This window comes from Chenopodium album, chromosome 14 (assembly GCF_948465745.1).
Source record: "Chenopodium album chromosome 14, dcCheAlbu1.1, whole genome shotgun sequence".
Classification (NCBI taxonomy): domain Eukaryota; kingdom Viridiplantae; phylum Streptophyta; class Magnoliopsida; order Caryophyllales; family Amaranthaceae; genus Chenopodium; species Chenopodium album.
In genome coordinates this window covers 263,843-548,043 of record NC_137847.1, presented here as the reverse complement: position 1 = coordinate 548,043, position 284,201 = coordinate 263,843, and the positions used below count along the sequence as shown (strand labels likewise).

At 34.4% G+C, this 284,201-nt stretch overlaps 25 protein-coding genes, 1 long non-coding RNA gene, 1 other non-coding gene and 3 pseudogenes across 34 annotated transcripts; 16 read left to right on the top strand and 14 right to left on the bottom strand.

Moving 5' to 3' along the window:
* The first annotated feature begins 13,173 nt into the window (after window positions 1-13,173).
* Window positions 13,174-15,408, top strand: LOC145578442 (uncharacterized). 4 transcript variants are annotated; one of them, XR_014098866.1, is made up of 8 exons: window positions 13,174-13,309; window positions 13,435-13,530; window positions 13,645-13,704; window positions 14,225-14,293; window positions 14,375-14,449; window positions 14,579-14,726; window positions 14,810-15,014; window positions 15,106-15,408. XR_014098866.1 is itself a non-coding variant. In XM_081635758.1 (8 exons), exons 6-8 carry the CDS (start codon window positions 14,634-14,636, stop codon window positions 15,219-15,221), a joined length of 414 nt encoding a protein of 137 aa, XP_081491884.1. In that variant the 5' UTR covers window positions 13,174-13,309; window positions 13,435-13,526; window positions 13,645-13,704; window positions 14,225-14,293; window positions 14,375-14,449; window positions 14,579-14,633; the 3' UTR covers window positions 15,222-15,408. The 4 variants fall into 4 exon arrangements, 2 of the variants coding, with proteins under 2 accessions (XP_081491884.1, XP_081491883.1); XM_081635758.1 differs by having other exon boundaries at window positions 13,435-13,526; XR_014098865.1 differs by having other exon boundaries at window positions 14,810-15,408.
* Window positions 15,409-23,985: 8,577 nt separating this feature from the next.
* On the bottom strand, window positions 23,986-26,214 carry LOC145579666 (cuscuta receptor 1-like). Its single transcript, XM_081636902.1, has one exon. The coding sequence runs from the start codon at window positions 26,212-26,214 to the stop codon at window positions 23,986-23,988; it is 2,229 nt and encodes a 742-aa protein (XP_081493028.1).
* Window positions 26,215-27,178: 964 nt separating this feature from the next.
* Window positions 27,179-28,537, bottom strand: LOC145578441 (uncharacterized). The gene is made up of 3 exons (XR_014098864.1): window positions 28,406-28,537; window positions 27,563-28,086; window positions 27,179-27,486 (listed from the first exon to the last, which is right to left on the bottom strand). It is a non-coding gene; the product is annotated as an uncharacterized LOC145578441 (long non-coding RNA).
* Window positions 28,538-28,549: 12 nt separating this feature from the next.
* Window positions 28,550-29,200, bottom strand: LOC145579665 (receptor-like protein 15). Its single transcript, XM_081636901.1, has 2 exons — window positions 28,858-29,200; window positions 28,550-28,740 (listed from the first exon to the last, which is right to left on the bottom strand). The coding sequence occupies exons 1-2, from the start codon at window positions 29,198-29,200 to the stop codon at window positions 28,550-28,552; spliced, it is 534 nt and encodes a 177-aa protein (XP_081493027.1).
* Window positions 29,201-38,931: 9,731 nt separating this feature from the next.
* Window positions 38,932-39,038, top strand: LOC145580330 (small nucleolar RNA R71). Its single transcript, XR_014099395.1, has one exon. It is a non-coding gene; the product is annotated as a small nucleolar RNA R71 (small nucleolar RNA).
* A 10,651-nt stretch (window positions 39,039-49,689) lies between these two features.
* On the bottom strand, window positions 49,690-54,689 carry LOC145579664 (uncharacterized). Its single transcript, XM_081636899.1, has 5 exons — window positions 54,635-54,689; window positions 53,581-53,654; window positions 52,472-53,519; window positions 51,581-52,235; window positions 49,690-50,023 (listed from the first exon to the last, which is right to left on the bottom strand). Exons 1-5 carry the CDS (start codon window positions 54,687-54,689, stop codon window positions 49,690-49,692), a joined length of 2,166 nt encoding a protein of 721 aa, XP_081493025.1.
* Window positions 54,690-57,105: 2,416 nt separating this feature from the next.
* Window positions 57,106-64,984, bottom strand: LOC145579747 (cuscuta receptor 1-like). The gene is given in 8 exon segments (XM_081636988.1): window positions 57,106-58,293; window positions 58,296-59,349; window positions 62,562-62,636; window positions 62,710-62,859; window positions 62,947-63,021; window positions 63,189-63,338; window positions 63,894-64,223; window positions 64,329-64,984. Coding segments are annotated over 8 exon segments (3,219 nt in total). The 5' UTR covers window positions 64,666-64,984; the 3' UTR covers window positions 57,106-57,245.
* Window positions 64,985-75,837: 10,853 nt separating this feature from the next.
* On the top strand, window positions 75,838-81,297 carry LOC145579746 (uncharacterized). Its single transcript, XM_081636986.1, has 9 exons — window positions 75,838-76,124; window positions 76,275-76,429; window positions 77,218-77,399; window positions 78,126-78,410; window positions 78,495-78,553; window positions 78,645-78,681; window positions 78,801-78,872; window positions 79,973-80,300; window positions 80,589-81,297. The coding sequence occupies exons 1-9, from the start codon at window positions 76,019-76,021 to the stop codon at window positions 80,943-80,945; spliced, it is 1,581 nt and encodes a 526-aa protein (XP_081493112.1). The 5' UTR covers window positions 75,838-76,018; the 3' UTR covers window positions 80,946-81,297.
* Window positions 81,298-105,222: 23,925 nt separating this feature from the next.
* LOC145578440 (uncharacterized) lies at window positions 105,223-106,177 on the top strand. Its single transcript, XM_081635756.1, has one exon. The coding sequence runs from the start codon at window positions 105,332-105,334 to the stop codon at window positions 105,899-105,901; it is 570 nt and encodes a 189-aa protein (XP_081491882.1). The 5' UTR covers window positions 105,223-105,331; the 3' UTR covers window positions 105,902-106,177.
* A 16,378-nt stretch (window positions 106,178-122,555) lies between these two features.
* LOC145578439 (protein NUCLEAR FUSION DEFECTIVE 4-like) lies at window positions 122,556-127,386 on the top strand. Its single transcript, XM_081635755.1, has 3 exons — window positions 122,556-122,962; window positions 125,034-125,935; window positions 126,425-127,386. The coding sequence occupies exons 1-3, from the start codon at window positions 122,636-122,638 to the stop codon at window positions 126,912-126,914; spliced, it is 1,719 nt and encodes a 572-aa protein (XP_081491881.1). The 5' UTR covers window positions 122,556-122,635; the 3' UTR covers window positions 126,915-127,386.
* A 159-nt stretch (window positions 127,387-127,545) lies between these two features.
* On the top strand, window positions 127,546-131,513 carry LOC145578437 (calcium uptake protein, mitochondrial-like). Its single transcript, XM_081635753.1, has 7 exons — window positions 127,546-128,035; window positions 129,157-129,224; window positions 129,306-129,529; window positions 129,849-129,932; window positions 130,013-130,229; window positions 130,626-130,925; window positions 131,122-131,513. Exons 1-7 carry the CDS (start codon window positions 127,693-127,695, stop codon window positions 131,332-131,334), a joined length of 1,449 nt encoding a protein of 482 aa, XP_081491879.1. The 5' UTR covers window positions 127,546-127,692; the 3' UTR covers window positions 131,335-131,513.
* An 80-nt stretch (window positions 131,514-131,593) lies between these two features.
* On the bottom strand, window positions 131,594-132,962 carry LOC145578438 (putative UPF0481 protein At3g02645). The gene has a single exon (XM_081635754.1). The coding sequence runs from the start codon at window positions 132,829-132,831 to the stop codon at window positions 131,644-131,646; it is 1,188 nt and encodes a 395-aa protein (XP_081491880.1). The 5' UTR covers window positions 132,832-132,962; the 3' UTR covers window positions 131,594-131,643.
* A 9,114-nt stretch (window positions 132,963-142,076) lies between these two features.
* LOC145578436 (putative UPF0481 protein At3g02645 pseudogene) lies at window positions 142,077-144,023 on the top strand (annotated as a pseudogene).
* Window positions 144,024-146,005: 1,982 nt separating this feature from the next.
* LOC145579745 (uncharacterized) lies at window positions 146,006-146,609 on the top strand. The gene has a single exon (XM_081636985.1). It carries the CDS (start codon window positions 146,095-146,097, stop codon window positions 146,440-146,442), a length of 348 nt encoding a protein of 115 aa, XP_081493111.1. The 5' UTR covers window positions 146,006-146,094; the 3' UTR covers window positions 146,443-146,609.
* A 1,710-nt stretch (window positions 146,610-148,319) lies between these two features.
* On the top strand, window positions 148,320-154,876 carry LOC145579662 (beta-glucosidase 12-like). The gene is made up of 16 exons (XM_081636898.1): window positions 148,320-148,756; window positions 148,945-149,049; window positions 149,372-149,447; window positions 149,699-149,779; window positions 149,907-149,994; window positions 150,545-150,761; window positions 150,876-150,994; window positions 151,108-151,328; window positions 151,739-151,879; window positions 152,382-152,553; window positions 152,648-152,873; window positions 153,075-153,079; window positions 153,223-153,355; window positions 154,183-154,326; window positions 154,628-154,756; window positions 154,871-154,876. Exons 1-16 carry the CDS (start codon window positions 148,379-148,381, stop codon window positions 154,874-154,876), a joined length of 2,241 nt encoding a protein of 746 aa, XP_081493024.1. The 5' UTR covers window positions 148,320-148,378.
* A 4,331-nt stretch (window positions 154,877-159,207) lies between these two features.
* LOC145578435 (protein RGF1 INDUCIBLE TRANSCRIPTION FACTOR 1-like) lies at window positions 159,208-161,594 on the bottom strand. The gene is made up of 4 exons (XM_081635752.1): window positions 161,399-161,594; window positions 160,704-160,949; window positions 160,466-160,606; window positions 159,208-159,599 (listed from the first exon to the last, which is right to left on the bottom strand). Exons 1-4 carry the CDS (start codon window positions 161,399-161,401, stop codon window positions 159,252-159,254), a joined length of 738 nt encoding a protein of 245 aa, XP_081491878.1. The 5' UTR covers window positions 161,402-161,594; the 3' UTR covers window positions 159,208-159,251.
* Window positions 161,595-165,234: 3,640 nt separating this feature from the next.
* Window positions 165,235-174,236, bottom strand: LOC145578433 (putative methyltransferase At2g41040, chloroplastic). Of its 2 annotated transcripts, none has more exons than XM_081635751.1 (9): window positions 173,952-174,236; window positions 172,627-172,724; window positions 172,411-172,551; window positions 171,926-172,007; window positions 171,501-171,694; window positions 171,283-171,394; window positions 170,578-170,655; window positions 169,719-169,873; window positions 165,235-165,515 (listed from the first exon to the last, which is right to left on the bottom strand). In XM_081635751.1, exons 1-8 carry the CDS (start codon window positions 174,099-174,101, stop codon window positions 169,745-169,747), a joined length of 984 nt encoding a protein of 327 aa, XP_081491877.1. In that variant the 5' UTR covers window positions 174,102-174,236; the 3' UTR covers window positions 165,235-165,515; window positions 169,719-169,744. The 2 variants fall into 2 exon arrangements, with proteins under 2 accessions (XP_081491877.1, XP_081491876.1); XM_081635750.1 differs by having other exon boundaries at window positions 170,578-170,682; window positions 173,952-174,235.
* Window positions 174,237-175,146: 910 nt separating this feature from the next.
* LOC145578432 (protein CHLORORESPIRATORY REDUCTION 6, chloroplastic-like) lies at window positions 175,147-176,521 on the top strand (annotated as a pseudogene). Its single transcript, XR_014098863.1, has 4 exons — window positions 175,147-175,472; window positions 175,588-175,713; window positions 175,885-176,093; window positions 176,186-176,521. The product of XR_014098863.1 is annotated as a protein CHLORORESPIRATORY REDUCTION 6, chloroplastic-like (transcript).
* A 1,774-nt stretch (window positions 176,522-178,295) lies between these two features.
* On the top strand, window positions 178,296-185,307 carry LOC145579661 (uncharacterized). The gene is made up of 7 exons (XM_081636897.1): window positions 178,296-178,539; window positions 178,616-179,841; window positions 180,410-180,802; window positions 180,889-181,119; window positions 183,943-184,032; window positions 184,354-184,491; window positions 184,639-185,307. Exons 1-7 carry the CDS (start codon window positions 178,296-178,298, stop codon window positions 185,305-185,307), a joined length of 2,991 nt encoding a protein of 996 aa, XP_081493023.1.
* Window positions 185,308-191,137: 5,830 nt separating this feature from the next.
* On the top strand, window positions 191,138-193,429 carry LOC145578431 (uncharacterized). The gene is made up of 5 exons (XM_081635749.1): window positions 191,138-191,456; window positions 191,578-191,645; window positions 191,777-191,894; window positions 192,379-192,443; window positions 192,732-193,429. Exons 1-5 carry the CDS (start codon window positions 191,393-191,395, stop codon window positions 192,939-192,941), a joined length of 525 nt encoding a protein of 174 aa, XP_081491875.1. The 5' UTR covers window positions 191,138-191,392; the 3' UTR covers window positions 192,942-193,429.
* Window positions 193,430-198,223: 4,794 nt separating this feature from the next.
* Window positions 198,224-215,526, top strand: LOC145578430 (ubiquitin-like domain-containing protein CIP73). 3 transcript variants are annotated; one of them, XM_081635747.1, is made up of 16 exons: window positions 198,224-198,360; window positions 199,488-199,617; window positions 199,736-199,853; window positions 201,787-201,867; window positions 210,384-210,505; window positions 210,606-210,677; window positions 211,312-211,479; window positions 211,719-211,788; window positions 211,891-212,063; window positions 212,303-212,467; window positions 212,556-212,627; window positions 212,701-212,830; window positions 212,917-213,315; window positions 214,069-214,475; window positions 214,547-214,621; window positions 214,890-215,526. In XM_081635747.1, the coding sequence occupies exons 2-16, from the start codon at window positions 199,498-199,500 to the stop codon at window positions 214,896-214,898; spliced, it is 2,181 nt and encodes a 726-aa protein (XP_081491873.1). In that variant the 5' UTR covers window positions 198,224-198,360; window positions 199,488-199,497; the 3' UTR covers window positions 214,899-215,526. The 3 variants fall into 3 exon arrangements, with proteins under 3 accessions (XP_081491873.1, XP_081491874.1, XP_081491872.1); XM_081635748.1 differs by having other exon boundaries at window positions 212,914-213,300; XM_081635746.1 differs by having other exon boundaries at window positions 212,914-213,315.
* Window positions 215,527-217,729: 2,203 nt separating this feature from the next.
* LOC145579744 (small ribosomal subunit protein uS17x) lies at window positions 217,730-223,193 on the top strand. Its single transcript, XM_081636984.1, has 6 exons — window positions 217,730-217,888; window positions 218,001-218,041; window positions 218,126-218,226; window positions 222,452-222,596; window positions 222,692-222,781; window positions 222,884-223,193. The coding sequence occupies exons 1-6, from the start codon at window positions 217,877-217,879 to the stop codon at window positions 222,972-222,974; spliced, it is 480 nt and encodes a 159-aa protein (XP_081493110.1). The 5' UTR covers window positions 217,730-217,876; the 3' UTR covers window positions 222,975-223,193.
* A 3,661-nt stretch (window positions 223,194-226,854) lies between these two features.
* On the top strand, window positions 226,855-230,193 carry LOC145578429 (putative protein phosphatase 2C 27). The gene is made up of 4 exons (XM_081635745.1): window positions 226,855-227,267; window positions 228,165-228,368; window positions 228,656-228,867; window positions 229,395-230,193. Exons 1-4 carry the CDS (start codon window positions 227,121-227,123, stop codon window positions 229,957-229,959), a joined length of 1,128 nt encoding a protein of 375 aa, XP_081491871.1. The 5' UTR covers window positions 226,855-227,120; the 3' UTR covers window positions 229,960-230,193.
* Window positions 230,194-231,767: 1,574 nt separating this feature from the next.
* LOC145578428 (putative glycerol-3-phosphate transporter 5) lies at window positions 231,768-233,923 on the bottom strand. Its single transcript, XM_081635744.1, has 2 exons — window positions 232,919-233,923; window positions 231,768-232,813 (listed from the first exon to the last, which is right to left on the bottom strand). The coding sequence occupies exons 1-2, from the start codon at window positions 233,886-233,888 to the stop codon at window positions 232,278-232,280; spliced, it is 1,506 nt and encodes a 501-aa protein (XP_081491870.1). The 5' UTR covers window positions 233,889-233,923; the 3' UTR covers window positions 231,768-232,277.
* Window positions 233,924-235,644: 1,721 nt separating this feature from the next.
* Window positions 235,645-240,871, bottom strand: LOC145579742 (uncharacterized). The gene is made up of 8 exons (XM_081636983.1): window positions 240,597-240,871; window positions 240,370-240,491; window positions 238,973-240,074; window positions 238,356-238,447; window positions 237,846-237,920; window positions 237,693-237,754; window positions 236,878-236,947; window positions 235,645-236,770 (listed from the first exon to the last, which is right to left on the bottom strand). Exons 1-8 carry the CDS (start codon window positions 240,715-240,717, stop codon window positions 235,961-235,963), a joined length of 2,454 nt encoding a protein of 817 aa, XP_081493109.1. The 5' UTR covers window positions 240,718-240,871; the 3' UTR covers window positions 235,645-235,960.
* An 11,365-nt stretch (window positions 240,872-252,236) lies between these two features.
* Window positions 252,237-254,168, bottom strand: LOC145579660 (berberine bridge enzyme-like 10 pseudogene; annotated as a pseudogene).
* Window positions 254,169-255,008: 840 nt separating this feature from the next.
* Window positions 255,009-256,977, top strand: LOC145579741 (peptidyl-prolyl cis-trans isomerase CYP28, chloroplastic-like). The gene is made up of 2 exons (XM_081636982.1): window positions 255,009-255,952; window positions 256,574-256,977. The coding sequence occupies exons 1-2, from the start codon at window positions 255,160-255,162 to the stop codon at window positions 256,780-256,782; spliced, it is 1,002 nt and encodes a 333-aa protein (XP_081493108.1). The 5' UTR covers window positions 255,009-255,159; the 3' UTR covers window positions 256,783-256,977.
* Window positions 256,978-257,440: 463 nt separating this feature from the next.
* Window positions 257,441-265,048, bottom strand: LOC145579658 (RAF-like serine/threonine-protein kinase 20). The gene is made up of 10 exons (XM_081636895.1): window positions 262,597-265,048; window positions 262,333-262,517; window positions 262,149-262,217; window positions 261,916-262,068; window positions 261,667-261,830; window positions 261,400-261,547; window positions 259,491-259,613; window positions 259,315-259,402; window positions 258,231-258,914; window positions 257,441-257,896 (listed from the first exon to the last, which is right to left on the bottom strand). The coding sequence occupies exons 1-9, from the start codon at window positions 265,046-265,048 to the stop codon at window positions 258,712-258,714; spliced, it is 3,585 nt and encodes a 1,194-aa protein (XP_081493021.1). The 3' UTR covers window positions 257,441-257,896; window positions 258,231-258,711.
* On the bottom strand, window positions 257,507-257,932 carry LOC145579659 (uncharacterized). Its single transcript, XM_081636896.1, has one exon. The coding sequence runs from the start codon at window positions 257,930-257,932 to the stop codon at window positions 257,507-257,509; it is 426 nt and encodes a 141-aa protein (XP_081493022.1).
* Window positions 265,049-274,890: 9,842 nt separating the features above from the next.
* Window positions 274,891-276,773, bottom strand: LOC145578427 (putative inactive purple acid phosphatase 29). Its single transcript, XM_081635742.1, has 3 exons — window positions 276,620-276,773; window positions 275,615-276,484; window positions 274,891-275,016 (listed from the first exon to the last, which is right to left on the bottom strand). The coding sequence occupies exons 1-3, from the start codon at window positions 276,756-276,758 to the stop codon at window positions 274,976-274,978; spliced, it is 1,050 nt and encodes a 349-aa protein (XP_081491868.1). The 5' UTR covers window positions 276,759-276,773; the 3' UTR covers window positions 274,891-274,975.
* Between the last annotated feature and the right edge of the window lie 7,428 nt (window positions 276,774-284,201).

The window sequence follows — 284,201 nt, the reverse complement described above, 5'->3', positions numbered from 1 at the left end:
TTGTACGTGCTCTTAATTGTTACATCTTATATATAAAGTGTGTGCCAGGCCATATAACATGCCCAATTGCCAAACACCTTACAAGTAGTTTTAACTAGTCTAAATTAGTTCAAAATTCATGTATTCATGCACAAATATCACTTTCACATTCCATGTTTGTTGAATACTTGAATTCAACATATTTAACTATTACTATACTACTGCGAATATTCATTACTTGTTACCTTTTCCAAAAAGAAATTCACAAATTCATCAAGAGTTCTTTGAACAACTTAATCAAAGATCTATTTTATACAATTAAAGCACTTACTAATACTCCTAAAACTTTAAAATGAGACAAAAGGAGTATCACATTCAACAATTTTAATCAATAATTTACTCTATACGATAAAACAGTTACTAATAAAAATTAAAATAGGACGGACTATGATTGTACGAGTATTAACAATGATAATTATTAGTAATCCTAATGAGTAGGGATGGCAATGGGTCGAGTCTAGGTCGGGTCTACTTGGACCCGGACCTAGACCCGGAATTCTAGAGGTGGATCCAGATCCGACCCAGACCCACCGGGTCTAAAAAAATCAGACCCAGACCTAGATCCATCGGGTCTAGCGGGTCTCGGGTCTAAAATGGGTCCAAAACGGGTCCAACTATAATTTTTTATAATTTTTCATAATCTTTTATATATATTATAATTATATTTATAACTATACTACTACTTGATATAACAAAAGATGCATATTAAAAAATTGTTCATATTTTTTATACACAAATGATTTGTTCATTAAAAACTAAAGACAATGCATGAAAAAAAAAATTAAAAACTAAGATTCTTGGTTGCTTGTTGTTTTGGTGACGTACTTTCTCTAAAATCTATCTTCTCAACCTCTAATTACGTAGTATATTACTAATCTAATATATATAATTAAGTGGTTTATTTTAATAATAGTATGTCTAATATACATTTTTTTATTTATAAAAAAATTAAAATTAAAATAGGTTCATGGGTCGGATGTGGGTCAAGTCTGGGTCCAAAAAGTGTAGACCCAGACCCGACCCATTAAACTTAGACCCAAACCCGACCCAGATCTATCGGGTCTAAAATTTAAGGATCCAGACCCTAAAATATGGGTCGGATCCAACCAGGTCTGGGTCGGGTTTAGGACCCAATGCCATCCCTACTAATGAGTACACGAAGATCGTTTTAGAAAATAAAAGAAATTGAATGAAATTGGAATAAAATAGTGAGATCGATGGCCAATTATGTCAATTGAGTAGGTGCCTAATTTTTCAAAGAAAAGCACCTTGATTGAAGTGACAATCTAGTCAAAGGTCGGAGATACAAACTTATAGGAGTAAAAAAAATTAAGAATAATTGTTAAAATTAATACTTGTATAAAGTTTGGAAAAATTGTAAAAAATAAAAGTCCTTTTGGGCCGTCTTTAGAAATAAAACAGACTTTTAATTATTTTAAAATAAAACGACTTTTATTGACATACACCTGCTCAAAATAGAACAAAAAATCGAACTTGTTTAAAGGAAATGCATGGTTGGGTTAGCAACATTAATAAAGTGGACAATGATGTATCGGAGATTCCACTACTAATTACATATATACGCTAGATGATTAGGTATTGGACGAAACTCTCTAATTAACAATTATTAATTTATTATGGTTGACATTATCGCTTACAAAGTATTTTATTTTAATACATGGTACAAAGTACATAAGAAGTTTATAGCAGTGATTATTAATAAGTAAAAACTCAAGTTGTTTGTTTACTAAGAGTATTGTTTGTGATGGCTACAAAATTAATTACTTGTGTATAAGAAACGTGATCTCAAGGTGTCAGTGGCTCTGTGTACCGTGCTTGGCTCAGCCTAATAAGGAAGTTATGTCAAGAGTTTGTTTTACTCCTCATTCTATAAGTTTGGCCCAAATTGTTATTTTTTTGTAACCACCAATTTTCAATTATGAGTTACATTTGTCTCTACTAATTTTCTTTTTCACCGAACCTACTAAAATTAAAACTGTCAAAAGTAAGACCGCAAGTACTACAATTAAAGGGAAATTACTTCCTCCTACATTAGGTGTTGTTATGTATATTCAAAGATCAATATACCCAAAAGAAATCTCCAGTATGTCAAAACCAAATTTATTTGAATTTTAGAGGAGGCACAAATATACTCAAGCTTGAAATATCATGTCAGAAAGATCATGTCTAGGTCATCTTGGAATGAGCTTGTATCCCTACATGCAATAACATCAAGTATTAACAATATTACAAATAACAAGCACTTGGGAATTTGAATGAATTATGTACATTAGGTTAATTCTAACAAATTCAAAAAGCACATGTTGTCAAGTTATTTATTGCTAAACGTGGTGGTGCATTAATTAATTAAACCATTAATTAGATTGCAAATAAATTTATGATATTATAAATGACTAAAGTTACTGAATAGATTTTTAAAGATTTATGATGTATTCGTATATGAGCTTAATATCTAAACCATCCGTTAGATATATACATAAATAGAAACAAATTTATTATGGTATGATGATAGACATCGTGCTCTAAACAAGCTTATATTACGGTGGCATGTTAGGCATCTGATAAAGTATTACGGAACAGATTTAGGGGTTTATAAATACTAATTAATTATTATACGGCACTACATACTATACTACATAGTGCATATCCTAATAGCCTTGGCTCATTTTATGTCAACAATACCATAGTCCATTTGATTCATTTCCGTCCAACAACACGGTACTCCAATTATATATTTCATAACTTGTATATTTGCAAACATTAATTGGTTACTTGTTTAATTTAATCCTTGTTTAATTACAAATAGCTGTCAAAACAAACATTATTAACAGAACCAAATTATACGGAGTAGAAAAGAAAAATAAAAATTTTACCTGATCAACTCAAAAAGTCATCTTTTCTTCAACTTGGTCGTCACCATCACCATCAACCTGCTAAATTATTTGATAATTATTATTATTATACGATTACAACACAATTAAGTTAAAATATAAAGATATAAATATAACCTTAATTCGAAGGTGGTTATTGAGAAGGAAGCGAGCGTGAGGAATGTAAACCGCTTTGAGAGCAGATGCGAGAAGAATTCGGTTCCGGTGAGTATAACCCTCCAATGGCATTCGACCACTATCTAAATACTCATACGCCGCGGAAACCCCCTTAAGCTTGAGCTTCACGTCTAACACCCCAACCAAGCACACAGCGTGCATAAGTTCTTTGCCATCTTCTTTAACTTTTTTCGGACCATTCCCAGTGTAGATACGGTTTTCTTTCATCACATCTTTATAATCTTCGGTAACCGCAAAAGCCCCTATTACTGGTCCGAAATTCTCAATAGCAGCATTGACTCTTTCAACAGCCTTATCTTTCAATCGTTTTAGAGGTTGAGACATTGGGATAATCTCACAACTTGGCACCAAAAATGGCTGCATTAATTAATAATGTAATACCCAAATTAATAATAAAAATTACAATTAGTACAGTATAACTTGTTATACTAATAAGCAATAAAACAGAATTAACTTATCTCTTGATGCGTGAACCAAACTGACAATAGCCGCGTCGTGGAGAACCACTGACCTAAAAGACGATTCCGCGCTACCTCCCGGTGCAGTAGACAAATGCGGTCGCCCTCCAGGATAAGCACGGCGCCGGAGTTTATGTGCACTCACAAACCCGACTGGAACTCAGAATACTTGCCCAGAAAACAGAATGTAAAGAACATGTGTTTAGATAATTTTAGAGAAGAGAGATGACTGATTGTGTTGTGTGTTTAGGCTGAGAAAACCACCGAATATATATAGGGTGAAGAGGAAAAACGGGAAGCATGAAAGGTGGGAAGAATCTGGCCAAGAAAATGACCAGATTAATTTGGTCAGTCAACAACCGAGGCAAGAAACAAGGAATTAATTAGTCAGCTACAATCAAGGAATTAATGGCTGATTAATTCTCACAACAGTCAGAAAAGAATAATCCCAACAGACAAAAAGGAATATTATGTTTAATAAAGAAAAGGGAAATAAAATTTCTCCAAAAAGATAACAAGGCGCATTCCCTAAGACCCAAGTCCCGAGGCCCGAGTCCGACCCGGCTCGGCGCGCGCGCGTGTGTGTGGAGTAACACACACCTCCAACTCACTCAACTAAGTAGTGCTAAAGTACTACATTATAAAAACAAGGAAAAACCTTCCTCCCCAATCAATGTGGGACTTTTCCCCTTTCATTTGTTTTTTTCTCTCTCTCTTATTTTTCCCAACACTCTTGTTTTATATCAAGAACTTCCAACAATCCCCCACAGGTTCGAAGATATGAAAAAGAAAGAAAGGAAAAATGAATTATGGGCAAAACAAAACAATTGCATAAGTGTCAATGTCTCGCGACTTGAATTAACACATAGTGGACATCAAGCTATGATCCCTCACCTACCAAGTGACCTTCGTCTTGAACTCAATAGGGAGTTAGGGACCCGTCACTTTGAGCCACACAATTGAACATGTATAATATTCTGAAATTCCGCGAATAAAGATGACGCATTATACCGGCCATACGTCCAGCCTGGATGCTCATAGGTGCTCTAGAGTATAAGCCCACGAAATACTCATAGGAAGCGGCCACACTTCCACACCTAAGTAGGTGAACTCCATCAAGTGTGAGCTACAACACACCTCCAAAAATATGGATATGGGTTCATTAAGAGCCGTATGCTCAACCTCCTTCTCATATGTAGCTAAGCACAAAACAAACATCTAGAGATGGACAAATAAAATAAAAATGTGCTTCCGAATTATTACATAATGTTCCCCTTTGAACTCATAGTGAGTAGGAGTTCATTATTTCACAATTCATACAACGGGCTTTAGCCCCATCTCTTCCGATGTTTCCAAAACTAGTTTTTTACATAGGCCTTTAGTTAACGGATCCGCAATGTTCTTTTCGGACTTAACATAGTCCAGTGATATCACCCCTTCAGACAACAAATTTCTGACGGCTTTATGCCTCAGACGGATGTGTCTCTTCTTCCCATTATAGGCATGGTTGTGTGCAACAGCAATAGCAGCTTGCGAATCACAATGAAGTGCAACTGAAGGAGCTGGCTTCCCCCACAGTGGAATATCTGCAAGCATGTTCCTCAACCATTCTGCCTCATGACCTGCCAATTCAAGAGAAATAAACTCAGATTCCATAGTAGACATAGCAGTACAAGATTGCTTACAAGATTTCCAGGATACGACTCCACCCCCAAGGGTGAAGACATAGCCACTAGTGGAGTTAACTTCATCATTATCGGATACCCAGTTGGCATCACAAAAACCCTCCAAAACTCCAGGAAATTTGGAGTAGTGCAAACCCCAATCCATAGTACCCTTAAGGTACCTAAGCAACCTCCTTAGAGCAATCCAATGATCACTGCTTGGATTATGAGTGTACCTGCTCAACCTACTAACAGAATAAGCAATGTCAGGTCTAGTGTAGTTCATAAGAAACATAACACTACCAATAATTCTAGCATATTCAGACTGATTAACTGGATTACCATTATTTTTCTTTAAGTGGAAACTTGGGTCATAGGGAGTCTTAACTGGATCGACATTAAATGAGTCAAACTTTTTAAGAAGTTTTTCAACATAGTGTGACTGATTAAGACAGATGCCATTTGGAGTCCTCTTGATTTTTACTCCCAAAATCACATCTGCCTCACCCATGTCTTTCATTTCAAAATTCGAACTCAAAAACTGTTTTGTCTCATTTACACGATCCAAGTCAGTCCCAAAAATCAACATATCATCCACATAAAGACAAATAATTACACATCCATGACTATCATGCTTAAAATAAACACAAGAGTCACCTTCATTAACATGAAAACCATTACCAGTCATAGTCTTATCGAATTTGTCATGCCATTGCTTTGGAGCTTGTTTAAGCCCATACAATGACTTGACTAACTTACAAACCTTCTCCTCTTGTCCTGGAATAACGAACCCTTCAGGTTGGACCATGTAAATCTCCTCATCCAAGTCACCATTCAAAAATGTAGTTTTGACATCCATTTGATGAACAACAAGACCAAAAATGCAAGCAAGAGCAATTAAAGTCCTAATGGTTGCAATTTTAGTAACAGGGGAGTAAGTATCAAAATAATCAATGCCAAACTTTTGAGTAAAACCTCTTACCACTATCCTTGCCTTATACTTGTCTATGGATCCATCGGCCTTTAATTTTTTCCGAAAGATCCATTTACAAGTAATGGGCTTACAACCTCTAGGAAGTTCAACCAATTCCCAAGTGTTATTATTGAGAATTGATTGTAATTCACTATCAATTGCTTCTTTCCAAAAAACAGCATCAACTGACCTCATTGCCTCATCATAGGTTCTTGGATCATCTTCCAAAATAAAAATATGCACAAAATCATCATCAATTAAGGAAGATTCAGATAAATAAGAAGTAATAAAATCAGGACCAAAACTATTTTCCTTTCTTGCCCTTTTGCTTCTCCTTGGCTCCAAAACAGAATCATCGTTAGTAATAGGAGCATTAGCAATAGGTAAACTAACAGAACTACTAGCATGCAATTCACTATCATTAGAAGGAGACATTTTCAAAGGAAAAATGTTCTCAAAGAACTCAGCATCTCTTGCTTCAATGATATGACCACCTGCATAAGAATTGTTAGCACCTTTAACAAAGAAACGATAAGCTGCACTTTGATAAGCATAGCCAATAAAAATAGCATCAACAGTTTTGGGACCAATCTTATCCCTCTTGAAGCTAGGTATGCCTACTTTTGCTAGGCACCCCCACACTTTCAAGTATTTCAAGTTTGGCGCTCGACCTTTCCATATTTCGTATGGAGTCTTGTCAAGCTTCTTGTGAGGAACCCTGTTCAAAACATGACAAGCAGAAAGAATAGCCTCCCCCCACATGTTATTAGGAAGCCCAGAACTAATAAGCATAGAATTCATCATATTCTTTAAAGTTCTATTTTTCCTTTCAGCTATACCGTTTTGTTCGGGTGAATAGGGAGCCGTCGTCTCATGAACAATGCCAAGTTGCTCACAAAATGCCTTAAGAGTGTCAGGGCTGTACTCACCACCCCTGTCACTCCTAACCCTCTTGATCTTTTTGTCCAACTGGTTTTCTACCTCAGCTTTATATTTGAGGAACATTTCCTCAGCTTCGTCCTTAGACCTGAGAAGATAAACCATGCAAAAACGTGAACAATCATCAACAAAAGTAATATAATACTTTTTACCCCCTCTACTTTCGTGATTGTTAAAGTCACCTAAGTCACTATGAACAAGTTCTAGTACTTCAGTCTGTCTATCTACTGATTTAAATGGCTTCTTAGTAAATTTGGCCTCAACACAAACTTGACATTTCGAAAAATCAGTTTTAGAAAAACTTGAAATCAAATTTAAGTGTTTAAGCCTTTTAACAGAATCAAAATTAACGTGACCTAATCTAGCATGCCATAAATCAATAGACTCGGCAATATAAGCAGAAGAAGTACTAGCATTCTTATTCATAGTGTCAATCTTAACATCAAGAGTAAAAAGCCCCCCATTACAAAAGCCCTTCCCCACAAATTCCCCATTGCGAGTAAGAACTAATCTATCAGAATCAAAGGAGAGCTTCAGTCCAGCTTTCATGAGCAAACTGCCAGAAATTAAATTCCTGCGCATTTATGGAACATGCAAAACATTAGTGAGAGTAAGCAATTTTCCAGAAGTGAGAGTGAGAACGATCTTCCCTTTGCCTTGGATAGAAGCAGAAGCTGAGTTGCCCATGAAGACATTTTCACCTTCAACCTTGTCATAGGTAGTGAACATGTCTTTGTTGGCGCAGATGTGCCTGGTAGCTCCAGTGTCAACAATCCACTCAGCAGCATTACCTGTAAAGTTAGCTTCTAAAACAACAGCAACAATAACGTCAGAATCCTCAATAAGATTTGCTTGACTTTGCCCATTCTTCTTCTTGACCCTGCAATCTCTAGCCCTGTGACCAGTCAAACCACACTCATAACAGATCCCCTTAAACTTGTACTTCTGAATTTTCCCATTAGGCTTAAGGTTACTGTTTTTGGCTTTGGACTGGCTGTTTGATTTGGGTTCAACAAGGTTGGCTTTGGCAGAAAAAGAGGAAGGAAAAACAGAAGGGGTTTTGTCTTTGATACGGTTTTCCTCCTCAATTTTGAGGTGGGCAGCAAGTTCCTCTAAGGTTAGGTCTTTCTTTTTGTGCATGAGTTGGTTACGAAAATCCTTCCAAGAGGGAGGGAGTTTCTCAATCAGAACAATAGCAAGGGTAGTATCACAAATAGACAGACCTTCAGCAGCCATATTAATACAAATACTCTCATAAGCATGAATCTGATCAATAATAGGCTTATCATCAACAACTTGAAAACTTAACCACTTACTAACACAATAACGTTTAGTACCAGCATCATCAGTTCCATATTTTTTCTCTAAAGCATCCCAAATATCCTTAGCATGATAAAAACCCATATAAATATCCAACAGACTATTCGACATATAATGCAACAACATGCCCTTACAAGTTCTATCATCCTTAGAAAACTTAATCTCAGATTCAGACAAATCATCTTTATCAACAGATTCAACAATATCATCAAGAACATATGCAACATCAATCTGCTCCAAATAAAAATGCATCCTAACAGCCCAACGTTTATAATTCTTTCCATCAAGAGGTTCTAGTTTAGACATATCAGGAACAAGGAATTTGGAAGCCATAATCGTCTTTTAGATTGTTATACTAATAAGCAATAAAACAGAATTAACTTATCTCTTGATGCGTGAACCAAACTGACAATAGCCGCGTCGTGGAGAACCACTGACCTAAAAGACGATTCCGCGCTACCTCCCGGTGCAGTAGACAAATGCGGTCGCCCTCCAGGATAAGCACGGCGCCGGAGTTTATGTGCACTCACAAACCCGACTGGAACTCAGAATACTTGCCCAGAAAACAGAATGTAAAGAACATGTGTTTAGATAATTTTAGAGAAGAGAGATGACTGATTGTGTTGTGTGTTTAGGCTGAGAAAACCACCGAATATATATAGGGTGAAGAGGAAAAACGGGAAGCATGAAAGGTGGGAAGAATCTGGCCAAGAAAATGACCAGATTAATTTGGTCAGTCAACAACCGAGGCAAGAAACAAGGAATTAATTAGTCAGCTACAATCAAGGAATTAATGGCTGATTAATTCTCATAACAGTCAGAAAAGAATAATCCCAACAGACAAAAAGGAATATTCTGTTTAATAAAGAAAAGGGAAATAAAATTTCTCCAAAAAGATAACAAGGCGCATTCCCTAAGACCCAAGTCCCGAGGCCCGAGTCCGACACACACCTCCAACTCACTCAACTAAGTAGTGCTAAAGCACTACATTATAAAAACAAGGAAAAACCTTCCTCCCCAATCAATGTGGGACTTTTCCTCTTTCATTTGTTTCTCTCTCTCTCTTATTTTTCCCAACACTCTTGTTTTATATCAAGAACTTCCAACATAACTAACAAGGAATATATAAATGTGAGTAACATACATAAACTTCTTTGTCTTCTGCACACTTGACACGGGAACGAGATTTAGTCTTGAGCCTCTCGACGATTATATTAAGTCGGGGTTTTTGGCTTTCGTCTCCGCATCCTCTTGAGCATTAGAGATCAACCACTCAACGTCGACTGAAAAATTCTGACGTTCATCGAAACAATCGTGGTCCTTCCACAATGCTTTCGATCTGGTTTCGACGGAAGGACAGAAAGAGTAATACAATACGCACGTGTTTCCAATCTGAGGCTGTATTCTCGGTTTGATATAAACTCCATTATAATCATGGCTCAACCAAGACATGTAACTTCCCATGACCATTTCACAATCTACTGGAAAATTCTCGGGCTTGGAGAATGGAATTTCCGCCATTAGTGTTTTCGCACAAATTTAACCGACTTCCTCTTTTCTCCCTTCTCAAAGCTAATGGCTAATACCCTAATTTGTGGGGTCATAATACCCTATTTTTTGTGGGGTCATGTTACATGTACCGTGAGGAGCATGTGTAGTGTGAGGTGTGACTACACCACCACTCCAATTCGTACGGGGGCAGTGGTGATTGGTGAAGAGTTTATAAGTAGCACGCGTGGCGATTCCTGATTTGTGTAAGTGTAACCAAGTAATGTAGTGACTAGTGAGAGAGATGCATTTTTGAAATACAGCACTATTCTCCCCTCTTTTGATGAATAGGGGTACAAGTCTGATATGTAATCCCACAAAATCAGGATGTAAAAATCACAGCTACACTAATACTCCGACGTTTCTTCAAATAAGCCTTCAAAGTTCAAACATAGGTACGGTAGAGAGATGAAAGGGCAATGGCAGACATATATTTTTACACAATTTTTTTTTTTTTTTGAAACATTTTACACAATTTTACAAGAATCACAAGATAGTTTTTCAATTTTTTTTTGTAAACAAAAAATATTAAAAGGGCTATTAATGCCTCAAGTGTACCTTGTACATACGTACATTCACAATACTACCAAGTACGGAGTATATTTTTTTTAGGTATTCCGACCCGTACAAATTACTATTTTAATCAAAGTAGATCAAATAAATATTGTAGCAAATAATCCTCCATATTTTTTTTAAAACCGTGACACTGATATAATAAAATTATCAGTAAATACTACGTGTAGATGCATTTATCAAAAGTATTAGGAATGAGAGAATAGAAAGAGTTGAAAAATATAATAATGATAGTCTTTAATATGATAATTTAATGATAGAATTGAAAAATATGAGGAAACAGTATCCTAAAAATTACTCCGTACAAAAGTCTCCTAATACTTTCAAGATAATTTTGTTAGAAATGTGGTGTAGTTTTTTTCGAATATAGTTCGGTGCGGTTTAAGAAATTCCAAAACCGAATTAATATGGTTTGGTTTTGGTTTTAAGATTTGAAATACCAAAAATCGAAATCCAAACCGAATTATGGCCCTTATCCAAATTATAGCCTAGCCCAATACTAAATTCTACCCTACATATATAAAGCCAAAAAATAATAAAACTTGTGTTTTTTATGTCTGAGAATGTCAACTACTGTGGCGATATTGGATCGAGTGAATGACCAATTAGATGGAGCAAAAAGAAAAATGATAAAATATTTCAGTGCGGTTCAATTTTCTTTTGAAAAATCCAAATTTAAAACGGTGTGATTTGGTTAGGTTTCAACAGTAATATGGTGTGGTGTGGTTTGAAAAATTCCAAAACTACAAAATAATACAAGTATGTGGATTGCAATAATTTTTTCCTAACTAAATTTTGAGTTAATAAATCATAAATCATTTTACTTTTTTGTATTAATATTTGCGTGTACGATACACCCCATCTTCCGACAAAAGTCCTATTATTGAGTAACTAAATATGTTTGTTGGTAAAATCAGAGATTATCTAAGACACTTGTTATTTGGAACAACATGTCTCTTTGATCGAAAAATACTAATCTGACGTTGCAAAATTTAAAATATCCCCTAAGCGGCTAAGAGACCAGTAGGCGGTCTCTTTGAAGGGGTTGATTCATTCCTTTGGCTAACTACATAACATAAACTAAGAGACCACCTATTTGATACAAGTGGTCTCTTTTCTTACCTTTTTTTTTTTGGCCGGCATTGGGGTACACCTATACCTTTATGTACCCCTTAGATTCGCCACTGGTTAGAGTTTAGGAGGGTGGTCGCGGCGAGGGTAAAGGGGAAAAGGAAGGGGTTGGTTTGGCGGTGGAGGCCGGTCGGCGGGGTTGGAGGGATCTAGGCGGCAGTTGGGGATGGGGAAGGGGGTTGCTGCCATGGGAGGGGGAGAAAGAGATGGTGGCTGACTGGTGGACGTGGTGGTGAAGGTGGTTTTTGTTTTTTTTTTAAAAAAAAATTATAAATTAATTTAATTATTATATAGTTTAGTGAGAGTTATAAGTAATTAGAAGAATTAAGGGGAAATTAGTGATTACTTGAGTGATTAGATATCTCAGGTTGTCCTCAACAAAAAAAAAAAAAAAAAAAATTACAATCTGGTTTTTAGTTGCCAAAAAAAAAATTATAAGGTTTTTTCAACAAAAAAGTTGTTATAAATGGTTTTTTCTGACAAAATTCTCAATTTTCAATGAAGAAACAGTGGAGAAGTGAAAAATGTCAAAAGACACATAAAAACTGCAATAGAGAAATCGAACATAGCAAGGGTCTTCGATGGAAAAAGATGATACATTATGCGAATCAAACACGAGCTAAGGGGTCAGTCAAAATTGACATTGGAAATTACTTTAGTACCCCAAGACAGGGATCGGTCAAAATTGACATTAGGAAATTACTTCAGTACCCCAGATAATGATTACTTAAAATTAGGGGTGAGCTAAAATTCTGTGTACCCGAAATTAGAATCGGAACCGGTTAGGACCTGGCAGGTCCGGAAATGGAATTAGACCTGGTGGTTTCAATTTCGGGTAATAAACTAAGGTTCTGGTTACAATCGATTTCAATTCCAATTCTAAAATTTTTAGAAACGGAACTAGTTGGGTATCCAGTCACCCAAATAATTACCAATAATGCTAAACTAAATAAAAATATATTGAATGTATCTTTTTAGTAAAATAAAAATGTATTATTAATACCTAACATGAATACAAATAGATTAATGCATATATAAACATAAGTATTAAACGTAACAAAATGAAGATAACCAAAATAAGTATTATAATTCCCTTCAAAAAAAAAAAGTATAATAAGTTGTATTACAATTATACTCCGTATTTAATAATTACGTATATAAGCGGGTATCCGAAATCAGAACCAATACTCAATACTTGGTGATTCCAATTCAAAATGCTAAATTTTAGGACTCAATTGAACCTACAAATAATCCAATACCAATTCCGAATTTTAGACCAATGTCTACTAATTCTGGGTCCGATTCATAAAATTTTGATCCAGTATTCGGTTTGCTCACCCCTCAAAACTGACATTAGGATATTACTTTACTTTCACCTTGTTTTTTACGGATATAAAAAAAATATCTACCCTTTTTGTTCTTTCATAATTTTGTAATTTGGTGTCAGAAAACCAGGAAGATGGAAACAGAGCGGATAGAGAAGAAGATGAAAAATCCTTTCGTGAAAGAGGGGTCTGATAGAATGGAGAAGAAGCTCAAGACTGAGGCTGATTCTCAGATGATGAACATACAAAGGTTGTTTTTTTTTTTTTTTTTTTTTTTGTAGGGTTTATTTATTAATTCTGCAATTACATTTTGATTTTTTAATATTCTGTTTTTAAACCCTTATAATTTCAACTTTAATTTAACTGGTTGAGCAGTGAAGATGACAATGATATATACTATGGCGAGGATTCTTATTCTTATCATTCTAGCGATGCTCATGATGATGATCTTGATGATACCGCCTGGTGTTTGTATGTTTATTTGCAAACTACTTTTTCAATTTTTTATTTGCAAACTACTTTTTCAATTTAATGTTTACAACCCCTTCAATTTCGAATCTTATTTGGGGCCTGAATTATTTGCAGTGGAGATATTCAGATAGATGAAGAAGATTTAAACGTTGACCCAGAAATTATATTACAAGGGTGCGTTTGTTTTCTTATCATTTTAATAATTATTTTCAATTTTATGATTATTGAATTTTAAGGGATTTGATTAGGACTAATGGACTAGTTTTGGAAATTATAACAACTGTTGTACAGATAATAGTATAATAATAAGTATATATTGGAGTATCATTGTTTGCAAAATTTATTTGTTGTATACAATTACCATCAAATTAGGGTTATAGTAGTGGCAATTGCGGTAGAACTAGCAACAAGAACTATGATAGGATTTCTTGATGCTTTATCGATTTGATTTAGGAAGTATGACCTTCAAAATTTGATAATCTTTTCCATGTATATCTTATGTGAGCTTTATGATTAGAATTCATGATGCACTGATGCACTGTTATTTATTTTACTACCTCTGTAATATTATGTGCAACTTTGGAATATTTTATATCTCACAAATAATACCCCAAAGTTGCACATAACAATTAATGGAGGTAGTATTTTTTAATTAGAGTATTATTATACTTAGTTGTCATATTTCATTTTGTAGCGAGAAGGTTTATCATACCGTTGAATGTGGTGAACTCAGTACACCGGAGATACGTGTTTTCCTGGAAGGGTATCTTTATTTTCTTCTGTTAATTTTCATCACTTTGATGTTGTTTATTTATATTGATTTGGGGTCTTTCAAGTTTTGCAGCTCGGAAATTTCGTTTCCCATTGATCAGGATAAACCCCTTCCAAAGGAGCTATATGATGCTCGTAGGCGTTGAAGGTGTGATATCATTATCATTTTGATCTGTTTGGTAACTATATAACTACTTCCTAGCAGAGGTTGAATGTTATTAAACACATTAATTTATACTTGTTTATTTGTGGTGCATTATTGTTCTTGTGACTGCAGGGTCACTGCTGATCCATCTAAAGAAGAGTTTGATTATTTGGTCAAAGGGCGTGCCATGGGTCAGATAGATTTAGTTTATAGAGATTTGCCAGAGCATGTTCAGTGTGAAATTGCTTCCCTTGCTTTGTCATATTTCAAATATATGCAGGTTATTGTTTTTTATGTCTGTCCATTATCCTAGTAATTATTTTCCTACATTTTACTGATGAATGTTACTTTTATTATTGGAAGCTTGGTGATTATGAGTATGTGAGATGTGTTAAAACATCTGCGGCATTCTCACAATGCTTTGGGATTCATATGATCTTTGTTGCCCATCTACGAGGTGATGATTCTGATGGAAAACTTTTTTCCGCTCATCTGGCTACTGGTGATCCACCCAAGGTTCTTGATTGTCGTATTTTGAGCCCTATAGATGCACAATCTATGTGTACTGGTGATTCATTTATCTCCATACTTTGTTACTAAATTGTATCGTATTTCTTCACTAGCATAATTTGTTATTCTATTGTGTTTTGCTTGTTTAGGTAGACCTGTTTTCATGGGTGAAAGAGTTCCATTGAAAAAAAAGGATATAGCTTGTCGCTATTGTGCTCAAGAATACAACCAGAACAAGAATGTGAATTCCGGTGCTACAATCTGATAATAGATTCAGTAGATTGGCCTCTTGGTTTGGAACTTTATGTAATGTTATATGACTATTTGGAGATCTCTTGGAATTAGAATTCTGCTGCTACTACCTGATCATAGATTCAGTAGATTGGTCTCTTGCTTTAGAACTTTATGTACTCCGTAATATTATATGACTAGTTGGAGGTATCCTGTGGAAATTTGCGACATGATTATTTTAGAGTTTTACTACTCCGTATTATCTACTTCAGGCTTCTATTTCACATGTTTGGCACATTTCCAGCCTCAATGAACTCTGTTTTACTTGTGCTAGGCAATACATAATCTTTATGTTGTTTTGATTTTCTGGGAAAACAATCGAGTAGCTAGCCTAGTTGGCCCTCGAATCTGTGACTTCGATGGCAATTCCCAGAGTATCTTGGGTTGTGTATGATTTCGCTGTTGATGTGATCATGTCATCATGAAAAGCCTGACCTGAGGGAGTGAGGGTTGGTTGCAAAGAGAAGGGAAATGAACAAGAAATGAAGAATAGCCTAACCTGGGATTCTGAAAATACCAGGATTGGGCAGAAATTTCTGGGCTGATTATCCTTTTTAAATAAATTTGGGCTTTGGACAGCCCTTACTTCCTTTTAGCCCACAACTGAACTATGTTTAAAATTCAGACTAAAAACTCACTTCTGGCCCAAAATAGTTGGCTATCATGTCTCGAATACAAGCTTTGGCCCTTTTAACCTGGCTCGGGTGCGGTCAATTTCGGATCGGGTCAGACGTAGCTTCTTTCTTTATTTTTTTAAAAAAATAATATTCCCTCCTTTTTACTTTGTTAGTCCCATATAGAATCAATCACAAAAAATAACACAATGAATAATATTTTGAATCTTACATTTTAGTACAAAAATTGCTTAATTAGTTCTATCTTATTAAATGTTCTGATTTTTTTTCTTTGGAAAGCATCAATTACAATGCTTGTTTAACGTGAGGAATATCAATCAAATGTCATGTCATCAATCCACTAATGGGATTGATGACCAATCAGAATATTTAATTACTGCCATGTCATCAATCCACTAATGGGATTAGAAATTATAAGACCAAATCAGGAAAATAAAATAAAATAAAAAAAGGAATAGATTCAATATGGGTAGATCATTTTGAAACGCCCAAAATAATATATGGGACTAACATTATGAAACAGATGGAATATAAAGACAAACACGACTTTACTTTTTGGGAAAAGAAAATACTTTTTTGAAAAAATACTTCGTATATTGGGAATAAAAGGAAAATTACACTGTAAAAATCTTTATTTTATTCGATTTACTTTGAATAATCTCAACTTTTGATTATTCTGTAATAATCTCAGCTTTTATTCTATAAAAATCTTCGTATATTGTGTTTTCTTTCTTCAATTTCTAAAATCGGCAAAAAAATAAAAACAACTATAAAAAAAGAGACAAAATACACCTTCCCTTTACCAACCTCACCGGCAAGCTCCCCCCTTTTCCCGGCCCCATCTCCTCTTCCCCACTCTCTGACCCAGCTAACAACCACCATCACCACCTCTATGTCCGACCCACCCAAGGATTCCGACACCCTCCCCTTCCCTACCCTAAATCAAATGGTCCTCCAAGGCTCCACCACTAGGGCGGTTTTGGGGTTGGGTTTTAGGATGAGTTTAAGGCGGTTTTGGGGTGGGTTTAAGGTGGTTTTGGGTGGTCTCGAAGTGGGATTTCAAGTTTGGGGTAGTTTCGGGGGCAGGGTTGGGGAAGGGATGTTTTGGTAAAGTGGATGTGGAAGGTGGATGAGGGAGGGTAAGGGGGGTGCTTGTTGGGCAAGGTTGCTTAATTTTGGTTTTTTTTAATTAATTTATTTTTAGATCACTCACATGCCGACACGTGTTAAGTAACCTAAAATATTAAGTTGTTAACTTTTGTTGACCGATTTCGGAATTGTTGGAAGAAATTAAAAGAAGGTGAAAGTTGAGATTATTGCAAAATAATTGAAAGTTAGGACTATTCAAAGTAAATCAGGTAAAGTTGGGACTATTAAAGTGTATCCCTATCTCTTCTCTTCTTTTAAAAAGTTCAACCAAACACTTATGAATAGTGTTATGGTAAGCTAGTAACTATATCCCTACAACAGTCTATCTACTTATGTACACTCATTTATATTTGCGAATGATATATTCGTCCAAACACTTATGAAGTTTAATTACTTCTATACCCTTATTTATGTATGTGAATCACATGTTTGGTTTTTTTTTTTCCACATGTGTGATGTAGTTTTTTGTTTCTTTTTTTGCCTTTTCTTCTTTACAAGTACTATTTAAAAGTTTGAAATAACTCTTATAAATAGTGTTTGGATAATTATACTCTTTATTTGTCTATTGTTAGTTGACTATTTTAATGAACTCTTAAGAACAATGTGTGGAAATTTGTACCAATTTTTTTTTTATTCATTAATGTTACCAACCACTCGTTGTAACACAAAATCAAACTGAAAGGATTTCCCGAACATGACTAGCTGATGCTCGCGTTAACCACCCTAGTTTTTCCAAAAAATAATTAAAAGTGTTTCTTAGAGTATGAACTCTTACCAATCTTATCTAATATATAAATGTAGAGTTTTTTTTTTTTTTTTTTTTTTTTTCCAACTTTCATTCACAGCACTCCAAATTTCCATCCTTGCAATTCTAGCCCTTCTATTTTTACTTTTTTTTTTTTTTTTTTTTTTTTTTTTAAAAAATAACCAATAACCTGTGCATACCCCTTAAATATTTTTTTTTTCCTCTTAAATATATATAATACATATATCTCGTGCATGAGCACGGGTACAATCTAGTATATATAATTTAAGAGTTAATTTTGCAACACTTCACCACAACACTCTAATTCTTAAATGGAGCAATTCTATGCATTCTAATTTTTTTTGTTTTTTTTTTCTTTATTTTTTATTTTTTTTTGGATAACTTCCTCTCCAACTTCCACTACTTTAACCATATCACTTTCACTTCATCACTCCAAAACTTCAATCCTACAATTTGGAGCATTTTTTTTTTTTTTTTTTTTTTTGTCAATAACTTTTACTTCTCTAAATTTAGATAAAAAAAATAATAAAATAATTCACTTTCACTTTCACTTTTACTGTTTTACAGTACAATATATATCTCCACATATAATTGCACATTTTATAACAATATTCAAGTACAAGCATATTTATTATGTTTTTTCATCTTATAAAAAAGTTAATATATAAACTACCCACTTTACTTTTTAATTTTTGAGGAAACTACCCACTTTACTTAATATTACAAATATACACACTAATTTTTTATAACACAATATTGAAAGGAATTTATATTATAATTGCACGTTTTATTTTTTTAATTTTGTATTATCCCAACTCTTGAAAACTTCAATCTTAAAATTATAGGCATTTTATTTATTTATTTTTGAAAATAATATAACCCCCCATAAGTTCACTAACTTTTAGCTGAAATTACTCGGTTAGTGTTATAAGGGTTACTCCGTTACGAATGTAGAGTTGACTTAGTCAATAATAAAGGGGTTATGTTGTCAGTGTTTTAGGGGTTACTTTGCTATTTCAGGGTTACTCAAAAGTATAATGAGGGTTTACTGTTTCAGTATAATATAGGTTACTCCATTTTTCTACCATTGACCATACAGTGTTGCAGCGCACAGAAAACACGCTAGCATAAGTTCCACTATTTTCCTTTTTAAAACAACTTGCTACATTGTATTTATTTTAATATCTTACTATGTGATATATATCCCGTGCATTTTGCACAGGTACACTCTAGTTAGAATAAATTTAGAACTCAATTAAAGATTCAACATTATTTTTGGAAACCTTTCTAAAAACGGTTTTTTCACCAAATGCCCTTGACCTTTTGCAAAATTCACCAAATACCCTCGAGTTTTTCAAAATTCACTAAATACCAATGATTTTTGTTAATATTCACACCGTGACCTCAAAATACCCTTGAAGTTTAAGGTCCATTAACAATAAAATTTAATTTACCAAATGCCCTAACTTTGTTAAATAATAATTATTACACAAAATACCTCTATTTTTGGAGGTACAACAACTAATTTGAAATTTAGCAAACTAGCCGTTAGTTTTTATTCTCACCCTTTTTTGCATAAATACTCAACACCTTCTTACTTGCATAACCACAATTTTTTACATCATAAGTTATATGTCTAAATCATCCTCCTCAATGTATGAGTACACTTATGTAAGAGTTGTAAACAAAATATTGCAGTTGTAAGAGGAAATTTGCAACTAGAAATTCCAAGTCCGTTAGCCAGCGGACAAGCCCGGACCGTTTACTAGGGCGGGTATAGACAAATTGTAAAGCCCGCATAAAAGGGGCATGGGCTTGGTGCATTAAGCCCGTTGGAAAATATATAAGAACTATAAGCCCGGTCTGTTTCCCGCCCAAGCCCGTAAATAATCATCTCTACTTCATTTGAACCTTTTTTTTCTCTATTTGTGAGGTCTCCAGCACTTCCTTTTATGAATAGAGGCTGTTTGCAACTCTTACATAAGAGCACTCATACATTGAGAAGGATGATTTAGACATATAACTCATGGTGTTAAAATTTGTGGTTAAGCAAATAAGAAGGCTGCTATGTGTTGAGTATTTATGTAAAAAAGGTTGAAAATCAAAATTAACGGTTAGTTTCCTAAATTTCAAACTAGTCGTTGAACCTCAAAAAATAGAGGTATTTTGTGTAATAATTTTGAAAAAGTTAGGGCATTTAGTGAATTAAATTTTATTGTTAATGGAACTTTAACGTCATGGGTATTTTAAGGTCGCGGTGTGAATTATAACAAACGTCAGTGGTATTTGGTGAATTTTGAAAAACTTGAGGGTATTTGGTGAAATTTTCGAAAGGTCAAGGACATTTGGTGAAAAAACCGTTCTAAAAATGAAACAATCTCTTACCACATTTGACCTCAAAAAAAACATGGCTGCTTCTCCCAAACCTCCTTCCACTAAACGCCGCACCACCAAACGCAAAACTCCAACCACCACCATCACCACCCTTTCTCCTCTAATCTCCGCCATTACAACCGCTCTTTCATCCTCTCACTCTTTCCTCCATAACAACGATCTTCATCTTCTTCCTTCTCAATCTCTCTCTCTTCAATCTTCTCTCTCTTCTGCCTTCCTTTCTCTCTCTAAACTCCAACCCCATTTACAGCTCCCTCTTTCTCTCTCTTCCTGCTGCTGGTTTCAGCGTTTTCTCCTTTCTTCCACCTGTAATGACGATCCAAGGTGGGTTGATTTCTTTCGTATGTCAAAACCCACTTTTTATCGCCTCAATTCCATGCTTTCTGACTCGATTTCATCTGTTCTTAGTTTGTCGATTTCTTCTGATTATGCACTTGGGGCTGCCATTTATAGGCTCGCGCATAATGGGTCGTTTTCAATTGTGGGGAAACGATTCGGGTTAAGCTCGAATGATGCTTGTAGGGTTTTTTATGCTGTTTGTAAGGTGATTTGTGATCAATTGGGGGGTTATTTGGGTGGATTTAGGTCGGAATTAGGGAGAATTTTGGTGGGTTTTGAGCGGATTTCGTTGATTAATTGTTGTGGGGTTTTAGGGGTTGAGAAGTTCCCTATAGAAGGTGAGATTTTGGGGAAAGATGGGTTTTTGATGGTTCAAGCTTTGGTTGATTGTGATGGGAGATTCTTGGATGTTTCTGCTGGTTGGCCTAGTACATTCGATCCCGATTCGATTTTACGACAAACAAGATTGTTTTTGAGTGTGGAGGAATCTAAAGAGCTGTTGAATGGTCCAGAAATTGAGCTAATTGATGGGAATTTGATGCCTCAGTATATAGTGGGTGATTCTTGTTACCCTTGTTTGCCATGGCTTTTGACTCCTTTTGTGAGGAGGGGGGAGGCAGAGGATTCGAGCTCGAGCGAAAAAGAGTTCAATGAGGTGCATAAGAGAGCAATGGAGTTAGTAAGGATGGCATTTGGGAGGGTTAGAGCTAATTGGAAGTTGCTAAATAGGAGGTGGAAGGAGGAGTTTGTTGAATTCTTGCCTTTTATTGTCATCACTGCCTGTGTGCTGAATAATTTTTTGATGAAGCATGGAGAAATATCAAGTGATGATGATTCGGGTTGTGTTCGAGTGCAGGATATGCCGGTTTATGATGGGGAGGTCGATGAAGGTGCTGCGAGGATTAGGGATTTGCTGGCATTGCATCTTAGCCGGGTAAGACAAGATAACTGAATACTACTTATGTGAAAAACACTAAATTTCCTTAATTTAACTTGTTGATGATATGTTTAGCCCTTGTAGAATTGGAATATTGTTTGTTTAATTTGATTGGTACCTTTGTAACTCAATGTGAGTTGATGATAATTTCATTGATCTTTGGTCAATCTTGTTGAAGTTTAAATAAGAAAAATGCCACATGTTATACCTATAAAAGCTAATTATATGAGTGTCATAATTCTGGTATCAAAATCAAGTTCTGATTGTATCTGCTGGCTGGCGGTTGGCCTAGCTCCCTATCCCATACTGGTTTAATGATTTCAAATGTTCTTAGGGTTGTTACAGGAGTTAAAATTCATTAATGAGCATTAGAGGGCATACCATATCTTTGCATGATGTTAGATATTGTCAAAGAACTTGTTTTTTCTTACGTGGAGTAACTTTTGGTGGTAGCAGAGTTAGATTTTAATGAAACACTATGAAGTGCTATCAGGGAAAAAAATTTGGGATGCCTCAATCTGTAGTAGTGACCCTCAAAATGTAGGACTGAGAGTCTAAGATAAGAACCCATCTCGTGTGTGTGGAGGTTTGAGCTCGAGCCTAGAGGTAAAAAGCCAAGGGAGTAGCAGATGGTTAGCATGATGTTAGATATTGTCAAAGAACTTATTTTTCGTATGTGAAGTAACTTTTGGTGGTAGCAGAGTTAGATTTAAATGAAACACTATTAAGTGCTATCAGGGAAAGAAATTTGGGATGCCTCAATATGTAGTAGTGACCCTCAAAATGTAGGGACTGAGAGTCTAAAATAAAGAATATCTTTACCCATCCCGTTTGTGTGGAGGTTTGAGCTTGAGCCTAGAGGTAAAAAGCCAAGGGAGTAGCAGATTGTTAGAATTATAAAAATCCTCTATGAGTACTCGCCTGAATGCCTGATAAAGACTGAAATTCATGAACCTAAAAGGCTAAAACCCAATCTTATGCTATAGTCTGTGAAAGTCCTATCACTTGAGGTACCATCTTCTTGCCCCTTGTATTGTAGACATATACTATCTTGGTCTTAATTTTGAGGTGATTAATTACCTGGTGTTTAGAATATGGATGGTGATTATATTGTGACTTTGCTTGAAAATTTTGTATGGGAACTGGGAAGGGTAAAATCAGGGTATCATGTGAAAGTTGATAAACTGAAGTCATTAATCATTCCTTGTCACTTAGCTGAAAATTTCTTAGGTGAGAGAAATTGGTGACTAGGTTGATACACTTTGTCTCTTCTAAGGATCTATTAGGTGGAAGTGAGGTTTATTATGCCAACTGCTAACTGTTTTGTTGCCATGTGAAGTCTAAATTCAGTTAAGTGATTTGATTAGAGTTAACTTAATTGCCTCTATTAAGAACAAAATGCCTTAATCTTTTTGATGAAAAAGGATGAGTGTTCAAGGTTAAACCAATGAAACATTCTCACACCAGAGCCTTAAGCACATATCTAAAAATATGGAGGAAGTAAGTTGCTTAAAGGTCATGTTAAACAGAGCCTTTAGCACATATCTTAATTTACCTTTGTTCACTCCCTAAAGGACATAAAACGGGTGCTAGTACTATGTTGTATACAAGTTCTTAAAGAATAAATTTTTTGTTGATTTTTCAGCTAAACTTTTAATTCTTTCCTCCCTCTCAAAAACCAATTCAAGTTGGTGTATGAATAAATGAGTTATTGTGAGTCATCAATAGAAGATTGGCATTATAGAGTACTTCAATTATATAGTCGGTACTCCACTCAATCTTATCGTTTAGATGGAGAACTAATGGCATTTGAACTTTAAAGAGATCGCACTGTTCTATTGAGATTGTTGTTTGATAGGGAGTAATTGGTTAGAATCAGCACTCCTAAGCTAGGAAAAAACATGTCATCTCTCATCTGCAATGTTTCTAGGGAACTTGTTTTGGTTCTGATGTAGACACCTCATGAAAGAGAAGCTAGAAAAAAAGGAAGTTCTATTTAAAAGATGTCCTCAGGCCTATTAAAAAAAAAATGATAAGCTTATAAACATGATAATTAAGCTAGATTTGGCGGGTATGCTTCACTGAGTGAGTGAGTTTTTTTTTTTTGAAGGATTTGCGGTTAATGTACAACAATACAAGAACAATGCATTGATGTCTTCTAAAAATCATAAGCCTCTAGGCAAGGTGGACTTTAGTTCTTGTGACTTGATTTTATTAAGGAAATAATACTAACTTTTCATAGATAATTGCTAAGAGAGAGAGAGAGAGAGAGAGAGAGAGAGAGTAGATAAACAAGCGGAACAGGCATCCATAGTCATATAAATTATACATAGTCATCAAATACAACAAGCGAGGCACCATACATTATCACATTCACAAGTGACGAAGAAACCTTCATATCAAGAACCTCATGATCATCAAACACGCCTTGCTCTCCTTAGTTTTCTTATGCTGTCCTCGAAGAAGTATCACATTCACAAGTGACGAAGAAACCTTCATATCAAGAACCTCATGATCATCAAACACGCCTTGCTCTCCTTAGTTTTCTTATGCTGTCCTCGAAGAAGTAGTAGCTGGAAAGGATGCATGCTTTAGCAAGATAAAACCATGCATTCAACCAATGAGGATTAATCAACATAATTATTACAACCGCAAGAAACATAGTCACACCAGATCCCGCAAAGGTGATATAAAAGGCTTCCATGTCAATCCAGCCACTGTCTTCATCTTGGGATTCACTTGTACTCGTGGAGGGCGTATCATCTATAGTGCAGTTGATGAGTAAAGGAAGTCCACAAAGGGATGGATTGCCTTTGTAACTGGTGTCATCAAAGGTTAATGAGTGACCTTGAAATGGGATCCTTCCTGATAAGTTGTTGTAGCTGACATTGAAGACCCCAAGAGTATCCAAATTTGTAACTTCAGCTGGAATCCTTCCATTCAAGTGATTGTAGGATAAATCTAAACTCTCGATGTTCTTCAAGTTTGAAAAAGCCGATGGAATGACACCCCACAATTGGTTATGAGATAAATTCAATGTCTGGATGTTGCTCAAATTTCCAAGCTCATGTGGTATGTGGCCTGTTAATTTGTTGCAAGACAAATCTATTCCAGATATGTAATAAAGGATTCTACCTTCGTAATTGTAAGCCATATTCTTTGTCACAAACTCTACGTAGTTGTAAAATCCATTGTGAGCTGAATTTAATTTCATCTCAATCAAGTCTCCCACTATGCCTTCATTTATTAACTCAAAGTCCATAGCAATATGAACACTTTCATAACCGTACCCCCTAGTAAATAATTGAGATAGGCAAGTGGGAATAGGGCCATATAAATTATTGGAGGAAAGATCCAACAAAAGCAACTCAACTAAGCACAATTGAAAGGGTATTTGACCGCTAAACTGATTACCTCTTAAGAATAGAGCTTGCAATTGAGTGAGATTACTGATTGCAGCAGGAATTCGACCTCTTAGGTTATTAAAACTGAGATCCAAGAGAGACAACCTTGAGAAACTGTTACAAAATGCATCTGTCACATGACCACTCAATCTATTGTTGTTTAACTTGAGAATATCGATGTCGGAGCTGAAAAAATTGGGCAAAAGTCCCTTCAATCTGTTATATGATAGGTCCAAGACAATTAATTGGGAAGAATTGTATATGTCTTTAGGGATAGGACCTTCAAGTGAATTATTACTTAGATTGAGAACTTCTAAGCTTGGACCAAACTTGTTCTTTTGGAGGCCACTTGAATATTTATTACCCTGTAAATTTAAGATCCTCAAGGACAATAAGTCATTGAAAAACGGAAGTTCGCTTTCAAAAGCATTATATGATAGATCAAGAGATTTTAAGCTTTTGGTTAGGTGATGTATTTCTCCTGATAAAAAGTTGTTTGACAAATATAAACCTTTTAGAGAATGTAAATCAACGAGGCTTAAGGGAATGTTTCCCATGAATCTGTTGTACGACAAGTCCAATTCAACAAGATTGGGAAATACCGCGCTCATGTTTGCTGGAATATGTCCTTGTATCTTATTTTTGGCAACCCATACTCGGCTTATATAGGCATGCGCAACAGAAGGCAATTGGAGTGATCCAATGAAGGAGTTATTGCTAAGGAGAAGTGAATCCAACTTAAGGTTGTTCTCTAGAAGCCATGTCGGGAATTCCCCCTGGAGTAAATTGTTAGAAAGATCAATGAGCCTCAACTCTCGTTGATGGCAAAGGAAGGGGGGGTATGTAGAGAGTGCACAATTTGACAGACTAAGTGCCTGAAGTTGCAATCCTAGAGGAAAAGGAGGTTGGGCATCGTGTTTGGAGACCTCATGGAGAACGTGGTTGGAGTCTCCAACGAAGTACTCTAACTTGGTGTGGTTTGCAAACGATTGGAATGAATCAGGAATTAGCAAATGGTTGGATGATAGTATGAGATATTTAAGATAGAGGTGATGAACTATAGGAGATGACCCAATATTTCCTATCAATTCATTACTACTGAGATCCAATGTTTCCAAACTTGTAAAGTTTTGCAGACAAGTCGGAATTTCCCCATCAAGTTGATTATCACTGAGATCCAACTCTTGAAGTGAAGTTAGGCCACCATAAAATGAAGCTGACAAGATATATAAAATTTCGTCATGATATATAAAATTTTGTTCATTGACAAGATATATGTTAATAAAATATGTGCTACATGATAGTATATTAGTATGACACCTCTCATCAATCATCAATAACATAATACTAAAACAGAAATCGGGAATAATACGTGTCAATTCTTGATGTAGTTTTTTCCCTTCAAAAACACCCTTCCTTTTTTGCTAAAATCTTCTTTGAGAAGTTTGGTATAATATAACTATCATAATACTATTTCAAATATTTTATACGTATCTTTTATAGTATATATATATATATATTCCTTTTAGTTAATACTCTGTTTTCCAAGCCATAAATATTACTCCGTATGACAAATATTTAATACATTAAAATGTTTTTCATTCAATTGATTAATATAATTTAAAATTAAATGATGAATCTATTAAATAATAGATTTGTACTACACAAATTATTATGAAATGAGAATTTTGATTTTTTTTTAATACTTTAATTAGTTTCTCGCCTAATTCTAATACGAATAGCCTAATAAAAATATGAAGTGAGTTTAACAACATAACATAACATTATAAACACTTTATTCATAAATGTAATCATGTAAGATAATTTGATTAAATTCTTAGTATTATCTCCAATACTTTCAAATAGTATAATAATTAAATATCAAAACATGGTTATCATTCTTGCCCATTAAGTGTAATACACAATTTTAAATACTTATTTAATTAATAAAATGAAAATTTTATACGAATTTATCATTGAATTTTAAAAACACTCATATATGGTCTAACATGTAGAATGTAGTTTTAATGTACTCATTTGTCTAACCGGCTCTTTCCTTATATTTCATGTTTCATTTCATTATATACGCAAAATAAGAAAATTACTACATATTTTTTTCTTTTATGATTAAATTTAGTAAATTGAAATAAACGTACATGGCACGGGACCTAATCTAGTTCAAATATAATGAAAATGTTTTGTATAGTGCTTGAACTCAAGGCTAATATTTTTTTTTTTTTTTTTTTGAAACCGAACTCAAGGCTAATCTTAGTTAAAAAGATATTAATTAAAAATCTAACCTATCTTATCTACCATTTATTTAAGATTTAATAGACACCTAAAATATGTCTAATTTATATGTGGATTTATAGTTTATGAAAATCTATTAGTTGTTTTTTTGTTTGCTGGTTTTCATTGTGTAGTTTAATTTTAGAACTCATTATTTATGTTTGGTATATATTTGAGATTATTATCCTAGTAAGTAATGATAAAATATACGGAGTACTTAAAAAAGAGTAGAGGACTTGAGGTCACTGTACCATTATAATTGGTGAATCCAGTGATATCATTGATACTTAAATCCAACATTTCCAAATTCCTTAGCTGATGCAAAGCTGTCATCATGCAAATCTTTAGTCAATTATTAATTCTTTCTTAAGAACACAAGTGATTGATTATTTGGATGCTTACCGTCAATTGGAACATTTCCTCTCAAAAGGTTGCCGTCCAAGTTCAGAGTGTGGAGCGATTGGAACTCAAACAGTTGGCTAAATATGTTGTTATCTAACTTATTCCAAGCCAGATCCAGCACCTTAAGGCTTGATGACAAGTTTGTAGAACCTGCATATTATATGAGTGTGTATATATACTACTATATAGTTCCATAAGACCAAAATATATGAGTAATACCAAAAGTGTGTCACCGTACCATTACAATTAGTGATGCCAGTGATCGCATTATCAGATAAATCTAGCCCTTCCAAAGTCTTTAGTTGATGCAAAGTTGTCACACACATATATATATCTTTAATCAAATAAGTACATAAATTATTACTCATGCTTACCATTTAATGGAACAATTCCTCTCAGTTGGCTGTCTCCCAAAATTAGAGTGTGGAGTGATTGGAATCCAGATAGTTGGCTAATGATGTTTTTATCCAACTTATTCTCTGATAGATCCAATACCTTAAGACTAGATGACAACTTTGTAGAACCTATATATTATTACATCGTTATTAGTGTATAATTGTAGTTACAGCAGATCAAATATAATGCATGCAGTAGTAATTGTGAGTTAATTAACTCTACCTCTTTGTAGACAATGAAAATTAATTAAAATAAAAAAAATTTTATTTTGTTCTATTGGTCAAGTATGCCAAGTAGGAAATTACTGCTTTTGCGGCATTTTGGTGTCAAAACAAGGTTTTAATGCTATACCGTATACAAAACAACAATTAATGTAAATTTTCTAACTATCCTTGGCATTAATGGGAATAATTTTTATTCAAACTAAAAAAAATGGGAATAACTTACCGTTATTATTTCGGAAGCCGGTAATTTCAGTACTTTCTAGACTCAACTCTTCTAAATTTTGACTAATGGCCTCAATATCTGCTTCATCTCAAGAAATAATCTATAATTAGGTATGTAAATTTAAAAAATATAACGGTTTTAGATTCACAGATTTAAGAAACAGATAGACATAAGCTTACCATGAAGTTGTAATCCCTCCAAATGATTGAAGTCTAGAAACAGATATTTGAGTGACGAAAATCCAGGTAATCGTGATAGGCTACTAACATCAAAATTATTGTATTGTAAATTAAGTAACTCAAGACTTTTAAGCTTGGATGACAACTTTGGTGCACCTATTTCAAATTGAAACAGATTTAGCATTGCAATTTAGTCAAGAAACAAGTCATCCACAAATCCAAAATACACACAAGTAATGATAATATAAATTGTGTTGAAGTCTAATGCATTACCTTTATCCTCATCCCAACTTTTAATTCTCGTGAAAGTGAGATTAAGCTCTCGAAGTTCCTCAAAAGGATGCAATACAGAGGCATTAAAATGCACTTCAACTGATTCAGATATGTAATCAGGACCCTCTAGAGAAAGAGAAACTACTCGAGAATTGAGTCCACACGCAACACCTTCCCAATCATCACAACAATCGCTTGTTTTACCTTCCTTCCAGGAGGTTAACCACTCAGACCGAATATCTAAGGGAAATTGGTCTCCTAAATTCCGTTTAAGCTGCAAAAGAGCAGCTTTTTCTTGCTCCAAACACCCATTTACTTCAACCCAAGTAGCCAATACTGTCATCATCCATAACCACTTACCTATCCCTTTCATTTTTTTTTTTATTGCTAACTTTATAACAAACAAAAAGTTATAGGTTTTTTATTTTTGAATGAAAAAGAGTTATAGGTTTTGTACTCAGTATGCTTTTATTTTTAGTGGTAAGAGAGCAATAGTTACCCTAATTTTTTGTTAATTATATTTATATACTCAAATTATATTCATATAAGATTCTGAAATTTCTTAACTGCCGTTCTTAATACACATAACATGGTTCCATTAAATTAGCCGAAAACTTTGAATTTTGAGTCAAATGTGATAGTGAACTGTGATACATACCAAGAGATTAGTAAATCAATGGAATTGTATATCCCCACCCAAGAATACTAAAAAGATATGACAGATGAGGATAATAAGATAATTGGTACATCTGATATGATGTGTACGTGAGTGGTGTTTAATTGTGTATTATTCTAAAACATGTGTTACGACTTACGACTATTAATCATTTTAGGCTTTGTCATCTTGAGGGAGTTGGAATATTACTTCCTACATTTCTTAATACAAAGTACATGTAATATTGTCCGTATACAAATGATTTTTGACTTGTACACAATTGTTATAAAGTATAAACTAATGCATGAAAATTTTAAGCTTTGATCTAATACTATATATTATGGTTTGATCTAGATTCGAACCCGCAACCTTCAACAAATAAAGGCTATACACTTACCATTTCAATCAACTTTTATTAGTGTTTTATATTTCACATAATTAACATTATATACTCCTTTAAAATTATAGGTTATTGGCAGAGGGAAATAATCGGTCGTTGGACAATCACCCTGAAACCAAACAATAATTCTACCTAAACCAACCTAAGACAAGTCTAGGGCAAGTAGAGGATCGTATCCACAAGGAATGGGTAAGTACACCGAGAGTATGAAACGGTTGCAATCTAGTTCGGTCACAAATTGGGGGTTTTGATTAGGTAACTACTATGGAGACAAACACTAGGGGGAAATGGGAATTGACGCCAACCAAACCAATGGATCAAAACAATAGGCAAGCATGAACACAAATTGGGTGATAGAGAGGGCACTTAATGTTGCCTTCTTTTGAAGCCACAACACTAAGCATTCCTAAACCAAACTCAACTAACAAGATAGGCCAACCAAGTCTTAACGATGAGAAGTAGACTACTAACTCGGGTTTATCTTTCGATCGGTCCAAGAAAGCATTAGGGCACAAGCAATTGGGATTTCTCACCTAATTGTTGCAACTAAGACTACTACATCATTCAAACAAGGAACCATAATCAAGAGGAATTTAGCATAACCATATAAGAAAAGGCTCACAACTAGACTTCATCTCTCAATGCAAGCATAGAAGTGAATACATGAGCAATAAGTGGCCATCTAATTACACATGCAATTAACCAATTCTTTAACAATCAATCATCAACCCAAAATGAACATGCAAGCACAAACATCAATCAACCCATGGCTTGGTTGGGTCTTCACCCAACCCCTAGCTAATTAACTACTCACTAAACATGGTGAGGGACATCAAAACAACAAGTTCCAATTCAAACATTAAGTTAACAAGTTGAGAGGAGTAGTAGGAATAAGGTAGATTGGACATGCAACAACAATTAAGCAAGATCAAGAGAGAAATTAACAATTCAAAGTAAATAAAAACTGAAATTAAAGAGTAAGAGATAGAGGAAAGAGATTACTTAAAATGCTTCAAAGTTGAGAAATTGTTGAATTCAAGAGAACAATCTTCAATTAATCTACTACAATGATTGAGTTGAGAAATTCTAAGCTAATTAATGAGGGTTGAGAGAAACTAAGGACCTAAGAAAACTAAAAGGGGAAGAAGATCCGAAAAACTGAAGCCAAGCGTCCTATTTATATGCCCAAAAATTACATCGTAAAATCCGTCAAAATATATCGGGCTTCAGAACAGGAGGAGCGCCCGCTCCAGTAAGTAGGAGCGCCCGCTCCTGGGCTCTCTATATGCCCTCTCCTCTTGCACCAGTTTGAGGCAGTTTGTAGGAAAACAGGGAGGAGCGCCCGCTCCTATACAGGTGCACGCCCGCTCCTAAAAGTGCAGGGGAGGCAGAATGTGGCAGTTCAGGAAGGAGCGCCCGCTCCTAAAAGGCTGCACGCCCGCTCCTGCTTTCCTTTGCTTCCAAAGAGTATTTCTTCATGCTTATGCTATTAGCATCGTACCTACAAGCACGAGCACACACATAAAAAGAAACGGGGAAGCCAAAAGATGCAAATTAGCACAAGAGGAGTTAGAAAAAGGGATTAGAGTAAGGGAAAGAGTACAAAATTGTGTTTAGAAAGCCATGATAAGTGGACAAATAAAACACTTATCAAATTCCCCCAAGCTAGCCAATTGCTTGTCCCTAAGAAATTCACTTGGCGCAAAAGAAACCAATAGATTAGTCCGCTCAAAGAAAAGCACATGTAAAGATAAAAGAATCCTTAAGCAATAAAACTCGAGCATGAGGTATATGCCTAAGATCAACCACGGTCATGACTAGCCAAGACCTAGCTAACCTTCCCGAATGTACTCAACTTTGGTCCATTCAACCAATCTTACCGCGTCCCCAACACAAAGTTCAAATTCCCCCTAATGGTAGTGTCTCATGACTCCTCGAAGGAGCCGGAAGAAAAATAGACAAAAGAAGGCTTAGAACACTCGACATCTCAATGATAAGTACCCTCTCCATATGCTTGTGAACCAACTCCCTCTACCGACTATGGCTTCAACTACTCTACTAACATTACAAGACTCAAGGATTACGACACAAAGTTAAGGCATAGAGAAAACCAGAAGTGCTTTGCAATTAAAGTCAAGCTAAGATATATAGCACTAAGAGCAAACCTAAAGAGGTTTCTAACTTTGACCCAAATTACAAATTATGAATAAACTTGAAACAAAAATGCACCCCCAAGCTTTTTTAATTGCTAGGGTGGTGGCTATTCATCACTTCTTTTTCTTTCTTTCTTTCTCTATTTTTTTTTTTAATTTTTTTTTTATTTTTTTTTTCAAACTTGGCATTTACAACACAAACTATTATTTATAATAACTTAAAGATTGAACTAATGAAACAAGAATGACATGCCTTAACTTTGTGCGAATGAACAATACATAACAACCTTCATAATCACTAAAAGTAGTTTAGGCCGCGATCTTGGGAGTTAAGACTCAAGTTCTCGATCTAGGTACTAAATCAAAGAGGATCCTTGCCACTCATTCAAAATGTAGTAGGCTTGAAAAAATATTACAACCTCACTTTTGGGAACAATGTGGGATCAATTACTACCTTTTGGGGTTCAAATTCCTTTGATATGGGCGACACCTTCTTACCACAATCCTAGACTTTTGGTTTCGTACATTCGGTAAGGTTATTCTCACACTAGCCTAAACTAGCCAATTCTATGTTCAACCAAGGGCATCTAAACCATGCTCGAAATTTTATTACCAAAAGAAAGCAAATATCCATCACATGCAATTCAATATCATCATTGAGGACTATTCTAAAAGCAAAAATGTTTTTTTTTCTTTTTTTTGGGAAAAGGGGACTAAAAGGAAAATATAAACAAGAATAGAAGGGAAGGAGTTACCATTGATCTTGATGTAGTAGTGTCTCTTATATACAAGGTGATAAAAGAGTAGTGATTAGTAGCAAAGCAAACAAGGACTATTATGAGTGGATCATACACATACGAGTTAAACAATCATTCCACAATTCATAAATAAATCGTCATTTGCAAAACTAAGACAATTATATCACAAGCTCACTTGAATTCATTTTACCATCAAAGACACTAGTCGAATCATCAAGCCAAATGACTACAAGCAAAGATAATATATACAAAGTCTAAACTAATTAGGAAACACTTTTTTTTTTTTTTTTTTATTTTTTTTTTTTAGAGGAGGGGAAAGAGGTACTAGCTAAAGAATTTGGATTAAGGGAAGAGGAACTAGCTAAAGAAGATTAGGAGAGGGAAGGAGAAGAGGAAGGGAGGAGAAACTAACTAAAGAATTTGGATTAAGGGCTTTGGATTTTTGGGTTTTGGATTTTAGGGAAGGAGAGGAGGCTCATCAACAAATATCATCATCAACAGAGAAGCACATAAACCAAACCAAGCTCATCAAAATGCAAACATTCAACCATTAACTAACCAATCAAGACAAACGGAGCATAATCAAATTAAGCGCAAAACTAGCAACATCAAATCCCAACTCTATGCAAGGCCTAAATACTCCCCCAAGCTAGACATTTAGTCACCGTTTCAATGAAACAAAATAGGCAATGAAGTAACCTCCCCCAAGCTTGGGATTGGCACCGTCCTCGGTGTCCCAAGAAGTGAAAGGGGCAATGAAACGGTAACTAGAATGTCTAGGCCATCTAATTATGTCGTCGTCCCGGCGAATAGTGATAATTGTAGTTAATATCTACATCAATAGAAGTGGCCGGGGCGTCTACATAAGGAGGTAGATCATAGTTGGGGCAAGTGCGGTAATGGCCAAAGTCCGGCATACCTTGCTCATCCCAACCACCATCATAGCCGGGTGGAAACCCGTAATGCCCGCTTAGGGGGGGATCGAGCACCTCCGAAGATGAACTATCTCCACTAACCTCGGGGACATAGTAATAGCTAGGGTCGCCCCTATAATCACTTCCCCCGTGTTGTGTGTAGTCATAAGGGGGAAAGGAGCGAAGCTCCTCAATTGAACTACGCGGGTCTTGCCAAAAGGGGTAGGTGGGTTGGCCATTGTTCCAACCCGCTACCGGCCCTTCTTGAACGGGACGGTTGGGATAGTTGAGGTAAGGGAGAAAGTCTCCCCTCTCAACTTGATGTTGGTAGCTTCTCTCCGCTACAAAATTTTGGTACTCATTTTGTTCAAGAAGTCTTTGATTAGTTAGATTTAATTGGTTGAAAGCATTTTCCACATCAAAGAGAGAAGAGGAGGAAGAGGATCCATCTACCCTAGATTGGGGAATGGAGGATGTACTCATACGGCGGGGTATGGGTACATTCTCGCCACCACCGGCCATACCTCGTGGGAGTTGATCACTTGGCACTTGCCATGTGTCCTCCACCGAGTTATTAACCGCCGGATTTGGGAGAGTGCAATAATGCACCCCATTGACCTTCCAACTATAGCGAAGATTTCGGCCCGGAATTTCACTAAGGAACTTCATATCACTAAGTGCCTTAAGATCAAGCATGTTAGAACCTTGGACCGGGGTCATTTGGTCTAGAAAAGACCCAAACCCTAACTTCCTCGCAATAATTGAAATCATTCCCCCGCATCTAATCTCTCCGCTCATCTCTCCACTTTCTCTTATTTCAATACATCTTTTGATGAACAAGTATCCCATGTTCACATACCCTTCCACATTTCCTTCGAATCTTGAAGCTAGAAAGAGGCATTTGATCTCCTCTTTAGTTAGCTTCCCTAAGTCTTGTTTAGAAAAACAAGCATAGCTCATGATTCGCATAAAAATTCGAAGGACGGGGTGGATAATGTGGCTAGCATGGCTAGACCGGGTTGTGAAATTGGGATACCCCGCAATGGTATTCCACCACACTTGCTCCTCATAACTTGAGAAGTAAGTACCATTGGGGTCATAGACTTGGTTGAGGGTGGGCCATTCAAAAGTTTCGTTCAATCTCGTCAAAGTTAAGGTTTTTTCGACATTGAACATTCTAAATTTTATTTCACATTCCAATGGCTCATCCTCAAGGCTTATGCGTTTCATAGAAACCGATGAAAGGAATTCAAGAGTTAGGGAAGAAAAGGTTTCTTCCCCAAGGTCCAAGAAGTTTAGCCAACCGAAGTTTTCGGCTACTCTTCTAATTCCCTCATCGACCCCTAGAAGTCGCATTGATTGTTGATGATAGAATCGGGTTGGAATAATCTTTCGTTTGGAGAGGTCATCGAAAGGCTTTTTAAATCGTTTATCGATTTTTAAAGTTGGTGGTGGGTTAGGGTTTTCTTGTTGTGAAGGGGATGAGGATGTTTGAGGTTCACTTGTTTTTCTTTTCTTAATCCCTCCAATGAATTTCTTCATTTTTTTTTTAGTTTGGAAAAGGGTAAATAGGAAAAACACTCAACAACAAACAACTCCACACACACCCTTAACTTCAAACCCCCTTTAAAAATCCAAATGTACCTGTTCCACAACACAACCAACAATATATTCCAACACAAAAATTCCCAACAACAATGCACTTCACTAATTTCACACAATTCACATTCACAAAATCACAATGTTTATGCAATTTTCAATCACAAATTCAACTACTCCAAAAATCATTCACAATTTTCTCTAACAATTCTCCATAAACAACAATAATTGTTCAATTCCAACCAATCATGCAATCAACTACACAATTTGTATGAAATAAACAATAATTAAGAAAATTTGAAAAAGAAAGTTGAGTAGAGAAGTGGATTATACCAGATAGAGTATGAAGATACTCTAAAATCCTCCAAGACTACCCAAATTTGCTACTCCTTCTTCAAGCTTTCACCTTTTTGCTCTTGTTCTTCAATGGAGATTTTGTGGGTTTTTGAATTTTTGACCAAATTTGTGAAATTTTGTGATTTTTAGAAAGAGAATTGGAAGGAGAGTAAGAATTTGTGAATTTTGAGTGAAAAAAGTGAAGGTTTGATGATGATTTTGATGAGAGAAGGTAGAGAAAATGGGGTTTTTAGAGTGAGAAAGTGGTGGGTAAAGAGGAGAGAGAAGATGAATATGGGAAAATGAGAGGTGGGGGATGAAAGAGGATAAAAAGAGATAAGGGGAAATCCTCTCTTTTTTTTTTTACACGGCAGGGGTGGAGCGTCCGCTCCGAAGAAGAGGAGCGCTCGCTCCTGCCTTTGAAGCTGCTACTGCCTGGATTTCGATAGTAGGAGCGGGCGTGCAGGTTGTTAGGAGCGCCCACTCCTACTTCTTCACTTTGATTCTGCCAGTTTTTTCAGAACTCAATTTTTTTTTTTTTTCGAGAGCTGAATATAGGAGCGGGCGTGCAGGTGGTAAGGAGTGCCCGCTCCTACGTTTTCTGTAGTTCCTGCCCAGTTCTGTGTGTACAGGAGCGGGCGTGCACTCCTTCAGGAGCGCCCGCTCCTAAACTTGCTGGAAGTTCCTGCCTTGAATGCTGCTAGTAGGAGCGGGCGTGCAGGTTGCGAGGAGCGCCCGCTCCTAACTGTAGTTTCCAAATCTGCCTTTCTTTTCTCCAAGCAAATTACCTTCTTCACTTTGATTCTGCCAGTTTTTTCAGAACTCAATTTTTTTTTTTTTCGAGAGCTGAATATAGGAGCGGGCGTGCAGGTGGTAAGGAGCGCCCGCTCCTACGTTTTCTGTAGTTCCTGCCCAGTTCTGTGTGTACAGGAGCGGGCGTGCACTCCTTCAGGAGCGCCCGCTCCTAAACTTGCTGGAAGTTCCTGCCTTGAATGCTGCTAGTAGGAGCGGGCGTGCAGGTTGTGAGGAGCGCCCGCTCCTAACTGTAGTTTCCAAATCTGCCTTTCTTTTCTCCAAGCAAATTACCTACATCAAAACAAAACACTAAACAAAACATTTAAAATGTTAAGTGTTAGTTTAAGCTCTTTCATCTCTCTCTCTCTTTTTTTTCTTTTTCTTGAGTAAAAGCAAAAATACTCGGGTTGCCTCCCGAGAGCGCTTCTTTAACGTCACTAGCTTGACGCAAATTCGAAAAGTATCCTCAAGGTGGGATAAAGTTCGAAACCAAATTGTCACCATTGTTTTCATTTTTACAACTTGCCATCTTGGGCAAAACTAAATTGTTTCCTTGACTAACACCTACAACAAATTCATTTTCATCATTTTTCTTTGAATCCTTCTTCTTCCTTTTTCTCTTTGATTTTCCCTTCCTCTTCTTCTTGGAAGCCTTGATGTCACCCTCTTCATCCTTGTGAGCATCGGACTCACCATCTTCAAGCATAGTCTTGAGGCAAGCGAGCATGGCAATCACCTCATCAAACCTATCCAAACCTTGCTTTGACTCATGGACATTGAAAAGAGGATTAGTAGCACAAAGCATTCTCAACATATGCAAATCATTATCACTAATAGCCTCTAAGGTCATGCAATCTTTCATGGGGAAGGACATCCTCTCTTAGGGTCAATAGTAAGACAAAATTCATCATCACCCACATTTAATGTGAGTTTTCCTTCCCTAACATCAATGATTGCACCACCCGTTGCTAAGAAAGGCCGACCTAGGATAATAGGGGTGAGGGCATCTTCCGTCATTCCTAGCACAATAAAATCAACCGGAATGGTGAAATTACCTACCTTGAGAGGGACATCCTCAACCTTACCCTTAGGGAATTTGGTGGATCCATCGGCAAGTTGAAGAGTGACATTAGTGGGTACCAAACCACCTATACCAAGCTTCTCATAAACCGAAAAAGGCATCAAACTCACACTAGCTCCTAGATCACATAGGGCATTTTCAAAGGAAACGTTCTTGATAGAGCAAGGAATAGAGAAACTTCCGGGATCTTTTAGTTTAATGGGAGAGTGGTTTTTGATAATTGCACTACAATTTTCGGTTAAGCTCACTGTGGTGGACTCACTCATGACAACCATCTCATCCTCACTTGACTTAGACTCCTCACATTGTTTTTCTTCTCTAACCTCCTCATTCTCACTCTCTTTTTGCAAGCTCATGGGTGGAGTTTCATCTATGCTAGTCCCACATCTAGTCATAATTGCCTTACAATGTTCTTCTTGACTAGGAGAAGAGGTGCTAGAATTGTTACTTTTAAGTGCATTAACTAATTGAGTTAATTGAGTTTCTAGCATCTTATTGTGGACTTGCACTTGCTTGATAGACTCCTCTAAGTCATTGGTTTTCTTGGTTTGAGCATTAACAAATTTTTCCATTGTTGTTTCTAGACTTGACTTAGGAGGGGGGGCTTGAAGTTGGAGAGGAGGTTGAGGGATAGGAGCAAGGGTAGGTCTATTTCCTCCATTAAAACCGGGTGGATTATGATTAGATGAATATTGACCTCTTTGGTGATACCTATTGTCATTTTGTTGATTAACTTGGTTGTTTGACACATAGTTACCATTACCTTGGTTCCTATAGTTTCCTTGATTATTTTGAACATTCCTTTGGCCACTATATTGACCTTGACCATTTCCTTGGGTTTGGCCCCCTTTCCAACCAAAGTTTGGGTGATGTTTCCATCCCTCATTGTAGGTGTTGGAATAAGGGTCATACCTAGGATTGGTTTGACCATTGTTGATTGCATTTACTTGTTCCATGGAAGGGGAAGGGGAGCATGAATCATTTAGCAAATAGCATTCCGAAGTCACATGATCATCACTTCCACAAGCATCACAAGACATCATTTGTATTGACATGTTATCGTTTAAAGAACTAGATGCATGCAAATTTTGGCGTGGGGAAGGGGATAGAGAAGAGGATTGCAATTGATCAAACTTAGAAGATAAAGCATCTAATTTTGAATTAATCATGTTTATAGCATTTACCTCATACTTTCCTCCTTTCTTGGAAGTGCTTCTCTCATCGGGGCTCCAATCAGTGTAGTTTTGAACTACATCCTCTATGATCTTTAGTGCCTCCGTGGGTGGCTTGTTCATGATAGGTCCTCCCGATGCTCCATCCAAAAGTATGCGGTCCGATCTCAAGAGTCCTCTATAAAACCCATGGAGCAAGAGCCAATCTTCCATGCCATGGTGGGGGCATTGTTGTTGATAGCTTTTGAATCTCTCCCAAGCATCGTAGAGAGACTCATCGGGCTCTTGTTGAAAGTTTGAAATCTTGGACCTCAACTCCGCCGTTTTCCCAAGAGGAATGAACCTCCCAAGGAATGCCGAAGTCACCTCATTCCATGTGTTCAATGAGTTCGGAGGCAATCTATCAAGCCAATCACTTGCCTTGCCCGTTAAAGAGAATTTGAACATGCTTAAGAGAATGTACTCCGGAGTAACCCCATTTGCCTTCACGGTGCTACAATACCGTGTGAATTGCTTGAGATGTGCAATGGGATCTTCATGCTTTGCCCCGGAGAATTGATGACCCTCTATCAAGGTGATAAGGGCGGGCCTTATCTCAAAGTTGTTTGCTTCAATAGCGGGAGTAGCAATCCCACTTGCTTCTTGATATGGAGGAGGGACACCAAACTCTCTTAAAGTCTTGTTCGGAAGAGCCATCTCAAATTGGTGAAGAGGTGGAGAAGTTGGAGAATTTGTCCTTGGTGACTCTAATGGAATGGTGTCTCCACTAGTCTCACTAGAACTAGATTGATCGGAATCAACTACCACTTGTGGCTCACTTGATGTGGCACCACTAGCTTTCGCCCTCTTTTCTCTTCGATTTGCCCTTACTACTTTTTCAAGCTCGAGATTCAACGGCACAAGAGGAAGTGTCCTATTAATGCGTTTGGGCATAAACAAAGAAGACTAGAAGGGAGATTAGTAGGTTAGTCAAAGAAAACAGAGAAAAATAAAGCTATACAAATGAACTAGTCTCACATATCTCATAAGTAACTCAATGCTTAACGCCATTCCCCGGCAACGGCGCCATTTTGGCAGAGGGGATAATCGGTCGTTGGACAATCACCCTAAAACCAAACAATAATTCTACCTAAACCAACCTAAGACAAGTCTAGGGCATGTAGAGGATCGTATCCACAGGGAATGGGTAAGTACACCGAGAGTATGAAACGGTTGCAATCTAGTTCGGTCACAAATTGGGGGTTTTGATTAGGTAACTACTATGGAGACAAACACTAGGGGGAAATGGGAATTGACGCCAACCAAACCAATGGATCAAAACAATAGGCAAGCATGAACACAAATTGGGTGATAGAGAGGGCACTTAATGTTGCCTTCTTTTGAAGCCACAACACTAAGCATTCCTAAACCAAACTCAACTAACAAGATAGGCCAACCAAGTCTTAACGATGAGAAGTAGACTACTAACTCGGGTTTATCTTTCGATCGGTCCAAGAAAGCATTAGGGCACAAGCAATTGGGATTTCTCACCTAATTGTTGCAACTAAGACTACTACATCATTCAAACAAGGAACCATAATCAAGAGGAATTTAGCATAACCATATAAGAAAAGGCTCACAACTAGACTTCATCTCTCAATGCAAGCATAGAAGTGAATACATGAGCAATAAGTGGCCATCTAATTACACATGCAATTAACCAATTCTTTAACAATCAATCATCAACCCAAAATGAACATGCAAGCACAAACATCAATCAACCCATGGCTTGGTTGGGTCTTCACCCAACCCCTAGCTAATTAACTACTCACTAAACATGGTGAGGGACATCAAAACAACAAGTTCCAATTCAAACATTAAGTTAACAAGTTGAGAGGAGTAGTAGGAATAAGGTAGATTGGACATGCAACAACAATTAAGCAAGATCAAGAGAGAAATTAACAATTCAAAGTAAATAAAAACTGAAATTAAAGAGTAAGAGATAGAGGAAAGAGATTACTTAAAATGCTTCAAAGTTGAGAAATTGTTGAATTCAAGAGAACAATCTTCAATTAATCTACTACAATGATTGAGTTGAGAAATTCTAAGCTAATTAATGAGGGTTGAGAGAAACTAAGGACCTAAGAAAACTAAAAGGGGAAGAAGATCCGAAAAACTGAAGCCAAGCGTCCTATTTATATGCCCAAAAATTACATCGTAAAATCCGTCAAAATATATCGGGCTTCAGAACAGGAGGAGCGCCCGCTCCAGTAAGTAGGAGCGCCCGCTCCTGGGCTCTCTATATGCCCTCTCCTCTTGCACCAGTTTGAGGCAGTTTGTAGGAAAACAGGGAGGAGCGCCCGCTCCTATACAGGTGCACGCCCGCTCCTAAAAGTGCAGGGGAGGCAGAATGTGGCAGTTCAAGAAGGAGCGCCCGCTCCTAAAAGGCTGCACGCCCGCTCCTGCTTTCCTTTGCTTCCAAAGAGTATTTCTTCATGCTTATGCTATTAGCATCGTACCTACAAGCACGAGCATACACATAAAAAGAAACGGGGAAGCCAAAAGATGCAAATTAGCACAAGAGGAGTTAGAAAAAGGGATTAGAGTAGGGGAAAGAGTACAAAATTGTGTTTAGAAAGCCATGATAAGTGGACAAATAAAACACTTATCAGTTATTTAATTTATTTATTTTTCTCAAGATTAAAAAATAAATAAATATGAGGTAAAAAAAACCGTAACATTCGAGGCAATGCCCAGATCACACCCTAGCTATATACAAACAGTTAAACATAATGATCAAATTAAAGAAGTACAAAGTACAAACTAGCAATTCGGGACATCGCCCGAAATACACTAGTTTGGTTTTAATAGTTGTTACTTATTGAGCATTAACGATGCTAATGGTTGAAAATGATGCATTGGCAAGTACAAACTTAAAAGTTTTGTAATTAAACAAATGAGCTTTTTTTTTTTTACCAGAAGAAAAAGGATTTCATTAATGAAAGATAGCCAAATGGCACTTACACACAATTCCTAGGAAATCTAAAATTCCAACACTAGTACAAATCACCTTAGAACTAGTTACATCGCAAATTTGATCAACAATCGCCTTAATAAAAAACTTCATCCGATCCGAAGCAATACAATATGTGAGTTAGCACTAATCGGCTTGAGATACACGGATGAGTAGTTGTTTGGGTGAAAAAACTCATATAGGCTTTTAGATACTTTCGGAGACGATGATACCCTAAATCTTCAATCTTTAGCACACAAACATACAAAAAAATAAGTCTAATTGAATAAACACCATCATAAAGATGAGATCCATTTATTGAAAGCAATTAAAAAGTTTTTCTTTTGGGCTTACTGTAGACACCTAATTGTGTCTCCCCAAAAACCAAACCCAGTGATAAATACTTTTTACGTCATTTGATTATCGAATAAGGTGAAATGTGAAAAGTCTTGTGATGTGATAGTTTTTAATAAAAATCTTTCTTTCTGTTTTTGAAAACTTCTTTATGAAAATAGCCAGTCCAATTTAGTTTGGTCCATGATAAGGGTCCAATAATGGTGTAGTTGGATCGGGCTCGTAAAGACCTTTCCAACGATATATTATAAGCCCAATTCCGATGAATAATGAGGAAGTTATGGTTAAAATACTAATTTGGGTCTGAAATGGTTTTACGGCCCAATGATCTAGTGGAGGGCCCATTAATTATTAATACTAAAATTATTAGGATTAATTATAGTCTTCTAAGAATAGTCGAGAAGGTTATTTTGAGTTATAATAGCATTAGGATTGATAATTAATATCTTTGATAATTGATGAATTTGGTTTGAAATAAAACAAGTGTTTTATTTTGATAAAATCTAATTTGAAATTGATTAAAACGGAGTTTTAGTTGGTTAATTATATTAAGAAAAGAATTCCGTACAAAAGCGCGTTTATCTTTTAAATTGTCGCATAACGACAAGCCTGTCGCCAAACGACAGAGCTTGTCACCATGAGTGATTCCTGTCGCATGGCGACAGACTTTGTCGCTCGCGATAGGGACCAGTTTTATTCCAATTCAAATTCTAATTTGTTTCTATCAATTCTGGACTATTTTCTTATAAATAGGGGTCGTATTTCCCCGTTTTTATTAACAACAATCATCGACAATCATCTAATTCTATTCTTTCTCTCTCTAAAAGCTATAAGCTTATTCTCTCTCTATTCTTTTTCTAAGTCTTCCCTTTTTACAAAATTCTGCATTTGCAAGTTCTAGACACACCTAGCCAAGTTCGAAGTTGCCTTCGCCCTAGATGTGAAAGGTTGATAATTTCTGAGGGTTTGGTCAAATCTCTATTTCAATTATTTGATTTAATTGTTTGATTTAATATTTTCCTTGAAGTTACTAACGCGTGTATTTTTTTATTAGAAAGAGATACGAGGCATCGAAGTAAGTAATTTATTCACTTTGTTATTATTTTGATATAGAGATCATGCTTTAATTATTTTAATTCCTAGTATCATGTTAGGATGTCTTTGTGATTCCTAGTATCATGTTTAGGGTAATAACTAAGATTTCTAATATCATGTATGTTTTAGTATCATGTTTAGGTTGCTTCCTATTTCTTTCTTTATAACATGTTAGTATCATGTTAGGGCTAAAGATTTGATTTTTATTTCTTAGTGACATGCTAGGATTGTTATTAATCTTGTTAGTATCATGCCTAAGATCTTGCTAATATATTATTACGCTTTATTGAGATTATTATGACGATGATTGTTGTTATGTTGCTTGATATATATTATTATTGTTATTGCGTGATCAAGCCCTCTCTTGCAGGTTAAAAGGGAATTTGTACTTGTAATCACGCCTAATAAGATAATTAATAATCTTGTTTAGGTTAATATGATTATAATTCAAGTGATCGCCAATAATAGATTTGTTTGTGCATTAATATTCAACCAACATAGATTAAACAGGTTTAGGATTAATCTATTGATTGTATGTTAGTCAGAAAGCGCACATGAATATGAGAAGAATAAAGTAGAGGCCTATTATTAGGGCAGGTTCAATCTCTTTTAGGTTGGATTTGTACCTTCATCCCCGAATATCCAGTCATGGTTCCAGACCACTATGGAGTTAGCGATCTCATGGATCGTGAAGGGGTGCAACCTTCACCCTGTGAACTGTTTACAAGTTCCTAAAACTTGTTGGCGACTCTTTTGCTCTAGCTTCCTTCCCCTTGGACGCCACCATGCTTAAGTGTATGATCACAGTGGGGCTCAAGTGTGGGATGCTTGAAATATTCCCTACACTAACCATTGGTAAAAATACCAGTGAAAGCCCCTACAAAAATTATAGACGATGGAAGAGAAGAGAAAAAAGGAGAAGAGTGAAGGGGCCTTTTGAAAAATGACTTGATGACTTCCAAAAATCATAATGGTACAAATTTCAAACTTGGAAAAATAGTCATCCATGAAAAATGACTTGATGACTTCTAAGACGCCGACCACGTGCATGGTTATTTATGATTGGAGAAAAGACTTGAAGTTGACTTGCAAGTCTTCCTCCGCTCCGTTAACCACGCTAGAAAAATTCTGAATCTGAACTTCATTTAACGTCTAATAATTGAACAACCAAAGTGATATTTTGTTTCCTTGGATCTTTTTTATTTTTTTATTTTTTTTTGGTGCAAATGAGGAGCTAAGCTCCGAAAAATAAAACTAAAACAAAGAAATTAAGGGGGTACAAACCGTGGCAAAGCCATACCTACTACATTATTATGCATAATACGCCCTAAAGCTAGGGGGGACTTGAATCAACTAAAATTTGTTGTTCTGGGATACTCCTTGGTTGGCAAGCCAATCCGCCGCTTGATTTACCTCTCTGTAAACATGCTTTACTTCAACTTCCCAATCTTGCTTCTTAATTAGATTCTTGCAATGGAGAATATCATGAGTACACTCACCATTATAGTTATCTTCATTGCTTAAAATTTGTACCACTGACTTATTATCCAATTGCACTTGCAATTTTTTAACACCCATCTTACGAGACAATTCAAGCCCATATTCCGCAGCAAGTACTTCAGCTTTGAAAGCATTACAATTACCAAGCTTTAGGGAGTAAGCATATGTGAGCTTTCCTATGCTATCTCTTAAAATCCCCCCCCCCCACCAGCTGGGCTAGGGGATCCTTTGGCTGCCCCATCTGCATTCAAAGCCAGCCATCCAGAAGGTGGAGCAATCCACTTGATAAATGCCTCCCTTCAAGAAGTCACTTGGGAGTTATCCGTACTGCTATCCCCCATTACTCGCCAGACTTCTTCAAATTTTTCAAGTAAAAATTGCCTCACATCAACTGGAATTTTACTAGATTTACCAAATACAACTGCACATCTCCATCTCCATATCCACCAAATCACAATAGCAAAATAGGTAGGCCAGATTTCGGGAGACAAATTATTATGATATTGTACCTTAATGTTGCGAAATAGCCACTACTGTAATGTGCCAGTGTGGAAGTCAGGGGCATTAGCAGGCCCTCCCACCTGTCTCTACACCTCCCTTGCTGCCTTACAGTCACGCAGCAAGTGGAGAGTACTTTCTTCAACATTTGCACACAGCTTGCAACAAGGGTCTTTAGTCAGTGAACGCTTGAACCTGTTTGCATTTGACATCACCCTGTCATGAAGGACCAACCAAAGTAAAAATCTAATGTGTTGTTGGACTCTGAGACGCCAAACTAGCTCCCAAGAACCATCATCATGTGCTTCCTCTTCATCTCGAATGATTTGTATAGCTGATTTAATAGAAAACCTTCATTTATCTCCATTTTTCCAATATAAAAGGTCACCCCTTTCTGGATTTTTAATTAAGCTATGAGACTCAATCTCACGCAAAGTGTTTTGGGGTAGAATGTCTGCAAAGGCAGCCCACTTCCAACCTAAATTCTCATCCCACATCTCTACAACTATAGCCCCTTCTAAGTCCAATGGAATTATGCCAATAACCAACTCTCTAAGCGGCTTTGAGCAAACACGCCTATGATCCCAAAAGAGCGTAGTTGTTCCATAACTAACCGCAACTCGAGCTCCCTTGGAGATGATATTTGCATTTTCAGTTATCTCTTTCCAAACATTTGACATGTTTGATTTTGGTTCAAACATATCTACATTGCATCTCCCCTTACAATACTTGCTTCTAAGAACACACGCCCATAAGGCATGAGGTTCAGTGAGAATTATCCAACCAAGCTTAGCTAAAAAAGATGAATTTGCTTACCTTGATGTTCGAATTCCCAGTCCTCCTAGTTCTCTTGGTTTTTGAATTTTTTCCCAAGAAATAAGGTGAATTTTACGTTTTTCTTCATCACCTCCCCAGATAAATCTTCTTGATCTTTTATCAATGTCATCACAAATAGCCCTCGGGATTCTTGTGATTTACATTGCATAAGAGGCTGGTTGATATAGTTAACTTTGCTCGAGTAATTCTTCCGGCAAGAGAAATATACTTCGATTTCCACCCTGATAATATCCTATCAATTTTTTCACATAAATATCCAAAAGTATCCTTAGTCACTCGACTAGTTAGAGTAGGCATCCCCAAATAAGTCCTAAGGTCATCAGTTTGCTCAATCCCCATATAGTCAGTGATTCCTTTCTTATGGTCCTCTAGAGTATTACCCGAGAAATAAACTCTTGATTTCGGATAGCTTACTTTCTGCCCTGAGGCCGCACAAAACCGATCCAAGCACTACTTAATCCATCCTGCTCGTTCTATGGTAGCTTCAGCAAACAATATAATATCATCATCAAACGCCAGATTGGAGAGTTGAGGCCCATTCCTACTTGCTCTTATTGGATTCCATCTATTTAGAATAATTGATTCCTCAATTATTTGGTTTAACCTTTCCATACAAAGTACAAAAATATAGGGTGACAGTGGATCCCCTTGTCTAACCCCACATTTTGGAGAAAACGCTTGAGATGGCTCACCATTCCACAATACCCGCATCGAAGAAGTGGTTATACATTCCATGATAGTATCCACTAGCAAGATAGGGAAACGAATCTCCATTAGAGTATCTCGAATAAAGTCCCATCGTAACGGTCATACGATTTTTCAAAGTCGATTTTAATAGCCATAAACCCAGTAGCACCTTTTTTATGTCTCATAGTATGTATTACTTCTTGCACAATGACTATATTGTCTGTAATTTGTCGACTCGGCACAAAACTAGTTTGTTTACTTGAAGTAAGGTGAGGCATCATGGGTTTAATCCGATTAACAATAACTTTTGTAATGATTTTATAAGCAACATTACAAAGACTAATAGGGCGAAATTGAGAAGCTACCTCCGGATTATCAACTTTTGGGATTAACACAAGAAAGGTGTCATTTAAATTTTGTTGCATACCTTTTCCATTCAGCACATCAATGACGAGTTTGTACACGTTTTTGGCCACTAAATCTCAGTTTTTCTGAAAAAATTACACTTGAAATCCATCCGGACCCGGAGAGAGCCCATTTCTTTAATTACTCTGTCAATTTCACAGTGAAGGAACGGCCTTGTCAGATTACCCTAATCATGAGTGGTAAATTATGGAAATATGTCTCTAGGGAGATCCTTGTGTGGCTGCTCTTCCTCACTATCAAAAAGGTTCTGAAAGTAGCTAACAATGTTATCTTGCAATTCCTTTTTCTCTGTTAACCATTGGCCATCAATCCCATCTTTTATGGCCGAGATTTTATTCCTCCATCGACGAGCTATTGTACTCAAATGAAAGAACATGGTGTTTCGGTCCCCATCCTTAATCCATTCCACCCTAGATTTTTGGTACCATAAAAGTTCTTCTTGAGCAAGTACCTCATCTAGCTCTACTCTTAATTTCAATTTAAGCTTTATTAAGTCTCTTGCTTTCTGCAATGCAAGAGCACTCTGCACTCCAGCAATACGAGCCATGAGGTTTCGTTTTTTTTTTAAAATATTATGGAAAGTTTCTTTGCTCTAGCTTTGCAAATCATCAGCCAATTGGTGAAGGTGCAGTACAAGGGGAGCATCCTTATCCCATTTACTTTCAATAAATTCCCGAAAGTTCTCATGTGCCATCCACGCTACTTGAAAACGGAAGGGCTTATTAATCTCGGATATTGGAGCAAAGCCATTTGGAGCAATAAGAATCGGACAGTGATCTGATTGAATAGCAGGAAGATGCTTAACAGATTCATTAGGGAACCTTAGACTCCAATCACCATTACAAAGAGCTTGATCAAGTCTTGCACTTTTCCAAGTTTCCACTGAGTTTCCTCTAGACCAAGTGTGAGATGCACCACTAAATTCAATCTCAAGCAATCTAACATCCTCCACCCATTCATTGAAGCGAGCGGCACTTCTAGTTGTTTTAGCGTAACTAGAACTTCTTTCCTATCGGAACCTCATGTCATTAAAGTCCCCTGCTAACATCCAAGGGACATTGTTCAAGGCAGCAAAATCTTTTAACTTTCTCCATAATTCCTATCTTTTCGAGGGATCTAGACTGCCATACACTGCTGTAAAAAACCAAGGGTTACCGTCAACTATTTTAATCTCCATAGTGATGAATTGGTTGTGCTTATAAATAGGTTCCACTGTAACTAACTCCCTCCTCCAATAAACCCATATGCCACCACTTAAACCTTGAGCATCGATTCTAGTATGGCCAGTATAACCAATAATATTGGCTATTCGTTCCGCTTGAGCACCTCCCATATGGGTTTCCACTAAGGCAACAACATTTGGTTTATTCACACGAATAATTTCTTTTAAGGTAGAGATAAAGTCCCTACTTCCCGCCCCTTGTACATTCCAGATCATACAAGAAATAGGCAGTGAGTTAGAAGCTAAATTTGCAAGATTAGCATTCATTGATTCATTTGAAAAAGTAGGATTACTTAAATATGCTTCTTGAATCAATCGAATAAGTCGATTAGTTTCAACTGGAATTTGGAGGTACACCACTAGTTCTGGTAGCTCCGGCATCGGCTCTATCCATGTCTCCATCCGAACCTTCATCACGTGTGTCAGGGGGTCGGCTATGGTCAGGTAGGGTAACTCCATTAGTTGCCCCACAAAGAGTTTTTTCTCCGGGGGGATTGATAAAGAAATCACCTCTCGGCTGTACAGCTCCATGACTTCTCAACTGTCCTGTTTCCTCTGTTTCTATTTCTATAATGTCCTCTTGAATTAGCTTTTTTCCTGTGGCTTCTCTTGTGTGCTTGGGTCCAAAAGTCAAGTTCTCTTTTACAGGGAGATTATTTTGGCTTTTATTAGCTGTATCAAGAGCTGTAGGAATTTTGTTCTCAATGGCCTTCAAGGGGATTGTTTTTTGAGTAGGATTTTTTTGAGGAATATTTTTGCCAGACGAGTTGCTTTTTTTTTTTTTAATTTTTTGCTCTAATATTATTTCCTTCCTTATTGCCTCCAAGATGGAAATTAATATCTTTGGGAATCTTTTGAGAATTATCTCCAAGATTAACAGTTGTTCCAAAAAAAATTTCTTTACTTGAAGTTTGGGAAGATAATATTTCCATATCCTTTGATTGTATATCTTCTAAGGCCACATCTTTTTTAGTCTCACTTTGGGCTTCATTCTCCCCATTTAACGCCTCAAATCTCGACCCTGAATATTTTGAATTATTTTGTTTTGAAATTTGGTTTGGCGCCCCATTCCTATTCTGATTTTTTGCGGCCATAGCTCCACCATCCTTGGTGTTTTCCGGCGGTGGTTTATCTATCCTTGGAGTTCTTTTCCTTACCGGTTTTTTCACCAACATCCACGAGCCAAAATCATTCTCTTCCTCTGGCCTAGGATTTTTCCCAAACACCTTATCTAAACCTTGATCATGATGATTAGTAATCACAACATTCACCTGATCTACAACCATGGTATCATTAGAATTGGAAGAAGCACACTGATCTTCTACATGTCCTAGCATACCACATTTATAGCAGATTAATTAAATCCCTTCATACTGTATTCTCCAAATTTTCCCTTTAAGCCAGAATTTCGATAACAAAGGTTTTGACAAATCAATCTCAAAACTAAGTCTTGTAAATTGCCCTTGCTCAGCGTATGCCGTGGATTTATCCACCCTAATCACTTTTCCAATTTTTGCTCCAATCTTCTTAAGAAACTCTTTGTCAAAGTATTCCACAGCCAAGTTTGGAATACGTACCCAAGCTGTTAAAACCTTTAAAGAAGCTTCTTCAGGGATAAAGTTGGGAGTCCATTTTCGGATGGTTAGATACTTGTCATCAATTAGCCAAGGACCTTGGGTGAGAATGATATGTCTATTTTATATAGTATTTTACCCCCGTCATAATTGGTAGTGTTTTTGGCTTTTTAGAGCCACTTTTATTACTAATTGGTGTTTTCTAGTGTTTTCGTAGTTTTGGTTGAGTTTTGTAGGGAATTGCACTTTTGGAGCATTTTACGGAACGACTACGAGCATTAGAGGAGCACGACCACTTTTCATAGCCCAGGGCCGGTTAGAGTCATCGAGCCGGTGATTAAGGGCTCGATATGTGAAATACCGAGCATTGGACACCGAGTATACAAGCCCTAAAGTGGAAATTCAGAGTCGGCTAAAAAGTGAAGCCCAATCCAAGTCCAAGCATAGCTGGGCCCAATCGGGCAATCTTTGGCTCGATCGGGCGACTGCCCAGATTTAGGAGGTGAAGAAAAAGGCTGGCCCGATCGGGCGTCCCTTCGCCCAATCGGGCGCGTGTTACTGATGGGGTGTTTTCGGCGATTTACTTAGTTTTAATTAGGATTTGTTAGGAGTTTTGTATAAGTACGATTTAGTGTTTTTAGTATTAGTTACCTCTTCTCTTAGACTTTCTCTCTCTACTTAGTTTTATTTTCTCTCTCTACAACTTTGCACTTGTTCTTGATTCAACTCATTATTTCCGTTAACTTTGGTAACGATTTCTTCTTTATTAATTTTAGTAATTCTATTTCTTTTATTCATCATGACTTATTTAATTGCTTTGATTAGTTTAAATTTAATTATGCGTGAGTAGTTTTCTTTCTAGGGTTTATGGGGAACCATAAATAATAGGAAGGGGTAATTTATTGTTGTTGATTGTCAATGCTTAATTAATTTCCTATTGATTGATTTAATGCTATGCAACTAGATTTCGCAGATCTTTTATGTATGAGCTTAGTAATATTAATTTGAGATTCGAGAGATGAGAATTGATAATTAGGCTTAGTTTCAATAAGTAGGTTAATTTATAAATGGTTAGTTCGAGATTCGAGAGATGAGATTTAATACCGGTAGATTAATTCTGTGATTGTAATACGTAGCGAAAGCCCTTTATGAACTGATTAATTGATGCATTCATGATTGATTATTATGTTTTACCCTGGAATGTTATTTATTGGTGAACCTCATGCAGTGTCTGACTTGTTAATTAAATGAATTGCCAACTGCTAACTGTACGTTTTGTTGCAATGTGAAGTCTAATTTCAGTTAGCTTAATTAGTTGCCTCTATTAATCTATTTGATGGAAAAGGACGTGTGTTCAAGTTTTTAATCTTTTTTTTTTTTTTTTTTTTTTTTTTTTTTTTTAATAAAGTTAAGGATTTGAGGTTAATGTACAAGAACAATGCAGTGATGTCTTCTGAAAATGATAATCTTCTACGCATGCAGGCAGGACTAGTAATTTAGTTCTTGTGACATGATTTTATTAAGGAAATAATACCAACTTTTCATAGTTAATTGCTAATATAGAGAAGAGATGAACGAACAAGCAGAACATGCATCCATAGTATATAAATTATGCATAGTCATCGAATACAACAAACAAGGCACCATACATTATCACAACCGTCACATAAAGAACCCCATGATCATCAAACACGCCTTGCTCTTTCTTATGCTGTCCTCGAAGAAGTAGTAGCAGGAAAGGATGCACGCTTTAGCTAGATAAAACCATGCATTCAACCAATAAGGATTAATCAACATAATTATGACAACCGCAAGAACCATAGTCACACCAGATCCCGCAAAGGTGATATAAAAGGCTTCCATGTCAATCCAGCCACTGTCTTCATCTTGGGATTCACTTGTACTCGTGGAGGGTGTATCATCTGTAGTGCAGTTGACGGGTAAAGGAAGTCCACAGAGGAATGGATTGCCTTTGTAACTGGTGTCATCAAAGGTTAATGAGTGACCTTGAAATGGGATCCTTCCTGATAAGTTGTTGTAGCTGACATTGAAGACCCCAAGATTATCCAAATTTGTAACTTGAGCTGGAATCCTTCCATTCAAATGATTGTAGGATAAATCCAAACTCTCGAGCTTCTTCAAGTTTGAAAAAGCTGATGGAATGACACCCCATAATTGGTTATGAGATAAATTCAATGCATAGATGTTGCTCAAATTGCCAAGCTCATGTGGTATGTGGCCTGTTAATTTGTTGCAAGACAAATCTATTCCAGACATGAAAGTGAGGATGCTGCCTTTGTAATTGTAATCCATGTTCTTTGTCAAGAACTCTACATTGTTTTCTATTTTATAATGACCTGAAATTTCAGCTGAATCAACTCTCCCACTCTGCCTTCATTTATTACACCAAAGTCCGTAGGAATATCAGTAAAAAAACCTTCAGAGCCCCCCCCTTGAGATAAGCAAGTGGGAATAGGGCCATAAAAATTATTGAAGGAAATATCCAATATATTCAACTTAACTAAGTTGCACAATTGATGGGGAATTTGACTGTGAAACTGGTTACCTCTCAACAATAGAACTTCTAGGAGAGCGAGATTACCAATTGCATTGGGAATATGACCTTTCAAGTCATTGTTACTTAGATCCAACACAGACACTGCAGAGATATTGTTACAAAATGCATCTGTCATATAACCACTTAATTTATTATTGTTCAATTTGAGAGATCTGATACCGTTGAAAAAAATTGGCAAAGGTCCCTTCAATCTATTAAATGATAAGTCCAATATTGTTAAGGAAGATTCGTATATGTCTTTAGGAAATGGACCTTCTAGTGAATTATTACTTAGATTGAGAATTTCTAAGCTTGGACGAAACTTGTTCATTTGGAAGCCACTTGAATATTTATTACCCTGTAAATTCAACCATACCAACAAGCCATTGAAAAACGGAAGTTCGCCTTCAAAAGCATTATTTGATAGATCAAGAGATTCTAAGCTATTTGTTAGGTGATGTATCTCTCCTGACAAATGGTTGTTTGACAAATATAAATTTTTTAGAGAGTGTAAATCACCAAAGCTTAAGGAAATGTTTCCCTTGAGTTGGTTGTTGGATAGGTCTAATTCAACGAGATTGGGAAATGCCACACTTATGTTTGCTGGAATATGTCCTCGTATCTTATTTTGGCTTACCCATATTCGGCTCACATAGGCATTCGTAAGAGAAGGTAGTTGGAGTGATCCAGTGAGGGAGTTGTTGCTAAGGATTAGTGTATCCAACTTTAGGTTGTTCTCAAAAATCCAAGATGGGAATTCTTCCTGGAGTAAATTATCAGAAAGATCGATGAAGATCAAGTCTCGTTGATGGGGAAGGAATGAGGGGTATTTAAAGAGTGCACAATTTGACAGACTAAGTGCCTGAAGTTGCAGTCCTAGAGGGAAAGGAGGTTGGACATCTTGTTTTGAGACATCATCATGGACTACTTGGTTGTAGTCTCCAAACAAGTACTTTAACTTGGTATGGTTTGCAAATGGTTGGAATGAATCAGGAATTACCAAATGATTGTATGATAGTATGAGCTCTTTGAGAGAGAGGAGATGACCCAATATTTCCTGTCAACTGATTTTGACTGAGATCTAACGTTTCCAAACTTGTCAAGTTTCGCAACCATACAGGAATTTCCCCAGCAAGTTCTTTATCTTGAAGATCCAACTCTTGAAGTGAGGTTAGGCCACCATAAAATAAAGCTGATAAGATATATTAAATTTCATCATGATAGTGAATACAATCTCTTTTACCAATAAGGAGTAATAAGTATAATACTTTTATTATTTGTCCAAAAAAAAAAAAAGTATAGTACTCTTATGCAATAATGTCTTTGAACAAAATACTCTTTGTGTTTTATTACTTGTTCTATTTCTCTATACATGTGTTTTTAGAGAATTAGTAAAAAGTAATAAAATATGGAGGAAGTGGGGTTGGTGGAAAAATAAACTATAATGGTTGTTAGGAGTTTTTTTTTTTTTTTTTGAAAGATGGTTTTTAGGAGAATGAATCTAGAAATATTAAACTAAAATCAGGGGCGAAGCCAAAAATTAATATCTAAGGGGTTAAGACTTGATAAAGTTAACCCAAAAAAAGTACAAAACCCAAAAAATAAATCGAGAAAAAAATACGCTTAAAGTGAGAATCAAACTTGAGACCTCTCTTACCATACAAAGATCATACTACCAAGTGAGCTATCATTGACATCATTGTATTAAAGATAAATATTTGCTATATATTAGTAACACCTTGGGGCCAAAAAGAAAGCCGGGCCTCCACCAAATCCCCTTGGCTCCGCCCCTGACTATGATAATTAGGGGTCAGCCTCGTTCCTGATATATTACAGGCCCTAGGCATAATGTTACAAATGAGCCCCTGACATAACTAATCTTTTTCAATTGACAATGCTGCCAAACCATTCAGCATCTCTTGTTCTAAAGTTAAACAATTCCAGCATACGTTATTCATTTATTCAAACGAATAAAATTATACTTTTTTTTTTCTTTTGAGAACAATAAAATTATACTAATTGATTATGGTTATACTAGCTATCACTAGAGTTAGTTTATGATAATAAAACATACTGATAATTATATCATATACTATAATTAGAGTAAATCAAATCCATCCTTTACAAATAAATTTACATACAAGAAAAAAAGAGTAATAGCTTCTTTGTTACCTCTATGCAATCGACCAAGGAGGGTTGAACGTCGGAGGATGAACATAATTGCCATAATAAAGTATAAAGAATTTAAGCAAACCGCAAATGCGAAATTGATCGAAACAATCAATAATATAAATAAGATTGGAGTTGATAAATTGGTGATAGATTTTTTTTTTTTATATATATATATTTGTATTGTAATTTATCTTGTTAATTGTCTTAACCATAAAAAAATGTGAAGCAATATTATGTGTATATTATGCGTATGAATATAATACCAATTAATAAGATTGTAAATTGGGAAACTAAGCTATTATTCAAATAAGGAGATGAAGAGGTGCATTGTGATTTTCACCAAATTAATTGACAGCTATTTAATTAATGCAAAAAATTAATTATGACTAATTAAGCAATCCAGTTTCCCGTAGATTATTCTTTATAGAGTATGACTTTTTAAAATTTTACTTACACTAATGGAGCAAATTAGGAGCCCAATTACACATTTTTTTTTAAAAAAATTTGGGCCCCCTTAAGTCGTGGGCTCGAGGCGGTGGCACTCCCGGCCTACCCTCAGGGCCAGTCCTGTTAGGGGTCCACTAGAGAGAAAAAATTATTAGAATAGTGTGATAGGTTTCAAAAAAAGGAAATTGAGCAAGTAATAAATATAGCCGCAAAAGAAAAGTGGAGCGAGTAATAAAATACAGAGTACTTGTTTTATGCATGAAACAAAATACGTGCTAATGATAGTATATTAATATGACACCTTTGATTCAAATAAGAATATTTTTTAATAGGAAAATTTGTCTGAAAGAGACATATATGTTCACTATTTTGTTTGGAAGGATCTTATATGTTTAAAGTGGTTTAAAAGAACGTATAAGTTTATTTTGTTGTTTGGGGCATCTTGAGCTCAGAATCCGGCAATAATTGACTGTTTTCTCCGACGTTGACCTCTCATGCGACCTTCAAAAACGACCTCCTTTTTTCCCCATGATTTTTCTCAATTATTGTTAAAAAAGTCAATTATTGCCGAATTCCGACCTTAAGGTCCTCCCAAACAACAAAATAAACTAATAAGGTCCTTTTAGACCACTTTAAACATGTAAGGTCCTTCTAGGTAAAATAGTGAACATATACGTCTCTTCCAGACAAATTTTCCTTTTTAACATTAATAAAAAAGATTTTTTGACTTTTACCACAAAAAAAAAATTCAACAAAATGTTTTTTACCGCCAAAAGTTCTAAAAGTTTTTTTCCCCACCAATTTTTACCACCTACCGTAAAAAAAAAAACCGTTAAATTTAACAGTTTGAAAAAATATATTTTATTGTTTTATTGGGAATCATGAGAGGAGAGATATATAAATTTACCCAATTTTTTCATGTTCGATTTATGTATTGGTAGCATGTCTTCTTTAAATTTTTTCCCCCCTTCCAACTCTAATAAGAATCCCTACGTATTTGATTGTAGAATTTGTGTATTACTCTAAGATATGTGTATTGGATTTCTCGTGTGGTGTTGATTCGTTGTTTAATTAAACATGTTCAAACTCTCAACACTCACCTGATTATTTCGTGTTTGATGTATGTATTGTTAGCATATATTTTTTATTATTTTTATTTTTTCTTCAGCTCTAATTAAAATCCACGTATTTGAGGAATTAGTGTAATATATAATGATTCTTCATTACGTACTCTTAGAAATTTAGGACGACATCCATAATGGTACAAATTGAAGACTTGGAAAAATGACTTGATGACTTTTTAGACACGGTCCATATGCATAGCAGCATAGTTACGGAGTATAATTTACGATTTTGACTTTATGACACAGCCCATATGCATGGTTGTTAGGTTACGATTGTGAAATCTTGCAGATAAGACTTGACTTGAAGTTGACTTGCAAGTCTTCCCTCCGCCCCGCTAACCACGCCTGGACCTCGAATTTCATTTAACGTCTTTGTGTTTTAAACATTTCTGAATAATTTGTTCAAAGGACATGCCAAACAGAGCGGCCTTAAGCACATATCTTAATTTACGTTTGTTCATCCCAAAATTAAAGGGCATATAAAATGGAAGCAATGACATGAAGCAAATAGAAATAAATGCCATTTGTATAAATATGAATATTAAGGAACAAACCAATTAATCATACCAGCTTAATTACTTGAAAGTAGTCTACACCATGTAATCAACTTCAGATGTGATATTTGGTTAATTGCTTCTGCATTATCTAGCGTGAGATTTGCCTAATTTTGTGGGATGATTAGTACATATCAATTGTACGCGATAATTTTTATTAGGCAATTAAGTAGTATATAGGATTTTGTAAGGGTGGGTGTCAAATTAAATATGATTGAGAGTCTGATTAACCAAGGTTGAACAACTCAAGCTAAGGCTAGAATTTAAGGCTATCGAGGTTATCCTTGATTTTATTAAGGAAATAATTCCAACTTTTCATAGTTGTTACGCTTAAAGATAGAAGAGATAAACAAGCGGAACGAAGAAGCATCCATAGTCTTATAAGTTATTATACATAGTCATCGAATACAACAAACAAGGTACCATACCATACATTATCACATTCACAAGTGACAAGAAATCTTCACATCAAGAACCTCATGATCATCAAACTCGCCTTGCTCTCATTAGCTTTCTTATGCTGTCCTCGAAGCAGTAGTAGCAAGAAAGGGTGCACGCTTTAACAAGATAAAACCATTCATTCCACCAATGAGGATTAATCAACATAACTATCACAACCGCAAGAAACATAGTCACACCAGATCCCGCGAATGTGATATAAAAGGCTTCCATGTCAATCCAGCCACTGTCTTCATCTTGAGATTCACTTGTACTCGTAGAGGGCGTATCATCTGTAGTGCAGTTGATGAGTAAAGGAAGTCCACAAAGGGATGGATTGCCTTTGTAACCGGTGTCATCAAAGGTTAATGAGTGACCTTGAAATGGGATCCTTCCTGATAAGTTGTTGTAGCTGACATTAAAGACCTCAAGAGTATCCAAATTTGTGACTTCAGCTGGAATCCTTCCATTCAAGTGATTGTAGGATAAATCCAAACTCTCGATGTTCTTCAAGTTTGAAAAAGTTGATGGAATGACACCCCATAATTGGTTATGTGATAAATTCAATGCATGGATGTTGCTCAAATTGCCAAGCTCATGTGGTATGTGGCCTGTTAATTTGTTGCAAGACAAATCTATTCCAGACATGTGAAGAAGGATGCTACCTTCGTAATTGTAAGCCATGTTCTTTGTCACAAACTCTAGCTTGCTGTAAAAAGAATTGTGAGCTGACTTAAATTTCGTTGTAATCAAGTCTCCCACTATGCCATCATTTACTAACTCAAAGTCCATACCAATATAAGTATTAAGAGTTTCATAGCCGAACCCACTAGTAAATACTTGATATAAGCAAGTGGGAATAGGGCCATGTAAATTATTGGAGGAAAGATCCAACAAACTCAACTCAACTAAGCACAATTGAAAGGGTATTTGACCGATAAACTGATTATTTCTCAAGAATAGAGCTTGTAATCCAGTGAGATTACTGATTGCAGCAGGAATTCGACCTCTCAAGTCATTATTACTAAGATCCAAGAGTGTCAACCAAGAGAAACTGTTACAAAATGCATCTGTCACATGACCACTCAATTTATTATTGTTTAACTTGAGATTATGGATTTTGGAGCTGAAAAAAATTGGCAAAAGTCCATCCAGTCTGTTAAATGATGGTCCAAGACACTTAATCGGGAAGAATTGTATATGTCTTTAAGGATAGGACCTTCGAGTGAATTATTACTTAGATTGAGAAACTCTAAGCTTGGACCAAACTTGTTCTTTTTGAGGCCACTTGAATATTTATTACCTTGTAAATTTAAGATCCTCAAGGACAATAAGTCATTGAAAAACGGAAGTTCGCCTTCAAAAGCATTATATGATAGATCAAGAGATTTTAAGCTTTTGGTTAGGTGATGTATTTCTCCTGATAAAAAGTTGTTTGACAAATATAAACCTTTTAGAGAATGTAAATCAACAAGGCTTAAGGGAATGTTTCCCATGAATCTGTTGTACGACAAGTCCAATTCAACAAGATTGGGAAATACCGCGCTCATGTTTGCTGGAATATGTCCTTGTATCTTATTTTTGGCAACCCATACTCGGCTTATATAGGCATGCGCAATAGAAGGCAATTGGAGTGATCCAATGAAGGAGTTATTGCTAAGGAAAAGTGAATCCAACTTAAGGTTGTTCTCCAGAAGCCATGTCGGGAATTCCCCCTGGAGTAAATTGTCAGAAAGATCAATGAACCTCAACTCTCGTTGATGGCGAAGGAAGAAGGGGTATGTAGAGAGTGCACAATTTGACAGACTAAGTTCCTGAAGTTGCAGTCGAGGCAAAGGAGGTTGGGCATCGTGTTTGGAGACCTCATGGACAACTTGGTTGAAGTCTCCAAAAAAGCACTCTAACTTGGTGTGGTTTGCAAATGATTGGAATGAATCAGGAATTAGCAAATGGTTGTATGATAGTATGAGATATTTAAGAGAGAGGAGATGAACTAGAGGAGATGACCCAATATTTCCTATCAATTCATTACCGCTGAGATCCAATGTTTCCAAACTTGTCAAGTTTTGCAGACATGTCGGAATTTCCCCAGCAAGTTGATTATCACTGAGATCCAACTCTTGAAGTGAGGTTAGGCCACCATAAAATGAAGCTGACAATAAGATATATAAAATTTTATCATGGAAGTGAATACAATCTCTTTTACCAATAAGGAGTAATAAGTATAATACTTTTATGACATTCTATATTACAAGTATTATTTATGCATTAATTATGCAAGATGCGCTTAAAGGCAAAGGTATGCGATTTGGTGAAATGATTTATTTATTACCCGTTCGTGATTATTGAGATAGAATGATTAAAGGAAGAATTTAAGTCTTATAAGACGAGGTTAAGATTGTGGGGTGCTTTATGCACTCAAGGTGTTTATACACCGAGGTAGTTAAAGGAATCAATAATAAATATTGCTTGTCACTAATAAATCAAGAATTGAAATTGGAAACTTGCTTTACTTGATTGAATTGATATTGGATTGATTGTATTGTTTTGTATACGAGTCATCACTAGGTCTAAACTTGTAAATCATGTAAAGTGCAAGATGGATGAGCAATAAAGCTCTGGATTTGTGCACATCTGGAGTAATGACAATTAGGGATTGGGGTACACGAGGTATTAGCCGTGCACTTTTCTAGAGGACGTATGATCTACAAGTCTCTTATTTCAATTTTTTTTTAAACACTTTGGAGTTAGATAAGATCTCATACTAGCTACGGTCACGGAGTCGCCCCCGTGGTCGTTGGATGTTTTATTTGATGTTTTCCAAAGGAGGCATAGGGTTTTTCTTTTATTGATGCACTACTAAAATTCGGTCTAATTGCAACCAGTTTTTTACGACCGTCATAAAAACGGTCGCAAAAGTTGGAATCTGCGACAGTTTTTTAAATGGTCATGATATTGCGACCGTTTTATAAGCGGTCGTAGAATTGCGACCATTTTTGGTCCAAAAAACGGTCGCAAGAATAATTGAACAATTTTCTTTTAAAAAAATACATGTTTAAAATAATTGTAAAATTATTTATCCTATTACCATTGTTCGCAAATTGCACAAAATTACGATCGTTTGTAAAACGGTCGCAATTTTGCGACCGTTATTGACGGTCGTAATAATATTATTTTTATAAATATAAAAAAGGGTATATAAGGGTGCTCAAACCCTAATTGCACAAGTCGCCGCTTTTCCTCCTTTCTCTCTTTTTCTCACGTTCCCTCTTCTTTTTTCTCTCTCTTCTCTTTCTTCCTTCCTTTGTTCTCTGAACTTCTCTTTCTCTCTTCCTCTCTTTTCTCTTTCCTCCTCGCTTTACCCTCTGAACACCGCGCTCCAGCCGCTCTTTCTCTCTTTTCTCTTTGATTTCCTCACCCCTTTACTCTCACCATGCTCGCCTTCAATTCTTCACCAATGCGCGCTCGACTTATCTAATTTTGGTGTTCATGGTTGAATTCAACCATGAAAATTTGACCATAGAAACCCTAAGATGAAGAAATATTAAGAAAGGTATGTTGATTTTCTGAAATGGTGTTTGTTTTTCACATATTTTCGATTTTTGTGGTTTACTTTCGTTTTTTGTTCGAATTTTTATTGATTTTATTCGAATAGTAGTTCGAATTGGGTTCGAAATTGTGTGATTGTTGTTGGAATTTTTGTGGGTTTTTTGTAGGTTTTATTTTTGTGAGTTGAATTTTTGTGTGATTGTGTGTTCGAATTTTTTTGTTGATTTTTTATTTAATTTTTGTTCTTTTTTGGTTTAATTTTTGTGCGTATTATTTGTGGGTTAAATTGTTTTGATAAATTTATGTTTTTTTTCGATTTTTGGTTTGATTTTCGTATTTTTGTTCGAAATTGTGGGTTGTTTTTGTTGGTTTAATCGGTTGTTTGGTTAAATTTCTGGTTTAATTTTTTTTTTATGTTTTTCTGGGTTAAGGGTGGGTGGGTGGTGGTGGGTATTGGCGGTTGAAGGTGGGCGAAGGTGATGGTGGGTAGAGGGCGACGGTGGCGGCTAGTGGTTGTTTAGGGTGGGCAGTGGTAATGGTTTGGGTGGGTGGTGGGTCTTTTTCTGTTTTTTTTTGTTTTTTTAAAAACTTTTAGCGACCACTTATGACCGTTCTATAAAGCGGTCGCAATTAGTAATATTTGCGACCGTTTTCTAAATGGTCTAGAAAATAGTAAAAACGGTCGTAAAAAATCTGCGACCATCAAAACGGTCGCAATATTGTTTTTTTGCGACCAAGAGAATAACGCACACCATGTTACGATCGTTGACGGTCGCAATTATGTTTTGTGACCGGTTTTGCTATTTTCTGCGACCATTTAAGGCGGTCGCAATTTGGCCGAATTTTAGTAGTGATGTTCCAAACGGAGTGGGATGGACAACCTTGTCTATTGCTTAATCCAATGAATAAAATAAAATGATTTAACTACTATTAATTAGTGAAGTCTTAGTAAGACTGACAGTTGAGTCGTGTGTTGAGTCTATAACTTAATTAAACGTGATGATTTATTATTAGTAGCATGAAATTAGTTATGATTTTGATTGTAAAAGTTATGATATTTTCTCTAAATCTATGGTTTACAGATCTTTATTATTGTAGATGCCGTATGGCTATTATTTAATGATATTATTACTTCCCGTTCAAAAAAAAAAGTATAATACTTTTATTATTTGTCCAAAAAAAAAATAAAATAAGTATAGTACTCTTATGTAATAATGTCTTTGAACAAAATACTCCCTTTGTATTTTACTACTTGCTCCAATTCTGCATACATGAAGTCTATAGGTAGTGGGGTTGGTGGAATAATAAAGTATGATGGTTGTGAGGAGAGAAAATCTAGAAATACTCATATTAAATTGTGATAGTTAGGAGTCCACTAGAAGAGAAAAAATTATTAAAATAGTGTGACAAGTTTTTTTAAAAAGGAAATTGAGCAGATAATAAAATACGACTGTAAAAGAAAACTGAGCTGATAATAAAATACGGAGGGAGTACTTGTTTTATGCATGTTAGCATGTAAACAAAATACGTAGTACACGTGTTGGTATATTAATAATCTTGTACTCATCAATATAATTTAAGCTTTCTAATATTCTTTTTCTCATAACTCTATCAAACTATGCCTAATTTATATGGATTTGTAGTTCATCGTGAAATCTATTAGTTGTTCTTTTGTTTGCTAGTTTCATTTTGTAGTTTAAGTTTAAAACTCATTATTTATGTTTGGTATTTGTTTGAGATTAATCAGATTATTATCAAGTAACAAGTAATGTACCAAGTAATGAATAAACTTAAAAAGAGTTGAGGTCACTATACCATTATAGTTGCTCAGTCCAATGATATTATTTTCCCTTAAATCCAGCACTTCCAAATTCCTTAGTTGATGCAAAGCTGTTATGCAAATCTTATATCAGTTATTAATTGTTTTATAAGAACACAGGTGATTAGCTACTTGCATGCTTACCGTTTATTGGAACATTTCCTCTCAGTTGGCTGTCTCTCAAATTCAGAGTATGAAGTGATGGGAACCCACTTAGTTGGCTAATGATGATATTATCCAACTTATTATATGACAAATCCAGTACCTTAAGGCTTGATGACAAGTTTGTAGAACCTGTATGTTATTATATCATTGTGAGTATATAGTATATAGTTATATTCGACCAAATGCACGAATAATACCAAAAGTGTGTTACCATACCATTACAATTAGTGATGCCAGTGATCGAATTATCAGATAAATATAGCTCTTTCAAATTCTTTAGTTGATGCAAAGCTGTCACACACACACACACACACACACACACACACACATATATATATATATATATATATATATATATATATATATATATATATATATATATATATATAAAATCATATAAGTACATAAATTATTACTCATAAATTTACAACTAGCTGAAAAACTAGTTCCGTGCTTACCTTTTAATGGAACAATTCCTTCTAATTGGTTGTGTTCTAAATTTAGAGTGTGGAGTGATTGGAATCCAGATAGTTGGCTAATGATGTTGTTATCCAAAAAATTCCATGATAGATCCAATACCTTAAGACTTGATGAAAACTTTGTAGAACCTATATATTCTTACATCAAAATTAGTGTATCATTGTAGTTACAACCGATCAGATCAAATACTTGTATAATGCAGTAGTAATGGCCGGTGAAATAATTAAATCTACCTCTTTTCAGACAGTGAAAACAAACATTACTCCTTTCGTTCCATAATGATGTTCTTGTTTGGAATTTTTGACTTTTTTAAGAAAGAGTGAATCTTCTAAATTTCTCTTAATCTATAAGAATAAATATAGTCAAGTGGGATCTAGTTTGATTCGTCTTGGTGAGTAGATTATTAATATCTAACTTTTATAATTTTTGCTATGTGAAATTAAAGATATTTGCAGTCAAAGTTGGATAAAAATTTACATCGATTTACGAAACAGGAACATCATCCTGGAACGGAGGGAGTACAAATTTATAGAATTTTTAATCTTTGGTCAACTATACCAAGCAAGAAATTATTACTTTTGCGGCATTTTGGTGTCAAAAAAGGTTTCAATGCTATACGGTTTACATAACAATAGCTAATGTAAATTGCCTTACTATTATTAGCACTTTAAAAAATAACATACCGTTATAATTTCGGAAGCCAGTAATTACATTATGTACCAAACTCAACTCTTCCAAATTTTGACTAATGACCTCAACATCTGCTTCATCGATCTCAGTATGTAAATAAATAAAATTATATATTATAGCTCCAAATTTACAGATTTTTAGAAATTGATAGACATACAAAGTGGTTTCAATCTTACCATGAAGTGGTAATCTCTCCAAAATGTTGTCCCTTAAAAATAGATATTTGAGTGACGAAAATTGTGATAAGCTACTCGCATCAAAATTATTGCCTTGTAAATTAAGCAACTCAAGACTTTTAAGGCTAGATGACAATTTTGGTGCACCTATTTCAAATAGAAACAAAATCAGCATTGCAATTTAGTCAAGAAGCTAGTCATCTACAATACATAATGATAATATATAAATAGTGTTGAAGTCTAATGCATTACCTTTATCCTCATCCCAACTTATACTGCCCATGAAAGTGAGATTAAGCTCACGAAGTTTCTCAAAAGGATACAATACAGAGGCATTAAAATAATCAAGTGAGTTAGAACCCGATAGAGAAAGAGAAACTACTCGAGAATTGAGTCCACACGCAACACCTTCCCAATCATCACAACAATCGCTTGTTTTATCTTCCTTCCAGGATTCCAAGTAGGCTAACCATTCTGATTGAAAATTTAAGGGAAGTTGGTCGCCCACGTTTTTTTTAAGCTGTAAAAGAGCAGCTTTTTCTTGCTCCAAACACCCATTTACTTCAACCCAAATACCCAATACCACCATCATCCATAACCACTTAGCTACACCTTCCTTTTTTTTTTTTTTTTTTTTTTTTTTTGCTAACTTTATTATAAAATAAAATAAAAAATTTTAGATTTTGTATTCAGTATGCTTTTATTTTTAGTGCTATGAGAGCCTTAGTTAACCTTTTTTTTTATAAGAACAAAAAAAAATTTGTATACACTCAATCAAATTCATATGAAATTCGAAATTCCCTATGCCATTTTTATACACATGGTTCCATTAAACTAGCCAAAGACTTTGATTTTTCAATCAACTGTGACAGTGTAAACTTGTACACTTGTACACTGATACATAGTTAATTAGTTACATACCAAGAGATTAATACATCAATCGAATTGTATTTCCCATTTTCCCCACCCAAGTAAACCAAAAATATATGACCGTTGACTGACAAGGACAGTAAGATAATTGGTACATCTGATGTGTAGGTGAGCGGTTGTAGCATTTGTGTATTATTCTAAAGGATATTGCTAATAAACGCTCATGAGACATTGTATAACCCTTTGAAATATTTTTTAATATATTATTAATTTGGAAATGTATGTCAAAATCACGTGTTGATCGATATAATTAATGTTTATTTCAAGTTAATATTTCTACTTTTATCATATTATCCAACGCCGCCCCAAGGGCATTCGTCAGGGGCGGAGCCAGGGGGGCTGGTGGAAGCCTGGCCCCCCGTGGGCCAATAGGTGATATGTGTATTTTGTAGTCTGGCCCCGATAAGAAACTAATAAATAGTAACTATTTTGCTAATATAATAGGTTGCCAATGGTAGTTCAGTTGGTAGTTTGAGTTTTGCATGGTCAGAGAGGTCTAAAGATCAACTCCCCACTTAAGCGCTTTTGTCTTTTTTTTTTTTTTTTTAAGTAATGTTGATTTGCCTTTTAATTGATCAACTCCCCACTTAAGCGCTTTTGTCCTTTTTTTTAAAAAAAAAAAAGTAATGCTGATTTGCCTTTTAATTAAATGTACACTCACCCGATTTTTTTGTGTTTAATTTATGTATTGTTAGCATGTCTTTTTTTTTTCTTCCATCTCTAATTAAAATTCAAGCATTTGAGGAATTATGTCTTCTTAATTATAAATTATATAGCTAAAATTTATTCATTAAATTGAGGAGATTAAATAAGTGCAGTATTATTATTTATTAATATATAATGATAATTAGTTACTCTGAGAAATTTAGAACTACGCATCCATAATGGTACAAATTGAAGACTTTGGAAAATGACTTGATGACTTCTAACTTCTAAGTCACGGGCCGTATGCATATATCATACGTAGTATATGGTTATTATTTACGATTGTGAAACCTTGGAGATAACACTTGACTTGCAAGTCTTCCCTCCGCCCCGCTAACCACGCTACAAAATTGCTGGTCCTGATCGAAGTTCATTTAACGTCTTATGATAATTGAACCAAATTATAGTATTACTTTGTATTTAAGCCTGTCAGAATAATTTGTTTAAAGGACATGCCAAACAGAGCCTTAAGCACATATCTTAATTTACATTTGTATATATATGAATAATAAGAACGAACCAATCATACAAGCTTAATTAATTGAGAGTCTACCATGTGATCAACTTCAGATGTGATATTTACTTCATTCTACTTTATCTAGAATGAGATTTGCCTAATTTTTGTGTGATGATAATTAGTACGTATCAATAATTGTACGCGAAAGATTTCATTAGGCAAGTAGTTACATTTGTATAGGTTTTTGTAAGGGTGGATGGGTGATCCAATATGCATGCATGCACGCATCTTGCGCTATTTAACTAAGGGCATGTTCTCATTGACTGAACTGAACTGAGCTGAGCTGAACTGAATTGAACTGAACTGAACTGAACTGAAATGAATATTTTATAAGAGAAGGAAATTAGGAGCTGAACTGAACTGAACTGAACTGAATTTCAACGTAAGAGAACAGGCCCTAAGTAAGCATTTGATTGAGAGTTTGTTTCGCTAAGTTCGGACAACTCAAGCTAAGGTCAGAAATTAAGGCTATCGAGGTCATGAGAACCAACTTAGAATATGAATTGACAAGTGAATGAAGGTTACACTGTATGTCATCAATTAAAGATTGGTAAAAGAGAGAAGAGATAAGCCTCTAGGCAAGTTGGACTACTTTTAGTTCTTGTAACTTGATTTTATTTAGGAAATAATACCAACTTTTCATAGTTAATTGCTAATAGAGAGAAGAGATTAACAAGCGGAAGAAGCATCCATAGTCTTATAAGTTATTATACATAGTCATCCAATTCATACAAGCAAGGTACCATACATTATCACATTGTACAAGTGACGATGAAACCTTCACATCAACAACCTCATTAAACACACCCTTGCTCTACTTAGCTTTCTTATACTGTCCTCGAAGAAGTAGTAGCAGACTAGCAGGAAAGGATGCACGCTTTAACTAGATAAAACCATGCATTCCTCTTGTAACCATAGATTAATTATCACAACCGCGAGTAACATAGTTACATCAGATGCTAAAAAGGTGACATAAAAGGTTCCCATGTTGATCCAATCACTGCCTTCTTCATCTTGGGATTCATCTCTTGTACTCGTGGAGTGCGACTCACCAGTAATTAAGGGTCACACACTGAAGTAAAATATATAATTTTTTTTTATTGTTAGATGGTTTCAATTAAACTTGTTCAACGGGGCGGGCCGGGCCGGACAGGGCTTTATCTAAAATGGGCCGGGCCATCAAAGGGGGGTGACAATGATGTGAACTTAATAATCCTTTTATGAAGTTTCCAATCATGATCAATAAAATGGGCCGTTATGCAAATGTAATGTTGCCAAGTATGTGATGATTTCCAATTATCAGTTGTCAAACATATTCGTCCGGGTGCATTCCTCAAAATTTTTTTAATTTTCTCTCTATAAGAGGCATACAAAGAAAAAAGGTCTCTAGTTAAAGTTGCTCGACTAAATGGTTTAAATTTAGAATTAGCCTTTAACATCATCCGCCTAAAACCTTTTTCTTCTACGGTCGAAAAAGAATGAGAACCTTCAACAACATATAATAAAATCTCTTTTCTTAATTCACTCATATCAAAAACAAATTCTTCCTCATCCTCAACCGCCTCACCGAGTGGAAGCCCCTTAGTTCGTTTTTTACACACATCAAGCAAATGACGTATTAAATGAGATGTGCCACTTTTATTGTGGGCAATTAACTCCACTTTACAATGCTTACAAATAGCGATTCGCTCACCTTGTGCATTCGTTCCTTCCGTCATTTCTCGCCAAACTTTAGATTTCCTACTCCTTTTACGCTTACGGGCGGCATTAGATTCATCAACCTCATCATCTACCGGCATTGACATTGTAGTTGCTTCACTTTCCATGGTTAAAAAAACTGCAAAAGTAGGTAAAAGTTTGATGTTATTCATCCAAAATGAGTATTTGCATTGTTTAAAAATATCTAGCTCACTATTTCCAGCCAATAAAATGATCAAAAAATATTTTAAAACTCATTATTTTAAAACTCATTATTTTAAAAATATTATAAAACTCATTATTTTCTGCCAAAGATTGACCAAGTGGTGGCCATTGTCCCCCTGTCAAGTTGTTTCCAACATTATAAAGCCCAATATCATCCAAAATCCAACATTATAAAACCCAGAAATTTCCCACAAAAAAAAAAAAACAACAAAAATGCTAATAACAACAAAGGAAAGATTGAAACTTTATGGTAAAAGACAGAAGGTTTGTTCGACATGGTCAAACAAGGTCAACAATCAAAATTTCTGCAAATCAAAGAAAGATAATACTTCAATTTCATGAGATTCAATCAATACAACTCATATCATCATCAAAAACCTAATAAAATTTCAAAGACTAACAAAGAGCATAAAATCGAAGGAATTACAAACCAATCAACATCAATAACAAGACATTTTAGGCATCAATTGCAATTTTATTAAATCAATCGAATCGAAATTTTAAAATTTAAAAAAAAAAATTGCGCAATGTAGATTAAACTGATAAAAATTGAAGAATTGTGGAGAGATAAACCTGGGATAATTGCTCAGATTAGAGTGGAATTTTGTTGGAATTCGTGAGTAAAATTTAGTATGAAGTGTTATGCTCGAATTTTAGGGTTTATAATTTGGGTATATTTTGGGGATTTATATTTCAGTGAGGAGAGAGAATTAGAAGATAGAGAATCAGAAAATCAACATGACTGAAAGTATATTGAGGATTAAAAGCCTATAAGGCTGACCCTTTTAGGGCCCTTGTTAAAACCTTACCCAACCTTTAAAAGTCCATTACTTGATGCCCCTTTAATAGTCCAGCCCGTTTATTTAATGGACGGGCTCAGCCCTTTTAATTTAGGGTTGGGTCAGGGCTTTTAGTGGGGGCCCGTCCATGTGTACAGGTCTAGTTTCAATCAATGTGACAAGTTCGTTCTATTTCAACCCATTTGAACCCTTTTTTTTTTTTTTTTTTTTTAAAGAAATTTAGGTTTTGTATCAAAAATTTGGAGTATGAATTATGAAATCCTAAATCACTTTTTTTTTTTAAAAAAAAAAAAAAAAACAAGGCTAATTTCAGTTGGGTGCTTTAAATTCTTGTGAGTATACAAATTGGGCTGACTTGTGAGTACGGGATTCTTCTTCTTGAGGTTAAGGGTTAATTTGGTTTCTTATGGCCCAAAGACGAAGGTTAATTTTCTTTTCATTGTATTAAGTTATTGCTCGCTCGATGTATTACCGTCAATCCAAGCATGCCCTATGTTACTTATCCTGCTGAATTGATAAGCTGTTGCTCAGACGCTGCTATTAAATCTTTGACATATCCATTATGGTCCTGAAATAGATGAATAATATACACATGGTTCTCATAGCTTTGGAACAATATATGAATTATATCCTTGTGTAACATTTCTTCAACCCATGACTAATTTGAAGCTAGTGGAATGTTTAGATTTAGAGTTGCTAAGCCTTGTATCTGAAAAATTTATATTAGTCGTTTGAAATATGATTATCATAATGTTTTAAAGATTGTCAACCCTTGACTTTATTATTTTGTCAAGTTTAACCATTGAGTTTAGGGTGAATTTATCTTTTCTTTAGCTGATCACAAGCCATCACCAGACTCGCGAAGCTGAATCTCTGAAAAATAAAGGAACAAGGCAACATACGCGTTGGGGTTTGATTGCCCTTTATTGTGTTAAGATCGAATATGGCCGCAATCTAGGTTCAAGACTCTAAAACATGGCTTTCACCTATTTATGAATATCTTGGAAAATGAATAGTATGTCCAAAATTTTAAAAATTAAACTATATTCTATACTATACCATGTGTCACGTATTTCTAGCTTGAGAGAAACTCAGCCAAAAACGTTAACTTCAAACAATTGATAAACTATATCTTATGCTATACGTGGCATGTGAATTGCGACATATTTGATAAAGTCAGACAATTATTGAAATAGATTGATGATTTATTAGGACAACATAGCTTCCAAATAATCTGGACATACTTTTTTAAATAACTTTGGACATACTTCAACATTTGCGAGTACTTAATTGGAAATACTCCGTAACATATATTCTGGCAACAAAATTTTAACGACTAAACTTGCTTAAAAATTGCGTATTAAGTTTTTATATGCTTAGACTTCGAAATAATTTATAATAAATGGTATGATATTGTATGACTAAAAAATATAGCAACACCTTTTACTTTAGCACGACTAATAATAAAGTATGATCTATATTATGCTCAAATAACTGTAAAAAATTAATGCTCAATTTTGTATAGATAAAGAGTTCTATTACTCGTAGTATTTTCTTCATTTTTAAAAGTTTCTCATTTTAGTTTCTCATTTTTACTATACATGTTTGCATGAGTAAATTTTTGTTATTTTAATCGCATGAAGAGAAATATTATATATATATATATATATATATATATATATATATATATATATATATATAATATGACTGTATTAATATACTACCTCCGTTTTTTATTAGTTGACACGTTTTGACTTTAATACTATTCACACACTCTCTTTTGACCATGTTTTGTGATTTATATGTGATGAAAAATATAATCATGTGAGATCTTGTTAGATTCGTCACGGTATATATAATCAAAATATCAACTTTTTATAATTTTTATTTATCGATAATTTAAAATATCAACGGTTGAAATCATGTATTGACAAATATGACTAAAGAAACGTGTCAACTTAAAAGAACGGAGGAAGTATTGATTTTTAGCCTCCTCTAACCTTAAAATCCTGATGCCGGCATTGATGTATTATATTGCATGATTGTGGGGGGTGAAGTTAACAAGCATTCTAGGGTTCGAAATTGGGAGACAAGTGGGAGATAATCAAAGATTTATATTGGTAATGTAATCTTATACTGTGATATATATATGAAAAAGCTTGTCCATTGCTTTATGCTGGTAATAATCAATTCAATAATGATCGCAACTTGATTCTAATGAAATTAATATAATATTTTTTTGCAACTAATCATTCTTAAGTTAGAAAGTTAGAATAAATCACTTCTCCAAGGGGTTAACAACGCTACAGTTGGACTTTATTTTATGTTTTTGTTTAAACTAGAACATATCCGTGCTAATGCACGGGATATATTAAACGTGAAAGAAAATTATACAAAGTGAAATATTAGTAATTACTGGAGTCCCTTTAAAAAATAATTAGTAGCTGGGATGATTATTTATTGGTGTAAAAAAAATTAGTGAAATGGGTAGTTATAGGTGTTTTTTTTTACAAAAAATAAATAAATAAAATGAAATGCATAAAATTTGAGTATTGGGGATTTGGAAGATTGTGGTGAAGTGTTGCAAAATTAACTCCACAATTATATAAAAGATTTACACGATGGTTGTATTTTGATTAAGGATTAATTTATATATTTTTTATTTATTTTTTTATTTATTTATTTTTTTTGTGAAAACCTACCTAATAAAACCTAGATTTTGTGAGAAACTACCTAATTAAAAAATATTGTAAAAAACTAATAAAAGGTAAAAATATTGTAAAATACTACATGTGGTCGGATTTCCACCGTTGACTTACCTCAAAACACCATTGGGACTATCATCTTGTAACCCTAAACTACCCCACTAACTTGGAATATCCTTAAACCACCTCGAAAATAATCTTACCAGGCCACCTTGAAAACCAACCCTTGTGGTGGTTTCAAGGGTGTTTAGAGGTGGGTCAATGCTAGCAAGATTTTTGTCAATAAAGGTATCCGACCATAGATAATATTAATTACAATATTTTACTTTTTATTAAGTAGTTTCTTATGACATTTTTATTTTTTTTTTGGAAAGAAGTCCCAAAGGACATTAAATTTCATTAAATAAAGCCATACGGCATCTACAATTGACAATTAACGATAATGAAAACGGATTTAACAAAATCAAACAAGAATTAATCGTCGAAGGTGCTAAGAATCCAAGTACATAGATATAACACTTCGGCACATTCTCGATTCGTTGTCTTATACAACTTTTTGAGTGGATCCGTCGCTGCTTCATAGTTTTGTGAGGAAGAAAATTCTTGTGTTGAATTCGTAACCCGAATCCGAGCCATAATCAATTGAAGCCCCACACAACTAGAGACTTTATTAAGCGCAAATAAAAACAATCTTGTCTTTCGAACGAGTTCGAAAAACCTTGTCTTTCAAAAGAGATCGAAAAAATCTTGTCTTTCAAAGGAGATAAACCCTTTCTTTCGAGGGAGACATTATTATAATCTAAAAAACAAAGAAAACGTAAAAGAAATAAATATTCGGGTTTTCTACCGGTGAAATCCGATGAAAGCCCCTTCAAAGTTAACAAGCTAAAGTTTAGAAGAGAGAACAGAGAGAGGAGGCTAGGTTTTTTTATTTTTTCTTATGACATTTTTTTATTAGATAGTTTCTCACAAAATTTAGGTTTCGTGAGATAGTTTTTCAAAAAAATAATCCTTTGATTTATAGTTTATACAACATCACTTTGTAGTTGATTTGAATATTTTAACACTCTTTTTTTCCCATATATAATATGTTCGTATTTTGTATCAAGTGACTCTCAAACCTTTAAGCTTTGTTATGATGGTGTCCAAAGGCAAAATATATTGTTAGCATAGTACATCGTCTAATTTTAGCGTAAATGATCATGTATACCCATTGTTGCATTTGCATCTCATTGCAAAAAAATAAAAAAAAATAAAAAAAAAAAAAAAAAAAAAAAAAAGTTTATTCAATTATTTATACATGGTACATCAATTTTATTTACATTTCTTATTAAATGTAACTTCAATTGAGATAATGAACTTCATAATAGCCCAAGCATCAATTGGCCCCAGTCAATTTGACGAACTTATACAAGTACTAGTAGGCGTAGTAGCCAACTAGCCGTTAGGCCCGTTACATGCAACATGCTTGAATGTATGAGAGAGTGGTCTACCACATTTTGCATTACAATATTATGTTATTACGTTCTGCCTTTTTGACTCTTTAATCTTTATATTGTGGGAATATCTCAGTTTTTTTATATAGATAAAATTAAATAAAAAGAAAGTGACAGAAAGATATTCTACCAAAAAAAAAAAAAAAAAAAAAGCAGTAGGAAAAGGTGGAGAGCTCATGAAATGATCATACAATAACAATAATTTTGATGGCTTGATTTAAATACTCGTATAAAGAAGTAAAAGAACCAGAATTCGAATTTAAGAAAGAAAAAAAAAACGTGGCAGAATCTGTGCTCAACAAATGACCATCAAACAGCATAACACGTTTCTAAGTAGTTTATTCGGTCATAATTCAGTGATTAATTAAGAGAAAGACCCTGGTTTGAAGTTAATTATATACTCCGTAATATATTACGCCTAATTGACAATCTTATTCTATACAAAAATTATATTATCTCTCCATAACCATGTGATAGCTCTGATGAGCTTCTTGTTTGGTTCTATTCCTATTTCAAAAAAAAAAAAAAAAAAAAAAAAAAAAAAAAAAAATTATTCCCTTACATGAATACCACCTACTTATTTAATTCATAGAAAATTTTATGAAGTTGAATTTGGATGGATACTTAAATTATTATATACATCACAGATTTATCAGATTATATTCGTATAGTGAAAACATCTAATACACAAGGTTATCCCGACTTTCAAATACAATGAGATTTTGAAAAAAATCTTCACTAATTGTACGTACTTTGATCTGGATTAAAGTGTATATTATTATTAGTTCAAATTACTACATTACTATTTACTTAATAATTGAACTAACGAAAAGAAGTGATGAGAATTTTTTTTAATTTGAACATAGGGTGTTTTATATAACTTGAAAGATAGATGAATACCAATTACTTAGAACATAAAATCACTCTTTGGTTAAGTAATAAAACTAGGTTTTTATTTTTTTTTCTTTTTTTTTTTAAGAGAAGAGTAACAAAACTAGTTAACTAATTCTTACACAAGTATAAATGTTGAAGTTAAAGCAACTCTAAAGTAACCTTGGCTTACGGATATAATAATAGTGCAATTTGGGAGCCTTTTTTTAACCATTATTAGTACCTACTTGCATAAAATTAAAAGTGACATCTCTAAATATGAGAATATTTCTACAAATACTTATGTTTTTACCTATATTTCTTTGACTTTAGAGGTTCGACAGCAAGGAGGTTTCTCTAATTATTGGCATCAACTACTTATTATTGAATATTTGTATATGAGTACCAACTTTACCTAATGAATTTTAAAATGTTCAACTTTTATGATAATTTGGTTACTTTGAAGAAGCAATTTTTTGTAATTCATCGTGCATGCAAATATTGCTCTGATATATGAAGTATTAGTACCATGTGGAATTGTGGATGTTATACCACCAAAATAGTATTTCAGTGAATAATTTCTTTTTTAACTTATAATCTACATACATTATTTAATACTATGGTCTATGGATAGTAGTTTATTAAAAGTAAAAAAAAAAAGTCACATTAAGGCCATTTTATATACATTCTCCTTAGATCCTCTCTAATAATGAGACTTGAGTGAGATTTTTTAAGAGAGAGGGAGTATTTTTTGCAAAGGATACCAATAAGTTAGTATCTAAACTTAGCAACTCCAAAAAAAAGTTGCTAAGTTTAGATACTCAACTTTGAGTCTCATTTGACAAAAAGTGTGGGCCCTTAATTAATATTATAATATATTTTGTAATTTAAAGTTTTAATTTTATTTTTTTTCTAAAAAAAACTTAAAATATGATTTGGTGGACCATAAATTGAAAGTGACATTAGTATACTTAAGAAAGTTTCACCATTGAGAAATTAGACTTCACATGAGTTGCTAAATTGAGAAGTGGATTGGGTAAATAACTCATTTTGTATATATATATATATATATATATATATATATATATATATATATATATATATATATATATATATATATATATATATATATATATATATATATATATATATATATATATATATATATATATATATATATGCATTCTCCTTAACTATACTCATCATTTTAGGAAAATTAATTCTTTGATAAGATAATTTAGAAAATTGAATAGAACACACCATCTAATTAGAATCAACTCAAATACATCAAATGTTAAAATGATGAGAAATTAATTGGAAGAGCTACAACAAATCAATATAGATATGAGAAATATTAGCAATAATAAGATGCACTATACCAAAATATATCCAGTTAGCTTTTCTAGAGATATAGCAAATCTACCAGGTATTTAAAGCTTTGTAGATATACTACCTCCGTTAACTTTTAATTGCAACTTTGCGTAATTATTATTTGTGAGATATAAAATATTATAAAGTTATAACATAGGAAATAGTATATTTAGTCTACTTTATCAAAGAATCAATTTAGCTCTTTTCTCATAATTATTTAACTTGATATCATCATGTTTTTTTTTTCCATCATCGTGATATTATTTTATACTCTTTCTTCAAGTGATTGCCCAAAGTAAAATTAAAAAAAAAAAAAAATCTCCCACAAAGCAACATGGAAACGCGTCTAAGAAAATAAAATCAAGACAGATATTAACTACCAATATACTATGCAAAATACCCATTTCTTTTCTTTTCCAAAAGCACCAAAAAAAACAAAACAAAAAAATGAAAACATAAAACACCAATTAACTACCCACAACATAGCACATAGCCACATACATTGCCAGTTTCCTCATTTCTTGTTCGTGTTCTTCTCTTTCTCTCTCCTCCCCTGTTTCTCTGTTCTCTCTCTCTAAGAAAACAAACAAAAAAAAAGAAAAAAAAATTCAAAGCTTTCTAAATAATGTCATATGTAAACAGATCAACTCTCATATTCTTCACCCTTTTATTCTTTTTCTTCACATTTTCCAATGCATTTCAAGATTTGGGTTCTTCTTCTTCCTTTCAAGGTTTGCACACTTTCACTCTTTCTTTCACTTTTCTCTCTCAAAAATTTGAAATTTGGAAGATTTTCACTTCTATTTTTTGTATATCATGCAATTTTCAATCTTTTTTTTTATGATTTGGGTATTTAATTAAATTAAATTTAATGCATACAGGGGTAATTAATAATAGGAGGTCCGTTGCTGAAAGTACAACAGAAGGAAATTCTTCATTGAAATTGGCTGCTCACAACACTTACAGAAGGGACCCACTTAATCATTTTCATCGCTACACTGGTGGTTGGAATATCACCGATAAACATTACTGGGCTGTTAGTATTTCTTTCTTTCTTTCTTTTTAATTTTTATATTTAATTTTTTGTTTTTTTCCTACCCATTTCATGTTTCTTGAATGATTATTTTCTGGGTCACTGGGTTTAAATATTATAGGGATTGGTGTATTTTTGGATTATAAAGTTGTAATTTTTTTTAATTTTATGAGATTTTGGTGTTGCATGATTTTAATTTAGGTTATTTTAGCTGTAGAATTTCCTGATGGAGTATAATCATCTGTTTTCTTGAAATTGTCTAGGTTGTTTGTTGAGTCTTTATGAAATTTACCAATTTTTTTGGGACTAATTTTGATTATTTGCAGTTTAAAATAATGGGTATAAGATTAAATTTCAATTTTTTTAATAGAAATTGTGAAGTTGATATATTTGTTGCCTGCACGTTTTCTTGTATGGTTATTGAATTTGAATATTGGCTTGTTGGTGGAGTGAATTGTGTTATTTAGTAGTTTACTAATTCGTCCGAAGATTTGGATTATGGATTTCAGCTTCATTGTGAAGTTTTGTTTATGGTTTCCTTATTGAAATTTCAGGATTAAGTGTAATGTGGTTTGCTGCTTGTTTTCATATTACTATTTTGCTTCAATGTGTCTTGATTTTTAATTTCTTGCACAATGTATTGTATCCTTATGTTTTGTGAGGCCTTAATTTTGTTATGATTCTTGTATTCATTGATGTCCAGTTTTTCTACATGTTGAGTGCTATTTAATTGCAATTTTGATGGGTTCTCTATGTCGTTCCACTGCTGACATTTTTGTGTTACAATGCAGTCTGTGGCTTTCACAGCAGTCCCATTCTTCGTTGTTGCTCTAGTGTGGTTTTTGATTTTTGGGTTAAGTTTGATATGCACCTGCCTATACTTCTGCTGTTGTCGAAAAGCTCCATATGGGTATTCTCGAGTCTGTTATGCACTTTCGCTCATTTGCCTGGTACTTTTTACCATTGCTGCTATGTAAGTATTCCAAGTAACCCTTTTCTTTATTTTCTTGTCTCTAAGTATCAACTCTAATTGGGAAAAAATATAACATAGTTGTAATGTACTCTGTACAAAGGTTAGAATTCTTTGTTCTGACAAAACATGTTGATACAATCGAAAGTGTTTATTGTCTCAAAAGCTGTTTGTTTTAGCTAGTTAGGTTGCGATGATTGTTAACCATGGAAATTTTGTATCAAACAAATAAAAGCACAGATTGTTTTGGTTGATCTTAATTCTAGAGCTTTGCTATGAATGTCAATGAAGTCAAAATTATAAAGTTTGTGCTTATTGGTAGAATCTCAATTTTTTTTTTTTTTTTTTTTTATGTTTTTTGAGATAGAAGTTTTGAGTATCTGGGGATTTTACTCTTGCCACTATTTTTCAACAACTGGACACCTACATGTCTATAACGGCCACTATATCTGATGGCCAAACACCTACAATGGTCACATGTGCTATGAATTGTGAAGTGCCTTTTTCCCCTCGTTGCCAAGTAGAAAAAAAATGTTATGTTTGCCCTTGTCTTTCTTCCTTCATAAAACTAATTTACAAATCTAAAGTTGAAGCTCTTCTTGATTTATTCATCTCTCGCACTCAGTGTTGCTACTGGCCAGTGTTGATTAGATATATAGATCTTGTATAATTCCCATTTCCAGTCTATATTATACATGACATGAATTGTATGTTTTGTTACTACCGCAGTATTGGTTGTATATTTCTCTATACTGGGCAGCAAAAGTTCCATAATAGTACCGCAACGACACTGCGTTATGTTGTAGATCAAGCGAATTATACTGTTGAAAACCTTAACAATGTCTCACATTATCTCGATGAGGCAAAAAACATTGGTGTGGGGCAGATGAGGCTACCAGAAACTCTCCAGAACAAGATCAGTGATATTCAGACGAAGATGAGTTCTGCTGCCAATACTCTTGAATCGCGAACCAATGAAAACTCTAGAAAAATTCGGCGGGTCTTAGATTTCGTGTAAGGCTCTTGCATTGTCTCTGAAACTGATTTTGATTTTTGTGTTTTGTACGTTATTGACTCTGGCTGTTACACTCACTGTAGGAGATTAGCCCTGATTATTCTTGCAGCAGTAATGCTTTTACTGGCATTTGTCGGATTCTGTGAGTTACACTGCTGTCTCTTTTGGACTTTGATTTGCCTGACACTCTTGGCTATCATATTTTAATTATGAACTATGTTTTCTGGTTGCAGTGCTGTCAATTTTTGGAGTGCAATGTCTCGTGTACACGTATGCTTCTTCTTCTTCTTTTTCTGCTGTATTTCTATTTTTTCTTCATTTTGGCATTGGTGTCTGTTGTTCTAATTAGTTTCTTTCTCACTTGCTTTGTGTCTTGTATATGATTGCAGACTGGTCATTGTAGGTTGGCTTCTAGTGACAATAACATTTATCTTATGCGGAGTTTTCCTTGTCCTCCACAAGTAAGTTTGGCTGTAAAGTTTCTCATATTTTATTGGGATGGATTGCGACTTTGTGTTATCCACTCGCTGGCACATAACTAAAAATTTAGGACTCTTATTTAGTGACTGATGTGTTGAATGAAATTGAGTGTCAGCTTCAGTGTGTTTGTAATGCATTCTGGACTGTGCTGTTTGTCAAATGCTTGCATTATTGTTTTGTTCAATATCCAGTTTTAAATTTCTATGTTTCTTATGAATGCATAGTGCTATCTTGAATGATTTCATCAGAACTTGTGCTTTGCACTTACTGCATTGTATTTGCGAAGCTGAGATCACCTAGATAGATGTTAGATGTGTTCTATTCTCCTGCTGCTGTTGTTGTCTTGACTTAAGTGGGTATGTTTGTGGCTTTAATTTGGCTTCTATAGCTGTTTTCATGAAAAATTCCTTGAAGATTGAGTCTTCATGGACATTTTCAACAGACTCCAAGATGTATATATTCCTGACCAATCATTTTCATTTGTTTAAGGAGAGTGGCTTGGTAATTTGCTATGCATTTTTATCAGATGATTCTTTTCAAGTCTGCTTCAATGTTTATTAGCGGTAATAAGTAGGCTGTGAATTTTAAAAGAAAAATATGACTACGGAAGTGTGAAAATAACACAAGCACAATTGTCAGATTCTATGTCATGCCAGAATACATGAGATTATAAAAATTTTCTCGTGAATGAAATTATAGAAAAGAAGGTGCTTATATTTAATACCCCCTTCCTCTAGAAATAAATCAGAGAATAGAAAATATTTTAACTTTGCAACGTTATGATGGCTGGTTTATAACTTTTGAATGGGAAAAGAGTGGCGAAGAGGGCCCGGAAGCAAGTTCTTTTTCCAAAAATAAATCAGTATTGCTTATCTCTTGCATTTTTATATGTTGGGAGGGGAGTTGCATGAAGATATCATTTTTTGGGTCTAGAACAAAAATTTAGGTGCACAGGTTGGACAAGATAAATCTCTGAAGAGGTTACTCTTTATATGTACATTTTTTGGTTATTTACATTAGTGTATAAAATGCAAGTATTAATGTGTAGATATGAAGTCTGATTATATTGTGGTTTTACCAGTGTGGTTGCAGATACTTGTATTTCCATGGATCAGTGGGTCCAAAACCCAACATCGCACACAGCCTTGGATGACATCTTGCCTTGTGTGGATAATGCAACTGCACAAGAAACTTTGTTACGATCCAAAGAAGTTACTAGTCAACTAGTTGGCTTGGTCAACTTGGTGATTGGCAATATTGCTAACACTAATGTACCGCCCAATACTCCTCCACCATTGTACTTCAACCAATCAGGTCCTTCAGTGCCTAATCTTTGCAACCCATATAACTCAAATCTGTCTAATCGCACATGTGCGTTGGGTGAAGTTAACTTCAACAATGCATCCCAGGTAAGAATACTTAATTGCACCTCTTCTCTTCCCTTCCAAAATCTCCCACAAAAGCCCTCAGTAATTAGTATAGTTTTGACTCAAATCATCTAATATGAAACTTCAGTTTAGTTCTTTTTCCTAAGTATAGGAATAATATGCAGACAAAAACACAAGTCTGCTTCAGCATCAAAAAAAAAAGAAAAAAAAAAAAAAGTCTGCTGGTGAAATAGGCCCTTTTATTTATTAATTTGGTCATAAAATATATCTTGTGTTATGATCTGAGGAGGTTTTTTTTCTATTATATAGGTGTGGAAGAACTATGTCTGCGAGATTAAAAAAGTGAGCGGCAATGAGATTTGTACCACAACAGGACGGTTAACACCTACAATATACAGCCAGATGAATTCAGCAGAAAATGTGGGCTATGCTTTGAATCATTACACGCCATTCTTGGTTAACCTTCAGGACTGTACTTTTGTGCGCAGCACTTTTAGCTACTTCAGTGCCAACCACTGCCCTGGATTGAGGAAATACACCCAATGGATTTATATAGGTCTGGTGTTGGTGTCTGCTGCTGTTATGTTTTCTTTGATCTTCTGGGTTATCTATGCCAGGGAGCGAAGGCATCGTGTCTATACCAAGCAATTCATGGCTGGCCACTAAAAAGCCTTCTGATATGCTCTAGGGGGAGACAGAACTGCAGAAGGAGATATTCGAGTTGGATATTGTTCATTCTTTTGTGTATACAGATGTAGTGTGCGAGAGTTCTTTGTACATTATTGTCATTCGTATTTTCAGACCTAGATGGAGATTTATGTGAGTATATGTTAGAAGTAGATACATGTCTCATCATTTCCTGGTATTGCAGTTGGTTGCTGTATGACAGTATGAGGCTTTGTATTGAGACATTGATACTACGGAATTGTACTAGGGAGAGAATTAGCTGCTAATCGTACATCTGTTAATGTTTTTAGTGTTCTTTATAATTCTTTAATGTCGTATTTCTTTGTGTAAACACTTTTTGAATCCATACCTGGTTTTACATGCCTACAGTTAAAGGTTGTGCTTGAGCCTGTATGATATCATAGTACCTTGGTTGACCTATTTCTATTTTCTTAAGTATGCAGTCACGGAATTGGTCATGATCATACATCGGCTCCATTTTGTTGTCACATTATTAATTTAAATTGCAATGCAAAATGTCAATTACTTGGATTACTGCTTACTGAGTTTGTTATGATATATTTGGTGGAAAAGCTTAAAATGAACTCTTGCTTAAGGAAAGAACTCAACCATTCACATGCCTGAAAAGACCAGTTACTGATGCAGAAAGTGTTTTAGCCCATTGCTAAATAGTACAGAACGTAAGAAGGATAGGGACAGAGTGAACCATATTTTGGGCCCATAATAGGAACACGAATACAATACCTATACATACGTATAGTAAAACAAAAGATGAAAGATAACACGAGAAAATGAAATGTCATTTAAAAAAAAAATTCAATTAGTAAAATCACGAGGACCCTTACTAGACCTTGAGTATATTAAAATTAATACGCGACTTACATAAATATGCGACAAATTGAATAGAGTTCAAAAGTTGTATTCAATTATTAGGGGTAAGCAAAACAGGCACTTTAATTTGTGGTTGAATTATTTGGTAATGTGTCATCATCAAAGTGGCATAGTGTAGTTCCTAGAATTGGTTTGCTTTGCCGACTTATATACCTGTTCACTGCACTGAAACGTCCATTTGTAATAATAGTATATAAGAACGAAGCTTCTTAACTTTAGAGTTTGTATAAGAAAACAACTAATAACTGATGTAAGTCACAGCCAACTGATGTAAGTCACAGCCACAGACAAAAAAGCCCAAAGCCGATCGACATATCTTCAGATGTTTTCATACTTCGTCAAGTTTGATTAGTTGATTACTTGCCCAAATTGGCTACATGTAATGCATTAATAAATGTATGGAAAACACTTCATGATATCGTTCCACGACACTGATTCGGTGTAACTTATTGGTTTTAGGGTGACTTGTTATATTATTGAGAATTTGAGAGCCTTTGATAATGTATTGTAGCGTTAATGATAAAGTTAGAACTACTCAATCAATCATTCAAATCATGCAATGGTTGATTGAGTAGTTAGTATACAATTTAGCTTTGTTTACGGATGGATCAACAAGTGATTGGAGAATAAGTTAAAAAGGTGGACTAGAGCATAGGACTAATATATGCTTCGTATTGTATGACAAAATAAATATCCTTGTTTTTGTCTGCCTCTTTACAAGCCTAACTAGTTGAGAGTTGAGACAATATTCAAGTTGTCATATTGACCTCTTTTAATTAAGGATGATTTATCAAAATATGGTTACTTTAAAACTTATTTACACTTTTGCATCGGAATAAAATTTAATTATGGAACTACTGTCCACGTAGGCTCGGATAAATTAATTTTATTTTTTTCAAAGTAAAACCGCTACCTCAAGTAGCGGTTTATGTACTAAAACCGCTACTTGAGGTAGCGGTTTTACCCTTTATAATGCTACTCCGTATCTTTAGTTGGAGTGTACTAAAGGCAAACCCTTAAGTAGCGGTTTTAGACTATAACGCTACTTAAGGTAGCGGTTTGTCTTTAAATAAAAGATTACCCCAAATGTTTTACCAAGCCTACGTAGACTGCATATTTGTAAATAAGTTTCATTCAAACGCAAAATCGTAAATAAGTTTTTTAAAAGCTATATTTTTATAAATCATCCTTTAATTAACAAGGGGTACTATAAAGTTAAAAATATATCTCGATAGTTCTAATAGCTAGCATACATATCTGTGGATTATAGCCTTCTGTATTGGATAATTTGACTATTTATGAACTATATATATAAAGGAATGAGAGTGAGGTGATTCCATGGACCTCACGAAATCCCGAGAGGCTATTTATATAGTTGGAACTGTCTACTTAGCCTTTAAATTGTCGATCCGCCACTATTTGAACTAAACACATATTTGAACCAAGCACGTTCTCGAGACTTCATAAACCTAATATATAAAGGCTATTCATGGCAATAAAATAACTTCTAACCTCTAATGAAGGGGAACAAGTATAGATAATATAGATACATAAGTATAGATAATATAGATACATAAGCTTGTACAATTAAATGCCTAAACATGATCTAAAGTCGCATGACTACGTACTCAGTTACTCATATTTGTCAGACTTTTAGTTTATAGAATGCATTTTTAGGCCTTCCTTGAAGATATTTCTAGTAATTTGTAGTAAACAAGAAATTCCTTGTTTATCATATTGAAAAACGAAATTTGTTTCTCATAAGGTCATTTTCGTGAATAAATCAACAACTTTTCATTATTGTGGGCTCCACAATTGAATAAAATTAAATAAAGTTGTTAATTTATTTACAAAAATATCATGTAGGAAACAAATTTTGTTTTTCTTGGAGCATCCCGTAGTAAACTAGCCAGATAATTACAACGAACTTACGTGATCTGAGATACCACACGATATTCATAAAATTGCAGTACATCCCGCAAACATAGGTAAGATTTTATGTGAATCACACATTATTATACCATCCCAAAAATAATCTAAATAATGTATCACCAACTAAATTTATTTATCGTTCCAAAATTTCTTTGCATGGCATCCAAAACCGGATGCTCATGTTCTCCAACCAAGCACCCTGGTTCATTTCGATGCCATTTGCACCGAAATTTCAATTGTAATTCTAATTCCAAGTCCAAAGCCATAGCCATTGCCAATGCCAATGCCAATGCGAATATTAATGTCAATGCCGCTTCCATTTCCAACCTTACCAATTCAACGAGGATTAAAACTCGAAATGTAAGTCATAAAAACGGAATTCTAACAAAAGGAAATTATTATTCGTCGAAAAATGTGATTCTCCTTCAAGTTATTCTAAACCCCTCGAGGCATGATCGTCGAAGGAGGAGGAACTTTGAACCCAAGCCTACCAGGTTTTTTCTCATGAATTGCCATGCAAGTCCTGGGATTTCTGTTTCCTAATCATTTTATAAAATTAAGGAATTGAAGTTCAGCTAATATTAATTTAACATCTGATCTTCTTGGCTAATAATTCGAAATCCTTAGCTAGTCTCACCTTTGTGTTCATGGTATGTAATTATTGTAATTGGTAATGTATGTAGTCTTGCTCTTGCTAGAAGATGGCACTTTTAATATATGTAGCCACTTCAAGAAAAGAAACTGTACGATTAGATTATGTCAATAATGAATTATATCATATAGTAGTTTATTGTATATATCATCCAACAACAATAAATAAAGTTGGAAGGATTTCATATATATATATTCGTGGATTTTTGGAATATGTTAAGGCATTTCAAGTTGCATAAGTATATTATTTTCATAACTTTTTCCTACTTTTACATATTATGTCTTAATGAGATTAATGTATACTCCTTAGCAATTTTATATATTTTTTTTCACCTTCGAGAAAATATAATTAACGAACAAAGAAAAATGTTTTTAAAATTAATATGTGGTTAAATTAAATATATATATATATATATATATATATATATATATATATATATATATATATATATATATATATATATATATATATATATATATATATGGTGTACCAAGTTCATTCAAATTAAAATTTTAAAATAAGTAAGCTTTGCACAAAAAATATTATCTTTAAGGCAGGTAAGGATAATTTCAGTAAGAAGAACTTTTTGCTTTTCTTTCGTCCTCTAGAAAATCATATAATAATGGTGTGAACAAAGTGATGAAGATCAATTTTACAATAATTTTGTGCACGTCAAAATACACAATTTCAATTCTCAATACTCTCTGGTAAGGAGATAACCCATAAAATTATAAGGATTATAATAAGGTTATATCAATGTGGTGATATTAACAAAGATTGTTCCACAGTACATCGATTAGCTGACATAGGTGAATTAAACATAAGCTAATGGATACATCATATCAAAACATCTACGTAGTTATAGTTACATTATTCAATATTACATTATTCAGTGTACACCCATCACCCATGAGCCATGACCCAATGCATTGTTGTAAGGCCTAGAAGCAGACATATATAAAAATAGCCAAATTAAACTGCCCCTTGCATGAATAATTTCATTGACTACACATCTACAAATCAACATGTGGGCCAAATCTTTAGAAAATATTGACACCAAACCAAATTTATAGTCTTAATAACGTAACTAATTTTTATAAACCCAACTAATTAATTAAGTCCAAAACCTTAAGAACTAACTATAAATCCTCTTAAACCGCCACCTTTCCACAGTTTGCCGCACTTAAAAACAGAACCTCCATAAAACTTGGCTAACACAAAGCTTTTATAGTTTACAACAACATAAATTTACAAGGTATTCCAATTCCTTTTCCCATTCCTAATTTCCCACCTTCAAGTAATAATACTGACAGTAATGTCAAGAAGAAAAGGAAAGAATTCAAATCCCAATTATTCCAATTCCAAACACACTTGTCTTTGTTCTCCTACAACTCACCCTGGTTCATTCCGCTGCCACTTACATCGCAATTCCAATTCCCATTCCCATTCCAAGAATAAAAGGATTATTTCGAATAATAATTATTGGGAATTAGCAGTAATGGCAAAGGCTAATTCTTTGAAAGCCTTTTTTCTTCAGATTATTAAACCATCAAGTCATCATCTTCAAAGAAAAGGGAGTTTTCAACCTAAACCCTCCAGGTTTTTTTTCCTTAATCATCATAATTATCATCATCATCGCCATCACGGCCGCCTTCCTGTTTCTTAATCTGTTACTGATATGAAATATGATCAATATCGGAATATATATGACATGGTTGCACTTGAAAATATATTAATGTAGTATTTTTTTCGATGTTGATTGTATCACATATCTCTAACAATTGCAACAAAAAAAATATATATATCTAACATAATTTTATTTTATTTTTGATCTTATATCAATATTAAGTAAAATAAAGAAATGGCCTTTTTTTTTAGGGTTTTCATGTTCTTTAGTAAATCTTGGGGAGATATATGTACTTGCATGGGAGATTGTAAATATGTAAATCTTTTTGGGGTTGTGCCTAGGTTTTTTTTTAGTAAGGCACACATAATAATGTAATTTATTATGATATATAATTCCCTCTTTTTATTTTAAAAGGCATAAATAAGAATTTAATCATGCTTACCAAGTGTGTTTTAGATTTTGGAATTGATAATATATTAATGAGATTTACTTAATATAAGAGGGAGGTTCAATTTGATTCCCAATTGTTTATTTAATTGTGTTTCAATATTATTTTTATAAAGTATGTTAGTTTACATTTTATTTCAACTACTATACTTTTAGTTCGTTATGAAAAATGAATGTGTGAATTATACATTCATATGTTCCTCCCTTTTAGACCGAAGAAGATTCTCTCCAATTACTATTTGCTTGTTGGATCTTCAAGGCATTCAAAGAGCATGTTATAACTCATGCACACCCAATGAAAGGAGTCATAAACTCATATCATAAGTATATGCTTAAAATAAGTATATGCTAAAAAGTAGTGTGTATGTAGCTAATAAATTAATTAAGATTTAGGTCAATCGATTGATCAAGTCATAACTTTATTGATTTAAAATCTACTTTGCACCCAATTCCATGAGAACATGCCAAGAATGATGCACTAATATAGTAATATGGGCTTTGTTGAGTTATTAATTGTAATTAAATCCGTGTGAAATGGAACTTTGGAATTAGTTAATTTAATCAAAAGGTAATAGAAAGCAAAAGGAAAAGAAACAAAAAATGGAAGGTTAGGAAGCTTAATTAGTTAGCTTTGCAAAGAAAGCAGTAGGGAAGAAGCTAAATGATCTGATTTGCGAATGTCATTGATTATTTATTTGTTTATAAGTGCCATATCTAATATATATCTCTTTTATGCATGAAAGTAAAGTTAGATCTCAACTTTTCCATGAAATCGCATTATAATTATGAAGGTGGTTTCTTGTGTAATCAAATCATATACTTCCACTAATATTACATATCACCAATATATTATTGGTTGTTGATGATACTAATTAATAACTTATAGAGATCAATGTTTGAAAGTGGCTTTGTGACATGCTTTTTTGCACTTATTTTCATTTTTTTAGAAATGTAAGGGAATTCTCTCATGCAAATGTAAATTCGACCTATGGAATATTTAGGATGGTTGCTTACTTTAGTATAATAACTCTTATTAATTATTTGCTTGATATCATCATGTGATGTTATGGGAGTATATTTTAGGGAGTTGTAGAAGGGGCATTATGGAAAGCTAGTGGACTAAAAGAGTATAAAATTATTAGATTATTAGTGGTGAATCGAGTTATATAACGAGTTAACTAACAACATCTCTTGGTGTAGTCCAATTGTACGATAACGTGTGCAACTACATTAATAATATGAGAAAGTGACAAATGTGTTATATAGTACTTTGTATCATTCTAATGATGTTTAGGTTTTTTCCTCCATTGTACCAATATCCCTTAAAATAATACTCGTATACACGCGCGCGTGTGTATATATATATATATATATATATATATATATATATATATATATATATATATATATATATATATATATATATATATATATATATATATATATGACAATATTTAAAAAATGCAAATGTTGATTAGGTAGATAGATCAAGTTTCATTTTCAAGTGAAACAAAGGTTGTAACATAATGAAATGATCACATGCAAGTTGGTTAACCCATGGTTTTTTTCCCTCCTTGCAACGTTGTTTAGCATTTGCACCAAATGAAGCATAGAATGAAGATGCATGCATGTTGTATTCCACTCCACATGACTTAACATATCAACAAACAAACACTAAGATATATGTATGGTAAAAAAAAATTACATTTTTGAAAATATACATATTATACATTTGAGATTAACTCAACAACTTGATTAAAGTTATTGTAGAATTAGAGTAAAACGTTAAAATGAAAAGCCGAGATAGTATGACATTCACCAAAGATATACAAAGTGACTTTGATAAAGCAACAATTATACAGTAGAACAACGACTTCCAAAAAGGATAAATACAAGCTAAGAAAAATAAAGGGTAATTTCATGGATTTATTAGAGATATTTGTAAATAGGAAGCTAAGAATATGATTTGATGCCGTGGTCCAATGAATGGTAACCTTTCCTGATTCCTATAAAATAAATAAAGCAAATAAAGAAAAGTAAAATAGTTGAAAAAAATACCGCAAAAAAGTCCAACAAATACACACATAAAACACGGAATTCCCTAATAATACAAGTTGGGGTTTGGCTGAATTAATAACGAGTGGTGTGCGTGACTCAAAAGAGTTGGCTTTTGAGTCGACCACCTTAATTTGCTAACTTATTCAATTCAATTGTTCGCCAATAACTTAGGAGCTCTTATTGGCCATAAACAAAACTATATATTTTCTTCATTTTTACGTCTCTTTCATGGGTGCGTATGTAGGTTGATATTTATTTCAATGACTATAATTCGACAAATATATACTTATTTAAATTTCAGGTGATAGGACTGTGATCTTTCATAAACATATTGTTAGTAAATAATCAAATGAAGCAGTAAAAACTTATCTTAATGTTGTGTAGATCAAATTGACAATTACCGAGTCGTGGTAAATCAATTCTAATTCTGCACTACCCCTGGTGCAGTAGACATTAAGTGATGTCATCCGAGATAAGCACGGAGCCGGAGTTTGTATGCACTCACAAATCCGACTGGAACTTAAAATATTTATCTAAAATCTAAAAGAGATAAATATGTTTTTAAAGAGAAGGTTTTTTCGTGTCTTTCTTGTGTGTGTATATTTTAAAAGGTTGGAGTATTTTTTATTTTTTTTTTTGACGGGAGGTTGGAGTTTAGTTTATAAAGAATAGGAAGGCATGAAATGGGTAATTCAAGAGAGCATAATAACCGGCTATTAAGAGCAATCTCAACAGCCACGCACAATATTATTATTGTAACTTTCTTTGTTTTAACTTCAAGCTAGAACTTCAACACATATAGCCATTTTAATATATAATGGATAGAAAACATGTATAGTTTTATATGATTCGAGTAATATCCATCACAAATGTAATTTCACGTGTTGTACATAGGATTAAACTCGAAAGTGGTAGATACTATTTACTAAATATAACTTCCTCTATTTTTTTTATAATTGTAACACTTCTCTTTTCACGCTTGTCAATGCATGTTTTGAATCATTAATATCTTTGATTACCAATGTGTAAAAATTATAAATTTTAGATATTAAAATTATACAAATTGAGATGAATCTAACAAGATCTCACATGACTATATTTTTATTTATGTATAAATCATCAAAGCTATTTGAAGTGAAACACATAAATAGTGTAAAAGTCAAACTGTTGCAACTATAAAAAAAACGGAGGAAGTAATAACTACAAGTAAAATCTAATCACATACTATTAAACACATATTTCTATGCAGGATTTAAACACAACAAAATTCTTCCACTTATATATCACTTATTTTATTTGATTTTCTATTATAGTCTACTACAATCAAAATACCCTACTAAAATCATTGATTACGTATAAAAATAATAAAAATAAAAAATAAAAAGCTCTCGAATATGTTGAAAAACAATCTGCGGAGGAGAGGGATCATTTAGATTGCTCCAATAAAAAACCTAAACGCAAAATAACACACTTGATTTTCAATAACCAAGCACAATCGGATGAAACGATGGAATGTATTGAAGGGGATGCTAATAACAATCACTTATTTTATTTGATTTTCTATTACCAAGGTCACTCTAGCCTAGATTTGGTGTGTTGCGCCACTTTTGAGGCTTTTCGAGAATTGGGCCTTGAAAGCCGTCATTTCCTTTGAATATTTGTATGTCATGTGTCAAGCCCTGATAGGTGGTCTATTTTAGACTCTCCATATGATGAAATGTGTCAGACTCTTATTGGTCCATGTGACTGGGGTAAAAATACCCAAATCACCTTGCATTTCCCAACACCAAACAAATGATTGAATTTTGAAAATCTTATTGGGAGTCAAATATAAATTGAATTCTAATAGAACATGAATCCATTATTATAGCCAATAAAAACATGACAAAGTAAGGTTGTATATAGACCACATATAATAATTGTATGTGTAGCATTTACCCAAAAAGATAGACCAAGTCCAAAGAATATTTCATTCAGATCCCTACTTCCCTCGGAAAGAAATAATAGTGTATAACGGATAAGGTATGTAGATTAAAATGACGGTTTATTACTGACAATTTTGGCATGGCACTGTACCTTTATATAATGGTGGTTAAATAAATTAGTGCTGACATGCATTATGTATACAGCTGACCCCCTTACGTACAGTTGCATGCATCTTGATCCGATTTCCAAATTATTAACCAGATAGGGGAAACTAACAATGAAAAAGAAATATTACTGGAATGTTGAAACCTACTTGAACAACTTGTTGCATTGGTTTTAAACTTTTAGTGGTTGGTAATACTTTTTTTTTTTTTTTTTTTTTTTTGAGAACATATTGGTTGGTAATACTTGTATATGATAATGGAATAACTTTTACTAATACCATATTATTTAAATTAGCGTGTATTGTGGAGGTTTGTAATGGAGAAGAAGTTACATCGATTTATACCTTAAAATCAAATAAAGGTATATATTGGGTTCAATCGAATTATATAATGGGGCTTATTATGTTTAAGCTAAGGGATCGATTCTTTTAAAATCACCAAGCCTGCCATGTAGATCCCCAACATGCTACATAATGTACATCTTAGGGCCTATTCTAATTTATTGAAATATTTTAAAGTGAACTGAACTAAAATGAACTGTACTAAATCGATTGGAATTGAAGTGAACTGAATTGTTTATGAGAGAAGAAAATTAGGAATTGAATTGAACTGAAATTAAATTGAAGAGAATAGGCCCTTACTATGCGATGATATACTCCCTCCGTTTTTAAATACTTGCTCCACTTTTCTTTTTCGGTCGTTTTTAAATACTTGCTTCATTTCCTTATTTAGAAAGCTTTTACAATATTTAACTCATTTCTCTCACCTAGTACACCCAACATAAATCATATTTGATTAATTTTATATTCTCTCTCCTCCAATTCTCTCCACTACTTTTGCTTTTTATAATTTTTATTCGTTCACCTACTCCACTACCTCCATATTTTATTATTTTCTCCAATTTCTCCTTAACGCGTATGGAGAAATGGAGTAAGTACTTAAAAACGGAAGGAGTACTAATTTAAGATGTATATGACCGCATTCAATTACTAGAATGAGTATTCATTTGTACTTCGTTTGTTATTAAAATTAATCTTGCATTGCAAGATATACTATATGGTCTACCTAGCAACTGGCTAATTTAACTGGTACCAAAACTCAAGATACATCGTCCCATTACATTGTTGGTATACACATATGTACCCAACTAAATAAACGTATGACTCGGTATGAGCGAGAAGGCTAAGAAAATTCTGTACACGAAAAAAATTAAATTCGACTGTAACCAAATTTAATTATCAAAATAAAGTAAAAAAACACACTATCATTATGAATTGAAAGAGCTGATTTCATGATGACTATCCATATTATTTAATACATCCCTAAATAACTGTGTTTGTAAAAAAGGTAGAGAATTAAGCATGTTCATTCGATCATTCCCCTATATATTGTACACTTAGAGAATACATTGTATAAATCTCAAGGCGTGAGAGAGTTACATTACTCGTTGCAACGCTACCAAAAAATTTCCTATCCCTAGCTAGATTATACTCTTTCTTAAACTAAAGAACAATAGTTACTAAACACATGGATGGGCTCTAATTTAAGTAGAATTATAAATTGATAATTAGAAATCATTTTTTTCCAATATCAAATTATACATGCATATGTCTATCATTTTCTCTCTCCAACATTCCACGCTATATACATAGTCTTCGTTTGGGGTTAAAGAAGCCTTAAAAGACGTGTTCCCTACTATGGTTACAAAGTTACAATTACTCATGACCTAACATTTGGCAATTACATACTCCTTTTTTTGTGAAACCAATAGCGGAAAATTCTAGGCCCTCTATCAATAATCTATATACAATGTACTAATAGTTGTATTAATTAAGAAAAAAAATCTATCTTAATCATGTAATCAACTGAAGCTTATCTAATTAGCATCACTTGATTATTGTATTGCTACTAGTTTAGCTAGCTTGCTTATAAAATAAATAAACATTAGCTTCTTTTACACAACTATTATTAAGATCACTGCTATTGCTATTTCATTTTTTATGCTGGCAACATAGTCTGTTATTTGCCTTTGTCGTTTATGCTGCTTAGCTGGCAATTCTGTTATGCTTTCTTTGTCCTTTTCCTTTTCTGTTTTGGGCTCAACATTCAGTGTATGGAATGATTCACGCATTTAGTTTGTTAGAGATTCCCTGAGGTCATGTAATAAAAGGTGTAGGTGTAATTGTGCTTGAGGATTAAGCAATCAGAAAATATTCTCTCTTCTCTAAAATTCTCTCTGATCTAATCATAGATTTCCTCTGCTTTGAGCATTGAATATTATCTTATCACAGTCTTCATGGTATCAGAGCCACTCATTGCAGTGCTAGAAATCTTATCCTACTGATTGCTATTTCATTTTTCTCCTATCTGCTTCTTCAATTTTGATCTATTCCTTTCTCCTCTCTTCTTATTCTATCTTCTTTCTTCTTTTCTAAATTTCTAAAATGGTTGCTGGTTATGGAAGGATTTCATTCCAGGATATGCTCAACCCTCTCTTCCTTCATCCCTCTGACAGTGCTACTTCTACAAGTAGACAAACTGCAAGGGTCTGCTGATTACAGATCTTGGCGCAGAACAATGAAAATCAACCTTTCTTCTAAACGCAAGCTTGGTTTTGTCATGGGCACAGTTCTCAAGCCAACTGATGATGAAATGAAAGCTGAGCTATAGAACACCTGAAATGACATGGTAATTGCTTGGATCACTCATAATGTTTCTTCTACTGTTAAGAAATCGATCATGTTCATGACTTCTGATAGGGATATCTGGCTAAACCTTGAAAAATGATTTGCTATAACAAATGGATCTAGAAAATACAAGCTGAATAAAGATCTATTTGAAATAAAACAAAACTCTATGCCTGTGAATGAATATTTTACTCTGTTGAATGTTGTGTGGGAAGAGTTGGATTCCATGAATATGCTTCCTACTATAACTAACCCTACAGCTGAAGTGCAAAATTTATTGAATGCTTTTCATACTCAGAGAGAAGAGGCAAAACTCTTCCAAATTCTGAATGGATTGGATGAGATTTACAATCCTCAGAGAAGCCAACTGCTTCTCATGATTCCATTACCTTCAACAGAAACTGTTGCTGCTGCTATACAGCAGGAAGAGGCTCAGAGAGAAGTTCTGAACCTCAATAAGGGTGTAAATGTTAATATGACTCTATACAGCAGGGCTACAGGTCCTGACAAGACCATGCTTTGCACTGCTTGTGGCCTAAAAGGTCACAAGAGTGAGAGATGTTGGACAATAATTGGATATCCACCCTAGCATTCAAAACAAAAGTCTGCAGCTCCCTTAAACAAACCAAAATCTAGTGTGTCTAATGCTCAGTAAAACTGGAAATCTGGTGGGAATAGACTAGGTGGAGCAAAGATGGCTGCTACTGCACAAGCAAGCTCTGGATCTGATAAAACTGGACTTCTGTTTACACCCCAGCAACTTGATCAGATTGCCAAATTGATGCCAAAATTATGGTCTCAAACTAAGGAATCTAAAACTAATGATGAACTTGAGCGTTTCTCAAGAATGATCTCTTGCAATGGTGTAACCTTTAGTGAGTGGGTCATAGACTCAGGTGCCTCAGATCATATGACCCCACATCTGCAGCAACTTGATGAATACAATGTGGCCATCAATGCTGCAAATATCAATCTCCCTAATGGTGAGAAAGAAAAAATCTCACACATAGGAAGTGTCACTCTTGAATCTGGACTGAAATTGAAGAATGTCCTTTGTGTGCCAACTTTTAAGCACAATCTCTTGTCTGTTCAGAAACTGGTCAAGGAAAATCAATGTCAAGTGCAATTCTTTCCTACCCACTGTGTTATTATAGACACTCAGACTCAGAAGATAAGAGGTACAGGCAAGATATATAATGGTTTGTACTACCTTGACAATCATTTCTCTGAAATACAGGAACATGACAACAGCTTGAGCAAGGCAAAAGTGAATGCCCTAAACTCTACTTCTGCTTTAACAAGCAAAACTGACTCACTTACTCTCTGGCACCATAGATTGGGCCATGCCTCTCTCACAAAATTGAACTTCATCCCATGTGTTAAGCCCTTTACTTCACATAGCTCAAAAGTGTGTGTGACTTGTCCTATGTCAAAGTTCACCAAGTTACCTTACAATCCGAGTGACTCTCATGCTGCTGAGCCTTTTGAGTTGATTCACACAGATATATGGGGGCCATATAGGGTCAGCACCAAGGGAAAATACAGGAATTTCCTAACTATAGTTGATGATCACACAAGAAATACATGGGTGTATTTACTGCAGCTCAAATCTAATTCTTTGTCAACTCTGGAGACATTCTATAACTATGCTCAAACTCATTTTGACAAAAACATCAAATTCATAAGGTCAAACAATGCCTTAGAATTTGATGATGGCCCATGCAAATCTTTCTTTGCAAAGTATGGGATAATTCATCAAACATCATGTGTGAAAAAACCCCAACAAAATGCTAGAGTGGAGAGAAAACACAGACATGTTCTGGAAGTTGCTAGAGCTCTGAGGTTCTTGTTCTAGGCTTCATTGCCTCTGTCATATTGGGGTGACTGTGTTCTGACTGCAATTCACATCATTAACAGGCTCCCAACTCCTGTTCTTTGCAACAAAACTCCTTTTGAATGCCTGTTCAAAAAGGCTCCAGATTACAGTCACCTAAAAGTCTTTGGGTGCCTGGCCTTTGCTTATAATCCTGATCATTCTACTGATAAATTTGATGCCAGAGGAGTGCCCTGTATATTCTTGGGATATCCTGCAACTCAAAAAGGATACAGACTGTAGAACCTGCATACTAAGTTCAGTTTTGTCTCCAGAGATGTGGTGTTTCATGAACATATCTTCCCATTTCACTCTTCCTCTAATAATTTCTATATGCAACCTCTGAAGGATTTATGTCTTCGTTAAGTGCAATTACTAGATATATAATGGATCAAATTATGGAGATAATTAAGTTCGTTCTTTTGGGTTGTCGTATTATCATAGCAAGAGGTACTTACGATCCTTGAGCTAGTAAAATAGCCTAAAGCCCAATTTAACGGATCCTATAAGGTCACACAAAGGGCCTAGATTGAGCATTAGAGGAAAAGGCCCATGATGGGCCTTCTCCGTCTAGTTGGCCGGCCATATGGAAGAGTTTAGGTGGATTGGGCTTGCTTCCTAGTCTAGTTATAATATGATTATAAATAGACTAGGTGCCTAGGGTTGAACAGAACATTCAGTGATCATTGATCAAACCCTAATTAGCAAACACAAGCCAACCCCTCACAAACTCTCTCTCACTCTCGACCGTCCTCCTTGGTGTGCGCCGGTGGTGTGTGCATGGTGGTGGTGGTTCGTGGTGGTGGCCGGTTGTCCGTAAAGGTGGTGATCGTGGTTTTCCTCCTTCACTCGACCAATCTAGTATTGGTGGAGGGCTCATTCAAATCCCGTGGACTAAGTAGAGGAGCAACGCTTGAGGCTCTATTATCTCCCTATTTGACAGTCAATCGCTTGTGGAAATCACGCGTCAAAGGTATGTCTTATGTGATTCTTTATATGTTATGCTTGTAGATCCTATTTAGGTGTAAACGAATATGATTCGTGAAATTCCGCAATAAAGTACCTAAAACCCTACAACCTCTCCCTGAGACTGTCACTTATGATGATATATTTGATGATCCTGAGTTTGAAATCCAAGAAGAACAATCTGCTGATCACTCTCACTCACCTCCACCCTCCCCCTTGCCTAACCAATCTCAGTCTCCTATTTCTCATACTTCACCTTCTACACCTATCATAACCCAATCTTCTCCCTCAGACACCTCTCCTTTTTCCACCACCTATAAGAAAGACAACCAGACAACATCAAATCCCTATTTGGCATAAAGACTACATTATTCCTGCCAAACCACCTCATATCTCAAATTTAGTTGTCACTAAGATTCATCCTACCTTTCATTGCTTCCTAACTGCTCTTTTCACAGTTAGTGATCCCATTTTCTTCAAAGATGTTGTCAAGTATGATCATTGGGTTCAAGCTATGAACAAAGAGCTGGATGCCCTGGAATCAAATGACACTTGGGACATCACAACTCTGCCACCAGGAAAACATGCCATTGGATGTAAATGGTTGTACAAAACTAAGTACAATCCAAATGGCACCATTGAAAGGCACAAGTCAAGACTAGTTATACTAGGCTGCAAGCAACAATATGACATTGATTACTCTGAGACATTTGCTCCAGTTGCCAAAATGTCAACTGTGAGAACATTGCTTGTTGTAGCTGCTATTGAACAGTGGCATGCCATTCAGATGGATGTTACAAATGCCTTTCTTCATGGTGATTTAATGGAGAATGTTTATATGAAGATGCAACAAGGGTATACTGGTTTGGGATGCAGAATTCAAATGTGTGCAGATCATACTTAGATTTCTAAGGCTCCCTCTTCTCTAGTCTGCAAACTCAAGAAATCTCTATATGGTTTGAAGCAGGCTCCTAGACAATGGTTTCACAAACTGTCTTATACTCTAATCCAGATGAGCTTCATTCAATCCAAGTCTGATTACATCTTATTCATTAAGGCTTCTGATACTTCTATCACTTTGATTCTAATTTATTTGGATGATTTACTTATTTGTGGTAACAGCTTACAAGACATTGACAGTCTCAAATCTCTTCTGTCTAAGGCCTTTCACATGAAAGATCTTGGTCAAGTCAAATATTTTCTTGGAATTGAAATTGATAGAAGTGATGCTGGTTTCTTTCTCTCTTAGAAGAAGTATGTTGCTGACATACTTAAGGAATTTGGTATGATGAACACCAAACCTCTTTTGCTCCCTATGGATAGCCATGCCAAATTATCTGCCACCAGAAAGGTGATCCCTTACCTGATCCTACTCCTTACCAAAGGCTCCTTGGTAGACTGATTTATTTAACCATTACAAGGCTTGATATTGCCTTTACTGTCCAAATTCTCACTCAATTCATGCAAAATCCTACCTATGTGCATATGCAAGCTGCTAAACGTTTGCTTAGGTACCTTGCTGGCACTATTTCTCAAGGCATCTTGCTTGCTTCTAGTTCTGCTGCTAAGCTTACAGCTTACTATGATAGTGATTGGGGTGGTTGTTCTATGACAAGGAAATCTACCACAGGATACTGCATCTTCCTTGGCTCATCTCATGTCTATTGGAAGGCCAAGAAACAATCAATTATTACTCTTTCCTCAGCTGAGGTTGAATATAGAGCTATGGCTCTCACAACCTGTGAGGTCTCTTGGCTAACTGCTCTCCTTAAGGACTTAAGTATCTCTGACTTACCTCCCACTGTTCTTAAATGTGATAATCAGGCTGCTCTGACCATTGCTACAAATCCAGTGCTTCATGAACGCACCAAGCATGTGGAAATTGACTGCCACTATGTTTGAGATCAAGTTCAGAAGGGTACAATTAAGCCTGAGAAATTTTCTTCCTCTGATCAAATTGCAGACATCTTCACCAAAGTCCTCCTGTCAAGCTACACTCTAAGCATATCTCCAAGCTGGGAGCTTCTCCTTGTTCTCGCTCTCCTACTTGAGGGGGAGTATTAAGATCACTGCTATTGCTATTTCATTTTTTATGTTGGTAACATAGTCTGTTATTTGCCTTTGTCATTTATGTTGCTTAGCTGGCAATTCTGTTATGCTTTCTTTGTCCTTTTCCTTTTCTATTTTGGGCTCAACATTCAGTGTATGGAATGATTCACGCATTTAGTTTGTTAGAGATTCCCTGAGGTCATGTAATAAAAGGTGTAGGTGTAATTGTGCTTGAGGATTAAGCAATCAGAAAATACTCTCTCTTCTTCTTTTTTTCTCTAAAATTCTCTATGAACTAATCATAGATTTCCTCTGCTTTGAGCATTGAATATTATCTTATCACAGTCTTCAACTATCCAGAGAAAGCAATTGATTACATAATTGTGATTGGAAGCTCATTTCCTTTGTCCATTTTTAATTAATTAGTTCATTTTTCTTATTTGAATTTTGCATACATGAAAGTTTTTTTAAAAAAAAAATAAATAAATGAATAAAAATAGATTTTCCATTTTCTAGCCCAACAACACACCATAAACAATCATCTTATTAGGTTTAGAGTTTCTACCCAAAACAATTGTTGTTTGGTGTAAAAAACAAAATCAAGTTACATGTAGCTTTTGGTCGTAAATAATATCGTGACTAAATTGAAGTTGCGAAACTTTGAAATCCTATGTACTCTCATTTGTAAACAGAATGAAGTTTATACTAATGTTTGGTGATGCTTACACAAACATATTGAACCGCTAATCATTTCAAAGCCAACTTCATTGACTTCTGATTGGTCATATATGGTATTTAATTGACTCATTTTCTACTAATTTTTATTAATTATTCACAATCACAACCCAACAAAACCATTTATCTAATTATATATTGAGTTTGAAAGGTAGTTTTGATTAAACAAATATTATGTGTTTAAGCATAAAAACAAATATTGTGCTTCATGGCCAACTGTATGGTAAAATCTATGGGTGAAACTGAAATTTGCTGACGAAACCATTTCTGTTTTACCCAAACAAGAACCTCACGTTGCACGGTTCTAGCATAGTGACATAGTACATATTATTAAAGTACTTTAATAACAATATGTATTGATTTTGGTTCATCCTAAACTAACAACTTAGGTCACTTAGGTAGGGAGCATATACGTATATATGCAAGACAACTCACACGGATATTACTTGAATTGATGACAAGAATCTGATTAGATTGTTAAATGATCGAGTACATACGAAACTATGAATATAATGTCAAATGAATTACGCTAGAAGGTTCATGCATATTGCATATATACTTTATCCCTTCATTGTGATTGAAGATTGAAATGAAACAGAACATATGCTTAATTAGCATTCATACCTTAATTAATTTTATTCAAACCCCGGCCCCTAATAATATATACATGCACTTAGCAAGTCACTTCATAGAAATTTCCTCCATTATTTCCTCACAATATTGCCACGTTTCATATTAATGGTCTTATATATATTAATTTAGCTGAAACCTTTAAAGACAAAACTCCTTCATACCAATTAATATATCCTTTCTTTGACATTTAATTATTCACTTAAGATACTATGAAGGTAATGTAGTACGAGAAGTTAAAACTTTAATTATTTACGTTACATGGGTAATGTCAAATGGGACAAATTGTTTTTTTCTTTTTTAGTGTTTAGAGAGCCACAAGGGTGGGGGTGAGAATCGATCTCGGGATTTTCTGGAATCGGGAGAAAATCTCTAACCACTTGAGCTATTCCTCACTCTCAAATGGGACAAATTGTTGAAATAGGATTAATATATAAACGACGTTGCTTAATATCATGGACTGAGAGAGTAATCATTTCTCATCAAGTTGATCTATCAGATTCATTAAAAGTAGGAAATGTCCAAATGCTTGACACAACTAAGTGACGAGAAGCCACATTAGCTCTACGTGGCAATTGATTATAGTCCCTTTCTAAGAGCCAGAAATGGACAATAAAATAGAAAGCAGCCAGAAATATGAAACAAAATATTAATTATAATGTTGTTTTGCTAAAAAATGTACTAGTAGTAGTGGTTGATAACAAGTAGTCCAAATTCCCATGGTTTGTTAAATAATAACTGTGGCCGACTTTGAAACTATACGGGCACCTTCAAGTGCTTTTCTTTGTAAGATTTGCATCTGAATGTTCGAATCATAGGGAACAACCTAACAAGCTTTTTCTATTATGAAACTTTTTTTAAACCATTCAAATCTATACAAGATCAAGAATATGAACATTAATTTTAATATTGAATCATTATGTTGGTGTTAAACGGTTAATGATCAACCTATTGTTATTTAATATAATATTTTCTAAATAATGTTAGTAGTTGTTTGGTAACAGAAAATTACACAGAAATACAATAATCTACCAAAATAAAATATTCTAACGTTGTTTGATTAGCAATACAATAAACAAGTAGATTTAGCTCTATCTACTTCATTTACAAAAAAAAAAAAAAAAAAAAAAAAAAAAAAAAAAACTTTGTGGCTGAACTTAACCATATATATTTCCCTAAAATGTAGCACTTCTTAATAGGAAAAGTATAAATCATTTATTTGCTCTTCTTATGGCTATTAAGGAACGATTTGGTATTAACATGGAATTGCCAGTGATAAACACACTCTCAAAGGTTGTTAATTAATACTCTATCAATCAATGGTGTTTAATTTTTTCCCATGCACTAATGAATTACGAGTGGTTAACTACAAGGATGACAAATACATGTATAATTGCCCTATTTATACTGGATATATAAAATATTGAATGTGAATAATAGGTACTCTCTCAGTTTTCTTTTCATGCATGTACTCATTCTTTATCAAATCTATCGTGAGTATGTTCGATTCTCTAACATTAAACCTCGTAAAATGTCTATGAAAAATACATGTCGATACGGTTTTAACAAGATATTATATCATAATAACTACATTATTACTTGTATGTCGGTAAAAATTCATGGTTAGAGTTAAACATCTACTACTTCTCTTTTTATTTGTATCATGACCCATTTTCTATATGGAGTATAAACTTTATGAAGAAAAATAAGGACAAAGGGAGTATCATTTGGAAGCAAAGGGAGGGAGCATGTGTAGTGGCATGGGTATGTAAGATTTGGGGACATGTGGCACTATAATGTTGGAGCGTATGGAAGGTGGCCTTATATGATTTGTGGAGTGGGATGTATGTTTAGTTGTTCTTGGAAGTATGAGCCATCACATGATTTGTGGAATCTCTTAGTCGTTTGGTTGGCTCTTGGAAAATGATTCTCTACCTATGAATTCGAACACTATATCAAGGTGCTGTCACGTAGACTTTAAATTTCTCGTATTGTTCATGAATTCTCCAAAATTATAGGGATTGGGCAATCATGCATACAATTATAAGATGTTTTAGGTGTTAATTAAGTATACTATATGCTTTATTTGTGGTCCAATTATTCTACATCATTTTTGCACTTACTTTATAAATTCATATTTTTTTGGTTATTAAGTTAGCTTGAACACTTAATTTAACTTACAAGATTGTTTGTTTAATAAGGCTCTATCTACAATCGATCCTAATACGAGTAATAATTTTATGTCTATAATATGAGTAGAATATACATGGAATTCCTATTAAACAAATATAAGAATTTTTTATTGATGAGCGGGTAGATTAATCCATTTCAATCATAAAAAATAATTATTAACAAGATCGACCACCAAAGATTATTTAAGTTCATTAGAATAAGGAGATTTGTCAAAAAAAAAAAAAAAAAAAATTATATAACCGACGAATTCTTAAATATTATATATACTTGGAAGTAAAATTTACCTTTTCTTTTGGATCAAATATTTTATTAAATCTAAAGGAAATTTCCACCTCGTCTCAAAAGTACCCTTATTAAGTTTAATTTCACAAATGTGTGATTGTGAAATTGAAGCCAGTCAATCATTGTTTGATACTTAGTAAAAACTTGTTGATTAATAATGGATACTACATATTTATACAATTGTGAATAAAATAATATGTTTTCTTCTTTTTGCTTGGGTGAATGTGAAGCAAGAATTGTAATAATGCGATCTTAATTTGTACCATAAGCATAGATATATATAATATAAATAGTAAAATCCCATCCAATGCAAGAATTGTTAAGATCAATATAATTTGATCATATAGATTTTTGAGTAGAATTGTTACCTTAAATATAACTTTCATGTCTCCTAAATTGTAAAATTTGTTATATATATTCGGGTGTCTCGCACACACAACTAACTTAATGTTAGTTTTTGCTCTTCGTTTGATGATTAAATGAAAAAAAATCATCAAAATGAGTACAAAATAATACCCATAAATTTACGGTGCACCCGAATGTATACATCAATCTCTCCCTAAATTGCCAAGTAAAATTACATCAAGCAATCTAGCAATAGATATTGAGTATGTTTTGCAATAATCGTGTTAAACGGTAAATTAAGCTCATCATCTTAAAATACTAAGTACTAAGAAAATGTTGATAGTAGAGGATAAGGAATTTAAACTATTTGTTTTATCAAATACCCCCTCTTTTTATAATAAAAAAAATGCATCAGTTTATCGACATATTTACCGAGATGTAATTTTGACCATTAATATCTTTAATTGTCTATTAGTAAATATTATAGCAAAGTTATATTATGAAACTTATGACTAATCTAGTGATATATTACATAATAACATTTATTCATTTATTTATTTTATAGAGTGAAAAAATTAAGGGTATGTTCTGATTTATTAAACTCAGCTGAACTGAGCTGAAATGAATTGAACTGATTGGAGCTGAATTGAATTGAATATTTTATTAGAGAAAAAAATTAGGAACTGAACTGAAGTGATTGGAGTTGAACTGAACTTAAGCTGAAGAGAATAGGTCCTGAGTCACGTATATGAATAATGCAAAAGTCAAAGTGATGTATTTTTTTTTAAAAAAAAAAAAAAAAAAAAAAAAAAAAAAAAAAGAGTAAAATAAAATTGATTTTTTTAGGTTTTTTTTTTTTTTTTTTTTGAAGGAATAATTTAGTCCGTATATGTCAGTGAAATGATAGGCCACACAAGTTGCAGCAGTCACACATCATGTCCAAGTGTACAAGGTAGCCTACACTGCTGGAACGCTGTCATTCTCTTTCCTCCTTAGATCCCCACACGTGGCCTTCCACACTCGAATCTGGCAAATCCCTATATTTATACTGTATAAATTGTTTATTGTTCAAATTGGAAAAATACGTGTAAATACTCACTACATACAGTATAAAATACTTCGCAAGGGATTAAAGTAGTAGATAATTATCTTGCCTAGCTAATTAATTATTCAGCCAATGTGATATTTGTACAATACTATAAAGGTACAATACTTCACTCATTAGTTATCAACGTAAATTTTCTAGTAAAAACTACGAGTAGAAAGCAAAAGCTCCACATATAATCATATACGAGTATTGGTTATTCTAGGTTAAAAATCTTTGGAGATCTCTAACAAGTTACACCTACTGACGTGGTAAATCTGATGAATATACCAAGTTTTCTCCATATTAAAATTTAAAACACCTAAAATTTGTTATTGAAAAAATTAACATCACATTTTTAACTACCTTGTTGATAAAAGAAAGTTTTCATATTATCTCTAGTCTTACATAAGATATTATCACTATTTCATTGATACAAATCATACAATTTCACTTAAGGTCTATTTTGATTTACCGAATTGAACTGAATTGAACTGAACTGAATTGTTTATGAAAGAAGGAAATTAGAAACTGAAATTAAGATTAAAATAACATACCCTTAAATATGCTTTCTTTGTGTTTTAATAACACACTTTTTGTCACGTTATCTGAAGAAGGGATTGAGTTTGGTAAACGATAAACGGATAAATTAAGTTATTAAGTTTAAACTATACTAACCAATCAATTTCTTCTTATCGGAGGTATAATTTATTAATTAATTTACCTTTTACCTAGTCAAAGTGATGTGTTATTATTTTTTGGGTTTTTCTACATAGTACCCTTCAGTTTTCTATCTTGTACCCTCCCAAATTCAAATTTCTATAAGGTAACCTTAAGTTATTAGTTTGTTTTACATTATACCCTTAAGTTTTTGGATTTTTCTATATGGTACCCTTGAGATGTAAAATAAATGACTCTAAATTAATTTGACTCAAGCCAACACCGTCTAAACGACTTATTTAGCATCTTCAAAGACATAACTAGCATGTTTATTGCAAAAAAAAAGGACTAACAACTTGAGTCCCCTCTAAAACAAGCTCTTTTAGTTAAGTAGGAGCAAAAAAATTTCTTATCTTCCATCTCAAACAATCATACAAAACTTCCATTAAATAGCGAATAATGAAGATTGGTGATTCCTCCATTGAATATAAATATAGAAGTGGTAAATAGATCATTTAGATGGTGTCGATTTGAGTCAAATTAAGTTAGAGTTATTTATTTTACAACACAAGAGGGTACTATATAGAAAAATCCAAAAACTCAAGGACAACTTGTAGAACTTTGGATTTTGAAGGGTATAATGTAGAAAACCCAATAACACAGGATACCACGTATAAAAACCCTTATTTTTTTTTTAAGGTAAAAATGATGTGTAATTGGTAAATAAAAACCGAGAATTCGAGAAAGTAACATTTTACAAGTATATTTTTTTTTGAAAGGAATGTGATGACAAAATCCGTGGGCATTCCAATCTAAAATAAAACGTAATTATCGAATGTCGTTTCGTCTGTTGCCCACAGACTTCACCATCTTCAATATCCTATCCTTACCTTAACCCACCGCTTAGCTAACTCAACTCTAGTTAGGTCTAACAAATTCTAACCCAATTTCCCTCTAATTTTAATTTAATTTAATAAAAAAAAGCACCCATTTTAAAAAAAAAAAGGAAAAAGAAAATCCCTGACATTTTCCTATAAATAGATGGCTCGAGTAAAGCACGGTTTGCCAAATTAGCTAGCGAACCGCGGCTTACTAGAATTTCTCTCTCCTCTCCTCTTTCTCTCTCTAAAAAAACTCACACTTTCTCTCTTAAAACCAACAAAAATGGCGGCAAGAAGATCAAGCGGACCAGTCCTAAGGTCTCACTCACCTTCAGGAAGATTCGGTTCCAAAACGACATCGTCTTCTGCTTCAGTATTCGCTTCTTCAACCTCCAGTACTTTCACTTCTCGAAGCTTCCTTCAACGTGCATCTTCTCCTACTCGCGTCAACCTGTACTCCACCGGTTCATCGCCGTCGTCAGCGGTCCGGTTTAATTCCGGTTCAGTTTCACCCAACCGTTCGATTTCAACTCAGTCGGTGCGACGTCAACCGGCGACTACCGGTCAGAAGAAGAGCTGTATGTGTTCGCCGACGAATCATCCCGGTTCATTCAGGTGTAGTCTTCACAAAAATGCTCCGAGCCGGAATGCTTCGGTTCAGCCGTACCAGTCGAACCGGCTCTTCGCTCGGCGGTCCGCGATGACGAACTCGCTGGTGAGAATCGGAACTGTTGAAGGTGATTTGGTGAAACGAGCTTTGGCTGCTTTGATTCGTCCTTCTTCACATCAACAAAAAAGAAGAGGTGATTTTCAGCCTAGAAAAAGCAGGTTATCAATGGTGTCTGTTGCGTAAAATTTGCAATTGAGTTAGGATTAGGGTTAGATTTTTTTAATTTTTGGAAAAATTGGGGGAAATTTTCTCAGAATGTTCTAGATTTTCCGGAGATGGATGAAGTTTCGCGATTCCGACGATCGAAGATGATTCCAGAAGAAGAAATTCAGGACATTGGACAAGTTGAGAAAATTTGTGTATATATACCAATAGTATAGTATGATGGCAGTATAATTACAGTATGATCATCGAATTAAGAACAAAAAAATCTTCAACAATTTTTGGACAGTTAAACAAGGACTTCTTTGATTCTAATAATTTTTTAAGCGAACAAACATAATTTTTGACAAATTCAATCAGATTCAATTTTCGTCAATTACGTCGCCGTTTAATGATTTGGATGTGATGTGAGTGACGCCGTTTCATTCGTTCATTTCCGTTAAACTTCTCCGTTTACGTTGGCGTTACTCGTCTGCTCCGTTATGTGAGGTATTTGTGTTCATCTTTATTAATTTTGGTTTATTTGTTATTAATTAATTTTACATTTATATATTGCTAACTTTTGTTATTTTTTTAATTGTGTAAACAGGGAATATTATGATTATGATTATGATTATTACGGATTATTAAGGCTATATAATTATGAAATTGAATAAAAATGGAAGTGGAGTTGGAAATGTTGGACCCTGTACAGTGGACTTTGGGACGAAAACGGGACACAGAAAAATAATGGTTGTCTTGATAGGGAAGTCTTCCCAACAAAAAAAAGATAGATTAAAATTTTAAGGATATGATTAAGGATCGAATTAAACTAATGTAGTTGAGAGTGGACCATATGATTGATGATTTTAAGTGCTATTATCCCCACTAGACTAGACAGTAGACAGCTGGATCAAAGGCATCTATAAAATTTTAATACGAGTTACAATATTTATTTCATACGGAGTACATAAAATAATTCGAAGCAATAAATAAAGATAAGATTGTAATGATATTATGATAATAGACGTAAATTATGATAATGTACTAGCATAAATTATGATAATAGACGTAACTAATAATTTCTGGTAAAATTAAGAGTCTCTATCAAATAATACTACTTGTACATAGTACTATTGATGGATATACAGATCAATAATTTAAATAAGTACTCCGTAAGGAATTACTTGTATAATTAAAAGCCTTTATTATCTAATGGTAATCACTCGGTATTATAAGTCAAACACTTGGAGAACAAGTATAATCCATAATACAGTACTTTATTATTCTATTAACATACAAAAGAATTAAAGTAGTGATTAGTGAATGCAATTACAAAATAATTAAAGTAAAGAAGTCTAGAAGATTGATCAAGTTGCTCATATTTTGATGAAAGATGAAGAAGTAAAATGGGCATATTTTAGAAGTCAAAGGGACAATTCTCTTGGACTTGACCCACTCGATAAGGGCAGTTGGGACACCTTGACGCTTTCATCCCAAAAAACTTTATGCTTAAGAATAATCAATTATTGCAAATTGCAATCAGCACACCAATTTATAAACACATCGTTTCTAGTTATGGACTTATGTACTCTAGTTAAGAAAATTATAATAAACTATGGGCTAGAGATTATATATAATGAGTTGTGCCCAATTAATTTTCCAGATAAAATAAAATTTGTTTATCTAAGAGTATAATCGTCTTTTCAACTACTAGTAGAGGAGTACATGCGTCTTTTATGTATTAGTTGAGGGGTACATGTGTAATTTTCTCACCAAATAGTAAATGAAAGTTGCAAACAGTAAGTGGATAACTCACCAAAACTACTGAATAAATGACCACACTTTTTCAATATATTTATAGAAATGCCACTACATTAACAAAAATTCGTTTATCTGACAGATAAACTTGTATTTGCTGATATATAATTGTGTAACACAAACAATTGAAAATTTAGTCAAACTATTGAATAGTAACTCTTTTGACTTCACATAGGTGTAATAGAAATGCACAAATGAATTTATTGACTATTTCTAAGCATCCAATTAAACCAATTTGACCGATTGACTTCTTATTTTGACCACCCTCAAGGAAGAAGCCATGTCATAACATAGAGTTGTTATGATTGGGAGTTCCTATCTAACTATGACCTATAAGATGGTTGAGCATTGATATAGATGACCCGCCTTCGAAATTTTAAGTAGATTTGAGATTTTAAAAGTTTGCAACCTTGTCTTTCAGTAGTATATAAATACATTTTAGGTCACATGAAATGTTCTTTATTCGACTTAAATTTGTACTTTGTAGCTGATTAGCCTATAATAAGCGTCCAAAACTTCTATTGTTCATCTTTCTCTTTGTGACTAATGAAGAAATTTTTAAATGCCGGCATGCGCACACACATACAAAATAGAATTGTGTTTTGTGAGGATGTTGAGGGCTCTCTCTTTTGCCAAAACAAATTTCTTCTCTTGTTACATTTTCAACTTGATTAATTAACACCTTCACACAGACAACTATGTAATTTTTGGCAAATTTTCATTCACTTATTGCTTAAAAAATGCTATAGGCTGGTAGATCTTAGGAAATTTCTTGTGATCAGTGGCTTAAAGGGTTTATTAAAGTATGGTAGTTAACTATAAAGCGAAGATTCGCCATTAGAGTCTGCCACATATTATTCGATCTAATTAATTTTTCAAAACTGTGTCAAATGCACATGTATTTTTGACATAAAAAAACTTAGATCTTGCTTTTTCATTTCATATTTTCATGCACTATTATTAGATTATTGATGACATGCATGCTTAGAAATACTGGAACAGTAGTGGTAGTGCTTAGAAGATGCCAGGCACTGCTCTGGTGCACTACATGCTTGTGCCACTACTCATCTCAATATCTCATCCTCAAATTCATTATAATTATTATTATTCACATTGCCTCACTTTTTGGATTTGATGCTATCCTAATTTGTGCAATTGGACTTTCTTTCCTTTTTTTCCTTGACTCTTAAAATATACGAAGTACTGTATTCGATCAAATTCTATCTATAAATAGTATTTCTTAGAATATATATACTTAATATCTCACGTCTTAATTACTACCACATAATATATTAAACGATTTGTATATATTACTTTTTTTTTTTTTGATCCAAAAGAGGAATAGAATTCCAAATAAAAAGAACAAGAACAAGCAACAAAGTAAACAAACAGAAAACAAAAACAAGCAATAAAACCAACTAAGGAGGAACTAGTCGTGGTAAGGCCACATCCCTAGCATCCTCCGCTAAAATACTACTAAGCTCTACCGGAACCGAACGAATTAAACCAAAATTTGTGTCTAGAATGACTCCGCGGTTGGCCAACCAATCCGCCGCGCGATTTCCCTCTCTGTAAATGTGTGTAACCTTGACCTTCCAATTATCTTTTTTGAGCATACTGAGACAGAAGTTAATCTCATGAGCACATTCACCTCTCCCTGCTTCACCCTTCTGTAAGATCTGGATGCACACAAGATTATCAAGTTGAATCTCTAATTGGGCAATCTGTAGACTGTATGCTAGTTCAATGCCACGCGCAAGAGCCAACATCTCAGCTCTAAAAGCAGTACAATGACCAAAATTCGCATGAAATGCAGAAACAAAGTGTCCTAGATGATCACGAACTATGCCTCCTCCACCTGCTGCACCTGAACTGCCTTTGGCAGTTCCATCACAGTTCAGAATGTACCACCCAACATCAGCTGCACGCCATGATACATTAATGTTTACCTTCCTGTGAGAACATGTGCTGCTGTCATCACTTTGCTCAACAAAACATTTCCTTGCTTCATCAAAACGAACTTGAAGGAATGCTCCAATATCAATTGGCATCTTAGCTTGCCTATTGAACACATATCCATTTCTCCAACGCCAAATCCACCACAAAGTAGTACCAAAATAAGTTGGCCAACTCTCTGGGGTTGAAGGAGTTTTATCCTTGATGTTCTTTGTAATCCAATCCCTCAAGGATCCTGTTAAAAATTGTGGCAGCACTGAATGATCAAGGAGTTTGCGCCACACCATCCTAGCAGCAGCACAGTCCCTCAATATGTGCAGGGTGCTTTCTTCATCAGCTCCACACAAGAAACACCTTGGACTGTCAGTCAAGTTGCGCCTAAATCTATTCAGATTTCCCAGCAAACGGTCATGACATGAAAGCCATAAAAACGCTCGAACTCTTTGCTGAACAGGGGATTTCCAAATTGCATTCCAACATTCATCATCCAAAGCATCAGCATCCCCTCGAGTTAGCTTTCCAATAAATATGGTCACTAACGTTCAGGTCAGCTCTTACTTCATGATTCTGAATTAATTTCATAATGTTCTCAGGTAAGAATGGGCTAAAAACATTCCACTTCCAGCCAGCATTAGCTTCCCACATCTCTGCTACAGTAGTACCAACAAGGTCAGAAGGCAGTGGTTCAATTACCAGATTGCTCAGTGGTTGGTCTGTTGCCCAAACATGATCCCAGAATAGTGTCGAAGCTCCATTACCAATAGCAGTCCTTAGCCCTGCCCCTATAACCTTCGAATTTGCAGTAATTCCACTCCACACATTTGACATTCCAGCCTTGGGTTCAAACATGTCCACATCACAACGGCCTTTGCAATATTTGGCCCGAAGCACCCTTGACCACAAAGCTTGTGGCTCAGTAAGTACCCTCCACCCCAATTTTGTGAGAAACACTGAGTTTGCTTGCTTTGCCGAATTTATTCTCAAACCCCCTTGCTCTTTTGGTTTTTGAATCACTTCCCAAGAGAGTAAGTGGACTTTCTTCTTTTCCTCATCACCACCCCAAATAAATCTTCGGGTTTTTTTGTCAATGTCATCACAAATTGAGCGCGGGATTTTGGCCGTTTGCATCGAATACAAAGTCATGGTCGAAAGAGTTGATTTTGCTAAGGTAATACGACCCGCAAGAGACAAGTATTTTGATTTCCAACTCGATAGCCTCCTATCAATTTTTTCACAAATGTGGCTATAAGTATCTTTGGTCACCCTACTAGTTAAAGTGGGCATACCAAGATACATACCCAAGTCTTGTGTCACCTCCATTCCCAATGTCGTGCTGATCAAATTCTGGCTTTCCAAGTCGACATTGCTGGAAAAATAGACTCGAGATTTTGGCAAACTCACTTTCTCCCCAGACGCGTCACAAAAACGGTTCAAACACTTCCTGATGAGATCAGCTTGCTGTACATTTGCTTCGGCAAACAATACTATGTCATCGGCAAAGAACAGATTCGATAGCAAGGGACCATCTCTACTTACTTTGATCGGTTTCCAAAGGCCACCAATAATAGCTTCTTCAATGATTTGGTAGAATCTCTCCATACACATAACAAATAAGTACGGAGATAAGGGGTCCCCTTGACGGATTCCCCTACTTGGAGCAAAGCTTGGTGTAGGTTCACCATTCCATAATACTTGCAACGACGCCGTCGAAATACTCTCCATAATCACATCAATCATTAAGAGAGGTAAATTCATTTGAAGAAGGGTATCCCGAATAAAAGACCAACGAAGTCTATCATAAGCCTTCTCAAAGTCTATTTTAATTGCCATATAGCCCTTCCCACCTTGCTTGCGACGCATCGTATGGATTACCTCTTTCATAATGACAATATTGTCCGTAATTTGACGGCCCGGAACAAAACTTGTTTGAGTGTTTGATATCAGTTTCGGCAAGATAGGTTTCAAACGATTGATGATAACTTTGGTTAGGATTTTGTAAGCTACGTTACATAATCCTATGGGGCGGAATTGGGATGCTACTTCTGGTTTATCAAGCTTCGGTAGAAGAGCAATGAAAGCTTTATTAAAGGATTCTGGAAAACCCTTTCCTTCGAGAATTGGCAGAATTGTTCCATAAACAGAGTTGGCCACAATATCCCAATTTTTTTTATAGAACAAGGCTTGAAAGCCGTCGAGCCTCGGAGCCTTAAGAGCAGCCATCTCTTTCACCACCGCATCAATTTCAACCTTTGAGTATGGCTTGACAAGAGCACGCCAGTCATGTCTATCAATAGAAGGAAAAACGCCACTTGGTACATCAAAGAAAGCAGGTTTACCTTCCTCCTTAAACAAGGTGGAAAAATACTCAGCCACATGATTTTTGATCTCCTCCTTGTCTTGTAACCAATGCCCATCTCTATCTTTTAAGGCTACAATCTTATTCTTCCACCTACGCACAATAGTACTAAGATGAAAAAACGAGGTATTGCGATTTCCATTCTTTAGCCATTCAACGCGTGACTTTTGATACCACAAAGTCTCTTCTCTGTCCAAAATTTCATCTAGCTCTCTCCTCAACTTTCCTTCAAGTTTTATCAAGCCACGATCCACCCTATTAGCAAGCACTTTTTGAACTCCTCCAATACGAGCTAAGAGGATGCGTTTCTGCTGGAAAATGTTACCAAATGTTTCACGGTTCCATTCTTGTAAATCATTTGATAATTTAGACAATGCCGACATGAGCTTTGAATTAGAATCCCATTTCCTCTCTACAAACTCACGAAAATTTTCATGAGACAACCAGGCCGCTTGAAATCGAAATGGTCGATTCAAGGCTTGAAAGGGTACAAAGCCATTCGGGGAAATAAAAATGGGGCAATGGTCAGAGTGTATGGCAGTTAAATGTTTCATAGCCGCCTTTTCAAACCGCACTGCCCAGGCATCATTGCATAAGGCTCGGTCTAATCTGCCACTTTGTCGAGTTTCCGGGGTCAGGCCTCTAGCCCATGTGTGAGCAGCCCCAGAAAATTCAATCTCAAGCAAGTTCATCTCTTCCACCCAACCGTTGAAGGCTGCTGATCTACGATTTGTTTCCCTACAAGATGTGTTTCTCTCAGAAGCAAAGCGAGTGTCATTGAAGTCCCCCGCAATCATCCAAGGTTTGTTGTGAGTTGCAGCAAATTGTCTTAGTTCATCCCACAATTCCCTTCTTTTCATTGGGTCCGGGCTCGCATAAACCGCCGTGAAATACCAAGGTGTAGCACCCACCCTAGTAATATCCATTGTGATGTGTTGATTATGCTGAATAATTGGATCAACAGTCACAATCTCCGGTTTCCAATAAATCCATATTCCTCCGCTAAATCCCATTGCATCTACCCTTGTATGACCAGTATAGCCTAAGATAGAAGCAATTTTCACTGCTTGATCACCACCCATATGGGTTTCGATTAGAGCTAAAAAATTCGGTTGGTTTGCCCGCACAACATATTTCAGAGAAGAAATAAAATTACGGCTTCCCGCACCTTGAACATTCCACACCATACAAGTAATCGGTAGAGAATCCGGAGCCAAGTTAGGTAGTGTGTCTTCCATAGAAACAGGTATGTTTGGTAAGATAGTCATATAAGCTTGACTAATTAAACGCAACAAGCGTTGGAGCTCATTGGGAAATTTCAGAGTCATCACCAACTCGGATGGAGTTGAGATTGGTGGCATGTAAGAATCCACTCGAACCTCCAATACATGAGTCAGGGGGTTCGCAGTCACCAGGTATGGGTCCTCCATCGGGAAGCCCACGAAGATGGTCTTCTCCGGGGGTACCTCTAGGAGAATTGGGGAGAGAGTTTGAGACATGAGTCAGGGAGGGTTGATGCTCAATGTTGGCTACAATCTGCTTGTCAAGGTCACTTGAGGGCACAAAATCAACTTGGGTGTTGGCTTCTTTGCTGGCTTTGACAGGGAGGGTTGAATTTTCTTGACTTTGGATCTGAATAATTGGCTTTCTAAAGTGCACAGATTTAGGAATATTCGAAATCTCCTTAAGAGGCTCAAGGGTCGAATTATTTGCAACTTTCTTCTTAGCTTGTGCTTGTTTAGTGGGATTTTTTTTCTGTTTTGAGAGAGAAATATTAGTAGCAATATTTTTTTCCTTATCAAAAGATAAAGATGCAATATTTGGCATAAATTTCTGAGAATTATCTCCCAAATTAATTGTGCCGAAAATATTTCCTTCAAGATTTTGCAAGCTATCATTAGTTGCTATCTTTTAATATTTTGCTCCACATTATCCTCCAAAATATCCTCCCCTTGATTCTCAAGAACGGAAAATCTTGACCCTGCCCCTTGAATCACGCTGTCAGTTGCAGCCTTCGAGGACTTACCAAATTGGGCACGTGGTGGAGCAGCCCTCTCTACCACCTTGTCTAGAATTGGAGCACCACCTTGGTTAGATTTTCCGGCCTGGACATTGCCTTTCTCAACTCTAGGCTTTGTCTTTCTAACGGGCTTCTTGACTAGCATCCAAGAGCCAAAATTCTCTGTTTCCTCAGGCTTATTAGCTTGGTGATGCAGGGGATTCTCGTGCACAATCATAGAGTTGACACCACTACATGCTCAATGGGATTACATTCATCCTCACTATGTCCAAGTTTGCCACACTTAAAACATACCATTCGAATGCCTTCATATTGAACGCGCCAAATTCGACCTTTCAACCAGAATTTAGACAATAATGGTTTCGATAAGTCGATCTCCACACTTAGACGAGTAAACTGACCTCTCTCAGCCTGTGCTGTAGTTTTATCAACCCTTAGAACCTTCCTAATTTTTGAACCCACTTTGTTCAGGAAACTAATGTCAAAGTATTCGACTGGTAAATTAGGAATCCTAACCCACGCCGTAAGTACCTTGATAGGAGTTTCATCTGGCACAAAATTTGGAATCCACTTGCGAATGGTCAGATAATTATCATCCAATAGCCAAGGGCCTTGAGTGAGAACATAGATATAATCCGCTTGATTCGTGAACCTAGCAATGTAGTAATTGCAACCAATATCAGTGAGAGATAACTCACCTCTAATGTTCCATTTCTTCTTCAACCTTCTCATAAGACTCATATACCCTAACTTTCCACTGAAAAGTTTTATAATCAGGGATAGTTTCCACGGTTGTCTGAGTCTTCTCTTTTCCTCCTTTGAACGTTGAATAACAGGACATCGTTCATCATTTAACACCTCCTCTGGAACAAATTCATCATCAGAGATATCCTCTTCATCATCACAGTCAGAAATATCCACATGGGAAGCCTGCTGATTCTTGAGCATATCCTTGAAGGATGGATTCCCACCCAAGTTTGCAGTATTTGTCAGTGCAGGATTCTTCAAGATGTGTTGAATACCCCTGCCTCCACCATTTTCCACATCTGCCATTTCCTCATCAGCATTAGAGGATTGTTGCACATCTCGATTAAAAATGTATTGAGTAATTTTTCGCTTAGATTTTTTATTGGATCTTGTTAGTTGATCAATTTCCTCAATAGAATGAGCATTTTCACCTAGGATTGTTGCGTTTTCCATGGAGAGGTTTTTTAAATATATTTGTATATATTACTCGTAGTATATTACTGTAAAAATTATTATTGTTACTTAATTTAGCTAAGCATTGACAGCCTCTAATTTACGCAGCTCAAGGATTGCCGCATGTAAATGAGGAAAAGTTTGCTAGAGCAATCCTTGAGCTAATTTGTAATCTTCAAAGGAAAAGAGGCTCATGAAAATGTAATTAAACTTATCTTTAAGTTAATTTAAGGCAAAGTAGTGATACGGTTTAATTAATGTCTCGTTAAAGTATACTTCAATTTGTATAGATAGAGATAATATTGCCAATTATTTTATAGACGTAACTCAAAAGTATGTGCGGCTGCTTTTATTGGATATGAGTGTAAGACCTTCTTAGATTAGCAAAATACTCCATAAAGATTAGCAAGAAAATAAACCTAAGAAAACTTGTATAACTGATATACTACGCACTTGCTACACAGCCACATACAAAGAACCAAAAGTTTTCTGAATGTTCAGTGTTCTTCTCAATTGGGCAAAAATTAAAAGAGAAAACAGAAAAGTTAGGCTAAGTATCATTCAATAATCTTTCATTATACTTAGGGGCCGTTTGGTTGTGGGTAATCAGGAAAGGGAATGGGAATTAACTGGCTCGATTCCCTTTGTTGATGTTTGTTTAGCACTTTTATTCATTCCCTTTACCCTCCTCATCACCCCAAATCCTTCCAACTCCATTCCCCACCCCCCCTAGACTTTCCCATTCCCTTTCCCTACCCACCTTCACACCACCACATCACCACCTTCACACCTACCAACACCACCACATCACCACCTTCACACCTACCAACACCACCACATCACCACCTTCACACCTACCAACACCACTGGAAAACCAGCCCAGACCACCGCCGCCCCTACCCTGACCACCGCTGAGCCTCCCCCGACCACCGCTGCACCTCCCCCGACCACCGCTGCACCCCCCCTCCCCCGAAAAAACCACCCCTAGCCCCGCAAAACCCTAGCCTCGATCAATCTCCCTCTCCCCCGAAACCGTCGCCTGGCCCTCCCACCACCGTCGAGGGCCAGGCGACGGTTTCGGGGGAGAGGGAGATCGGGGCTAGGGTTTTGCGGGGCTAGGGGTGGTTTTTGCGGGGGAGGGGTGGTCGAGGCTCACGCGGCTAGCGGCGGCAAAGCGAGGGGAAGGGCGGCGAGGGGAGGGGGATAGCCGGCGAGGGGCGAGGGAGGGCCGATGAGGGGTTTGGTGGCTAAGAAAGATGAAATGTGTGGTGGTTGTGGTGGTGGTGGTGTGGTGGTGGGAATGATTTCTTTGTTTTAAAAACAAATAACAAAGCAAAAATAGGGTATTTTCATTCCATTCTTCTCCTTTCCCTTTGTTCATTCCATTCCGATTCCCTTGTGTGAACTAAACGACCCCTTAGTTTGACTTTTATTACTTTAGTAATACATCTCCCCCCAATCCAAGCATGTCCTTAACATATTGAGATAAACTTAGATCGGAAACTACACTAACACAATTTTGTCCTACTGAATAAAAAATTGACTTTAGAAGATACAATTGACAATTTTGACATGGAGCTGATGCTTACTGAGTAGGATTATGACTAACACTATCACTTTATTTCTTTTTTAGGGAATCTTCTATTTCTGCTGATCCAGTTATCTATCTTTCCAGCTCCTAATCTACTCGGCATATACTCATTTCATTTTCTCTTTTGTTTTTTAGCCGTCACTTGAACTATTCAATTTTGTACTCGTAGTTGTTTTGAAGACCCAATGAAAAATACTTGTATCATTCTTTTATGTAGCACATTTTGTTGCTTGAGTGATGTACATGCAAAACATGCACATAATTGATAATTAATACTACTAATACCATAAACGACGTGGAAAAGAATGACCTACCTAAAATTTAACTTGTCGATTGCTACCGAAATCTTAGTTAGAATCTGATTTCATATATTAAACTTGTATGGCATATATACAAATTTGAGTCAATTAGCTATTAATGAACTTATGTATGAGTTAGTAAACCATGATAACTTTTATGAGGCTATTTCATGGATTTATCCTTATCCTCTCACCTCATGTGATATTCACTTCCTACCTACACATATACAACAATAATTTATCGACTATATCGAGTTTAATCTGTTTTATTTTCATTTGGCTTTTTATCATGGTACAATGACAATTTTTCGCTTATTATAATAAGAGTTGAGTATTTAACATAATTCAATTTATAAAAATAAAACTTCAATTGATAAACATAAAATTTACTCGTATTGTATATAGTAGGAAGTAGGATTATTCGATCATAAGTACTAAGAAGTATAACATTAACATATCATGGAATTAATCAACTCAATTAAGTCCATAAAATATTAATTCTCCACATATATTAGAGTGTTGCATCTTTATTGTATAAATCCATTTCAAATTTAAGAAAAATAAACATTAAAATTTACAAGGAATTAAATAAAAATAAAGAAGGTTGGATAAGAAGATAGAAGTTATGAAGACCTTTTGGCTTTTGCCGGTAGCTTAGGCCATCATGTCAAAGTTGGATAAGAGGAGAAATGTAATAGATGATGATGTAAAAGTAGTTGAATTATAATTATATATTCAAGTTGAATTAAATATAATTAAAGGTGATCACACTCTTTAGTGGCCCTACTAATTATTCCTTCACCCAAAGGGTACCCCCCAGTTGACCTATAAATTGTACGCCCATTTTTTTTTCCAAAATTAGCGGACTTTCATTTTCATCACTTGGCTGCTTAGCTTGCTTATGAAGTACATATGTAGAGTTATACATAGTTGCAATTATTACAGTACAATTCACAACAATACGACAATAGTGTGACTCATTCATGAGTAAGCTTATCTTTGAGAGTGACCCTTCAACCCTTAGATGCCCATATCTTGATTCATTAACGTTGGTAAGTTTATTCCAATTATTTGTACATTCAAATGTTAAAGATTTTAGAAAATCTACGCTAGGTACATTGAGCTTAGTTGTTTGATAAACGTAAAAATATACAGTACGTATGTCATGATCTACTCTACTTACAAATTGCAACTATTTTGAAAATATGGTTAACTTATTGAGATATTGTATTTTATTGCAATTTTGGTTAGTGACAACAAAATAAAACTTAGTTGGACGTGTAAGTGGAAGGTACACATACATCCAAAATAGTGTTGCTATTAATGCGTTTGGTTGTATTGTTGCTCGCTCTCTCTAAGCAATGACACCAATTGTTGTATATATAGAAGTCCAATAAACATAATTTACTTGCATATTTTGATTCCTATGAACAATAAAGAAACAAGATACTCGTAATATAACATGGATATATGATAGTTAAGTCAAACATTAATTGTAAGTAACAAGACTATACAAAAGGGTAAGATTTTACGGAGTATATTGTATGAAATATTATCTTAACATTACATCTCATAACCATATTATTATTACAAATTAATGTATGTTATATGAGAGGTAAGTTTGATCGTGGGGAATAATAATAATAATAATAATAATAATAATAAAAGTGTAACAAGATAATATTCCATGTAGCTAGGTAGTTGCCCATACGCTCGGTTGGATGGGGAGATCTGGCTCAATCCACTGCACAAGGTGACAAGCCATGTGATAGACTATTATCCATGCCCCCAAATAACAGGATAAGGTGAAGGAAGATTTTATTTAAAGACTATCCTCTATTATATGTATGTTATAGTTTGCCATTTAATTTGTCTTTTGTGTAACGTTACTATGAGTTGGCATGCCAATATTATTATCATAAATAATTCATAATTTATGTAACTGGTAAACTATGGTGTCTCACTCTCATGTCATGTATGTCCATGTGCAACTAATTTGGCAACTTCCTACGAACATATATATTATATTTGATGTGACTATATATTATACGAGTTGTACTAAGTATATTATATGCTTGTAAAGTACTTTTAACATAGGATTATTAACCAAAATTTTAAACTAATTATAAGCTAATGGTGATAAATATAATATAATTTATTAATCCTTGCTTCTTGGATATTTTTTCTTCTTGACAACACATGAATAAGAAACGCAACATGTTTTCTTCTCCAAGTTGCCAACCACCATACACCTAGCTATGACTTCATATTACTTAAGATAATAATATGATTATAATTCTTAAGTTGTTAGTGGATTTAATTAATTTGTAATCACACAATGCCCATGAGTTCATCTTTACCTAAATTAATTTGTATATCTCTATGTATTTGTATATCTCTATCTAAATTTAGATATGTATCAAATTATTGGTAGTTTAAATATTTTGTTGTCGATGCATGTATGGTGTGGCAGCCTATGATTGATAGGACAAAACTACAAAAGTGTCCGATCTACAAAATCAAAAGAGGTGGGCTTGGCCGCTTGGAAGAGGATTTTATTTGTTATTTTATGATTTGATTCAGTTTTTATATTTTTATGAATTATACTACGAATATGAAAGGGAGAAGAAGTTATGAATAAGCTTGAGTTTTTTTGTTTTTTTTTTTGAAACAAAATAAGCTTGAGTTAGTGTTTACACAAGTGAATGAAATTTATTAAGTTTAAACAAGGATATTCAAACTTGATTTGGTTTTTCTAACTAAATACTTGTATGAATAAGTTAAGATAATTTAGATTAGCTTAAATGACGAGGAATAAAGTGTTCCTATGATTGGTTAAGATAGATAAGAATTTGTTCAAAAATGTAAATTTCTAATGGATACACCTTACTGTAACTTATCTCGGAAAGGTTTTTAACAATCTCCATTGAGTTTTAGGCAATTTCTCTTTACCTTATTTTTAGAACATAGTAGTTCATATAAAATTAGTATATTATCATATCAGATTACACTAGGCCATATGTACTTATTAGTGTTACTAGTTTAGTCCCGTGCATTGCACAAATTAAATAGCTATTATTTGTTTAAAATAGTTGTTAATATTCTTTATTTGAAAAATAATGTAATCATAATTTCGTTAATTTATTTTGAAAGAAGTATTGTATTTATTTAATCATGAAAATTTGAAGAAAAAAAAAGGGATGATGTCAAAAATAGTTTAGGCTGGAAAATTTTTCATAAAAAGTTGACATGTGTCCTTTAATGATGGCAACATGTTTTGTTTTAACAATACTTAATAGATTATACATTGTGACATTGAATTATAGATAAAAGATCTCACATATTAATACTTGTTCTTATATCGCGCTTAAATACGATCACAGTTAAGTTAGAACTTAAAACTTGCTTGAGTTATTTTGATTCAAATTATATACCAATTAGTTGTTGGTGCAGTGGTGATTGAGACTGCTTATGGTAGGGAGGACCCATGTTTGATCCCCCGCAACAACAACAATTCGGAGAGGACTGGAACCTAACCACCCAAAATTGATCCCCGAATCCAGATTAGTCCAAAGGGTGAATCGGGTGGAACACCAAAAAAAAAAAAAACTATATGCCAATTGGGCTTTTTTGCCCTTGCTTCCTGATTGTTGATAATACGTATTGGGCTATGTTTAAACCTTGAAATAGCCCAAATAGGAAGGTGCAATCTCAGTGTTTATTTTTTGACACCAAATAAAATAACTAGGCCATATTTTGGGCTAATGTATACGTAGTAGTGTAGTACTATTTACTAACTAATTTGATGGGCTCATCTTTTTCAGAAGTGATAAATATGTACCAGTCCGAATACTTACATTAAATTCCTTTTCTATCTATGAATTTATCAAATTTGTGAGAAAATGTATTTGGAGAATTTCCAAACCTACAACTTAATGTTTTTATTTGGTTATTATATGGAAGGTATTGCTACCTTAGTTACTTCCTAATTTCCTATAGTTTATAAGCGAAATAATTTCATATAGATTAGCTAATACAAGTACATCCCCCAGGGTTGGTTTAAAATACAAATAAGTTCGTTTATTAGCCTTTTTTTTTTTTTTTTTTTTTTCTTTTTTTTTTATTTGCGCAAAGTTGTACTTCACTCATTCCTAATATGATTTTCTTTGACTCCCAAACAAAGTTATACGGCAATGATTTAAAATTTTAACTTGTTCAACTCAAACCGGTCTTGTTTCTTTAAATGAAAACAAAATGGAGTGAGCAAAGGCCATTTCATCAGGTAGATTTGGCATGTGATCTTCATGTGATGACTCGTAGAATTTTATTCCTAAACTAATCTCGTGTTTTGTGATACGAGTACATATCACCTGCCTACCTTAAATTTGGCTTCACATTTGCATATAAAAAAGAACAAGGAAAAGAGGACATGGTCTCAGATCTTGATCTCATCTAAATCATACCTCAATCCAAACTATGCCCCTTCAAAACCTCAATATTTTCAAACAATTGTCATCACTTATATAAAATTAAAAAAAAAATAGTGCAACATATCTGTTGCTACGTTTTGAAATGGAGTGTGTCAAATGTCTTTCGATAATTTTTAATAGTATGTGTATGTTGTTTTCTTTAGCCTTAAGTAATTTCAATATTCCGCAAATTCAGTGACATTGCAAAGTCGAATAATGTCCTATGTTTATTTCCATGATTTTCTTTATTTTATTAGTAGTAGATAGATACATTTGTCAATTCTAATCTTGTCAATTTTACTTTAATTAAAGCTCCAGACACAATGTGTAATTATAATAATGGAATATAAATACACAAGCAAATATTATTCCATTCATGTATTATATTCACGAGTCTTTCTCCCTCTCTTTGGGTGATGAATCTCTAGCTAAGTCTTAAGTGTAGTATTATGCTTTAAGCAAAAGCAAAAGATGTTCAATGGTTCATATGTACTTCCAAAGGATGCGGAATTTAAGTTTCTTGACACTCACCCAAGGTCCATCTTGCATGGAGTTAATTGAGGATTATATGTTGGACTTTCCTTAATTCTTAAACAATAATTGGATTTGAATTTAAATGAGTGTAGCCGTAATTTTCAATAGTTTAATTTAAGGGGCAATATTTATGACTTATTTTTAAAGTTTATTTCATCTGTTATACCATCTAAGAAAAACCGTTGCAATATTTTGTAAACAATCGAAATAGGGAAAATCTTTAAGGGACGAATAGGACAGGGAAGCAATAGACATTAAAGACTATACTCAATTAAACAATTACTCATAGAATCGAAGTTTCCACAAGTGGACAGGAAATTGAAGATGTCCCTATTAAAAAGATCCGAGGTGGCCCCTTAATTCTTCAGACAGCATACACAATTCACTCACTCTTTTACACTTCTACCCCTGCTGTCCCTCTCTTCTTCTATCTTTGAGAATCAACTCAAATTCACCAGCATTTCCCTACAAATCAACAGAAAAACCCCCCAAAAACCCAGAAAAATTAGTTGCAGAAGTCACAAGTTTTCATGGTGATGAACTTGAAAGTGGGTAAAAGACCACCATGGGTGGGTTTAGGAGCAGCAGTATGGGTTCAAATAGCATCAGGAAATCCATACACTTTCCCACTTTATTCACATTCTTTAAAATCAGTTTTAGGTTTTAATCAAAGGCAATTAACAATGCTTGGAGTTGCTAATGACATTGGTGAAAATGTTGGCCTTCTTCCTGGGATTATCTGCAACAAATTTCCACCTTGGATCATTCTTTCTATTGGGGCTTCTTGCTGCTTCTTTGGTTATGGTGTTCTTTGGCTTGCTCTTAGTCGCACTGTCTTGTTCTTGCCTAATTGGCTGGTATATATCTTTCCTTTTCTTATATGGGTTTTTGTTAGATGTATTATTTTTGAGTTTTGGAGTATCTTTTTTTTTATTAGTTTGTGGATTGTTTGTGCTTCGTTTGGATCAAATTAGGTGTCTTTTTTAGGTATGAAAATATGAATTAGTTATAGATATAGTCGTAAGAGCTATAATGTAGACGAGATTTGATCCCAGGCAATGCAGGATTGCAGGGTACTGTATGTTATGTTATTGATATTTTTGTGATGATAGGCCTAAATGACAGGTGCAAAAAGTATTGGTTGGTGAGGTATTGGAGCTGTTTATGGTAGATTTTGGGTTAAGCTATGGAGAAAAATTGGTAAAGATATGATAATAGGTCTTATTTGAAAATAAAGAGATGCATTTTAAGGCATCTTTGGTGATGTGGGTACATTTAAAGGGTGTATTAATAGGGTGTCCAATTGTCCATATCACTGTGTCTTTCTCTACATTAAAAGCATATTATGTTAGAGTTTTTGTTCTCGGGTGCACCTAACAATAGACTCTTGTTCCTATTGGATTGTTTGATCCATTAGGTGTGTTCATTCCACTTAATTACAGTATGATAAATCAGACTTGTGAGCATTACCCACCAAAATAGTATTGTTAAGGTTTTAAAGCTGGTTGTATTTAGCCTAGACACTTCTATTCTGTTTATGGAATTATTCTTGGGTTTGACATTCTTGTGATCAACTACCAAAATACGTATACTACTTTTAGTATGGTGAAAAGTTACACAATTGATTTGATTTGGAGCATTTTGGCAGCATTTCAATGTGCCAATTCTGTTGTTTTGAGATTGATTTCTTTTCCAGTTGGAAGAGCTTGTGAACTTCTTTGATATTTGCATATTTAGTCATTTGTTAAATCCCCCAGACATTAGAACTCTATAAGTATATAAGCTTGTACTAATTGCAATGCTTTTTCTTAATTACTCCGTAGACGGCTTCTTGGTTCTACACTTTATTGTGGTTCATTAGGATGTTCAAAAAAGTCTTTTGAAATTAATCTTTCTCATAATCTATGTATGTATGTGTGTATTTTAGAAGTGTTCCCTACTTTTGTTCCATTGGAAAGCTATAGTCAAGAAAAACCAGTTCTCATTTGAAAATGGTCAAAGTCAGAGGTTCAGCAGAATTTATAGTAATTAGCTTTTGAGATATTAATTTTTAAATGCTTCATGATACTGGTGTTCGATTTGAAATTCAAAGAGATAAATTAATAAGCAAGAATCATGTTTTGCTTGTGCTTTGCAAATTTTGAACTACTTTTTAACATGCTACTTGTGCAACTCTCTTGGCTTTAGCTCTCTTTTCTATTGGAAACTGCAATTTCACCTTTAATAATGTCTGTGGATGCAGTAATGTTTGGAATATAATTAAGTGGCCGTTAGATTGCCCAAGTGAGAGACAAGATAGGAAGGCTTCCAAAATATCCATTTTGGAAAGATTTGGAAGGAAAAGCATCTCTGATCTTGTTTTAACTTATCTTTCAAAACTGAAATCAGAGAATGATTTTCCTCATGTTATTGCACCCTTTACGGTCTCTTCCTTTTGCCACCAAATTTATCATATAATTAGTGCGTGCGTTAGTTGTGAAATATGTTCATGAAGGTTTGCTGTACAGTGTACATTATATTGAAGATAACCGGGATACATTATTGTTTGAGTCTTTTCGGGTTAGAATTTGACAATTTGGAGTAAAATACACACATCTATATGTAGGGTGAACAACGAAACAAGTAACTTCAAAATGATTTAAAGCTGTATAGTGACATGCAGATGTTATATGCTAAATTTTGCTACTAGTTGCTTAGCCACAGTGCCTCTGATGAATTTCTTGATGGCATCTGTCAAATAAGTTATTTACATGTGTAGAGAACATAAATCTTACTGTACTCTTAGTTTCATCACATTTTCCTTCTCTACTTGGTACTTTTGCAAAACATCACTTGTTGCTGTTGATATAAGCAGAGGTTATAATAAGGAGATCGCTGTAACTTATAAAAGAGCTTGAAGCTGATGACTTAACTTTCATTGCTATGCAGTTGTGGCTGGCACTCGTTGTTGGCACCAATAGCAGTGCATGGCTGAGCACTGCAGTGCTTGTTACCAACATGAGGAACTTCCCTGTTAGTCGAGGCACAGTTGCAGGCATCCTAAAAGGCTATTCAGGCTTAAGTGCTGCTGTTTATACAGAAATATACAGTGTCATTCTTCACAGCTCCTCTCCCAATCTCTTATTGTTCCTTGCTCTTGGAGTTCCTATCTTGTGCTTCCTCGTTATGTACCTTGTACGACCTTGTAGTCCATCTTCCCGAGATAACTCTGCTGAAAACAGCCACTTTGTTTTCATTCAAGTTGCTAGCATTCTTCTGGGCATTTATCTTCTCACAACTACTATTTTGGGTGATTTTCTTTCTCTAAGTCGTCCTATTTCCTACATCATACTTACTGTCATGATACTCTTCCTTATGGCACCTCTTATGATCCCATTAAAGATGACACTTTTCCCCTCAAATCCAAGAGCTACCGGGATAAATGATGCACAAGACACTGATTCCTTAAATTCGTTTATTGAAGATGGAAAAACAGAACCATTGTTAACACCGACATCCTCTGAAGCAAATCTGAAAAATTTGTATGAGAACGAAGATTTATCAGACATTGATCTGCTTCTTGCTGAGGGAGAGGGGGCCATAAAGAAGAAGAGGAGACCTAAACGTGGGGAGGATTTTACATTTCGGGAAGCAATTGTTAAGGCTGATTTTTGGCTTCTTTTCTTGGTATACTTTGTTGGAGTTGGCTCAGGGGTAACTGTTCTTAATAACCTTGCCCAGATTGGGATAGCATATGGAATGCCGGATGCAACAATCCTCCTTACCCTCTTCAGCTTTTTCAACTTTGCGGGCCGTCTAGGTGGTGGTTCTGTTTCAGAGTATTTTGTCAGGTCAGTATCATCACAATAATTTATATAGTGATAATAGTATGACTAAAGCTAAATGTACCATCAGTAGTAGTAAGGAGTATTATCTTCTGAACCAAGCACTCATCTACCCTTTAACTTTTTACTGGACTGCTTCAACTAGGTGAAGAAAGGTGCAGACATTATGAGTTTATGGCCAATATCGTACTTAACTATGTGGTTGACTCGTTTGAGTGATTGACCATAAAGACAGTGTTGGTTGGCCCAGCCTTCCATAGATATTTAATCTAGATCTCTCACCTTTTAGAAAAAAGAAAAAAACACTCGTTCTCCCTGTTCCAGTTCACTTATCAGAAAAAAAAACTTGAGTAAAACATCGATTTTCATTAAAAGCCTTTTTTCGGGAGTAATTGAATACATATTTGTCTTATGAATTTGTCTGAACTCTGATGCTGCATAATATGCGGTTACATAATGAACTTGGAGTCTTAATCTTTATACAAAAATATGCAGGACAAGGACACTTCCAAGGACAATCTGGCTGACATGCACACAAGTAGTTATGATAATTGTGTACCTTTTATTTGCTTGGGGAGTCAAGGGCACCCTCTATGCGGCAACCGGGATGTTAGGTCTCTGCTATGGTGTACAATTCTCTATCATGATCCCCACTGCCTCTGAATTATTTGGATTGAAGAACTTCGGTGTAATCTACAATTTCATGTCTATTGGCAACCCTCTTGGTGCGCTCCTCTTCTCAAGTTTGCTAGCTGGGTACATATATGATCATGAGGTTTCAAAGCAGTATGGTGTGAATATGCTATCTGCTAACTCACACACTTGTTTTGGTCCAAACTGTTTCCGTATCACTTTCCTTGTACTGGCTTGTGTTTGTGGCGTTGGCTCCATCTTGAGTGTTGTTTTGACCATTCGGTTAAAACCCGTGTATCAGATGCTGTATGGAGAAGGATCCTCCCGGCACCCTACAAGTTCAAGTAATTGAGAAAATCCGATCCAGAGCTTGAAATTTGTGAGTCTGCACTCTCCAACAGCTTTTTTCTGTTCTTTTGTGAAAATCTAGATCATTTTAGTATGCCTGTCCAGTACGCCAAAGTATTTGCACTTGCTCAACACCATATTTGTACGTCTGGTAGTGTTAGCTGGTGATTCGGTGAAAGTATATGGTAGCGGTGTTATACAGTTATGTGTGAACTAAGCTTGTGATATATTGTATGAATTAGCTATTGAATTCAGATGATGTAATTGTCAATGTTTTTGTAAAAAATGACAAATATCATTTGAAGGTCTCTATTCTTCCTCATTCTGATAACATTATTTTTCAAGATTTGCTGTTGCCGACATCCCTTATTCTCACAGATGTAATCTTACTCATTTAATTCGAGCACAACTACAAATCGATGCGAAATCAAACACAAACACGACCACGACCACCTTGCCGTGAAATTAGATGGGCCGTGGGCCATTCTTGTTTTTGGGCCATAGAAAATATACTAGGCCCCAATCACCTAAAATAATGGAGTGAAAAAAATAAAAATAAAAATAAAGGCGCCTTGAACAGACCAACGGTCAATTTTATAACGAACTTTGAGATACTTATCCATTAACCAATGCAATGGATATTTTCTGTTAAATAAAAACAGATAAACTAACTTTTTTTTCATTCAAACCTCTGATCCTAGCATTTCTCTCGCTCTTTTTTTCAATCTTATCTTACTAAATTTGCATTTTTCTTCATTTTTGTTATTCTTAAGGTTCACACTATGCATATAACTTGGAGGAAATCAGCACCGTTAAACCGGCTGATCAAACTCACACTCTACCGGAGATTTTCCAGCGGATCGGACCGGTCTTTTTCGTCATCGTCATGTGGAGCCAAGGTTAAGGCAGAGTCTTGTTTTCTTGATCATGAATCATCTCCAGGGTTGTTGAGGTTGTTCTCATCTGGGCTTTTTGTTGTTGGGTCGGGCTTGGGCCTCTGCTACTGGGCTGGTTCTTCGAGCCATGGCGGGATGGCCTTCGCCGATGAAGGAGGAGTTGTTGATGAGGAGTATTCGGAGGTTCAGGAAGCTGCCCCTCAGAAGAAGCCTATGTTTCTCTTCAAAGGTAAGACCCTTTCCTTTTTGTTTTGTTATATATTGAATAGGTAAATTTTGTAACAAAACATATAAATGTCATGTAAGATTAGGATTAATAAATAATGTGACTAATGGATAATATTATACTTGGATGAAATCTTTATGGATAAAAGGATATAATTATATTTTGTTGTTGAATCTTTTAATAGACTTATTATACTCTCTTTTAATTAAGCTGAAAATTTTCAATTATTTGGCTTTATTGTATACTATGTATATATATAATTGAAATGGTTTTAATAACTGATTTGTTATTTTATGTATATATGTAATGTGGCAAATAGATGTTCTGCTAGAGTCTAATGAAAACAACCTCTGTATAATGGTTGTGAGCGCTATGCTACATTCATAAAACCCCCCAACCTAACACACATTGAGAATTTGAGAGTTAGGACTCCGGGTTTATATGTGGCAAATATCTCAATTATTGCTTCCCCTCCTCGTACTTGAGGTTGAGGTCTTTAGTTCAGTTCAAGGCTCACCGGGAATGGGGACAGGATAGGCTGTATTTAGGTTCTCTACAACTCTACAAGAGTATGTTGTTAGGTACACTTTTTAAGTCCCTGCTTTTGTGAAATGATCATTTGCCCCTCCTGTAATTGTTGCATACCATCAGAAACAAATATAACTAGTACTGCTATAGGAGCTCTAAGGACTCTAAGTTTGTCAATTGTCACACTTTCCTGTTGAGAGGATATATAATGTAGTCCATTCCATTATAATCTTAGTTTCAAGTCTTAAGCTTATTAGACTTCAGAATGACTAATCGAGTTCTAGTACTTCTATATATCATTTCCAGTTTCCAATTTGAATGCTTCATACTTTGACATGGGTATGGAGACTTGATACTTCCATATAGACTAAAATCATGGCGAAGTCCAACTGTATTCTGGATACAAATAATTTCCATGTTAGATACTTATAGCGTGTAGTAAAACTAATACTATCATACTATGTGATTCTGAAATACTTGACTGTGACTCTTAAATTTGCCTTTGGCTAACAGAATGAGCAATTCATTGCTTTAATTAGCTGTCCTGTATTGCTGTCAATTTCATTTTTGACACAGAGAAAGTTGCTATTTTTCAGATGAGTACAGGAAAAGAGTTTTCTTCAACTATGAGAAACGCATTAGACTGCGAAGTCCACCAGAGAAGGTAAGTTACACACCCCTCTTACGACAAACATACTTCATTATGACATAGGAAGGTTTGTTAAGATAACTGTACGTATTTCAGGTTTTCGAGTACTTTGCTTCTGCTCGATCTGCAAGTGGGGAATATCTGATGACACCAGGGGATTTGATGAGGGCAGTTGTTCCAGTGTTTCCTCCCTCCGAATCCAACTATGTTAGAGGGGGATATCTCAAGAGTGAAAAGTCACCTGGAGAGCTGCAATGTGCTCCTTCCGAGTTTTTCATGCTCTTTGATACCAACAATGATGGCTTCATATCCTTTCCCGAGTGAGCTGCAAATCTTTCACTTAACCAAAATCACTAGGATATTTTTCCTCTGTTCTAGGCTATAAGTGACTTATATGGTTTTAACTCGCTAACCTTGACCATATATTTAGCTTAATTATGTATCGCGTTAAAATGCATATAATTTACAATTTATAAAATTTCTCTAACAATTATTTTGGAGTGATTATCACTCTATTTTACTATGATATACAAAGTTTATAATTACACAATTACTTTACAGTCACAGTTGACAGGGAGAAACTTATATTATTCCTTGAACTTGTATTCATGTTTCATGCATGTTACATATGATTTTCAGGTACATATTTTTGGTTACCTTACTTAGCATACCAGAATCAAGCTTTTCTGTGGCTTTCAAAATGTTTGACCTAGATCATAATGGGTATGTGGTAACACTTCATGTTTCATTTTCTTCTGAAATACTTTGTGACTTCTAAATTCCTGATGTTTATTTATTGTCAGAGAAATAGACAAGCAGGAATTCAAAAAGGTAATGGATTTGATGCGAACATACAACAGACAAGGAAGACAACATAGTGATGGCCGTCGTTTTGGGCTTAAAGTTTCAAGCATTCCTGTCGAAAATGGTGGCCTAATCGAGTATTTCTTTGGTAAAGATGGAGATCAAGCTCTTCACCATGACAGATTTGTTCAGTTTTTGAGAGATCTGCATCTTGAAGTATGCTTCCTTCTCTCGAGTCTTTAGCCTTAATTAAATGTCTAAACAACCGTGCTCCGATTTGCATCATAAAAGTCACTATTTTCCATGCATATTCCATCCAAATTTTCTATTCCGTAATCTTCTTACATAATATTTCAGTATACAGAGTACTATTTTGAAAATTCAGGTAGAAATCAATTACATTGGTTAATCAGAAACACCATACTGATGGAAATGTCACAATTATTTTAAACCTCCGTCATCTGGTAACATCTAGCTTTAACGGTATCTTGATCATCATAATTAGTAGATGGTCGAAGTTTCTGATACTGATTTCAAAATAGCAAAGTAAAACAGTCAATTTAGACGGAAGCACATTCAATATATAATTGTACATCTTCCATGGATTGACAGATTGTTAGGCTGGAGTTTGCACACTATGACCACAAGTCGCGGGGGACTATATCTGCAAGAGACTTTGCATTGTCGATGGTGGCATCTGCTGACATGAACCATACAACTAAGTTTCTTGATCGGGTTGATGAACTAAGCAATGATCCTCACCTAAATAACGTACGTTTCACATTTGAGGAATTCAAGGCATTTGCTGAACTAAGGAAAAGTTTACGTCCACTTTCTTTGGCAATTTTTAGTCATGGCAAAGCAAATGATGGACTCTTAACAAAGGACGATTTTCAAAGGGCCGCTTCTCATGTACGAATCTTACTTTCCTCCCCTGTTTTTTTTCTTACTCTTGACATCTATGTTTGTGTTTTAGTTTACACCTCATCATCATTATATCGAGTACTTTAGAACGTACTATGTTACTAAAGATTTGTTAAGATATAAGCAAATTGTTAGTTATGAAATTAAATAGAAACTGATGAATAATTTTACTAATTGGTGCAAGGTATGTGGGATTCAACTAACAAAGAATGTGGTTGACATAATATTTCACATCTTCGATCTGAACCGTGATGGAAGTCTTAGCTCTGATGAGTTTCTGAGAGTATTGCAAAGACGAGAAAGAGATGTTACGCTCCCTAGGGAAGCAGGGTTTAAGGGATTATATTCTTGCTTGGTGGACTGTACTACTAATTGCTCTTCTGTAAGTGTTATGTAGTCTTTTTGTTACTGTTATTAGTTATGGCCAAAGGAAATTTGATTATGTTGCTGATTTTTTTGTCCAGCACAATAATCTTAGATATAATATGTGGATCGCGCGAATTGCAGATTTGTATAGCACTTATAAACCTGTTGATAAATGATGTAACTAAATATAGTTGATGTCTTTATTTGCTATTCATATAATTAGGAATATATATAATCCAGAGAGCTTGGATTAAAAATTTAAAACATAGCAACACATATATAATAGATATACACCCTGTTCTTATTGCAAGCATTATATTAATCATGCATCATTAGTTCATCATTTTGGCTCGGTGACTGGAGCAAGAGCTCGAGGACAATTATAGACATCGCAGAATGACTGGATAGCCATGAGAACCATGAGAACGAGAGCTAGAATGAGCATGAGAATCCTCCAACCACAAAACATGCACTCTTTTGTGAAATTCATGAATTTCACTTTCCTGTTGTTTTTATAATACTTGTTAACCTCTTCGATTGCCTTATCTATAGAAGGAACACGCGACAACCTAATGGATCGACTCATCCCATTCCAAAGCTCAGCAACGTATTCATCTTTCTTCAAATAACTCTTGATGATGCCTTTATTTCTTAGCAATTTTACGTCCTCTGGGGTGTCTATGATCCCGTTCATGAGCTCAGTGTAACGAGCCAAGTACGAAGGACATGGGAGTGCTTGAGCCTCGTAAGCCACCAAATTCCTTATGATCACCTCCGTGTTATCATCGATGGTTATAGCGGGGAGGTGAAATTTTTTGCTCCTTTTATCGAACATTATGCTAGTGATTGGACCATCTGTATGGCAAAATTGCACACCAATGCTTTCGAGTTTTGACACTGAAGGAATAGCAATCTCTTCCACCGTCGGGGCTCCCTCTCTATTACTATGCGAATTTCCACCTTTCTCAGGATCAATGGTTTCAGATTTCTGTTTCCGCGAGTTGCTTGATAAGGAAGGAATCACTTCAATGACAACGCGAGTAATCCTGTAAATGACCTGAACCGGCTTAATTTGTTTAAATTTTTGTACAATCCTGAGTTGGTCAAACGTTGCAAGTTTTATAGACCATTTATCTGGTGACCATTTATTTTTTCGTTGTTCTTCTTGATCTTTGTTTTCCGTACGCTTCCCTTCTTGATCAATTGGATAGTACTCCCTATGACTGATCAAAGTATCCGCCTTGGGTACAATCAAGTAGTACATAAGCTCCAAGAGATGTGCGTATTCTTTGATGCTGCGGCTTAGATGTGTTTCATTGGTTGGGAGAGGGGAGAGTTTTATACAAGCTTTGAGTAGGATCGTTCTGAGCAGCATCGGGATTGGATCATAATCATAGTGATCATCGTTTGCTTCATGATGTCTTTGAGTATGGAGTGGATCATAATCATAGTCACCGATTATGTCACTGGCTGATAAGTGTAAGATTCGATTTAAGACAAAGATTGGGATTTGGTTCTCAAGCTTCATGATGTCTTTGAGTATGGAGTGGTAGGCAGATTGGTTTTGGTCTAGCAAGTAACGAGTTCTTGTCGAATCCCATAAGCAGCTTGCATTTTCGCGATCATCAATCCCCTGTACAAATAATGAAATAAAAAATAAAAAAAAAAACCGATATAAAAAAGTAAAAAAATTCACTTATTCTGTTCTACAAGTATTGCAACATGTGCAATTGTTGAGATACCCTGTAGGACTAATATGAAAAATAAGTCATATAACCAATATTGGAAAATATATTAGTGAAAAATATATTTTCCAAATTGATATTAGATAAATAATGTGTACGATTTATTAGTGAAAAATATATTTTCCAAATGTACGTACCAGGAGGAATTGTACCAAGAAAATGCTATCGATAACCATGATCCAAGCAAGTAATTTGTCATCTAAATCTATGTACCTATCATAGCTTGCATGAATATTGGGAATAATTTCATCCTTACAGAGGCATTTTACAAAGTGTTGAAGCCTAAGCCTTTCAACAGCGTCATCATCATCATCATCGTCGTCGTTGTTGTAGCTGTAATGCTTTTGAGACTTCTTAGAAGTGATGAGCTTGTTGTGCTCCATCAGAAAGAGGTTATCGCGACAATGGTGGTACGGTCCAAGACCGATTAACTGAGGCTCGTAAGCTTCTGGCTTTAAATCTCGAAGTATTCGTGGGACTTTGTAAATACAAACTGGTCTTTTAGCAGCATCCTTGACTTGGAGTATGGTCTCTATGTGTTGTGACCAGCCTAGATTGGAGTTCGATGAGCTGGTGGACATCTTCATTAATTTGCTTAATTACTGATGCGTTTCTTTAATGCATGCATACATAACTTAATGTGTTGCACTTATATAGCGATCGATGGATCTGATGATGAGACGTATTGCAATTTGCAGCTAAAATGATGTGAAGTGTGATTGAAAACACACCATGCACAATGAATTGGAAATGGAATAAATTCATTTTTTTCAAAAAGAAACAAAAAAAAAAAAAAAAAAAAAGTTGTGAAAATTAGAATATATTCATCTTTCACCAAATTACTACTGTGTACTCTGTGTCATTTGAGTGTTGTGGGTACTCATGCTCATATATAAGATCAGAGTGTATTTATTTATTATGCTAATATGTATGTATTTAGTTCAATTATATACTTTCATTTATTTACTTTGAAATTATTTTTTATTAGCATATATATAATTGTTTATTATTTGTTTATCTCACATTCTCAATAATTATACAATACTCGTATTAATTAATAAGGATACCTACCTATCTATTTTATGTAGAGAGCTCAAACAAGAATTTTGATTAAACAAGTACAGAGTTTTTTTTTTTTTTGGAAATACAAGTACAGATTATTTATTAAAGAGCTTCTAGTAAAAAATTAAAATACCCACCTACCTTTATCCTTCACTTTACTAGAAGCTCTACCGTAAATGTTCTTAACTTGAAGCCAAGAATATATTTTATTGAACGAACAAACTTGATTTTTGAAAATGGAACCTACCATAAATGTTTTCAACTTGAAGTCAAGAATATATTTTATGCATGTGAATAACGTGGTGAAATGGTTTATAGACACCTTTGTGCTTCGATTTTTTCTTATTCTTTGACATGAGATTTTTTTTCTTCTGAATGATAATAATTGTAGGGACTCATATATACAATTATTCTTTCTTATACATGATGTTTATTCTTAGCTTCAAAGTTCAAACTGAATATATTATTTGTGGAAAATTCTATGTCCGACGACTAACTACTCCGTATAGAGTAGATTAGATGGTTAAAGTATTATCCAAAACATTAAGAGGAGCAAATTCCATCCACATCGTTTGACCTTAGCTTTGTGGCACTCCTCATACCAAATAAAAATCAATACCACCTTTGTCCATCATTTGCTAGAAGTTATTTGATTAATGCTTTCTTATAAATTCTTGTGAAAAGCTCTACTCATTCATAGGCTCGTATAAGCTAAGTAACTAGTATTCTGTCCAACATAGGGTCGTACAATATTAATCATTTTACTTGCAGTTTTCTTCTTTTTCTTGGACTAGAACTTGGTAGTGTTTTTTTCTTGAATAAGTTTAATTATTTGGTGATTAATTTACCTTTAACTAAATAATGAGGGATCTGAGACATGCACAACCTAAATGAAGTACTCGTAAAATGCATTAACTAATCAGAATAGATTCATTTTAGTGATTTAATTGTTGTGAAAACAAGAATATATTCGATTATTACAATTGTGTCATTTGCAGGCCCGTATCTGAGCCAGGGCAACCAGGGCGGCTGCCCAGGGCCCCAAAACAAAGAATCATAAATGGTTATATTATATTGGATCCATATATCCGTATTAATGTTTCTGTAGCTTAGTGGTAGATGCATTTTGTGAAAACTAAAGTTATCCCTGATGTCACCTCTTTTTTTTGAATTCAGTAAGGCTTCAAATTGGTTTTTTTTTTTTTCTTCTTTCTACTCCATCTTCTTCATCCTCCACTGCTCCTCGTGAACACCAGGCCGCTTACACCACCACCACCTTCTTCGTGAACACAAGGTCACCTTTTACCACCACCTTCTTCGTGAACTCAGGCCACTTTCGCCACCACAATTCCGGCGGATTCGCCGCCGAACTAAACGAAAACCCTAATTGAAAAGGGTGAAAAGAATGGTATGGTTAACCCTTAGAGGAAAGGATTGCGTTCTCTTGCCCACCTTCAATAGTTGAGTGCTCTGATTTAGGAGAGAGAATAGTCAAGGAGAGAGAAAATGTTCTGTTAGGAGAAAGAATATCTAAGGAGAGAGAAAATGCTTTGTTAATGGCTACTAACGTCGTCAAATTGTCGTCCATGGAAAATGTCAGTACTGCCCTTCACTTTTCAGATGAAAGTACTAATAGGCCCCTTGATAAACGCGGCTTGTTTCTCAACCTGATAAACTTGAAGTTGCTCCTTTATTACTTTAAACCTATCTCTAAGTAAGACCCATAAAAATTAGATACGGACCACTACAACATATTTTCTAAATATTTGAACTTTATAACTTAATCCACAAATTAATTGTAGTTCTATTCATATACTAATTTGGTAAGTTAATTATTTTACTATCGTAGCTAGTATACTTAACTTTTTTTTGTTTTTAATACAATTGCACCCAAAATATTGGTACTATGGTAAATTTGAAAAAGGTACTCGTAATAGATTTCAACAAATTTGTAATCTATTGACGTATCTACATAGAGTGAATGATTTCTTGTAGTTCATGAATTCATGTATTATAATACTAATGATATAATGCATACCTTTGTTTCCGAAAGTTTTGTACACTTGCTATTTACACAGACTCTATAGTGATATTAAACCATTAATTATCTAAATTCGTACTTGAAAAAAATTATTATAATTCAATATTTGAAAAATATAAATCGAGACACGTCTAACAAGATGCCACATAATTATATATAAAAGTATATATAAAAGTATACAATAATGAGAATTTATGGTAAATAATTTTTACCGACTTTGGATACGTATTCCAAATTAAAGTGTCAAAACATTTTAGTAATTTAATGGAGGTAGTAATTCGATTTTTATAAGGTTTTCTTTTTAAATAGATGAACTAATTAAATTAGACAATTTGTTCATAATACTCGTATTAAAAAATAATTTTTCTTCATATATTAAACAAAATTATAGTTATGCACTTATGTTTATAGGGCCCCAATATATTAGTTTGCCCCGGGCCTCCGAAATCTCAGAAACGGCCCTGGTCATTTGATTGTTGTGTAAGCAGGAGTGTGCTAGTACGAAATCACATTTAATTTTAACATCAGAAAGCTTTTCACAATGGTCTTTCTTCATGGTTCATATATAGGCGTTTTCTTATACTTTAATGAAAACTATGGTCAAATCTGATCTATTATTATTCATCAATCAATCATCATTTCTTATATTTTAATGAAAAACTATGATCAAAATTTTTGATGGTTTACTGTCAAAAAGAAAACTAGTGCAACTATTAATAAACAAAAGAAGTACTACGTACTTATAATGTTACATTTTAGAATAGATAGAAACTTTTATTGAAGCCATAATTAAGTTGATTTTTTGGTTACATTTTAGAAAGGGTGATACTAAAGGTCGCTCACATAAGTTGGTGACAACTTTTTTATTTTTCTTCACAAATTGTGACTTTTAGCATTTTCCATAATAGAGATTTGTATTGACATCGGCAATTATTAATTGATTTTTTTTCGCCAAAAATAATTGAAAGAAGGGCTTTAAAGTTGTCATCTTAAATGGGAATAAGCTCTTTTATATTGATTAATAACATGACGAACAGTGTGATAAGGCTTTAACCGGCAAATGGAGTTATTGATTGTAACTATTTTTCATTTTTCATTTTTCATTTTTCATACTGTAGATGCTTTTACTGAAATTGACTAAAGATCAGCTCTTTATGTGATCTGACCCTGGCCATGCTAATTTTATAAAGCTTCTTCCTTATCACAATTTTTTTTCTTCTAATTTACTATTTCTTATGATTTTATTTTTTTCTAATATACTTTTTCTTATGGTTTTTACGGAGGAACTATATAAAGATTAAAATATCACTATTAATTTTTTTGGTCGAGCCCTTATATCAATCAACTATACCTATTTTACAAAAAGAGCTCAAACAAGAATTTTTATTGAGAAAAAGTATTAATCACCATCACAATTTATATAGTATGATGATACTTTTTGACAATAGAAAATTAAGCTAATCATAACATCCATAGAATTTTTAGAATATAAAAAATATTAAAGAAAATTTCCTAATTCTATCTTTAATAGTTATATATAGAACGTATGAAAATGATTATTGCTGAACATGGAATTGTTCGAAAACGTTTTTAGCTTGAAACCAATAATATATTTTGTGTGAATAACGTGGTGGACTGGTGGTGAAATGGATCATAGACACAATTAGTGGTTTTTTTTTTTTTTTTCTTTTCTTTTGAATGATAATGTAGGGACGAGTCTAGAGACTCATAACTTATTCCTACTTTCACTCAATATATATACTTCATTCGTATACTTTTGATTGGCTTCAAGCTGAGAATGTACGCTATTATTAATTCTTGGCTGCAAGCTGAATACATTATTTATGAATGACTAATTTACTTGATTAAAGTATTGGGTATGTTATTTAAGACATGAGATCAAATTTCGTCACACATATCATTTGAATTTTGTATACATCATTTGATTTTTATGACTCTCTTTGCAACACAAAAATTGAATAATGCTCTTGTCGTTGTGCTTTGATGTTTGATGTTCTTCAATACTGTTGTCGTTATGCTATTTGGGTCTGGTTACACTGTGTTACTTCAAGTAGTTTAACTTGTTTTTAAGGGAGCTAGGGGGGTGTGTTATTAACCTCCACACAGTGTATTGGTGTTCAAGTTCGGGTAATTTTGGGGATTGCTCTTTTTTGTGGTCTGTTTAGGGTCCTAGGATTGGTCTTGGCTTGTTGTTTGACTGTTGTTATCTCTTTTGATCTCTATGGTCAAGAGAGTGTTTGAAGGTTATCTATTGGTAATCTTTATTTCGGCTTAGCGGTGGATCTTCAATTAATTGCTTTGAAAAACCTTTATCTCAACCCTACTCTTCAACATGGGGGCTCCCATAAGGTTCTTTTGGGGGTTTTTAGTATGATAATAGTTTTTTTCTTAGAAAAAAGGCCAAATGTACCCATAGTACATGAAGGATTGAACGGTACCGAACCACTCGTTCAAGTGACTCTTGATGTGTTGTGAAGCCTGGATCGTCTGTTGTTCCTACTTCTTTTTGCCTAATGTTAAGGGTTATTGGTGTCTTTTGAGCTCGTGTTATTGTTAACCAACAGTTGCGTGTTCTATGCTCTTCTTTTCATTCTCCAAAATCAATGGTATATGGGCAAAGATAACATGGTATTACTGGGTATCTCCTGAAGCATTTTCGAAGGCTATTAATTGGTTTTTCTTGCAAGAAAGATATTATGTACAATAGTTTTTTTTTTTTTTTTTTTTTTTTGTAATGTTTGTATCATTAGAACTAGTAGTGCTTATTTGAGTAGTTTACCAAAATTACTCCATATTGTGTAATGTTTAAAGTCAATTAAGCATGCATATGTCCAAAAAAAAAAAAAGAAAAAAAAAAAGAGAAAATTGAATACTGCTTTATTGTCCATAATTCGTTAGAAGTTATTTAAATAATGCTTTCACATAAACTCTTGTGATATTTCCAAAAAAAAAAAAAAAAAAAAAAAAAAAAAGAAACTCTTGTGATAAGCTCCACTCATTTTGGGGCTACTTTCTCTGTTTTGTGGAAAGTGATAGAGAAAAAAGTATTTTATAAATTCCATATGGCATGTACTACTTGTTGTGTTCATGCCTACGAAAGAAGTTAAATCTTCCACAACATTTCAATTCCTAAAATTCTGTATTTTCTATGCAATATAACGTCAATCCACATGAAAACAACCATATAATTTTATGATATATTATCCCAACTTTGTTTATGAATGATCTTAAGACTTCTTATTTTGGTCAACATTATTGTAGGTATGATATTATTGCAAACATATTTAGTCATCCAAATTAGCCTATTAGACTCGACTTAATTAATTATCCGAATTTATTAACACTTTAGTTTATGTTATATTGTCTAACAATGTTACTCTCTTACATTGCTTTTTTTACTCGCTTCTTCTTACTTTATCTACTTTTTTTCTTACATCTATTTTTTTTAAACACTTGTAGTTCTTAGTTTAGCCATTTTTTTTTTCTTATAATACTCAATCACCAATCAACATTCTAGCTCCCTCCTATTATTTAAATGTTGTGCAAATAATTAAATACCGAGTTATTAAGTGATAAAGATCAAATAAAAACGAAGATACAACACACTTTAATATCTGGGAAGATTGAATAATTTGATGAGCCGACATCATATTTCCATACTAGAGATCGATTATATCAACATGGACTACCACAAGCTACTAAACAGGAAGTTAAAATTGGAATTATGTACTTCTATAATTATATGAATTATGAAATCACTGTCCAAAAAGAGAAATAGCTAATAATGCAAAATGACAATATGATACCAAGTGCGTAACAGCGTAAGCATGCATCATGAAAATGTGTGAATCGCGAGGCCTAGTAATTAAATTAAAATCAAGGGTCTTTACCCATTTAAATTATACGAGTATTATCTTATCACTAAGGTGGAAAAAAAAAACGTTGGTAAATCACTAATCTCATTATAGAAAAACAACTACTCCGTACTAGAATTCAGACTAGCCCCAAATTAGTGCTTTTGACCTACCACGGGTAAGTAGGAGTAATTTAGTTTTAACACGTGAATCTAGACCATAGTCAAATGATCAACATATATATAACTAATAGGGATTCAAGATTGAGTTTATAATTTATCATGCATTTTTTCATAAGTCTTTTAGATTTGAAAAGTGGCTGCAACACAAAATTTATTATATTCAATGCTAAATATTATTCCGCTTTGATATATGAAGAGTTGATGTGATTTGAACTTGTAACTAACGATCTTAATACATAGACTTTGATACCATCTATGTTAAGGCCCGGTTTTGTTCACCTTATTTCTACTTATTTCAGAGTTAATAAGTTCAAATAAGTTTAGATAAATTGTGATAAGGGTTAATCAGGGTTACCTAAGTTTAACTTATAACTAAAATAAGTTCTAATGAGGGCTAATAAGTTCATATAAGTTCAGATAAGTTCAGATCAATAAAAATCAGGTGAATAGAATACACCCTTAAATGATTGACTTGGATAAAAGTCCAAACTAATGGTTGGAATATTTAATATTGGTACGGTTTTATTCTCTAACATTAAAAATACTTTATATTACATTTATATAAATAAATAAGATACCTAAGTTAGAAGAACATACGATTGTAAGTGTCGACATGCCTTGTCAAGAAATATTTTCTCATATTCTAATACTCCTTCTGTCCCTATTTATTAACTCCAGGTTTAAAAATATTGATACATTTACACTTTAGCACTATGCTTTTTCAATAAATGTTTGCCTTGTTTAATTTATTGACCAAGTATTCTTGAAATCATTGGAAGAGCAAATTAAGAATATGGTACTCATCATGTCGTCCCTAAAATAATAGTCATTTAATTAAATTCATTAGCATATAGTAAATTAAATTTAAAATTTTCATATTGCTAAAATTACAATATAACTTTTTTTATTTGAACAAATTACAATATAAGGTGACTCTTGCATATTTATTTCTAGTAGTTTAATATCCTCCAATTCAATGAGACAACTTTTATTTAAAAAGAAAGAAAACAAAAACAAATAAACTATGAGTTACTTTTTTTTTTTGAGGGGTAAACTATGAGTTACTTACCAAATATTTCATGTAGTTAAATTTTCTTCTTGATTTATCATACGGATCAGAGTAGATGGTTGAGGCATTATTATCCTTGAATTCATCATCCGATCATATATCCGTATTAATTTATATAGACAATAGTTAGTACAGTAGTAAATTAAATTTATAGGTATGTTTAGCAAATGGGAGCAATAATTTTCGTGATTATTTTTTGTAATTACGCAAACTCCACTCTGTAAAAGTGAATGAGAAATCATATACTTCCTCCGTTCTTTTTTTATTGCACCATAAGGGATTTCACGCTTGCCAATGCATTATTTTAGCTATCAATATCTTCAATTATACTTTTGTAAAAATTATAAAAATTTGATATTTGAAAAGTAGAGTTCAATACAAATCTAACTAGATCCAACATGACTATATTTTTCCTAATGTATAAATCACAAATGATGGTAAAAAAAAATAAGTAAATAATGTAAAAGTCATAATGGTACAATAAACTAAAAATGGAGGAAGTATATAATTCATAGCCAACTCACCACGTGATTAATGTTTGGACGGTTGGACCAGGCCACTTCTGTTAGTTATTGCTCCAAAACAGTGGCATATTATTTTCCTAAATCACAGTTTATTAGAACATAATTCAAAGTTAGTACTGGAGTGTTTGTTACCCACTTGTTTATTAGTTCCTACTTTATAGCTTGTTAGTTTTTAGAGTTTCATTTTCAGTGTGTAAAAAATATTTCAACAACTTCCACTATATATATATATGTAGCAAATCATTCATCAACTCTTAAGTGCCCAAAATAAATTAGGCTATTATCATCATGTCTACGAATTCATCATTATCATCTAAAGACTCATCTTCTTGGGTCATTCAGATTCGTAGTTTTTTCAAAGAAAGAGAGCTTGAAGAAGAAGATGACGATGATATTGGCAACACAACTAATGTTTGTGTTTACAATGTCCCCAAATCGCTTCGAGCTTTCAAGCCCGATGCGTATAGCCCTCATATCATAGCCTTAGGGCCTTACCATCATTGGCGCGAAGATCTCTACGTGATGGAGCGGTACAAGCTCCTATGTTCTAAGAGGGTTCAGAAGGATTTCATGAACAACCTCAAATTTGAGGATCTTGTGAAGAAGCTCGTGAAGAAGGAACACCAAATTCGAGGGTGTTACAATAAGTACTTAGACATGGATGGAGAGACAATAGCATGGATGATGGCTATCGATGGCTTATTCTTGCTAGAGTTTCTTCATGTCTATGTCAACAAGAGTAATGACCTCGCCTCTTCGTCGAGGATATCTTTCTTGCTTAACTCGATGGGGAAGAAGTTGGCTTATATATCCATCCTCAACGACATTTTGATGCTCGAAAACCAAATCCCTATATTCGTGTTGAAGAAGATTTTACGCATCCAATGCTCATCCTCGGACTTGGCAGGAAACTTGTTGCCATCCGTGTTGATGGGTGCTTGCAAAGAGCTCTCTCCTCTTGCAATAAACGAAAACTATCCAATTTCGGAGGTTATCAAATGCTCACACTTGTTAGATCTCCTTTACCATCTCATTATTCCGAAAATGGAGCAAGATGATGAAGAAGAGATAACGGAAGAAGCACATCTTTCCAAGAAGCCAAACGATGAAGAGTTGAGTTTTGGTGAGGACAAAGAGGTCTTTACAAAAACATGGGCGATTGCCTCCAAACTTGCGGCAATGAAAAAATTTAAGGACGCTCTTATTAGTGCCAAACCTATCAAGCTACTAGCAAAATTTCCTTTAAAGATCATTTCAAAGTTACCAATTGTCTCGGCTTTGACACCCGTGTTAGAGAGTCTTTTTCTAGGAAGTGGCAAAGAAACAGGCAAGCACGAAGGTGGGAACCTGCAAAAGAATGGTGCGGAAGTTCCATGTGTAGAGCAGATTGCAATTCCCTCGGTCACGAAACTAAACGATGCAGGCGTACAATTTTGTCCTACAAATGGTGACATTTCCACCATTCGATTCGATAAAAAGTTGTTGAAGTTCTACCTCCCTGTGGTTCATGTCGATGGTAACACAGATGTTCTCATGCGCAATCTAGTAGCTTATGAGGCCTCGTCGACCTCAGGGCCTTTGGTGCTAGCACGTTACACGGAACTAATGAACGGGATTGTTGATACTGCTAAGGATGCTGGAATTCTTAGGAAGAGTAACATCATAATAAGTCGACTAGGGAGTAACGCCGAGGTGGCCGATTTATGGAATGGGATGACAAAAGCCATTCGATTAACCAAAGTTCCGTTCATTGATACAGCCGTCGAAGATGCCAATGCGTATTATAACAATACGTTTAGGAGGAAATTCCATAAAATTATGAAAAGGTATGTGTATAACTCTTGGAGAATCCTCATTGTTTTGGCAACTCTTCTACTCTTGGGATTGATGGTTCTTCAATCATTTTGCTCAGTTTATAATTGTCCTCGTCTCTTGAACCTCACTGATGATGCTATTACTCCTACACCTACTGATTAATGTTCTTGTTATCTTTAATTCATACAAGTATTTTTAATGGTATGGACGAAGATCCTAGGAGGGGAATTAGGAAAATTCCTCTTATAATTAGTTTTGTGAGATTCAATCCTTGCCTTCACGTCTAGATATGTGTCGGAGAATTAGCCAACTATATGTTGTATCTCTATGTACTATGTGTCGTTAATAATTAACGACAACTCAACTTGAATTCCGTATTATGTATATGCATGTAATCTTATCCTTAGACCCTAATTAGTTTATTATATATAGTTGGGCCTTGAGATATATGTTCGATAGGATTTTTGTTTAATATATATTTGAATGAATATATAAGTGCATTATTTTGTGTCCAAATTTCTTTAAATGGTATGATTTATCTTTCTCTATGATTAGTCTCGAGAATATATATAATATCAATTATTCTAGCCTGTGAGCAAGCAACCATCGTTATACATTCATAATCTTTTCTTTCATCTTCCATTCTTCTGTACAATAAAACTGCATACTTGATTGCATTATAAAACCTACAAATTCAGGAACCAATTAGTCAATTATACATTAAAATATGGAAGTTTTGTATTCCATAATAAAAAATAACAAAGTTCCAATTATATTTTTGAATTTGATAATACTTCACTCTTATATTGTAAGATATCTAGCCCGTTATCAAATTATAAAAAAATGGATATGATAGCTCATTAGATACACATATAGTAAGTTTAATCTTTTTCCCTCCTACAATTAATAATGGAATTTAGAAGATGAAGGTTCTACTAGTACTAATCATACATCGAATGGGATACCAACTTCCTTTTTATTTACTGTATAAAATAATGGGAGTAATATAAATATGATTATTATTTAATTTGAAAAAAAGTCATCATGTCGATTGAAACACTGAAACCAACTATACAATAATCATTGTTGTGAACTTCATATTAACATGAAACCAATTTGGCAACTACTCGTAAACTCTATGAACTACAACCAAAGTGGGCCCCATCCATATGCCAAAAAATTAATAAAAAAAAACATTTAAAATAATACAGTATATAGTGAGAACAAAATTAAAAATGCTTCCCCAATCCCCATCCATCAAAATAAAATAAATGTTGTTTTATGAACCCCAAAATTCCAAAATTAAATCTTATTGTAATTACTTTGCTATTAACATATGAGAACGTTTTGCGTGAGATTGGACTCAGTATGAGTCTAATATATCTGACATTAATAATCTAATATCTAACATGAGAAATATAATATCTGACATAAATAATTTAATAATCTAATATCAGATATTAGATTATTAATGTCAGACATGTTGGACTCGCTATGATTCTGACTCACCCAATTTTTTTCGTTAACGTATTTGTTCTTTTTAAGTGAAGTGCAATACTTTGGCTTTTATATTATTCATAGTCATAACTTTTCACTAGTATATATCATGCAAATGTTGTTATACATACACGATATTTATGGAGGATATACTCATCATCATGTCAATTTATTTTGTAAGCAAATAATAAACTTTTCATTTTTTTTTTTGAGGCAAATAATAAAATTTTCATAATATTAACTAATAGATTATTAATAATAATAATTGTTATATACTTTGGCTTTTATATTATTCATATTACGAAAGTTACAAAAATTTAGAATATATATGATACCAATTTCAACCTTTTGCATTAGTTATGTATATAAACAAACCACATATTTTATTATATCATACACAGTAAAATGTTTCTTCTATGAAAATGTTACATAATTAGCCTAATGTATTTTCAAAATATTAATTTGTGACATTATTTCTAACAATATATTATCAAATTATGACACTAACAATTAAATTTGGAAAATGATGGCCATGCACATTCAAAATCAATAAACTAAGGATTATCATTGAGCATAGAGCTGTGTTACAAGGTCCAAAATGTTGTATTTTTGTGGTGTTTCCATAATACTCTTCATTATAAGAGTAAGTTACCTCTATAATAAATTAATACAAGTACTAATAAGCAAAGTATCCCCAAATTAAAGTAGCATGCATGGTTTGTGATGTTTGGCATTGGAAATTTAGAAAATAGGATGGAAAATCTTATCTAACCTTATCAAAAAATAATAATAGGTAGAAATAATGCCACGTGGAGCTAAGACAAATGATATGGCAACCACTCATTCAACTCAATTAGATTCACCCAATCTCCTTTTCTCTTCCTGCCTTACAAACTCTGCATTTCTTTCTTTCTTATTAGCTGAGAATTCACTCCTTCACAAACTAAGCTAAGCTAATCAAGAAAAAAAGAAAAAAATAAAATGGCTTCACTATCAGCAGTTTCAATGGCAACACCAATCACAACAACAACCAAGACTAACTTCTTCAGCCCATTACCCATTAAGCCACAAAGGGCTGCATTGATGGGCCAGAAGCCCAGATCAATGGGCCTTAAAGTCCAGGCTTCATTGAAGGAGAAGGCTGTTACTGGGCTTACAGCGGCGGCTCTTACGGCATCAATGATGGTTCCGGATGTAGCCGAAGCTGCGGAGTTATCGCCTTCTTTGAAGAATTTCTTGTTGAGTATTGCTGCTGGTGGAGTTGTGCTCACTGCTATTGTTGGGGCCGTTGTTGCCGTCTCCAACTTCGACCCTGTCAAACGAGTATAATTATTAGTTGTTTACTTTTTTTATTAAATTGTGCTAGTTTTGTAATTTCATGTGTATTGTCATTTCGATCAATCTCACCATTTCTTCTCCCCCTTCATATAATTTCATATGCTTTTGATGTAACAACTTATTTTGTTATGTCGAATTGACATTTGATTGCGGTTCAATTTCGTGCGTAATTCATACTTGTGAAGTTAATTATAGATTTATAATGTCACATTAATTATTTATTATTATGTGTACAAACATTGTGAAGGTGTTGTCTTATCATTTGTGCCCCAAATACCTGCTTATAGTCTTATTTGATAGGTTTCAGGTTCGAATACTACTCTGATCTGCCTTAGGGGCTCGTCTTGTCCAATATAATATTACATACATAATAGGATTTACTATTTAGGAGTAACATAGTCATAACTAGGGCTTTCTTATCTTTGGTCACGAGAAGGTAGTGGATGTACCAAAAAATACTTGTCATAGTGGTGTGGTGAATAGTGTTATCAGCAGAATGGGATTGATTTGTTGATGAATTGTTCTGATTTTGGCTAATGTTAATATTAGTTAATATGTTATTGTTTATTAAATCTTAATTTGAATTGACTAATTCAGCTGGGGAAGAATTAGTTGATTGTGGGTTAGAGTCTTTCATTGGAGTCATCATAGGCCAAAGCTGATTCTAGCTAGGCCAAATATATGCAAACGAGTAGTGTATTTTGAATACTTAGTCAACTTAACGACGTCGATCGATTTACACTGGATGAGTCAATTGCAACTCAAAGTAGATATAACAAAAGAAATTCTGCTTTCTTGGATTGGATTTTGCTAAATTGTTAGGCTTAAATGGAACAATGTAGGCAAGGGAAGTTGGCAAAATGGACTCATAACTTCGGTAAAAGGATTGGCTTTCACGATTGGGCATGAGGCTCTATAGGTAACATTACCAATAAAACGGCATCTTAAGACATGGTGATGAAGGTTGGATCAAGGCATGGAAGAGATGGTTTTGAGCACCCATTCAAGTAGGCCTTCCAAGGTCATTTAGGAGCCCCAAGAAGCACCTCGATGCACTAACTTGCTAGATCCAAAATTATTGTTCAAAAGTTAAATTTGAAGGCTATACACACGAAATCAGACTAATTTTGAAGGCTTCAAAACTCGTATGAAAAACTCACGAGATTTTAGAGGATGCAATTTAGGTTCATATAATGTTGTTTAAAATTGAATCACATTGAACCACTAATCAGTCATATAAAGTCCCTGCCTTGAGTCTATGAAGGGGGACATAAGATGTAAATGGCTAATTTTATGGCTAAGTGAACAATTTAAACTACCCAAGTGGACTTTAGGGATGTCATGTTAATATATACCGCCCTCCACTGATATCATTTAAATTTTGCTGTAAAACTTTTCTTGGTAAATTCATTTTCAATCACTTTGTAACGATATTTTACTTTGTGTAACATTTGCCTTTCCTCTGGATTGACTCAATCAATAAAGTTAATTTAGTTAGTCTTGTTGCACAATCAACAATATAATTTGATGAATCAAAGATTCCCATTTTATTCGTTAACAATCTAATCATATCTATTCGATCCATGCACGAGTATCACGAGGCATGATCAGTTCTAAATCAAAGTGAAGGAAGTGAACTTCACGCTCGATCATGATCCACCATATTATGGTGCATAACTTATTTAATGGTATTATTGCAGTACGATCTGAGTCATTAATAGCATTGGAAATATAGAATGAGATAGAATCGAATTTTATAATGACTGACCATTTATGTATGTAGATGCCCTTAGTTCCTTACAACACTACTATAAATAAGAGTTACAACAAGGAAAAGTTTTGTACCATCAAAAATAATAATCCTCTAATTCTTATCTAGTTAGAGTTGTATACAATATTTGCTTAATAATTAATTATATTAGCAATAATGGCACTTTCTTGTGGAATGGCAGTGCATCTAGAGAGTAAACAACTCTCTATGCACACCCATGATTTTCGAGAGCTCACAAAGAGCTCAATCTTCCTAAGAAAGAAGCCCTCTTTTTGCCATAATGCTCTTAAGAACATGAGGGTATCATCAACCTCCATGTTAACCACACCATCTACATCTACTGATAATTTGGTGGCGACGCCACCACAACAAGTGCCAGAAATGGTGCCACAACCACCATCGGTGGACGATAGCACTATGTCGGTGGTGTTGGCTCCTGGCCTGGAGCCTGCCACCATCTCTATACCAACTCATGTTAAAAGATCTGATTTTCCTCCTGGTTTCATTTTTGGAGCCTCTTCATCTGCCTTTCAGGTTTCTCTATAAGTTGTTACTATATATTACGTTCAGTATATATAATACTTAGGACTTGTTTAATTTACCTTATTTTTGCTTATCTAATTATAAGCACATATGATAATAAATTTACAGAGTATTAATTTTAATAAATTAATAAAAAGTTATAAAAATGCATGTATGTTAACAAATTGTGAAAATTACAGACGGAAGGAAATGGAAAAGAAGGTGGGAGAGCACCAAGCACCTGGGATTCCATGATTTCAAGTGGCGGGAATCAAATGGCTATTGATTCATACAGCCTCTATAAGGTACACTAATTTACTATTTGATCTCGTCTGATATGATTGATCTAAATTAACTACTGTCAAAAAAAAAAAAAAAAAAAAAAAAATGAAAAAATGTTTATAACTTCTTAAATAAAAACTTAAAAATTACTACTTCAAGATTGGATAATTGGTTGTTAAATTAGCTACTCCGTAGTACAAGTATATATTAGTGGTGCTACAAGTCTACAACATGGTAATTTGATGTATCTTCCTTTAATTTATTAGTATCAATAATACCACTTTATTAGTCGTTAGCTAGTATTATTAGTGGTGCTACAACAAACATGCTCCTTGTATTTAACAGGACGACGTGCAACTGTTGAAGGACATGGGCATGACTGCTTATAGGTTTTCCATTTCATGGTCCAGAATTTTGCCTTGTAAGTCATCACAATATACATATTTTTGCATGCTAAATTAATTTATGATAGCTATTATGGAGTACTTTTTCTTTTTTTTTTTAAAGAAACATATATTTACTATGAAGTACTCCTATTACTCCTATATTATACAAGTACAAAGTATTTGTTAAAATAAATCTAGCTATTTCTTGAAAACATTTGGAAAAAAAAAAAAAAAAAAGAGAATGAATATGAAGTATAATTTGTTTCTCTTTCATGTGTACACGCAGATGCTGGTGTCGACAATAGTTACGTGAATCAACAAGGCATTGAATTTTACAATAACTTGATCGATGAACTTATTGAAAACGGTAATTTACTGATTCATTCTTGCTTCATGGTAATCATAATCTATTAAACTAACTTCAATTTAATTTGAATGAATAATTTGAGTAATACCTTATCAAAATTTCTCGATCTACTTGCGTTATCTACAAGGAATCACCCCTTTTGTGACGATGTTCCACTTCGACCTTCCCCAGAGTGTACAAAACAAGTATAGCGGCTTTTTGAGTCAAGATATCATGTAAGTTTTTTTTTCCCTCTCCCTTTCGTTTTCTTTATTTTTTTTTTTTGGAGGTCAAACCTGCGTATTTCATTAGATTAAATCAATTTCCGCCAAAGTTAGCAAACTTTGAGGAAAAGGACCAAGAGAAACAAATTCGACACACCCCTAGCATCCCATCTTGCTACATTATGTCTTGTTGATATACATTGTCTTGCAACTTACATTGTCTTGTTGATATACATACATTTCCTTGTTTAAAAATATTTGGCATATGTACAAGTATAAAATTTGACAAGTATTTGACTTATTATTTTTGTTGACCTTAGTCAACCTATTAATAAATATTATTCTCATAATATCACATCACAATATGCATTTATAGCTCAATAACCGCTAGTACTTTGTTTTTTTTAACAACATAAATCAATGAAGGTAGAAACGTACTTGAGGGTATATACTATATACTGCGAATTGAAGTAAGGAGTGTTGTATGTGAGGTTTGAGTTGTAGCTTCATATGCATCGTTGAGGGTATATGATTGATATCGTTTTTTGGTTGAATAATGTAGAGAGGACTTCAAATATTACGCGGATGTATGCTTCCAGAACTTTGGTGATCGAGTTAAAAATTGGATAACTATAAATGAACCCTATAATTTTGGTTCATTCGGATACAAAACAGGGTTGCCAGCAGACAATGAAATTGATCCAAGTCCATTTGTTGCTACCCACAACATCATCCTATCTCATGCTACTGCTGTCCAACATTACCGAGAGAATTATCAGGTGATCAATCACATTTTTTAATTAATCACATCTTTACATCACAACAAATAATAAATGTAACCTATGTTAACTATAAAATACTTCATATCAATCTTTTGTCCTTATTCTTTTTAGGAAGCTCAAGGTGGAAAGATTGGTATTTCATTATCATCGCTATGGTTTGAACCTTATGATAAGAAAAACGGACTCCATATAAAGACTCAAAAGGCATCCTTGGACATGATGTTGGGTTGGTAAGTGGAAAATACAAATCGTACTGCTTCATATATCATGTAACCTCGATTTCCATTCTTTTTTATTGCAACGTGTGAATTTTACTATATTTTTATTTGTTTCTAATTTGTAGGTACATGGATCCACTAGTTAATGGTGAATACCCCGAAATAATGCAAGAACTTGTAATCGGGGGGCTTCCCAAGTTTACCCCTAAGCAAAAGGCAATGGTGCAAGGCTCATATGATTTCATAGGTCTCAATTACTATACTTCAAGATATGTCACACCTTCTCACATATCAACTATTGACACCACTTATGGACAATGTCGTATGGAGTTCATAGAGCAAGGAGGTGAGATTATTTCTAAGCTATTTTAATTTTCATACAGACAATGTCGTATTGAGTTCATAGAGCAAAGAGGTGAGATTCTTTCTATTTTAATCTTCATACAAAGTTTTTTATTAAAAAAAATAAAATTATTATTGAAGGTACGGGTTAAGAAATTATGAAACCCTCCTCCCCTCATGATGAAAACACCTAGTTAATGCGAAGCAAGGAGTCATAAATCATAATTAATTAACTAATAAGTACTTTTATTTGCTTATTGCTAACCATTTTACGGTATATATATTATTGCAACGTATTGCTAACAAAAATCTTTTTCCTATATTATTATCGAAAAAAGTATTTTTAATATATATTTTCCAATATCATCAACTTATATTTAATATTTTGCCATCATTTCACTCATTATTCTCCAGTGCAAAATAAGGAAGGAGATTATATTGGAAGTCCAGCTCCACAAAGTTCCGATATCTATGTGGTTCCTACAGGATTGAGAGACTTGTTACTTTACGTTAAGAACAAATACAACAACCCTGAAGTATATGTTACTGAAAATGGTGAGTTATTAATTACTACTTTGTATTATGTAAGAATATGAAAAAAAGAATACTCTTCGTGTATTAAATTGATAAATGATAATAAGTCTCATTTACGGACATAACATATGATTTGGCATAAAAGTCAATCAACTAATAATTCGTTACAGAAGTCCTATTTTTCATGTGTAAATTTAGGTATTTTTCATGTGTAAATTTAGGATAATTTCTCATGTCAAATTGTGTTTGTTATCGGTATTATTTAAAAACTTGATTTACATCTTTTGTCCATTTTTAAGCTTAGAGTTCTATACATAATTTATTAATTTTCCTTATCATAAGTACTAATCGCAACTTTAAAATCTTAAGACTAATATACACCATATTAGATAGATACATTTACGAACATTTTACATCAATTAACTTAGTAATCGATTATCTTTTGTATGTTATCAATGATACATTGATACGTTATTGCCATATATATTCGTGATCTAATTAATAAGTTGTGTATGTAATTCAGGTGTTCCTGCAATGCCCGCAATCACAGACTCCATTAAGGATTTAGCAAAAAATGTAATAGACAACGACGAATCCAAAGCTAAATCACTAGAAGAAATCAAAGATGCACTGCTTGATGGGTATCGAATCAAAGATATTTGCAACTATCTTTTCAATCTTCGTGAAGCTTTAGCGTATGCACTCATATATATATTGTCCTCGCTTCTTTAATTTCAGTTTTCCTACGTACATTACAGAAAACACATAATTGGATTGTCGTGAATGCAGGGATATAAGAAATAAGGATGGGAAGTCAGAGGCTACAAATGTGAAGGGATACTTTGTATGGTCATTGGCAGATAATATGGAAATTGATGCCGGAGGATATCAAACTCGCTATGGCCTAAACTATGTCGACTATCTTGATAGGCATAGGCGTTATCGTAAGGCATCTTCCATGTGGTTTACTCATTTCATGACTTCTTCAGAGAGTAGTCAAGGACGAACACCTAATGTTAATTAATTTTATCGATCTCTAAGTGCATGATATATGCATACATTCGGATAAAAGATTCTTTTTTTTTAATGTTTGCAAGGAAATATGTTTTGATTTTGAGTTTAATAATCCTCAGTGTTTGAGGAGAATGAATGTCCAAAATAGTATGAAAACTGTATTAGTGTATGTTTTAACTTATTGAACGTGCATCAATGATAGAAACGGTAAGTAATGTACGTGTTATCAACCTTATACAGTACGGAGTAATATATTTCGTCCATTCTTTATTATCAATCTTAGTGTAGTTATAATTCAATTGTTCACGCCCTTATTGCTGCATGACTAGTTGATCAACACATGTATGTAGGGTGTTATGGAAAACTGTCGCTCGTTTACCTTATCAAGCCGTAGTCTTGTCCACTTGTGAGACTTTGGCTATCCTCGAGCCATTTTATTCAAGATACAAGACATATCAAGGTCATAATAATACTCCACTGAGAGTAATAAAATTTGATAGTTTGTAAAGTTGATGATGAATCGAGCAATAAAGTATTTGCAGCCAATATCGGTGAGGAGAGTTCCCCTTTGATGCTCCATTTCTTCTTTAATCTACCCATGAGTCGCATGTACCCAAGCTTTCCATCAAACATCGACAATTAAGGAGTATTTCCAAGGCCTACACATCCTTGTTTTTCTTCTCTCGTCAAAAGGATGGTTAGACAACTAATGTTAGTCATTCAAGACCACATAGCTTGCATAAATTAAAAATTCATTAAACATGCCAAAAAAACTTACAGAAGGAAGTTTTCCAAGTCGAGTGCACGCATGAAGTTAGAATACCAGTAGGATATGGGTAAGAGAAATGTGAGTTGTTCGGTCTTGGAGTAACATCTGTTTTTCCATGAGCATCCCAAAATAAAGAAGAGAACGGTTAATAAGCTACCACATCCCACTGGCAAAGTAATATAATCAGTTTGAAGATAGAGTCGCCTGCATGCAGGCCAAGAGTGAAGAGGTTGCAAATGCATTTCAGAGTAATGGTAACTCAAACCATCAAGTACAAGTTCAAGGGGGTTACTCGGAATGTCAGGACAGCCAGGCACGAGATGCCTAGTGTTCAAGTAGTTGAAATTGAAATTGATGAATAACAGTTCTTTTCTGATACGGAGTAGTAATTAATTTTAAAAATCTGAACAGGATCGGATGGGAAAAAAGTTTAGTGAAAAACTGGAAGGGGTCCTTGTGAGTGACAGCGCGGGTCGTTTTGTGGAGATAACGAAATCATTAGTGGATAAGTGTGCTGAATAATGAATATGGTGCCAAAAAGTGTCTGCTTGTGTTGCTGAATGGCCCTGCACTCGACACTCAATTACCTGAGACCGGTGTTTCTGCTCTTGCCTATGTTGCCTATAGCTTCCCTGATCCTGAAATCATTGCCCTAATGCTCAACCTATGTAACGCTACTCCTCTCGTTAATGTCAATTGCACTATTGGTTTAATACATGCCCTTCCAATCCATTTTATCCTACTTCGTTTGAGGTCCACGTCCACCCCTTGATTTGTATTTACAGAGGAAGTACTCGTATTTATTATTTCAAGATTTGACTCATTCTCTCCTGATCATGGTTGTAGTTACCTGGACCATTTGTACCCTTGGAGCCTAGGCCAATCCCTCATCAAACTTGTTATATTACTATGCCAGTCCCTTATCAATAGAATTGCATTATTGCAATCATATGTCTTATTTTACCTGTCTACCAAATTTGATATAGAAACCTATATTGGACTGTGCACGGTTGCTTGCTCAACACACCGATTCAATCAATGAGGTTGCGTGGGGCTTTGTCAAGCATAGAGGATTGAAACAATTTGCGGCTCTGCTTCTAGTTGCCCGCGAGCAGGTCATGGCTCCGTTTACCACAGGTATTCTGTTCATTGCTGCACATTCTGTAAATAGCCTAATAAATAAACTTGACGTCTAATATGAGACTTGTTTTTTACTTTTCTTTTTGTAGGATTGACAATACGCCAATACTTTTTTTTTTTTTTTTTTTGAGGGGACAATACGCCAATACTTAACTTTTGAGATCAATTTGTTTCAAAAAAATAGGAAAAAAAAAAGCTTGTGAGATCAATTCATATTTACATTCTGAATGTTACGGTGGCGTTGAGGAACATGAGTATATAAACATGCTTTGGGATGCGCAACAAATACTTGATGTATTTGACAAGGCTGGTGATGCTTTGAGCTTATACTATAGCTCAATGCAGAAAAATGTATTTTACTGCCATTAATTAGCTAATATGATTGAAACATATATATGGCTAACTGAGATTTTCTGTATGCGTACCTCTTTTTAAGGTGCCTGTTGTAGTTGCTGTTGCTGATATTTGTAAGCTGTTGCAAAAGGGTGAGATTCGCATATGCAGTGAGGACTTATACTTGTATCATACTTTCCCGTATGTATTTTTTATCTTCTTCTTCTGGGGTTCATTACTTCATTATTAAGCATTATATACATTACTTAATATGTTATTAAATTAGGAATTTATGACCAAATTATGTGATGTTAAGTGTTTTTTTACTTTGGGAAAATATTTCATGCTTAAATTTTTATGTCCTGTTTTATGTTTTTTTTTTTTTTTTTTTCAAGACTGAATTTTCTTCTCGTGTTGGTTTAATAGAGGATGCCGTGGTTTAACGAGTGGTAGACTTGCGAAACTCAGAGGTAACTTCTTCAGCTTGTTGTCCTGAGAATTCTTTTGTTTTGTTTTAGTATTTAAGGCATACTTGAATTATAGGAAAAGTACTCAACTTCCTTCTGCTGGTCTTATGAATTGAATCAGGTCCCTATGGATGGAATGGTGATAGACGTTTTGATCACTTTTTAACTGTTATTCCTTCTGGAGAATTTACCCTGTAAGTCGAGCTAAATTGGCAATTGAGTGCAACTTTTTATGTAAATTGCATTGTATATGTTGAATTTTTGTTTTTCTTCTAACGGAGTCCCTTGCATATCACTTGAATTCCGTGGATCATATATAGGATTAGTCTATTCAAGTCCCCCTCCATGCTCTCGGGACTGACTTTCGAAACTCTATTCAAGTCTATGGCTTCTATTGATCTTGTGGAAGAAATCAAATGAAATGTTCCCCGGTGATTTGATTTTTGAAAAAACCGAAATGGTGCTCAAAATAATGAAACCTCCCCTCTCCATATCCTGGCTTTTCTCACTAATTGGACTAATATTGTCTGTAAGGATGCAAATGTTATGGCATAGGTGGGTTTAGCTCAAATACTACCAGAGTGTATGGGAAATTGGTATCACAATTTTTACTCATCCATCTCACGATGCTATGTTCTCTAACAGTCTTAACACTCCTTGCCGAGCTTATAGTATGTGTGAGGGACTTCCCTCAAGCCTGAGAAATTATACTTGTATTCACCAATCACCACTTGTATTTCAGCCAATTGACCAAAAAAAACAAAATTTTGACGACAATTTAGTAAAAAAAAGCTAGTCATATACTACAATTTACTAAAAAAAAACAATAAATTTAGCTGGTATATAGACTAAAAAATCCTTCTTTTTTTTTTTTTTGACTATCTCTTCAAAATGCTAATTTAATTCATTTTTGTGTTTTTAAATTTATTATTCCTATTTAAAATTTTGAATTGCAATCCCCTTTTTATTTTGCTAAATTCCGATACCAAATTTATTTCCAATCCCTTTTTAAAAAAAACTTTAGGTTTTTATATTCTCTTTGCCTCCTCACTTATACTCACTTTTTTTTGCTTTTTCCAATTTTTTTTTGGAAAAATTGTCAAAAATAATACAAACTTTGAGCGGTCCACTAAAAACAAATCAATTTTTTAATTATTTCTGAATAATATAAACTTTGAAGGATATCCGCTTTAAATAAGTTATTTTACCAACAACTTATTTGGCTGGTTAATTTTTTTATTTAAGTTATAAAGTTATTTAATAATTTTAAAAAAATAATATAATGTCATGTGTTCTATATAATCTGTTCATGAGGTAACTAATCGATTTTAACTTGTTTAAAGCGGATGCCCCTCAAAGTTTGTATTATTCAAAAATAATTAAAAGATTGACTTGTTTTTGACAGATTGCTCAAAGTTTGTATTATTTTTGTCAATTTTTCCTTTTTTTCTTTTTTATTTTTTATTTTTTTATTTTTATTTTACTTATTTTGCAACCAACCTCGCTCCCATTATAAAATAATATTTTGTAATAATTCTTTCTAAAACTTTGTATCCAAAAAAATGAAAGTAATTAAATATAGAGGACCAAGAGTAATTATCTCATGAGAAATCAACTCACATTTGTAACACTATATATATGAATTAGAAAACACTCCAACTCGAGGAATTTCATGAAATTTAACAATATATACTCCCTCCGTGTTTTAATAAGTGTTACACTTATACCAAATGCGATTGTGTTTTAATAAGTGTTACACTTATACCAAATGCGATTGTGTTTTAATAAGTGTTACACTTCCTTTTTTGGCAAAAAACTACTTCGTACATTTTAATACGGAGTATTATACATTTCTTTTTTCATAGTCTTTATCCAAACTCACTACTATTTTTTTATTATTTCTTTCCTCTCACATTCATTACTTATAAATAAACTATTAATCTCACAATTTTTTTTAACAATTTTTAAAATAATCCAACTATCCCATTTACCTCTTATTTTATTCTAGTCAATTAAGTTTCCTAAAAATACAGAAGGAGTATTTTTTAAAGTATGAGTTAATCAAAGTATAACACTTATTAAAACACAAAGAGTAATTTAATCCTAATCAATTGGAAAACAATCGAGGAAGTATAAGTGGTCAACAATTCCACCTCATCAAACGGAGTACAAACAAAGTGTTAGTCTGTAACGGTCAAAGTCAAAGGGAGGCTCATCCTTCCAAGATAGCAAGTACTATATGTAGGGGGCCACAGTATCAGGAGTCTGACAAAGATTATGGATTTTATTAATCTAAATTACCAACTTTACTCTTCTCTTAACAACAGCATCTTTACTTTCGTTTCTATTAACCCAAGAATTTTATTAATTATACTTATTGAATTGGCAATCGTACTATACTATGTATCTTGTTGTCTATATCATGTGGTATACAAATAATACAGACATATCTACAGTCCACCTCTGAATACAATATAAAATACATGTAACCAGAACAGTTATATACATATATTTAGACCATTCCTTTTAAATGCTTCAATAATCAATATTATGGGGAAAAAATAAATCAATCATGCCATCATTAGAAGATCAAATATTTTGAACAATATCTCCGATTTAAAAGTTCGACATATTTATTATACAGAGTATAAGCTACGGAGTATTGTTTTAGGAGAGTTTGAAAAAAAGATACGGAGTAATATAATGTTTTATGTGTGTATGGCTAAAGTGTATATATTGTGGGATAAGAAAGGTATATAATCTTATAATGCGATAATATAAGGTTTGAAGAGATAAAATAAAGTAATGAGTCAAACTTCTTAAATCACTCCAAAATGGAAATAAAGTCAAACTTTCATGAATTAATGGAGAATAAAAATTTCAATTATTAGCAAAATTAGCAAATGTAAATCTAATGGATATTGAGAGTATATATTGCTTGGAATTGTAGCTAAGCTAGCTAAACATACTATATATGCCTCTAATATGCATGCACGTATATAATGCATGTGAAATGCATGACTTACTAGTAAAAACTAAAAAGTACTCCGTAGCAATAAACATTAAATGCACATATATAATGTATGTGAATTTATTGAATGCTCTTACATAATAATGTCTTCAGATGAAAGAAGTGTCACTTTCATAGTCCTTTCAAAAAAAAAAAAAAAAAAAGTGTCACTTTCATAGAGATAGAATCATGAAGAACAGCATGAAAGGCTTCCAATGCATGAACTGAATTAATAATTTTGATAATAAACTTATTGTATGATATATTTATATTATATGGGATAAAAAGGCCGGTCCATGCCATAGAAAAATGTACAAAAACCATTTACTTGGAATTGGGAACCACGTGATGCCATTAAGACAAAACGCCCGACCGAGTGATTAATTAACTTAGAACGAGGTAGAAGTTTAAGATTGAAATATTAAGAGGAGAGGGGGTTTAATATGTCACTAATTAAATCAAATTTGAACTTGTTTAGTCCAAAATATAATAATTTATCTCAATAATAAGCTTAATAAACCTAAAAAAGAAAAGGGGTAGGGGATGAAGAAATCAAATTAAACTAAATAATACTCCTATAAATAAATTTAAAATGAAGAGATTATTTGAGGATTTATTTTATTTTTTTCCCTTGATTTAAGTTATACTATTATTTGAATTTTAACATAAAGGAGACCTATGAGGAATTCCTTTTCTTCTACTCATGCTTGTGGCCATGTCTTCGTCGGAAACCTTATTAATTGATCTTCCACACACGTACAATCCACTTCTCTTCTTCCGAACGATCTCGGTCTCCGTGCATGCCACGCTCATATTCTCGGAGTCCGATGAGCCGCAGTAGGAGCTCATTGGTTCGTCGCAATCCACGATGGTGGAGTTAGGAGTTTCATTGGTCATTTCATCATCTCCCATGTCTTGAGGGTATAAGAAGTCCGGGCTCAATTGTAACACTTTGCATACCCTTAAGTAGGGTGAGAGGTCTCTATTATGCGTCAACACAAAGTCCACCTAATAACAAAAAAAATTCACACATTAATTAAGTACAAAGTGTTTTGTTCAGTATAGCTAGTCCTTCAAAATATACTTGAAAAATACTCTGATCATATATCTTAACCTATAACCCTTTTTCATAAAATTAAGCATTCACTTTGTCACAAAATTGATAAGAGCTTGATTTCAATATTAATACTCTTATAAAGCTGAAGTTTTATCATAAGATTCTCAGACATTCAAGGTGCCCCATACCCATACTCATTTTTCAGTGTGCAGTATATCGGGGTGTATAGTGTTATAATGAGCTCTTTTGAGGATACTTTTTTTTATGTTAGAATTGACTTTGTCTGATATTCTATACAGTACTTATGATCAAATATTCAAGCTAACTACATAAATGTTCTCTTTCCTTTTTGACAAAGCTACAGAATTATTCTTTTGCAAGTTAAAATTTGCTAATTTGTTGACCTTGTCTTGTTCATTCTACACATAATTCAACCACAAAAGGCACAATAAAATCAGTTTAAGAGGAGGAGCTAAATAATAATATTGACATTATAGAATGAAAGATTAGTACAAATTTCAAAAATTGTATTTATATGAAGTTGAGACTTAGAGTTCAATTTTTCGGTCGGATTGATTGAATGTCAACTTATAGTAACAACTACGGAGTAACTAGTTAATTAAGCAAAAAGGTTCAAGTTTCAAAAACTATAGTGTAATCGATCTAAGCAAGAGATTAACTGTATGGTTAAAGAATTATATATGTGATATTTGCATTGTATGACTACATACATATTACTATATAGTAATATACAAATGAAAAATTAAAATTTAATCATTATACAAACCAAAAAAAGTGCATAATTTAATTTGTTTACCTTGCACCCTAAAGAGCAATGAATATATGGTTCTTGAAGACTTCTATCACATGAAGTGCAATAATTTCCAGCTCCTTTGAACTGCCTATTTTGAGGCCTTTTCTTGATAAAGATTACTTTCGCGCTATTGATAGTATAAGCCTAGTGAAATTATAAGCTTGTTAGTTCAATTGTTAAAAAACATGAAGAGAATTATGGATTAAAAAAAAGAAGCAAGAGAATTATGTTAGAAAGGAACCTGAACATTAGAACAGTCGATAACTTTCTCAAGATCTTCCAATCTAATGACATCGTGGTAGACATATCGACGAATTTGAATAAGACGATGAAAGCGATGCATGGTTAAGCAATGAGGGCAAAGACTAGTGCAACAATCTAAGCATAATACGTTCTTCTCATTCTTCTTTGCTGTCTCATGAGCTGGGCAATTCACAAAGAAGTTTTGGGTGTATAGTGCATCCAACCATGCTGGCTTTCCATAACCCTAAAACATTTTTAATATATTTGTCAATTTACATAATTCACTTAATTATACATCATATGTAACAACTTTTTAGCTAATCGAATTTTAGATAATTCTAAACATGAACACATATTTAATTTCACCCAAAACAAATTTTAAAAATTCAATATTATTAGTTTAGCAATTATGAATTATAAGCTAACCAAAATTCAGAATTTCAATTATCTAAAACGTGAAGATAAAAAAACAAAAAAACATAAATCTACAATAAATTAGCAAACTTATAAACTTGGAGCAGCTAAGCAAAATTCAAGATAAGAATGAAAAATAAATAAATAAATCTTAATTATACATATTAATCTTTTAGTTAGGTAGCAGAGTTAGTATTGGGTGTTTATTATTGTTGTATGTACTCGAAAGTAATCAAAAAAATCACAATTGTAAAAAAAAAGGAGAGAAATTAAACCCACCATGATGATCACAAGCAAGAATTGAAACCAATATGAATTAGGAAATCCCCTCAAGCTTCAATTTTAAGAAATTGAGCTAAATTTTATGTATAAAAAGTGGGATAATTATAAATATAAAATATAATATAGTAAGAAGAAGAGTAAAAATGGAAGAATTGAAGAATGAAGTGACAAATAAGGGGGAGAAAGAGGGGGTTTTTAGGGCATGAAGAAAGTGAGTATTTATGGAAAATCACAAGGGAGAAAATGGGGGATAGATAGATATATTTAAAATTCCTAGGGAGGTGAGACAACATATTGTCAAGAAGAAAGAGTATGTAAATTGTAAATTAATTATATGATTATATATTTATGTAATTAAATAAAAAATATAAATAAATGAAAATGTAAGAGATATGAGGAGAACGTGCGAGCTGTTTCCGTGTCTCCCATTCACTACTCTACCTTTAAAAATAAGGCCCAAAATTATGTGCTTGCTCATCACCTTGGCAAAAGAGCTCATCTTTTTTATTTAAAACTTGATTAATTTGTTGTTTATAAGTAAATGAATATATAATAATGTATTTATATCTCTCTCTTCTTCTTGAAGTAGTAAAAATAAGTTTGTCCCCATTAATTTAATTTCTATCTGTCTTATATTTTTGATTCCATCTTCTAAGCTGCAGTGACTACTTATAAATTACTAGTCATGAGTACTATGGGTCGTACTACTCGTAGTAGTATACTATACTAGTAGTATAGTAGTGATAGTAGTAGAGTAGTGTTTTTGGAAGTCGATCACTCTTTTTATTTTTCTTGTTTGTTTGTCTTGGTCTTTGAGATTGATGAGTGGTAAAAGACGACACCAAATTCAATTCAAGTAGCTGTGACTTGTGAACGTGAATTACTATATGAATAAGACACTTATTAGTACAAATCCTAGTGCTAACTCTTAGTATTATATACTTGTGCTTGCTAGCTATACATATTTTGTTCTTTATCACTTGCACAGTGGCACCATACATATATTACCTCAGGAATTTCCCTCGTTAAAAACGGCTTTCTAATATTTAAATTTTTTACTTTTTCAAAAAAAAAAAAAAAAAAAAACTTGCACCATGCCTATTTTCTTGGTGAGCATAACCTCCTAATATTATTTTTGCATAACATTTTTCAAAAAAAGAAACATTTGCACAACATAATGCATTAATTAATCTATAAATGTAAATTGACTAGCTAGCGCTATCTATGATCCAACCTTGTTTAATCTTGATGATAGAAAGTTATTTGATCCAAATTAAGACAAAGGTTGGTTGATGCAGTGCGAGTCATATTAGGGCATGTTCACTTCAGCTTAATTTCAGTTCAGCTCCAATCAGTTCAGTTCAGTTTAGTTCAGCTCCTAATTTCCTTCTCTCATTCATTTCAACTCAGTTCAATTCAGTTCACCTCCAACCAGTTCAGTAAATGTGAACAGACCCTTAGTTGGTGATGAGAAAGTTGATTATTCTCTCTAAGATAACTTTATTACAATTTAATTTATTTGGTTGAACTTATGTTTGATTTTGTTGTCAATTACTTTCGTGTGGAAAAATTCAATATTAGTGTTATATAATATTTTTTGGTTGATTCAATTTGCATGAGCTGAGATTAATATCAATTTGAATTCTATTAGATCATGTTGAATTCTATTAGATTACGTAGATCTTCTTTAGTAATTTTCATTTCCTTTCTTTTTAATGCAAAAGATTTCGATTAATCAATTGATACATGATATATATGTATGGGATTCGAATTTAGAACTTAAACACCAAAACACATATTCTTGTGTATGAATAGTCCAGTCATACATTTCATGTTAGGTTTGATCTACAATCCATCCCATTGTATGAATTTTATTATTAATCTTCTTCTAAACATTTTTTATTTTTTCCCTTCACTAGTCTAACTAATTGGAATCATTGTTCAAAATTGAATTTTACTAAACTTTATGAAATACATTTCAAGTTATTCTACTGATTAATATTTACATCGTATTTTGATTAGATATCATTTTTTTAAATTCTAACCCACGAAGTAGTACTTATTCAATTCTACCCTTCATATTCCTTTTTAAAATAGACAAGGAATATATCTTTATAACTCAAATTTGGAAATGTGAACAAATAACAAACTAAGCTATAAAACAAGAAAAAGGTTCTACTGCAAAAATGGGAAATTCAGCAATCAGAAATATTGAGAAAAATCCAAAAAAAAAAATGAAGGTCTTCTTTGTAGCCTTGAATGTTTTACGGAGTAGTATAACGAAGATATTTGCCACCGCCAATAGTACTGTTGATTGTTCAACGCAGTAAGATCTATTGGTCAATGTGAAACACAATATTGGCCACACATAAATAATTTTTTTTTACCCCCACTTGTAACTTATCATAACACATTTAATTCTACTACTTTAGTCTTTAGTAATTAATTTTACTTATCCCCTTCTCTAGTATGTTGTATACATATATACATGCTTATATAATTTACACCAGTCGCATACCATAGCATATGGTTGCGAATCATTTATTCCAATTACAACTTTACAAGTTGCCTAAATAAACAGGAATTACAACCCAACTGATCGTTACACCTCGTTGGGTGAGGTTTCTATTCTATTGCCTTGCTCTTTCCCTTTCTTTGTTTTGTAGTACTCGGTAGTCGGTATGACATTGCTATATTTGGATTTGTTGTCGTATTTGCGACTGTGAACTACGGAGTAATAGTACTGAGTTGAACTCAACAATGAATCTCGCCTACATCATTGATAAGTGATACTTTGTGTTTAACAATTATTTATTTCAATTGATCTAACAATGAGAGTGATTCATTTTAAAGTCAACATTTTTCCCTTAACCAAGTCAAATCATTAATATTATTTAGACTTGCTTTAAATTAGATTTTAAATGAATGCTTGCAATCTGCCAATAGTCATAAAGTTATAATTCCAGAAGAATTTGGCCGCAATTAGATTTTAAAATTCATAAGTTGTAAATAAGGTTGTTTGAAGGCAAGTAAAAATAATTCAGTACATTGACCAATCTTTATATAGTTGAGAACAATAACAATAGTCTCCAAAGAATGACATATACGAGGAAATCCTGGTGTGATTCCTAGGGAAATCAAACATGACAACATTTAACTAACCACTCCACTAATCTCTTTTCCTCATAATTATGCGCCTCTTTTTATCATATATTTTAAATTTTCAGACAATTCCAACTCATTTTAGCACTAATTACTCAGCATTTTTAGTTTTATTAAACTTTTTGCGTCCAATTTTAAGGAATTCGTCTACCCCTTTCCTTAATTTTTCCTCGTTATTATATTATTTGACTTTTTTTTTTAACATATCGATAATAGTATCATAAGTTGTTTGATAATAAGAATTTGAAACACTACTTATACTAATTTACTCAAGGCTTTAGTATCTTAGATATACGGGAGTATTTACTAAAAAGTAGTAATTGTATTGAAATTAAGTTTTCAACCTTTGTTTAATGCTTAATAATTGATGATTGATAAAGCAATTCATGTCAATGAGGAATAGAATGGCTTAAGCTGTAGAGCAGCCACAGCATTTATAAAGTAAAATTTGAAATTCCATGAAATTCAAGAGTCAATTTATACTCTACATACAATGTTTCACACGATGTATAAGTGAAAATCAAAAGACTTCAATGAATTATCATCAAATATTCTTCATTCTTATCACCTGAATTACACTTATTAAAAACCTCGTCTAAATTATTCATCAAATATTCTTTATTCTTATCACCCGAATTACACTTATTAAAAACCTTGTCTAAATTTATGAGTTCTTATTCGAAGTACGTATAAATTTGTCGAAAATTATTATTTGAACATGTTATTTAGTTTTTCCATGATAAAAAAAAAAAAGATATACATATAAAAGTGGACAAAAGTAGAGAAAATGACCAATTGGGTAATTTGATAATGATTATTATATACGTTTGTCAATATTTTGACAGTAATTGATTATTATATACTAGCATCAGCATATCACTATGTCGATGTAATGACTTAATGAAAGAGCTTTTCTGCATCACTCCATGCTCACTGCCATACAATGCTGTTCCTGTTACAAGAAAAAGTTGTTATGATCGATCTTAGCTCTTAAGCTTTTCAGACATGTTTCAGTATTACATAAATACTTTGTAGAGAAGAAAATGGCCCGTCTGAAATCAATGTTGCCAATTTCATAATTGCTATTTCGAGTTTTTACTATAACAGAATTTTGCTACAGTTTAACTACTATTAATTCCAGACAAAGGAGAGGTAGTTGAAACTAGATCAGATTTTAAAAAGATGTTATCTTCATGGTCCGGATTTAGTTGACATAATATGGAGTATTAGCTTGAATAACACTATTAACGTGACAACAATTCGGAAAAGAGGAAACAGGCAATCCTCGATTAAAATAACATGGTGGAAGGTCAAACTAACTCACAACTTGAACAATATTAACCTAGCAAGGAGTTGTAACAGGGAACATATATCAATATTCAGTCAAAAATCATCACAATTCAGTCAACTGATATATACCATCCATATTTCTCAATGAAAATTGCTTATCAATTGTTATTGTATTTGAAAATTGTTTCATATCTTTAATATTCAAAGATTGGGATGATATGACAACTAATTTCACACGAGAATTGAGTAATAGTATGCCAATGTTGTATTGGGTACTAGTAAATCCGTAAATAAAAGAGCATATCAATATTGATGTATCAATCTAAATATTGGGCAATGCAAAAGATAATGGCTTTTTGTATTGAGACCAAGGAATCACAACCTTCCCTACCTCGTTCCCAAAAAGAAAGATATAAATTGACCCCTTGGAGCCAACCTCCCCCAAGATTCTCACCAAAGGACAATGATATTGTAATCAATCAAATGATGTAAGGTTTCTAATTAACCTATGTGTTGGAGTTACCATTTCTCCACATCATAAGAAACCTAATTCCACGAAAACAGTGTATTAAAACAAGGGAAAACTACAAAGAAATTCAGTTATGGAGGGTGTAACTTGGATATTATATGAGAGGGACTTGGCTATTAGTGTTTAAACACTTAACACAAGTACTGAGGTAAGATGATGAGTCCGAGTAACATAGGGCAAAGGCCACAATAAAGCGAGTACTAAAGATTACTCCAAAGTAGTCTATGCCTAAGAAGGGGCCTTCTCCTGGAAGCAAAGGTAAAAAGGAAAGGGTGTAGTGTGACAAATTATAAACAATCAAGAGCAGCATAATAAATACTTGAAAAGGAGGGCATGAATACAGAGAGAAGTACACGTGTGTACCAAATATATGCCATGAAATCTAGCTTTAAACACTTTCTAGTCTTGTAGCCTAAAAAGCCAAGGAAGGTATAAATCCACTTATAAATATCTCTGAATCTTAATTAAGTGCAAAAGCAAATAAAAGCCTTATCAAAGAAAACTCTGTTTTTGTAGCAAAAGGCCATTTCTAATATTCACTAGTGAGACAGAGGGTGTAGCAGAAGAGTTGCCAACCCCACGTGCCATCAAAAGCCGAAAGATAGAGAGAAACTATTATTGCATGGATGAACCTCACGTGCAAGGGATCCTATGTCCTCCTGACTTACTTCTCTAAACACATTTATAAAATACCATACATATTATATTTTATACTAATCTATTCCTTGATTTTATACTAATCTATTCATAAGCTTCTCTAATGAGAGTGGTCCTTGGACTCTTCAAATATTCCTTATTTTTACTTCATTCATTATATCTATTATAATATGGTTTTTGTTTCTACTATGTCAATATTTTAATTTGGTCAATGGTCAAAGATCTATATAACCTAAAGTATACACCTTTAAGGTGGGGGAAGACTCATGATGATGATGATTATCATCATGATGGTATTTCAGGATGCTCTAAAGAATGTGGATTATGAAATTGGAGTATCAACTACCTAGTATCAAGGTTTGACACAGTTGGGTTTAGCCAGGCTTTTCTGATGGTCGGGATAGCTGTGAGATGGATTTGTACCCAGATTCAATGCTCAAAAAGGGTGAAGGGTTATGGTTAGGACTTCAAACTGTTGGACCATGGCCTGAGATAGGCAGGTTGGTCGATTTTAACAGTTTTAACAAAAAAACCTATGCCCTGACTGATAAGGCAGGAATCTCTTAGGCAGCCAATATTTTGGTTGGAGCTCTCTAGTATAAATTCTACTAGACGCAAATTTGACATAGAAATGTGTCTTTGAATAATACAAATTTTTTCACTTCGTTGGACTGCTGAATGTAAGGCGGAGTATTCAAAACCTCACATCTGTGCCCACTTCTAGGGCAGGATTCGGTGTCCAAAATATTGGACCTTGGCATTACCAGTATTCGGCACTTGAATTCAAGTCAGGGTAACACAGGATATCACTAACAAACTCTAAGCCTTATTTTTAAATAAAAATAGTCCTGTCACAAGGTATTATGAATCTGGTCTCATATGAAGAATCCACATAATATAATCAGATGGATTATAGTATGGTTTCCTTAAACAAATAATCAAGTGCCAGCTTAAGGACTCAAAAGCTTGTAGAGAGAGAAGCAATCCAAGTAAATACAGATGAATATGATTAAACCGAAGTGCCAGTAATTATTTAATTGAGGGTGATAATGGAAATGAAGAGTAATAAAGACGGGCTAATACAAGAATAAAATACATGATAGAAAGAATAACATAAGGTATCCTAGTATGGGACGCAGGAGGGGATCTCTATGCAACTCTTTCTGCCTCTCTCCCCTCAACTCTCAGACTCATAAACTTTGTTCTGTTAAGAATTGTTTTTTTTTTTTTTTTTTTTTTTTTGAATTTGAAAAAAACGTTTGCTTATAGTACTACACATGTGCTTTCCTAAATTTACCAGTTTACATGCCACTCTTTTGTCCTTGAAATGATCTCACATGATAGAGCCTTTCACTGGGTCAGTAATCAGCTGTCCTTAAGCTTAGTCAATGAGTTTTTATCTTTTCAAAAAGAGATCAAGAGTTTACTGTACTAATTATGTTCTCTAATGACATCTTATTAATAAAATATTTGAGGATGCTCAATCCCACTTGACATGGCTTGATTCAGTCCACAGTATGATAGTAATCATCTTTCTATAGAAATCCACATCTCAGTTTCACAATCCTCACTCTAAAGTACTAATGTCCATGCCCACCCAATTGGCTCCGGAGTGACAGCCCCTGTGAGGGGGATTCCGAACCCCGTCCAACTTGGAAGTTGAAGCTTGAAAATTTGAACACCTAATCTCAAGGTTGGAAGATGAGAGCTCTACCTTGACTCATTGAGCTCTCGCATAACTCTCTACATCATCAATCAAGTTGATTATCAAATATAACAAATTCCATTTGTTACTCAAACATTAGAAAAGGAAAAGGATCAATTTCACTGTGGGTGGTACTTATTTTGACATTTGTAAATTCCCCAATAATGCGTAAAATTAATAACCTTGAAAACACATAATCACATATAGAATGCCATATCAAACCAAGGTGTAATGTTTCTTTGCCACCTGTATCTGAATGTGACTAAATTTGGTTATTCAAATACTCATTATCCTAAATTTACCAAACTAGCTATTGTTAAGTTGATGTTCACAAAATCAATTAAGATACCTAGACTAGGACGTATGTGAATTAGGTAACATCATGTGAACATATTAAGACTGCAAACAAGCTTAGGCGCTCAAAAGGGGGTGTGGAAACCCAGAATTGGAAACTAAGAATAAGCAGCATATACCTCAAGAGAGAGTGCACAATCTAATCTAAGAAAAGAAAAGGAACCATATTTTATGCCATCAGGGATCTTGATGTCAGCATCTGAACCCTTGGAAGGTGCCTCCTCTCTGACATATTAACCTTTGAGGGTATAAATTTGGAACCTAATGTTCTAATTCATATTAGGGACATCTCTTGGTAAGTAGGTATGCCTACATTTACTCAGAAATGGCACAAACAAACTCTAGTAGCTTCTTCAGTGCAGTTTAAAAGCACTAATTTAGTCACCTCTTCTGAACTCACTGGGACCAGTATTATAACTCAGTCACCTAAATGTATGGTTGAATTATCCATACACTAGTCATTATCAACCCCAAATTAAGGTTAGATTGTTAAAATACTATTTTAATGACACAACTACAACTTACTGCAATGATGGCTTAAAGTGAATAGTCTTTTTAAAATCTGTGTCGTAATACATCAAATAAATTCAAAATCAAAGGAATAATAAAGCTTCACATACCGTTGAGTTCAAGAATGACAAAAATCTCAGGGTTTCCGTGCAGAGAACATAATAAATGATTGTTGAACCTTGCTTGAGTAGTCAACAAGGCCACAAGATTTACATAAATCCTCAATTTCCTCCTCTATCAAGTAGCTGTAGGGCTGAGCAATCCTCTGAAAAATTTAAATAAGGACGAGGCAATGCACAAAAAATTAGTGAGTTACAATTTAGAAAGCACATAATACAGGACATGCAAACCAAATTAGTAATAACAATCACTTTTTTTATTCTTTAAATTTTTGAAAATGAAAGCAATTTCGTTTAAATGCCAATATTTTATATTTTTGAAAAGAAGGAAAGAAAAGGCGTTAAATGTCAATTACTCAGTTTTACATAGGGTTAGCACTTAGCAGTTCAGATTTCACAGTCAATACTTCTTGAATTGCTTTAGCAATTCTTATAAGAAGTGAGTAGTTTTTTTTAAGATGACATCAGCTGGCCCTGAAACATGCATCTAGAGTACAATGTTATCCATTTTGTTCATACTAATATGATTCTAAAGCCAAGATATCCCCTCAGTGGCTCAGAATACTCATATAAATGCCATCCAAACAAACTACGTATGCATAGAAATGCTGATTTCTTTATATGTCCTCAAGGCATGGAGAAGCCTAAGTAAAGGTGTTTGATGAGCAAGTTCACTATCAGCAGATTGGCATTGTACTATCCAGTACAAAGCCAGCAAAATATAAGAGAAGTTCATCGCAAGAAAATTGTTGAGAGTGTAGCAAAATACAAGAACAAAGGAGGCAAGCACAAACTGCATAGGTACAAGTCATACAACCAAAAGTTGCAATACAAACAGCAAAACTAATACCTCTCTAAGAGGCCTTATCAGTGGAGATGTTGAAGATGTGTATCTGAGAAAAGTAGTTCCCACAAAGATCCCTCCACTCCGCAATGTACGGGCAATGTCAGCAATCTGATATGCATACCAATGCCATCACTAGGGGCAGATAACTTATGTCAAAAATAACAGACTGATATAGTTGAAGCATTTTGTCCACAGAAAAAGCAACTGAAGAAAACAGGTGATAATATGTCTTATGACTTATGAGACTTCTCTTATAACGAACAAAATTCTCTTTGTTGGAAAATTGTTCAACTACCTGAATCATGCTACATTCAGTTTAAATTGAAGATCTCTACTACTAGCTCACAATGGTATGAAGACTACTTCCCATTATCAACATTTTCAAACTAATATCCTCATAAATGTTATTATGCACCAATCCCCTTGATCAAACTAATAACCTATATGAATTAACTCATCCGCTAACAAGATGAAATGGGAGACTTCTGTTCCAAGTGAAATAACATAGGAAATGCTTGATCTCGTATACCAAATATTCTAGCATTAAAAAAACCTAGTCTCTCTCTGAACCTCTCACATAGTACAGAGAGAGTGAAGTGGGAATACATACATGTGAGTTGTTATTTGCAATTGAAATCATCTTAACAAGGGAATTCATAAAAGGATCTGCAGAATTCAATACTGGCACTTGCATGATAGAAAACTTACAGCATTTGAAGGAGATGGCCAGCAATGTAAGGCAGCGCCAGCATGAATGGCATCAATTGATGCTGGTGGAAATGGTAGCCTAGCAACATCTGCCCTCACAAGAGCAAGATTGCTGCAAAGTTACTTGTGGCTTACAATAAGCAAAGCAGACATTGATCATCAAAAATCAAAAGCTATACCAAGACAAAAGAGCACCGTAAAGAAAGAGGAAGCTTTACTTAGATAAAGTGGGATCCTCCTTCTTAGTGAAATCATAACATTGGCGAAGCATATTTTCAGAGAAGTCAAGAGCAACCACTCCAGAATAGATGCCACACTTGGCAAATTTTCTAGAGAACAGCCCACTTCCACAGCTAACATCAACCAGTAGGCCACCTTCGACGGGTTTAAAGTACTCCTGAGCCATTTTAAACTGCATATGACACAGGACTAGATCAGTATATTATACTTGTATAGACTAGGTAATGAATACACAATAAACAGGGAAAAAAAAAAAAAAAAGTCCGTAATAACCCTGTATCAACTAATGAATAATTCTGTACTGTAACATTTCCACTGATTTGCTCACTAATTTAAAAGCATAGGCTTTGGAGATGAGTTTCATGCTCTACTTTTCTAAAGAGGTACAAGAATGTGGACTAACCTCTTCCTCTGGACCTGGAAAACCACTTCGGTTAAAATTCTGGCGCCATCCCCGTTCATACAGAAAAGACACAAATGGACTCCTGTTTAATTGGCAAGTTGGGTTAAGAATTAACTCACAGAACTAACAAAGTTGCTAGCTAGATAATTAAGGCAAAAGTAGCAAACTACAGAGACAGATAAGTAAGATTACTCTAAACAAGAAGTATATGACAAAATTCAGCAAAGATTATATTACTAATAATGGCAGGTTAAACTAAATCAATGAAAGAGATGCAGAAGAGAGCTGTGTAACATCACAGCATCGGCATATAAGACCTGAATTTTGAGTTTCCATACTATTAGAAGTGGTTATTAGAAGTGGTTGATTATGATTATTTTATAAAATAAGGAGTGATTTGGCAGCAATTTAAGGTTCCACACCTAATATACAATACAATATAAAAGTAGAACATCACCACAAGGAAAATAGACATGGACATATACCGGAATAGTTCCGTGCTGGTGGGTTTAATTTCTGCATACTCCTCTGAGCCTGCAGTCACTGTAAGATCCAAGTAAATGTTTTTACTTGAGTATGACTTGTTGCAAGTTTTACATTTAAAGCCAGACCTATAAATTGCTTCCCTGAAATTCATAGTACAATATGAGTCAAAGGTCTCACTCAACTAACATGAATCAATGGTCAGCGCACATACTTACAAGTTCAGGCCTGGGGGACCTCTCCTTATCAAAGGTTCATAACATATTGGACAAGCCAATAAATCTTTTTGTACAGCAGAGGTTTTTGAAGTTGTTTCCTGCAATTGCAAACAGAAATTATAATTCTTGTACTGCAACTCAGTAAGCAAGCTTTAGTTTCCAGCACCTTAAGGATAAGGGAATTATAGATGACATGCTTCCCAAAACTAAAGTGCACAACATTCATCACAGTGGCAAGCCTAATTTTAAGAGTTGCTCTCTCAGGTGATAAAGCCAAGGACCCACATCACATGGTAAGATAAGCTGAAACAGCCATATCAAAATTCAAATGCAACTTCCCAATTGCCACTAATCACTGTCAATGGTATGAGGCTATGAGCCATACACAGAAATTCTAAAATCCTATGAATACGTAAACCCCCTTTATCAGAAAGTACTCCTTCCGACCACAAATTAGAGCAATGGAGTAATGAAGTGGGTTTGAAAATGATTCAACTTTCACAAAAGATCTCCTTTGTTGATTCTTTGTCATATTCTTGGTTAAAATCACATTAAGTTGAAAAATTAAAACCAAGGGAGTAATATCTTAATTATAATTTAGCATATCTAGCCGAATTAGTATTCTTCATGAATAAAATGTTTGATGTTTGACATATTGCATACTTAAGATTTAACTAGCATAATGCCCTAATAAGCTATTCCCAAACATGCTAGTTCAAAATCAGTCCCTCAAGTCACCAATGACTACTCAAGGGAGATAAAACTATGTACATTTGGAACTATTGTGATCAATCGTTGTTGCAATCATCGTTGATATTCTTGCTAGCATTTGAATTACCACATAAGATGACAATACTCCCTCTGTTCTAATTTGTATACACCATTTTCCATATCGAAATGTCCTTTAGTATGTCTGTCTTCTGAACGGGCATATAGTCCATCATTTTTCTCTCGCATCAACTATATATGAGCCCACTACTTTTATCCCACAATTTCACCCATCCAATTATTCAAAACTGTGCCAAATACAAATGGTGCAAGCATTGCATCAAAAAGAAAACAAATGGTGCAAGCAAACAATTTAGCTGAATTGCCCAAATACGACATTATTAATCAAACAAATATCCAAACTTCTCAACATGTACAGACTTCCAAAAACAAAAACCACAAAATTTCATCTTTCATCTCTTTTTTCAAAGAAATGATGAATAATTCCATATCCAAGTAATACCCAATTGCAAAATCATGATTACAATGAGTAAACAAGAATAACAATTAACAATAACAGCAAAAAAATGGGTAAGAAGAGGGTGTGAGACAATTACCGAAAAGTCAAGGGCAATTGCTGAAGTAGCTTGAATCGAAAGGCGGAAACGGTAACGGAAGAAGCAAGAAGAGGAAGGGGATTGCCGGAATCGGGAAAATTGAGGCCCAACTTTAGTTGGATTTATGAATGATAATGAACAACAAGCCATGCTAAGCTAATTGCTACTCACACTCAAAGAAACACTCTCTTCTTTCTTTATGAATTGTGTGAATTTGTCTCTGTGAGTGTGTTTCTGTGGAAGTAACGACCGCAACGAATGCTATTTTCTGCCCTCTACTTCTACATGTCCCATTCATCTCACTGAGGAATAAGGCACAAATAATTAATTGTTAGTTTTCACTTATTTTACGAAAAATAAATTTAGATACGATCGGTCAAGGCATGAATTAGATAGTTAAAACCCTTGGAATACTTTGACGGATAATTTTATTGAGCCCAAAATAAGTAAATTAGGCAAATTTAGTATACAAAATTAGACCTTTTAAATTGATAGTCACGGAGTAATGTGGATGATTCAACCATTTAAATGACTTTTGGGGTTTTAAATTGATCAGGAGAAGCATCTTATTTTTATTTTACTTTTTTTTTTTCTTCCGTGTCTTGAAAAATAAATAAAACAATCTAAAAATTATGTGGAACCATAACAGAACTAACAATATAATAAGTCTAGGGAATCCTAAGTCTAATAAGTCTACTAAGACCATAAAATAAGTTTGATTCAATTATGAACCTATTCGAAGATTTTGGGATCTGGTGTCGCAAACTCAGTTGATTGTAGGGGGATGCTTCTAGGGTCAAATATATAATATTCTTTTAGTATTGTTTAGATTCATGTATGACCATTAGTCGGTCATATAAAGGCGCGTGAGGGTTTTGATTTAATGAAAGGGAGAAGTGTACGTAAGTAGATCCCATGTCACAAGCTCAATTGATTGTAGGGATTGGAATGCATCCCAACATCATATATTATTATTTTAATACGGAGTATTGTTTAGAATCGTAGTCGGTCATGTAAAGGCATGTGGCGGCGATCTTGGTTTAATGAAGGAAAAAGTGTATGTAACTAGCTAAATTAATAATTATAAGAAAAAGTAAATGGTTCCAACCACTTAAATGATGTCTAGCTGTTTAGGGTCTTGATGGATCCATGAGAAACACCTTGTCCTCTTTTCATCCAGACCAGAAAATGAAAAAATATGTCCCACATAGAGGATAAAGTAAAAGCAATGGACCAACCATTTTGTAGGCACACCAAAGGAACGAAGAAAAGCCATGGTTGGCTACACAGCACCCGGAATTCCAGTCCATCCATCTTCCATTGTTGGACAAACTACTCCACCAAAATATACGAGTAATTCATTATGCGCAGCAAACACTACTACTACATCATTTCCTTTTCTCTCCAACTTACCAAGCAGTTATATTAGAAGCAGCACACAACACCATGTTGTACCCAAAGTATCCTTTAATCCACAAGGCAACTATGACCTCTCCCTCCTTGACGACGATGACCTTCAAGGTATGATTATTTTATGCTGTTAGTGTGATTATTGGTTCCCGAATCCCGATAGAGGGAGTATATATGTAATAATTGTTTTTTCCAACATACAACGGCGGTATGTATTTACGTTCAGCTAAAGCTCCAGAGCCAATGCCCCCAAAACAAGGTAGATATGAAGTGATGATAGACACTCATGTCATTCGACGCCTAGACTTATCCCCTTTCCAATCTGCCACTAACATTTCCTCACCTTCCTCCGGTAATTCTTTCTTTCTTACATATTTAGTATCAATTCTATCAAGTATTTAGTAGTGTATTAATTTATTTGAATTATGTTCGTTTCAAGTGATGTATTTTACATGTATTGTCTATTTTACAAGTATTTAGCTTTAGATTGGAGCTTAATTAATTACTACTTGTATAATTGTAGTTGATCCCGAGGAGTATTTGGAACGTACAATAGGATTCACCATAAACTACGAAAGGGAGGATCCGTATGATTAACGAGAACTGTCCGAATTCCCGGAGATAAGACTTTGGTTTGTGAGGCTTGATGCCACTTATCCTTGGCTTCCCCTTTTGCTTGATTGGCGTGCCGGTGAACTTGCTCGTTATGCTGCTATGCTTGTTCCTCACCAGGTACACTAACTATGACGCGTGTCATCTATTGTCGCATTTGACCCTTGTTAATTGGTTATTAATAACTTAACATTATTTAATATAATTTGTAGATGAGTATGAGAATGGGTGTAGTGTTCAACCCAGAGGCATTGGAATTGTTTATTATGAACAAGGTGTTTATAATATACCCTTGGTTAATGCAACAAGGTTTTTCTACTTCAAAGGCTAGATTGAAGTCCAAAGACATGGCTCGAATGCTTGGTTTCGGAATTGGGGACGAATTGTTCGACTTGATCGATCAATATCCCATTTCTTCACTTGATTAGACTGCATTTAATTACCCATTTTATGTATACAATATCTCCAACTTATATAATATTTAAAGATGTATAAAAGTCATATTTGAGATGGAAAATTAGTAGTATTTTTTTTTTATACTAAATATATAATATCTATTAAATGACACAAATCATAACTTATGTACTTATGTCATAAATTCATAATTCATAAATTATCAACAAAAATACCAAATCGGAGAGAATTTACTACGGAGTAAGAATTCCAATAGGAGGTTACATAATGTTCAAAAGAAATAATTATTGAAATAATGAAGAGTAATCATGGTGTCACAATGCAAATACTTTGTTTTAAATAGCGTCTCAACTCAACTCAATTGTTTGCAAATGAATCTTAAAGATTAGAAGAACTAGTAGATTTGCTTCTTTGGTTTTGATTTCTATTACCGTATTTATTGTAAAAATAATTGTTCATAAAAGTTACTTTTTTTATAGGTAGAGACTAGGGATTGACTAAGATCGTTTTCTATTGAGTTAGGAGACATGCTTGGAAATGAACATGGGAATTACGGGTCAATGGGTTAGACATCCCATCAATTGGGCCAAGCCCACTCTTTATTGTATCACAAAATCTTTGGCCAAAAAAACATGGTGTTCTATCCAAAACCAAAACAAAAATCACATTTTTAAAAGATGGCATGGGCTGTAATAATATCATCCACTTGATCTTCAACAATAATATCTTGTCGTAAAGAGCTAGAGCAACACAAATGGCACAGTAGTGAGTTATGAGCTGCCGTACATGAAATCGTATTAAAAATTTGGTAAGGTTTCTACACAAACATGATGGGCATGTCTGCTCTTTTTAACCAATCAACAAAATAATTAAACATCATTTGCTAACGCGGCATAATACAAGGGTTAAACCATGCATAGTCTTTGTTTATGGTAGATTGGCACAACTAACCTAACATAACATAACTTTTCCTTGATCCATACCAACACGGCCTACTTGCGCAAAAGGCTCACTGGCAAGGCATGTGGGTCCCAATTCATTCCCAAGTTTACTCTATAAACAATTAGGCTTCAGTCCCTCACTAGTCACCCACCCACGTGACTAGTAAGGAGTACTCGCAAAAAAACTAAAAGAGGGATTGCATCATGATTTGATTAAACAAAACACAAATTATTTTTATCTATTGGTGGTCAAGCACTCACCACATAACTTAAACTCATACTCCTTATTTTGTTAGAACAAAATTTTAAGCTATTTACTTGAATTACCGTACTTATCTTTTATTGGTGTATATAGTGATCAAGGCAAGACTGCTTTAAGTATTGACGAGAGCAAGATGATTTCTGCATAGATTGCATGCCTATTGCATGAAGAAGATACAACTACTGGTATTGAAGAACTGGACAAGTCAGCAGTCCCTATATGATACACCTCAGCAATCCGTGTGAGCTGTCTATGTCAGCATTCAGGCAATAACAGAATTCTGTTATGCCATAACAAAATTAGTTCTTCTATTTTGTAATAGTTTTCTAGTAGCTTCTTTTGTTATTCTTGAGCATGTATTCTCCTATAAATACATTAGCTCCCTAAATTCTGTAATTGATTGATTTCACTCTGATTTTATCAATTAATAGAAATATAAGCTTTCTTCTTCTTCTCTATATTTTTCTGGGTTTGTTCTTCAATTGAGTTCATAATTTAGTGAACATCAATATGGTATCAGAGCCTACGAGCTACCGATTTGTTGTTTTTCCGCAATTTTCTTCGATTTCAGTTCAATCTGATTTCGTTTTTCACAAATTTTGTTTCAAATTTGAGGAGAAGTTGAGGTTTTATTGCACCTAAAGGTGTTTCTGATTTTGAAATTCAAGAAGAATTTCATTTGTTTTTGTTGATATTTGAATTGAAATGGCTAGTTCGGCATCAAGTACTAATCAAATGCAAGATCCTTCGAGTGTATATTTCATACATCCGTGTGAAAATCTTGCAAATCCTCTGGTTTCGGAAAAATTTAATGGCGAAGGTTATTCTGAATGGAAAAGAGGCATTGTTTTGGCTCTTGCAATCAAGAACAAGGTTAGATTCATTGATGGTTCTTTACCTAAACCAAGTCTTACTAGTGCTGATTACAAGGCTTGGGATCGATGCAACAGTATGATGATGTCTTATTTGCTGAGATCTTTGGATACAATTCTAGCTAAGAGTGTGTTGTTTCTCTCCACTGCTAGAGAAATCTGGAAGATCGATATTCAGTGATTCTGGACATCAATTTTGTGGTTTACAGCAGAATCTTGGTGAAGTTACTCAAGGTGATAGCAGTATTGCAGATTTTTTCACCAAATTGAAGGTCATTTGGGATGAATTGAGCAGTGCAAGTCCTTTGCCAATATGTAATTGCAGTGGTTGCACTTGCAATTTAACTCAGAAGTTCTTGAAGATGCAACAAGAGGAGAGGTTGATACAGCTTTTGATGAAGCTGAATAACAAACATACTTCTGTTAGGACCAACATTTTGATGATGAATCCTCTTCCCAGCATTTCTATGGTTTATAGACTTCTTATCCAAGATGAGAAGCAACAGCAAATGTCTGTTCAAACAGAAGAAAGGGTTATGGCTTTTTCAGCTTTGGATCATAGAGGTGCTCATTTCAATAACAGACAATACAAGCAGAAGGTGTTGGTTGGTCCAAATAACAGCAAGTTTGTGGTGTCCAACAAGAGAAACAATACTCCTTTCTTTTGTACTCATTGTAAGATGAGTGGTCATACCATAGACAAGTGTTTCAAAATTCATGGTTATCCACCAAATTTTAGCAAAGGGAAGAAGATTGCTGCTGTAGTGCAAGGTGATGAAGAATTTGATGATGATGCTGATGTGACTCATATTTTTGCAGAACATTATCAACGGTTTCTTGGACTGATCAAAACTTCAGAAGAACAACATTCAGCTAATGTGGCAGGTACTTTCTTAGTCACTTGTTTCAATGCTAAGTGGATTACTGATAGTGGTGCCACAGACCATATTTGTTCTAGTCTTGATTTGTTTGAGAATTATTCTGTTTATAACAATCAAGATAAAACAATAACAATTATTGATGGAAAAAGGGCAGAAATCAAACATATAGGAGATGTGAGAATTGGATCTGGTATTCTGCTAAAAAATGTTCTACATGTACCTGGTTTTCAATTTAACTTGATTTCCACTCATAAATTGTGCTGTGATATCATTTTTACACATGATAAGTGCATGATTCAGGAGCACTCTCAGAGAGATTCAGTGGTTCTTGGTAGAACCGATTCTGGTTTGTATGCTGTGACAGACCAAGGAACTAGCAATAACAAGTCTGGAAGTGAAGCCTTAGTTTCTTTAAGTGAAGATGTCAAGCTTTGGCACTTAAGACTAGGCCATTTACCTTTTAATAAGCTTCGTTATGTCAATAATACTCTTCCTAATGTTTGTAATAAGAATTGTGACATGTTTTGTCAAATCTGTCCAAAGGCAAAACAATGTAGACAGTCTTAGCCAAAGAGTAGTAGCAGGACAAGTAGATGTTTTGAGTTGATTCATATAGATGTGTGGGGTCCTTGTAGAGTGAAAACTCATGATAATTGTACATATTTCTTGACAATTATTGATGATTACTCAAGAAATACTTGGACATTCTTAATGAAACATAAGTCTGATTCAGTTGGTATTTTAGAGAGTTTTGTTCAGTATGCTTTTGCTCAGTTTGGGGTCAATGTGAAAAGTATTAGAATAAAGTGCAAAAGAACTTTGTGAGGGGAGAATCTTACAAGTTTATGGTTCAAATGGGATTGTGCATCAGTAAAGTTGTGTTGATACACCACGACAAAATGGTGTTGTAGAAAGGAAGTATAAACATCTTTTAAAAACTGCTAGAGCTTTATTTCTTCAGTCTAGAGTTCCTATAAGGTTTTAGGGAGAATGACTATTGACAGCTACTTACTTGATTAATAGAATTCCTTTGAGTAGCATTAATTTTGAGATCCCTTTTGAAAAGTTGAATGGTAAGAAAGTTGATTTGAGTAATTTGAAGGTGTTTGGTTGTTTGGGATATGTGTCTACTCTAGAGAGTAATAGATCCAAATTTGATGTGAGAGCTGTGCCTTGTGTCTTAATTGGTTTTCCTCCTAATCAAAAAGGATACAAGATGCTTAACCTTGAAACCTTTCAAGTTGTGATTTCAAAGGATGTTGTTTTCCATGAAAAATATCTTCCATTTCATCTCTCAGCATCACAACATAAACAATCATCTCCCATTTTTCTTCCAGTAGAAACAGTTTTTGATACTACTATTGATTTTGAGATCCCTGATGTCTTTTCCTTCCTTGAAACTCCACAAAATGATCCTGAAACTCCACAAAATAGCCTTGAAACCTCACAAACTGATCCTGTACCTCCACAAAAAAACCCTCCACAAAACAGCCCTAATTTTCCTCATTCTGTCCCTACACATAGTCTTGGTTCTGTTCCTGCTAGTCCTGTACCTACTATTCTATCCCTGCTAGTTATGTTCCTACAGATGAGGTTCCTGTATCAGCCAGACAATCTAATAAACCTCATAAGAAGCCAGCATGGATGATTTATTATGTTTGTGTTGCTTTAGACAGTCCTCATTGGTGCAATGTGGTTAAATTTGATGAATTGCCAGCACTTCAAAAAGAACAGATTAGTCAATCTTCTAAGATAACTGAGCCTGCTAGTTATCTAGTGTAACACCCTAGAAATTCCTTTCTTTTAAAACACCTGTTTTGCCCTGTTTAAAACTTTAAATAGGAATATCTAAGACATTACCGCCACCGTGAAAACGGCTAAGGCAACTATCAAATACACACAGCGGAAGACTAATTTCAAAACCATTCAAAACAAGTCAACTTGAAAAGTCAATCAACGAAAGTAAAGTCAAACCAAAGTCAAACGAAGTAAAATAAAATCAACTTACAACTTGGAACCATTATAGGCCCTTATTAAAATCAAACCAACTTCAAAACTTTTGCGTTAGTCATTCATAATAATAATATCACAAATAATTAAAGCATTAAACACATCATAAACTTATGAAAACTAGCATGATTCACTCTTTATTCATGCCCATCATGAATATGCTTCATCACCTGAAAAGTTTCTCTCTACTTGTTTCCACTACTCTCCATTAAAAATGGGTCATCATAGGGCCAAGATAAAGACAAGGCCAACAAACACACAAAACACACACAATCAGCAAAGCTGAGTACATAAGCGTAATTAACACACTAACATACAATTACCTACTAACACACAACTTACCTTGTTGCACCTGTTTTTCAAGCATACAACATTCAACAAAACTTCTCACTAGACAACTACATAATTTATTTAGCGTTGATTACGCATCGAACGGGTTTCCCACTAACCTCCCCCAAATAAATTGAGGTAACTGACACGGGAGCTAACCGTGCCAGCATCTATAACCACTCTTAAGTGGCGGAATTCCTGCGCATAATAATAATAAAAGGAATGTACAGCATCCTGTACTCCAGTAGAAGTTATGATCAAATATAAAGTCACATAACTCCCCCCCATATGTTCATACTCAAGGTATATACGTTCCAAGAGTTTTGGTGTGTAATCTCTTTCACTTTACGTTATTTACATATTATTAAACTTGGCGATGACTCTCAAACCATAATCATTTAATCAACAATAATTATTCAAACAATCAAACATACCAATTTAATTCTTGAATAATTAGTAACCATATAATATTTAATGTTGAACCCTTTTTAATTCTACCTCGGTGCCAAAGACACCTTAAACGCTTAAAGCGCCACAAATCCTATCCCTCGGTGTTAAAAACACCTTAAGTGCACTAAGGCACCAACATATAAGTTATTCCTCGTGTACATAGACACTTATATAGCTCCTTTCCCATTCTTAAAGCATCAATAAAAATTATATGAACCATAATAAAATTCCCTTTTAACATTCCAAACCAAATTAAACATTTAGTTTAATTAAACATGCTCTCTATCATGCCATAAATAAATATGTGGTTCATAAACAATATTCCAAACTATAATTTTCCATCCATTAATCCATCACAAATAATTCATGCTTCATAACTCAATCACCAATAACATTCAAATCATAATTTCCATTCCTAATCTAGCATGATACTACTTGTAATCAATTAAACACATTTAGCATGGTACTACATCAATAAAATTATGCTAAGTACGCGAACGTACCTTGAATACGATCTTAATATCGCCACAATTAATAGAAATCACTCACTTCGAAATCTCCTACAATTTAAAATCATAGAAGAGTATTAAAATCCTCTCTACACAAATTTCCAGCAATATATACTATTATAAAACCCCTCATAATTTAATTAAAATAAGCTGAAATTATATTTAAAACATCATACTTTAATCCCAATTAATGGGTAATTGAAATTCCTTAAAGAAACTTGATTTTTAATGCGCTATCAAAAATTCCAGCATTATATTTTACTGAAAACTTGCTGTAATTTAGCCTTAAAACACTTTAATCAAAGGTTTAAACCATTATATATCATAATCCTTCAATAATTAATAATTCAAGAACCTAGGGTTTCAAAAATTGGGGCTTTTTAATTAAAAATAAAATCTGAAAATTAATTTACATAATACTCATAATCAAACATCAAAATCAAATCACAAAACTCATAATTAATAATTAAATGATTAAACTAGTTTTTTTTTTTTTTTAAACAAAGTTTTAATTTTTTTTTTTTGTTCGAAAAAGGGGGAGGCAGCGGCAGCCACCACGCCTGCTGCCGGCGGCTGTTGCTGCTGGTGGTCGGCGGTAGGGGGAAGGGGAAAAAGGGAAAGAAAAAGAAAAATAAAGAGAAAAGGGAGAGAAGTTACCTTGGGTTTTCTCCACTCTGGGCAAAGTTTGATTTGCCTCAAGTGTTGAATATTTATACCCCTTCTCTAGAAACCCTTCTCCCTAAAATTTCCTTTTTTAATCTTTCCTAATCCCTTCCCTAATAAAACTTTACTAAAATAAAACTTTTCTAAATTAAACCCCAACTTAAATAAAATAATTAATTAAATAAACTTTTCTTTTACAAAATATTTCCAAACTTATTAAAATAAATAATTAAAATACTTTAAATAAAATATTTCAATTTAATTAAATACTTCTCAAAATAGTTATTTTAATTAAAATACGTATAAAAATACGAGGTATTACATCTAGAAGCTTCTTTTAATCAAAGGTAGGTTGATGCAATGCAAAAAGAACTTACTACCCTCAATACAAACAACACTTGGATTCTTACTGATCTTCCTAAAGGGAAGAAAGCAACCTGCTGTAAAATGGGTATTCAAGGTGAAATTAAAAAAGGATGGCACTATAGAGAGATTCAAGGCAAGATTAGTTGCAAAGGGCTTCACTCAAAAAATATATGGTGTTGATTATGCTGAAACTTTCTCTCCAGTTGTGAAGATGTCAACTGTTAGATGCCTAATTTCTATTGTTGTGAGCAATCAATGGTCTATTCATTAGTTGGACATCAATAATGCATTTCTACATGAGGATTTTAATGAAGAAATATACATGAAAGTTCCTGATGGTGTTCCAAATCCTGACAGAAAGGTTTGTTTGCTGAAAAAGTCCCTATATGGACTTAAACAGGCCAGCAGATAGTGGTTTGCCAAACTCACAGCTGAGTTGATCTCTCTTGGATATGTTCAGTCTAAAAATGATTGTTCTCTCTTCATTCAAGACTATCAAAGTTCAAAAACCATCATTGCAGTTTATGTTGATGATATTTTAATTACAGGCCCTGATCCTTCCTCAATTAAGTCTCTCAAAGCTCATTTACATCTCAAGTTCAGCATTAAAGATTTAGGTGAGCTCAACTACTTTCTTGATATTGAAGTTGTCAGACTTGGTGATGGGGTTGTTATGACTTAGAGGAAGTTCACAAAGGAATTTCTTGCTGATAGTGGTATGGATCTTTCAAGGGTAGCCAGGAATCCTTTGCCCTTTACATTGAAGTTACATGATGATGAGAATGAAGCATTTACTTATCCTGTTCAATACAGGTGCTTGGTTGGCAAGTTAAATTTTTTAACTCATACAAGGCCTGACATATCCTATTCAGTTCAGACTTTGAGTCAGTTTTTACACTATCCCAGAGTTTCTCATTACAAGGCCTTTCATCATTTGGTGAGATATGTAGCACATTCCATTGGTTAGGGAATTTTCATTCAACCTGCAGATCAGCTTGTTTTGCAAGGTTACTCAGATTCTGATTGGGCTGCCTGTCCTGTCACCAGAAGATCTGTTACTGGTTATATCATGATGTTAGGGCAGAGTCCAATTTCTTGGAAATCGAAGAAGCAAGTAATAATCTCAAAGTCTTCCTCTGAAGCTGAGTATAGAGCTCTTGCAGCTGCTTCTTCTGAAATCACTTGGCTGGTCTGGTTATTGCTTGAATTGGGTGTTAAACATCTAAAGCCCGTTCAATTAAGGTGTGACAATCAATCTACTATTCATATTGGCAAAAATCTAGTCCATCATGAACGGACTAAACACATAGAGTTGGATTGTCAATTTACAAGAGAGAAGGTCATGGAAGGTCTCATTGAATTGGTATATGTTCCTACCAATGAGCAGTTGGCTGATATTCTGACAAAGATACTCTCTACTTCTCAGCAACAGAATCTTATGTCCAAGCTAGGAATGCTTGATCTTCAATCATACTCTAGCTTGAGGGAGGGTATTGGTGTATATAGTGATCAAGGCAAGACTGCTTCAAGTATTGACAAGAGCAAGATGATTTCTGCATTGATTGCCTGCCTATTGCATGAAGAAGATACAACTACTGGTATTGAAGAACTGGACAAGTCAGCAGTCCCTATATGATACACCTCAGCAATCTGTGTGAGCTGTCCATGTCAGCATTCAGGCAATAACAGAATTCTGTTATGCCATAACAGAATTAGTTCTTCTATTTTGTAATAGTTTTCTAGTAGCTTCTTCTGTTATTCTTGAGCATGTATTCTTCTATAAATACATTAGCTCCCTAACTTCTGTAATTGATTGATTTCACTCTGATTTTATCAATTAACAGAAATATAAGATTTTTTCTTCTTCTCTATATTTTTCTGGGTTTGTTCTTCAATTGAATTCACAATTTAGTGAACATCAAATCTTTTCTCTTAAAAATAAAAAGCTTACTTGTCTTTGATAGTTTATACAATAGTATAAGAATAAACATTAATTATATTATAATAAATCATATACATATATCATAGATACTAGTATGAAAATTTAGTTAATGATGATGGTTATGCCGTAAATTAGCCATAAAATCTATCGCATGGTTAGCCAATTATTAAGCTTAAGCATTGAGAGGAATCTCAATGTCTATAACTAAATATCATATTATCATGATCGATCCATCATTGTTCACACATACACTAGCTTGTCGATGTTACCATTGAAATGGTTTTGTTGAACTTGTAGGCCAGGGCATACTTCATTGAGGGTCTTAATCTTCCTTTCCAAAACTAGTTGAAGGTCGGGTTATTTGATTTTCCAACAATCAAAATCAATAGTTGTTCAAAGGCTAATAGGTAGGTTATCCTTAAGGATTGATTTGACTAATGTTTTTCGATCTATATACTCCATTCATTTTTATTTTTATTTTTATTTCATGCAATGCATGCTTATTGCTTACATATTGACTATAAGCTTTGGGTCATTATTATTACATGCTAAGTTTCTTGGTTTCTTCTTCACTGTTTTTGGCTGGTCACATCACATATTAACTTTTTTTTTTTTTTTTTTTTTTTTTTTTTTTTTTTTGTGGTAATATGAGAAGCAATTATTATATACTGTTGTACTATACATACTTTATAAATTTATAATCTAACATCTTATCAATTATTCAAAATAAATTGAAATACATTAATAATTAGAGTTACGGGTTGTTGCAAGAGAAGATATCCATACGTAAGACATTTGCAAGCATGACATTACATAGAAATGTATTTACAAAATTTTGTAAGAGTAAGAGCCAATCTAAAGAGTAATGAAAAAGCTCTAGCGTTTATGGCCGAACATGAATAAGAGCCCTGTTCATTCTCCTCACTTTATTTGTGCAAAAGTAAAAAATTTTACAGAACTGAGAATGATTTTATTAAATTAAATTATTTTTATTAAATTGAAAATAACTTTATTAAACTTAAATCGTTTTTATTGAATTGAAATTAATTTTACTCAATAAAACTTATTTTTACTAATATGGTCTGTTGAGCCCATTAACAACCCACATGTGAGTGTTTCTTGTACCACACTAAAAAGACTAAAGAGTGAGTGTAGTGGTAATGAAATCCCACATTGAAAGAATTCAAGAATTACCACCACTATATAATACTAAGGGGCTACTCCCCTCATTGTCATGCATATGGTTTTGAGGTAGAACCTCCTAGGTCTTGTAAACTGGTCGCGTCGACTTGCACTCTCCCGTGATGGGTGCAGCTTAGACCCGTATTTGACATGGTATCAGAGTCAGGTTCACGATCTCATGATTAGGACTTTTATGGCTAAAGTATATTGGGCCAAAATTATGGACAGCTCACATGTGAAGGGGAGTGTTGAGCCCATGAACAACCCACATGTGAGCGTTTTTCTCCCGTGATGGATGTGACCCAGACCCGTATTTGACATGTTCTCTATTATATTTGTTTTTTAAAATGCTTCAAAAAAAAATATTTATTTTTTTAAAATTACTGATTTTTACTAAATTGAAATTATTTTTATCGAATAGTATTTTTCTAAGGTAAAGAGAACAAGGTCTAATTTTATGAACAATTGTTATGGAATTGAAAAGCTAGAGTTGAAAATGCAAGCGAAAAAAGAAAAGAAGTATATTACTAGCCCTTACAACACTAATAAAATAACTTCATGGTAGACGTGTGACCAGCTATATATAAAAGTTAGTGAAAAGTTAAACAAATCTAGTGAGGACAATGATCTTGTGGGGGAAGCCAAAGATTTGCCAGAAATTAATGTGTGATTATAATTCATGCAATTGGAAGTCATGTAGTATATATTTAGTACGACCTTCTAGCAACATGGATTATGTGGAATTATGGAGTTTTCCTGTTTGGTTGGGAACTGTTGGGACACAATTAACTCCTCTGTTTACACCAAGCCATGAACATATCTTACACTTTGTGACACAAGGGACCTCTTTGAGCTGGACATACTATTACTAACCCACTCTATTGGCTAGCTAATTGGCTCTTCTCGACCATCTTACGATGTCCAATACATATTATAGTAAGTCTACCTATACCGATTGTGTATGGGAGGTGTTACAAGCAGATCGATGGAATACGATATGCTATACTAGGCAATTGGCATATATATCGTCTAGATATCTACTGAGTACGTATTGCATACCTTATATTCTGCTATTTCTTATTTGAATGTGTCTCACCATACACATTATCATTAATATTAAATAATTAAATAAAGTTACTTATGAAACGACAAATTAAGAAATGGAGGAAGTATATATATTTGAAACAATGCTCCTTTTAATACAAGCACTTTAATAAAATTGCCCACCACTCGTGTACAAATCATTGAAGTGCCTAAACTTTTTGCTTCAGCCTTCAAGTACAAAGGTGTGGTTGTAAATAAATTAATTATTTATTCCACAATTTTCATTTAAAGAGCTTCATAGTAGTAGTAACTGGAATTTGAGAAACCTGGACATCTTTAATTTTGCTTAGCTTAGGCAAAGTATAGTGGGTCCATTTATTAAAAATATGTAAAATGATATACTTATTTTCCACCTATAACAAGAGAACAAGACAACCCTAATAATTTGTTTGTCAAGGGAACTAAGTAACAAGCGAAAGTGGAAGACAATGTGGAATCCTATTTTATTAAGAGTTTAATTAAACTCGATCGTAGGAACACACACCCTTTTCTTCAAGTGCCAATGTTTTGTCAATACTAGACACATTTACATAAATTCATGTATATTTGCCCTTGTATTAATCCAGATGTGTGGGCTTAGCTTGCTCTTTCAATGGGTTATACGTCGTATATATTTTGCAATTTTATACATGTAGATTTTTTAACCTAAATACAAAATATTATGATATAGTTAATTAGTTGCACCACATATATTGTACTATATATACAAGTAGAATATTAATTTTGTAATGAAATCAGTAACAAAAAATTAAATATTTGGAAAAATTATTGACATAATAAAGTGCATACCAAATTAAACCTCCCAAATTACCAACAACGGAGTGTTCTATATATTTTGTATTTCATCAACTACCTCATATCAATAAGGAAAATGAGGCAATTTTAGTTTTTAGGCTGGATAAATATAATCTTCAACCTCTACTGATAAATTCATTTAATTAAATATTGAAAAAAAAAAGGGTAAAAACGATGGCAAGTATAGTCTAATCAATTTACTCAATTGATAACAAATATTCGGTAGGGTTGGATATTAATTGACAACATGTATGGTTTTAATAGCCATATGTATAATATTTTGAAGATTCATGATTTATGGTTGGAATAGGTAAGGTGGTTGTTGATTGTCCCGGAAGGATGTACATTACATTAAACAGTACATGTCAATCACATATTACTACTTGGCATATTTATAGAGTACGTAAATTTTTACCCACAAAATTGATAGGGGTGATATAACGGTTCTATGGTGGGGGGCATCAACCCCATTGATTAGACTTTTAACTGATGACTTAGCTTTAAATTATGGTTAATAACTTAATAACAGAAGAGACAAAACATACTTACAAATTTAATTTGTGATGTGTGTCACATAACATATAGATACGTCCGGTATAAATGGAGTATTATCACTTGGAATTTTTCGGTGTATCATATAAATTTTAAGCTCAATGTATGCAACACTTGCATTAATATGTGTTCACACTTAAAATTTAAAGGACAGCATCGTATATATGAAGGATTAAAGCCAAAACAAGGTCATCAGAAAGACTAGTCATATGGTTTGCATGTAGCAAAGTTGACGAAGGGATAAAGGAAACGTGGAAGCATGAAAAAACATAGTTTGCCCCATCCAAATTAGTCTATTTTCTAATATCCCAACCCATGTTACCTAACTAGTTGTGGACCTTCTCATCCATAGATCATCTGGGTTTCCTCTTTTTTTTACGTCATTTGACCTAAAAAGCGAGTTTATAGTGAAAAAAAGGGATAGAGGGAATACTACGCAAAGCTTAACTCCACATAGTCCTATCGCATGCTACAGATTATGCACTTGATCATTTTTATCATTCGACAAGACCTTCAATAAAGTTGGTTCATCTCTGATATACCTCTTCTCAAATCTAGATTTTTTTTATTTTATTTTATTATGTTCAAAATTAAAGTCGGATTTTATTTTATCATATATTGAGACACACACGCCTCTGATTTTAAGATTGTTAGAGGTAATTATATGTCTAAATTCTAAATATTATGACATCCCATATGATTTTATTCCATGATAGATGACTGACAAGTTAAGGTGACTTAAAATAAATCTATATCAATAAGAAAACATTGTTTTAAGTTAAACACACTAATTAAGAATGACATGCATCACTAATTCAATATGCATATATATATTACACCACCATAACACACCATCCCTCCTCAATCCGGCATTCCGGCCTCATGGTTTAAATACTAATAGGGACTGATACAAATTGGTCTTTTTACTATAAATAAATAAATATAAATAAAAAGTTAGAACACAATTTGGTTTATTCATTAGACAATTTTAGTTCATGCCCACAAATTAGGCAACTAGGTCACTTCAAGTGTCCCCCATAAGGCCATAAACCCTTCTCTCTTTTCTCTGGCTGCTGATTCATTAAATTTTTTTCAATAAATAAAATGGAATACACAAGTTAAAATAAAGAACCTGAAAGATAATTAGATGAATACATAATGGATATAATATTTACTTATTTTTTCCCCTCATATATATCAATGCGTAGCTTATTGAATTGTGCCTTTAGCTTGCCTTTAATTATCAATCTTTTAATAGCTCAATTATACATTTTTATACGCCCTCATGCTATATTTTGATCATAGTAGTCGATAATAATAGTTGTGGCCGGCCTTGATGTATAATTGTCACAAATTGAAAGCAACGTGTATTTATGAGTATCCATAATGTTTTATTATTATAGTGTGAAGGTAGGGCGCGGCAATATACAAGAAATAAAAACAATTATACACAAATGAACCTTTCATTTAACAAGCAGTGGTTTTGCCATTAAGTGAGCAAAGGTGATTGTCTTGGCCTACGTACGTAGATAAAGGACTAAGACTGGTATGTTCACATGCTCAAGATTTGAACTAGCTAAATTAATTATCATGCCGGTAAGACATCCCGTACAATACATAGGGTCTAAATGTGGCGGTGTGAGCAGACAGGCAGATAAGAGATAACGAGAAATAAGAGAGCTAGCTTAGCAATACCCTTAAGGCCTTAATAGTTAATTAATACAAGGAAAAAACACATAACAAAAGAAAACAAAAAAAGAAAAGAAAAGGAAAGATGAAAAGGAAGGGGAAGTGAACAAAAAAACAGCCCCATTTGCCATGTCTATGTTGACAAAACAAAGGTGGACCCTCCGATCTCTTATTTAAGTAAGTAGGCTTTTCTCTTATTAGTATTTTATTAAGTTATAAGCCACTCTTATCAAAGTCTTGTTTACTCAACAACCTTCATATCCCCATTTCTCTCGAACCATATATAGAGAGATATATAAAGAGAGATCAAGTGTAAGATATACTTGTAGATTATATATCTTCTTGTTTGTTTATACACTAAGCTATACTAACAATATATACATCCTCAAATTATCATATACATAATATACTATCTAGCTAGGTAGCTATACTATCTCCTTAATATATAGTTGAAATCATGAGGCCTACTTTATTGTTGGTATTTCTTGTGGCCTTACATCTTCTACTATGTGGAGCTTATGGTATGTACACTCTACGATATGATTCCAAGCTATATTATCATTGTTTATTATTCCGCGTTTTTTTGGTTACAAAAATTTCATGAGTAATGATTCCGAGTATAATTGTTGTAATTTTCTATAGGTGTCCGCCTTGGTAAATTTGCCATGAAATCGGCTACTTCTCAACCTACCAACTTGGTGCGTGTCCATGTATGTATTTCTTGATCCTTCTTGTATTACTTAGAATTTCTAAAGCACCACATGAACCTTAATTTTGTTATCTTCAAACTTCTTTTATATGATTAGTATGTATCTAAACAATACATCTACTTATTTTGCAGGAAAATGAAAATACTAAGAAGAGATTAGATGATGATCAGAATAATATTATTGTTGATAAAAAGGAGTTATCAACCGAAGTTAAATGTAAAGATGACGAAGATCATTGTTCATCAAAAGGTACTTTGAAGAGAAGAGTCATCAAGGAGTCTAATGAATATCACCACCATCATCATCATCATCATGATTATCATAATCATCATAATAATCGTCACTGGTTTCCATGGAATTATGAAGATTACCGTGGACCTTACAGACATCGCCCTAGGCACCATTAGATTATAGTTATATTAGCTATACCTCATATATCATCATTGCTTTTATTTTTGCCAAAAAAAAGAAGCTTATTATTTTCATCTTATAGGTCATTATATTAATTTTAGGCAAATTCTTGGATTAAGATCAGGTTTTTATTTTTTATTTTTTTAGAGGTAACTAGCTAGCCCATGACATTACATGTAACTCCTACTTGTCTTCAAGGAAGTCTTGAAGTAGTAGTAGCATCTTTTTAAAACATTGATTACGCTTAAGTTTTGAGTAAGTTTTAAGTGTTACTTAATTGATCCTCTATGTTTATATGGGTTTGTTTTATCTATTTTTGCAGGAAATTATAGAAAATTAATTACCTCAACCACCATCCCAACTTCCTCTGCTAAACCCATCCAAGAGGTTGGTACTAAATCTTAACACATCAAGTACATTTATGCACCCCACTAATTAAGTTTGATTAGCCAATTAAAAAAAAAAAATCCTCCTTTATTTAATTTTGTTGCACCATTGACATGGTACACACACTGCATGCACTATAAATTTTACATATATGACATATGATAATATAATATTAGGTTTAAAATTTAAGAATGTTAAAAACAAGATTGATGAATCAAAAGGCTAATAAGAGTGTTATTTAATTTAGAATGAAAAGATTTTAATCACGGTCCATTAATTAATTTACAGAATTTGGACAACGAAGGCAAAAGGATGAACACCAAAAGGAATGACAAAGCTCAAACATTAACATCATCCTCGATTCATCATAATTATCCATCAACGGCGTATGCTCTTGATAAGCACCAGGAGATTGCTCCTCCGGAATATGAGAATGCAATGGACATGACGGTAATGGATTACTCCTCAGCAAAGAAAAAACCTCCAATTCACAATTAAAAAGAGATCCATGTTCTAATATCAAATCAAAGGCGACATTTATATTAATTATTTTCTCCAAATTTCATGGAGAAATACAAGGAATATGCTTGGAAGAAAGGAGAGTTTAGAGCTGGTGGCTAGCTAAGCTAGCAATAGCATATTGTGGATAGAGCACAAAAAGAACAGCATTACAGAAATGCTGCAGTCTTTTTAGGTTTTTAGGATTATAGATATTGTATATAATTAGCTTAGTAATAGCTGATGATATACACAATATAGTAGTATTATTTCAATTCATGCATTAGATAGGTTTTTTTTTTTTTTTTTGACACCTTTTTTTGAAGGGAGAGGTATGATTATATGATTGAGTCATAATTAGTATTCCCGGATCTTGCTTAATTAGGCTTTTCACAACCTATATTATATACTTGTAATAATTGTATGATGTAAAAAGTACATGAAAAAGTATCCATAATAAAAGCTGTTTATATTTTAATGTTGTATAATGAATATGTATGTTCTTTTGCTTTTTAGAAGTATTCGAGCCAAAAGCTTGATTAACTACTGTCTTTTCAAAGAATAACTATGGTCCTTTTAACCACATGTAAAACCTTGATATATGTTATAAGTACCTTGCATTGCCTTTGAAGATAACACTTTAATCAACTTTATATGCTTGCCCAAGTAAAATTTTAATTAATCATTAGTATCTCTAAATATTATGTATTTAATTTTGAATTGATTTATTGCACTACTGTGTTTCAATCAAGTCAGCCACTTGATTATCTTAGTTCGTTTTAAACCAATCTATTATATAATTAAAATAGAGTAATATTGAGATTGAAAAGTCAGGAGAAGGAATTTTCTAGCAAATATATATTATGTCTTCTTTTCTTTCCTTTTTTTTCTTTTTTTTTTTTTTATTTATTGAAGTAGTAACATAGTATGTGTTTAGATGATGAAAAAAAAATGTTCTTTGTGAATAATATAATTAATATATAATGTATTATTGAGAAGTTGGTTGAGTCATAAAAATGAATCGGACATTGAAAACTTACAATAAATACATGTGTCTCAAATATTCTTAATTATCTCAATTCGCCCTATACTTGAGCTGCAAGAATATGTCAATTATATTCAAGTGGAAGGAATTGTGTATAGTTTGTCACTGATTTGTGGCATGCACATTGATATATCATGGGTCTCAATTATTTATTTTCCTCCTCTATGCATTGTACGGATAGAGTGAGAAGTTGTTAAGTGTGTGAACGTGCAGTTTTAATTTTTAAAATCAAACAGAGTATAATAGGAACACATATATATTTTGTTCATTTTTACTCAGCTCCATATATGAATATAATTAATAACTTGTATGGATATTGTTTAAAAAAAAAATTAATAATAATAATAATAACTTAACCAACATAACATAGAATATATCTTATCATTATATACTTTATGGAATAGATACATGTTATATATATAGGAAATCTAGCTTGCAAAGTTAAAACGCTCACTTAATTGAATATGTATCATTCTCGATCACTTGTGATGAGTCACACCCGTTGACCCATGCATCATACTCACATGGAGCTCCATCCAACCGACCTTGAAAAATTGCCCAAATTTAGAGGAGAATTACATTTTAAATTTTCTTACGCACATTTAAAGTTATTTAGTAAAAACACATGATAGATCTCCAAAGACTTCCATAGTCTCCAAAAACTTAAAAGCATATCTAGCTCTTCATATATATACTTATAAAGTAAACAAGTGACGATGCTTTCTAACCCTAATATAATACATACCCTACGTAAATATTATTTTATTGTTTTGTTATTACTTTTATTTCTTGAAATTCTGAAAACTGTGTACTCTTTAAACATAATTTAATTTTTTAACAGATGCATATTTTATGTGAATATAGAATTATCTCGTTAAAGATACATTCATCACTCCACGAGAATGTTTAGCAAAAAGATTAGAGAAAAATAAATAAGACAACAAAACTAAATTCTAACTCGTTGATACTCATGGGATACTATTCTAAGCTATCATGGGACTAATTGATTTGAAAGGCTCGAATCATCATTCAAGTTGATGATGATACATGAAAAGTATGAATACGATATGTTTGTGCTTTAATAGACATGTTGGGTATGTGAAAAATGAAAAGTGGGGCCAAAATTCAAGAACACTACTATCATTATTTATTATTTTATATTTTAAGATTGATATTTTCATATTTTTCGAGTTTGGAAATTTGGAAGAAATTCAAGGGAGGGGGGGGGGGGGGGAGGCGGCCGTAGTAGAAGTTTAAATAAAAGCAGGTAAGAAGGGAACAATTGGGCCTTAGAAGTAGGGCCCACCATGTTTCGATCATTAATTGCAATGGTTTTTTATTCGAGTCGTCACTCTGAAAAGAATTGCATGTGGGCTCGCATGATGTATGTTGGATAGATGCAATTGTATGTGGGTGGCCCAATCAAACTTAAGGTTATGGTGGACCGTCACTTATGGTTATTATAAGGGGAAGGTACATTTTTGAATTAATAACACATTTCAGTAAGTAGTGAACCAACCCATCAAATCATTTTTATGACAAACATTACTTGCTAATTTAGCCCATATCAACCTAGTATCATTAGAGTATAGACTATAGTTGTGGTTGTCAACTGCATTACTCATATTTCTGCTTAGCCAGATGTGAGGACTGAACATTGAAATCGCGAAAGGTTGATGAATGATCAGATATTGAACCCTAAAGATGAAGATAGTTAAAACAATTGAAAATGGAGAAAGTGAATTTGTGGAATTAAAGAAATGAAGGATCAAGGAAGAACAAAATATGAATGTTCTTTCAGCACGTTTGTTAGCATGGGACGCATGTGTTGTGGTTTACCGTTTACACACATGTCTTTGGCAATTACTAAGTTATATGTTCTATTGTTGAATGTAGCTTTTTTTTTTTGGTTTGTTTCCACTTTAGAATGCTAATCTTATTATAACATTTTTTATTTTTTGGCAACATTATAACATTAGTGGATGCAACATATTTATTATACATTTACAACCGAGATTGCCCCCTATTTTAGGGAAAAAAAAAAAAAAAAAAAAAAAAAAAACAATGTACATTTAAATGACTATCATTTGGAAATTTCATAAAATTGAAAAGGACATAAGGACTACTTAATTGGTACAAAAGGTATCATGTCATTTTTTGATTTCTCCTCTCTATATATCCATCCACAAATTTTTTGTATAAACAAAATAAAAATTTGCCTTTGATTACTTAGAGTATGTGAAGTTATTTTCCAAGCTTGTTGGGTATAACTCTTCTTGTATGACATGTCAAATGTTGTTTACTAAGGGCCTGTTCTCATACGTTTATTTTCAGTTCAGTTCAGTTCAGCTCTAATCAGTTCACTTCAGTTTAGTTCAGTTTATGTCTAATGATATTGCTAATGATATAAAGCCAAATTTCATTCTTTTAAACTCTTATTACAACAACGACAATAATAATAATAATAATAATAATAATAATAATAATAATAATAATAATAATAATAAATTAGTAATAATAATTAATAATAACATTGTATTAATTAGAATAATAAAGAGAGTGGTATACAGTTGGGGGAGGGGGTTGGCTCTGTTTAATTTCGTTCCAGCTTTTTTTTTTTTTTTTAAATTGTGATAATTTTTTACAAAGTGTTTTGTATTCTTTTGTCATAATAATATTTTATTTTTTAATTAAATAGTATATGTTTTTAAAATGTTTTGGGGTTTCATGTTTTTAATATATTTTCCATAAATGTTTTAATTATATAGTATATTTTTCTTAAATATTTTAATATGTATATTTGTATATACACATATATATAATAATAAATAATCAAAGATCACTAATCCGTAGTTAAAAATCACTAATAATAAGTTCAGTTCAGTCAATGAGAACAAGCCCTAATTCCTATTACTTATATCATGGTATATTAGGAAAAATTAATTGTGTTGTAGCCTTGTAGTGGTGTTTATTGCAATAGAGTAACTCCATGGCAAACATGTTAAATATTGTTACACATTAACTTTTAAGCAAATAAAAACTTTTCAAATACTTGTAGCTCTTTAGTGAATTAGATTTAATGAATATAAAAGCAATTGAGATTTGAGGTTAGAGTCTGGGATTAGGGAGTCAGAAACTGTGGTCAGAAATTCATGGATTAGTAGTCTTTTGGTGCTAAATGACTAATTATAAGTTTATACGGAGCTAGTGAAATGTTTATGTGATTATAATGATCAAGCATGCAAACCAATGAGCATTATTTTAAGGTCATGTGTTTCCTTTAATATAATATTATTCCATAAGAGTAAATTTTTGTCCATTATCTTCATTTACATGATATAAGCGGTCGGTAAAATATAGTTATATCTTATAGAAATCAATTGCAATAAGTAAAAATCAATAAATAAAAAATTCTGATTTGGTAAAAAATAAACTGAAGTAAACAATAGCTACTGATTGGCAAACTCCCTTACAGATAGCCCACAATTATCTGTCGATGCTCTTATCTTAATATCCTTATTTGGTTTAACTTTTTTGATTTATTTTAAAAACAATTAAATACATTAAGCTAAACTCAATGGAAATAAGTGTATTTAGACAAATACAAACACAATATAGTAATAAGTAACAACTCCTCTAGTTTAAAATAGAGAGCGGAAACTAAAATGAAATCGCATTTCCTTCCATATTCGCCTAAAAACATTTCTAGTTAGGTACGATAAATAACCTTAGCGTCTTACACATTAGTTTCTCTATTTAAGTAAAAAACGAAAGTGGAAATGTTGCTTCTTGTGAGTCTATGAGCTTTTGTGACTTCAATCCAACAAACCAAAACAGTGTTGTTCCAATAAAAAGACAAACCTCATACAGTAATTTGAACGACGCCAATTTAAGAGGGTTTAACCCAAACCCCAAAAAATAAAGCGTAAAATCCAAGTTTATTTCTCAGATTAACTTGAATGTTAATATCCTCTTACAATATAATGTTTTTCTTTTATTTTTCTAAATACTCTATAATAAAATAAAAGTGAAATACTACCTCCGTTACATATTAGTTGCAACTTTGGATTATTTTATCTCTCACAAATAATCCCCAAAGTTGCAACTAATATGTAACGGAGGTAGTAATAAAGTTATATGGAAAAAAATGCTTAATATGACACGATGTATTAAACTCACATGATTACCGGCATAGCCGCCGAATGATGAATTGGATCAACGGTGGAGATTTGATCTGAGGTTGAAGAGGAGTTTATTGTATTTTCCCTTTTTGCCACGCTTACGCCAGATAAGCGTCTTCTGTGAAGGGATTCTCCTGCTGCTACTTCCCAACATACAGCTCTAGGAAAGAGAGAGAATTACACATCAATCAAGGTTTTTTTTTCGTGAAATTTTCATTTCTTTTTTGTATTCTTCAGTTTGGTTTTTTAGGTTTGTTTTTGCTTTTCTTGATTAGTTTCTTTGTTCGTTTGATGTAATTTTCTTGGTTAAGTTTGTGGGTTGTAATATGGTGATTATGATTGCTGTCAATTTTATGTTATTTGGGAGTATAAGCTATGATTTTTGGTGGGTTCGGATTTTTATATGGGGTTTTTGTTGATTGATTCTGAAAAGCCCTAATCTTGATTTTGCCACCTTTTTGGGGTTATTGGGTGTAGATTATAAGTGTGAATTTCAATTTAATTTTGATTCTTGCATTGAATTGCGGGTTCTTGTTATCATTTTTTACTCTGGTTAGTGTGATTTTGATGTGGGGTGGTTTTAGGAGTGGCAGCAGATATAGGGTTTCTGAAATGATATGATTTGATTTAGTGTTCAGTGTTTATTTTGGTGTTTGAATGATTGAGCTAATCCTTGGGTTTCATATATTTTGACAATGTGATTTAAGTGATTGCTTTGTGCTGATTAAGAATCCTTGTTCATTATAAGAGCGCCGCCTTGCCACCGGCTTTCTTTTGGCTTATGGGGTTGGAGGATGATAGATTATGCTGGAGTGAATTATTTTAGTGATTAGCATTATGATTTTCCTTAGATATTGTTACTGGCATGGCATCTACAATGGCTACTTAGCATTCCTTTCGTCTTAGCTCAGTATGTTGTATTATTATTTGATTCAATGAGTGATTAATTACTCATTACTTATAGGCTTTACTTTTGTAAGTTTATGCATTCCGATGTCATGTAAATTTTGTTTTCTGCTATGTGCTGGCACTGTATCACATGAACACATTACAAAAACAAGTACGGCGAGGAGAGGATTTATCAATATTGGGTTTGGTGTATATTGGGATTGGTAGTGGGAGCAGAATTAGGATATTGCTGTGGTTGGAAATTGATTTCTGTGTCTTGCGTAAAGATGATCTCCTGTTTTTGTCTTGACTACTTCCTTGCTAGGTCACGCTATTACTATGGTTCAAAGTATTAACGTAGTGAGATCAACCGTACATTAGCTATATATCTGGTTTTTTATGCTAATTTCAATTTTGACATGTTTGTTGTAGTTTGTCGAGGATGGCACACAGTGCTAATGAGGTGTCAGGGATGGATGAATCTGGTAGTTCTGGGACCATTATAGAGATCAAAATCAAAACAATGGATTCTCAAACATATACCTTGCAGGTGGATAAACAGGTAACTTGATTTTAATTGCTTCTATTGATCGCTTCATAGCTATTATTTGCTAATTCAACTTTAATTCACTGTGGTTCTTCATGTCTAACTACTATTTTGTTTTGCTTGTGCTCGTCAGATGCCTGTACCTGCCCTGAAAGAACGTATTGCTTCTATGACTGGTGTTGTAACGGAGCATCAACGCCTTATATGTCGAGGAAAGGTTCTTAAAGATGATCAGTTGCTATCTGCATATCGTATCCTCACTCACTGTGGCTTTATTTGTATTTTTATTATCTTTTAGTGTGAAGGTCATTTGCTTCTAAAATCTAATGTATTCTTGGCTTATGCACCTTAGTTTCTGTGATGCCCTGGGCATTATCATCATTCATCAAAGGTAGTGGGTTTTGCTTTTATTGTGGTTTCACACTTAATATTGCTTATTACAGTTCATATGCAGACTTCAAATTATTTATGTGGAGAGTTGGGGACCCTTAGGACTTCATATTCCTTTATACTTACAAGCAAGGTTATTAAAATCGGGATTTTACTTTGAATCGGAAGGGTCTCTCAGAATCGAATCGTAAAATCAAATAGTAGAATTGTAAGATTCTACGGATATGCTTAATCAAGACGTCATATCAAAATTTAATTGAAAATATTTAAATTTTAAGTTTAAAACCTAATTATTAATAGAAAATAGTTGTTTATCCACTAAACAACCAATAATTGACAATATATACTTGTAAATAACGTTGTAGGCATGTTTTAAACTTGTCAGGTTTTCGCTAGTTAAGAGAAATATGTAGAATCGAGTAGAATCGTAAATCGAATCGTATAACATGCGTAAATTGTAAAATCGTAAAATCGTAAGATTTTAAGATTTAAATCGGGATTTTAATAACAATGCTTACAAGCCTTGCAGAAAGAAGGCTTTAGAAATGGGAGGGCAGCATTAAAGAAATAATTACTGCTGTACACTTATCAAGTTATCATTTGATAATGACCAACAATTTCTGTAAATATTAGGATATATAATTCCTCTTGCCTGTGTCCAGCATCTGGAGTATTGAATCTTGCTAGTTTGTAAATTGATCTTGATATGTGGGTTTCAATTGGTGATAGCAAGCCTGTATCTGTTGAGTTTATGACCATTTAAGTGGGTGCGAGGCATAAGGCAGGATTTGATTAACAAGCTTATCTGAAATGCTTTTTGTTAGAGACATGATTAATACTGGAAAATATATCTCTATCATATTTCCAACAGATTCATCAAGGCAGATTTTGGTTGCCCTTCCAAATTTTTTTCTTTGAGGAGTTGTGCACCAGGGATTGTGGAATTTGCAATTATTTTGTTATACAGAGCAAAGTTCTACATTGTCTTCAATTCGGTTGCTTAGGGAGCAGAAGTTATTTAGGACAAGGATTTATTTGTGTCATCTAGCTAAGTCAAATCTTAGTCTTCACTCAGTCACTCTTTCTCAATAAATTATTGCTTCTGATTGTAGGCAAATCAGAAATGTGAATGTGATGTGATCATGACCATATTGTAGGTGAAGGTAATGGTAAGGTATTTTTGGTTTTGATTTTCTCTTTTATGGATAGGAAGTGAAAGGTGATGGAATTTAGATTTCCTGTTTTAGGAAATATTTTGAATGGCTATACCTTTTAGAGGCGGAATCAGATGTAGTTAGCATCTTTTTCTATTTATTTGTTGTAAGAAGCCATTCTTCCAAGCATAAGCCTTCATTTCACGTCTAGGATGATCCTTTGGTTAAAGAGCAAAATTTTGAAGTATGGTAATTCTTATTTTTAGTTGGTTTCGTTGTTAGAGTAAATTTAAAGTGCTGTAAGGGTGTCAGGGGTACAACTCATGAGCAAAATGTTCTGGCTAATATCTCAGACAAAACATTTTGCATATTGTAAAACTTCTAAGTTGTACCATTTGATTGTGATGCGTTGTTGTACAGATCTTTGAAAATCTGTGGTTAATGTCTCACTTATTAATTTATTATACTAATCTTAGATGCAGGATGTTATGACTTATGAGAATGCTAACATGAGAAGAAAGAGGATATGTCTACTTTAAGACATATAAGTTGGTGCGACTTTTGGGGGATAGCCAAGTGTGTAACTTTATTTTTCCTTGCTTAAATGTTGTCATAATCAAGTTTACTTAACTTAAGCTAGATGTGGAAGATGGTCATACTCTGCACATGGTAGTTCGAGAACCAACTGCATCATCATCTGGGAGCTTACCTACAGATACAGGTTTGATTGCATTAATAATTTGCTTATGGTTTTGGCTTCTTGCGATGTTTCTCATGTCAAAAGGAATATGCTTTCTTTTAGTTCTCTTTATCTATTTCTTGTTTATGCTTTTGGCAGGAGTGTTGTGACTTCTATCTGTTTATTTCTTACAGTTTTTTTATTCTATTTTTTGGGGGGAATAATCTATTATCAAACTTTGCTGTGAGTAGTTTACACTTTGTTTGGATCTATGTTACATGGACTCGGGAACGAGTGTTGGACACGGACACATGTCCAAGTGTCCGATCCGGCAAGTTCCAAAATTTTAGGACACGGAGACTCTATCCGATATTTGGATATGGGTACAGGGACACATCAATTCGTCACCAAAATTTTTATAAATAAATTATATATTATAAAATCTTTAAATTTTTCTTTGCGTCCACCCCTATTTTTTTTATTTTAATTCTTTCCTTGGTAAATTCTCCCAATAATTGGTGGTCTTTTTCTCTCCATCTTCTCAATATCAATGGTGGTCTTTGAACAAGATGTGTTTTTCTTTCACGTTTCTCCTCTTTTTTCCTCTATACCCTTAATTGAAGTGTTCGAGTGCACACTAAAGGGTTGGACACTTTGCAATGTTAGCTGTGTCCGATTAACATAGGTTTGGATACAATTTAAGGGAGGGGAGGGATTGTTATATTTGTCACCAATCATAGTACAAGTCACCAATGCTATCATCACCAATGTTATCATAGTACAAGTCACCATTGTTATCATAGTACAAATGACTAAGATGTATCACCAATGTTATCATAGTACAAGTCGCCAATGTATCACAGGGAGAGAAAGTCATACCTCCACAACTACCACTGTTATCATAGTACAACTAAGATGTTTCACAGGGAGAGAAAAAAGCACCCCCACAAGAACATATATATATATATATATATATATATATATATATATATATATATATATATATATAGAGAGAGAGAGAGAGAGAGAGAGAGAGAGAGAGAGAGAGAGAGAGAGAGAGAAGGGGGGTGCTGGTGAGAAAGGATGGGGCAATGTCTTGTTTAGCCATGGTTGTGTTCAAAGAGAAAGGTGTGGCGTTGTGGTGAAAGTTGAAGCTAGGAAATGTGGTGATATCAATTATTAGGGATATGGTGTGAGGCTAAAGAAGATTGGGGTTGGGGTTCATGGTCAATGGTAGATTTGAGCAGAAGAAGGTGGTGGCTTGAACTATGCTACTATAGATGGACAATGGAAATGCAAAGAGAAGCAGGTGGCTATAAACCAAGACCTCTTCTTTAGTTTTTTGGGGATACCAAATATCTGAAAATGGAATGAATTATCATTCATTTCCTCTATGTGAAATGAAGGACCTCTAATTGTAACATTGTAAGAGTTTCCGTTATGCTTAAGTAAATTGTTACAAATGTGCAATGATGACAAAGCCACCACCATTGCTGCAATTCATAGTACGTTCTTTTGTGTAATAGTATTGTGTCTTGATGATAAAATATAGTAATATTTCCTATTCCTTTATAGCTTAAAGTAACATTTCACATGAATATAAGGATGACTCTAGTTGGCTGGCCAAAGAACAACACAACTTGGTACATTGTGAGCTTCATTTTGGTTGTCAAAGCACAATACAACCTGATGCCCTTGGTATGACTAATCACGTAAAAATGAATTAAATAACCCCCTAGGCATATAGGCACGTGAGGTGGTGCCTAGGCCGAGCTTTTGGAATTTGGGGCATGACATGAGCCGCAGGCTTTACGTTGCCTACTTATAGGGATATTTCAAGCTGCTAAGTGTAATGCTTGTTTGGTTGACATTGAAAATATGGGAAGTTGATGTTAGTGAAATAATGTGTAGTTGTTTGGATGGCAATAACAGAAAAGTTGTATTACCTAGAAGGATCAATTTCCACTTTATAGAGGTAGTTGCTTACCCCATCCTGATTTTTTAAGTTTTAGAGTAAAAACAAATATTATCTAATGTAAATTTTTTGAGTTCCCTCAAGGGTTTTTCTCTTGGGAGGATTTTCTTCTAGCCATTGCTAGTTTTGCTTCTACCTCAAAGTTTGCTTTTTTAATTTCTCTTTCTTACACTGATTTCCCTTCTCAATAATATGGGGGTCTCGAAAAAGATAAAGATGCGCTGTTTGATCCGAAGAAGGAGGGTGAGATTGATTGGGAGGACCAGGGAGTAGGAGAAGAGGAGGATCAAATCAAATTGGCTGTTGTGGGAAATATTCATACACCCCGCAACGTGAATGCAAATGCTTTGATAAACACGGTGAAAAGTGTTTGGAACCCTAAACATGGTTGTGAGGCGAATGTTATTGGGAGAAAATTTTTTATTTCCAATTTCATCATTGGAAGGACAAGCAATTCGTTATTGAGTCTCAACCTTGTCATTTCGATCACCATGTCATGATCTTGGATGATGCAAAAGGTAACTCTAAGCTCTCTGAATACTTCTCCATTTTGTGCCTTTTAAGGGTAGAAATAATGAGGATAATGCTAGGAGAATAGGAGACAAAATTGGGACCTTTATAGCTATGGACAAATCTGATGTGATAGGAATTAACAAATCGCTAAAAATCCGAGTTAGTGTTGATGTGAACAAGCCCTTAAAAACGACGGTGGAACTCGGGTAGGGGTATGATGGAGGTTCCAATCAAGTCTGAGAGGTTCCCTGTGTTCCGCTATATCAGTGGTTTGCTAGGCCATGGTGAGAAGGATTGTGATGAGAAAATTTAATGAAAGGCTGCAAGTTTCCACACCGTGGAAAGCTACGAAGAATGAAATTATTGATAATGAAGGTGAGCTGAGGTGAGCAGTGTAGTAAGAAGGCCCTTCATTACAAAAAAATCGCAGCAAACTCATGTAGAAGGTGAGCTAGGCGGTGGTGTTAATGATGCGAAGACGCTGATAGCTACTTCACAAGAGTTTATCAGCATTGAAGGGGAAGATGAGGACGTGTCTGGTAAAGATCATGGTAGCAAGAGGCTTGAGGAGGAGAGTAAAAGGGGAGAGGCTGCAGCAAATAAGGTAGAAAAGGCAAGTGTTTCGATCGATGATAAGGGTAGTAAGTGTGGGGAGGGAGTTCACGAGGCTCAATTGTTGTTTATTCTAGAAGAAGTGGGGGCTAAAGAGGGGATGAGACAATGGAAAAGGGTAGCTAGAGAGGGAGGGGGAGTGAAAAACAAGGAGTTTAAAGTGGCAGAGACTGGGAAGCATGCAAGAGAAGGAGGAGAAATGGTGGGGCAAGAACTACATACTAGGAAGAAAATAATTTACCCTAATTTTTCTAGTGGTGTGGGGCCAATGGTGGAGGTTAGTAGCGACCAACACCCGGTCAGTTCGGCGACTTCGTTATTTGAGTCACAAGTATTGCCCAGGGATACTCTTTATTTCGTAGACTATGGTTGAAAATAAAATTGTAGAGGATCTTAGAGGACGTTGGGTTTTCAAGGAGCATTTGGTGTTTCTAGTAGAGGTAGGTCGGGAAGGCTGTGCATTTATTGGAGGGAGAGTGTTGATTTCAGGCTAGTTTCTTTCTCACATCACCATATATGTGGGGATATTTGGAGTGAAGGTAGCTTGAAGTGGAGGTTTGCGGGAGTGTATGGGTAGGCAAAGGCGGAAGAGAAAGCTCATGGCAACTTATTCGGCACTTATGTGATGATGTACCGATTTTATTTATTAGGGGGGGGCGATTTCAATGAACTCTTTTCTTACGATGAGAGAGAAAGAGGTGCTCTTGGGGAGAGAAAAGAGATGGATAATTTTAGAGAAGTGCTTCTTGACTGTGATTTAAGGAACTTGGGCTATAGTGGTACATGGTACACTTGGGAGCGTGGAAGAACTCCCTTAACCCGAATTCTTGAGAGACTTGACAGGTTTCTTGGTTCGGTGTCTTGGTGCTCGATGTTTGGTGGAGCTTCAGTTGAACACATTATGCGAGTCAAATTCGACCATGTTCCCATTTTGCTTAGAAGTGATGCCACTGGTGCAAAAAAGAAGAAATAGAAAAAGGCCTTCAAATTTGAAACGTATTGGCTCATTGATGATGGCTGTGAGGAGGTAATTAAAGGCGCATAGGAGGGGTAAGCGAGCTTAAATGTGATTGGGAGTGTGGCAGCCGTGGGAAAGTGTTTGTCAAGGTGGAGTGAAGATCATTTCAACAAGCTTGGAACCAGATTGTGGAGACTGAAATCATGGTTCGAAAAATCGGCCATTACGTCGCGAATCGGTCGAGATGTAACGGATTTCAAACTTGCCGTTACAATATTTACCGATTCAGCACGCTTCTTTACAATACACCGCCATTTCGGTCGATACGACCATTTTGAACTGAAATTCGGTCGCATCAAACGTTACCAACAAAAATCCGAAGAAAAATCACCTAGTTTTAAGCTCTCTAAACATTTTCCGGCAAGTGGTTCTGGATTCTATAAAAGTAGAGCACTTTTCTCGGGCTAAATAAAAAATTATTCTTTTTAAATAAAATGGGGTAGAGTTGGGGACAGCTGGTTACTAGACACCTCTTTTGAAGTTGACCGGACCCCACCCACTCTCTTTCCTTCTGCTTTCTTCTTATCTCACATCCCACGTGCCCCCCCCCCCCCCCCCTTCTCTTTCCCTTTTTACTACACAAGTCCCACACACAAAATAAAAATTATTTTAATTCTAGAATATAAAAAGTATAGAAATACATAAAAAAAAAAGGGAAATATAACAGTATATTTGTGTAAGAATATAAGATAAAAAAAAAAAGGAATATAAATTTTTAAAAACTAGAAAAATCATTGTAAAATACAGAGTTTAAAACATAAATATATTTTTAAATTCTTACGCGACAATCGTGATACGATCCGCGATCAACGCATCAATTCCATTATCGAATCAGTACGACCATTTCCGCGATCGCGACCAGTACTGCATTTTCGAACTATGATTGAAATAGCCTTACAAAATGCCCAAGCGCAGCCTATTAATGAAGATAGTTGTAAGGAGTGTAATGAGCTTGAACAACACCACGAGGAGTTGCAAGAAAAATATGAAGCTTATTGGCACCTGAGGTCTCGAGTTGCGGAGGTGAAAGAAGGCGACAAAAATACAAAATATTTCCATCATAAGGCCTCGCAATGCCAAAGAAAGAATTCCATCAGTGGCTTTTTGGATGAAAGGGGAGTGTGGAAAATCGAGGAGGACATAGCTGCCATTATTAGCGAGTACTTTGAGGATATTTTTACCTCATCAAGTCCCACTAACCATGACTTTCAGCAGGTTCTTTCCAGTGTGCCGGAAGCTACTTCTCAGTCCATGAACATAATGTTCATGAAGCCCTGCACCAAAGAGGATGTCCACGTGGCGCTCAAGCAAATGCACCTAAGCAAGGCCCCCGGCCCGGGCGGTATGCATGCTAATTTTTATCAACGTTTTTGGCATATAGTTGGTAATGATGTAGCAATTTTGTCTGAGATTTTGAATGGCAATTCTTTTCCGGAGAATGTTAACAAAACTAATATTGCTCTTATTCCGAAAGTCAAAGAACCCCAAAAAGCTGTTGAATTCCGTCCTATTAGCTTATGTAGTGCTTTTGTCCCGGAAGATTAATAACAGACAATGCGTTGATTGCATTGGACTTATTTCACACCATGAAGAAAAGAAGTAGGGGTCGTAGGGGTCACATTGCTATGAATTTAGACATGAGCAAAGTGTATGACCGAGTCGAATGGGGCTTTATGTTGAAAATGGGCTTTGATGGAAGATGTGTAAATTTGGTGATGACGCTTGTTTCTTCGGTGAAGTATTCTATTGTGATTAATGGGGAAGTGAGTGGTGTGGTGACTCCCTCTAGAGGTTGGCAAGGTGACCCACTTTCTCCTTATTCATTTATTATTGTGGCTGATGCTTTATCCCACATGATTCAGAGTGAGGTGGCAAGCGGTGATATTCATGGTGCGAAAGCAAGTCGGAAAGGTCTAGAAATATCTCATCTCATCTTTGCATATGACAGTCTCCTTTTTATTAGGGCCAAACAAAAGGAATGCTCAAACATCGTTGATATTCTCAACCAGTACAAAGCGGCATTCAGTCAAAAAATTAATTATGAGAAATCAGAAGTGTTCTTTAGTAGAGGGGTTAGGACTGAGCAAAAGGAAGAGATTTTGGATATTCTAAACATGAAGCAAGTGGAGCGCCATGAAAAACATCTTGGTATTCCGAATATTTTGGGGAGGACAAAACGGGGAATTTTTTAGGCTCTTCTTGATAGAGTATGGAAAAAATTACAAGGTTGGAAGGAGAAGCTTTTATCCGAAGCTGGCAAAGAAATTATGTTAAAATTGGTTATCCAAGCAATTCCGACTTACCTCATGGGAGTCTATAAATATCCTAGTGAGGTTATTAGGAAAATTCACACAACTATGGCGAATTTTAAGGTGGGACTCTTTGTGTACTCTCAAATGTCTTGGGGGTATGGGGTTTCATGAATTAACGGTTTTCAATGAAGCCTTCCTTGGTAGGCAAGCATGGAGATTAATGAGTAATCCTAACTCCCTTCTAAGCCGGGTGATGAAAGCAAAATACTACCAAAATTCGGATTTCTTGGGCTCTTTTCTTGGCTATGAGGGTAGTTAAGTAGTTTCTCGTGGCTATCGGGTGCTTGTGAAAGAAGGTGTTTTGTGGAGAGTGGGCAATGGGGATAGCATTCAAATATGGACAGATCCGTGGCTTTGTGATGATGAAGGGCAGCTTGCAACTTCTACCCCGGCAACAGAGTTTACAAAGGTCAGTGAGCTGATCAACTTTGAGCATATGGAGTGGGATTATAACATTCTACAAGCACATTTTAATGAGTGGGATTTGAAGAACATACTTGCCATCCCTTTGAGTTCTTGTAGGCCATGTGATGAAAAAATGTGGGCCTCTGGTGTGTACTCTGTGAAAACAGCCTACATGTTGGGGAAGGGCTGCAATTTGGATGATTTCCATCGTGCTTGGGGTCGAAATATGGAAGGTAAATGTAATCCCGAAAGCCTGCAACTTTTTGTGGCGTCTCTGTACAGAAACGCTACCTGTTCGCAGACTTTTGAAGCATCGTCATCTCACTGATGATGACTTGTGTCCATGGTGTGAGTGCGAGTCCGAAACTTGGAAACATACGTTTTTTGAGTGTGGGAGAGTGACTGACTTCTGTTGGAAATTGGGTTGTGAAGATATGAGCAAGAATGTGGGATCTCTATCTGTTTGCGACCTCGTTGAAAGCTGGAAGGACTTGGAAGATGCGATAAAAATCAGAGGCATTTACTTAATGAGGGGCATCTAGCAAGACAGGAATTTGAAAATCGTCCAAGGTAAAGATACTCCTACTGATCTCTTTGGTTGCTCGAGTGCTAAGGTGGACTGAGGAAAGCACAAAAACTGAAAAAGCCCCAAATCGTGCTACTGCTGCTATGGTCTGCTCAAGTTCGAAACAGTGGATCCCTCCTCCTCCTGGGATCATCAAAATTAACACCGATGCCTCGCTTTCTGAAGATGGTTGGGTTGGGTTGGGTTGGGTGTTGTTGCACACAACAACTCAGGTGAGGTTTCCTTTGCAGCTACAAGAAGAATGCGTGTGTGGTGGTCTGCTGAGATAGCTGAAGCAAATGGACGATAAGATTGGGCTGTAGATTTGGCTGCAGGGAGGCAATTATTGAGTCAGATTGTCAGGTGGTGATTTCCAGACTCTCAAAGGGCGCAACTCACCTTACCGATCTTGACTTGGTGTTATGCGATGCATGGCTCAGAGTGCTCACTGCAACAGCTTGCAGTGGAGTCATGTGAAGCGAGAGGGCAAAAAGTAGCACACAATCTTGCAAAGTTTCTTCCTTTTAATGTTGAGCAAATACGGGAGCATTGTGTTCCTCCTATTGTAACCCCGTATGTACTCATGGACGCATTTGCTATTTAGTTGAATGTTTTGCTCCCCTTCAAAAAAAAAAAAAGAAAAAAAAAAGGCAGTTGCTTACCTTAAAACCCCCACCCTACCCTCTAGGTAAGTGGACTTCCTATGTTTAATCAAACAACATCTGGGGCATTACAACTTCCTACAAACTATTGCTTCTTATGCTCAACCAAACAATCACTTCATTGTATGTATATATTGACTAACAGCCTTGTACAGTTGTGAAATGAGCTTTTACTAGGATAATATCACAATTACTTTCTTGAGACAATTGGAACTTAATTTATCGTAACTCCTTCGTTTTTTCCTCTGTGAAGCATATTAAAAAAAAAAAAAAATCAGCTGTAAATTTCTACTATGAAGCTTTGATTTAAGATATCGATACTTGTTATCACGTGATGTTAATTCTCAAATGGGATTCTTCGCATGACGAATTCTATTTGCTTGCTTTATGGGTTATGCTCCTTTGTCTTGCTATTGATGCGCAAGACGTGCCGTTTGATTTCTGTTATCCCACTAAGAGATTATTACAACATAATTTTAATGAATTTTTTTTGCAGCTATTGATCAATCTTCAAGCGGTAATCATGGTCAATATTATCAAGTTGCTCCTGGAATTGTCGTTGAAACTTTCAATATGCCTCCTGGACAAGGGGACAGAGTACTTCCAGATGTTAATAGGGTAAGGCTATGCTCTATTCGAGACTTGGATATTTTACTGTCATAATATATGCTGTCTGACCATTTCTGCCCTCTTGAATTTATTTGTTGTTTTTATGTAGATTATATCAGCTGTTCTTGGTTCTATGGGCGTTACGAATCCTGGAAATGGCAATGTAGGAACTGGTGTCAGGGTAAGATTTGCTGGTTTTAAGATCCAAAGCCTTTTAAAAATGTGTAACATCTGTACATGGTGTTAATATGAGTAGTCAGGCCATGTTAAGATAAGAGTTATTAATGTTTTCAAAATGATTGAAGACCATACCAAATGCGGTGTGGCTTTCTTTGATGGGTGAACTGCCAAAGACAGGAAGGGTGAAGTATTACTGTATTAAAGGAGGAAAATTGGGTCTTTGTCTCTTTGATTATATTGTTTCTTTCTCTTTATAATTTCCTCCGTCCCATCAAGCTGGTAACAGTGTAGGAGGGAAAAATATAGGAGGAACCTTCGTGTTGCATTTATCATCAGTTGTGTAGTTCACCCATTTTAAAAGAATTTATTTATTTGTAAAAGAAAATTTATAGTCAGTAGACATTGTTTCCTCCTGCAATCCATTAAACTAAAAATTGGCAAGTGCATTTACTTTCCTATTATATATTATTCAAGTTTATGATACTTGACAAAACTTAAAGACTCATATTAGCTGAGAATAATAAACTTGAAAAACTTACCGAGATATATAGAGTACTGTTTTTTTTTTTTTTTTTCCCTGTGGTGTGCACATGTGTGCTCTCCTTGTTTTATCAAATTTGGCTTTGTTCATGCAGGGCCCTGTTGGTGATAGACCTAGAGAGACTCCTATTCTTGACGGCACTGCAGATACAACCCTCACACCACCTGAACAATTTGGGATGAGAAGCTCCAATGACGGATCCAGACTTCATAATACTTTTGGGATCCCTGCGGGCTTATCATTTGGGTCCCTACAGGCCCCGGTACTTTTGCTTAATCTTTTGTTAACTGTGGCTTAAATATATCTTGAGTTAAGATTGCTTATATCTTGAGTGCTGCAGACCTTGCTGGCAGTGTGATACTTACTCTTCCTTGTTGCTGTACTCCAGTTGACATCTTGATCCCTCTACACTGTTGATACCATCACACTTGTTGTTCTTGCTTCATAGGGAACTAGTTTTTATTTTTTTTTCCTTACTTGCCATGTTTCTTGGGTATGCAGGTAATCCCTGATTCTCTTGCGACATTATCACAGTATTTAAGTCATATGAGACAGGAATTTATGGACAGTGGTTGGTTCTTATTTTTATGTGTCACTAAATATTTTTAAATTTTGAGTTGCTTATTTTATTTCTAGGCTAATTTATAATGTAATCTCCAAATTATCCCAACAGGAAGGGTTGGTGAAACTGACAGTGGGATTTCTTGTCATGAGAACGAAGGTAGATCCAGTTCCTTGCCACAGTCCGAGAATGTGATAGAAGGACTTCCTTCTCCGACGTCGTTGGCGAGATTGCTGTCTGCTACCAGGCAGATGCTCAATGAACAAGTGGAAGAATGTTTGCTTGTATGTTCTATATTTCTATCAAAGCATCTGTCAAGAAGTATTTATATGTTTAGAACAGTCAAGTGTGTCTGTGACCAAACTGAGTGACGATTGTTTTTCTCACAGTTGCTAAAATTTTGTGATGTTAAAATTTTGTTGCACTCGTTTCTTTTGGTACTCAGAACTAGGTCAAGATTTTTATTGCTCCAGTTACTTTTTTGAGTTTTTATTACAATGCAAAGTTTAAAATTGGTCCGCAGCAACTTGGAAGGCAGCTTGAAAATCAGGAGAATATGACAGATCCAGGGACGAGGGTTACTGCTCAATCAGGTGCATTGAGAAATGGAATCCTTTTGCAGAATCTAGGTGCATACTTTCTTGAGCTTGGTCGTACTGTCACAACACTGAGACTTGGCAGATCACCTGTGAGTCATGACTTCCTATCTCCTGCAGATTCCATGCCCTGTTTGTCCCATTATTGAATGTGTCCTCGTGATATGTGCTTGTTTGCAGTCAGAAGCAGTAGTCAATGCTGGCCCTGCAGTTTTTGTTTCTTCATCTGGGCCTAATCCACTTATGGTTCAGGTACTCTCTAATCACCTACAGGTTTCTGTGTCCATATATCTAAACATTTTTCTGACTACATAGCTTTTTACAGCCTCTCCCATTTCAGCCTGGAGCAAGTTTTGGTACCCCTGTTTCAGGAACCTCACAATCTGGCTCTGGTTTGATTAATGGAGTCAGTACTGGTTTTGTTCCTAGACGCATAGATATACAAATACGAAGAGGTTTGTCACATTTTTGTTTGTCTTGTGCATGTGAATTCTGTGCATTATCTTTCAGTATTACTAATTAATGTTTCATATGACAGTAGGCTCATCGACTCATCAAAATGAACCTGCTGGTACTCAGCAATCTCCAGGTCAAAGGAACTCTACAAGTAATAACAGTGGAGAAGCACCAATCAACCAATCTTCTACTGGGACCTCAGCCACCCCATCTTCAAATAGTGGGCCAGCTGTTCGTATTTTGCCTTTTAGAACAATGATGGCTGCTGCTCCTGATTTGAATCACTCACCTCAAGACGCTTCTGGTGGTTCTGTAGGATTATTATATCCTGTTCTCGGAAGGTATTCGCCCTCTGGGAATTTGAGCAGTCGAGCAGGAAATCAAGTGTCCAATGAACATAACTCTAGTGGCCTCCAGACACAGCCGCTTAGCAGTCTTGACTCTGCAACCTTGCAGCAAAATATTGAAGGTCCTGCTGGGATTGGTAATTAGAAATCATTTGCTTTTTATTCAGTACTCTGGCTTCAATTTTATACAGTCTGCTAGTAGAAGTATGCCAGTATGCACATGACAGCCAGTTGTAACATTGTGTCGGGAGAGGGGGGGGGGGGTTTGTACGACATAAATTTATATATGAAAAGTTGCTTTCTAGGAGGCCGGGAAAATGAGCATGCTGGGGTGGGGGTAGAGGATACAGGCAGAGGCGGAAGTTCTTAAGGGTGGACAGGGGGCCGGCGCCCTGCCCTGATTTTTTTTTACAAATATAATGCTTGATTGCTTGTAATAGTTTACCGTTTAGGTTTTTTTTCCTTCCCATGGTGGTATAATTTGATTAGTATGCCTTTTGATGTGGGCTTGGAGTATTTGAAAACTGGCTGATGCTGGCATTCTACTACCTCTGTTTCAAACTAATAGGTTACATTTGTCCTTGATGTGGAAATCTTGTTAACATTGAATTTATACAACTTCTTAATAAACAATATTAGAAAAAAAATCTTGCTAGACGATAAATATAATACAATGGGGGATACTTGATTAAATAAGCATATGGGGATATGCGGCTAGCTTTTGCTACCAGTGATGTGCAAATTGGATTCTCCATGGAATGGTTGGTTGTTGCTGCATTTTACGTACTATATGTCTATAAGAACAGGAATGACTTGGTGGATCCTCTTTTTGGTCCTTGTGATCTTGTAAATGAGTTTACTTATGTGGCCTGTTTGTGTTCTTTGAGCAGGTAGGGCTCCAGCTTCCAGTGCCGGATTAAGGGAGTCAATTTCATCTCGCACCATTGACATCAACATTCTGTCTGCCGGAGGAATTCAAAGCGATCAGAATTCTGAGGGTCAGATTCCTCCAGGTATTCTTCAATTTCTGAGAGGACTCTTCCCTGGCGGTGAGTTCCAGGTAGAAAGCGTCAGCTCACAGGGAGGAGGTATGGGATCTGTTACTGAGCAAGAAAGGACTAGCAATGCGGGTGCACAGGAAGGAGAACCTACAGCTACTGAGGAAGGAATATTTTTGTCTAGGATGCTTGAACAGATTATGCCTATGATTTCACAGAACTCTGGAACGGTGCAAAATGTTTCCTCCTCTGCAGCAGATGCTTCTCATCACGGAAACGGCTCCACTTCTTCAACTGCAGTGAGCATTCGCTTTCTTGTGATTCTAGTTCTTACCTGTAATTGTTGCTAATTAACATTATTGTATTGCAGGCAGAGGATCATGAAGTTGGAACATCACGGCGGGAAGCTGATGCTAATCCTGGTCCCAATCCCAAGCGCCGAAAGGTGATTCTGTTACAAATTTCTGTAATTTGAATTTTAATATATTAGTTTGGAAGGACTTAGCTTCTCTATATGATCATTGGACAACTAATGAAGATTGCGGATTATATTTCAAATCTCGTCTTCCTTCTGAGATCCTACTTAACTTAGAGTTAACACACTTGCTGACTTGCACACACTTGCTGACTCACTACAATCGGAATGACCAGTGTTTCATCAGCACCCAGAAGTAACATAATTATCTTTTTTCTTTACCTTTTTCTTGATGCAGACGGAATGATATTACTCGAGGAAGTCTGTTTAAGTCATAAGATGCGTAAAGATAAAGTGGAAGGGGTCAGCCTTGTTGAGCAGTACTAGAGAGCAAGGAATCACATTCCAGTTTCTTGAAGAAATATAGACTTCATCAGAGGCAGGCACGATGTTGGCTATGCTGGTTAAATTTTTGGTTTTTGCCTTTGATCAGTTTAGGCACCCGAAGAGAGGTTCATCTTTTTCCTATTTTATTTTTATAATTCTCTCTTATGGCGCCTTTTGTACATGCAATGCACAGATTATATACAGATATACATCTTTCACTCTCTAAATCTATCTTTGAGGAATTCAACGCAATTTCTACACCATTATCAGCTCATGGATCAATGATGGTTAATGATATATAGCTTCATTCGGCAACTCATTTCAAGTTTACTACTTTTTTCTTTTCTTTTTTTTTTTTTTCTGTTTTTTTTTTTTCCTTTTTTTTTGCTAGAGGTTTAGAATTTTATGTGGAATCCTTCATTTAGAAGATTTGATCTGCTAGCATTCAGATGTGTTGATGAATTATGTTAATCTTTAGCATTCTATTATTTATCTTGATTTTTTATTGCAATGCCAACGTATTGCTACTCAAAATTTACAGTGGTTTATTCTGATGATTTATGTTCTCATTTCTTGTAACGATTGGCACCTGGGACTTGATCTGCCAGTCTCAATATGATCCTTGTAAATGGTCGTTGGACAAGTTCACACAACAGTGATTTGTTGTTTGGTTTGGAAAAACTTAGGAAATTACACAAATTCACATCAAAGGTGATTTGTTGTTTCGTTTAGAAAAACACGAAAAGTTTCAATTCATGGATCTTATAAATCTTGAAAACATACGAGAAGCTGATTAAGATCAAAATGGCCTTACTTGCGCGGGGATGCTTGCTCGTTTTCCTGAGTCCTGACATGAAACGTTAGGACTTGGGAAAGGACATCACACAATTGTACTATTTCTTTTTTTTTTTTTTTAAAAAAATACTTGTTATATACCTTTTATCACGTTTGTTGAAGAGGCAATTAGATTAGGTAAACGAATAAATTAAGCTATAAATTTAAAATGTTGTAACTTATTCTTTTCTTTTTATTGGTGGTAAAATTTTGTGAATCAATTTACTCCCTCAGTGTTTTTTTAAGTATTACGGTTTGACCAAATACACATGTCGAGACACGACTTTGACCAATAATTTATCTAATTATATGTTAGTAAAATTATGGGGAATTTGATATTATGAAAGTAGACATTATGACGAATCCATCAATGTATTATACAATAATATTTGTATTCTCTAGTAAACCAATCAAGTCAAAAAGATTATGTGAATAGTTAAAAAGGTCAAACTGTATCACTTAAAAAAACATGGAGGGAATATCTATTTACCTAGTCTTATTATCTTCCTTAAAATGCGTGTCAAAGGGTATATTGTAAGTAAATAAAAACAAAAGAAGTAACTCGTAAGGCAATTTTAGTTTGCTGTATTGCTAGTGAAGAGTAAGATGTTTTATATATTTATTTATTTATTATTATTATTGTTACTCTGTATTGTTTTCCTCAATTCATTTGTAGTCAAGTAAATCTTGCAAGTTTCTTCAAATTAACAAAAAAAAAAAAAAAAGGGTAAATCTTATAAGCAAATCTTCATTTCAACGGTTAGTCCCACTTATTTATCTCAAGAGGTTGGGTACTCCCATGGATCCCAGGAGACCTTAAGCGGTCTTTGGGGAGATGGAATTATTTATAATGCAATAGAATTTTAAAATAGTCTTAAATTTGAAAACAACACATTCCTTAGGGTCTGTTATTTTCAGCTTAATTTCAATTTAATTTATAATTTTCTTTTCTCATAACAGGTCCTTAGACTTGTTAAAGTGGATGGTAAACATTTTTTGTTCCAAACTAACTTTATGATCCTAGGATCACCTCACATGATCATTTTACTTTTTTTTTTTTTTTAATTTTTTTTATTTTTTTTTCAGAACTGGTCCGAAAAGCGTGGACTGTAGCGTGGAATAAAGCTACTGGGAGGCATGTTATGGTTTCTAACAAACTTTAATGACCCTCAAGTACACCTTATATATGTGTTAATATTATTTTTGAAAATACTTTTCAAATATTTCTTTTATATATGCTTCCAATCTATAAGAGTGTCTTTTGTATATGCTTCCAGTAATGTAATGTAACGGGGCGTTTGGAATGTGGGAATGGGAGTTTGGGGATTAAAATGTGGGAATGAGATTGAGTATTAATTATTGGAAATTCATGAAATTATGCCAATACCTTTATTTGGATAGTGATTGAAAATATATAGTGAATAAATAACAAATTTACAAATTTACTCGTAATAAAATTTCCTTTCATTGTTTTCATTAATGGTAAAAATGTCATTTTAAATTTATACCTATTCCCATCCATTTATTACTTACCCTCCATAGGTAATAAAATGGTGGGATTTCTCCCCTAAATATTCCCATTCCAAAACCTATTTTTATTCCCATTTCTATAAAACAAACGAAGTTTTTTTTTTTTTCTTTCTTGAATTCGGATTAAAACTCTCAATCTCACATACCAAACACCCCTTAAAAGACACTCTTAATACTCCGTAGTACTTTAAAAAACATCTCAATACTACTATTAAGACTTCCAATAATATAAAGGGTTGTTATGAAATTTTGCTTGTGTCTCCTCCCAACTAACAATACAATTTTCCTTTTTCTTACCTTTAAAAAATTAGAAATTAAAAAAATAAAAAATAAAAAAAAAACTCAAATGTTTGAAGTTGGTCCATGTTTGAAGTTGTTGGGCTTATTTCAAAGTGATTGGAACCAATTAAAATCCAACTAGGGTTTAAGGCACTTCTTCTTCTTCTTGTTTCTTCTCTCCTTTTCTCTCACTCTCTCTCTCCTCTGCGGCGCCTCCATTGCTTCCTCTGAACCTCATCTTACAACCACTCAATCATGGCGGAACAGGTACTTGTTCTATCTTTTTACTTCGATTATTTGAATTTCGATCTTATTACTAGTATTTATATTCTTTATGTTTTTAGTTTTATTAATTTACATTTCGCTATTTATTAAACAGACCGAGAAGGCCTTTTTGAAGCAGCCTAAAGTGTTTCTGAGGTAATCTTCAAATTCTGTAAATGCTAAATTTGTCAATTGATTAAGTTAAATTATTTGATTTTGATAATTTTATGGAAAATGCAGCTCGAAGAAAACTGGAAAGGGAAAGCGACCTGGGAAAGGAGGAAACAGGTTCTGGAAGAGTATTGGTTTGGGTTTCAAGACTCCCAGAGAAGCTATTGAAGGTTCTGTCTTTTCCTTTTTTAGGTTGAGTTTAAGGTGCATTAGAGTTAGTATGTTCAAATTAAGTGAATTTGTTTGTTATTCAATTGCCATTTTGCGTTTTATATTTTCAGGATGTAAAAAATTTTAATTTTTGTTTCTGTTGATTGGGGTTTTTGTGGGTGTTTCTGAGACTAATGAAAGCATAAAATTTTAGGCTAAAGTGGTATTATAGATGCAATATGCTGTATGTTCTTTTGTGATGGATTTTTATACAGTATCTAGGCTGTCATAAATGTTACTGATGACTACGAAAACATGGGACAAGAATGAAAAATGTAAGCTTGACTGTGTCGGATATGCAAATGTTGAATGAAGTAATTCTTATTGTTTTCCCATTGAAATGAGGTTGGATATAAGTTGCAAACTTTGATTGGGTTCTTTCAAGTGGTTTTTAGAAGTTTATGAACTTTAATGATGCCTGTGGGAGAATGTAACTTACTGGTGAGCTGGACATTTTAAGAGGAGGTTAAGTTTTCGGAATGAAATTTGTGATCTTAAGTAGAGTTGGCGCTCATCATAGATGATATTGGTATTCAGGTGGGGTGTGTAATCTGTAAGAACTTTATTGATGGCCATAAGCTTTGTGCAACAAGGTTCTATAGAGTTTTACTTTATATGAGTGGTAATTAGCTTGAAGCCTTGAAATGAATTTGAGTGTCACTGTGTTGCATCTGCAAGATCTGTAAAGGTTGTATTGTTTCCTAGTATCGGGTTTTTAATGTGATATTATAACATGTGTTGGTGTAATTTCTGGAATGAATGGAGAAAGATGATTTAAGATTGTTATCTGTATTATTTGTTGGGGGCCCTTGGGGCAATTTGATGTTGAAACACATTGGATTTTTTTCTTCTTAAAATGAAACATAGTCGTCTTTATTTTAGTTTTAGCCATAAAAGCTGTGTATTAGAATTGTTTAGTCTTGGTTCTTAGTGACATGGTTGACTGATTGATAATTTGATACTTGAGCATTGTTCTGGCAAGTATTGGCAAACTAGCCATTTTATGTGTCTTGTGGCATATTACACTGATCACTTGTAGTCCGTAATCAGTAATCGGATCTTGTGGCTGTTTGACATTTGTCTCGACATTGAGCACTACTTTTTGGGTTTTGGTTTATACTATATACAGTATAAATTTGTGATTTTTTTCTTCTTGATCTTATATATTTTCTTAATTGTTCTAAATTCAATTAAAGATATTATCCCTCATTTGACAAATATTTGCTGCTGTTGATTCAATGTAAAGCTACTTATCACCCAATGCTTTTAGGTGGAGCTGGGCATCAATACTGTAGAAATGATGCTTCACAATAAACTCTAGATTCATTGTGTATCTTGTTACTATGCGATGTGAGCATGTGAATTCTTCAATGGTCTTTGAAGTGTGATTGTTCTATGTTAGTGCTATGTTACCTGAGCTAAGTATCTTGACCTTTGGGAAGAATTTATAGTTTGATCTATACATCAGATAATATTCTGGTTTAAGGAGATAAGAAGGATGCCATTTGGATGCTTTTTAGAGAGGTTAAAATTCATTGAGAATAAGCTTAGATTCAATTCAGTTCCTGATTTGTATACGTATTTCACTTTTTCATTGTTGATACTGCAAGCTCTTTAACTTTTTCGTTGTAGATAGCAGAGCAAGCTCTTTAACTATTTATTGTTGATGGCACATCAAGCTCTTTTAAAGAATGATTCAAAGGAAACAATCACTTCCCTGCAGATTTATGGGAAATTCTGGCAAGTACTTGAGACTAGGGACATGAGAGTCGTTTCCCCGTGTTTAAGGACTGAATGAAAATTTATAGGTTCTTTTACTTGTTGGGCCCAAGTAGATATAATACAGCCATCTATCAATGTTTTGTGTTGGAAGTTAAAGATCTTTTGTACGTTGGAATCATTTGGGATTATATGCTGTTCAAGAGAGTTTGTTCCAGAGAGCGTCTGAGGTGTTGATTAAAGTAAACTTGATTGTGTCGGATATGAAAATGTTTAAGTAATTATTATTGTTTTACCATAGAAATGAGGTTGGACATAAGTTGCAAACTTTGATTGGGTTCTTTGAAGTGGTTATAAGAAAGAAGTTTATGAACTTTAATGATGCCTGTGGGAGAAAGCAACTTGCCGGCGAGCTGGTCATTTTAAGAGGAGGTTCTCAAGTTTTCGGAATGAAATTTGTATCTTAAGTAGAGTTGGTGCTCATCATAGATGATATTGGTATTCAGGGGGGTGTGTAATCTGCAAGCACTTTATTGATGGCCATAAGCTTTGTGCAATAAGGCTCTACAGACTTTTACTTTATATGAGTGGTAATTAGCTTGAAGCCTTGAAATGAATTTGAGTGTCACTCTTGCATCTGCAAGAACTGTAAAGGTTGGAGTGTATCCCAGTATTGGGTTTTTTTTGTGATATTAGGACATGTATTGTTGTTATTTCTGGAATGGATGGAGAAAGCTGGTTTAAGATTCTTTTCTGTACATTTGTTGGGGCAATTTGATGTTGAAACACGTTGGATTTTTTTTTTCTTAACACAACACATAGGCGTCTTTATTTTAGCTTTAGCCATTAAACCTGTGATTAGAATTGTTAGTCTTGGTTCTTAGTGACATGGTTGACTGATTGATACTTGAGCATTGTTGTGTCAAGTATGGGCAAACTAGCCATTTTGATTTGCTTGTGTTATAATTGATCTCTTGTAATCAGTAATCAGATCCTGTGGCTGTTTGACATTTGTCTCGACAGAGCACTACTTTTTGGGTTTTGGTTTAGACTATTTATAGGAATTTGATATTTGTTACTTCCTTCTTGATCTTGTATATTTTCTTAATCGTTCTAAATTCAATTAAAGACATGATCCCTCATGCGACACATATTTGCTGCTGTTGATTCAATGTAAAGCTATTTATCACCCAATGCTTTTAGGTGGAGCTGGGAATCAATATCTTGCTACTATGTGACATGATAACATTAATTCTTAAATGGTCTCTGAAGTGTGATTGTATTTTGTTAATGCTATGTCACCTGAACTAAATATCTTGACCTTTGGGAAGAATATATAGTTTGATTTATACATGGGATAATGTTCTAGTTTGAGGAGATAAAGAAGGATGCCAACGGATGCACTTTAGAGAGGTTAAAATTTATGGAGGAGAAGCTTAGATTCAACTCAGTTCCGGATTTGTACTAGTTTTTCACTTTTTCATTGTTGATAGCACAGCAAGCTCTTTAACTAATTGATAGCAGAGCAAGCTCTTGAACTTTTTTTTATTGTTGATAGAACATCAAGGTCTTTTAAAGAATGATTCGAAGGAAACAATCACCTCCTTGCTAATTTATGGGTGAATCTAATAAGTACTTGAGAGTTGAGGCTAGGGACATGAGAGTCATTTTCCCATGTTTAAGGACTGAAAGAAAATCTAAAGATTCCTATACTTGTTGGGCCCAAGTAGATATGATAAAGCTATCTATCAATGTTTTGTGTTGAAATTTGAGGATATTTTGTTGTATGTTGGAATCGTTTGGGATTGTATGCTGTATTGCTGTTCAAGAAAGTTTATTTCAGAGAAAGCCTCTGAGGTGTTGGTTAAAGTCCATTGATAAGAAGCTAATGATACAAAGCATATGATGGGAATATGATACATTGTGTAAAGTGCTCATGGGAAATATTATGTGATAGTCAGCAAGATGTTTTTAGGAGTAATGGGAAGAAAAGAAGGCATCATTCCTTCAAACTATATTTTTCTGTAGTTTTATCATGTTCTCTTACCTTGTTACCTCTATCCTTTATATTTAACTTAATTTTGTTGTACTGCTTCATTTATATGGAAAATGGGAGAATTCCTACTATTCTCCTTATAAAAATCAAAATTGAGCGTAGATGCTGAGTATATAGATGGGAACAACCTGAGCTTACGATCTTAGCTCAATAGCATTATTTGTGTTAATCCTACAAAAGCTAGTTTTGAGGTGCATCTTGGGCAAGATGCTATGAAATTATTTTAGAAAGTGCTTCTGCACTCAGGCAGTGTGTTGCTTTGTTTCAACTAAATCCTCCAATTATCATATTGATAAGGACTGTTTCTTTTGTATTGTTCTGTTTACTGGTCTTCCTAAGCCCTGTTTTTTGCCATTGAGTACTGTTAATTGTCATTCATACATAACTGATGTACTGTTGTTCGATGTCAGGAGCTTACATTGACAAGAAATGTCCCTTCACTGGCTCTGTTTCAATCAGGGGCCGTATTCTAGCTGGTACTTGCCACAGTGCTAAGATGCAGAGGACCATTATTGTTCGCCGTAACTACCTTCATTACATCAAGAAGTACCAAAGGCAAGTATTAGCTATTTTGTTCTCCCGTGTGCTGTTGTGTTATATGTGATTGTTCGGTATTCTTATTATTTTGTTTGCTGGTATGTTGCTTGCAGGTACGAGAAGAGGCATTCAAATATCCCTGCACATGTGTCACCCTGTTTCCGTGTCAAGGAAGGAGACCATGTTATCATTGGTCAATGCAGGTCAGTTGCTCTTGGAGCACTTCGTTTGATAGTGTTATTTGTGTATATTTCTAAACAGATCTCAGTGTTTAACTTGATCGTACTTCCCTGATAATTATCCAGGCCTATCTCAAAGACGGTGAGGTTCAATGTGTTGAAGGTGATTCCAGCTGGAGCTGCTGCTGGTGGAAAGAAGGCTTTTGCCGGAATTTAAGGTGTTTTTTTTGGATAGGTATATTGTGATGTAGCTAGGATCTATCACAGGGCTTGGAAATTAGTGTTGTTTGCAGACCCTTGAATTTTGATACTTGAAGCATTTTCATGATTACTGAATACTATGTTTCTTTTGTTAAAATCATCTTGGGAAATTGTAGTACAAACATCTTTATGGTATCAAATGTTTTGTCTTAGGACCTCCTGCAAGTTTTGGCAATATAGTAGCAATGACTCCCTTTTAACTTCTCCCACACCATTTTAAGATGATGGTTGATTATTCTTTTGGGTTTGGATTTTGAATTGCTAAACTCTGGACCCCAGTTCCCCAAACTGCTGCATGTTGGGTTTTCCTTTTCCTTTGGTTTGGTTGCTACAGTAATGTTGTAATCCTTGCCTGCTGTTGCTGCATTTGTCAATGAAGTTCTACGTTTCTGTTCTTTGCGCACGAGTTTTGGACTTGAATGACATGTAGAAGAACTCAGTTACAGAACTTGCCTGTTGCTACATTTGTGTTTGAAGTACAACCTTTCTATTCTTTGTGCACGAGTTCTAGACTTGAATGGTATGTAGAAGAACTAAGTTTACTAACCTGACCTGAACCTATTTGTTGTTAGCATTTGGCTTATAAACTAGAACTAATGACAGACCAGCAGATAACTACGAATCAACCAAATTTTGGAGCAGATGCCTTGACCTAAATCTTGTTTGGTCAATTCATCTGACAGCTCAAGTAGCTCCTTTTTTTTTTTTTTTTTTTGGTTTAATAATAGTTGAAATTATCGTTTTCGTAGTGCCGAAGCACTCTAGATCTCGTTGGCAATATTTCTCTGATTTGGTAGCTGTTCTTTAGCTGTATGTAAATTAAAAAAGAGATGATTGAAGCATTGTATCAAAGCTAGAGTGAATTATTATCAGGAGTAGAAGCGAAAGCAAGCTAGTCAGCTACCAACTACAGAGAACAATGGCATCATTTCAACTATCCGTTGCCTGCATTATTATCTTTTGACCATTCCAAGCATTTTTCTTTTAGTGCCTTTTTTTTTTACATATATTTATCTTTAATGGTCAAAAGTCGTCTTAATTTCTGTTAAATTATTACTACTCGTATATCTTTATATCCCATATGATTATTTAATTATACAGAAGTTTTTTTTATTTTTTTTTTATTTTTTTTTATTTTATTATGATTATTATAAAGTTGATTGACAAAGTCGTGTTGCATCGCTTCGATAATACTCGTCCTACAACAAGTAAAACTCGTTTTCCACGTTGAAAGATGTTATAAATGCACGGTCCACTTTTGTTTGGCAAAATATCATCATTCATATGCTTTTCCGTTGGTTATAATAAGAGGCCCGTATTTGCATAACGTCATCAAACTAGATTTTTCATAAATCATTATTTATCCATTAGTAACCAATGACGAATACTTTATGACCGGTGATGCATTCATTGTTCATCATATTGGACTAAAATATTTGGGGTAAATTAGGATTTTACCCCTTTTCCTATAATACTAAATAATTAAATTTTATGCATCGAGTATATTGCTATATGTAGATAAGAACGTAAAATCAACAAAATATTTCTTTAACTATTATTCCTAATTCGAACTTTTATAGTCAAGTTTTACAAGTTTTGACTTTTATAATTTGAAGTAACTTAATTGACGATGAGATTATATGATGTTAGTCAATAAGTTTTTATTTTCTTGGGTTTCCCATACTATTTACAATAATCTTTCTGGATTGAAACCTCTTATTAGGAAATATTTCTCTCCCTTAATTTGGTACTTTTATGATCACATACATATACATAGACGTAATTTTTTTTGTTGTTATAATAGTACTTTTGAAAACTAGCTAATCAGTAATGATTTGATGATATAAATCATCATAATTTGTTCAAGTTTTACGTATAGTTATGGATAAGCTTAAAAGAATAGTCTTATACATAGAAAAACAAGTGTCATTAAATATAGGCAACTATTTGTATTGTATTAAGAAATAGTGGGAGTAATTTAGAAGTAATTTCAGTAAACAAAAAGTCCATTTTGCTGATGACACTTGTGTATAATGTTAATGACTCAATGGAATGATGCTCTCCATTTGTCAAAGTTTGTATTTGGGTTGAAAAAACATAAAAAGGCAAAACGAGGAATAAAATTTCACCTTAAATAATAAAAACTAATTTACGTAATATAAATAAGCAAAATAATATGATAATAAAAAAAAAAAATGAAAATAATGTAAGAATAGAAAAAAGAAAAGGGAATATTTGACGACGTTGATGATGTTTCCACCATATGTGCAAATGTCTTGTTTAAGGACAACACTTGCGCAACAATTGGATGAAGCTCTTTTTCAATATTTGTGGCGCTTAATTAATCATCTTAGTTTATTGCCTTCTATTGTCTATTTCTCACACTAGGGCTAATTATATTGAAGGGATATTTTGGGATACCAACTAATACTTCATTTTTGTTGGAAAGTTATTGTTTTGGAAGTGCTAATGAAATATCATGTGTTGCATTTGGTTACATATGCCCCTTTTCTTTTTTAATCCTTTTATTTGGAAGTATTTTGCTCTTTTACCTAATTAATATTTGGACCATATATTTTAATGAAAAGTACAAGTCTTAAGAGATACATCTTCACAAGATATTTTCAACGAGTTAATACATAAATAATCATACGTAGAATATATAATTAGATTTTTTTTTAAGATTAAAATTATTTAGACTCTTGTATGTTATTTTGGAGAAACATCTTATGGTATTAGTACGAAGTATTATTAATCTATGAATTTTTTTGATATATACCTAGCTTAATGATGGGTTGTACACGCAACAATTAGCTTAGAATAATAACGCCAAATAAAAATGAGTAGTACATGTTGTGATTTATGAGTGTCTCTTTCCTACCATGTCCAACTTGTGGTTGAAGTTGGAATGAATGCATGTTTTAAATATAAAAAGCCACGCTTTCTTTGTGATCAACTAATTTTTCTTCTTAAATTTTAAATTTTCTAAAGAAGTATTCTAATTATTGAATACCTACTTCAACTTGCATGTTATATAGTCTTTGACTATGTAAATTGTTTAATTATCTTTATGAACCCCTACACCCCCAACAACTGCGTTATACTACTCCGTATTTAATGAAGACTTTGATTTGGTCTGTTAAAAGTAATATTGGCTTGAAATTAGTTTCAAGTTTCAACACACAACCAAAAATGTAAAGTTTAAAGAAGTTCCATGACTATTCAAAGGAACACTAAATAGGAGGAAAAAACATGTTGCTTATTACTATCTTAGGACTATCAACTTGTGCATGTTCAATGGACAACCAAAGAGGGATGACCGACAAACAACATCATAAAAGAATTAAGAGATTACTCTCATTCTCTAAATTTACTCAATCCTAAATATAAAGACAAACAAACTACTTGGTAAAAATGATTAGAGCAAGTCAATTACTCATTACTCTCGATTGACTATTATTATAAAAGCAAATTGCTAAAAAGAGCGTTAGCACAATATTTTGATTATGTATAAAAAAAATCTGATAAACTATTGCTTGTAAGTCGTAACATTTATTCTATCGTTTGAGTGTTTTTATAACGCATTTTATTAAGAGTAGTTTTTATAATAACTTTATTTAAAAAAATTATTATGTTATGCTTATTCTACCCATTAAATACAAAATAATAATAATAATACAAGTAATAAAATACCGGTGACCATTTTTTTATTAAATTGCGTCCCAACTGAAATTTCAGAAAAAAATAATCTGAAAAAAAAAACCAGAAATTCTACAAAATTCTCTGTCCTGTTCCAAAAACAACCCACCTACCAAACTCTGTTAAACTTGACAGCATCCTACAATTTTTTTTTTTTCTTTTTTATTTTTCTGAAAAAAAAAGATGTCATGAAATATGCTCAGAATCTTTTCTGCTGAGCTACCCCAATTATAATTTCACCTCAATTTCTCTCTCCTGTTATTTAGGCACTCTCTCTCTCTCTTTCTGCAACTGCAACTGCAAGTGCAAGTGATCCAGGTCCGTTGCTTTTGGCATCAGCAGAATTACAAGTTGCAAAGTTGCAGCTGTAACACTTGCATACTTGTATTATTTTTATCATATAATGTGCGTGCAAGACTTTGAGTCAACTGATGAACATTTGCACAAAACCGATAACAATAATAACAATAATAATCACAACAATTTCTTGAATACCCAGATGGATTTGGAGAATTCTGCTGCTACTCCTAACTCTGTTTCTTCTCCTGCTGTAAGAACATTCTCTTTCTCTCTCTCTCCTTTTTTTCTGTTTTGTTCGGTCTTTGATTTGATTTCATTGAATATGAATATGTTTTTTTTTATTGATTTCTATGTTAGATTACTTGCATTGGTGATCAAGGTAGTAAGGGTGTTTTGGAATTCTATGTTTTTTTTTTCGAATTTATATGAATGAATAGAAAGTTTGCTTCTTTTTTAAGGTAAGCATCAATAATTAGTGGGTCTAAATTCCTCCCTTTTCCCCTTTTGGAAAATCACTAATTTGGTATGTTTTTCTGTTTTTTTTTTCCTCTTGAATTTTTTTGCTGTCAATTTGAGTATATGCAACATAATTCCAAGTTTTTACGGTTTGAGTTTAATTGACTTGTTTTAGATAAACTTGTTCTGTTGTTGATCTTGTAATTCAGGATCTAGTTTATTGTTTGAGCAATTGGATCCAAATTCATATAGTTGGTAGATAGAATGGAAGTGGGAGTTCAATTGTTTGAACTATGAAATATGATGTTCATTTGAAATTTTTGTTAAGATTCCTAGGTAATATACTGTTTCATCTGTTTGTAGCTTAATATTGGGGACAGCCCCGTATTATAAATAATTACACCTCCTTTACAAAATTGTTGGTGTAATTGTTGATGATCAAATGGCCAAGATAGATATTTATCGTTTTAATTGACTGATTAAGCGACCATTGTTGGGGGTATTTACTATTTACGATACATTATGTAATGGGTATTAGTATGCTGTAATATCACATACTGTTTGTATGTTACTGTTTTTTTGGGCGGGGATGCAATGCAATTCTGATTCTTGTACCATCAACTCTTGGCTTAGTGGTGAACCCCTTTTTATGTGCTAATATCATTTTTTATTTTGTAATTTACTACTTCAGCTAGAAAGCATTAGTGAAGAAAGAACAGTCGTTTTAGATGAAAGTCCGAATCTGTCAATGGAGTTCCTTCCTACCCTTCGATCAGGAGAGTGGTCTGATATTGGAGGACGTGAATACATGGAAGATACACATGTATGTATAGCTGATTTAGCCAAGAATCTGGGCAGTGAAATGGTTGATGAAGAATCTGTGTCTTTCTATGGGGTAAGTTGCCTACTTTATCACTTAATCTTGAGGAAACATCTTTATTTCACTCTAAATACTCAATAGATCATGAGTTGATTAGTTGGCAAAAGAAATAATTACTTTTATAATGAAACAGATAGCTAGAAATTGGAATTTTCTCCTTGCAGTCCTTTCATGTCCTAGGATTATGCAAATCACAGTGATTTTAGAGTTGAAATGGTTTGTTGTAATTTTAAATTTATGGTAATACATAGCACTTAGCATATTTTGCGTCGAGCAGTGTATAACAGGAGTTCTATGAACAGGTATTCGATGGTCATGGAGGAAAAGCTGCTGCACAATTTGTTCGTGAACATCTCCCTAGAGTCATAGTTGAAGATGCTGATTTCCCTTTAGAGCTTGAGAAAGTGATCACAAGGTCATTCATCAAGACTGATACTGCATTTGCTAAGTCATGTCCTGTTGGGTCTTCCCTGTCTTCTGGAACTACTGCTATCACTGCAATGATCTTTGGGAGGTAGGTTACTGTAGTTCATTTATCTCGGATTTGCTTGGTGAATGTTATTTGATCTTTATCAACTGAAACTGTGCTTCTGATTTTACTTTTTCATAGTTCCAATATTCTTCTTTAGAAATTTTTTATTCCTCGTCTTGCTGGTGAGCCAAAGTACTGACACTCGAAAAACAGATTATTTGATGATTTATGAGCATTGCAGCCAGAAAAAATCCCATGGGTCATGGGAATCTGTATGGCCCAGTGATTGGTGAATCTTATATGGTCAGCAGTCGTGTATAATTGTGCTTCTGCTTTTACACATATTTAGAAATTACTTTTCTGCTAGTTCTTGAAACCAATCTTGAATGTTGAGACAGTGAGAGTCAACTAGAAGAGTAGGAGATGAGATTATGTTCATCTTGGACTTGACTTCCCTAGGCTATATCCCATGTTTGATGTTCATTATTCCTCTTTTTTTGCTGTTGCTGTAGCTTATGATGTGCTTTCCTCAATTCTTTGTGTGTTGAATAATGTGACATTTTGGTCAGATCTTTACTTGTAGCAAATGCTGGAGATAGCCGAGCAGTTCTTTCTCGACGTGGAATGGCTTTGGAGATGTCTAAAGATCACAGGGCCTGCTGTAGAAATGAATTGATGAGGGTAGAATCGCTGGGAGGATATTTTGATGAAGATGGGTATCTTAACGGGCAATTGGGTGTAACAAGAGCTCTTGGAAATTGGCATCTTGAGGGAATGAAAGACATTGATAAAAAGGGTGGACCTCTGAGTGCGGAGCCAGAACTTAAACTTGTGACATTGACCAAGGAAGACGAGTTTTTGATCATTGGATGTGATGGTATATGGGAAGTTTTCAGCAACCAAAATGCGGTGGATTTTGTTCGAAAGCGGCTTCAAAGGCATAATGATATGAAGCTGTGCTGTAAGGAAGTAGTAGAGGAAGCGATTAAGCGGGAGGCAAAGGATAATTTGACAGTTGTTATTGTAAGCTTTCACTTGGATCCACCTCCAGCAATTGTGCCACAAAGAATGAGGTTCAGAAGAAGCATTTCTGCTGAGGGGCTTCAGAACATTAGGAATATACTGGAAGGTTAGACAAACTAATGTTACTTTATAAGAAATAGAATGATCAGTAAATATAGACTGATTTATTGAGCTGCTATATTAAGCTGCCCAGCCTGCTTCTAGCTCTATTTGTAATGTCTGTACATTAACTATTCTTGAACACGAGTTAGCTGAACATACCTGAATAGTAATGTTCAATATGTTAGCTCATATTCATTCCATCTGAATACAATAGTCACATTTTTATGAAATAATATGATTGAATTTTTCAAAATACCCATAATTTTAAAATTTAGTGATAGATACACTTGAGAGAGTAATGTATGTTACAGTAAAATCATGTTATATATGATTGTTTTTGGACAGGGAGATCAAGATTAAGGGCTAGTCCGACTATGATTATCCTTGGAATCAATTGGCAAAATTAAGTGCCCATAAACTTAAGTTCTGCGATGTTTGTGCTAAAGTTAGAGACATCTCAAATAACCCCTACTTGGAATATTGCAATTCGAGCACAGAACCATTACATATTTACATGGCTGCAGACATTAAAGTCTGCACTTTGCTCATCATTTTATTTTCATTGCATATTTAAACAAAAATCACGTTCATGTAATCATGAATCAACCATCACCTTGCTATGAATTCTTAGAAAGAGTGATTTGCTTACCTTAGTAAGCTCTCCACTGGTTATGCCTTAGGTGGTCTTTCCAGAATTCTCAAACATTTGTTTAGCACTCCCCTCGCACGCCATAAAGAGGTTGAGGTGTCCGGGGTACACCCTATGTGCTTACTACATTTTTGGAATATTTTTGAGAAATTCATCGGAAAGCATATATTATGGCCTATTATTTCGCACCTAATGAGACCAGGGTTTTTCCCAAGGATTAACAAGACCTAGGGAGGCCATTTGAGTGGTTGGAACTATCTTTTGCCGCACTCGATTACTAAAGCAACGAATTTTTGAAAGAACACCATAATTGAACCGAATGCATTCTCATGACGTTATGGTCCAAAATAAACTTTTATGACCGCGGGGACATCTCTTGCGTAAATTTTCTTTCTGGTAAAATTTTCCAAAATTGGTCTGAGAGCGTGGATTATAGTCTTTGATTTTTGACAATTTTTGACTTTTCAGTCATGAAAATAAAAGGGACTGGTATTCTTCCTGTGGTCTCCACAAGACCACAGAAGACCATTTTGGTCACTAGAAACTTATCATGCACGCAACTCTTCACTAACAATGCAAATGAATTTTGAATCCATAAATTCGCACCAAATCAGTACAAGGCTTTTGCACATAGATATTGGTAGGCTTGTTATGGTTTCAAACTAGTTTTTATGTCCCCGGAGAATGAGTTAAATTCAACTTTAAGGCTACATTGAAATTCCATCGAAATTTTGTTGCATTCAGAGTCAAGAGCTGCAAGAGATGGTTCCAAGTTCCAACCACCAACTTACCATTCCGATGTTTTGTTATAAAGTAACGGGAAGGCTACATTGAAATTCCATCGAAATTTTGTTGCATTCAGAATCAAGAGCTGCAAAAGATGGTTCCAAGTTCCAACCACCAACTTACCATCCCGATGTTTTGTTATAAAGTAACAGGAAGGACCTCGTCGAGTTCAAAAAACTCTTCGAGGGCTAATTTGAAGGCTATACAATTCACAAAATCAGATCATTTAGACCCGGTGTTAAAAACTAAGGTGATGGAAGTGAGGCATCTGGGGACGTATAATGTTGCTAAATGTATAATGTACCCACCATTCGGAAACAAATAGAGCTCAAGGCTCAACAGCAAAGATGGACAAGTGGTTAATCAAGGTGAAAGCACAGCAAAGTCTCAGAAGATGTATTTATCCAATGTAACAAAAACATGGAGTACATTATAATATTATTTGTGAATTTAAGTAAATACTTAACAAGTCACAAACTCACAATAATCAAGAGTTAAAAAGAGATATCAATGCATCTGTCCAAAAACCTACAGGAAATTGAGAGCTAAAAAGAATGCATGTACAGATGTACTGATGCTTTAATTCTATTATAAATTCTCCAAAAAAATGTGATCAGACTGCAATTTTAAAGATTCCACGATATGAAGAAATGTTCCACAAGACTGAAGCTATCCTCGGGAAATATCATGAGGGGAAACCATCTGTATGAAAAAAGAACCAAAATGTACACACCTCTTTGCAGTATAAAATCTGCAGCACTATGGAATAACACCCGACTTTGCAGCCAATGTGATGCAATCATGGATTGTCAAAAAATCTCCATGCTTGTCGATTTGATGTGCGGTAAGAGCACCTTACTCAAGATATACAACAGGAAATCGACATGATTGATTAATGAGCTGTTTCGTTCATTTGTAATCTAGATTTCCTCTCTGTTAGCTCAGACTTCACAGCAGGAACCAAGGACAGTGCTGCTATGAAGATTGAAGTAATAAGCATTGCAAACACAGTATTCCAACCACTGGTGGAAATATAACCAACTAGAACTGGACCAATAGCGGCCCCAACAGAACCAGTACCATCTATTATTGCCGTGACTGTAGCCAATGCACGCGAATTCCCTCTAATTGCAGCCTGTGTCCCAAGATCAGCAGCCACAGCTGTTGTTATGAGAGCATAAGGCCCGTTCACAAGTGAGCCCGTAAGAAACATCAAAATGTTATTGGCAAACATTGAGCTACTCCCATAAACACGGTAGAGAACAAGAGCTGGAACCGATAACAGGAGAAATGAAACAGAGGTAATTGCCCGAGCTTCTAGTTTGTCAGAAAGCAAACCAGCCAAAACACCTCCAAGAACACCACCAAAGTCAAATATGGTTGATAGCAATCCAGCAGTTTCATGAGACAAGTGCACACCAGCAACAGCTTTAAATCCATTACAAAACAAAATCCATGTCAAAACTGAATAATCTAATCATCTGCACTGAGAAACACCAAAACCAGAAACTCGAAAATTAAGTGCATTATTACCTGTGTGCCTTATATAGAATGGTAGCCAATACAGAAACGTGTAGGCCACAAGCTTGGAAAAGAACAGGCAGATTGCAAAAGATGCCACTCCGGGCAGTTTCCAAGCTTCTATAAACCCGATTGCATCTGAAGAATTGATTTCCTCCTCTTCAAGAGGCTTAACTTCTTCCAGGGGACTTGAATCCTTGGATTGGAGGAGACCCAAATGTTCAGCTTCCCCATGATCAGAAGCCTCAATTGGGTTCAACTCGATTTCGCTTGGAAGTGACAAACCAATAATCTCAGGGCTCACAGTAAGAAACAAATACACAAGAATTCCAATAAAAAATACAAAGAATCCAGGCCAAAAGAAGGACCAACCCCACCCAAATTTCAACATGGATGAGGCAACAATCGAACCCATAATATTCCCAATTGAAGTGTGGGAGTTCCAAACTCCCATGATCAGACCTCTCTTAGATTTTCCAAACCAATTACTGACAACAGAAACTACAGAAGGCCAACCAGTAGACTGAGAAAAACCACACAAAATCTGAACAATAACAAAATACAAGAAACTATGAATTTGAAGCCAATACCCAAATCCAAAAGCCACAGTAAAAAGAGCACTGAGCAACATCCCAGATGAAAGAAACAATCTAAGATCAAGAGTATCAGCAAAATGGCCAGAAAAGAACATCCCAATTGCATAAGAAGATAAGAAAGCTAGATCAAGCTCACCTAATCGATGAGTTCCTTGAGTTCCATTAAAAGGAGGCCAACCCTTTTCAGAATTAGCCAAATCATCAAGTGGGGTGCTGCCATTTCTGGAGATTTCAGGTCCAAGGACTGATTTCACAATACTTGGGGGTTTGCGAGAAGCGTGGAGAGAGGCGTAGGCGAAGAAGGTGATGGTCAAGATTACTGTTTGCTGGAATAACAAGCTTTTTCGGAGGAGATGAGCGAGAGACGGCGGCGAATCGGGTGCCATTTTCACGATTTGTTGTCTCAATTTCAGTTGTTGAATACCAATTGAGTGTCATTAACGACTTCTTTCTTGCTGTTGCATACTGTAACTAGAAATTGGAAAGTGGGAGATTCACATATTTGTTCCCAAATTATTGCAAATTTTTTTTTTTTTTTTTTTTTTTATTATTATTATTTTTTTTTGTTTTTTGTCAAGTTTGGTGCTTAGTTTTATTCATGGCAATATTCCAATAACCTCTCCCGTCATGAGGCTCGCCGGCCGGCGTGAGGCTCACCGCCCATGCCACGGCGTCGGCGAGCCTCCGATCTCCTCCTTTATTTTGTTTTTTTCCTTTCTCTTTTGCGTTTTAGTTCTCTTTTTGGTGTTTTGTTTTTCCGGCCTAGCATCGCGCACCGCTTCCCCTTTTCGGCCGCTACAGTTTCTCACCGGCCTTGCTGCCGGTTTTCGTTGCCGCTTCCCCGCCGTGGCTATGCCCCTCCGTTTTGTCCGTCGTTGCGTCGTTGTTGTCGAGAACGGGGAGGGAGATCCCTCTGAGTCCCTCGCGTAGGACCGTTCTTAGTCCCTCGCGTAGGGCCGTCGCTGCCGCGGTTCAGAGTTGTGGGGGGTATGGGCTTCTCGGGCGGGCCTTGGTGGTTCGGGTTTTAGTGTCAGGCAGCATGTGGGTTGGGTTGGTGATACTCGGAGCTTTGGTGGTTGTGCTCGGAGTGGCGGCGGGGTGGGTTGTTAGGGTTTTGTTCGTTGTTTTAGTTCTTAAGTTTCTTCCTGTTTTTCGTTTTAGGAGTCTTTGTGTGCTGTTTAGTTTTGTTATTTTTTCTGTCTGTGTGGTGTGTTTGAGTGACATGGGGCATGCAGATCGGTGTACCGATCTTCTGGTGCAGGATTTAAGCCGGGTTTTTTTGGCTATGGGGCTTCGGTTGTATCTTTTGTTGGTTTGGACTTAAGGGTTATGCTTCCATGCCGATATCCGTGTTTGAATCGGAGATTGTCTTGTCTATGGTGAAGTGTACGACACCAATTTTGATTTCAGGTCGAGGAGTACGGGATTCTGAGCTAATGAAGGTTCACGTCAGAAACTACAACATATTGCCAAACCCCCTTGCAAGAGGCTGCATAGGACAACGTTATATGAGCCAAGGGTACTTAAGAAAGTCATTTTGCGAGTGCAATTGTAGTTTTCTTTATTTCGAACTTGAAATTGGTTCTTTTGTCTTTGTAGTGTTCGATTACGATCTCTTATGTAAGTGCCGTATGGCTTATTATTAATGAATTTTTATCTCCCCCCTTCAAAAAAAAAAAAAAGTTTGGTGTTTATTTCCTTTTGAAATAAATAAAAATAAATGGTGTTTATTTATTTATTGCAACGAAATTATCCTAGTAAAAAACTAAAAATTACTTCATTCAGTGAGTTAAAAATACTTTTAAGTTACAAACTTTTGAAATAGACTCAGGGTCGGTTTCGATTTACTGAAAACAACTAAGCTGAACTAAACTGAGCTGAGCTAAAATAAATTGTTTATGAAAGAGGGAAATTAGGAACTAAACTGAACTGATTGAAACTAAACGAACCGAACAAGCCATTAATAAGATACAGAGTGTATTTCTTTTTATAAAAAAAATAATAATAAAAAAAAAAAATTTTAAAAAAAATGTATACTGTTTTAAAGTTTTCATGAGCTGATATTGATGGGATGAAGACTAATTTTTTTGTAATCATGAACCTTATCATTTTCTTACATGACACATTTAGGGTTCAATTCTATTTGGTGGTAAAGAGATACCTTTATTGCTTTAAAAGATTTAAAATCCATTTAATTTACATCAGATTACAGACTAACTTGAAATGCACCAAGCATCACACATTTTTATCATCAATTTACATGCTATCTAAGAGTTTAACAGTACATGAACCTAAGGGAAGTTGACTGTTAAATAACTAAAAATTTCATTATATTTGTTGACCTCAATCGATGACTTTGGGATCAAAGCTATAAGCAGCGCTGTAATGCAGCAGCAGTGGGAGAGACTGGGCAATCAGCATTTGAACACAAACTATTAGACATGAAATCTTATGACCTTTAACCTTCAGCGCCCAAGCCTCTGGCTTTAGGGCGTCTCACAGCTGACAATGGGGTAACTATGCCTTGAGAATCTCTGCCCAAACCCATTCCTTCAACAAATCCCATCTTTGCCATCATCTTTGAGCCAAACCCTTTAGTATGCTTCTCAAAAGCACCAATGTTTGGAGTAGAATTCCTGGCTGATCCACCTTTTGGAGTGGAATTCCTCGCTGATCCACCTTTTGGAGTGGAATTCCTCGCTGATCCACCTTTTGGAGTGGTATTCTTTGCTGATCTATTTGGAGTAGAATTCCTAGCTGATCCACCACTTGTAGCTATGTTCACAGTATCACTGCTGTTTTCGACAAATGCCATCCCTAACCCTAGAGATTTGGGTCGTTGAATTACCTCAATGGGTGAGGCCATTCCCTTACCTTCTTTCCCCAAACCTTCACCTTCCACATATCCCATCTTAGCCATCATCTTTGAACCAAAACCCTTGGTGTGAACTTCGAATGAGCCAATCAATGATGGGGAATTGTCTACAGCTTTGATTTCTTGAGGAGAGTTGTCGTTTAGTTCAACAGTGCTGACAGGGACGATCTCCGGTTGAATTACACCACAGGGGACAAATGACACTGGTTGATTGTATCCTCCGGGCTTTGTCCCACTCCTTATCTTCCCACTCTTGCTGCTGCAGCTGCCTTGTTGGTCAGCCAATTTCTTAGTAAATTTTTTCTGGGCAGACCCACTACGGACATGGGCACCGGCACTTTGAGGTGTATTAACCACCGGGAAATCAGCATCATCCTTGCTGGATCCAATCAGCTGTGGATTCAAAATGCACCAGTCCATGAATCAGAATGTTAAATCGATGTTGGAATGAGAAGATAAATTCATGTTAAAATTTCTACAGACTGCTGAGATGAACCTACCTTCTCCAGACGAATTTCATCACTTGCAGATGGCATAGAGGTGTGTTGTGTTCGACTTACAGTTACAAACCTAGACAAAAGGCAATTGTCAAGGCAAGTATAGATCAAAGTATACCAAGTTCATATAGGATGGGCATAGACAAATAGGTCCAAGTATTAAGATACATCTGACACTCTCTTCAGTCAATATTAACAGACAGTATAGTTGCAGCATCATTTTGAGTAGGTCAATGTATTTCATTTATCCCAAACAGATTATAATTTTTCTAACACATTCCATATGTCGACTATTTTATAGAAGTGGAAATTTTGTATCAACTGTAATATGAGAGCTAAAATTTCCAATAAAGTTCCTCCATATCCACAAGGACATGTCATCAATAAACAAAATAATTACATAAGCAATCTATTAGTGTACGCAAAATAATAATTAGTGCAGAAAAGCTCATGTAGCAGATAATGCACATCACAAACGACCAAAAGATGCCAAATTTGGTGTAAAAAAAAGGCCTCGAGGTTAGGTTTAAACAGAGTTCTACACTACAAACCCAAGAAAGGGGGACAGTGTCTTTACAACACTGTAAATAAGTTGCCACCTAATGCAAGTCAATGTAGACAAGTACATATCACAAAGCTAGTGATGCCTAAGTCCTTTAACTTGTTTTACTGTATTGGACTAACTAGCTTACAAAGTTACAAGTCCATGATAGCAGATGACTCAGACTTCAAACTGCTTAACCCTTAACAGCAGCTAAAATTAAAAATGATCAGGAAAACCAGCAACTATTCAAAATATTAAAGAAATCAGAGCATACCTTTTCTTGCCTGAACCTAGGCAGCCACTTTTTAAACGATATATTGCAGCCAGTCGTTGCACCTATAAGTACCCAAAGAGTTCCTATTAAATCAAAATATCAGGAATATAGCCATATAGGAAGTCAGAACCCAAGGGGTACAGGTCAACAAACCTGAGAACAATCCCGAGGGTGCATGGGAGGAAATGATACCATATCTATGTTACTTAAAACCATATGCTTCAGCTTCTACAGAGCAAAACGTTTAGATAGTTAGCAGGAAAGGTCACATAAGTCAAGATCACTGTTACAAAAATCTACAATATCAGAGGAAACAAGGAACTATAATCAAATGACATTCAGACATTAATTTTAAGTTCATTCTTATAAGCACCCATAAATTTATTGTATAGTTAAATTAAGTATGAATGTTAAATTGTTAATCTTATCAGCTCATGAATGCCAATCTTTACCAAAAGCTGGTGAAGAAAGGCACCAAAGTCAATAAAGAGGTAGCTACTTAATAATATATAAGCAAATCCCCACAAAAGATAGAGAAGATTATCCTACATATTAATCAATAGTCAATTATTAACCATATAGATATAACCTTGAGAGAGTACAGTTTGAAAGGGAAAATTCCCTCCAAAAAAAACTCCATTTTCATATAAATATACAGCTTACCGTGTTTAAATGCTCAAGATCAACACCACGACGCAACATCCTCTCCCTACGCTTCACCGCTATCATCTCTTTACGGTGTTTCTTTTTTTCACCTGGAAAATCAGTTATCAGAACAGTAGCAAGGTTTAAATAACCTTGGATGCAAATTCTAACAACTCAGTGAAAAACTAAAGATTCTATGATACTTATAAAGTTATAAATTATAATAGGATTCTTAGAAATGGACAACCATTCTATCAGAAGACAAACTATGTTCCAAATAGCAGAAGCAGAATTTGTTGCCTAATCAACCAGCATAAATAACAAATGTCTTCATTATTAACCATAAAATAAAAAGACAACAAATCACATAAAGACACTAACAACACATAAATAATATGTGGTAATACTAATATATGTCAGTAAATTTCCATTATGCATCTATTGTCAATTTAGAGGTGGCTTGCTGTATTAAAGGGTAATAAGTTTATGAAGAAAAAGCAATACTTAAGATGGACATTGGCATCAAAATTTACCTAGTCTCAATACTAATATACCATTACTAACATTTATACCATGAGTCATATGGGCTATAAGCGTACTCGACTAATCCCTAATTCACGATGAAAGACAAATACCTGGAAACCTCCCAAACCTTTTGCTTTTCCTCCCTTCAGAAGGCCATGACTGAGGGAATTGAGCAACATGCTTCTTCTTTGCAGATTGCCGTCTCGGATCCTTAACTAGCATCAAATCATCCATAGCTGAAGACCAATCAACATCAGTTCCCCTAGACTTAGACTTGACTGTAGGCTTCTTTTTTGAACGCTGTTTTTGCCTACCATACTCCCTAGATGCTTCTTGAAGAGCAACACCACTCAGTTTTTTTAAAGTTTCCCCATAAGCATCACTGCTAGAATCATCATTAGTATCATCACCAAGCACATGATTATCAAGATTCTGTAATGCTAACCACTTGGACTTTAAAATTTGACTGCTTCCTCCTATTCCATCCACATAATCATCCATGATGGCATCATCAATATCAGAATCAAAGTCTGAGCTACCTTCAGAGTCACTGTCAGATGATCCAGAAGAGCTCCCCTCATCAGATGAATCCTCTTCATCCTCCTCTTCCTCCTCCTCATCGTCATCAGTAATATCTTGGGTGTACAATTTCACACCTCCAATTGACACAAATGCAGAATTTTTTTTAGATGCTGGTGTCTTATCTGAAAAATCATGAAGGAAAGCAGAACCATCCTCATCTTTGTCTTGATCCATAGAGCCCTCATCAATGCCATCCTCCTCAATCTCATTGGTGGAAAAATCATTGCTCCACCCTCTTCCCTTAAGGACAATTGTCTGTGACAATTCTCCACTAGCTGAATTTTGTAGGATATTAGAGAAACCCAATCCTGTATGCAACTGCTCTTCTTCTTCCTCTTCCTCTTCCTCGTCTTCTTCTTCATCCATCATACCCGATGACAACTCAGTAACACAAGGGGTTTCGTCTTGTTCATCAGCGAACCCCAATCCACTGTGAGAACTCTCACCCAATACAAAATCAGAATTATACTCATAACGATATTCCACCTCAGAAGGCACCATTGACGGCGTTACGTCTTCAAAAGCAACAACCCTGTTTTCTTTCGAGCCTAATAGGATAACAGGCTGCAATCCATTTGATCTACCCTCTTCATCTTTTCCCCCAATGCAAGATTCTGATTTCCCAACAGCCTATCATATAACAAACTTACTAATTTAGACGTTGAATTAATACCCAACAACGTTAAATTTTGATCTAAATGAGTCCAATCAGTTGTCTAAAAATTTCAAAGCATACAGTTTCATAGATTGAGCTATAAAATCATGTACAGTATTTACAAATGCTTAAATACAATCAAGTTTTAACAATAACACCATAAGTTAATTTTGAGGAGTGAACACTAACCTAACAGACAATTCATTCAAACACCACAAAACAGAAATAGATTTCAGTACAATTAAAAAAAAAAAGGATGAAAGATGATACCTTGAAATCAATAGATGGGTAATCATAACGATAAAAATTAGGTGGGGTTTTATTCACAGCAGCCTTAGAATCAGAAATCGACCCATTTTTAGAATTCCCGGATCTTAAATTCGGATTTTTGCCTGCAATTCAACCCTCAATAATTCCCAAAAAAACAAAATAACTGAAAAGAAGGAAAAGCCAGAAATGATTTAAATCAGAAAGAAGAAGATGAATAAGGAAGAAACCTCGGCTCGGAGTAGAAGAAAGCGGGGAATCCAATCCAGCCAAAATGCCACCTTCAACGAAAAGGGATTGATTTCTTCTGGGCTTTGATTTGTTGACAGGTTTTCGCTTACCACCGCCCATTGAAAATTCGTAACTTTGATAATCGGTTTTCTGGGATTTTCTAAAATGCGGTGGTGACTCAGTGAGTCGCTGCCGAGTTGCGGAGGCGTCTGTAGTAGAGTTGATATATGAAAGGGAATCAATGATTTGTGGAATTAGTTTGGCCAATTGGGGATTTTGGTCTTGGGGCTCAAGGTATCTTGCGTTCAAGCCCAAACGGAATATGGAATATTCAACAATTTTTTCTTTTTTTCTTTTTTTTTGTTAAATTCGGGTAATTGATGTAATTAAGCTTAGCCCGTTTTGTTGAGGTTTTGGGCTTATGGACAAGCCATCTTTGGAAAAACTACAAGTATGTTCAAATATTGTTGATACATGTGTGGTGCCACACCCATATTTTTCATTTGAATGCTCATCTTGAGGTTTGGTTTACCTTTTACTCCCTTTCAATTACTCCCTCCATTTTTTTTTATTTGCATCACTTGGTGATACGCGGAGTTTAAGGAGTGTAATATATATATATATATATATATATATATATATATATATATATATATATATATATATATATATATATATATATATATAAAGGAGAGTTTTTAGAGAGCCACGTAGGATTTAATTTTTTCAGCGCGTCATGTAGGATAATAAATTTTAGTGGTAGCCAATTAAATACGAGATTATTAATTTCTTTTAGAATTAAATAATTTAAATGACATGTAAGCAAAATTGGCGAATGAGATTTCCCAGTTTAAATTAATTAAATATAAAATATTATTTTTGATATCAGGAATTTTATCTAAATATGTAACAAATTTTAGCATATATATATATGTATAATATAATATAATATATATATAATTATTTTAAAAAATTTAAACAACCGTGCATCACACGGGCTTCATCTAGATTATGTGATGGGGACCATGTAAGAGAAAGTAGTGAGGAAGAGTGGATATTTTTATTATATAAGTGGGGACCATGAAAGAGAGAGAAATGATAAAGTAATTTAAGTAGGATTTGAAGTAGGAGAGAGAAATGATAAAATATAATATAAAGTTACTAAATAAGGAAGTGATGCAATTAAAAAAAAAACATTCATAAAAAGGAAAGTGAAGCATTTAAAAAAAATGAAGGGAGTAGTAGATAACTATACTCATAATGATTATTATTTTCTATTTTGAAGTTATATCAAGAGGGTAGAATTTAATTAATCAACACCAACAAAAAGTTAATCAACAGCAACAAAAGTTTTTCTGCTCGGTAATTGGGGGTTTGATTACTTAAGTTCAGGTTCTAAAATAAAGTATACTTAAAATGTAGAAGTTGTCTATATATATTTATATAAAGTAACTCGGGAGAGGAAACTAAGAATAATAGAATTTACCTACTTCGTATAAAAGATAACTTGAGAAAGAGGGTATCAAGTTTACTAGAAGTTACCTACGTAAATGTCCTGCCCCAAAGATAGATTACTTTTGTTAAGGATTATCATTTCTCTTAGATATATATAGACTTCTTTTATTTTCTTTCAAAAAAAAAAAAAAAAAAAAAAAAAAAAAAAAAAAGAAAAAGAAAAAGACTTCTTTTATTTGGGTAACAAGTTACTTTGAAATTTAAGAGAGATTGAAATAGGCATGACAATCTATTGGAAGGTGTAAAATTTGATTTGATCCACACATAATCTTAGAGGAGTCCAATCCCAAGACCAATCTTTATTAAATATGAGGAGTAAGTGCTCAAATTAGAATAACTTGCATTGGACAACAAAGGAGTTCAAACAAGCCACAAATTCTTGCATAGATAAATTGATATGCTTAATGAGAAATCAACAATAGAGATTCTAAATAATTATACATACCCCATAAAAGTGAAGGTTAAGAAATTACATGCCACAAAGTACCCATATAATAATGATTATTAGTCAAATTAAATATATTGAAATCATGCATAAAAAATTGACTTTTAAGATTATTTTGTTAATTACTCCGTAGCACATATCCTTCAACATGTTTATGACTCTCATAGTCTCATGGTGTCTATATGATCCAACTTAATGTTAACCCACACCAAGGTTGCCAACCCTCATTGGACCGTCCAATAAATAAGTCTAGGAAGGAGTGAAGGACACAAAGTGGGTTCAATAAATGGAAGTTCCCTTTAATAACTCATCAGTTCTCCATTTCTCATCCAACCTAGCTATAAATTTCCATTACTCCCTTCGGGTTTTTATTCAAAGTGTCATTTTTACTTTTGTACTATTTTTCTATACTATTTTAACCAATATGTGTTTATACATTTTATGTAAGAGTAAACACAATCATGATGTCACTTGTTAAAATTATAATTTTAATATACTTCCTGTAATTCTACAGTAAATATCAATTTTTTTTTTATCGTTCGAAGTTTATGTGTTGACAAATATACCGATTAAATAGAGGGACGAGGCTTATTTAGAAGATGGGAACGTACTCCATATTTTTATTTTTATTTTTTAAAAAAGGAATTGTATCAAGCAGAGTGAGTGGACTAGTCTAGTAGAGATATTTAAAGTCTGGGTTTGAATGAATAGTTTAAGATGGTGGAAATGAAGGACAAAGCCAACTGCTAACAATATAATATAGTGCATGTGACAGATGTATGGCCGGCCCGGACCCGTTTGAGGCCCGGCTTTCCAGCTCTCAAATTTGGACTTCTTCTTTCCTTTTGGGGTGAGGGGACCGTTGGGCGACTTCACTTAACTTTTTCTCCCTAAAACTCAAACCTCTCTCTTTACTTTACGTTTCAAAACTATTCTGCAGTGTGTTTTGTATCAAGTGCTCAATCTTTGACGAGTGTTCCGTCACTTCCGTATACAATGTCGACATCGGTTGAGCTCTTTATGGATCAACTACCTAAGTAGTACTTCAATTTAAAGTGCCACATTTATCATCTATACTATACGGAATACAAAAATTAGGTATTTGTTTGGTTGACAATAAAACACTGAAAGAAAAAAAAAATAAACATAAGCTATATGCGTGTTATTTATCACCGCTTTGTCAATTATTACCCGAAATTAGTAGTGTTAATGACTCTTTTTGTAGAGCTAATTAAAAGAAGTTGTATGTATTTTGTGAAGCAAGTCATATGGTAGGCTTAAAGTCGGTAAGATAAACTCTTCTACTAAACCAAAATATCTCATAGATCAACATGACTGAATTTACGGGCTAAATATCTTAAGAGTAGGGGAAGGGTGAAAGATGTTCTACCCTCAAAGGACCCTTAGTGAAGATTGGGCCCATAAAAGGCTCCACCCTTACCAATAGCATTAAGTAAAATTCTAGTCCATATCTTATATTCCATCTAAATACACTAAATTTACGTCAAAACTCTTTAGGCAGAGTTAAAGAATGATTACATTTCAAATGCTGTACAAAGTTAAAAATGTGCTAGCTTAACAGTTTGAAGAAACACATAAGAGTATAGTTTTCTGTATAAAGATATTTAAAATTCAAGGCCCTATTATCGTCACTTTATTTAAAAATCACTGAAATGAAATTATATGTACTAATTCTCTATGGAGTATTAATAATTACTAAGTAAACTGAAATTGATTTTATTGAAATTTTTAATAAACTGTAAATATATTTTACTAATTTTCTACAGAGTATTACTATTATATTTTAAGGTGAAATGGAACATAACCTTAATTTAAATCATTTAGAAATGAAAAGATGTTAAACAAATGTAAATAGAGACATGAAGTAATATACTCCGTGTTTAAACCGAACGAACCCAAAAAAGCTAAAGAAAGAAACGAAAAAAGCAGATTAGAAAAAAGAAAAAAGAAAAGGCGTGTTCCGGTAGTACGACAGCTATAATTTCTCGCAACCTCCCAAGTCCCAACTCCCTTTATGTTTCTCTATAAAACGCCTAAGGCCACCTTCCCTTTTATATTGTTAACAACAGTACAATAATTGATTTAGTCAAATATTTCTCTTCCCCCCCAAAAAAAAAAAACAAAAAACAAAATGGCAGCCTCAGATCAAGGGATGTTCCTGCAGCACTGTGTATTCGACGGCAGCATCTCCGGCAACAGTGAGATCCAACGGCGCCCCTATCACCGTAACTGCAGCTGCGCTCTGCATCGTTCTCGAGGTCGAGCTGCTTGTTCTCACTCTTGTTCACTCCCGAATGTCACTTACCCTATTCGACGAACCTGGAGCGAAGGAAGCTTGGCCCTGTCTTCTTCTTCTTTGTCTAATTCTTCTTCTTACAATAATCTTGCCAGCCTTTCTCTCTCTTCCTCTTCTTCCTCCTCTCAGATCTTTCATCAGTAATAATTTTTATTTTATTTTTTTAGTTAGCCGACTTTGGTTGTCTTCAGGTTTTTCTTTTAGAAGGGGTCCTATATCTTATGTATGTACCTACTACTACTGCCTGGAATACCGTTAGTTGTAATCTCCTTTCTCTTTCATCTATTCATTCTTTGTAGTTGTTAACATGTAAATAAAAATATATATGTTCATGATTTTAGTTTTTAATTGAATTGTTACATTAGTCATTCTTTTCACTGCTAAAGCATTTTCTGATTTCACTTCCTTGATACATGAACTAATACCTGTCTTAATGAATGATGTACCATCTTTACCGATGAATTTCATTATATTTTCATGCGTCATCTTTCCTAACGTTTTATGCACGGCGTTCCAACCAAAAAAACGGAGAAACTCATATAGTACAATATAAAAACCTGGCATCAAATGATAAAAATATCAACATTAATTATATATACTCAAGTTGTATGGAGCTAGGTGGTTGAGAGCTCGAGACATTTCTAGAAAATGCTGTCTCTTAATTATATTTTGTCGGTTAAGTTTAGTGAAAATGATAATCTTACATAAATAGTGCTAAACTCAAAATGATCAACATCGAAGATATTACACATTTTTTACTCCAAACGTTTAATTTTACTGTGACACTAGCTTAGGCCCGTGCCACGGCACGATAAGGGTCTGTTTTTTTCAGCTTAATTTCAATTCAGTTCAGTTTAGTTTAGTTCTTAATTTCCTTATCTCATAAACAATTTGTTTCAGCTCAGTTTAGTTTAGCTTCATTCAATTCGGTTCAACTCAGTTCAGTAAATCGGAACAAGCCCTAAGTCTAATTTTTTTCTTAAAAAAATAATTATGTCTAACAAATAAAAGTGATTCTTTAAAGTAATCTTTACTATCAATAATATAAATCAATTTTATTATGAAATATTACTTTTTTTGGACAAAATCTAATATTACTCTGTTTATAGATAACTAAAAAGGAGTTGAAATAATATGTTAGGTAAATGTATATAAAAGAATTATGAACACCAAATAAAAAGGAATATTTTTGTCATAAAGATAATATAAAAGATTTAGTATGATATTATTATAGTTGTATCAAATAATACACAAAAAAAAGGGTGTTTTGGAGCTGGGGGAAAAAATAGCACAGGATGTGACAAGTGTCACTCTCGGTGTCTGTTTTAGTATTAAGTTACTGAATTATTGATTGATTGATTATAAAATAAGTTTCAAATATACTTCTTTTGTTTTTTAAAATGCATAACTTTCTAAAAATGAGTGTATCAAATTAGATACATCAATTTTTTTTTGGGTATGTCTTGTATGTAGCTAGCTACACGGTGCGACCACATTTATTTATAAGGGTAATCTTTATTTATATGTATGATTAACCTCATTTTTTTCATAAGAATAACCCATGTAGTTCATAAAAGTGACTCAAATTCATTATACGAGTGAAATCAAGTAATTTAGAAATAAGTAACCATATTTGTTCATTCAAGTAACCCGTATTCCTTTGTTTTAAAAAAATGAAAGAATAGTTCCACTTTTTTTAAGAAAGTAACCCATTTTTCTCATTTAAGTAACTTACATACGTTAAGGTAATCTCATTTGCTCATCACCGTAACTCCCTATTACTTAATTATTTGCCTTATACTTCCTCCGTTTTTTTTTTTTTTTTTTTTTTTTTTTTTAGTTGCAACAGTTTGAATTTCCTTGTTCGAATTTGTTTTTGGTTAATTTTTATGGGTTTGATTTTCTTGTTTGAATTTCCTTGTTCGAATTCTTTTTCTAGTATAATTTTTTTTTGCTTGATTTTTATGGGTTTGATTTTCTGGATTTAATTTCCTTGTTTGAATTTTTTATTTAGTTAGTTTCTTTGGGTTTTGTTTGATTTTCGATTTGCTATTGTTTGATTTTTTATTCGTTTTTGTAGTTGTTATTGATTTTGTTTGATTGTTGCTGAGATTCGTTTATTTTCAGTTGTTTTTTTTTTATTTTTTTGCTGGGTGAGATTTATGGGGTGGCTGTTGGAGTTACGGGATTGGCTGGGTGAGATTTATGGAGTGGCCTGGTGTTTTCAAGGTGGCTGGGCGGTGTATTCTGGGTGGCTGGTGGTGTTTTAGGGTGGGCATTGGTGGTGGGGCTGGTTGTGAAGTACAGGAATTGGGTGCGATTATTATTGGTTTTTTTTTTCCACAATTTTAGCGACCGCTTATGACAATCGCTAATATGAAGATTTGCGAACGCTGATTGAACCAGTCGCAATTATTATTATTTGCGATCATTGTCTACACGGTCTTTGAAATGGATAAAAATGGTCGCAAAAAATCTGCGACCGTCAATCGGTCGTAATAATGGAATTTTGCGACCAGATGAATAGCGACCACCATATTAAACCGTTGACGGTCGCAATTATTTTCAGCGACCGTTTTTGCTATTTTCAACGACCGTCAAAGGCGGTCGCAATTTGACCGAATTTTAGTAGTGAAACCAACAAATTTTAGCTTTGACCCATGTAAATTAATTGATTAGTTCAATTTTGTAAAAATAACAAAAAATAAAAAATTTATAGGGTTATTAATATGGTATTATGATTCCCCCCTCCCTCCCTTTCGTATTGCTAATCTTTTTTTTTTTTTTTTTTTTTTTTTTTTTTGACAAAAGCAAAGGAGCTAAAAACTAATATAAACTAGACAAGGTAAGACGGCATTTCTTAGCTATGTCGTCTGCCCTCTTCACTTGTTCTCTCGGGACCTTTAAGATTGCACATCTTCGGAATGTTGCCCCTATTTCCTTAATCTCCCTAACCAACCACGTAATCTTAACATCCTTACACAAGTTATCCCGTAAGTTATTAAGTAGGGAGATGGAGTCAGAAAGCAAAAGAATACCATTTTCCCCCTGTGCTCTTGTCCATTTCATTGCTTCCAGGCATGCCCATGCTTCACACTGTGGTACTGATGAAGCTGCTCCACTAAGACCTCCTTCATCCATCAAGTTAGCCGAGTCATTCCCTACCACTGCCCATCCAACCCCTGCTTTTGCGGTCTTTTTATCCCAGGACCCATCCACTTCCACTATGAAATCATCATAACCAGTCCTGTCACTTCCGCTAATCAAAGTAACCCTTGAGTTTGGCACAAAAAATCAAAGCTCAAAGTTTTCGGGTTTTTAATTTGACCCTGCCCTATTGCACCAACAAGGCAACAAGTATAGAAAAGAACAATACTCCGCCTCCGTGGTACAAGTACATCAGCGAAAGCTACGTAGCTTGAACCATACCATGATTGCAAAGCACTAAATTAAAGTAGCTAGCTCTTCTTGATTAATTTCTTCCCATATACCTTTTTTGCATCTTCATTTTCCCCAATTGCACGCTACGGGTGCTGCAGTGGTTACGAAATTAGAAGGCACAAGAAAAATGCAAATAGAGTATGCATAGAATTAAACAAGCACAAATCTGATTCTATAAGCAAATGTAGCTCCTTTACAAATTACTATAATATATAATTTATTCACTAACGTTACTTCAATTGGAAAAAGCTTCACTAACACAAAAATGTATCTAATCTATCTTTAAATATGTAAGAGATTAATAGTCCACATCTTTCTAGAAAAGTTTTATTTTTTTTGTTTCAACAAAATCCAAATTAATGATTCTTCTATAGGACTTTAATCAATTTCCACTAAATGAATATCATAAGAAGCTTCCTTTCACGCGAGGTAAAAGCAATTCTCCAAAGTGTTCCTGTTTAATGTAATTAATCACATTTTTGATGTGATATTAAAAAAAACTTATGAAGATGGAATATTGATTCTCTTCCTTTTTACTATTCAAGACGATTAGTCGATTAGCACTTGAAAGAAGCCAATTTTGTCTATAGTTAATGAAGATACTATTAAATAAACTCGTAAAAAAGCAATCCAAAAAAGTTAATATCTCCTAGAGCGTTAGAGAAATTGCATGGAAGAAAGATAAAGGAAATATTGTGCACATCCGTTTTGTTTTTTTTTTTTTTTTTTTTTTTTTTTTTTTTTTTTTTCTCTTATTATATAGAGTTCTCACTAACAAGTTTGAACAAAAATCTAAACCTCATTAAGTAAATGACTCAAGTTCGAACAATTTATATATGTTCGCCTTGTTAATATATCCGTGAACAATTTTTCTCTTAAGTTCAATTAAAAGTTTGTCATTGTTCCATTTATAACTTGTTCAAACTCAAAATAATAATCCCAGTATAACTTTATCAAGAAATATAATTTTTAAAACAAACGTAATGTCATCAAATTTATTAATATTATATTATTTAATCTAGCTTTATCTTGTCTTGTTGAAGCTCGAACTCGGTTTTCAAAGGCAAATGACACTTTTTTGAACAAACTCAAACAAGCCAATTAAAATTGTAATGAGTTATACTCGAACGAGAATTTTAAAAAACTCCTTTTAGCTCAAGCGAGACCGTACGATAATAATTTTCACAGATTAGCTCAGTCGGATTAAAAATGACTGAATTAATTATAATCATCTATGTAGTCAAAGGCCTGTAAATTAATTCCGCCTTAGATTGTGGGTAATGTGGTCTTTTACCCTCCTCATGTGCTTAGAGTTTGTTTTGTTATAGCAACACCTTTTTCCCGTCTATAAGACTAGTATGATCCCGCAAGTTTCCCAACTTTCCCGGAGAGGAAAAGAAATCTTATTTGTTTCCTTCCCAACCACCTCAACCAAAAATACTCGTACATCCAAAAACAACCTTTATTTTGTTTGGTCTGGTCAGGTCAGATCAGATCATATCAAATCAATGGCGGGAAGCGGAGTAGGCAGCGATGAAGGGCTATTATTCCGCGGAGTATTTGAAGGATCCATTAGCGGTTCCCACTTAGAGATCGATCGTCGACCTTACCATAAGAACTGTACCTGCGCTCTTCACGGTTTATCAGGAGGAGGTGCCAAGTGTCACCATCATAAGCCACCCAAAGTCTCCTACCCAATCAAACGGTCATGGAGTGAAGGGTCCTTAGCTTTGTACTCTGCATCCGCTTCAGCGAATCCCTCCCCTTCATCCTCCCCTGCCGTTGATAAGGGTATCCCTCCTCCTCTTCCACGCACTTGTTCATCATCAACATTCTTCTCTACTAATCCTAATTAACAACTTTCGAGTTTTGACTCTAATTTTTTATTTTTATTTTTTTTTTAATTTTTTTTTTATTTTTTTTATTATTATTGGTCATTTGATCTTATGATTAATTACATAATAGTATGTTTGTTGTGCTAATGATCGATTTAAAAATATAATTATAAATTTTGGGGGTATATTTTGAATTATGAGGTGTAAAATCCGATGAGATCTGTAATACAGTGACAGCGTTAGTTAACGGGGCAAATTATAGCAATGGGACCCATGCTTTTGCCTTAATTATAGCATGAAATTGCTAATTTTTGTGGTATGCATGATTGATTATGTCAATTATTTTGAATATTACAAGTTTTACAACTCCTATAACACTCTTTATGCACTGTATTTGTTTTTTTAAGGGCTTTTTTTTTTTTTCGAGTGGTTTATTAGTGGGAAAAGAAAAATAATCTGTATGAAGGATCTGATAATCAATCATATACTTCGTTATTTGCTAGCTTGGAAATGAAGTTCCTGCAACTTTAATTAGTTGCAATCGTGCAATTCAATATCAAGAGTAATTTGCTTTGATAATGAAATATTAATTTGACTTAAATCTATGCATTCACATTTAGTCCATTTACAAATATATAGTGATATTAAAATGAAAGTATTTATTTAAAAAAATTAGTTATACACATACTAATTATGTTGATTTAAAAAACTAACAACCGTAAACAATAAAAGATATATACTCGTAACAAACGTCCCCTAATATATCAACTTTCGTTTCAATTGAGATAAGGATGTAAAGAGTAAATAATAATTGATTGAATTTTAATACTCCCTCCATTTCATAAGTTAGTCCCATTTATGTATATCGATGCAAATTTTTTTATTGTAAATATCTTTAATCTCACACAAGAAAAAATTATAAAAATTAGATATTAATAAAGTACTCATCGAGAAGAATAAAACTATATCTCAAATGACTATATTTGTTATTATATATAGAGAGAAATTTAGAAGATTCCCTCTAATTTTTAAGAGTTAAAAGATTCTAAATGGGACTAACATTATAAAACGGATGGAGTATTTCTTTGGATGCTCAGGGAGGCATGACCTCAACGAAAATAAAAAAGAACTAAACAAGAAAATTAAAAAAAGAAACATGAAAACTAAATAGAAGCTATTTGTATTCCTACGATGTCTGAAATATTTTGTACACACGACCCAAGTGTACCGTGAACCCAACGAATCCAAAATTAGTTTTTGCTCTGCATTTGATAATTAAATGAAAAACAATCCTCATGAAAACAAAATGCTCATGAGTGTACTGTGAACCTAGGTGTATGTAACAATCTCTTGACAAAAGGATTAAGCATAATTCCAAGGGTGGGATTTGAAGAATAAGCTCTTCTTTGATTGATTGGGCTACTTCTTCATTTGCTAGTAGTCCAATGTTCTATTGACCTCTCCATAAGAATGCCAAGCTTAACATCTCACTCTCGATATTAGATATTTCCAACAATTTAAGCTAATTATACACTCTAAAGATTAACTTAATGTTTGTATGAAGTAATATACTATAGAGTATGGACTTAGAATCCAAAAATAAGTGTAATCAATCAACAAAAAATATATACGTCTACATGTCGTATCTATAGACATGCATTGAAAAGTATAAACTTCCACGAGATTTATTCTTATAAGTTAGTCGAACATCAGAACATGGGCCGCACTTACGTTAAATATCCGCAAGACATGCTCATCAGCTCATGTGTTAGTGCCTTGTGATCTATCATGTGCAACCCCCCATTTTGGTTTTAGTGATATTGGAATATAAAAATAACTATTCATGTGCTAATATTGCCCAATGATACTATGAATGAAATCAAGCCATTATAGAATCAGGGTCAATCGTATAATTTTTTCTAGATTTTTGAATACATTATTCTGTTAAGTCAAACATATTATGGTTAAATATATAGCGTAGTTTTATACGAGTATAAGCTAATACCAAGTGCCATATTACATAGGTATATAAAATAATACCAATTACCAAATGATTGTATTATTACATTAAGAATTGGGAGAATAGTAAATTTATAAGATAGATCAAAATAATTATTACATAGGCAAACGTAAAAGACCGTTGTAACCTTTTTTAAAGTCCGTATTATCCAACAACATATAGAGTGTTGGGATACTTTGCTCATGGGAGAAAAAATTAGTAGGATCAACCCTAGTTTTTACCATCACCAACTTGGGAAAATTACCTTTGAAGTATTTCTCCCAAGAAGATCCAATATCCAAATCCACATAATTAAGGACAGCTTCTCTTGGAGAATCAGACGCAAACTGTCCCATAAATTCATACAAGTCGTTAGCCTTGTTCAAGTAAAATTCATCCATGCCATCCTCAACCCATAACAAGTCATAGAAGATCATAAACGAGTTCCCCTTTCGATGAGCAAAAGGGACTGCAGATTCGTCGATCTCATCCATCCTTCCTCCAAAAGGAGTCCACTCCATATACACGACGCCCGTTTGCATGATCTTTTCCCACATTTTGGGTAGAGCTGCTTCAGGGATTGGCTTCTTGATCAAGTCCCCCTTGATCTTACGATAAAATGGATGTTTTATGTCGTAGTTTAGTAAGATTTCGCGTGGGGTACCTTGAGGAATGTGATGCCAAAACATTGCGGAATCAATCCATGTCATCTCCTTGCAATCCTCTCGCGTTATTCCCAGCTCAGGGAAGCTTTTGTCCATGATCTGAAGGAGGCTCTCTCTATCTCCAAGAAACATCGAGATGAAGGACGCTTTTATTGAAAGGTTACCCGATGTCGTTGTTGGATACACGCTTGATTCTGCCCTTATCAGTAGATCTTTGGGGAGCTTGTGAGCTATGTTTTGCCATTTGTATAACATGTGATTTACTCCTGTTGGGATATTAAACTTGTCAAATAAATGTATATTTCAAGTATATATTAAATTAAAATAAAACAAATCTCAAAGTTTTGGTATATATAGTTCACTTAATTAAAATCAATGACAGACTTCCTAAAATAATGCAAATACGAAATTTACATTGCGATTATAAGAGAGAGTACTAATTCAACAACTTCTAGCATAAGTTGCCTACGAGTAATAACAATAACAATGTAGTATCAAACATGTACGAATTGCTCCCTATATTATAGCACGTACCTGGAGTATTGACATCTTTGTCGACATTGAAGACAGTGACGGTAGGAGGTACACGAACAAGACGAAGCTTCCAAGCCAAGATGACCCCGAAACTAGAGCCTCCACCACCGCGAATGGCCCAGAAGAAGTCCTCGCCCATTGCTTCCCTATCGAGAATCTTTCCATTGGCATCCACAACACGAGCATCGACAATGTTGTCGACAGACAAGCCATACTTTCTCATCAAGGCCCCATATCCTCCCCCACTAAAGTGTCCCCCTGCACCGACGGTGGGGCACACTCCTGCAGGGAAGGCATGGACAGGGCTCTTCTCCGCAATACGATAGTAAATCTGGCCTAAAGTGGCCCCTGATTGAACCCATGCTGTTTCATCATTGATGTCAATCTCTACCTTGTTGAGGTTGAACAAATCGAGTAAGATGAAAGGAAAGGGGGCCGTGTAAGAGATTCCCTCGAAGTCATGGCCCCCGCTCCTAGTCTTGATCTTAAGACCATTGGCTCGAGCGCAAGTGACCACAGCAGGCACATTGAGCTCGCTCTTAGGAGCTAGAATGAGCGAGGGCTTGCGAGTGGTTGATTGTTGATATCGAAGGTTGTAAATATGGTTGTCGAGGAGTTCCTGGAAGGAGGAGTTAGTTGGGGTGTATATAACATCGGAGATAGGGTAATTTAAAGGACGGGATTGTTTCCCTAGGCATTGGATAAAGGCATCGATGATTGTATCATCATCAACAACAATATTATTGGCTGCTGATGATGATGATGGTATGACTACAAGTATAGAAATGATGATGAGTAGCAACAAATTCCAGTTTGCCATGACTCTATGAGTTAATAATTGTTTTTCAGTTGCGGAACTTATATAGTTATATACAACTACCAGTAATATATATACTTTACATTTAAATAAATAAATAGTGATTGTACCAAAACAATTAAATAATAAATGATTAATATAGCTCTAGCTCCCATCTACTACTGCTTCCTCTTGTCCATGTGCAGCACGGGGGTTAGTCTCCAAGAGATTATTGTATGATTTTTCTATAATCACATTCTAATTAATTAACAAATTCATTTCTTTTGACTTTAATTTCTTAATCATGTTAGTTTTTGTTTACTCCCACAGATTATATGATGATACATGTGGGGCTACAGCAACATTAACCACTTCTCTGATCTATAGAATAATAGATTGTTCAATTGCTAAACTATATATGCACAAATATATATGGATGCATGTTTCTTAGCTTCAACAATTAAGATATCAATTTTGATTACAACAATATGTAGCTATAAATCTTATAACGTGTAACCTGCAAAATGATTCATCTACATCATATTCTTGCCTTTTGGTTATACGGTCAATTAACCTATTATATTAAACTAAAATCTTAATTGATATCGTCAATTTTAGCAATAAAGACTTTCATTCTATTTTATATGTTTAAAAAGATTATATCGATTTTTTAGTGTTAGCTCCAACTTGTAAAATCTTTTTGAATGAGACCGGTCAGATCTGGCCATTATAAATCCGGTCACCACTTTTTTTTTTTTTTTTTTTTTTTTTTTCCTTCATATTTCTAGATTCTTTAGGAAGGACCAAAGAAAAAGAGAAAAAAGCAAAGGGAAATAGTAAAGTGGTAGAAAAGGGGGAGGCATTTTTGGTACACTAGTTTGATCCAAAATCCAAATAGAAAAAGGCCCTACTTATCTTAAGTGAAAGGCTAGCAGAAGCTTAGAGCTCCAATCACCAATCTTTCCCTTTCTCTCCCCCACTCCAATACACAAATGTAAAGCTAATACAACGAACAATGTTCATCAGTTTCTATTCTGCAAGATTTCTTCCTCATGTATTGCCTCCCCAACATCAACAACATAGGAATCTTACTACTACTACTACTAATACCATTTCCTCTTCTTTGTCATCTCCTCATCACCAACATAACACTACTAGCCCAAGTCCAATCCCAACCCCAACCCCAACCCCATACCGCGATGCTCAAACCACTCGCCGCTCCATCCTCCTCCTCTCTACCGCCCTCTCTCTTCCTACACCACCCTCCTCGGCTGCCAATGCTCCTCCACTAGACACCACCATTACTGACCGGGTCTTCTTAGACTTTAGTGTTTGTCCAAACTACTTTCGAAACCCAACTCAAGGCCAGACCCAAGATGAACCTCTATGCGCCGATTCTGAGCTCATGGGCCGTGTTGTATTGGGCCTCTATGGGAAAATTGTTCCCATCACGGTCTCCAATTTCAAGGCCATGTGCGTTGGGCCTATGGGGTACAAGAATACATTGGTTCATAAGATCCTCCCGGGCCAATTCTTAGTGGCAGGTCGGCAAGGGAGGAAAGATAAAGGAGAGGTGGTGCCACCTTCTTCTGGTCTAGTCCGGAATACGGAGACAGTTGACTCTCGGGCTTTTATGTTGGAGCATTCGAGGCCCGGTGTTCTTTCCTTGTGCTTGTCTGAGAATGATGATGAAGATGATATTAAACTAGACCCAAATTATCACAATGTGGAATTCTTGATTACTACTGGACCTGGCCCATGTCCAGAGCTAGATGGTAGGAACATCGTCTTCGGGAGTGTCCTTGAAGGTACGTTTTACTATAACTGATTTTTATTTTGTTTACTTAAAGCTAGCTAATAAATGGAAATGCACAAGTATCATTCTACGGGTAATAGTTTCTAGGAAGCATAAAGCCTAACATGTTGTCTTTATATGATTATTTAGTAATTAAAATAGACGACCATATAGAGTATCAACGCGTTTGGGAAAGTAAAATGAACAAGGGAATAAGTATTGCATGGTTCAAATTTGGATCAAATCTAGTTTCTATATATGAAGGTATAAACCTTACCGTGTTCCATAATTTGTATAGGAACGAATTGTCTGACCTTTCATTACCTTTGAGAAGATAAATAGTATTAGTATATATGCCTATATACAGGTGAATGAGTATCCCAAATATTTTTCTTTCAAGTTTTATGATTGCCTATGTAATTATGTATGTAGTAGACTAGTAGTAGTTGTAGGAGATGATCTTATTTTGCATCAATAAAACCAATGATCGGGAAAATATATAATCCTCTTACCTTCCCGCTCAACATGAGTGGTCGATGTTCCCATCCTTAGCCTTCTCTCCTAGACGGACATTATGTATGATAGCATAAAAACAAGATTGCATGTAGTTTAATGGTGGAAAATTTGGAAGCAGGGATGGATATAGTGAGAGCAATATCATCTGCACCAACATACAAACCGGCTGAAAGGATAAGGCAATTGAATGACTTGGCAGGATTTCTTGGAGACGAAAGAGCCCAAATTGCTCGAACTTTTTGGAATCGTCCTCTTAAGTCTATATATATCAGCGATTGTGGTGAAGTCAAAGTTACTAAACCTTCACTCACTCCTTCCCTCCCATAATCTCACTTCCCTTTACTTGAGCCGATTTCAATACTATTTTATTGGACTGTAATGTTGGTGAGAGGAAGGCATAGTTTATACAAACATGTGAATACATTGAGCTACCTATATATGGTTTCTTTGCCATTCATTACAGTTACAGTGTAAATCAACTTTCAAATAAATAAGTGGTATTTAAAATTTCAGTCATGAAAATATTAGAGTTCAAATGTTGCCTGTCTTTATGAGTAAGTTATAGATTCACTCTTTTGTAGTACCGGTTTAAAGGTGTTGGGGTAATATTAATTAACCCTGTTCCGGTTTAAAGGTGTTGGGGTAATATTGGTGGAAGTACGTACTGCAGATTAATTAGCTTAATTGACAAGCTATTCTAAATAATTAGTAGTAAACCTGTAGGTTGATCATGTCAAATATCTAGTGTACAGTTTTGGATATTTTGCTCATTGCTTATTTGCTTACCAACTCAAGTCAACATTTTGCAAAATTGACAAGGGCAGTTATGGGAATCAATTCTTATGGGTACTATCTCATCGCCTTCAATCATTTGATTCATTTCTTAGACTATACGAGAATCATAATTGCTTTTGTGCAAAACTGATTGGATTAGAAAACAATGACTTAGTATGTAATAGGCATAAATTTCAAACATTGATAGAAGTCAATTAAACAGGCAAATCCCCGAATCAAATTAATTTTGAGCATATACATCATTCACAGAAGTCAATTAAGTAGATGATCTAGGCTTGTCATGAAGAGCAACCGGGGGAGCAAACCTAGATGAGAAACCAAGGTTGCCATCTTTATCATCGTCGTAATTGCCATTATCGAAATTAAGAGTATAATCGAAAGAGTTGTATTGAAAATCATTCCTCTTCTTATTATTAAAGTAGCCACCAATTTTCCTAAGGAAATTCTTCCACTTGGGTCCCGCAACCAACTCTGACACCTCTCTTAACTTCTTTACCTGTCTCATCATCCATGACTCCCCCTCTTCCCGCCTTTCCGGCAGCAGATGCAGTCGATCACCGCTGTTTGTTACATGTGTTTGGCTCGTGAACACCCCAAAACTTCGAAAGCAACCACATCCTTGTTCCTCTGACTCGAGCTCACCAGCCTGCATCAAGAAAGCATTTTCTTGAGGTGTAGCCATAAAAGGATCAGAGGGAAGAAAATAAGAGGGAATATTGAGGTAGGATGAATGGAGAAGTTAACTTTTTATATGATTAAGCGGAGAAGGAAAGAAAGAAGGGAGAGGAAGCATCAAAGAAAATGGCAACTTCAAGTCTAAAATGGCGAACGCGGGAGGGTTTTCATTTTTTCAAAGGGATGCTGACTTTGACTTGTGGTTCACGTGCTACTATTAAATTTTATAACTCGTAATTTTGAAAGCAAACTCGGACATAATTTCTCCGAAAATGATAACTATTTGAATCAGAATTTAATACAACCTTCTATTCCCGGTGCTGTCTGGGTGTTTTTATCCCTCAGGGCTGCTACTGTATCCACACGGATTTCCACGAGGGCCACCGGGTATAACCTATTAACCTGCCGTAATACAGAATCAGTCTTTTTCTTTCTTGCATTATGAGCCTTACACTTGATCACATATCCCTTTTCACGTTGCAAAAAAACATGGAGTCAGATACCTTCAAACCCCCCAAAAATGAGGCTATGTGTGCTATCCACCAAAAAAAAAAAAAAAAAAAAAAAAAGAAAAGAAAGAAAATGTAGTAAATCAATGCCTATTCAACAATTCTATTTTCTTCTCCTTTTTCTTTTTCTTTTCTTTTTTTTTTTTTTTTTTTTTGGTGGGGTGGGGGGTATCCACATGGACCATATCCATAAGACCATAATGACATGTTTCCGGAGACCAATATACATAATCCAACCATGCATCAGCTAAATGACAACCAAAAAGATAAAAACCAACTAGGTGTTTGTTCTTGTAGTTGTAACTGGCGTTTGCCCCTTTGCTGGAATCTTGGCAGCCATACAGCGCAACTCATTAGCAATTTCAGTGAAGTTCGGCCTCTGTGATGGGTCTGCAGCCCAGCATCTTTCCATCAGTGATCTCCAATCTGGGTCACAATTCACTGGGACTGGTGGCCTCAAGGTGTTGCTCACAATTCCTCCTAATTTCATGTTACAAAACAAAATGGAGTCAGAAATACCTACATTATTCAAACCCAAAACCCTTTCCAGATATAAATTTTCACAAGGGAAAAGAATCTACGGCTGTCACAAAGTTTAGTACCCTTCACGAGGGTCCTCTATATAACGATATTAACACACAAGAAAAATTTGCAACACTACGGGAGGCCAACCGAAAAGGCTTGGACCTCATTAGTTCTACTATCATCTACCATAAGCAAATAAGTAATTCAGTCACTCAACATCATTTTTTGTCATGTTTCTCCTGCAAGTTATTGTCATCCTGACAGAAAGAGTGAGCATCCCCCCTCCAAAAAAAAAAAAAAAAAACCTACGAAACCATGCAACATAACTCACAGAGAAAAGATTTTTAAGAATTACCAATAATAGCCCCATAGTGCAGGTCAGCATATGGCTCTTCTCCAGTAAGAAGCTCCCACAAAACAATACCAAAAGAGAACACGTCAACCTAGACATATGACAAATCTTAAAATTTAGCACTAGATTACAGCTGCCAGAAATTAATTAAAATCATTTGGTTATAGAAAAATGACAACCTTCTCAGAGACCAGACTGCTGCTGCCACTCAGCAGCTCAGGTGCCATCCAAGGAAGGGTACCTCGTACTCCCCCTGATATTAATGTTTGACATTTCACTTTGGATAGACCTAAATCCCCGACCTGCAATCAAAGAGGGAGTCATATTACTTCATAGTGCTAAATCAAAATCTCATTCTAGTTCAGCATACAGCATGCGATACATCAAATTTTCCGTACTGTCCAGTAAAACCTTTTGTCCTCCAGTAGAAAAAAAAAAAAAAACAATTAAACAAGGCATGCCAACGAGGCAATGTTATGGTACAGCTATAGCTCTTAAGTACTTAGATAACAGAAAGGAACACAGAACCCAAGAGATGTACTGTTTTTCAGCGTAAACTGTTCCCTGTAGCAACTTTACTTTTTACCTATAGAGATTGTTAGCAGAGTAAGTCACAATGATGGAGCGCTCAGTGGCGCCACCAACCCAGCCACCAAAAAAAAAAAAAAAAAAAAAGAAAAAAAAAAGAAAAGAAAAGAAACTGCATAACATCCAAGATCCCCACACTCTACTCTCCCCCACCTTCCCCCTAAACACACACAGAGAATAGAAAGTCATATGAGTTAACATATTCCATTTTTTTTTTCTATTTGACGTACGATGTCAAGTCAGCTATAATCAATTCAAAAATTACTTACTAGAAGAATCCTATCACTGAGAACCATGCAAGACAAATTTGGTATAGTAAACCAATCATTTGTTGGAAAAGGATGTTTCAATAGTAAACCATACACCACCAAAAAAATATTATTTAGACCTTAACTTATGAAGCGGGGCGGGGGGAACATGATGAGGAGTATAGCTTTCAGTGCTCCAAGCCACGGATAGTACACTGAACTGTGAAGCTATGGCAGATCACAAAGGCACCGCTAAGCAAATCTAGAAATAGAAACAAGAATGTTGATACAGTTTTTGTGTGTGATACTACTAATTAAGATTAGCCCTTTCCTGCTAGTTTTACAAGGAACTCCAGAATTGCAATGTCATTAGAATAATAGAAGATGTCACATCACTAATAAGGAAAGCATAAAAGACTATAAAATCACAACTGTGAAGCAGCATCCACAAATCTTTCTTACTCTTATGCATAAACTCAATTGTCAACCAAAGAGTAACCTTGCATTATTTCAAGAAGTCAGGTTCGGACTTGAAATATAGAATCTCACATGCCAAAGTCAACTGTTTACAAATAACTTACAAAAATCATTAGGTACAAGTGACCTCTGCATGCAGTCTTAGATAACTTAAAATAATAGGGCTCAATGGCTCATGCTCTAATCATTATTTCTCAAACCTGCAAATTTCTCAATCTACTTGCACATTATATGTTTGACACCGACCTTTGAAATGCAACTGTGCTATGGTAAATTGATAACGAGCATATTAATAGGCCATGTTGGACACAGAGCTCATAATACTTTCCGCTTGTCAAGTTCCATAGCACAAAGTAACAAGTTACAACAGACATACAAGCTATAAAAAGCATAGAATTTTTTTTTTTAAAAAAAAAAAAAGGTATATGCTCTTTCATACACACACACACTCCATCCCCCCAAAGGCCCAAACCTGATTACCTGAATTACGAGATGAAGGCAAGAAAAGAGGAAAAGAGTTTGTTTGAAGGAAGGAAAAATTAGAATCCATATAGCAAACATGAATGTATTCTTAGTTTCTTACTTTTGAGCTTTGTCACTTGACATTTTCCCAAATTCCAAGCTCCAACACCAGGAAAGAAGAAAGCATAGATTGACACAAACAAAGACCCATAATTACTTTTACAACCTTGATCATAGATTTATAGTACAATCAACAAGAATATGCTAATCTAGAACAAATTTCTCATCGTGAACTCAGCGATAAGCAACTGACCTTGCATATGGGTCTATGTGGATCTCGAAGATTGACAAGCAAGTTGTCACTCTTAAGGTCAAAGTGCACTATATTTTTTGAGTGTAGATATTCCATTCCAAATGCTACATCCATGGCAATCAAATGCCGCTTCCTCTTGTCAAGGTTTCTGAAATGAATATAGTGTCAATATGTTGATCTGAGGATTGCGTGTGAGGAAGAAACACAAGATGCCCAACAATATTAGCAAATAATACAGGCTTAGAGTAGTAATGTCAGTACACTTACTTTTCATTCTTCTGCAAAGCAGTTCTAAGAGAACCATTAACCATGAACTCAGTAACTGTAGCCACAGATTCACCAGGACCATCAAGCACAACACCATAGAAAGCTACCACATTTGGATGGTGCAAGTCAGCTAGTTTAATGGCTTCATTCCAAAAGTCATCTCTCTGAAAAAAAAAGGTATTAAATTAAGCAAATGGAACAATACAAGAACATAGTAACACATGACAAGAGTGATGAATAGCCTATAACCATGCGTTCTTGTTCGGGAGGCTTTCCAGCAAAACACCTATCATTGATTCGTTTAATAGCAACATCAGTTCCTCTCCATTTTCCGTGATAAACAGTGCCAAAGGTGCCAGAACCAAGTTCCCGCAATTCTTCAAGATCACCATTCTTAATAATCTGTGACATATCAGCAGCAAGATAAGTTTTCTAGTGGAATATTAACACCATAAACAATGATATACTACTAAATGATTCACCTGTAAACGACCAAGGCCATCTGAGAGTGGAAACCCAAAGTTAGCCTTATCGGATTTAATATTCATGGCCTGTTGTAAAAGGAAGGAACACATACACGTAGGACAAACGTTAACAGGAAAGAAAAGGTAATAATAATATTTGTACCCTTATCCTTTCTGTAACAAAATTCTACATATAAATCACCTCCATCTTAGTCTGTAGAGCAGCATCACTATTAGTCTGACCTTCAATCATATGGCTCACTTCAGAAAAACTTGTTTCTTGTGATGAAAAGTCAACATTTGATGGCACAGATGAGTGGAGAACTGAAGCCGCAACCCCTTCAGCTGTCGCTTGCAGCTGTTGTTTGATCCGCTCTTCAGCTGAGCCTTCAATAAACACTTAAGGGTCAACAAATGAATAATATAGACACAAAATTGGCTTAGATAAGTAGGCTAAATATCTAACCTTTGCCTGATTGAACTTGTTCAGTTGTCGATTGAACATCAACAAAATTTGCATCTGCACTCAATTCTCCATTTTGACGATTATCAGCAGTAGATGTCTCTCTTTTTGTAGCACTTTTACTAGGTTTAGGAGGGGGGAACTGAGTCTCATGACGCATATTCCAGGGGTCTTGGTTACTAAACAATGAGTTCACAGAATCATTCCCAACGGCACCCCAGTTATGGGGGGATGTTGAAGACTGCATATTACTGTTTGAAGCAATAGTCTCAGGATATCTTGTAGCATCAGGTCTCAGATCACTACTGGGTGATATTTCATTACACTGATATTGAACTTCAGAAACGGAAGATGGCAAAATTTCACTTTGGTTCATCTGGCTTGCCTCCTGAAGTAGTGCAGGTCTAATGAAGGAAGAACTTGCCAATGGCTCTCTCACTAATGTGTGAGAAGGCACCTGCTCCGAAAATTCATCTTCCCGAAGTTGATCAATATGGGACTTGCCCTGTTCATTACTAGGAAGAACATCAGCAGGTTTCACTTGGAGATTCTCTTTTCTGAGATCCATTGGTCTAATTTGATCATTTGAGATAGCAGGCCTTATGGCATCATCCCTAAATGCCAAGCTCGTAACTTTTCCAGAATAGTCTACTGTCGTTTCAGGAACAAAATGTTCAGGAGCATGGTAAGCAACACCAGTGGGAGCAGTATTGTCACCATTGACAGGTTGACTCACTAAATGCTGCAGGATACCATCTTCAGGACATGACACGGGGGCGCTGAAAGGAGTCTGCGCATCACTTACTAACCCCATCAATACCTGATTCTGTGCAGCTGCATGCAATCTATTAAGATCATCCAGACGAAGGCTTTGATAAATCAGGTTTGTATCAGAAACATTGGTTGTGTGACTATTGTTCTGATCATGTACAACAGTATCAGAATGTGCATGAGGCAGTGCCTTTTGGCACATATAGCAATCTGCTGTTGTAGGGACTACCTGTTGATGCGTCACCCATCCCTTTGAGAAGGCTGCATGGTCTTGTGGAGGGACTTGGGGCCACCCGTAACCTCCACCAACCGGGGCTTGATATGCATTATTATAGTTAGGTTCGGCAACAACTCTCTGTGAAGGCTGTACAATTGGCTGACGAATATTGGGATTCATGCTCATATGGGAATTAGTGGGAGCCATTGTCATCTGTACTGCACCAGGTACAAACTGTTGGTTCATTAAATGTGGGGAATCACGATATTGTGGATGAATGAGTATGGGTCTCGGAGTACCCATAACTTGGGGATTTGCATAAACCACATGTGAAGCACCACGACTCAATGCATCTTGGCGAGGATCTATATACCCACCTAAATAGGGGGGAGTGTGAGGTTGGAAATTCATGCCTGGTTGCTGAAAATCATATCCCAGGGGCTGTTGTTGCCCATGTGCAGGTACAGGAACTACTCTCTCCACCTCAATCTCTGGCTGTGAAGTTGCTGAGTGAGGAACTATCAAGGAAGGGGCAGAAACATCCAATCTAGGGGTGTTATCATAAGAACCAGCAGAATCACTTCGCGGAGAGAACATGCTGGCAGATGGCGGTCCACTGACATCGTGACCAATTGCTGTCTCAAAGACCTCTGACCCACTAACATCAGAATTCTGAGTTGAAGCTACACTTGCAATGCTTTCCTTCCTTGTGATACCACCAACAATACCTTCTGCGACTCCATTGACGGCATCCACATATCTCTGCCCAGTATCTTGCAACCCCTGCAGGTGCACCACACCAGAAGGATCAAGCTCTGAAGCAGAGAACAAAAACACCCTTAGCTTGGCAGACCCATCAGGAGACCTCTCTTGCAACTTCTCAAACTCCTCCATCATATTATCAAGATCATCAGAGCAAGAAACAGAAACTAAGGCATCAAGATCTTCATCAGGGAGCTGATACTTGATCACCACAGGTTGCTCACATGTATCCGCCATCTTCTGAACCAACTCCCCAAAAGTTACATCCCTCCTAACACTAATAATCCGAGTTTGGCCACCAACATATCTAAGCATTCCATCACTAGGACGAGGGAGTATCTTCCCCCCAAAACTACACAAGAATTTAACTTTCTTCCCTGATACAGAATCATCCGCTCCATCCACATTCACTTGATCAGGACCCTTATGGGTTACATTTCCACTACCACTCCCACTCCCACTCCTACCCCCACCAACTCGGGCCCCCAAATTTGGGTTGTAGGCATACCCTGATGAGCTAATGCTAGCACTACTACTAGGAGGTGGTGGGCCCATGGGAGACTGCATTCGCGGCGCCCACCAGGTAGCGGGGCCCAGATTCGGCCCACCTGAATTTACAAACCCCATGCCTGGGATCCCAGCACCAGAACCATCAGTGAAGAATACCGGCATTGAAGGAGGACTAGCGACGTCGACTCGGGGCATGTTTGGGTAAAATCCGTCAGAGGGCCTACCTGAGGTGGTGACAGGTGATGGGGCAATGCGGGTTTCATCGGCAACACCACGAACTACATTTAAGGGTCTTAGATCTGCTGACATCGAGTTCTGATCAAATGTCATCTTTATTACACTAGATTTACACAAATCACCGGAATTTTCCCCAAATTAACCTACATGAGAAAATTTATGGCGAATTTTATTAATTAAATTAAATGCTAAAATTTTAAACTTTATCAAATTAATTAAAATAATAGCTCAGGGTATGTAAATCAACAATTGCCAGCTGAATTGAACCAAAAACTAACAGCCAAAAGGGTATATCTAATATTAATAATACTAGTAAGCAAGAAAATCCAAAAAGAAAAAAAAAAAAAAAAAAAACACAGAAATTGATAAAGAAAGACTTAGGAGAATACCCAATTTGATGAGACAAAGGATGAGATATCAAATTAGCATCAACCGGCACCGCTTTGATTCTTGACTCCTTTCTGTCTCTTCTTGTTGTTCTTCCCCTTCCTCTTCCACTTCTATTTTCTGGGTTCTAAGATTTCAGTTCTTTGGGTAATTCTTAATTCTGAATTAATGTAAAAAAATACCCTTTATTTAAAAATTAATAATATGTCGAGAAAGAGGAAAGAAATTGGAAAAAGAAAATGATTTCGAATTTGTAGGAAAGTTGAGTATGAGAAGAGGGTGTCGAAGGAAGTTAGGTTTTAAGGTTGGCAGAAAAAATAGAGAGAAGAATGAGGAGTGTTATTGGAAAACGAAGGCACGTGGATGGATGGCTTAATGTACTTTGTCTAATTACTCTTTTTATCCTCTCTTTTAACTTCTTTTGGACTCTCCTTGTGGACCCAACTTTCCTAGTATTTAGCCCTGTGACTTTTACTACTTTTGTCAATTCTAATTTCATTTCGTTTTGCTATGTTTATCATCTACTATTGCTTTCATGCTCATTGGTCAAAACACCCACCATCATTTATGCTCTTCAACAAAATCCCATTATTTTTTATCTCTTTGATCATTATAATTATGTGTTGTATACTTCGTATTGTATTATACATATTATGTATGTTGATCGTTCACTAAATATTTCTCCCTCCGTTTCTAAATACTTGCTCCATTTTCCCATGCGTAGAGTTATAGGAGAAATTGGAAAAAGTACTTCCTCCGTTTCATAATATGGCTCTTGTTTACGAAATAGGAGGAAAAAGTGAATGGAGTACATTAATAAAATTGAAAAATACAATTATAGACAAAAGTTAAAAAGAGAAAGCAGAAAAAAAGTACAAGAAATGTGTAAAATTCAAGGGTAATTTAGGATGTACCATGAATAAAGTTAAAAAAATTGAGAGTATAATAGTCTTTACATACTATCCAAAAATAGAAACAGGAACAACAATTTTGATCTCCAAAATAGAAAAACCGGAACTATATTATGGGACGAAGGGAGTAATAAAATATGGACGTAGTGGGGTAGGTGGAAGTATAAAAAATTGTAAAAAAGCAAAAGTAATGGAGAAAATTGGAGGAAAAGGGAGTATGAAATTAATAAAACATGATTTATGATAGGTCCACTAGGTAAGAGAAATTAATTAAATACAAGTATTGTTAAAATTTTCCAAATAAGAAAATTGAGCAAGTATTTAAAAACGGCCGAAAATAAAAAGTGGAACAAGTATTTAAAAATAGAGGGAGTATTACAGAGTATTTTGTATATATTATGTTGGTCTTTTACTCCTTATAGATATTTCACAAAGATGGAATAATTATAGGCTTATGGGAATAGAGGTAATTTATAGTATTGTATATTAAATATATCGGATAGATTCATTTTCTGTTAAAGCTGTGCTCCATTGATCTAAACGGCTAAACCTTTTTCACTAAAATGGATTAGACTTAATTTTTCAGGTCATGTTTACACCTTATTGGGCCATATATATAAACCCTATTTAGAATTAACTATTTTTAAAGTTAATTAAGCATACAATGCAGGTTAATTCATACAAATCTACAATATATATTTGTTTTCTTAATTATAAATGTCTACAATATAAACCCTCGAAAGACAGGGTTTTTCTTCTTCTTTAGGAGGATTTAGTTCCTTTAAAAGGCCGGATTTTTCTTCTCTCTTTTGAGGAAGGATTTGCTTTTTTATTTCATAGATTGCTATAGAGTTGTTTCATGGGTAAAATTTTGTGCGGGATCAAAAAAGAGGTTAATATTCCAATTACAATCTAGCGAATCAGACGGAGATTTTCTGAATGGCTACAACAGATCGATAGACCCCCTTGCCGATGAAAGCTGTAAATCACAGCAATATGAAAGAGGGTATGAAGAATGTACGATACAACAACGATCGTAGCTTTGCTTACAAAATGTTTTTATTTGATTCAATTATTATGTATTTATTAGATCTAAATCTCTTTGTAGAAGTCGTATAACTTTATTTATGAATCAATTTTATTTCAAAAAAAAAAAATGTCTATAAGAGGTAGGAATTTTCTAACCTACATCAATTTAAATTGAATTCTTATTGCAAATAAAAAATAAAATAAAAATCATTTGATGAGTTTAATATTTTTTTTTTCTATTTCCCTACACTTTGTGCATGTTTTATTTTGATTCATTATAACTCTTACTCCATTTTAATCTACAATTACTTACCAAACAATAATAGTCGTAGTTGATCTAATATCTATTTTTTTAAAAAAAAAAAGTTGATCTAATATGGTGCGATGGGCCAAATCTTTTTCTTGGGTCAAGTCAACTTTAATATATCTAGCATACCTTTTTACTAAATAATAAGTTATATGATAGTAACTAGTAAGCACATGTGAAAGGTCCAACATTCACTATGACCAATTGACCATACATTTGGACTCACCTTGGTCTTAATAGTTAATACCAGGGTAACAATTTACTAGCTTAATATTTTGAAATAATCAATTCATTTTTTTTTTTTTGAAAGATGAAATAATCAATTCATATCAAAGAGGTGAAATTGAATTTTTACTACCTAATTTGATTGAACAAACTCTTGCCACACCAAGAGGTAGAAAATAAAATAAACTGTAGCTAATTGATAGACAATAATAAAAAAGAAATAACCCACACGCATAATAATTATGCATTTATGCATATATGGTACGTACATGTATTGATTAAGATGTGTGGATAAATGTATGAAGTTTCTTTTTGAACTTTCCAACTGAAAGCTCATAATGTTGACTGATGGATAGCAACATGTTATTTTTCACCAAACCAAATAAAAACAAAACCCAAAAAAATCTTCGGCCTACTTGAAGCTGCAAATCTAGAATAGTAAGTTTATACTCCCTCCGTTCCACAATGATGTTCTTGTTTTGACTTTTTGACTTTTTTAAGAAAGAGAGAATCTTCTAAATTTCTCTTAATTTATAAGAATAAATATAGTCATGTGGGATCTAATTTGATTCGTCTTAGTGAGTAGATTATTAATATCTAACTTTTATAATTTTTGCTAGTGTGAGATTAAAGATATTTGCGGTCAAAGTTGGGTCAAAATTTGCATCGATTTACGAAACAGGAACATCATTATGAAACGGAGGGAGTATTTACTTAAATTTAAGCACATAATTAAATGGGACCTTTAATTTACGTGTGACAAACACTTCAGGGGACCAATTCAAAAGTGTTTAATTAATGCTTTTGATTTCTTTAAAAACTAAAATTGAATGCTTTTAATTTGTACTCATAATCTCCAGGCTTCTTTTACCTAAGAGTCCTATGACTATATTATTCTAAAAGATACAACAATGAGGTATTTGGTACGTATATATAGTCCCTACCATTGTCATTATTAATGCATGATTCAAGGAAAATAAAATGTTAGTATGCTTAAGTAAACTTTGAACTTTCATTTGGTACGTAATAGCAGATATTTAGTCTGCTTAAATAAACTTTAAACTTTTATTGTAAACTCCAACTCGTACAAGTTTAGTTAAGCTTGTATTTATTATAATCTAGCAATGGCTCTAATAATTAGTATACGATTCTTATATACACTTGGTTCAATGGTTTATTAGAGTCAGAGTCTCGTACTTTCGTGATAAGCTTAGCTTTATTAGTTTCTTAATGATGATACTAAAAATTTAAGAAACCCACAAATTTTATCTAATCCTTGAAGTTTAGCTGCCTTTAATTTACATCAATTTTTTTTGGTGTTTTTATCTGGTTCATCCTTAGTTTTTGGCTAATTGATTTGAATTTGAGGCTCAATTCTGAATGGTTAGATTTTAGTCCCGTCTTGTGGGAATAGAACATACATGCGTTTCTCTCTACTAAGTGCGGCCCTAATCACCAATACACCAATAACCAATTGGTTTTAATTTACGTCAATACGTCATATCTCAAAAGGTCTTTAATAATACCACCATGCTGTGGAGTATGGAACTTAGAAAATCAATGATATAAGCATTATTGTCAACAAATTCTTAAAATATGCTCGATGACATCCCAAAAATTGTGAACTTAAATTTGAAACCAGCAAAATAGTGTGGGTGATCATGCTGCACTTGAGTGAACAAGTGTTACTTTAACTCGGAAATAATATCAAAACCTTTGTAAACAGATTAATGTTGACTACTTTTGCAAAACGATATAAAAGTAATATGATTATTCTATGCTTAAAAGGCAAACCGCGTACTAATTACTGATTGGGGGGGGGGGGGGATAAATTAGGAGCGAATATAAATGAAGAAACAAACAACGAACTTTATCTGATCACGATATTCAGTTGTTAGTTGGAACAAGATTAGGTTAGTCGTTGCGCTAATTACTTAATTAGTACGTATAACATGCAATTACTTTTCAAGGCCGACTTATATAGCTATATCATTTTTCATTGGCTTGTGGTCATTCAATTACTTTCCATTACCACTCGTTGAATCCAGAAGATTAGATTATTAAGCAACTCAAATCAAATATAAAATTTGGATAAATTTAATATAGAGTGTATATTTTTTGAATAAGAACTATCTCGATCATGGTCCAATTAGTTAGGTTCGGAATCTTGGGATTTATATGATTCCTAAGGCAAGAAATATATACCTACAACTCTGATCTAAAAGCCTTCAAAACATTTAATAATCTTAAATCTTAATGACAGTTTTTTTTTTTTTCTTTTTTTTTTGTGGCTAAATTATTATAATGAGTCATGGGGTGCATTAAAGAGGCTTAGTCAATCTACTGTAATTGTTAAACAACCCACATAAAAGTACTAGGGAAGGCAATCTAGTCCGGATCCGACCCTACTCCGTCCCGATCGATCCGAGGTAAAAAAATATGTTTCGAGTCCGAGAAAAAAGTAATCCGAGTTCGACTCCGAGTCGGAGGAGAGTCGGAGTCAGATCGTAAAAAAATCCAAGAAAAAAATCCGACTCCGACAAATGTCCGATTTTGACGGATTATTCGACTCCGACATATAGTGGATTTTTTGTGTGGATCATGGTGGCATTGGTGTGGGTTGTAAGGCCCAAATAGCCCAATTTCTCAAAGTCGGGTCGAATCAGAATCAAAGTCGGAGGTCGGATATTGAAGTCGGAGTGGAATTTAGCCTCCGACTTCTTGTAGGGTCGGAGTCGGATTTAGCATAATGCGCTCTGAGTCCGACCCGTTGCCATCCCTGCAAAGTACTCCGTATAATAATAGACTTAAACAAAATTGTGTAGCTAAGATAGTATGAGTACTTTTTTTTTTTTTTTTTTTTTTTGGGAAAGGGAGCAAAAGATTAATCATTAATAGCAAGATAATCCATCAGTACATAGTAAACAATGTCACGAGGGATATAACTTTCCCAGATTTGTTCAACTCCAAAAGGAAGGTATTTAGCTAAATTGTGAGCCACTACGTTTCCTTCTCGCTTCACGTGCATCCATAGGAGACTTGTGTAGGAAGAGCCCAGCTCAATAGCATCTGTGAGGATGGTATCAAGATCTGTTAGACGAGTAGCACCTTTTGTCAATCGGTTAATTGCAACTTGACAATCTGATCGGTTAATTGTGTAGCTAAGATATTACGGAGTACTTAAAACATCCAATTTGATCGAATCTTATGGAGCCGCATATCAGTTGTACACCAATGCACCTAGTGGCTAGTGTACTGTACTCCATAACAAAACTTGGAGATGTAACCAATTACAAAATGTCCATGAAAACAAACAAATATTGGTCCAGAACTTGAGTAGTCCAACCCCTTTGGGATTCATAGCCCAAAATGTAGACCCTTTTACGGATTTCCCATTTAAATAAAGGCTTCAATTGTATCGACGGCCCAGCGCTCCAACATACATTAACGATGTCTTTCCTTTTATTTATTTTTTAATTTTTTTAAAAAAAAACAAGGAAAATTAGTAAACCTTAACATGGATTATGAATTGATGATTGACAATAACGACAAGTTGATATCAATAATACTTCTTGGTATCGTTATTCCGCTAAGGCTGTAACTTTGGAACACCATTATTCATTAATGCATGCCCCAAGCCTTGGGAGCTGTTGGGTTCAAGCTTAAGGACTAAGGAGTATTATTTCACTGTAGCAAAACTTAATTTGTTTCTACTTATATATACAAGTATGTACTTTGTCTAATTGTAATAATAATTAATTAAGTCAAGATAAGTTAAACCATACAATTTAAAGTACTATGTGTATATATGTGTGTGTGTGCGGGGGTTAGGGTCAACCATACATGGAGCAAATTCTATGATACAATCTTAAGGTAGCTTAATAACTCATCCACAAGCCACATCAAGAATTGTTCACAAAAGTTTAATATGTAGGAGGATAAAAGTAATCGTCAACGTGCGTATATTAACTAGCTTACCAAGTTAAAATTTGAGGGAGATATTGATGCTTGATCAAGAGCATATACCGTCTACAATCATTATTGTCTTTTGTAATTCTCTATATGCAAGAAAAGAATTAAGATGGAAACAATATTGACACCTTGAACGAACTTAGTTTCATGAGTAGCTCTTTATTGGTTATCCTCCATGGGTGAGATGTAAACAACATATGCCTATTTCGAGATAAGATCAATCTAATCTTCATCAGGAATGTGTTTCTTTGAACAACACATTTATATACCAAAAGGTGAATAATTTAAATTGAAGGACAAAAAATAACTCAATACCTTTTTCACAACATATTGATGACATACCATCTATTCAGATCAAACCCATTACTAAATCATAATTCTATCCACGCAAATTGAATAAAATCCCATGTAAATGATGTAATTAAAAAATAAAATAAAAAAGTCAACACAAACATTTCATTTCCTTTTTCCTCTAGAACCAAAACAAATTAATCCTATAGATCAACAACGTAACTTTATATTGCAATATAAACCAAAACTTGTTAAAAAAAAAATTAAAAATTAAAATTAAAATTTAGCTGTACGCAGTGATGACCCTGGGCGGTGGAGGAGTGCTGAGGGTCGTAGACGTTGAAGATGTTTCATCCTGATGAGAAGTTGCGGCCTTATCGAGCGCCCCATCAGAAATGGACCTTGTTGGAGGATCCGGAGGCGGCGACGGCGGCAACCTAGCGGAGAAGTTTCGATAGGGATAATCATCAACAAGAGTATCATCCTCATCGAAGTTGAGAGAATAGCTAAGAGGGTCGTAACGAAAATCTGTAGATTGAGATTTCCTATGATGTTGACCACGTGGGGTGCTCGTCCCCATCCTGGTCATGAGACTGCGACACTTATGTTTTAGATTAAGAAACTCTTCAGACCTTGATGATCTCATCCCGCCACTACCCCCACCCCCACCCGCAGAGGAGGTTCGGGTGAGGCGGTGATTATTGTGTTGGTGGTGGGAGGTGGGCGAGCCGTCATCGGGCAAGTGGTCATAGTCGGCAGAGTGATGCTTGAAACACCCACATAATAATGTGTGTTTAAGCTTGTGTTTAAGCGATGGAGAGCACTCCAATCGCTCATTCATTTTGGAAAACCCAATCACAATCAACAAGTTTGGGTTATCTTGGTTTATAAAGGTGTGTTGGACTTTTTCTAATGATAGCGATTGAGCTTAGGGTGCCTACCACCCCGAAAGCTCTTGTTCTAAGAACCAAACAATTTCATTAAAAAATAATAATAATAATAATAATATACTAATTTAGTAAGTATTTTTATAAATAAAAAAGTTAAATTTTTATCATACAATAATTTCATGCGTTTGTTATGAGAGGAGGAGCGGTGAATGTGTTGATCCTCTACTTTTAGCTAGGGTTTGTTATCCTTAGCCGATATTTATGCACAACGTTGCTTGATATTTTTTAGTCGATATCTTGCTTTGTAGAAAAACGAAAATGTTATTTGTATCATGTATACAACCGTGTAAATGTCAAGTGTACAACGTAAAGATTTTTAACCAGTCAAAAAACATTTTATTTTTCTTCTTTTACTGAGATTAAGAAGAAAAATAAGAAAGAATATATTTATAGGTCATGCATAAAATGCGAGTGGTTTGTTTAAATGATTTGATTTTATTGAATGGTGAATACAATACGCAGAAATGGATCTATGGTAATTCCAGTTGGCAATAATGTAGTCAGATGATGGTTTCCAAGTAGATGGGATGTTCGAGGCACAACTACTTCGTCATTACATCAATGCATCTACTGTAAGTATGATACATTTTAATAATGCATATGGTTTATTATGTCTTTTTTTGTACCCAATTACGAACCCATATGAAGCCATTTGGTTGTTTCTTTAATCATCCATCAAATTTCAAAAACAAATACTAGCACCATATGTGTTCTTAGACAATTGTGATTTCGATTTGGATGCTAAGGCGATCTCAATGTATTGAAATTGTTGATACATGGTGTATACAACTGAAATCAACCAATAAAAGATTAAGAGAACGTATGATAGAGCTGTTGGGGTAGGTAATTTAAGTCTTACTTGGAAAGAATAAGGAAGAGAAGACTTCCTTATAGGTGAAAACACATTCTATGAGGTAGGGTTGTTCAATTGTGCATATCGGAGATTAAAGAAATTGCGATCCGAATCCGACTTGAAATTGATCACCGATTTTTTGGAAATTCTAATCCATAACTCATCTGAAAACCCGAAATTTTTTCGGATGTCCGATTCGAAATATCCGAAATCTTAAATCAGATTGAATACCCAGATTTTTGTGTCGTATCATCTTCTTTTTGGATCGGATATTTTTTAGTCCTCTAATGAGGTTTTTGGGAAGGTGCCCAAAAAAAATTTGTTCAGGCCTAGGAGACAATATCATTGCAATATTTAGGGGCGCTAATATGGAAAATGGGAAAAGCATTTGGGGACGGAGGGAGTTCTAATGTGGTGTGTGTGCGGCCCAACAAGAGTAACTTTGATATGATCTCCTATACATTACATATTTGTTGAATTGCATTGTAAAACCCACAGCCCCCAATCACTTCAATAGTAAATTCTTGTTAGAAATTAGAATTTTGACAGAAGTCAGGCAGGAGTAGTGTAGTTCTTAGCCTGTAGAATTATGACATAAGTCTTTGTATTCTATGGTACGCAACAAAGTAATTTGAAATTCATATCATCACTTAGAATAAGGGCAGGGCCGGGCCGGGGTTACATCTCATATATATAGTTTTGTAGAGATGCAGGCTTAAGAATTCCTATTACCAAAGTATGGATTATTATTATATCTAATGATTAAGAAACCTCAATTTTAAGTCATTAATCATCAATACAAGAGTACATACATTGCTTTTCTTTTTATTCGATACAATAATCAAAGCTAAGGTAATATTTTAATTTTATTCTTGGTAAGACTAAGCTACTAGTCAAGCATTTGGCGTCTGCTTGCTGGACTGCATCATAGCTCCATCAGCATCAGCAAATTAAATAAGCTTATTCGCTCATAATTGGTTTAAACAAAGATTGAGCTCGATCTGTACCTGCATAGAAAAATAATAAAAATAAGGAAAATTTGTTAGAAACAACCTTTTAAAGTGTTCACTTTATTTAAAACAACCTTTTAAATATTTTTTTACAAATTCAGACCACATTATAATTTTTTTTTATCAAAGACAACCTAATGCTAGTTTTCGGCGTTGACTCTATTTTTCCGATGTTGACAACGAGTGTATGAGACATGTGACCTCATATATTGCTAATTACACCCCTTTCCCTCCAATTCACTTGTACTAAATCCCCTCCTCTCTCAAAGTAATTTGTCACTTTGAAGGGTTTTAATAGGAGTTAATTGGAGGGGAAAGGGGTATAATTAGCAATATATGAAGTCACGTGCCTCACACACTCGTGGTCAACATCGGAAAAATAGAGTCAACGCCGAAAACTAGCATTAGGTTGTCTTTGGTAAAAAAATTTTATAATGTGGTCTGAAGTTGCAAAAAAAAATTTAAAAGGTTGTTTTTAATAAAATAGACACTTTAAAAGGTTGTTTTTGACAAATTTTCCTAAAAATAAAAATAAAAAAGAGACACCTACCATTAAAAATAATAAAAATAAAAAGTGGCAAGTAGTTACCAGTAGAAGAAGCCCAAAGGACTTCAGGATCAATAAGAGTGAGACGATCATCATGAAGTCGCTTCCAAGTAAGGATGGACTTAACTGGACCCCAATTACCATCTTCGGCTTTATCCAATTTAACATTGATCACCCTTGCCCTTCTGGCCCAACCAGCTAAGCCATATCCACGGTACCCGAATCCAGCTCCGTAACATAGTTGTATGGCACGAAGCTTACCACAATAGTCGTTGATATGGCCATGTCCTACAAAAGCAGCCTTAATATCCCCTGCTGCAAGCATTGTGTCATAGAACCCCGAATTGACACCGGGGCAATAGACATCCTCCTGTTTTACACCCACCATATTGGACTCGGTGATGTTGCTGTATTCGGGTATAGGAATGTGGAAGAATACCAACCCTGGAGCGGGTCCTTGTTGTGCTTCGGGTGGGCTCGTGTAAGCTTGTTGAAGTTGTTTGGAGGTGCGAAGGAACCAAGATTGCTGAGATGGATGGATCCACTCATAGCCCATGTAAAAATTGGGAGGGAGGCTGTAGGTGAATTCACCGGAGTCAAGGAGATAAAGGTTAAGGACAGACTTGTTTCGGAGAGGGGAATCTTGGACACCGGCGACCTCCAAGTTGTAATTGCCCCATCCCCAAATGGACTCATCTTGTTCGAGATTGGAAGGATTGAGAAGGGATAGAGTGTTTTTCAATCCAACTATGTATTCCATGACTGCTTTTCTTGGAGTTCCAGTTACAAGTGTATTTACGTCGTGGTTACCTAGTACAGCAATCCATGGGATGTTCGACTCAATTGCTGCTGCAAATGCTTCATCCATTGATCTGTTATAGTTATACGCATCTACTGAATGGACGTTGTCACCTGCATATATATTTAAATCATTGGATTATTGCTACAATAAGTTACACTACTGCACACTTGGACATGTACCCGAGTTGGACACGGATTACAATTGTATTAATGTATGCCCAATCGATTGAATATATAGATACGTACCAGTGAAAACGATGAGATCAGGGTTCTCGATATGGATGAAACGACGGAGATAATGAGTGGTGTTGAGATCAGAGCAAGTTTCCATTTGAGATGGCAAGACATCCCTACAAGCAGTGTCCTTGCCATTAGCGTAGTGCATATCTGAGATTTGCAATATTTTGAATTCTCCATTTTTGTTGAACCTTAACTTGTCCTTGTTTTCAACTTTTATATTTGTGTTAAATGGGCTTGCATTTTGGAGCATCAATGCAAAAACTCCCACTATGAGTAAACCCAAAAAACCCATTTCTTTCCGTTTTTCTTTTTTCAGTAATAATCCAATTGTAGTATGTTCGTTATATATATTGTAGTATCGATTGAATGAAGCAATGATAATATTTTAAATATGTATACCTCATAATTGGCACATGATCCACGTTGATTAACTCTAAAGATTGGTTCCGCAGATTGTAAACAGTCTAACTGCTCGATCTGTAACACCGAGCACTGCCTGTGCCCCGTGGTCCTCATGCGCCAAATTCAATGCATTACTTGTCCTATTTAATTATATATTTAATTATTTTAAGATAACCATATATAGCACTCCTATTCTGGCTGATTACCCACAATAATTATAATGTAAAAACGAAAACAAATTCCCTTTATAAATCGTATTGAAAATAAATTCCCCAAATACCGTCCACGTAGGATTGGTGTAGGGTTTTGATTTGGTTACCATAAACCGTTAATAACAACAACGGTTTTTGTTTTAGAACCTTTATTCGTATTAGCGGTTTTAAAAAGAGACCCTCTTTTATTAGTAACAGGTCTCTTTCCCACCTTAAATGCATTGAATACTTTATTTGTGTAAAAAGAGACCACAGTTTGAAATAACAGGTTTATATTCCTTTTTAAGAAAAAAAAACATAAACCCGCTTTACTGTGGTGTAGGTGTCCTTTTCATAAGAACAAAGAGACCTGCTTTCTGTAATAACGGGTCTCTTTGTAATATTTTTTTTTTAAAAGAAAATACCGCTGTGGTTTTCTGTTTTTTGATTTTTTGTTGTATAAAAGTATATGATATATATCACATAATGAATCAAAAATTATTTAAACTTAATAAAATCATAATAATTTTGAAAACTGACAACAAAAAAGTAGAAACACCTTTTTCTTGTTTCTTGTTTCTTGTTTTTGGTTTTTAGTTTTCAAAAAAACAGGAAATTGAAAATCAAAAATGATGCCAAACAAGCCTGACATTAGCGGTTCTAAGCTGAATTAAGCACCGATCCTACTTAGATGGTATCTTGGGAATATATTTAAACCATTGTATAATGGGTATTAATTTTTGATCCAACTATATTGAGGGAAATCACTCCTGCTATTCTTGATAAATTTCCACCATATTGTAATTGAATAGTTCTCTCTTTTCTTACAATAATAATAATCCTCACTTATGACTCTCTCATACATGGTCTCAACATTAAATAAATAAATAAAACCATTCAATATCTCTCATTTACACTCCTTAAAAAACACCCACTTGTTCACTTGCACAATACAATACTACCCCCGCTTCATATTACTCGCAACAATTTCCTAAAACGACCGCTTCACATTACTCGCAATAAAATGATTTCTTTCCTTTTTTAGTAAGTTTTTTTGATTGATTTTACAAAATTACCCTTACTTTAAAAAAAATAAAAAAATAAAAAAATAAAAAAAAAAACTGATTTTATCTTATTAACTTAAACTCTAACATTAATTAACTTAACAATCTCCACCAAAATCAATCCCCTTCCATCTAAATTCATCTATCATTCAACCACCTTCATCATTCAACCACCTTCATCTTCTTCCTCATCCCCATTATTTTTCACTCTCTTCCTTCATCATCAAATTTCTTCATCTTCTTCCTCATTCCCATTATTTTTCTCTCTCCTCCTCCAACCCATTCTCAAGGTTTTTCTAGATATGAGGGTTTTGTGGGTTCGCAGGGTTCGCTGGCTGGTGGTGGTGGTCGTGAGTGGTTTCGTGGGTCGTGAGTGGTTTCGTGAGTGATCGTGAATTGGTGGTTTCGTGAGATCGGTGGGTTCGCTAGCTGGTGGTGGTGGTCGTGAGTGATTTCGTGGGTTGGTGGGTTCAAGGGTTCGTGGTTTTGTGGGTTGGTGGTGGTCGTGAGTGGTTTCCCTGGGTTCGTGGGTTTAAGGGTGAGTGGTTTCGCTGGGATCGGCGGGTTCAAGGGTTTTCGTGGGTTTTAATTTCCAGATCCGTGGGATTGGTGGTGGTGTTGGTGGTCGTGGTTTTCGTGGGTTGGTGTTGGTGGTGGTGGTTTGGTGGTGGTGGTCGTAGGTGGTTTCGGTAGTGGTGGTGGTGGGTGGTGGGTGGTGGCAATGTTGTTGGTGGTGGGTTAATTATTTTAATTATTGTTAATTTTTTTTTAGGTTGGATTAATACGTAAGTATATGCTTTTATTTTTCAATAATTACACTTAAGATCTTTTGCCTAGGAGTCCGCACGCAGCATGTTTGTTGCGAGTAATGTGAAGCGGAGGTAGTAAATTCTTTTATCTATTAAAAAAAAAAAATTCTTTTATAACTCCAAGAAGGCAAGAATATCCATATATTTAGGAAAAAGCTACACATACATTGAATGTATGTCACTCCCACATACATTATGACAAGACAACATTTTATTGGTTGTTTTGATGGGCCCTAAAATCCACTACTTTTAATATTTCATTTAAATTTGAATGAAATTTCAAATTGGGCTAAGGTTTGAATTTCAAATAAGTTATCATTTTCAATGTAATTAATTTAATATTTTTTTAAAAAAATAAAAAAAAATATCATTTTTACAACTCAGTTTACAGTGTTTAACAGAAAAGGCGATTTTGGTGAACATGGAGATGAAAAAACATTGTCACTGACGAGGCTGCTAGATTTTTGGCCTTTGGCTGTATGCTGCTGTCGGTGCCATCAAATGAGAAGGTGAATGCGTCGGACTTTGGCAGTGATGGTGGTGGGGTTTGCGGCAGTGGCGCTGAACAGGCGGCGGTGGGTTGTTAGGGTGTTCAAATAGGATATATTCCAATTAACAATGTAAACGTTTATATATTATTTGCAGAATATATTGTGTTATATAGTTTATTAATCCTCCCCAATTATGAAATACTTTTAATTGAAGTAGTGAAATAAGTCTTCGCTTCCTATCAATTTCAAATGGATTTGACTCCATTTTGCATAACATAGGTGGTAGGAGTGGTGTTAGCTTGAAGGGTGGAACCTCGCTGTAGTTTTGTTGTTAATTGTTTGTGTACTTGTTTGAAATGAATACGAGGTTGATGCTACATTGTTAGAATGATTATAGTTTGAGTGTAGCAACATTTTTAGCTGTTTGATCGCTGGTGCTTTATATCGTAAGATGTAACTTTTGTCACTTTCTTCAAAAAAAAAAAAAAAAACTTTTGTCACTGCTCACGGTACATTTTCAGTCAAGGGATAGTATTCGGGATCTTTTTTTAGTGTCTAGCAACAGAGCAATTTACAGCTGCGTACTCGTGAAAAGAATTGATATCCCAATATTTGCACACCAATACGTGCCTGCTAATGCTCCTTCTGTACACTGCTACCGTACCCTTTATCATGATATTATTATTATTTGGCATACAAGTTTTGATGATCATTAGTGTCATATGGACTAAGATGCAGTCTGACATTATCATCTGGGCCTTCCTGAATAGTGAATATAGTTGTATACTTGTATGACTAAGAGCTGTTGCTTTAAACCTCTAAGTTAGGTACTGCATTGGATATGTTGCCAGGAAGGACTTCTTTCAATTATCCATCTTTAAAACTTTGACTTAGTAGTTCAATAGTCAACACACCTAAGTGGAACAAAAGACAGTCTTGGAACTTTGACGGCATCAAAGGGGATTTTGAAGCAGACATGATTATGGGGTTAGGTTGGATTTTCCTATCTGTTTTGTTTGGAATACAATAATTGTTAAAGGCACACAAGTAACCGAAGCCATATTGATTAATAAATAAATTGGAGATTTGAAGGTGACAACAGTAATGGTTGAAAATAGTCTTAGGTCAACAAGGTCGTCGACAATGGCAGAAAATGCCAAAATATTAGAACAATGTTGTTTATAATATCTTTAGTACACTGGAAACTATATTTGGTAAGCACATATTTGAAAAGGACACAACAATTCATAATGTAATTTTTAGTAACATAGGAAACTACATTTAGTAAGCACATATTGATTCCGAATTACATAATTCATTAAAAGCGCATAATTTTTCCCTTTGGGATTTTTTTTTTTATTGTTACCTTTATAGTGATCTTGTGTAATTAGTTTTTTTTGGTAATTATAACTTCCAAAGGTTACAAAAAAGGAATTTATAATATTAGAGTAGTGTTGACCTTATATAATTGAATCTGTTTAAAATAAATTCATGTTTTGAGGAAAAAAGATCCACCTATCAAGTCTTTTGAGAATTAGATAATGTGACACCATCAATGAAAAATAATAAGAAATCATGGTGAAAAAGTAAAGGTAATCAAATAAATAATTATTTTTCTTAATTTGTTCAATAGGTTAGTACATTAATTAGTTACCGTATATATGTTACAGGAAAATTGTAGAATATATAACTTGTTTTTCTAATAATAAGGGATGCTAATTCATGAAATTAGTTGTAAACAATATGGATTATTTAGCAATGATAAGTTTTTGTCAATTGAAATTATTATTTAATGTAAGATGTCATACATGAGCAAAATAATGAAATAAACACTATAAATTTTGTTGGACGATCACCTTCAACACTTAAAAAGTGTTTACTTGTCAAAGGAACTTTCTATATTACGGAGTAAAAAATTGTAATAAATGTATTATTTCTTTTCAAATCCTTACAAGCATCACAATATGATAAGTTCATTTGAAAAGATAATCGGTGGCTTGTCTTTCATTCTATATAAAAGATTTAACTGAAAAGTCTTCATTTATATATAGTCCTTATTAATATACGGCATATCTTATACTTCCTATATTTCTATTTACTTGACTAACATTCCTAAAATGGAATTGTCACATTACTTGACCCATACTATATTTGGTATGCTTTTGGTAGATAAATTATCTAAATTACCCTTATAAAGCGCAATTAAGGGTAAATACGTAAATAAACATGTTAGAGGATATACTCTCATCTATTAATAACTATTAATAAGAGTTTAATCATTAAATCACACAAGGGAAAAATTTAGATGCAATTAACATCATATCAAGAGGAGCTTAATTATTGGTAAACTAACATTTTTAGAATATAAATGTTCTCACACTATTCATAAGTGTTTTATCATACTTAAAAGGAAGGGATAAGATATGAAGTTGAATAATAAGTGAATTAAATCAAGTAAGGGGCATATATTCCCACATTATTAAATAAATTTTTTCCCTTTTAGGGCCTGTTCACATTTACTGAACTGATGAGCTGAACTGAACTGAACTGATTGGAGCTTAACTAAACTGAACTGAATTAATTGAACTAATTGAAGCTGAACTGAACTGAACTGAAATGAATATTTTATGAGAGAGGGAAATTAGAAGCTGAACTGAACTGATTGGAGCTGAACTAAACTGAACTGAACTGATTGGAGCTGAACTGAACTGAAATTAAGTAAATGTGAACAGACCCTTATTTAGTATCTTAATTTGTAGTCGTGTATGTGTTATAGGTTTTAAAAAAGATATAAACCATTTTTTTTAGTAACAACACTATGAAAAATCAAATAAGTTTAAAAATAAAATAATCCTAAAATTTTCTCTGTTCTCTCTCTTCAAACCTAGTCACCATATTAAAATTTAGGGGCTGCCTTTGATTTTTATCGATGGTAAGCCCCAAATTCTTCTTTATTTTAATGTCTTTAGTCAATAAAGATCACCATCAGTATGATGATTATAGTCAGCCTCTCAAACTAGGGTTTAGTCAATTTCTTCATATAGGGTTTAGTATTGTTTGTTTGTTTGTTTTTAGTGTGTGCAGGGATACAAATTTGGAAGATTCGATTCATCTTGCAAATTTGTGGAATTGCGGGTCTGTTGGTATAAGGGTGCAGATTTAGAAGATTCGTCTTGCAAATTTGCAGATCATGATGACCAATCAAGTTTTATCACTTTTGCGACTATACATCAATGGAGCTCCGTTAAGAACGATGCAAAAACATCTAAATTTATCCAGGAGCAGTTCAGAAGCGATGTCATTAGTTTAGGGGTGCTTAGTTCTTGTATTGAGAATTTAGATCTATTAAGGGATGATTGAAAATTTGTTAGTGCCGAATGACTATTATTATTTAATTAAATCACCCCCTCCCTATTCCATTCATAAAAAAAAAAGGTTTAAACATAAGGTATGTTATAAAAGTAGGAACTTAGGTAAGAAATACAGCTACTTTCTATTTATTAGAATTATTAATTGAACAACTTCACATTTTCCTATTCCATATTGGTTCATATATAGTACATTAATTAACGTAATCATGTATGTGTTATAATTTTGAGTAAATATATAAACCATATTTCTAGTAACATGATTATGAATAATCAAATAAGTTGTAAACATAAGTTGCAACTTTGGTAAGAAATACAATTTCTAGTTATATTTTATTTTTTACAATAATAAGTTTAAATACTATAATTTGTACAATATGATACGTTTGTATATTTTTTAAATATAAATAGCATGAATAATGGGTTCTTCCCTTCTTGATTATACTAACCAATAGGTACTAAAACATGTGGTTGTTACTAAAAAAAATATCGTTGATTATACTAACTTCCGTTTCTTATTATGTGCAATAAAAGGATATTATTTGTGAGGCATAAAATATTTCTTTGTTGCACATAATAAGAAGAAACGGAGGTAGTATAAAACATTGCAAATAAAAAAGATAAGTTATAAACACACGGGAGTATTTAGCAACAAGTGATAAAAATTTGTGTGTAATCTTAGCTTTTGTGATTTCATGTTAACTCTCAATTATTTGATTAAAAATCTTCAAGAAATGAATAAAATCCTCCAATGTATGAATTAATCCGTACAACACTTGATAATTGTATAATTGTAGCTAACAGCTATTTAATTTTATATAGTTCCTTATATGTAATAAAAATATAATCTGTACTTTTTTGGTTTGTTTGAAATTTTTGTAATAACAATAATGACAAATTACTAACACTTCTTTAAAAAAGTTAACAAACATAGTAAGGTTAAAATTGTCCAATTTCATAAATTTTTTGAAAATATATCGATATGGATGTCTATAAAAAGATCTTTAAAATATAATTCCATTAATTTTTTTATAATAATTTTTGGATTTGTAGTTTGTAAAATATCGTTAAATGAAGTATTATCCGATTCTTATAATAAACATCTCTCTTCATTAATGACGTTGACTAGGATGGTATTTTCTCAGTAACAAAATTGTATATTTTAGTAACCTAAAATATTTTTTTAATAATAAGAAAGATTATTTAGAGCCAATGAAATTTATCCCACCTTCGTATGGTTAATGGCGTCAAAAACCAAAAACA

Bases quoted from the DNA above. Each gene is read 5' to 3' on its own strand.
- LOC145579742 (XM_081636983.1), bottom strand. From the start codon at position 240,717: ATGGGCGGTGGTAAGCGAAAACCTGTCAACAAATCAAAGCCCAGAAGA. The intron at 240,492-240,596 runs GTTTCTTCCTTA...GTTGAATTGCAG, and splicing joins TTCTTCTACTCCGAGCCGAG to GCAAAAATCCGAATTTAAGA. The intron at 236,771-236,877 runs GTAGGTTCATCT...TTGAATCCACAG, and splicing joins ATGAAATTCGTCTGGAGAAG to CTGATTGGATCCAGCAAGGA.
- LOC145578428 (XM_081635744.1), bottom strand. From the start codon at position 233,888: ATGGCACCCGATTCGCCGCCGTCTCTCGCTCATCTCCTCCGAAAAAGC. The intron at 232,814-232,918 runs GTAATAATGCAC...ATGGATTTAAAG, and splicing joins ATTCTATATAAGGCACACAG to CTGTTGCTGGTGTGCACTTG.
- LOC145578435 (XM_081635752.1), bottom strand. The intron at 160,607-160,703 runs GTTCCTTTCTAA...TAATTTCACTAG, and splicing joins TCGACTGTTCTAATGTTCAG to GCTTATACTATCAATAGCGC. The intron at 159,600-160,465 runs GTAAACAAATTA...TTTTGTTATTAG, and splicing joins ATTGCTCTTTAGGGTGCAAG to GTGGACTTTGTGTTGACGCA.
- LOC145579659 (XM_081636896.1), bottom strand. From the start codon at position 257,932: ATGGCTACACCTCAAGAAAATGCTTTCTTGATGCAGGCTGGTGAGCTC.
- LOC145579658 (XM_081636895.1), bottom strand. From the start codon at position 265,048: ATGCCCCGAGTCGACGTCGCTAGTCCTCCTTCAATGCCGGTATTCTTC. The intron at 262,518-262,596 runs GTTAGATATTTA...TGTTTATTGAAG, and splicing joins ACAAGTTCAATCAGGCAAAG to GCTCAGCTGAAGAGCGGATC. The intron at 261,831-261,915 runs GTTATAGGCTAT...TTTTTTTTTCAG, and splicing joins CTCCCGAACAAGAACGCATG to AGAGATGACTTTTGGAATGA.
- LOC145579666 (XM_081636902.1), bottom strand. From the start codon at position 26,214: ATGTTATTGATGATTGATGAGAGGTGTCATACTAATATACTATCATGT.
- LOC145578438 (XM_081635754.1), bottom strand. From the start codon at position 132,831: ATGAAGCTTGAGAACCAAATCCCAATCTTTGTCTTAAATCGAATCTTA.
- LOC145579746 (XM_081636986.1), top strand. From the start codon at position 76,019: ATGTCATATGTAAACAGATCAACTCTCATATTCTTCACCCTTTTATTC. The intron at 77,400-78,125 runs GTAAGTATTCCA...TTACTACCGCAG, and splicing joins CTTTTTACCATTGCTGCTAT to TATTGGTTGTATATTTCTCT. The intron at 78,682-78,800 runs GTATGCTTCTTC...ATATGATTGCAG, and splicing joins GTGCAATGTCTCGTGTACAC to ACTGGTCATTGTAGGTTGGC.
- LOC145578437 (XM_081635753.1), top strand. From the start codon at position 127,693: ATGCATATAACTTGGAGGAAATCAGCACCGTTAAACCGGCTGATCAAA. The intron at 129,225-129,305 runs GTAAGTTACACA...TACGTATTTCAG, and splicing joins TGCGAAGTCCACCAGAGAAG to GTTTTCGAGTACTTTGCTTC. The intron at 130,230-130,625 runs GTATGCTTCCTT...ATGGATTGACAG, and splicing joins TGAGAGATCTGCATCTTGAA to ATTGTTAGGCTGGAGTTTGC.
- LOC145578442 (XM_081635758.1), top strand. From the start codon at position 14,634: ATGGGTCAGATAGATTTAGTTTATAGAGATTTGCCAGAGCATGTTCAG. The intron at 14,727-14,809 runs GTTATTGTTTTT...TATTATTGGAAG, and splicing joins CATATTTCAAATATATGCAG to CTTGGTGATTATGAGTATGT. The intron at 15,015-15,105 runs GTGATTCATTTA...TTGCTTGTTTAG, and splicing joins TGCACAATCTATGTGTACTG to GTAGACCTGTTTTCATGGGT.
- LOC145579662 (XM_081636898.1), top strand. From the start codon at position 148,379: ATGGCACTTTCTTGTGGAATGGCAGTGCATCTAGAGAGTAAACAACTC. The intron at 149,050-149,371 runs GTACACTAATTT...TGTATTTAACAG, and splicing joins ATTCATACAGCCTCTATAAG to GACGACGTGCAACTGTTGAA. The intron at 151,329-151,738 runs GTGAGATTATTT...ATTATTCTCCAG, and splicing joins GGAGTTCATAGAGCAAGGAG to TGCAAAATAAGGAAGGAGAT.
- LOC145579744 (XM_081636984.1), top strand. The intron at 218,227-222,451 runs GTTCTGTCTTTT...GTTCGATGTCAG, and splicing joins TCCCAGAGAAGCTATTGAAG to GAGCTTACATTGACAAGAAA. The intron at 222,597-222,691 runs GCAAGTATTAGC...TGTTGCTTGCAG, and splicing joins TACATCAAGAAGTACCAAAG to GTACGAGAAGAGGCATTCAA.
- LOC145579741 (XM_081636982.1), top strand. From the start codon at position 255,160: ATGTTCATCAGTTTCTATTCTGCAAGATTTCTTCCTCATGTATTGCCT. The intron at 255,953-256,573 runs GTACGTTTTACT...ATTTGGAAGCAG, and splicing joins CTTCGGGAGTGTCCTTGAAG to GGATGGATATAGTGAGAGCA.
- LOC145579665 (XM_081636901.1), bottom strand. From the start codon at position 29,200: ATGACAGTATTGGCTACTTGGGTTGAAGTAAATGGGTGTTTGGAGCAA. The intron at 28,741-28,857 runs GTAATGCATTAG...AATTTGAAATAG, and splicing joins AAGTTGGGATGAGGATAAAG to GTGCACCAAAGTTGTCATCC.
- LOC145578440 (XM_081635756.1), top strand. From the start codon at position 105,332: ATGGCGGCAAGAAGATCAAGCGGACCAGTCCTAAGGTCTCACTCACCT.
- LOC145578439 (XM_081635755.1), top strand. From the start codon at position 122,636: ATGGTGATGAACTTGAAAGTGGGTAAAAGACCACCATGGGTGGGTTTA. The intron at 122,963-125,033 runs GTATATATCTTT...ATTGCTATGCAG, and splicing joins TGTTCTTGCCTAATTGGCTG to TTGTGGCTGGCACTCGTTGT. The intron at 125,936-126,424 runs GTCAGTATCATC...AAAAATATGCAG, and splicing joins GTTTCAGAGTATTTTGTCAG to GACAAGGACACTTCCAAGGA.
- LOC145578431 (XM_081635749.1), top strand. From the start codon at position 191,393: ATGAGGCCTACTTTATTGTTGGTATTTCTTGTGGCCTTACATCTTCTA. The intron at 191,457-191,577 runs GTATGTACACTC...AATTTTCTATAG, and splicing joins TCTACTATGTGGAGCTTATG to GTGTCCGCCTTGGTAAATTT. The intron at 191,895-192,378 runs GTACTTTGAAGA...CTATTTTTGCAG, and splicing joins AGATCATTGTTCATCAAAAG to GAAATTATAGAAAATTAATT.
- LOC145579661 (XM_081636897.1), top strand. From the start codon at position 178,296: ATGGCTAGTTCGGCATCAAGTACTAATCAAATGCAAGATCCTTCGAGT. The intron at 181,120-183,942 runs GTGTAACACCCT...TCTATTCATTAG, and splicing joins CTGAGCCTGCTAGTTATCTA to TTGGACATCAATAATGCATT. The intron at 184,492-184,638 runs GTTGGCAAGTTA...TCCATTGGTTAG, and splicing joins CTGTTCAATACAGGTGCTTG to GGAATTTTCATTCAACCTGC.
- LOC145578429 (XM_081635745.1), top strand. From the start codon at position 227,121: ATGTGCGTGCAAGACTTTGAGTCAACTGATGAACATTTGCACAAAACC. The intron at 228,369-228,655 runs GTAAGTTGCCTA...TTCTATGAACAG, and splicing joins AATCTGTGTCTTTCTATGGG to GTATTCGATGGTCATGGAGG. The intron at 228,868-229,394 runs GTAGGTTACTGT...CATTTTGGTCAG, and splicing joins ACTGCAATGATCTTTGGGAG to ATCTTTACTTGTAGCAAATG.
- LOC145579664 (XM_081636899.1), bottom strand. From the start codon at position 54,689: ATGGCAATTATGTTCATCCTCCGACGTTCAACCCTCCTTGGTCGATTG. The intron at 53,520-53,580 runs GTATGGTTGCGA...ATCAGTTGACAG, and splicing joins AACTTGCTGGGGAAATTCCT to GAAATATTGGGTCATCTCCT. The intron at 52,236-52,471 runs GTAACCAGTTTC...AAAACAATGTAG, and splicing joins AGAAGTTCTATTGTTGAGAG to AGTTCTTGACAAAGAACATG.
- LOC145578427 (XM_081635742.1), bottom strand. From the start codon at position 276,758: ATGCACTACGCTAATGGCAAGGACACTGCTTGTAGGGATGTCTTGCCA. The intron at 276,485-276,619 runs GTACGTATCTAT...ATATATATGCAG, and splicing joins TGATCTCATCGTTTTCACTG to GTGACAACGTCCATTCAGTA. The intron at 275,017-275,614 runs GTAACTACTTGC...ATGCAGGTACAG, and splicing joins CCTTTGGGCTTCTTCTACTG to ATCGAGCTCAATCTTTGTTT.
- LOC145578433 (XM_081635750.1), bottom strand. From the start codon at position 174,101: ATGGCTTGTTGTTCATTATCATTCATAAATCCAACTAAAGTTGGGCCT. The intron at 172,008-172,410 runs GTATATGTCCAT...CCAATTAAACAG, and splicing joins ACCAGCACGGAACTATTCCG to GAGTCCATTTGTGTCTTTTC. The intron at 169,874-170,577 runs GTATTAGTTTTG...TAAATTTTTCAG, and splicing joins TGATAAGGCCTCTTAGAGAG to AGGATTGCTCAGCCCTACAG.
- LOC145579745 (XM_081636985.1), top strand. From the start codon at position 146,095: ATGGCTTCACTATCAGCAGTTTCAATGGCAACACCAATCACAACAACA.
- LOC145578430 (XM_081635746.1), top strand. From the start codon at position 199,498: ATGGCACACAGTGCTAATGAGGTGTCAGGGATGGATGAATCTGGTAGT. The intron at 212,628-212,700 runs GTACTCTCTAAT...AGCTTTTTACAG, and splicing joins CTAATCCACTTATGGTTCAG to CCTCTCCCATTTCAGCCTGG. The intron at 212,831-212,913 runs GTTTGTCACATT...TTCATATGACAG, and splicing joins AGATATACAAATACGAAGAG to TAGGCTCATCGACTCATCAA.